The sequence below is a fragment of the Panthera pardus genome, unplaced genomic scaffold, assembly GCF_024362965.1.
Source record: "Panthera pardus isolate Hobbes unplaced genomic scaffold, ASM2436296v1 HiC_scaffold_16, whole genome shotgun sequence".
In the NCBI taxonomy this organism is placed as follows: domain Eukaryota; kingdom Metazoa; phylum Chordata; class Mammalia; order Carnivora; family Felidae; genus Panthera; species Panthera pardus.
Window position 1 is genome coordinate 1,846,456 of NW_026526721.1, and position 275,014 is coordinate 2,121,469.

The following is a 275,014-nucleotide window of genomic DNA, read 5'->3' on the forward strand; positions in this document are numbered from 1 at the left end:
TGCCTGCTTGGCCTTCAGAGGGTGTCTGTCTTATGTGGCCTCTGCCTCTGTCATCCCAAATCCTCCTCACGGGCTTCCGTCCTTGCCCCCAAGTCTCAGATTGTGCCCCGAACTCTGCTCAAAGCCCCCCTGGCTCCCTGTTGCCCTGGACTAAGACCTCACCCCTTTCCCTGGCCCACAAGGATGAAGGCCCTGCAGACTCCTGCCCCCCTGCCCCTCTGCCCCCGCCCCTCGCCTCCTTCTCTCACCCTGCCCCTCCCCCTCTGCCACTCCTCTGCCCCCGCCCCTCCCCTCCTTCTCTTATTTTGCCCCTGCCCCTCCCCCTCTCCCCCTCTCCCAGCCCCTTCTCCTTTCATCCTGTCCTTCGTCCTCTCCCTGGCCCCTCCCCTCCCCCTTCCCCCACCACTGGCCCCTCCCCGTTTCTCCCCCTTTCCAGCTGTTTTCTGGAAACTCGAGCCTTGTTCCTCTTGTTTCACGGACTCCTCTGTCAAGTCACTTCTCTAACCCAGCCCATCCATCACTCTCTGCTCCCCATGTGCAGCCCTCCCCTCCCCTTCCCTCTGGGACACTGGTTTCCATCACCCAGCAGGACAGGGACCCTGTCCTGGGCTGTGCGGGTGGGGCAGCCCAGAGAAGGCTTGCGGGCGGAGGGGTGACATACACCCAGGTGCGGGTTCCTGCAGGCCACCTGTGCATGCAGTGGCCCTGACCTTGCCGGCTCCTCCCCCTGGGCCTCCAGAGGTACGGCCTCCTGTGTGTTCCTCGTGTTTGCTCCTTGTGCGGGCGCTCGGTGGGTGGTGAGGCGAGGGGTTTACTCTTCACGGAGGGCCAGCGTCTCTGGGCTGGTACCCAGGGGCAGCCCTGCAGGGAGGGCCATGTGCCCAGGGCCTCACGGTGGCTCCAGAGGATAGAGTTGGGATGTTGGTGGGCCCAGGGACCCAGGGGCGTGGAAACGGGGTGACACACAGCTCCAAGGTGACGCTTTCCTAGAGAGCCTAGGAGACTCAGGGACGAGACCCCCGCTCCCTTGGAGAAGCCCCTGGCTCTCTGCCTAAGCTGCCCAGGATGGACCTCATGACCTCTCAGGTCAGCCTGTAAAAGCACCCATGATTCTTGGTGGTCACCTACTGTGGTCGGACGGAGTCCCCCAAAGAGATGCGTCGGAGTCCTGAGCTCTGTGCCTGTGACTGTGACCTCAGCTAGAACCTGGGTCACTGCAGGTGTGATTAGTTAAGAAGATTTCACACTGGGGCGGGGTGGGCCCTAATCCAGTGGCTCGGGTGGAGGCCGAGTGATGACCCAGAAACAGGGAGAAGCCACGCGATGATGGAGGCAGAGCAGGGTGACGTGACACAAGCCAGGGGGCCCTGGGGCCACCAGAGCTGGACGAGGCAGGGCGGATCCTCCCGGAGCCTTCAGAAGGGGCCCCGCCCCCGCGATGCCTTGATCCCTGGACTTGCAGCCTCCGGAATGTGAGAGAGTAAATCCACGTTGTTCTAAGCTGCCCCTTTGTGTGCGTGTAGTGGCCCCACGAAGGAAGTTATACACCTGTCATCCCGAGCCACCCAGGCCCACCTGGCCATCACGTGGACAGAGCTGGCACCTCTCTCCCCTGGGGTGTCTGCCTGTGGTACGCCCCCATGCCCCGTGGGGGACAGAGACCCTGAGAATTACGGGGGCCCGTGACACGCCCGATGGAGAGAGCCTGTCACCCTTCCCCTCTCGGCAGGCGAGCTGCAGGTTTGGAGCTCAGCCAACGGCAGCAGTGGGGGTGTCTCAAGAGAGTCCCCGCCGTCTGCTGTGGGACGGAGCCAGAAAACGCTGCGTCTTTTTCTTGCCTCTCGATGTTAAGGTGCCGTCAGAAGGCAGGGCCTCTGTTGGCTAAAGGTGTCCGGGGAGCACGGGGTGGGGGGCGCCCAGAGTGGGTGCTGGCTGGGCAGGCTGGCCGGGTGGGCTGCAGGCGGCTGGACAAGGGAGCCCTGGCGCCCCTGGCAGCCCCCAGAAGCAGGCCCCGGCCCGTCACTCGTTCTCCGGCTCAGAGCGCCTAGTGCCTCTTACCTGCCGCGTGTGCTTACAGCTCCGGCCCCCCAGCTCCCGGGCCGCCCGTCCCAGCGCTGCTGGGTCTGAGGGCAGCAGAGGGAGGTCCCGTGAGCGGCAACGTCCTGGCTTCCGTTAGAGTGAGGGGCTCGGAGAGGGTCAGCACTGCCCGGCCCCACGGGGCAGGAGCGGGCCGGGCACCCCGGGGGCAGCTCCCCTCCTGTTACTGAGCTGTATTGACGAGGCTGGCCGCCTGAGAAGGCAGACTCTTGTCCCAGAGCCGTCTCCGAGCTTTGCGCCTGGCCCAGGGGTCGGGCCGGCCCAGGGGGCGCCACGGCTGTGATTCCTCATCACCCGCAGGCTCCATGGTGCCGGCCCTGGAGTCATCTCAGTGCTCGGGGGTGTGCGGGGTTCCCGTTCTCGTGTCGTGAGGCGCAGGAAGGCTCGGTTCTCGCTACAAAGGGGAGCCAGGTCCTCAGATGTGCAAAGAGAGGTCCGTAGAGCCATCTGTGTGCCCTGAAAAAGAAGACATTTTGCTAGAAGATCGCTGGGCTCATCAGAAAGCTGAAGCCTGGCACAGGAATGGACAGGCACCTCAGTGGACGGAACACAGGACGCAGAGATGGGCCCACACACGTATGGGCAGCTAATCTTAGAACAGGAAAGAGTATCCGATGGAACACAGACAGTCTCTTCAGCAAGTGGTGCTGGGAAGACCGGACAGCGACAGGCAGAAGAATGGACCTGGACACTTTCTTACACCAGACGCAAAAAGAAACTCAAAATGGATGAAAGACCTCAGTGTAAGACAGGAAGCCATCACAATCCTCGAGGAGAAAGCAGGCAACAACCTCTTTGATCTCGGCCACAGCAACTTCTTACTCAACACGTTTCTCCAGGAACAAAAGCAAAAATGAACTATTGGGACCTCATCAAGATAAAAAGCTTCTGCACAGTGAAGGAAACCATCAGCAAAACTAAAAGGCAACCGATAGAATGGGAGAGGATATTTGCAAATGACATATCAGATAAAGGGTTAGTATCCAGAATCTATAAAGAACTTCTCAAACTCAACACCCAAAAAACAAATAATCCAGTGAGGAAATGGGCAAAAGACATGAAAAGACACTTCTTCAAAGAAGACATCCAGATGGCCAACCGACAACGAAAAAATGATCAACATCACTCATCATCCGGGAAATACAAATCAAAACCACAATGAGATACCACCTCACAGCTGTCAGAATGGCCAACATTAACAACTCAAACAACAGACGTTGGCGAGGATGCGGAGAAAGAGGGTCTCTTTTGCATTGTTGGTGGGAATGCGAGCTGGTGCAGCCACTCTGGAAAAGAGTGTGGAGATTCCTCAAAAAACTAAAAGTAGAACTACCTTACGACCCAGCAGTTGCACTACTAGGCATTTATCCACGGGATACAGGTGTGCTGTTTCGAAGGGACACAGGCACCCCCATGTATAGCAGCACTATTGACAACAGCCAAAGGATGGAAAGAGCCCAAATGTCCATCGATCGATGGATGAATGGATAAAGAAGATGTGGTGTGTGTGTATATATATATATATATATATATGGATGGAACTGGAGGGTATTATGCTAAGTGAAATTAGTCAGAGAAAGACAAAAATCATATGACTTCACCCATATGAGGACTTTAAGATCCAAAAGAAATGAACATAAGGGAAGGGAAGCAAAAATAAGATAAAAACAGGGAGGGGGACAAAACAGAAGAGACTCTTAAATATGGAGAACAAACAGAGGGTTGCTGGAGGGCTTGTGGGGGGGGATGGGCTAGATGGGGAAGGGCCATTAGGGAATCTACTCCTGAAATCGCTGTTGCACTAGATGCTAACTTGGAGGTAAATTAAAAAAGAAAAAAGCCAAGCAGCTTCAGCAGGCGTGGTGGCCTTTGCGGCCTGGGAACGTTCCTCGGGGCCGTGGTCAGATGTCAAAGAGAGTAAGTTCTGTGACAGGTCGGGGGCCTCAGGTCAGCAAGCGAGGCGTGTGTCAGCGTGAAGCAAGTTCACCCTAACGACAGGCCAGAGCACTAACGCGCCCCGTGTCCCCTCGGGGAAGGGGCACGCCTCCTTCGGTGAGGGTGGGCCAGGGCGGCTGTGCCGGCAGAGGGGCCCATACGGTCAGCTGCAGCACCGGCTCCGAAGAGAGGGCGGAAGAGACGTGTGTGGGTCCACGTGTAGCTGCCTCGTATGTTGTGTGTGTGTGTGCGAGAGCATGTGTGGTGTGTGTGGTGTGGGGGCGTATGTGGTGCGTGTGTGTGCATTTGTGTGTGGGTGTGGTGTGTGTGCGTGTATGCATGCGTGTGCAGGTGTGTGTGCACATGCATGAATGCACACGTGCGTGGTGTGCGCGTGTGTGCGTGAATGTGCATGTGCGTGTGCAGGTGTGTGTGTACATGAATGCACACGTGCATGGTGTGCGTGCGTGTGTGTGTGTGTGTGTGAATGTGCATGTGCGTGTGCAGGTGTGTGTACACATGCATGAATGCACGCGTGCGTGGTGTGCACGTGTGTGCATGTGTGTGTGAATGTGCATTGCATGTGCAGGTGTGTGTGCACATGCATGAATGCACGTGTGCGTGGTGTGCACATGTGTGCGCGTGTGTGTGAACGTACATGTGCGTGTGCAGGTGTGTGTGCACATGCATGAATACACACGTGTGTGCTGTGCACGTGTGTGCATGTGTGTGTGAATGTGAATTGGGTGTGCAGGTGTGTGTGCACATGCATGAATGCACGTGTGCGTGGTGTGCATGTGTGTGCATGTGTGTGTGAATGTGCATTGCATGTGCAGGTGTGTGTGCGCATGCATGAATGCACGTGTGCGTGGTGTGCACGTGTGTGCGCGTGTGTGTGAACGTGCATGTGCGTGTGCAGGTGTGTGTGCACATGCATGAATGCACGCATGTGTGGTGTGCACGTGTGTGCATGTGTGAATGTGCATTGCTTGTGCAGGTGTGTGTGCACATGCATGAATGCATGCGTGTGTGGTGTGTGCGTGTGTGTGTGTGTGTGTGTGTGTGTGTGTGTGAATGTGCTACGTTCCTGCTGCAGCATATACCAAGGTGCCAGGCGATTCTCCCTGACGGTAGGGTTATGGATACTTTTTATTTCCTCCTTTTTGCCACCACGTGATACGAAGTTTCAACAATGACCCCATTTTTCCTTGTGTAACGAAACTACAGTCATTTTTAAAAGCAAATGTGTGTCTAAGTGATGTAACTTGTTTGCTGGGGATAATGGCCCGTCAGGTCTGTCCGCGGAGAATAATGCCGAAGCGTGCGGTGGCCCTTCTGTCACTGTTGTTTTCACAGAGCACACAACACACGAGCCCGTTCCCGTCAGCACGAGGGGCGTTGCCTGGCGAGGTCGGGCCCGGGCCGCGGACGTGCGGATTCCCGAATTCTGCCTGAAGAAATGCAGGTGTGCGAGTCCCGTGCGACCAGTGCCGCGACGCGCTCGGACGCCAGCCAGCGCCCCGCCAGGTGTGAGGCCGAGGCCGGCGCGGGGCCGGCGCGCCCACTCGCCCAGCCCGCGTGCCAGCCCGGTCCCCACGCGGAGGGGCGCGCCGGTCCCGCGTGTGCTTCCTGGGTCTACTTGTATTTTCAGTAAATGGCACCTTGTGTCTCGTACGAGGGGCTGCGTCCCCCAGAGTCTTACGTTGGGGTCCTGACCCCCAGGACCCAGGAGGTGTTTGGAGTCGCGGCCTCGGAGAGGCGACTGAGGCCCAGGGGAGGCGCGGCTGGGCCTGGCCCCCAGGGCTGGCATCCTCCTAGGAGAGGAGGACCCAGACTCGGGGAGAAGCCGTTTTCCTCGTGGCTCACACCCCTGCACCGTTCGCCCATGGCCTCCCACCCCCTTCCCAGGCCCGGCCCCGCTCCTCCTCCTGTCCTCGAGCGTGTGCCCCCCAGACAGCGGGCTGCCCGCGAGCCTGTCCCGGCATCAGCGCATCCCCACCTGGGGGCGGGTGGGCGCTCACACACTGCGGGGTGTGCCCACCACCGCGCCTCTTGCGGGCCCCCCCCCCCGGCCCTCCCTCAGCCCCCCAGCTCGGTGCCACCTGCCCGCGGTGGCTGCGGCCCAGCGCCTCGCCTGGCACCGTGCAGACGCTCCATCGAGACGTACAGAGCGCGTGACGGACGCCAGTTTCAGGTTATTGGCAACCTTGCTGGAAAGCCTGGTACCTGAGGGGCCCCCGGGTCTTGGGACGGGAGCGCCTGGTCCCGGAGGACTGCAGTCAGGCCTCGCCGCACAGCCCGGCAGGCGTGTCCACACACTCGGCACCTCCTTGGGACAGCGAGGGGCTCCCGGTCCTGAGACGCAGGAGGAGGGGAGGAGGGGCGTGGAGGGGGCACAGGCACAGGGCTCGGGCAGGAGAGGTGCCAGCTGGAGGCAGAGGAGAGGGCTGAGCTGGAGCGGCTCCCCCAGCGGCGTCAGGACACTGGTGGCGTTTCTGGGCTGCAGACGGACAGCAGGGCTGCCCGGGAGAAGTCCCTGAGCGCAGGGAAGAGGTGGCCGGCTGGGGAGGCGGGCGGACCACGCCCGGGTGGCTGTGTCGAGCACGGCCTGGGAGGGGGCGCAGCCTCGTGCACAGGACCAGGGGGCCAGGCAGGACGGCAGGTGTGCGGCCGTGTGGGGGAGGCAGCAGACGCCCACCTCCTGTCGGACGGGGGACCAGAGGGGACAGTTCTGCGAGCCGCCTAGGAGAGCACAGGGGACTCTGCTCACTGGGCCTCACAGGCCAGCAGCAGGCGGGGGTCCGGGAGAGGCAGGCGCCTGGCATGGTGTTGGTGACTGCACGAGGCTCCGGCCCCGGCAGCAGAGAGACTCGCCCGGGGCCACAGGCAAGGAGGGGGACGTTGCCGTAGAAAATCTGGGCTCAGGACTAAGAAAATTCCCAAATGCCCCCAACTCTCTTTCTATTGGAGCTAACCAATTATGCCCGAACTAATTATAGAGCCCCGCCGTCACCACCGGCCACAAAACACAGTTTTCCATTGGACGCGTGGGTGCCTCAGTGACAGCATTCACACACCCTGAGTCCTTGCAAACGTGGTTTTACAGATGTCTTAAGATAACAAGGACAGGACACCAACACGGAGGCCAGAGTGGCCATTGGGAATCCCACACTTCCTTCTCTCTGGGGGTGGGTCCTTCTGGGGGCTTCCCTCCCCAGCAATCAAGGTCCCCTGCTCTGCGGGCACCCAAGGGCATACCCAGCCCCGGACGGGTGCTGTGCAGACTGGGCCCCGTCCACGAGGGTCCCCCGGTCCCACACGTGTGGGCGCTCGGGCCGCGTGCGTCTCCCTCCTGCCCGGGGCGCTCAGGGCGGGGACGCACGCAGGCCGTGGGTCTCCGCAAAGCCTGGCCTCCGGGTTGCGTCCCTGCCTCTGCAAAGGGAGGGCGGCCCGCGGGGTCTCCGGTGCAGGGTGAGGCCCTCGCCTCGCTCTGCCCGACTCCGGGTGATTCACATCAAACAGTGGGCGCCTTTGTTCCCGCCGGCTCTGCGTGCGCGGGGCTCCCGGTGCTAATTATAGCCCTGCCCGCGCCCGCCCGCGCGCCTTTGAAGCGGCCGCCGCTGCCCGTCGGCCTCGCACCCGGGTAATTGCAGCTTCCCTCCGGGCCGAGGCCGGTTGCTAAGTTTCCCTGGGTCTTTTCAGCAGGTTGTTGGGGAAATTACAATGCAGCTCTCAGGAGAAGGTAAAACCTATGCTTTTATCGGGGTTAGATTAACGTAGGTTAATCTGTAAAGAATTTTAAGAACATGCTTTGCCCGGAGGTGGCACCTGGTGCCGTGGGCAAGCTGGAGATGACAGGCTCGGTGAGGGGAGGAGGCCGCGGCTGTGCGGTGGCCCCGGAGCAAACGTGCCCCCTGCCTCCTGCGCCTGGAGAGCGGAGCCCGAGGCGGAGCCTCGCCGGCCGGCCCCTTTTGCATCCCCTCTCCTTATAACCAGTTAATAAAACTCACTTGAGTGATGACAACGGATACGAGTGCTTTTGGTATTTGAAACAAGCCCAAGGCCACTTGGTGGGGAGGGAGGGAAACGTTTCCTTCTTCTTTTTTTTTTTTTAAATGTTTATTTCTGAGAGAGAGACAGAGCATGAGTGGGGGAGGGGCAGAGAGAGAGAGGGAGACACAAAATCGGAAGCAGGCTCCGGGCTCCGAGCTGTCGGCACAGAGCCCGACGCGGGGCTCGAACTCACAAACCGTGAGATTGTGACCTGAGCCGAAGTCGGACGCTCAACCAACCGAGCCACCCAGGCGCCCCGGGAAACGTTTCCTTCTTGCCCCCCTCTGTTCGGTTCTCCGTAGGAAACAAAGCAGGTGGGGCCCCTTGGAGCGGGCCGTGCCAGCAGTAAATGTGCCCCTGGACGTCCTCACGGGGTTTGGTGTTCACGAGGTCAGAAAGTCGACGTGCCCCGGGACGGCCCGCGTTTGCTCTCCAAACAGCGCGTCGAGACCCACAGTGAGCAAACCTGGCCGAGCCCAACGCCTTCAAAGGGAAACTCCAGGGCCCTCCCGGAACCGCAAATACGGCAGTTTCCTGAGCCCGTGGACACCCAGCTTCGTGTGGGTGGGGTCCAGGCCGAGAGTCTCATGGGATGTTATTACAGGGCAGGATTGTGTAGAAAACAGTAAATAAATGCCTAAGGCATGTCATAACCTACTCGGGGAGCGGAGGGGCCCAAGGAGACAGATCCTACCTGAATCCACAGAAAGGGAGCACGGCCAAAGTCCCGGGAGCGGTGCTGGCACTTCGAGTTTAATTGAAGAGAACCTTTCCCGCTAAAGCGAAGTTCCGTGGAACCCTGGGTTGCAAGAATAATAAAAGCAGAACTGTTTGCAGAGAGGTCAGCATCCAGAGCCTCACTTCCCCAGCACAACTTCCCGCTGTCCTTCCTCCCCCCTCCCCAACTTCCTGCCCCCTCCTCCTCCCTTTCCTCCTCCAGCCGGGTTTCCTGCCCCTCCCCTTCCTCCTCTCCCTCCCCCCCTCAACTTCCTGTCCCCGTCCTCCTCCTCCAGTTCCATTTCCTGCTCCCTTCCTCTTCTTCCTCCTCCAGCTCCACTGCCTGCCCCCCTTCTTCCTCCTTCCCTTCCAGCTCTACTTCCTGCCCTCCCCCACCTCCCCCCTCTCAACTTCCTGCCCCCTCCTCCTCCTCTTCCTCCTCCGGCTGTACTCCCTGTCTGCCTTCTTCCTCCTCCTCCTCCAGCTCCATTTCCTGCCCCTCCTTCTCCTACTCCCCTTCCTGTCCTCCTCCTCGCCAGTTCCTGAACCCCCCCCTTCCTCCCCCCACTCCCCTCTGCACTTCCTGCCTCTCCCCACCCTGGTGTGCCTGGAAGGTCATTTCAGAGACACCGTCCTCACTTTAGAAGGGAGTTCTCCGGAGGAGGCACATACACACTCACAGAGACAGACAGAAGCTCAGGAGTCGGCTCACGTGATTGTGGGGCCAGCAGGTCCCCAGCATCTGAGATCTGCAGATCCCGCTGGCAGGCGGACCCCCCGGGGGGAGCTGGTGTCGCAGATGGAGTCTGAAGACAAAGTTCTGGCAGAATTCCTTCCTTGAAGGAACCTCGGTCTTTCCCGTAAGGCCTTTCACAGATGGGGCGAGGCCCTCGCGTGTTTCGGCGGATAGTAGATGGTAATCTCACAGAAGAGCAGGCCTCCAGCAGCACCCGGATTCTCCTGACTGCGGTCCCGACAAGTTGACGCACAGAATTAACCGTCACGCTGGCAGATTTCAGAGCATTGTTCATTTCCCGGATGAAGGCACTCTCTCCGGGGGTGCTTCCGGTGGGCTCTCCGAGCAGGGAGGCCCGAGCCCCGGCCGACGGGCACCCCGCGGACTCGGTTGGGGTCGCGGCGAGGCTTTGCAGGACCGCCCCCACCGTCTCCTTTCTCGTGACTCTCTCGCCACCTCCCCGAGGGGAGGGCCCTCCGGCCGGCTGTCCCGGTACTTTCCTGGCCAGGCGGCAACCCGTGTGGCCGTGGCCATCAAGCACCCACCCGGGTGTTGGCGCGGAGCGAGGGAGGGCCCCTGCTGAGAGGGCCCCCGAGGAACTTTGAGGGACACCCTGGGCTTCGCACGTCCCTACTGTCCCTCCCGACCGGATGGCTCCAGGGGCCAGAGCAGAGACAGGAGGGAGAGCTGCCTGGAGGAGGAGGCAGGGGAGTTTGTTGTGGATGGGGTCCTGGGGCCCGCGTGTGCTCCCCACCAGCCTCGTGTGGCTCACGCCAGAGTGAAATCACTCAGTACCTCAAGAGCTTTGTGTCTGGGGCCCTGAAGGGCAGCGCTTCGGCCCCACTTGCAAACTAATGGGTCCGCCTGCCACAGTTTTGTGGGTTCTGACACGAGACTCCCGGGTCAGAGGCAAAGGACCGTCCCTCCAGGGTCTCAAGCCCCATTTCCACAGGGGACAAGAAGAGGGCCGGTGACGCGGCTACCCAAGTAGCAAAACCCGCTCAACAGACTTCTAGAAATGTAAGCACTTGTGGTGGAGAGGACCGTTAAATGCCAACCGGGAGAGGCATGCTGAGAGCACACAGCGGCCACAGACACAGACGTGCCGACGAGCTCAGGTGCGTGTAGGGGGGACGGGTGGAGTCACGGGGACCGATGGGGCAGAGCTCACGAGCCAGCACACACACCACAGGAGAACCAGCTGCTTTATACGTCATGTTGGTAAAACCGTCTGCCGAATAGCGGGGAAAAGCGTTCTCATATGCTTGAAAATGTATAAATGAATTAAAGCCCCAAACCGGAAGGAAGTATTATAAATCTAAGAAAACGTCAGGTCCGTGAAAAAAAAAGGAAGAAAGAGAAAACGAAAGGCCTGGGGAAGCAGTGTTAATGAGGCTCTGTTGTACGTGCAGAATAAAGTTTGGGTGTTCAAGAGACCAGTGAGTTGCATGACTTCGTGGCAAACCTTCAGAGATAGGTACAGAGTGCCGAAATACACAACATGGAGACGGGAAAGGAATACAATTGCAGCTACAGAAGAGATTGATTTTATTTTAAGAGAATATCATGTTAGTTCTTTGCCAGTAAATACGAACACTTGCAGGAAGTGCGTGATTTCCCAGTAAGATGTAAGTCATCAGGGCACCCAGCAGTCTCAGTCAGAGGAGCATGTGACTCGTGATCTCAGGGTCGTGAGTTTGAGCCCCACGTTGGGTGTAGAGAGCACCTGAAAAAAAAAAAAAATAGAAGCCATCAATATTAAGCTACGAAGGAGAAGGAAAACAGAACAAGGAGAAGAAATGGAAGTCTGTTTGAAACATTTACCATCAAAAGAGGCTCCTCTGGAGCTTAAATCTGGTCACTGTGTTAACTATCCTTATTGGATTAACGGTATTTTTCTTGGATGCGGTGATCTTCTTGCGGAAGTGTTGGAACGTGTCTTTATTTTAGGAAACACATGCAGAGACGGCTGGAGTGAAGGTCATGTTAACAATTTATGTCCAAACGGCTCAGCAGAAGAAACGTTTGCACAGACGCCTGCAGATGTCTCACAGAAGCCCAGGGATAAGCTGTCACCAGCAGGTGCATTAAGGCAAAACAAATGTTTGGTTAAATTTTCTGTAGAGTTGAAAAGGCTTTTTAAATTTTTTTAAAAAGATGTTCATTTATTTTTGAGAGAGAGACGGAGTGCAAGCAGGGGAGGAGCAGAGACAGAGGGGGACACGGAATCGAAGCAGGCTCCAGGCTCTGAGCTGTCAGCGCAGAGCCTCATGTGGGGCTCGAACCCACGAGCTGCGAGATCATGACCTGAGCTGAAGTCGGACCCTTAACCGACTGAGCCGCGCAGGAGCCCCGAAAAGTTTTTTTTAATGTTTTTTTTTTCAATGTTGCAAGAAGGCTCAGATGTTCTTATAAGCGAAGCCCAGTTTGCCTGCAGAAAACAAATTGTTAGGATAGTTGAAGTGTTCTTGAGCCTGGGAACGAATGGAAAGGACTTGAGCTCATTTCATAAAGCCAGCATCACCTTGACATCACCCCACACTCAGGAGAGTGAGCTCACTAATAGATTACACGTTACTGAATGCCAGGATACGAGGCTGAGCCCAGACGGGCATGGTCTGGGCACCCGGAGTTTCCACCCTGGGGAGGAAGACAGATGTCATTCAAAGGATCACCTGAACTGCGATCTAACGGGCCCTGAAGGAGACGCGGAGGAGGTGTGCTGAGAGGCCCTAACAAGGAGGCTTTCCCCAGAGGAGTTAATTAGGAGAGAGGAGGGTGCTGGGGAGAGGGCCCGGCCTGGGAGCAGCCCCGGTGGAAGGAGGGACATGCTGGATGTGGGCCCGAGAGAGGCGCGCTGGAGCCTGGAGGGAGGGTGTGTGTACGTGGGGGGTGACACTGCAGCTGGGTGTGGGGCAGGGTTGAACCCAGTGCCTTCTTGGCCACAAGGCCAACGTTGTCTTTATTCCAGGAGAAACTGGGAGCGGCTGAAGGGGGGCCGGTCTGGCCAGGTTTGGGTTCTGCAGAGACCGCTCCAATCAGGAGGAGGCCCAGAGGGGTGCAGGAGACAGTCGGGCAGTGACAGTGCAGAAGGGAGGCGGCCGGGGCCAGGAAGGCAGTAGGGTGCGGGTGGCAGGGATGATTGGGGGTAAACTCAAAGGGACTTCCGAGGGAGGTGCCAAGGACGAGCTCTGGGTTTCTGGCCTGTCGCCCTGGGTGGGGCCTTTTCTGAGTGGGGGGGGGGGGTGGATAATGCGTTTGCAGCACCCAGGAGCATGTCGGGTGGGTGGCCTGATGCTCAGCGCCCTCAGCGGGGGCCACGACACACATTTTTCAGCCTTCTACCTGCAGGGGAAGACGGGCCTGAGGGGCTGCCTGGAGGGAGAGTGAGACGAATGTGAGCAGGAGAGCAGCCTCCTGGACGAAATGTTGGTCTGAGTCCCACAGCGCAGTACCAGGAAAATGCACATGACCCCCGTGCTTTACAGCAGGGGAGTAAGTATGGCTCAGCACTGGGAACAGAGCACCGTAGTGAATTCCACCGACAAGGTGAACATCCCATCAACTGACGTGCACAAGCCTTTGAGAAGATACAGTGGTCATTCCTACTCTAAGTGAAAGAGGAGACGAGCTTTTCAGGGTGGTGATGCTCCCAGCTGTTCCCACTGAAATCAGGGATGAGAAGCCCACTCTCCTCGCTGTTGCCAACATTGCTCTGAAGGCTCCAGTCCCTTCTACGAGGAAACAAATTGGTACACACATTAAGACAGAAGAGCCAAAAGTATTCTTTTCTAAAGTTTATTTATTTTTGAGAGAGAGACCAAGCATGAACTGGGGAGGGGCAGAGAGAGACACACATACACAGAATCCGAAGCGGGCTCCAGGCTCCGAGCTGTCAGCACAGAGCCCGACACGGGGCTCGAACCCATGAACTGTGAGATCGTGACCTGAGCCGAAGTCGGACGCTTAACTGACTGAGCCACCCAGGCGCCCCAAGCCAAAAGTATTCTTATTGGCAGACAATGTTTGTTTATCTAGAAAAACGGGAGATTCCAAAATCACTTAGTGAATCTGAGGTTGAGAGATACAAGATAGTTGTACTAAACCAGTTTTCTTTATACCACCAATAACTAATTCAAGGTACTACCAATAACTAATAACCTGTGGAAATAGGGGGGTTGTGTTCATAAAGGCGTAAGTAAGTGTATGGACGTTTACAGGGATAATTTTACCGAACACGTGTTGGGCCTCGGTAATCACACTTTTTTGATGAACTTAATTCAAGGTTGAAATAAACAGAGAGATACCCATGTTTCTGAGTGGGGAAGACTTCATATCATAGAAATGTCCATTATCTGAAATTAATCAGTAAACTGGTTGCCATTCCAATAGGTATCCCTATAACATTTTTGCTCGTTTGATTTTGGTTTTGGAGATGGAAATGAGAACCAATAATTTTTGAAGTTCACATGAAAGAGAAAATATGAAAGAGAAAAAGAGAACAGTTAATATGTTTTTGAAGTGAGAAAACTAGTGAGTTTGCCCTTGATCTGTAGGTATGAACACTTACTATAAACATTCACCCAAATGACGTGCTGGTAAAGGAAATAGACAAAGAGATTAGTAGAACAGAGACTGATGGAATAGTTCAAGTATTCGTGAGGCCTAATCCATCATAAATGTGACATTTTAAGGTGGTGGGGAGAGGTGAGGTATTTAATAAATGGTGCGTGCATAACAGCTTTCTGGAAACACAGCAACTCACTGCATTCCAGATATCCAAGATCACACCCCAGATGGCACGGAGAGCCAAATATAAACAGACGACATAACAGCAGAGAAATTTAAGAGTTGTATTTGAAGACGCATAAGGAAAATGCTGCTGACTAGATGATAAATTTAAATACCTGGCAGAAGACAAAAACATCACAAAATTATTTAAACTAAGGATCAAAAAAGAGGTGATCGGGGGAAAAATATTTGCAAAGAATGAATTAAAAGTGCTGCTGTCCAAAGGGGTCATCACACGACCAGGCAAACTCTCATTCTCATTCAATAACAAGCCCTCTCCTATTAGATCACTCTCGGAACGGAACTCTAGCCTGCGTTTCTGGAGACGGTGGGCCAGTGGCCGACAGGCGAGCGCTGGGTGCTGGGCGGGGGCCAGCTTGCCAGGTGCTCCCGAGTCTGTCTGGACTGCGGTGAGCCAGGCGCTCTCTTCAAACATCCTTAGAACCGTGTTCATTATGAGTCAAATTATGGCATACGTTCTGGAGGAATTTTCGAGTCTGTATTGAAAGCCCCTGTGGTTCAATAGTCCCCCCCCCAGGTGACAGGCTGGTCTCCCCCACAGGTGACAGGTTAGGTGACAGGTTAGGTGACAGGCTAGTCTCCCCCACGGGTGACAGGCTAGTCTCTCCCACGGGTGACAGGCTGGTCTCCCCCATAGGTGAGAGGTTAGTCTCCCCCACAGGTGACAGGCTAGTCTCCCACGTAGGTGACAGGTTAGTTTCCCCCATAGGTGACCGGCTAGTCTCCCCCACAGGTGACAAGTTAGGTGACAGGCTAGTCTCCCCCATAGGTGACAGGTTAGGTGACAGGCTAGTCTCCCCCATAGGTGACAGACTAGTCTCCCCCACGGGTGACAGGCTGGTCTCCCCCACAGGTGACAGGTTAGGTGACAGGCTAGTCTCCCCCACAGGTGACAGGCTGGTCTCCCCCGCAGGTGACAGGCTAGTCTCCCCCACAGGTGACAGGTTAGGTGACAGGCTAGTCTCCCCCATAGGTGACAGGTTAGGTGACAGCCTAATCTCCCCCATAGGTGACAGACTAGTCTCCCCCACGGGTGACAGGCTGGTCTCCCCCACAGGTGACAGGTTAGGTGACAGGCTAGTCTCCCCCACGGGTGACAGGCTGGTCTCCCCCGCAGGTGTCAGTCTAGTCTCCCCCACAGGTGACAGGTTAGGTGACAGGCTAGTCTCCCCCATAGGTGACAGGTTAGGTGACAGGCTAATCTCCCCCATAGGTGACAGACTAGTCTCCCCCACGGGTGACAGGCTGGTCTCCCCCGCGGGTGACAGGCTGGTCTAATAGAACCAGCTGGGTGATCGATCGGCTGATACGACGTCTTACTTCTCTAACCTGGAGTTTTTGTGTCCCGTTGCTCCTATTTCGAGTCCTCGTCTTCCTGGAGAAAGCACAGTTCCCTCCTGGGACATGTGGCCCAGCCCCTGGAGAGAGGCAGACACGCCGCGGCCACGCTGGGATGCTCCAGGGCTATTGCTGCCACTTGAGGAGGCCCGCGTCCCCAGCGGAGCGAATGAGGCCCTCCTCTGTCACCACAGCGGACAAGGGGCGTGAGGGTGTGCCCAGAGTTAAGGAGACGTCCCGGGGACCTCCCGAGGCAGTCAGCAGACCGGTAGGTAGAGCGGCCTTCCGGCCAGTTCCAGGCTGGCGGGGCCCGCGTCTCCATAGCGATCAGGGACCTACCCGGCCTCCCCCGGGTGAAAACCCGACCCTGGGAGGCTCGGACAGGTCCCCAGCAATCGCGGAGCGGCCCTGGTCTGTGATGCGGCGGCGGGGACCTCTCTCTTACACACGGGTTGTACGTCAGCGTGGCTTCTGGGCCGGTGGTGAGGCGTCTCTGAGGCGAGGGAGCCCTTTCTGGCCCCGGCGGGCTTGGGGTCCGAGGGAGGGGAGGGAGGGACGTGGACCCCGGGCCTGCGCGTCTCCTGCTTGCTGAGCGTCTCAGAGCCCGTGTGCAGCTGCGGCCCGACGTAAACGACACCCGGCACCTGCTTTATAGGCTCCCACCCTGAGGGTCTCACCGGGTGCGTCTAGGCGGCTGGTCCGGGGTGCCGTGGGAACCGGTCCGGAGGAGGAAGTTCTGCGCTTTGTTTTCTGCGTTGAGGCACGTGTTTTTGCAGTTGTAAATGTGAACCGGATTTCCACTAATGAGCCCTTGTGTGTCGAGGGAGTGTTGCTAGTGTTAGTGGGTCAAAGGTAATAGAAGGAGACTTTCCCGGAAGCCTCAAGGTAGCAGCATCTCGATTCTTCAGATCTGCGCGTTAAAGAATGATACATACATGATCATTTACCAACCAGCCAGAGACTTGGGGTCAGAGGTCGGTGTCAGGTGGGAGGGGTCAGCAGGAGTCACAGTGATGCTGCCTGGGTCTGTGTCCCCTGCCCTCCTGACCCGTGACCACCCAGGGCCACCGAGACCCACAGAGTTCTCATCAACTGGGAAAGAAGAGAGGGCGACTGTTGGGTTCAAACCGCTGTCCTTCCTCCCACGGTGAGTTCCTCTCTCGCTTCGGGGGGGCGCCTGCACCGGTGGGGTCAGGAAGGCTGCGTCCCTGCGCCGTGTGCCGCGGGCCTGGGCTGGCGGGGGACCCGGAGCAGGGGTGCGGGAGGCCACCCCGGGGCCCACGGAGGCTGCTGTACGTAGTCATGTGCCTAACGAGCTTTTCCAGGCTTTCCTCCTGTGACCTCAGTGAGCTGAAACGTGCGACTAGGGTGGCGGCCGTCTGTTAACCTCTGTTGGAGACGTGTGTCTAGAGACAGAGACAGAGGGGCAGATGTCTGTCTAGAGACAGAGGCGGGGGAGATGTCTGTCTGTCTCTGACTGTCTAGAGCCAGAGACGGTGGGGGAACAAAATCTCTCCAGTCACATGGTTAGTTTCATGCAGAGAGGCTTCAACATCCTCTTTCCCTCCCGTCCTCTGTCTCTGTATCTCTCTGTCTCTCTCCCCTCCCCCTTGCCGGCCCCCCTCCCCCCAGCAAGCCCTACCCCAGGGGCTGGGCCCCCCTCACAAGCACCTGTGTCCCCCGCAGCCTCTGCCCAGACCCGGGGGTGGGGGCTTCCCTGGAGGGAGTGTGGTGTTTGCAGCCACGGCAGAGTCATTCTGCGGCGAGGAAAAAGGTCACCGGCGGCCTACGAAAGGGTCCTGCGGATCCCGGGAAAGGGCCCAGGACGCAGTGTCTCCGCACACAGGCCATCGCCCCCCGCCGGCCCTGGGTGCTCTGGAGAGGGGCGGGCCGGGCAGGGCGTCATAAACGACAATAATCGCGCTTAAAAGCTGTCCTGCCTGGAGCAGCCTTTCCCGTCTGCTACCCTGCCCGCTGCGGTTTGGAGAGGTCAGACCCAAGTGACCCTCGGCCTCGGTGAAGGGCTGCTCCCGCTGTGAGCTGGGCCTCGGCGCTCCCCGCCCCCGGGCCGTCTTCCCGTGTCTTCTCATTAGCTGTTCCCGCGGACTGGCTTCCCTCCGGAGGGGAATTCCTGAAACCCACACACCCTCGGGAGGGCTGGGCACCAGATAAAAGCCGTCCTCAAAGCCCGGCCCCTCCTGGGACCCGGTGGCTGTGCTCGGCGCGCAGCTTGTCCTCCTAAGGCAGGGGTCTGCACCCACGGAAAACAGGTTCTCGGAGTTTTTCTGGTTTGTTCCCAGCTCTCCACCGGCACACCTATTTCTGTCTTTCCTTTGGGAGAAATGTGCTTTGCCAATGACTAACCGCAGTTGTGCTGAGATGCTATCACCTGTCACCTGCACGGCAGGACCCGAGCCCATGCGGAAATGAGATAGGCCCGCGCCACCTGCCTCCCCCCGGCAGAGCCCTGAGAAGGTCTGTGCCACCCGGGGCCGCCTCTGTCCTGTCTCGGGACTCGGGCATGTGGCCATCACAGTGACTGCCCCAGGGGCCCCTGCTGCCATCCTGAAAGGGCCCACCCGGGTGTCGGACGAGCAGCTCCCTCCCTGCGGGCCGAGGGCGGAGCCCTGGATGGAGCTTGGGACCTATACTCCTCATGTCTGTCCTGCTGATGCTGTGTGTCCCGCTCCTGGCCCTGGCGACCCCGGGCCGAGGCACCCGGCGATGGGAACCCTGCACAGGTAACGGGGGTATTGAGCTGGGGGCCGGGAGGGGGGCAGCTGCGCGGGTCAGTGCCACTTCCCATCCCCCGGTCAAGGTCACTGCGAGCCGGGTTTGCTTCGGGGGCACCGGCAGGTAGAGAGGGACGGGCAGAGGCAGAGATGAAAGGGGTGGGGGGGGGGCGGCACAGTGGAAAGCTGCTGACAGGGTGGGGACTCGGTTCAAAGCCTTAACCAGCCTCCATCCAAGGGCTTCACAAGTATTTTCCTGTGCATCCTGGGGAAAGGCCTTGCACCTGCTTCAGGAATGAGCCAGCACCCCCCCCACCTCCGCCCGCCCCCCTCAGGCCGCAAGCTCAGAGAGCCCCAGGTCTGCGCTTAGTAAAGCACAGCCCCAGACACCCACGCCAGCGCTGGGGAGAGTGCCACCGGCTCGCTCCCGGCGGGGGTGCGGTTCTGCTCCCCCTCTTTCGGAAAGGTTGACTAGCTAACGGCCATGACATCACTCTGTCTTTCTGGAGTCGCTACCAAGAGATTTTACTTATCAGAGCTAACATTAAACACAAAGTAGCCGGAGGAGGAGGCCCAGCAGCTGGAGACCCGCCGCAGGTGGGTGAGTGAGGTCCGCGGCGCGGGGCTGGGCGGGGGGCAGGTGCCGGGGGATTGGCAGGGCCCTTCCAGTTTTACGTGCAAATTACTCAGCCGGGGTCCCTTCCATGTGAGGGCTCTCTGCTCTGGTGGGCCCTGGTTCCAGTGACAGGACCGGCAGATGACTGATGCTGACCCAAGTTTGGAATGCTGACCCACAGGGTGGACGGGTGCCCCGTGAAGGGGAGCAGCCAAAGCCCTGGGGTGGGGGCAGGACTGAAGCCCCCCTTCCCCCACCCCCGCACTCTGGGCTCCTGTCCACAGTGACTGCCTTGGGACTCGTGGTTTGCGAGCAGTGCAGGATTTGAAGGTCACCTGTTGCCAGGCAAAACCCCCTGCACGGAGGCCACCGCGCGGTCCCGGGGGGCCCCGGAAGGACCCCCAGGCAGCGCTGCTGTAGCCGCTGCCCTGAGTGCGGCAGTCTCCCCGGTGGGGAATGAATCACTGACGTGTACCTTCACGTTCCCTTCAGCCCTGGGAACAGAGTCAGCCCGCAGAGTAATAATAAAGGTTATTTATAAAGCCCGCCCCCTGTGCCCTAAAGGCTTGTTGCAGATAGTTAAAAGGTGACCCAGTTATAAACACCGGGACTCAGGAGGAAAGATAAAAGTCGGGTGCGTTTGGAGTGCTCCCAAGGCACCCGTGCTCGGCTGTTCGGGACTTCAAATGGTTAAAACAATCGCTTTGATTCCTCTCTGTTTTGGAAGGCACCTGAGTTTACAACGCAGGGTTGTGTGAGTGTGCGGGGGGGGGGGGGGGCGTTTCGCCCGCCTGGGGGCCTTGTTCCTGGTCTGTGCCACCGTGTGCACACCAGGTGCCAGGAGCCTTGGCCGCCGCAGCCCTGGGCTGTCATGTCCTGCCCCGAGTCTGGGAGCACAGATGATACCAGCCTGGGGTGGTGACTGTGGGTGCCGTGCTGTCCGCGAGGGCTTTGGTGCCCCTGGGCGTCCCACCCCGTTCTGTGGAGGGTGCCGTGCTGGGGAGACGGGGCGGCTTTGGCTCCCAGTGCTGCCGTCGTCTGCCTCTGCTGCGAGGCTGTTGGGGGACTATGGGCTGGATTTGGGGGTATCCTCACCCCAGCGGGGCAGTAAAGGTACCCTTACGCCTGCACTTTGGGGAGAGGTAACTCAGTGCTGGCGATGGCAGGGCGGCCAGAGGGGCCCAGGAGTCGGCAGAACTGGGAAGTGGAGTTTGGAGGACTCTGGGTTCGCCGTTGGGGAGGTGTGGGCAGGACGGTCCGGGAGGCTGGGGGTGTGGGGGGAGGGCTGCGTCTGGACGGTAAGCGGGCCACTTCTGTGCGGCTTTTGTGGGAACGGGATGGCAGGGCCGTGTGCCGGACAGCCAGGGCGGGCACGGGGTCCGGGCGGGAAAGCTGGCAGGGTCGCGTGGGCGCTCACGTTGGCGAGCAGCTCACTAGTGCTCTTTGGAGGGGGGGGCTCACCACTCCCAGGGTGACCCAGGGTGCCAGACACCTTACGGTCTACCTACTGTTTTAGTGGTAGGGCAGTTGGGTCACGTGTCTGCCCAGGAGACCACCTGCCGAGTGGCGGGGCCTGGGGCCTGGCCTTTCTGCGCAGGTGTGGGTGCAGGTGCGTCCGAGGTTGGGGCAAGTCTCAGAAAGCCTTGGCCAAGCGGGACAGAGGGGCCGGCGGGCAGGCCGCAGGCACGAGGCCACCAGGGGGCAGGTGGGAGGTGCAGGCTGGGGAAACCTACGTGGTGGCCCTCAGACAGGTTTCAGGGCTCAGGGGCGCAGGGTGTGCACGTGGTGTTGGCGTGGCCTCCCGGGGGTGAGTGTGGCCGGCAGGATTCCGGGGCGACATGCCTCTTATAAGCCGTTGGCCTCCCTGGCTCCAGGAGCCAGCCCGCGTCTCCTGACCCCTGACCCCCCGGCCGCTCCGCCAAGCGGGGCCAGCTGCTTTGGGACCAAAATGTTGAGGTTCGGGTCCCTAAGGTCCTTCCTGGGTCCTGTAGGACATCCGTGGTTCTGGGCTGCGTGCCGGGAAAGTGGCTGGGGCCGTCCTGGGGGAGACGCCCTGATGGGCTGTGCTGTGGACAGTGGGGTGGGGGGGACACTGGGCGGAAGTCCCTGGCATCCGTCACACCCAGCTCACGTCCACGGGGACGGGAGGTCGAGGTGGAGGGACGCGGCTGGACCCTCCCGGGCTGGCCCGCTGGGGGGCTCCAAGGGGCTGGGTACGGAGAAGGGGTGGGGGGCACAATTGTCAGCTGCTGCCGGACGTCAGGGTCACGGTGTCTCCCCTTCCACTTCTTCCCCTCCTGCTGCCCCCAGAGCAACCGGGGGTGGGCTCCTCGCCAGGGCTCAGCCTTGGTGTCACTCACAACCTAGTCCGAGTGAATCCCTTCACTCACCCCTTCTTCCCCCTTCTTCCCTCCTTCATTCACTCCATACCCAGGCAAGGGCGGTGCTGTGCCCACCCCTGGGGACACTAGAATCACAGAGCCACCAGCAGCTGCGACATCCTCCAGAGTGGGAGGGGCCCGGGGGGGGGGCTCAAGAAGGAACCTTGAGGGTGGCAGTGGGGGACCCAGGGTGCCAGGGACCCCAGGCTGCCAGTTGCAGGAGCAGGTGGGGTGGTCAGACCTGGGCTCTGGGTGCCTGCGGGGGCCCTTCATCCCTAGAGCTAGAGAAAGTACTCACGAAATGACAGAACAGATCCACATTTTATTTTATTTTATTTTATTTATTCTTTTTTAATTTTTTTTTCAACGTTTTTTATTTATTTTTGGGACAGAGAGAGACAGAGCATGAACAGGGGAGGGGCAGGGAGAGAGGGAGACACAGAATCGGAAACAGGCTCCAGGCTCCGAGCCATCAGCCCAGAGCCCGACGCGGGGCTCGAACCCACAGACCGCGAGATCGTGACCTGGCTGAAGTCGGACGCTTAACCGACTGCGCCACCCAGGCGCCCCTTTATTTTATTTTTTAAAACGTTTATTTATTTTGAGACAGAGACAGAGAGAGAGTGCGAGCATGAGCAAGGGAGGGGCAGAGGGAGGGGAGAGAGTCCCAAGTGGTTTCCCTGTTGTCAGCGCAGGGCCTGCCTCCAGTCTGGAACTCACAAACCCGTGAGATCGTGACCGGAGCCGAGCTCGAAAGTTGGGTGCTTACCCGACGGAGCCCCCCAGGTGCCCCCAGACCTGCATTTTAAAAGCTACCTGGCAGTAAGGAGGCCGGGGAGCTGGCCCAGCGGGCAGCATCTGGCCTCTTGCACGTTTGGGGGGCAGGAAGCCTGGATGGCTCTCTCGGCCACCAACTTTGTCCTTGCACTTGTTCAGCCAGAAGCTTGCAGGAGAGTGGTGCTTTCCAGCCTGAGTTCTGGGGAATCCTGGCCCCTGGGAGAGGCCCTCAGATCGGTTCCTGGAGACCCTGTGTGGGCACGACGCCCCCTCCTGGCGGCTCACGGAGCATCCTCCCGCAGGAAGAAGAGGCTTCTGTACCGCCGTGTCCTTTGTCCAGGGGGGGACTTCCCACTGGGGGCTGGGGGCCTCCCGGTGGAGCGCAAGCAGCCCGAGCCCCAGGTCTCATCTGAGCGGCGCGCCCCCAGGAGACCCCTCCACACCCCTCACCTTCGTCTCCCCAAAATCACACCTCAGAGAGAACCACCCCACTCACTCCCCAGTGCAGAGGAGGTGAGATGCCAGCCAGGGCCCCGCACCGCCACCAGGGGAGGCTGACTCTGTCACCTTGACGTCGTCCTCTTTAAAAATTCTCACCCATTAGGCCAGGGCACTTTTTGTTTGCACGAAAGTTAGGAAGCAAAGAATATTAATTGAAAAAAATTTTTTTTAGTGTTTATTTTTGAGAGAGAGAGAGAGAGAGAGAGAGACACACAGCACGAGCAGGGGAGGGGCAGAGAGAGAGGGAGACACAGAATCCGAAGCAGGCTCCAGGCTCCGAGCTGGCAGCACAGAGCCCGACGCGGGGCTCGAACTCACGGACCGTGAGGAAGTGACCCTGTCTGGGACTGAGGCTTGCTATGGGGAACCCTGGGAAACGTGGGGGCCCCATCCAGACAGCCTCGAGGGAAGTGCCCTGGAAGGCAGCACCCCTGGGCTTCAGATGCCAGGGTGTTGGAACTCAAAGTGGCTTAGCCTCTGGGGTCTTCCTCTTGACCTCTGTCACACCGGGCGGGGTCTGTGGCCGGGGACGGCATGGCACATTGGCATGTGCAGGCAGAGGCGGGAGGACATTTGAATAAAACACTGAAGTTCAAGGGCAGATGGAGAGAGAGAGACTCAGAAGGCAATGCCCCCTTTAGCTGTCTCCCTGGAAGGCCCGGCCCCGCCTGCCTCCCGGCCCAGAAACCACCTTGGGCCCTGCATCCTGATGCTGGACTGACCGGGGAGAGCGAGGCCTGGGGCAATGGGGCCTTCTTGCCAAGGGGCCCGCTGTCCGGGTGGCTGTGGCCACCTGAGGCCCGGACCTTCCGTCCAGCCACCCGGAGCCGCCTGGAGGTGCAGTTGGTGACCACCAGGGTGGGACTCAGAACTCACTGCCATTGAAAGTGTTCCCAAGATGTGGCTCGTCGGCAGGATTGCTAAAGCTGGGGTTCCGTTAGCCCGGAGGCTGGGAGAGAGGGCCAGTGGAGGCCAGGACTGCAGGTGTATTCGCTTAGCTCCAGATGTGTGCTTGGGAGGAGGCAGACAGCTTCTAGGGCCAGGAGCCCCAGTAAGACTGCAGAGCTGGGGGCCGTGGCTGCCAGAAACAGCCTGGGGGCCTTTCAGTAACAGGGGAGGGCTGTCTCCGGTTCATCTGGTCGTGATGTGAGGCTGCGAACCGGCTCTGCCCTGGTTATTAGGCTCCGAAGATGGTGAACATTCACGCTGACCTGTGTGCCCGAGATTGCGCTGGGTTAGATCCTGAAGGAGGCAGGGAAGAGCCGGGGGTCCCCAGAGTGCTCAGCTGGCCCTGGGGGGACGTGCCCATCAGAATGGTGGCCTCAGCAGGCAGGGCGGGGGCACACGGGGCGGCAGAGCAGGGACACGCAGGAGGCCGGGCGGCAGCAGGAGGAGGCAGGGGTGCAGCAGGCGGGGCGGGTGCACGCGGGGCGGCAGAGCAGGGACACGCAGGAGGAGGGCCTGCAGCAGGAGCTGGGCTGGCAGCAGGAGGGGGCTGAGCAGGGGGAGTCCTCGCAGCAGACAGGGGTGCAGCACACGGGCTTGCAGCAGACAGGGGTGCAGCAGACGGGCTTGCAGCACACAGGGGTGCAGCAGACAGGCTTGCAGCAGACAGGGGTGCAGCAGGCGGGCCTGCACACGGGGCGGCAGAGCAGGGACACGCAGGAGGAGGGTCTGCAGCAGGGGCTGGGCTGGCAGCAGGAGGGGGCTGAGCAGGGGGAGTGTTCGCAGCAGACAGGGGTGCAGCACACGGGCTTGCAGCACGCAGGGGTGCAGCACACGGGCTTGCAGCAGACAGGGGTGCAGCAGACAGGGGTGCAGCACACGGGCTTGCAGCACACAGGGGTGCAGCAGACGGGCTTGCAGCACGCAGGGGTGCAGCAGTCTCCCTGGCAGGGGGAGGAGGGGCCGCACAGGAGGGTCAGGCAGGGGGCCGGGGCGCAGCACGGGGGCTCGCAGCAGCTCTCTGGGCAGTCGTCCACCTGCCAGGAGGAGTCGGGGCAGGAGTCCGAAGATCCGGGCAGGCAGACGCGGCTGCCATAGCTCAGGTCGCTGGAGCAGACGGACAGGGTGGACGTGGCCATGGCGGGGGCGGTGAGTTGGAGGAGGGAGTGGGTGTGGGTGTGTGAGTGTGTGCGTGAGTGCGGGTGTGCGTGCCAGCTGTTCGGGCTCACTTTTATAGCCCTCTGTGTGTGTGTTTTCCCAGCAGAGGCTCGGGACATTTCCCCTTCCTTGTTGGTGTTTAGAGCCAGTTTTCAGGGACCCCTCATTACGGCTTGTTTATTTTCCCGGAAGATGCCACCCAGCTCGTAAATGTGCCCCTGTGTGTTGGGTCCTGAGCGAGTCTGCTGAGTGGGCGTGGGGCCATCAGGCCAGGCTGGAGCTGAGGCAGGTGGATGTGGTGTGTGGGGAGGGGTGGGCTCTCAGCCGGTGGACAGTCGTCTTAGGGACATGGTAACAGGGGAGGTGACTCGGATTCTGGCCTCAGGAATAGCTCCTGATGTGGGTGCCCGTCTCTGGGGCACGTGGTCCCCATTCTTTTGCATTTGTCACCAAGTGCAAAGAGATGAAGGGAGGGTAGAAATGCCTGAGAGGGCTCTGGCCGTGGTGCGGGCTGTCTTTGCCTGACCACTGCCTGGGTGGAAGACTGTGGCCTGGGGACGAACGGGCTGTGTGCTGTGGGGTCAAGTTCGTGGGCAGGGGGAGGGGTGGGCCTGTGCCTGACCAGGCAGCTGCCATAATTCTCCTGACGTGTCTCCTTTCCAACTTCTGGGCTCCCAGGGCCCCTGTGGCTCTGGCCACAAGGTGGGCGTGGTGGGGCAGGGCATGTGGTGCCCCTCACCTCCCCCGGCTGGGCTGTGGACCGGTTTCGCACCCCCCCCACCCCCCTCCACCCCCGCTTGCTTGCCGAGCAGCTGGTTGCGTTTCCTTCTGCCCCTTCTTCCTCCTCCCTCCCCGTGCCACTCATTCTCTCCCTGCCATTGTATCTTTCCTGGGGCTGAGCCTGGAGTCCCCTCTGTGGGCCCCCGGGATGCCCCTGTGGGATATTCAGGGTCCCGGAAACAGTCACTAAAAGCTCTTGTGCCAGGCACAGCCAGGGGCCGGGACAGCAGGGGGTGGGGGCGTGGAGGGTGGGGGTGGGCGAGCAGATGTAGATCAGCCCTGGGCCAGGGCCTCTGCTGGAGGAGGGGGAGGGGAGACACAGACAGGTGGGTAACCAGAGGCAGGGTGCCTGTGGGGCTCAGGGAGTCAGCGGGGCCAGCACGCAGAGGTTCTGTGATATCTCAGTCACTGTGCAGGGGTGTGGTGGCCGTGCGAGGGGTCTGGGGTGGTGGGAGGGCAGCCGACTCTCAGAGGCCATACACACGCGACTGGGTTAGAGTATCTGCCAGGTTTGGGGGTGGCTGGACCAGACTCCTTAGAAGGCTGAGGGTTTATTTTATTTTTTAAATTATTACCGCTATTTTACATTGTCTCGGCGACATTTCAAACCAGAATCCTTAGAAACGATGAAAGCTACGTTCATCACACAAACTTGACCGTGCACGTGTGTATTTGCTTCCTGGGATTGGGTGTAACAAATGACCACACTCCTGATGCTTTAAAACAACAGAAATTTATTCTCTCAGTTCTGGGGACCAGAGTTCTGAAAGCAGGTCTCTCAAGCTGAGATCAGGGTGTGGGCAGGGCTCCTGCCCCTCGGGAGACTCTGGAGGAGGGTCTCTCCTGCCCTTTCCAGCTTGGTGACTCCCCCTGGCTTGTGGCCACAGCGTCCCGAGCTCTGCCTCCCGTCACATCGCCTCCTCCTTGTCTGCCTCTCTGGTGTAAGGACCCCAGACGGCCCCTGGATGTCTAGGGCCCACGTGGCTGGCCCGGGTCACCTGCCCACCGTGGGATTCTGCATTTAGTCAGCCATCCACAGTTACCCTTCGAAGTCCTTTTTTTCCATGCAAGGTCACAAGTGCCGTTTGGGGTTCTGGTGAAGCTGTCTTTGGGAGCGTTATGTGGCCTATCGCCGTGTCCCTGCAAACATACCTATGTTTTACCTGCACTGCCCACTGCCCACCACTGCTGGGGCTTGAACCACATCAGCTGGGCACTCTGTGGGCCTCTGTCCCCTCTGTGGCAAGATGGGCTCATAGTCGCTTAGACTAAGCTTAGAGAATGATGCAATCAGCTAGAAGGTTCTCAGCGGCTGTCAGGCACGTGAGTATGCCCGGAAGGTGCACAGCAGGGCCCGAGGCTTCAGGTCCCGGAGGGCGGTCACCGTCTGGCCCTGTGGTAAGGTTCAAAGCATGGATTTCTGGGACATAGGTCCTGGCGAACTGGACGGCCTTGTCCTGCACCCACTGGGGCTTCCCTTTACAGGAGACCACGTGCAGGCCCTCACTCCCTAGATGCTTTGGATCAAAAGGGGGGCTCCAGGAGGTCCGTGCTGGCTCTTCTCACTCAGACTTAGCTGTTCCACAGGCACAGAGCTGCAGGGCGAGGACAGGACCACACGGGGACGGGCAAACGCTCTGCCACGTGACCTCAGTGCCGGCGCTCCCCGGCCTGCCCTGCCCATCGGCATAAGGGCGCGGGGCCCCGGAAGGCAGAGTCCTCTCGCAGTCGTTGAGTTCCCATCATCTTTCTGCAAGGGCGGCGTCTCCTACCGGACCTTCCTTAGAGGGATGTGCACGAGCCACGGGGGGCCTCCAAGCAGCGGGCCTGTCATCTTCTGGCCTGGCCCCGTTGCAGCTCTCGGTCCCCGTCTTATCTGCCCGGTGTTGTTTAGCAAACAAGGGACCCCTGTTGCCAGAACCAGGGAAATGGAGGCAGGCACAGACCCTGAAGGCCTCTCCCTGGAAGAACCGCCAGCCGGGCAGGGGGTGGGGGTGGGGATGGGAGGGCCACGGCAGGAGCCCCATTCCCCTGGAGGGGGGGCCAGTTCAGCTCAGATGAGCCTAAGCTCAACTTCTGCAGGTCCTGGGGGGGTCACATCTGGAGGTGCACATGTGGCCTGGAGCCCAGGAGAAGCCGGACGTGTCCGGAGAGAGAGCCAAGGTGCAGGGGGAGGGAGGTCAGGGTGGGGCCCTGGAAAAGTCAAGAGCTGTGTCCTAGAGGCCGGGGCCAGCTCTGCAGGGACAGATGCACAGGAGAGGGAGCAGGAGTGACACTAACGGGAGCACGGGGGCCTTTGGTGGCTGTGCCAGGCTGGGTCAGGGGCTGGGGTGTGGGAGGGTGGGGGAAGGGTGTCTCCGTGGAGGGTGTGCAGAAGAAGGTCACTGAGAGCCGAGGCTCTGCTCTGAAGGGGACAGACACAGGCTGCTCTGGGCCGGGAGCGGGGTGGGCGCTGTGCTCTAATCATCACTACAGAGGGAAAGGCGTTCGGCCCTATGTGTGTGGTCGGAGGACGCAGCTCCGGAGACAGGAGGGTGTTAGGTGCTGGAGAAGGAAGGAGGGGCAGGAGGGCTCCGGCGGCCAAGGGGGTGCTTGCTGGACGCCTGCACCCCCCCCTCCCCGCCCAGGGTACGCCAAACCCTGCGTCCTGCCGGGCTCCCTGCAGAGGGGAGAGATGCCCAGGGTTGCTGCGCCCGGGATGGCTGCCACTGAGTCCCTGAGGGTCTACCCGCCAGGGCCGCGGCCACGGCCACCATGCCTGTGACTGGCCCAGATCTTGCGGGACGGGAGCCCCGTGCCAGGCCAGTGAGAGGCGGGGCCCTGAGGAAGGGCTGGTGTGGCCGAGGACCACAGGGCAGCCGGTCCTCACTTCTGCGGGGACCGGCTGGGTGTTCAACTAGGATTGGCCCCGAGAGAACCAGGTGACACGGGGTTAATGCAAGCACGTTTATTAGGTTTCCCCAAGCAGCTTCCGAGGAGGGGAGGCCATTGTGGCCTGCGCTTCGGACGTGGTCGCAAGTCATGACCATTGGGACCCCGGGAGGAGTGTGGCAGGGAGGTGGGAAGAGTCATCCTGAGTTGGGTGGGAACCCCCTCCCACCCAGGCCTGAGAGGAGGGGCTGCTGTCTATACTTCACAGGGGCCTAAGAGACAGACCCCAAAGCAGCTGGGAGGCTGGTAGGTGGGAGCGCTGGGGGTCCCCACAGTGACGGCTGGCCACATCACTGGCAGCAGGACTTCTGGGCCGAGGCAGGGCGGGAGCAGGCAGGGCAGGAGCATGCGGGGCGGCAGAGCAGGGACACGCAGGAGGCCGGGCGGCAGCAGGAGGAGGCAGGGGTGCAGCAGGCGGGCCTGCACACGGGGCGGCAGAGCAGGGACACACAGGAGGAGGGTCTGCAGCAGGAGGGGGCTGAGCAGGGGGAGTCCTCGCAGCAGACAGGGGTGCAGCACACGGGCTTGCAGCACACAGGGGTGCAGCAGACGGGCTTGCAGCACACAGGGGTGCAGCAGACAGGCTTGCAGCAGACAGGGGTGCAGCAGGCGGGCCTGCACACGGGGCGGCAGAGCAGGGACACGCAGGAGGAGGGTCTGCAGCAGGGGCTGGGCTGGCAGCAGGAGGGGGCTGAGCAGGAGGAGTCCTCAGAGCAGACAGGGGTGCAGCAGACGGGCTTGCAGCAGACAGGGGTGCAGCAGACGGGCTTGCAGCACACAGGGGAGCAGCAGTCTTCCTGGCAGGGGGAGGAGGTGCAGCAGGACGGCTGGCAGCATGAAGAGGTTGTGCAGGGGGAGTCCTCGCAGCAGACAGGGGTGCAGCAGACGGGCTTGCAACACACAGGGGTGCAGCAGACGGGCTTGCAGCACACAGGGGTGCAGCAGACGGGCTTGCAGCACGCAGGGGTGCAGCAGTCTCCCCGGCAGGGGGAGGAGGGGCCGCACAGGAGGGTCAGGCAGGGGGCCGGGGCGCGGCACGGGGGCTCGCAGCAGCTCTCTGGGCAGTCGTCCACCTGCCAGGGGGAGTCGGGGCAGGAGTCCGAGGCCCCGGGCAGGCAGACGTGGCTGCCATAGCTCAGGTCGCTGGAGCAGACGGACAGGGTGGACGCGGCCATGGCAGGGGCGGTGGGGCTGCAGGAGGGAGTGGGTGTGGGTGTGGGTGTGGTGGGTGCTCGGGGTGTTTGGGGTTTATATACACCTCGGGCTGTGTGCTGTTCATCACGAGGCCTGAAAAGCCTGTCCGCTTGTTGCTGGAGCGCGTCCCTGAGGAAGCTGGTCAGGGGCCCGCGGCGGGTAGCTTAGCCCATTTATGACCTGGGAGGGTCAGTCACCCCTGAAACCCGCCCTCCGCTCCCAGCGTCCGTCTGCGGCTCCTTACTGTTACTTCCCGTGCCTCTCAACACTCAGAGAAATAAATCATGGGCCTATTTTTTCAGATTGTCTTTATTTGGGGAAATAACTCTGTTCCGAATGAATCAACCAACGGATAGCTTGGGAGCTGCGTTTATTTTTGGTGTATGTGCAAACAGGCGTGTGTAATAGCTCTTCTGTGCCCGCAGCTATTTGGAACGAGTTTGTGTACATTTTTTTTAATGTTTATTTTTGAGAGAGACAGAGCACAATTGGGGAGGGGCAGAGAGAGAGAGGGAGACACAGAATCCGAAGCAGGCTCCAGGCCCGGAGCTGGCAGCACAGAGCCCGACGTGGGGCTTGAGCTCACAAACCGTGAGATCACAACCCGAGCTGAAGTCGGACGCTTAACCGACCGAGCCACGCAGGTGCCCTGAAAGTCTGTACATGTTAACTCCGTGACCCTTAACCTTGTGAAGTGGGAACTGTTGTTCCCATTTTACAGATGGGGAAACCGAGGCACGAGTGAACACCAACACCCATACAAAGTGAGCAGAAGGGCCCGGATCAGAAGTGGGGGGCCCGTGTTCTCAGGCCAAGACTCTGCTGCCCCAGAGGGCGGAGAGCAGGCTGGCTTCTGGGAGATGCGAGGGCACAGGATGAAGGCAGATTGAGAGGTGTCCGGGAAGGTGTGCGGTGGGTGCCGGCCGGCGGGCAGCACCTGGTCAGGCGGTGCTTCTAGAACCTGGGAGAACGTGTGCTCAGTGGCCGCAGGATCGTGTGCACGGACTGTGGGGCGAGGTTGCGGGAGGCAGGTGGTCGGTAAGAGCAGGACCTTGTCCGGCTGAGAGCAGGGAGCGTGGGACAGGGTGAGTGTCCCACGCGGGCTGAGGCACCGGCCTGCAGGAGCCCGGCAGGTGGCGCTGGTGAGCCATCAGCTGGCGCAGGCGGGGATGGGGACCGGGGGACGGAGCCATCGCAGGTGACCCTGAGGGAGTCCGAACCTAGTTGGGGCGCGGCCAGGGGAGGCCCTGCGCACGGCCTGACTGGGACTGCCAGCTTGGTGATCGCCCCCCGACGGTCCACACTCGTAGTGGGAGGGACCACTGCCCTCTGTGCGGGGAGGCCAGCCTGCAGTGGCCGCTTGGGCTCCGAGGGGGAGCCTGGTGTCAGCAGGAGAGCAGGGATGCAAGGGTGGGGGTGGGGGGGCAGAGCCCCTGAGCGCCCAGAAGCCTCAGGGGTGGAGGGAGAGCAGGTGGGTCCCCAGGGTTTGGGGGGCCCCTTCTGGAGGGGATGCGGGGCATTTCTGGGGAGCGTGGGGGCTCCGGGGAAGCAGGCTAGAGGGCTGTGGTGGGTGTGGCTGGTGCCGGCCAGACGGGCCGCCCTTCCTGAGCCGAGGCAGGTGCAGGCACCCGGGTCTCTGCTCATATGGGCACCGACGGGCCACACGTGCCCAGACGCCAATGCCCCGCAGGGAAGACAGATTTGATTGAGGATGACACGGCGGGGCCGAGACTTGGGCATGGAGCTGAACGGGGTGCCCCGCGCAGGCAGCAAGGTGGTTGGCCAGAGGGGAGCAAACGGTGACAGGCAGAGGGTCTAGACTTGGGGGGGGGCATCCGGGTTTGGGACTGGCAGTTTGGGGTGGGGCCCCTGCCTTGCAAAGAGACAGGCAGGCCCACCTTTCCTGATGACGCTTCAAAGGGATGGCGCCCTGCTTTCCGCGAAGCTGGGCTTGTGCCAGGCGCGCCTCCGGGGGATGGGGTCTGTAGCTGCTTTGTGGGGACGCCTCTCGAGCGGGGGGCTGGGGCTGGGGTCGGGGGCGGCCAGGCTTTCCGGGCACGTGCTTCTCCAAATGCTCGTGCGCTGAGAGTGAAGGCAGTGCCCGCCTCGCTCGCGGCCGCCCACCCCTCTGACGCCTGCCCGGCCGCACACTCGGTCCCCTGGGACGCTGGCGCTGCTCGCATTCGTGGCCGCCCAACAGGCGAGTGCTCTGTGGGCCAGCGGGGAGCCGTCCCGCCCTTGCCGCCCGAGCAGATGCCATGAAGAGCCACACGGTTATCTCGAGTCTCCCCGACCCGGTGCTGCGCCCACTGGCGGGGGCTCTGCCCATGTTCCCTCCGCCCACTGCCTCCCTGAGACGGCCACCTGCGGCCTCCTGTGCGCGTGTGCAATTATGAGCACGCAGGGGACCACTGGGTGGCTCAGTCGGTTGGGTGTTTGACTCTGCATTTTGGCTCAGGTCATGACCTAACTGTTCGCGAGTTCGAGCCCTGTGTCAGACTCTGTGCTGACGGCAAGGAACCTGCTTGGGATTTTCTCTCTCTCTCTCTCTCTCTGACCCTCCCCACGCGTGCTCGCTCTCAAAATAAATTTAAAAAGACTAAAATTATGAGCATGCAGTGGTTGTTATATGTTATTATTGCAGTTACCATTACAAGTATGACAAAACCATATTGTTCTGTTTGACTTTCTTTAAAAAAGTTTTTTAATTGTAGTAAAACAGAAATAACAGAAAATCTGCCATTGGACCCATTTTCAAATGTACAGTGTCGGGGCACTAAGTGCATTCGCGATTGTGCAGCCGTCTCCACTGTCCAGCTTCAGGACTTTTGCCATCATCCCGAACTGAAACTCTGTCCCCATGGGACACTGCCTCCCGTCCCGCAGTCCCCCCAGCAACCCCCTCCCCTCCATCCTACTGTTTCTGAGTCTGGCTGCTCTTTCTTTCTTTCTTTCTTTCTTTCTTTCTTTCTTTCTTTCTTTCTTTTTTTCCTTCCTTCCCTCCTCCCTCCCTATCTCCCTTTCTTTTTCTTTCTTTCTTTCTTTCTTTCTTTCTTTCTTTCTTTCTTTCTTCCCTCCCTCCTTCCCTCTTTCTTTCTTTCTTTCTTTCTTCCTTCTTTCTTCCCTCCCTCTCTTCCTTCCTTCCTTCCTTCCTTCCTTCCTTCCTTCCTTCCTTCTTCCCTTCCTCCCTCCCTCCCTCCCTGCCTCCCTCCCTCCCTCCCTCCCTCCCTTCCTCTCTTTCTTTCTCTCTCTCTCCCTTTCTTTCTTTCTTTCTTTCTTTCTTTCTTTCTTTCTTTCTTTCTTTCTTTCTTCTTTCTTTCAATTTTAGCCATCCTAGCGCATATGAAGTAGTGTTTCGTTGTGGTTGTGATTTGCATTTCCCTGATGACTAATAATGTGGGGCATCTTTTTGTGTTCATGTTGGCCCTCTGTACAGCTTTGTTGGAGAAATGTCCATTCAAGTTCCTTTCCCATTTAAAAAAAAGTGTATTTATTTTGAGAGAGGCAGAGAGAGTGTGAGTGGGAAAGGGGCAGGGAGAGGGAGAGAGAATCCTAAGTAGACTCTGCATGCCATCAGTGTGGAGCCTGACACGGGGCTCGAACCCATGAACTGTGAAACCAGGACCTGAGCCGAAATCAATTTGGACGCTTAACTGATTGAGCTACCCAGGTGCCCCTCTCTGCCCATTTTTAAATTGGGTTACTTGTCTTTTTGTTGCTGAGTTGTATGGGTTCTTTATGTTTTCTGGTTATAAACTCTTATCAGACATACGATTTGCAAATATTTTCTCCCATTCTGTAGATTGTCCTGTCACTTTCTTGATGGTGTCTTTTGAATCACTAGAGTTTTTAATTTTGATGATGTCCAATTAATTTTTTTCTTTTGATCTTCATGCTTTTGGTGTCATAGCTAAGAACCTGTTGTCAAATCCAAGGTCACGAAGTGATTCCCCTAAGTTTTCCTCTAATACAGTTTGGTTTTAGCTCTTACATTTAGGATGTTTATGACTTTTAGTTAATTTTTGTATATGGGGTGAGGTAGGGGTCCAACTACATTATTTTGCATGTAGAAATCTGGCTTTTCTGGCACCATTTGTTGAAAAGATGATGTTCTCCACTGAACAGTCTTGAAATCTTTGTCAAAAATCAGTTGGCCATAAATATATGGGTTTATCTCTGGACTCTCAGCTTTACTCCGTCAGTGTGTATGTCTGTCCTATATGCCAGATACCACACTGACTCAATCACTGTACTTTCGTAGTAAGTTTTGAAATCAGGAATTGTGAATCCTTCAACGTTCTTCATCGTTTTCAAGTTTATTCTATTCTAGACTCTTACCAGTTCCATATGATTTTGAAGCTCAGCCTTTTCATTTCTAGAGAAAGAGACTTTGGGATTTTGATAAGGATCACACTGGGGAGTACTGTCACCTTCACGTTAAGCGTTCCCATCCATGAACATGGGATGTCCTCGCTCTTATCCTCGTCTCCTTCAGTTCTTTCAGCAGTGTTTTAGAGCGATCGGTGTACAGGTCTTTCACCCCCTTGGTTAAATTTATTGCTAGGTGTTTTATTCTTTTGGATATGATTTTCACTGCCTGAAAAAGTGTTGAAAAGCAGATGACCACGCACACACAAAATACAGCCACTTAGTTTTAGAAAAACACTCCTGCTTATTTAATACGTCTATTGCCAATAATGTGCTGTCGTGTTTATTACTCACTTAAGCATCGTTTACGTAGTTTTCTACTCATCTGTTTACTTATAGCACACCCGTGTTTGGAAACACAGGTTGGATTGTCGCCAGGACTTTGTGAGCACTGCTCCTGAAGTTTGCTAAAGCGTGCAATGCTGTTGATGGCAAGTCTGATGCCAGTCAGATTTTTACTTTTCCGTAGGTGACTTTTTTTGGCTTGTTTTGTTCTCTGGAGACGCTTTTGGGAACCACCTATTATCCATCCCATTCTGCAGTTCCAACAGGATGTGTCTGGGTTTTCCCCATTCCTTTACTTGGTGTTGCTTAGTCCTTTAACCTGGGGACTGTGTTTTCCACTGTGGGAAGTGCTCCTCCCCGGGGATGCATTTCCTCATCCTCCCTGTGTCCTGACTGCCTCTCCTCCTGGAATCCCACACACCAGAGGCTGCAGCCCCCAGATGGGTCCCCAGGCTGGTTTCTTTCCTCTCATACTTCCTACCTCTTTGATGTTTTGTTCTAAGTCCGAGAGACTTCTCAGCCTCACTTGCAAGGCCCTTTGTTTAATTTCAAATACCAACAATAGACCTTTTTTGGGTACGTTTTCTAACCGTTCCTTTTCAAAGCCTCTCCCCCCTTGCTCTATGGCTGTGACATCTTCTTGAATGTCTTTGAGTGTATTTAAGATTTGTTAAAAGGTGATTTCTGCTTCATGAGCTGTCTGCCTGCTCTGGGGTGTGTTTTATGTTTGCTACCCCAGGCTGGCCTTCTCACGCCACTGGCTTTGCTCATACGCTGGGGTGAGTGTGGGAGTGGTCATGGCGGCCGGGCTCCGCTTCCTCTGCGTGTCTGTGCTGAGTTAGAGAAACCTCATCCGTGTGGGGAAGTTGACATGGTGCTCCGGGATCGGGGGTGGGGCCCTGCCAGGTGGCGGGGTTACCTGGGAATAAGAAAGTTGGGAGCCCAGAAGCCAGGATGAGACTTATGTACATGGGGTGTCAACAGCCCCCCAGGAGCCTTAGCCTTTCCCGGGTGAGGTGTTAAATTGTCCTAGAGATACACACTGGCGACGTTCTGGGGAGGTGCAGAGCCTCTGGGCACTCTGCCTCCGATGGCCCCGGGTGCCCCCTCCCCTGTGGACGCACCTTCCTCCACCGGGCCTGCCCATGGGGACCAGGTGCTGTCGTGCTCCAGGGCCCAGGGCTTCCCACCTGCTCCACCCTGCCTGGAGGTCGGCACATCTCTGCTTCCCGTTGGCTTTGTTGCGTCCCTCACCCGTTGTAGGCTGACTTCTCCCCATGGCGGGTCTTGGGAGGGTTGAGATGGGGACAGTAGGCCCAGCCCGCCATCTTGAACGGAAGCATCAGCTCTCTTGGAGTGCTGGCTTTCCCACAGCCCCCCTGGCGCTCTGGTTTGGCTGACCCACAGTCCTCCTTATTTCATTTGAATGCTGGGTCCCCAAATTCTCTTTGCACCCCAGTTCACGTGGAATATTAGGCTGCCACAGCATGAAAGCTCTTGGTTAAATTTCCCATCCAAAGCAGGAATCCCATTTGTGCCTTCTGTTTTCTTTTTAAAGGGAAATTTTATTTTGAACTACTTAGCTCGCCTACTTTTTCAACTATTTTTATTTTCATTTTATCGTGAAAAAAATCTCAGACATACAGAAAAACTGAATCACTCAGTGTGTAGCCACATATCCCGTCCTACAGTCCACAACCAACATTGTGCCTCACTTCCTTTCCCAGATTCTTACCCATCAGACCGTCCCTCTACATTGCCAAGTCAGTCGCAAACAACAGTACGCTTCACTCGAACACTCAGGAAGCATCCCGTTAGCAGGAGTTTCTGAGCTTTTGGGTGTGAAGTACCATGCCTCTTACGTGTGTCATTTGATGGCTTTTGACAAATGCGTGCATCCGAGTAAACCCTCTTGGGACCCACCACGGGACTGTGCACCCAACCTTATCGGGGCCCTGGACGCAGCCTGTGCCCAACCCTTTTGGCCCCGGCCCTAACCGTCCTCCCCAAATGTCCTCTTCCCCCTGGTCAGTTTACCCGAACCCCCCAGAAGCAGCCCGTGTTCTGGCCGTTAAACATCTAACGTGGTTCAGCTTGTCGTAGAGCCTCACTTAGACACAGTCGTGTGGCGGGCGCTGTCTGCCCGACTCTGCTCACCAGCACCGTGTTGCTGAGACTAAACAGTGCGGTCCTCTAACTGCTGATTCGTGTGACTGTCGTGGTGTTTATCCATCCCTGTTGATGGGCATGTGGGTTGATTGCAGTTCTGTCTGTTATTGAGAGAGTGGAAGAAACAGACCTCGTCTTCAAGGCTTCGGGGCCCGGAAGCCAGGACGGTCCCCAGGTGCTTGTTATTTTGCGGGGCAGCTCTGGCTTTTAGGGAACTTTTTGTTCTCTGAGCTGAAATCTGTGTCCCTGTCACCTTGGCTCTTTGGTGCAACCTCTTTTGTAGTATACTTTTTTTAACGTTTATGTTTGAGTCAGAGAAAGAGCGTGAGCAGGGGAGGGGCAGAGAGAGAGGGAGACACAGAATCCGAAGCAGGATCCAGCCTCCGAGCTGTCAGCCCAGAGCTCGACGCGGGGCTCGAACTCACAGACCGTGAGATCAGGCCCCGAGCCGAAGTCGGACGCTTAACCGACGGAGCCCCCAGGCGCCTCTCCTTGCTCTGGAAAGCCCGCACGTGACTGTGAGCAGCCGCGGTCACTCAGGCGGTGCCCCCCCCTCCATCCCTTACCCCTTTGCGCAGTTTCTAGGCCCCGAGGAGCCCAGCACGAAGGTCCTCGCTTGAAATGGGGGGAAGGGAGGCCCTGTCGGGTTTGACAGCCTGGTCGCCGCTTCTGTCAGAGGGGCTCCCCAGCATGCCGAGGGGCGTGACCGCCCCAGGAGGCCACCCAAGACAGGACTCGTACTCAGACATCGGCTTGTCCAAGGGGACAGGTGACAGGGAGAAACGGCTTTGGGGAACACTCACAGAAAGACAGCGTTGAGGTGCAGAGAGAGGGATTTTTAATAGATCCTGAGATCTCATGGATAAGACACTTGGGGATTCTAGTGTCTGTGGAGTGCGGCCCCGTCGGGGGTTCCGTCATGAGACGTGGCGGGAGAGCTCACGCTCCGGTTGATTTGCAGCTGCAGTTAGGGGTGCCGCAGGGAACAGGCCTGAGGACCAGGGTGGGGCAGGAGGGCCGGCAGCACCCGGAGGACTGGCAGGAGGGGGTCACGCACACAACAGGCTTGCGGCTCACGGGCACGCAGCAGGCCAGCTGGCAGGAGCTGGGCACACAGCTGGCGCTCACCCCCCACCCACCTTCGTGCTCCCTCTTCCCACCTGCAGTCTCCCCCCTCCCCCCTAATTCTCCCTCTTCCCGCCTGCGCGCTCCCCCCACCCGCCCCTGTGCTCCTTCTTCCCGCCTGCGTTCTCCCTCCTCCCTCCTAGTGCTCCCTCTTCCCGCCTGCACACTCCTCTCCATCCGCCCTCATGCTCCCTCTTCCTGCCTGTGTTCTCCCCCCCAGTGCTCCCTCTTCCCGTCTGCATGCTCCTCCATGCTCCGCTCCTGTGCTCCCTCTTCCCACCTGCGCGCTCAGCCCGCCCCGCCTTCCCCACCCCCCTGCAGTGCTTCCCTCCTGCGAGGGCCACTTTACTTCTCTTTCTCTGAAATGTTCGCTTCACTCAGTTTCAAAGGACTTCTTTTTTGCTATCCATGGAGCTCTCGACGGGCAGTGCTTGTCCCCAGCACCTCAACACCGTTGCCGCTTCTGTGCCGCCTCTGACGAGAAGCCAGCAGTTTCCTTCTCCTTCTTTTTTATTTGTTTTAATTTTTTTAACGTTTATTCATTTTTGAGAGACAGAGCGTGAGCGGGGGAGGGGCAGAGAGGGCGACACAGAATCCCAAGCAGGCTCCAGGCTCCGAGCTGTCAGCACAGAGCCCGATGCGGGGCTCGAACCCATGATCCGTGAGGTCGTGACTTGATCTGAAGTCGGAGGTTCAACACACTGAGCCCCAGCACCCCCCCCCCCCCCGCAGGTGCCCCTGGTGTCTTTTTTTAAAACCAGGTTTTGGAAGCTTGTCCATTGTGTGTTCAGCTCATTGTTGTGCTTCGATTTCTTCCCTCCTCCCGAGGGTGACCTTACCTGTGTGTTAGACTGTCAGACACCGGCTCACAGGCTCTTCTCATTTTTTCCTCACTCTCGCTTCTCCTGCAGGTCAGATAATTTCCCTTGACGTGGATTCACTTTCACACACTATTACTTCCGTCGTCGGTCCGCCGTCGGGACCTCCCAGTGGATACTTCATTTCTAAGTGCTGTGCTTCTCGGCTCGAATTCCCGGTTTTTAAAGCAGTTTCCATTTACCTGCTAACATGCCGTGTCCATTCACTCACAAAAGTAATATTTTCCTTTAATTCTTCGAACACCCGTTCCTTGGATTCTTGAAACATCTACAGTCGCTGCTCCACAGTCATTGCCCAGCCACTGTCCGGGCCATCTCGGGTTTCACGACTATTGATTGATTTTTTTCCTTAACTGGTGGATTGCATTTTCTCTGCCTTTTGTGGCCGGTGGTTTTGTTGTTGTATATTGCAATTAATTATGGTGATACATTTAGAAGCCCTGCATTCTCTTTTCCTGCCTATTCACTTTGGTTCTGGGTGATCGCCAGTTATTAACTGATCATGTTGAACTTGAGCGAGTTTTACACCTGCTCAGGGTGGATCTGTGGGAAGCCCAGGGGGATTACTAAGCTCCTTGTCTTGGTGGGGGTCGAATTCCAACCGTCTTCTCTGGAAATGTTGCCACCGGTTGGCTTTGTTGGGGCAGGCCCAGAGTAGGGCTTCCTGTGGGTCTGGTCGCTGCTCCGGACGCCTGACTGTGTGGGGTCCTAGCAGCACATGGGGGCTCCCCCTCCGTCCTGTGGCACACGCTCAATGTTAAGCCTCCGGTGGTGTTGCCCCGAGCACAGACAGCCCTGCCACCTTGGACAGATGTACAGCAGCGTCTCACGCAGACTCACGCACGTTCCCTCCCTCCTGATGCCCCACTCCTGGGATTCTAGCTGCTTCTGCTGCCCGAGCGCGGGGGGTCTTCCTCCTCGGCAAGCGGGCCGTCGTGTTCTGCGAAAACCCCAGCCCACTGAACGGCCTTCGGGACGCTGGCCTGGGCAGAGCCGGGCGAAGGCCGAGCGTCTCTCGTGTGCACTCTTCCTCTCCGCAGCCGGTCTGTGCTGGTCGGACCGACCGCGGCCCGAAGACGGAAGGCTCGTCGCTGTTCTTGGGTCGTGTCATTGAGGGAGCGCTAGACTACCGGCGCTCCGCGGGTTTCCCCGGTATCGTTCCGTTCTCCAGACTCAACACTTGTCTGTTCTGGGAGGTTCCTGGTCCACACAGCAAAGGCTGTGGCTTGAGGAGCCCTGCAGGTGTCATTCCTGTCTGCCTCGGTGTGGGCCCCACGGAGACAGGCAGCTACCAGGCTCTCTTACCCACCTATCGCTGCTAGAACGGTTGGAGGACGTGGCTAGGTGTGTGGCTGCTGAGACAGAACCAGGCAGACTCCTGTCAGGGACAGCCTGTCCTGGAAAACCGTAGATGACACCCCCCGCCCAAAAGAGGTCACGGTTTTACTCTGAGATTGCCCCGTCCAGGCAGACCCCAGCCGGCGCTCTCTGCAGGCGGGCGGCCCCAGAGTCTGCAAGCAGAAAGGAGTGGAGCGGGGGGAGGGGGGTGGGAACACTGACGGACGTCTGTCCTCCCGGAGGAGACCTCGGAGTGGGGAACAGTGTCTCCCTAACAAACAGGGAGGCCCACGAGTGTTTGTCTGGGCCCTGATGTGTGTGCCTCTGTGGGGGTGCCTGCACCTCCCTGAGCTGTGTGTCCATCTTTGGGGCCGTGCGCCAGAAAATTCTCGTAAACCGGTCCTGAGTCTTGTGATGCAGCAGCCTCCTGCAGAAGCGTTTTCAGAAACGCCATCAAGTTCTCGGGGTGTTCTCACTGTCGGCGGGGCGGGGGGCATGCAGGTGGCAGGAGAGACCTCGGATTCTTTGTAGGAAAGGTATGGAGGTCATCCAAAGGCGATCTCTGGAGTTCACAGGCCAGAGCCCCGAGGAGGGTGGGGAGTGCTCCTCCAGGCCGGCTTTCAGGCCGGAGACGTCAGGCAAGAGCCCCAGGGAGGAGAGGAAGACCCACCGCTGACTCAGCCCGTCACCCGGGTCCCCAGTGACCCTGTGTGTCCATCCGCGGCCCCCCGGCCCTCACGCGCTTCCCGGGGACGCCCCTGCTTCCTGTAGGGCTGCACCCCTGTGCAGCGGATGCCCTGGCTTTGTGCAGCCTGCTTCTCTAATGATGAGGTTTTTCTCACGACGAGGATCAGAGGTCACTGCCCGTGAGTTCTCCGTGACCCGTGCCCTCAGTCCACACCCGTGCTGTGGGCCAGTGGCCACCGTGTCCTTCCCGTGTACCGGCCGCTGCGTGACCTCCAGCTTCTGGGACACTCGGACGTGAGCCCGACTCTCTTGATCTCCCCGTGTCTGCCCCGGAGCCTTCCTGACGGGCAGAGGCTGTTCGGGGACGTCATCGCGCACAGAGGCAGGTTGGGAGGACTGCGTTTTCAGATTCACGCAAACGTAGCTCGTGTGAAATCGTGAGGAACGAGGCTCCAGTAAGCCACTCGGGCAGGTTTCCAAGTGCAACACGAGCGTGGGGAGGGGCAGTTAGTCACGCGGGCGAGCGCCAAACAAACAAAACACGTGCAACAGAAAACTAAGTTCTGGGAGACGGCCCGGAAGCAGCTCAAACCAGGAAGACAACCGTTGTGTCCCGTGTTGCCAGGACGCCCACGGCCCGGTATAAAGGCGGCCCAGGCAAGGAGCCTCCAGACGTCCCCGCCCTCCTCCCTCCCGGACACCGGCCGAGCCCCACGCCAACATGTGCCACACCAGCTGCTCCGCGGGCTGCCAGGCTTCCTGCGGCTCCTCCGGCCCCTGCCAGGCGTCCTGCTGTGTGCCCGTGAGCTGCAAGCCCGTGTGCGTGCCCGTGAGCTGCAGACTCGCCGTGTGCGTGCCCGTGAGCTGCAGGCCCGCGTGTGTGCCCTCCTGCCAGTCCTCTGTGTGCGTGCCCGTGAGCTGCAGGCCCGCGTGTGTGCCCTCCTGCCAGTCCTCCACGTGCGTGCCCGTGAGCTGCAGGCCCGCGTGTGTGCCCTCCTGCCAGTCCTCCACGTGCGTGCCCATGAGCTGCAAGCCCGAGTGTGTGCCCTCCTGCCAGTCCTCCGTGTGCGTGCCCGTGAGCTGCAGACCCGAGTGTGTGCCCTCCTGCCAGTCCTCCACGTGCGTGCCCGTGAGCTGCCGACCCGCCGTGTGCGTGCCCGTGAGCTGCAAGCCCGCGTGTGTGCCCTCCTGCCGGCCCTCCTGCCCCACCCTGGTCTGCAGACCCGTGTGCTGTAGCTCCCCGCGCTGCTTCTGACCAGGGGTCTCCTAACACCTGCTCCGGGGGCAGAGGGGGCCCCGCCCGTGCCCGTCCGGTGAGGACCAAATCTTCGCCGGGCCTCCAGTTCTGCGCGCGGCAGGTCAAACACTCCCGATGAATCGTCTGAACCCTGGGGCGAGGAGGAGCAGGACGAGCGGATCCCCCGTGACCCTGCGTGTCTCCGCCGGGGTCCTTCTCTGTCTCCGGCAGGGAACCCAGCCCGTGTGAGCCCAATAAATCGTGCCTTCCTGAGGCAGCTTTCTACTCCTGTCTCTCTGTTTCTACGTTTCTTGCCCACTGAGTCGGCACTACGGAGCGGGGAGGGCTAATCCCCTCCTCAAGGCGGCTCGTCTGCGCTGGGGGCTCCCGGTGGAGGGAGTGGCCGCCGGCCTCAGGCCCCCGTGATCCGTGGCCCGGTGCGTGTGGCCGCGGCCAGCGACTCGCCCTTTCCCAAGGCTGCTCTTGCTTCCCCTGGCTGTCAGTTCCGGCTCTCAGTTCATGATTCACTTGTGTCGCTGGTCCACGTGCGGCCCAGTGTTAATTGATTGATGATCAGTTATTATTATAATAAACCCCACGAACCCACTACCCCACGTGGAAACTAGAGCACCGTCGGTAATTCACCCCGGGCTTCTCAGGGAAACCGCTGTTAGAATCGTGTGCTCTTTGCTACCTTCTAAAAAAGAGAGCGGAGTCACCTCTGCGTGGCCCTGAAGCGCGTGTTTTCTCACGCAGGGCCCTGAGGGACGTCGGAAGGTATTGTCCTGCACTCCTGGCCTCGGACTCACTTTCTTCACTCCAAGCACTGTTGCTAGGATTTCTAGCGTCGTGTCGTGTGTCCTCTTGACCCTTCCCGCCTGCTCCATGCTGGGGCTGTTTCGGGTGAAACCTGCTCCCGTAGATGGGCAGGTGTGGGTGCCGAGGGAACGGGGGACCGGAGGGCCTGGCCGCGGACTGTCCACGTCCTCCTTTGGCACCCGTGACCTTTCCGTTTGGGGCAGCCGACCGCCCGTCCCCCGGCAAGGCTCTCTGTCTGTCTGGCAGTGTCTCAGGCTGGTGGGCAGGTGCATGGGAGCCTGCCCCCCCCCCCCCAGGAACACACACCTGCCGCAAGCCCCGGGTGACGGCGGAGAGGCAGAGACACCGGCTTCTCACCCACCTTGTCTCCAAAGCCACTGCACCTCCATGCCTGCTTTCTGGGGGTTGTTTTGTAATGAATTTTCTGAGTCGGAGAAGTGGGTGCGTTTGAGACCCGTCGGCAGTCTAGTCTGCCTCCACCTGCCCCCCGCGCCCCCCGGCTTTGCTCCCAGCTGAGGTCGAGAGGCCTGCACTGCGGACAGGAGCCTGGCTGCCCTCCCACCCCAGGGATGGCCTCCGGAGCCTCAGTCCTTCCTCCTCACCCAGCTCTGTGGTGACTAGATGTCACAATACCTGGATCCTGCCCGACCCCACCCCCAGGCCCCGTTGTCCCTGAGCTCCCGAGGAGGCCAGTGGGGGCCGGGAGGCAGGTCAGCTCTCTGGATGTGGCTCTTTTTTTTTTTAATTTAAATTTTAGTTAACATGCAGTGCAATATTGGTTTCAGGAGTAGAATTCTTTGATTCATCCCTTACATACAACACCCAGTGCTCATCACAAGTGTCCTCCTCAGTGCCCATCACCCACTTAGCTCCTCCCCCACCCACCTCCCTCCATTCTCCCCCAGCTCGTTCTCTGTCATTGAGAGTCTCTTGTGGGGGCGCCTGGGGGGCTCAGTTGGTTAAGTGTCTGACTTCAGTTTAGGTCATGATCTCTTGGTTCATGGGTTTGAGCCCCTTGTCGGGCTCTGTGCTGACAGCTCAGAGCCTGGAGCCTGCTTCGGATCCTGTGTCTCCCTCTCTCTCTCTCTCCCCCTCCCCTGCTCATGTTCTGTCTCTCTCTGTCTCTCAAAAATGAATAAATGGTAAAAAAAATTTTTTTAAAGAGTCTCTGTGGTTTGTTTCCCTCTCTTCTCTTCACCCCCTTCATATGTGTTCATCTGTTTTGTTTCTACATATGAGTGAAATCATACAGTATGGGTCTTTCTCTGACTGACTTATTTCACTTTGCATAATACACTTTAGCTCCATCCATGTAGTTGCAAATGGCAAGATTTCATTCTTTTTCATTGCTGAGTAGTATTCCATTATATATATACATATCTTCTTTATCCATTCATCAGTGGATGGACATTTGGACTCTTTCCATAATTTGGCTGTCGTCAATAGTGCTGCTATAAATATCGGGATGCGTGTGCTCCTTTGAATCAGCATTTTTTTGTGTCCTTCGGGTAAATACTCAGTAGTGTGATTACTGGGTCGTAGGGTAGGTCTATTTTTAACTTTTTGAGGAACCTCCATACTGTTTCCAGAGTGGCTGCACCAGTTTGCATTCCCACCAGCAGTGCAAGAGGGTTCCCCTTTCTCCACATCCTCGCCAACACCTGTTGTTTCCTGAGTTGTTAATGTTGGCCGTTCTGACAGGTGTGAGGTGGTATCTCATTGTGGTTTTGATTTCTATTTCCCTGATGATGAGTGATGTGGAGTATTTTTTCATGTGTCTGTTGGCCATCTGGATATCTTCTTTGGAAAAGTGTCTGTTCATGTCTTTTGCCCATTTCTTCACTGGATATTTGTTTTTTGGGTGTTGAGTTTGAGAAGTTCTTTATAGATTTTGGATACTAATCCTTTATCTGACATGTCGTTTGCAAATATCTTCTCCCATTTTGTCGGTTGCCTTTTAGTTTTGCTGATTGTTTCCTTCACTGTGAAGAAGATTTTTATCTTTTTTTTTAAGGTTTTATTTTATTTTTGAGACAGAGAGAGACAGAATATGAATGGGGGAGGGACAGAGAGAGAGGGAACACAGAATGGGAAGCAGGTTCCAGGCTCTGAGCCATCAGCCTGGAGCCGGACGCGGGGCTCAAACTCACGGACCGCGAGATCGTGACCCGAGCCAAAGTCGGACGCCCAACCGACTGAGCCACCCAGGCGCCCCCAGAAGCTTTTTATCTTGATGAGGTCCCAATAGTTCATTTCTGCTTTTGTTTCCCTTGTCTCTGGAGACATGTCAAGTAAGAAATTGCTGAGGCCGAGGTCAAAGAGGTTGCTGCCTATTTTCTCCTCTAGCATTTTGATGGTTTCCTGTCTCGTATTTAGGTCTTTCATCCATTTTGAGTTTATGTTTGTATATTTTTATTTTTGTGTAAGAAAGCGGTCCAGGTTCATTCTTCTGCATGTCGCTGTCCAGTTTTCCCAGCACCACTTGCTGAAGAGACTGTCTTTATTCCATTGGATATTCGTTCCTGCTTTGTCAAAGATTAGTTGGCCATACGTTTGTGGGTCCATGTCTGGGTTCTCTATTCTGTTCCATTGGTCGGAGTGTCTGTTTTGGTGCCAGTACCATACTGTCTTGATGATGACAGCTTTCTAATACAGCTTGAAGTCTGGGATTGTGATGCCTCCAGCTTTGGTTTTCTTTGTCAGGATTCCTTTGGCTGTTTGGGGTCTTTTCTGGTTCTGTGGATGTGGCTTTTGAGTCCTGGAGGCACCAGTACTTCCAAGGGCAGTCTCACTACTGGCCGTCTGAGATTTCCAGCCCCTTTAGTCTTCCTTAGGGACAGGTGATAAACTTAGAGCTGCAGAACTGCTTTTACGACCTTTTAGCTGCACGGACTGGAACCTATTACATTCTTTGAATTTGGGGGACTTTGGTAAACTGAGCCAGTTGACTCGGATGTATGTAGACATGCACCCACATACTTGCATATGATGTATGCACACACACACACACACACACACACACACACAGTATATATGTATGCACCGTGCACACACCAGTGTATATCCCTCCTACACACACGCACACACATGCACGAGGCATCTGGTTTCCCCAGCCAGCAGTGGGAGGTGAAACCCACAGAGTAGAGATGGGGTGCGGACAGTGACATAACAGCACCCCCGAAGCTCCTCCCCAGAGGCCCCACTCAGCCTGCTCAGAGCCTATGGGACCCTCAGGCCACTCGGAGCCTCTGTTCTGTGGTGCTGCTTTTCCACATCGGGCATGTCTTAGGAATGAGGTTTTACAACATGAGAAACCAAAGAGGAGAATGGAAATCTGACAAATGTATTAATTAGGAAAAGGTCCTCCAGGAAAGTGCGATTTTCTTCAAAGCCACGATAAAGGGAGGAAAAGGAGCAAGTCCGAAACGGGGCCTGCGGGCTGTGTTTCCACCTGCCCCGGGAAGGAGGTCTGTGGAGAGGGGAGGCTGGTGTGGGTCGGGACGGGACAGATCTCGCTGGGCTCCTTGATGTGACCGGAGTGGTTCCTCCAGGACTTGGAGGCCGGGAACGGATGTCCTGCAGCAGGTGGGGGCACCAAAGGGGACAGGCGTGCAGGCGAGGGCAGGGCAGGAGGACTGTCATACACAGGGCCACCCGCACCTCACGGGGCACGCACGTGTACGTACACATGTGCACACACACCCAGCTGCACACAAAGGCACACACACATACGCGTGTGGGCACACACAGGGCACAAAAGTACACACAGGTGCACACAAGGGCACACACATGCATGCACATGCACACACACACACACACACACACACACATGGCATTCACACACTGCGCTGTGCTTATCGGGTCCCTTGTCACACTGGCTGATGGGAATTCTCATGAAGCTCACAGTGTAGGCGGGACACAGGACACAGGACGCCGGTTTGGGAACCTTCGGCTACTTTGCCGTGTGAGAGGCACATGGTGAGAAAAGGTTGCTGGCAGAGTCCAGAGAAGGGAAAAGAGTTTTACTGGGTTAGAAAGGCCTCCCTAGCGCCCCCCACAGGAACCTTACTTGAGGCTGGGGTGGTCACCACAGGGTGTTTCTTCACCCATGTTCTGGGACAATGTGTTATATTCCTTAGTGGTTTTTAGCATTTACAAGGCATCATAAACTGTGCACCCTTTTAAACATTAAAAAATTTTAATGTTTATTTATATTTGAGAGAGAGACAGAATGGGAGCAGGGGAGGAGCAGAGAGAGAGGGAGACACAGACTCCGAAGCAGGCTCCAGGCTCTGAGCTGTCAGCACAGAGCCCGACGCGGGGCTCGAACTCACAGACCACGAGATCACGACCTGACCTGAAGTTGGACACTTAGCTGACTGAGCCACCCAGGCGCCCCCTGAGTCAATTTCTTTAATGGTTCAAAGTTATTCAAGTTTTAAATGGCTAATTTGGGAAAGTTACATATTTTTAGAGATTTTATTGGGATTAAGTTGTTCATAATAGTCATTATTTAAAAAATCTCCATTATATCTGTAGTCTTGTCGCATTTTTATCCCTAATTTCCTAGTAGTCTTTATTTGTGCTTTCTTGTTTATTCCACTGGCCAGTCTTGTCACATAGTTGTTTTTTCATAGAATCATCCTTGGCTTTGTTGATCTGTGTGGTGTGATTATTTTCTATTCCATTAATTTCTGCCTATGATTTTGCTATTTCTATACCGAGTAACTTTAACAACATTTCCATGACACTCTCCATAGAAAATCTTTGGAAAACCGAGTACAGATGTTTTCAGTATGTCGTAGAGTGGAAGCCAACAGGGAAATCCCAGCCCCTTGTTTTACAGCGACAATAAATTCATATTTCTGACCTGCTGTGGCTGAGCCTCATTCATTGTGGCAGAAACCAGTGTTTTTTTAGTCTCATTGAAATTCTTTGTTGACAGGTATAAAGGAGTCAGTGTATATACACCATGAGCTCAGATTTTTAGGCCACAATGAAATACATAAATATAATGTTTAACCTGAAAATAAAATACATGCTATCTTACCGTGTACTGGGAGGTTTTTGAGACAAAATACTGTGTCTCATCTATAGCTAAAGAAAAGTATTTGCCACTTGCCGAATTCTGAATGTGTTGACCATTGATGTCCTTTTTCTGCTTGCCCCTGTCATGTTTGAAGACAGTGTGTCACAGTCCCCCTGTGACAGGAGCTGTCACTCCTCCTTGGAATGCACCAGACATTGATATTTGAGGCTATACTTTGTGGTACATAGAAGGTCAGGATCATTCTGTCTTTCTGGGGAGTTGGATTTTATCATCACCAATGAGACATTCTCTTCATCAGTAACGGTGCTTTCTACCCTCAAGTACATGTTGTCTATTAAAATAGTTGTACTAGATGTTTTGGGTTAGTGTTTGCTAGGTGTCCCTTTTTCTCTGTTCACTTTCAACCTTTCTGTCTGTGTGCTCTGGACCAGGGGTTGGCACCCTTTTTAGGTAAAGGACCAGGCAGCAGCTGTCTGCAGCCTGCGGGCCTCCTGGTTGCTGCTGCAACCACGAAGCCCTGCTGTTGCAGCACGAGTTGCCATAGACGGGGCGCAAGCAAGGAGCGTGGGTGGCCATGTCCAGTGAGCCTCGTGGACACCTGGGCAGAGGCCCAGCGCTGCCCCGAGGGAGGGGTGCAGCCTGTACCCTTTCTTAGACCACAATAGCACAGAGCTGAATTTCGTTTCTAAAAGATTCGATCTCTGTTTTTTAACTGGAGAGTTTAGTCTATTTATATTTATTATGATCACTAATATATTTGAATATATTTCTATCATCTTATTTTGTGATCATCTTTGCCCCACCTTTCCATGCTGCTTCTCAAAGTCCCTTTCTACCTGCCGTCACGTTGACATTTTACAAGTTTCCTTTTGTTTTCTGTCTTCTCTGGTTCTGAAGTTCCTATGCTTTCTATTCTTTGATTGGCGGTCCTTAAGATTTCCATGGACATCCCTCATGTGGTCTGGCATCAGTCATGTCCCTTCTCACCTGTACATAAAGCAGATTCCCTCCAGCTTATCGGCATCGTCTGTCCAGGGCTCTGGTTCGCCTTTAAATTTTTTCTAACCCCACTAATTAGCATTGCTGCTATTCTCCTCAGTTAATATTTGTTTATCCACATATCTACCAGCTTCTTAAGTCACTGCCCCGCTCCACCTCCCCGATGGTTCCCCCTCGTCTGGTCCTCCTCCCTGAGGGCATCCTGCAGGTGCTCCTGTGTGTGCACTGCTGATGAGTGAGCTTGCCTGGGAACGTGCATGGAGGTGGAGGGAGGCACGCGGACCTTTCCGTCTGCCTCACTGTCTCCTCGTGTGCAGCTATGGAGCCCACTGCAGCCGCTCCCCGTGGGCAAGCTGGGCTGTTCTCTGGCTGCTTCCAGCACATTCTGTCCTGAGAACTCCCGGTGCTCGTCATGTGGGGGGGACTTGGGTCTCTCGCACTTGCCTGTGCTGCTCTTTGGGACCTGAGGCCGTGCTTCGTCACCCCTAGAAGACAGCTTCTGCCCCTAGTTCTCTCTGGTCTCTTCCTCTGGAAGAGCAATTAATCGACTACCGGACCTTCTCCGTCTATCTTCCAAGTCTCCGGGCCACGCTTTGTCCTCACGGGGTCCCTGCAGCTCAGCGCTGTGGCTCGTGGCAGCCCGTGGCAGTGCACCCGCCCCGCCGTCTCTCCACGCAGAGGGCTTTCACTTCAGTGGTTTTACCCGTTTTAGCTTTAGAGGTTACATTTGGTTCTCCCGAGCGCACGTATCTTAAAAAAGAATGGAACCTTCTTCCTCTTTCATGTTTCTTATTTCATCTTTTAGTTTCACCCGTTTGAAGCTCACGTATTCAACGTCTGTGGTGGGATTTCTACGGCGCGAGGTTCTCGGGCGGCTGCTGTCTCTGTGGCACTTTGCCCGCACGGACGTGTGCGCTCACGCGGTCGCGTCTGCGTGGCGAGCTCACGCTTCCGCTTCTGTAGTTGTGTCGACTCTGAAAAGCCCGGACTGCAGGTGTGTGCCTCTGGAGAGGTGCGCCAGGACTGGCGTTGAGCTCACGGCGCATGGCATCTCGCTGAGCACCCACGACGGCCTCCGGAGTCGGGCACTGCCAAGCACCCCCGGCACAGATGGGGACGCGGAGGCTACGCAGGGGCTGTCCCAGGTGACAGTCTGTAGATGGCAGGGCTGCCGCTCAAACCCAGCTCCGGCCGCCCGTGCAGCGGGGCTCTTGACGCCGCCGCGCCTCGTGGATGGGGGCGCTGGGCCGCCCTGCGAGTGAGGGGAAGGGGAAGGAGGCCCGGCCCGCCGGGAGAAGCTGAGAACAGGGAGCGGCCGTGAGCGCACAGCACGGTGCACCTGCTCCTGGCACACGTCCCTCCGCGGCCTCCTGTGTTCTGTCTGCAGCGGCACCTTCACCGGGCCTGATGGCACACAGCGGTCCACCCCGGGCCCCGGGGCGGATGTGGTGTCAGGGCCAGGGAAGGGCCCCAGGGCGGTGTCCTGCTCCTCTCCGTCCCCAAGGGAAACGCGCCAGGAGCACCACAGCCCCGCGGTGCTGATGGCCACAGGCGCTGCTCGGGACACTGGCCAAGGAGCCCGTAGGCGCCGCGCTCAGATGAGAAGGCCGCGCTGCTCTCGGCCAAGGGCAGATCGGTGGCAGAAAGCGCCGGCCCAGGGAGCCGAGGGGAACGGCCCAGCCGGGCTCCGCCGTACCCCGTGCCAGCTTGGTGCCGGTCTCCCCGCGGTGGCGCTGACCCAGGAGTGCTCCCTCATGGCTGTGGCCCAACATCCCGGGCGCAGCAGCGAGGGCAGCGCGGCAGCCAGCCCCGCGCGCTCGGCCTCGCAGGCTGCAAACAGTCTCATTTGTCAGTGCAGAGCCCGACGCCGGGCTCGAACTCACGAACCCTGAGATCATGACCTGAGCTGAAGTCAGATGCTTAACTGACTGAGCCACCCAGGCGCCCCTGAAAAGTATTCTCTATACAAAAAAGTCCAACTAACTAACAAGCAATGCCTCCACGTACAGAAGCACATAAAAGGTAGTAATGTTCTGCTCACATGAATGCAGTGTTCCTACTGGTCTTCCTAATTGGGTTTTATTTACATATTTTGTTTATTTTTATTCATTTTTTAATTTACATCCAAGTTAGTCAGCATCTAGTGCAACAATGATTTCAGGAGTAGATTCCAGTGATTCACCCCCTATGTAGAACGCCCAGTGCTCATTCCAAGTGTCTTCCTTAATGCCCTTTACCCATTTAGCCATCCCCCCCCCCACAGCCCCTCCAGCAACCCTCTCTGTTCTCTATATTTAAGTCTCTTATGTTTTGTCCCCCTCCCTGTTTTTATATTATTTTTGCTTCCCTTTCCTTATGTTCATCTGTTTAGTGTCTTAAATTTCTCATATGGGTGAAGTCACATGATATTTGCCTTTCTCTAATTTCACTTAGCATAATACACTCTAGTTCCATCCACGTTGTGGCAAATGGAAGGATTTAATTTTTTTTTTGATTGCCGAGTATATCTCATTGTGGTTTTGATTTTTATTTCCCTGATGATGAGTGATGTGGAGCATTTTTTCATGTGTCTATTGGCCATCTGGATGTCTTCTTTGCAAAAGTGTCTGTTCATGTCTTTTGCCCATTTCTTCACTGGATCATTTGTTTTTTGGGTGTTGAGTTTGAGAAGTTCTTTATAGATTTTTGGATACTAATCCTTTATCTGATATGTTGTTTGCAAATATCTTCTCCCATTCTGTCGGTTGCCTTTTAGTTTTGCTGATGGTTTCCTTCACTGTGCAAAAGCTTTTTGTTTTGATGAGGTCCCAATAATTCAGTTTTGCCTTTGTTTCCCTTGCCTCCAGAGATGTAAGAAGTTGCTACGGCCAAGGTCAAAGAGGTTGCTGCCTGTTTTCTCCTGTAGGATTTTTTTTAAATTTTTTTAACGTTTATTTATTTTTGAGACAGAGAGAGACAGAGCATGAACGGGGGAGGGTCAGAGAGAGAGGGAGACACAGAATCTCAAACAGGCTCCAGGCTCTGAGCAGTCAGCACAGAGCCCGACGCGGGGCTCGAACTCACGGACCCCGAGATCATGACCTGAGCCGAAGTCGGATGCTTAACCGACTGAGCCACCCAGGCGCCCCTCTCCTCTAGGATTTTGATGGCTTCCTGTCTTATGTTTAGGTCTTTCATCCATTTTGAGTTTATTTTTATGTATGGTGTAAGAAAGTGTCCAGGTTCATTCTTCTGCATGAAGAGACTGTCTTTATTCCATTGGATATTCTTTCCGGCTTTGTCAAAGAATAGTTGGCCATACGTTTGTGGGTCCATTTCTGGGTTCTCTAGTCTGTTCCACTGATCTGAGTGTCTGTTTTTGTGCCAGTACCATACTGTCTTGATGATTACAGATTTGTGATACAGCTTGAAGTCCGGGATTGTGTTGCCTCCTGCTTTGGTTTTCTTTTTCAAGATTGCTTTGGCTATTCGGGGTCTTTTCTGGTTCCATACAAATTTTAGGATTGTTTGTTCTAGCTCTATGAAGAATGCTGGTGTTATTTTGATAGGGATTGCATTGCATGTGTAGATTGCTTTGGGTAGTATTGACATTTTAACAATATTTGTTAATCCATCAGCATGGAATATTTTTCCCTTTTTTTTGTGTCTTCAATTTCTTTCATAAGCTTTCTATAGTTTTCAGTGTATAGATTTCTCACCTCTTTGGTTAGGTTTATTCCTAGTATTTTATGGGTTTTGGTGTAATTGTAAATGGGATTGATTCCTTAATTTCTCTTTTTGTTGCTACATTATTGGTGTGTAAGAATGCAACCAATTTCTGTGCATTGATTTTGTATCCTGCAGCTTTGCTGAATTCATGGATCAGTTCTAGGAGTGTTTTGGTGGAATCTTTTGGGTTTTCCATCTGGTCTTTTTTATATTGTGATATGGTGAGCGTGGCGGGCATGGAAGCTCCACGTGCTCTCCTCACGCCTTACCCTCCACATCCTTCCATCTGGCTGTCTCTGAGTTCCGTGAGCTGCTCTAAACAAATCAGTTGAACCCAAGGACCTCTGATCTGGAGCTGGTTGGTCAGAAACACAGGTGACAAGCTCAGCTTGCTGCAGGCATCTGAAGTGGTGTGGGGGTCAGTCTCTAGGACTGAGCCATTAACCTGTGGGATCTGACACTGTCTCCAACTAGATAGTGTCAGAACTGAGTTGAATTCCAAGACACCCTGGGAGGGTGTCCCAGAGCACTGTTTGTTGGAGGTGTGGGGAAGCCTTCTCACGCCTATATGAAAATTGGGTCCAAGAAGCCAATTTATGCATTATTCACAGTTAGTTAATTAATTAGAAGCCTTCTTTGCACCACACAATTCAGCGCTTCTCTCCACCCCACAGCTAATTATCATCCTAAATTTAATATTCGTCATTCTCATGCTTTTATTTATGGATTTACCACACGTGTCCTCCACAAATATTTGCATCTCTTAACATCTCTTACCTATTTGCCACTTTGACTCTTTTTTGCTGCATGCTGGATGCTTTCTTTGGACCTGCCTTCTGATTTTTCTAATTCTCTCTTTAGCTGTGTCTAATATTCTGTTTTAAGTTGTCCACGGAGTTTTTAATTTCCATCACTTGACTTTTTTGATTTCTCGAAGTTCTCTTTGTTTCCCTCAAGTCTATTTCTTCTAGTTTAATACATTTACTCTGTTTTCATATTTAAATTTCTCTCCCTAATTTCTTTCAATATAAACACTTTTTTTATAGTCACCATGCTATACATTACATCCTGAGGACTTTTTAATTTTGAAAAAATTTAAAAAAACTTGAAATTTGTATCTTTTGACCCCATACCCATGTCATCCCCCCACCCCTGGAAAACATCAGTATCTTCTCTGTATTTATCACCTTGTTTTGTTTCGTTTTCTTTCGTTTGGTTTGTGTTTTAGAATTCACATATAAGTGAGATCATACAGTATTTGTCTTTCTCCAACTAATTTTGCTCAACATCATTATTTTAATGTTTCTGTCTGATAGCTCCAACATCTGTGTCATTTTTGAGTCTAGTTTTGTTGATTGCTTTGTCCTTAGAAAATGGATTGAGTTTTTTCCTTGCTTTTTAAAAATATGTCTTGTAATGTTTGATTGAATATCAGAGATCCTGTATTAATTGAAAGGGACATACCCAGTGTTTCTTCCTGGAAACGGGTGAGTCTCTCCTGTCGGGTCACCAGGGTGGTGGGGGTAAGTTCCGATCAGCCTGCTCAGATGTTGACCTTGGCTTGGGCGTCGCTGTTCTTGCGATGACCTTCAAGGTACTAAGACTTGAGATTCCTTCGTGCTGGGCTTCCAGTGCCGTGTGCGTGGGGCGAGGGCTGGAGGCGCAGGGTTCTTGCTCCGCCCTAAGTCTCCAGCAGCCCCTGTGTGCCCCGCCCACGGAGAGGACCCTCCACGTGCCTGCCTCCCCCCAGTGACCGCTGCTGCTCCTGCGGCCGTGCCGGCCAGGCCGAGTCGGGGGCAGGAGAGCTCTGTTGTCCTGGCCCCGGGTCAGTCCTGAGCGGGCCCGCGGGCCTGGGTCTTGGAGGGCGAGGCTTCCTCACTTCCGGCTGCTCCTCCCCGGGGTGGTCAGACTCCCCTTTGTAGTGGGGGTGGGTTTGTGTGAGCTTCCCCCTCCCTGTTGTAGCGATCCTCGAAGGCACCACGTCAGGCCCAGCGCCCGGCCCGATTCCCGGCCCCTGTTCAGCGAGGCGGGTTACCCCTGCACTTCCCCTTCTGCAGGGTGAGTCTCGGTGGTGGGTGTGTGGATGGCACCGCCCCCCCTGCGGCCTCCGAGGAGCCCCCGCCTCCAGCTGAGCTGTTGGAAAGGGGGCTCTTTGAGGAGGGGCGGCCGCGCTTATGGTTTGTATATGCCGTGGAGGAAAGAACTTCAAAGACTGTGAAAATAAGACAGGGGCAAGCTGCCTCAGGGAGGCACGATTTATTGGGCTCACAGGGGCTGGGTTCCCTGCCGGAGACAGAGAAGGACCCCGGCGGAGACACGCAGGGTCACGGGGGGATCCGGCTCGTCCTGCTCCTCCTCGCCCCAGGGTTCAGACGACTCATCGGGAGTGTTTGACCTGCCGCGCGCAGAACTGGAGGCCCGGCGAAGACTTGGTCCTCACCGGAGGGGCACGGGCGGGGCCCCCTCTGCCCCCGGAGCAGGTGTTAGGAGACCCCTGGTCAGAAGCAGCTCGGGGAGCTACAGCACACGGGTCTGCAGACCAGGGTGGGGCAGGAGGGCCGGCAGGAGGGCACACACGCGGGCTTGCAGCTCACGGGCACGCACACGGTGGGTGTGCAGCTCACGGGCACGCACGTGGAGGACTGGCAGGAAGGCACACACTCGGGCTTGCAGCTCACGGGCACGCACACGGAGGACTGGCAGGAGGGCACACACGCAGGCCTGCAGCTCACGGGCACGCACACAGTGGGTGTGCAGCTCACGGGCACGCACGTGGAGGCCTGGCAGGAGGGCACACACTCGGGCTTGCAGCTCACGGCACGCACGTGGAGGCCTGGCAGGAGGGCACACACTCGGGCCTGCAGCTCACGGGCACGCACACGGAGGACTGGCAGGAGGGCACACACTCAGGCCTGCAGCTCACGGGCACGCACGTGGAGGACTGGCAGGAGGGCACACACGCGGGCCTGCAGCTCACGGGCACGCACACGGTGGGTGTGCAGCTCACGGGCACGCACGTGGAGGACTGGCAGGAGGGCACACACTCGGGCCTGCAGCTCACGGGCACGCACACGGAGGACTGGCAGGAGGGCACACACGCGGGCCTGCAGCTCACGGGCACGCACACGGCGAGTCTGCAGCTCACGGGCACGCACACGGGCTTGCAGCTCACGGGCACACAGCAGGACGCCTGGCAGGGGCCGGAGGAGCCGCAGGAAGCCTGGCAGCCCGCGGAGCAGCTGGTGTGGCACATGTTGGCGTGGGGCTCGGCCGGTGTCCGGGAGGGAGGAGGGCGGGGACGTCTGGAGGCTCCTTGCCTGGGCCGCCTTTATACCGGGCCGTGGGCGTCCTGGCCGCCCAGAGGCACAGCTGTGGACTTCCTCATAGCTTTTTCCATCACGTTTCCCCAACACCCTCTTGTCCTGAGACGCCCTCCCCCGGGTGATGCGCCGCTGTAAATTAAGTTTAGCTTAGAGGCCAGTTTCTTCTTCTGTAAACAGGACGTCCTGGTTCGACTTTACTTGGGGTCCTTGTTACTTCTCCAGGCTGCTACTGTGCCCGGAGCGCCACCGGTTCGACTCAGCACCGTAGCCTTTATTCCTTTTTGCTGTCAGTGGAGGCTTTGGGGCAATAATGCGTTTTGAGCTTTTATTTTGCATGGGAAAACATTAAAGTAGGGATCTGCAAACTGGGGAGCAGAGAAGTCTGTGGGACAAAGGCGGCCTGCTGCCTGTTTGGCAAATAAAGTTTTATTGGAAACGGCCATGCTCGTTTGCTTACGTGCCGTCGAGGGCTTGCGCTGTAATGTGAAGTGGTTATGAGACCGACCACGTCACTGCAAGGCTGAAACATTTACTGTCTTCCATTTATAGAAAGGTGACCAGCTTCTGCCTTACCGTCATCTATGTAATCATCGATTTGTTTGTGCAACAGACATATACTTTGTGCTGGCTATAGAGATGTCCTAGCCTCATGGGCCTTCCGGGGCAATGGATACATGAATGCGTACAAATCAATGCCTGAAATAATTACAGAGAGGGCCGAGTCCCAGAAAGGAAAGCAGGCTCAGCAGGTAGAGAGTAATGGGGTGTTGGTGGGTGGTTGGGGGCCTCTGTGTGGAGGCGACGCCGAGCTGGCTCCTGGGAGATGCGGAGGGGTCGGGAGGCGGTGTTGCAAGCAGAGGCAGCCGTGGGAGTGTTAACGACACTGCTGCAGGATGGGCATGCTCCAGGAGCAGCGGGAAGCGTGGACGAGCGCGGCGTGGACCCTTGTCTTTAGGTGCGGGCGGACGGGTTCAGACCGTGCAGCTGGGGGTCCAGCCATCCCAGTCCTGGGCCGACAGAAGAAGAAGGACAATGTCAACTTGAAGACACGTCGGGAGGAATCATCCAATCCGAAGAAGAGAGAACAGAATTATGAAAAACGAAGAGGGTCCCTGGGACAATATCGGGAAGTCGAACAACAAGCAAGTTCAACACAAGAAGGAGAAGAGAATGATACTGAAGCACAAGAATGTTTTGAATAATGGACAAAATACCCAAGTTTGATCTATTAAAAAAATTCTACCTAACAGCTCCAAGAAACTCAGAAAACCCCCAAAGCCCCAGCATGATTTGGCCCAATGGTGAGGACCACAGACTCCAGAGTGAAACCCAGCAGCTTCCAATTCCTGCTGCTTGGCCGCCCCAGTGAGAACGCGCACACAGCACGGAATCCTTCCAAACCTGATTGCACATCCGTGTAAGTGGGGCACACCTGCCCCTCGAATGGTGGCAGGGACCAATAACTAATCAGTTATGAGACGATCCACGTGAGATGCTTAGCACAACACCCGGCACAAAGCTGGGACTCCCTCATTGTTATTCTTGCAATAACGTGGCCACAGCTCTCCCCGATGAGGAGCCCAGCCGCTTGGCCCTGGCCAGGGGGGGGAAGGCCTTGTAGGTCACTGAGTTTCCAAATCAAAACGGGGGCACCGCCCCCACCCCCCTGCCCCAGGTCTGGTGACTTGGATGGTACTTGTGTGGACAGAGGGCAGGGTGTATAAACTTGGGGAGGACCTTGAACGTCCTGATGGGAGTCCCCTGTCCCTGCTGACGGTCCTTGGCCATCCAACCTGGGGCCTGAATCCAGAAATCGCAGGGCCGCTGGGTCACAGTGAGCCTGGGGGCTGAGACAGAGTTTCCCGAACTGAGTCACTTCCAGCAGAACCTCCAGGAAGAGACGCACACAGGAGGAAGAGGAAGAAAACAAGCAGGCAACCAGGAGGAGGGCGCCCGTGTGGCTTGTTGCCAGGACGCCACAGCCTGGGTATAAAAGCCGCCTGGGGAAGGAGGCTCCAGACCGGCCCCGTTTTCCACCCTGACTCCACTCCAGCCCTACATCGCCATGTGCCACACCAGCGGCTCCACTGGCTGCCAGCCGGCCTGCCGTGTGCCCAGCTCCTGCCAGGCATCCTGCTATGTGCCCAGCTCCTGCCAGGCGTCCTGCTACGTGCCCAGCTCCTGCCAGGCGTCCTGCTACGTGCCCAGCTCCTGCCAGACGTCTTGCCGCGTGCCCGTGAGCTGCAAGCCTGTTGTGTACCTGCCTGTGAGCTGCAAGCCCATTGTGTGTGTGACCCCCTCCTGCCAGTCCTCCGGGTGCTGCCGGCCCTCCTGCCCCACCCTGGTCCTCAGGCCTGTTCCCTGCGGCACCCCTAACTGTGGCTAGCCCGTGGCCTCCTGGGACCCCTCCTCCGTGGGGCCAGAAGTAGCTGCTGTCTGAACTCCCGGCAGGCAGACCTCGCCCACCTGAGACCTTCTGGACCTGACTAGACCATCTTACAGCAAAGCCGCCTGATCCCCACTAACCAAGCGGACAGAGTCACCCCCGTCCCCCGACCCCAGCCCGGGTCGTCCACACGGCACCCACCCTGGCTGGTGCAAGTGCCCAGCCTCTGCAGCCGCCAGCACTGAGCTCTAATAAATCCCAGAGTGCATGTGAAGCCCACCCGAGCGTGTGCTGTCTCTCCTTAGTGCTTTCCTCAAACTGCTTCCTCCAGGACTCGCTCCCAGGCTTCTGGAAAGCTCCTTCTGCAGAGAAGCCACAGGGGACCAGATGGCTGTGCCCGGGGGACTGACCACTCAAAGGTGGCCCCTTGGCGCGTGGGCACTCCTAGCTCAGCCCGACGGGCCCCCAGGGCTTCCTGTGTCCCTTGAACGTGAGGTCAGTTCTCACTCAGCTCTGGGCGGGACCCAGGGTGACCCTCTGACTTTGTGAGGTTAAAAGTCCCCCGCTCGGCAATTACTATGCGAGCCCACCCCGGTCTAACCATTAAAACTGTCCGCTCCATACAGAGTACAGCTCCTCCTGCAAACGTCCGGGGGCACAGGGCTTTGTGGGTAACTTCCGTGGGCCCCAGAGATGTCCGCGTCCCCATGCCCGGAATCAGCGACTGCAGCCCTACAGGCGAGGCGGCTTCCCAGACGGGGTACACGGAGGGTCTCGCAACCGGAGACGCCCTGGAGTAGCCGGGCGGGCCCGTGTCATCCCGGGGACAGGCAGGAGACGCACAGAGAGGGCGTGGTCGTTGGCACAAGGAAGCCGAGGCACACCGGGGTGCCGGGGGGAAGCTGTTTGGGAACCGAGAAATAGTGTAAGAGGAACACCATCAAGGGGGGGTCCTTCCTGCAGCAGACACATATCTGGAAACTTCCCTTATCATGAGGTCACGGGATAATAGAGGATGTGAAATTCAGGAGCGGCTCTCAGAGCACCGGCCGTTCGCAGCCCTTCCTCGTCCTTGGTCCCATTCGGACCCCACCGCCAGCCACTGTCTCACCGTCACAGGTGTTCAGTCGTTGCGTCAGGCCCTCGTCTTGCACACACCCTCCCTCCAGGACCCCGGGGCCACGGGCCCACCCACCAGGCAGCGGGGAGGCCCTCCCAGTCTCCTCAGTGACGCCTCGGAGGGGGCGACCGTCCTGGTCTCGGGCCTGACAGGTGACGGGGTGTCTGGGGTTGGGAGTTGCCCACAGACGGGCTCCCCCGAGATCTGGAGGGTCCCAGAACATGCTGCACCGTGAACGGCGTTCAAGAAGCCTCCAACGGTAACGACAGCCATCACCTCCGACTCGTTCTCTCCTGGGCAGCGGTCGCCCGCTGACTCTGTAGACGCTCTAGCTGGGAGTCGTCCCGCGGACGGTGTAGACGTTCTGTCTGAGAGCTGTCTGGCTGACCGTGTAGACGCGCCATCTGGGAGCAGTCTGGCTGACCGTATAGATGCCCCATCTGGGAGCAGTCTAGTCTGGCTGACCGTGTAGATACCCTGAATGTGAGCAGTCTAGTCTGATTGACCACGTAGATGTCTATCTGGGAGCAGTCGGGCTATGTAGATGCCCCATCTGGGAACAGTCTAGTCCTACTGACTGTGTAGACGCCCCTCTGTGAGGAGTCTGGCTGACCGTGTAGATGCCCCATCTGGGAGCAGTCCAGCTGACCATGTAGACGCCCCAGCCAGGAGCAGCTTGGCTTCAGGGTGGCCGGCCACGCCTTCTGCAGCTGTGACCGACTTTCCCGGGGAGCCGTCAGAAAGTCCTGGATGTTCTTGTGCCACGGGGCAGGGGTGGGGGCGGGGGCACGTCCTGCAGGGGCCCTGCCCCTCCCTCCCATGCACTATCCTGGCACCGATGTGCGTTGTGGGCTGCTGGTTTCCACGTGAGTCAACATCCGTGCGCTGCACTCTTTTTGGTTCCCGATGAGGCGGAACTTCCTCACGTCTCTCACTTTGTGCTGTGAGGAATCCAATCTGCCCGTCTATCTGTGCAGACGGTGGAATTTTTCTTAAAATTCAAATGGACGAGGAACGGGCACAGGTTTTGAATAAATGTGGGGAAACTGAGGGATTTAGGAGTCAAGGCAGGTAACAATCCAGCCCCTTTCTCTTCACAGGCCCCTGGGGATTTTGCTCTGTCTCTGCTTCCCTGGGAGGGGGGTGGGGAGAGCCAGCCTCTGCGAGGAGGTACCTCCCGCTCCCGGCTGCCGGCCTCTGCTGTTCTGCTCCCGAGGGCCTCTTCCGTCTGTCCCTGGCACAAGGGACAAATAGGGAGCCTGATGCTGACCTGGTGGGTCTGGCCGGTGCTCGCTGACCCTCTCTAGTGCTAGTGGTCCACTGAGACTGCAGGCTCGTCCTCTTCCACTGTCCCGAGGATTGGTTCACAAGGCAGCGTTTTGCTCCCTGTCTCCTCAATCAGGCCTTGAAACCTCGAGCAGAATGCGTGATGCCTGAACCGACCCCTGCACCCCTCCTGGGGCCCGCGGGAATCTTCTGGTGCTCAGAGCGTCAGCTCTCGTGCCCAGACCAGCACGCAGGCGTTCCTGCGTGTGGACGCCTCTCTCCAAGGGCGTCAGCGCGGTGTTACTGGGCCCTCGGGTTCCCACCAGGTAGGGTCGTGCTGCCCCCAGCTCACCTTTAACCTGCATGGGCAGGGGGCCAGGCGTGGGCAGGGCCCGAGGCCAACTCAGGGTGCGAGGCTTCTGCAGCCGCACTCACGTGCCGGGCCCAGCCCGGGAAAGGCCTGGCTCTTCCCCGGGAGGAGGGTGGGGCCGCGGGGTGGGAAGGGAAGTGGAGTATGTGTGCAGATCTCCTCTTTCGGGGGCTTTGAACTTGGACTTGGAGGCTGCGTCTTTGTCGCTTGCTTCCACCAGGCAGAGCAAACGCTGCCCACTTTGGCGTGGTCTCTGGGCTCAGAGGAGAGGGAACAACACAGCCATCTCTGTTTCATGATCCAGACATTTTATTGATGATAGCAGTGGCCTTTGTCACCCGGAATGCGAGCAACCAGCCCTGCAGGGGAGGGCTCCAGGGTGCAGCAGCCCCCCCCACCCCCCCGTTGAGGGACCTGTCTTTGCAGAAAGGGAAGCCGGGCATGTCCGGATCCCCAGAAGGCAGCAGCCGTGCGTCCACCGAGGGGCAGGGGGTGTCCTGGCGCCCCCAGAGGGGTTCCGGGGCTCCTGAGAGAGGACGTCTGTGCTCTGGAGCAAAGATGGCAGAAGGTCTTCTAGAGGCAGAAGCTGGAGCCGGTCAGCAGCAGGGCTGGCCCGAGACAGGGCCGCAGCAGGCAGGGCGGGGGAACGCGGGGTGGCAGAGCAGGGACACACTAGAGGAGGGTCTGCAGCAGGGGCTGGGCTGGCAGCAGGAGGGGGCTGAGCACAGGGAGTCCTCACAGCAGACAGGGGTGCAGCAGACGGGCTTGCAGCAGACAGGGGTGCAGCAGGTGGGCCTGCACACGGGGCGGCAGAGCAGGGACACGCAGGAGGATGGGCGGCAGCAGGAGGAGGCAGGGGTGCAGCAGGCGGGCCTGCACACGGGGCGGCAGAGCAGAGACACGCAGGAGGAGGGTCTGCAGCAGGGGCTGGGCTGGCAGCAGGAGGGGGCTGAGCAGGGGGAGTCCTCGCAGCACACAGGGGTGCAGCAGACGGGCTTGCAGCACACAGGGGTGCAGCAGTCTTCCTGGCAGGGGGAGGAGGTGCAGCAGGATGGCTGGCAGCATGAAGAGGTTGTGCAGGGGGAGTCCTCACAGCAGACAGGGGTGCAGCAGACGGGCTTGCAGCAGACAGGGGTGCAGCAGACGGGCTTACAGCACACAGGGGTGCAGCAGGCGGGCCTGCACACGGGGCGGCAGAGCAGGGACACGCAGGAGGAAGGTCTGCAGCAGGGGCTGGGCTGGCAACATGAAGAGGTTGTGCAGGGGGAGTCCTCACAGCACACAGGGGTGCAGCAGACGGGCTTGCAGCAGACAGGGGTGCAGCAGACGGGCTTACAGCACACAGGGGTGCAGCAGTCTTCCTGACAGGGGGAGGAGGTGCAGCAGGACGGCTGGCAGCATGGAGAGGTTGTGCAGGGGGAGTCCTCGCAGCACACAGGGGTGCAGCAGGCGGGCTTGCAGCACACAGGGGTGCAGCAGACAGACTTGCAGCACGCAGGGGTGCAGCAGTCTCCCTGGCAGGGGGAGGAGGGGCAGCACAGGAGGGTCAGGCAGGGGGCCAGGGCGCAGCACGGGGGCTCGCAGCAGCTCTCTGGGCAGTCGTCCACCTGCCAGGAGGAGTCGGGGCAGGAGTCCGAGGCCCCGGGCAGGCAGATGCGGCTGCCATAGCTCAGGTCGCTAGAGCAGACGGACAGGGTGGATGCGGCCATGGCGGGGGCGGTGGGGCTGCAGGAGGGAGTGTGTGTGTGTGTGTGTGTGTGTGTGAGTGTGTGAGGAGCTCCTGCTGTCTGTCGGCTTTTATACCTCCCGGCTGCGTGTTGTCCCAGCCGACGGCTCACACGCCTCCTTCCTTGTTGGTCTGAGAGCTGCTTGCAGGGTAAGCCCTCATTAGCGCTGCTTTATTTTCTACGATTGGATTTTACTCAGTCGTCTTGTGAGTCTGTTGCAGGACTCTGTTTTCCCACATGTTCATTGTTTGGTTCCAGAAAACTTGTGGAAAATATTTGAGGCAGGTTTTGCTGAGTGAGGTTAGAGGGGAGCCCTTCTCCAAAGTGATGAATTCTGGTTACAGCTCCCCTGTTTGGAACTGCTTTAAATGTTTTAAAATTCCTTTGAAGTCTGATAAAGTGCAACTCACCTTATAAAATGCAGAGGACTGGCTCATAGAAAGCTAAGTACCCACCCTGTGCCTGTGTCAGGAGCAGTGTTTCCATGCCCCCAGACAGGCTCAGTCTCAGCTCCTCTTCGTCCTCCATGACTAACTCAGAGGCCCCTTGTTACATTTCAAGATACATTCTGGACTTCTTTTTTTCATTTTCATTTGGCTATGTTAGAAGATCAAAAACATTTTTATATTTGGTGGTCGGTTTTATATTTTAGGACTTTTTTCATGTCTGAAATGCAGCAATTTATGATAGTTTGGCTGGGTATAGAATTCAGATTTTTAACTGCTTGTTTCCTGAAAGCCTCAAAGGTACGTTTCCATTCTCTTGTGCTGCCATTGTTTATTCACCTTTTATCTCTCTCTTTTGTTTTATACTTGAGGAGCACTTGGTTTTCTTTTTATTGTAGTTCTGAACTTTGTATGGTTGGAACTCATCGAGCATTTCAGTGCGAAGGCTCACTTCAGGAAATGTTTGTGTACAACTGAAAAAAATATCTCATCTTTCCTTGTCTCTCTTTTTGTGCTCCAGTTAGACATCAGACCTTCTGGAACCAGCCATTTAAAAAAAATTTTTAATGTTTATTTATTTTTGAGAGAGATAGAGACAAAAAATGAGCAGGGGAGGGAAAGAGAGAGATAGAGACACACACACACACACACACACACACACACACACACACAATCAAAAATATGCTCCAGGCTCTGAGTTGTCAACGCAGAGCCTGACACAGGCTCAAACTTGTGAACCAGGAGATCGTGACCTGAGCCAAAGTTGGACGCTTAACTGACTGAGCCACACAGGCACCCCTGGAACCAGCCTTTCTATCTCTCAACTTTTCTCTCATTTTCCTTATGTTTGTCATTTGCCCTCTTGACTCTCTTGGTTTTATGTTTTGGACCATGTTTCAGTCTTTAGCCATTTCTAGCCTATTATTTGGCATTATTTACAAGCTTACAGTTTTCAAACATCATCACCTGATTATTTCTTGTTCATAGCAGCTTGATTTCATCTTGTGATGTGAAGGAGATGTGTTCTCCACAACTCTGATTACGGTACAGGTGTCTCCATGCTTTCCACCGAGTCTTACACGTCTATTTCATTGGACATCAGGCAAGGCCTGCTCAATGGTGTCAGTTCATTTGATTTTATGAATGAAAAACTTCTGGGGCATTGAGGTCCTGTTCCAATTTATATACAAATGTTTCCATCTGCGTCTCTTTTCTACAAACATAAAAAAATCCCGAGCTTCCTTCTTGCTTTTATACTATTTTGATTTAGTTTTCCTTATAATGTTTGAGATATCCTTTCTGTAGGCCTTCTAGGGGTTGTGGGAGAACCATGCATTTAATCCACTCCCCTGAACGGAAGAATGCAGTGTTGCTATGGGAAATACGAATAACCACCTGGTACTACAGGGTGTTCCGGTGCTTTCCTGTGTAGACACACACAGTCACGGTGGGCAGCTTCCGAGGTCAGCCACTGTGTGAAGTGCCCCTCGGGGACCCACTTTCACAGATGCAAAAATGCTGGAGAAGTGAACCATTCAATGGTGGGTGGGAAGTTCAAGAGCCCACAATTCCGGATACATCTCTCATGCCCCCTGGTCAAGCCCCCAGGCCTGGCCCCCAAAGCCTGGGGTTTTGTGAGTGGGAATGGGGAGGGAACACGGGCTTGAAGCCAGTGGAGTCGGGGGAGGCTGACGCTGGCTTTGGGGACAGGCCCTGGTGCCGGTTTGATGACTTCTAATCTGCCCACAGCTGCCTCTGGGGTCCGGCTCAGTCTAGCAGGTGTTGGGGCTCATCCTCCTCTTCTGCTTCTGATTTGTGGCCCACGTCCCTGTGTGTGATGCCCTTTCCCTTGGCCCATACACTGCCTGCTTCTCCCTTCTCTGGACGGTCACAGCATCATTCAACTGCCCCTACTTCAACCACACCTCCTGAGGGTTGCCGGCGCCCTGACCCAGGTCCGGACCCCTCTCTGAGACAGGCCACTGTGGGTCGGGGGCCTCAGGCTGGTGCCGGCAGGCCAGGGTCAGTGGGAGATCGAACGATCACATGATTTCTGAAAACAGGAAGAAAAGCTCTGGGCATCTGAGCGGGGACAGAAGGGCAGTGAGCTGGGTCCTGGCTCGCAGGCACGGAGGCGCCAGCAGTGAGCGAGAGTCCAGAAGGCTGTGTCGCAGACAGCCACGTCAGTGGCAAGGGATTCAGGTTTCGTGTCTTCCTTTCCAAGCGCATGCATTCTGTTTATTTTGCTGTCATGGCACCAGCTGGGATGCCTGGTACAGCCCGAGCCCCTGGCAGCAGACCCTCCTGCCTCACTCCAGGGGGGAACCAGAGTGCGTGATGGAGCGTGTGGCCAGGCCGACGTTCATGGCTTTGTGGTGGAATTTGGTTGAACTTACGTGTTTCTTTGTCTTCCCAGTTTGCCAAGAGTTTTGCTTTGGGCTTTTGAGTAAAGAATGAGTCAGATTGTGTGTGTGTATGTGTTCATCTGTTGGGAGGAATTCTAACGGCTTTTCTGCTCCCACTCTCCAGCATCGTTGATCATATTTCTAACTTGCATTCGGACATTGACTCGACTTTTTACTCTTGTCGGGCAGCTCCGTATTGGATGAGCTAACACTTTGGAATTTCTTACTTTGTATTCTTAGGTGAGCCTGGGTTACAGTCAGTTTCTCTGTCTCCCTCCCTCTAGAGAGAGGTTTTGGCATCAGAGTTTTACCAGGCGTGTTAAATAAACCCAGAAGACTTTTGGCTTTTTCTAAGCTCTGCAATGTTGTGAATGTAACAGGAAAGGCCTCTGTGTTGAAGGCTGGCGGTAGGCAACCTTACCGAGTCTATGCCTTTTGAAGATCAGACCTTTACATATCTTTTCAAGATCTTCTTTGGATACCGTTGTATTACAATTTTCATCTTGTTAGTCAATACAGGCAACTTATAATTTCTAGAACTTGGTATATTTCATTTACATTTTCTTTTTTTAATGTTTGTTTATTTTTGAGAGAGAGGGAGAGAGAAGGGGGAGGAGGGGCAGAGAGTGAGGGAGACACAGAATCTGAAGCGGCTCCAGGCTCTGAGCTGTCAGCACAGAGCCCGACGTGGGGCTTCAACTTACGAATCATGAGATCCTGACCTGAGCCGAAGTCGGACGCTTAACTAACTGAGCCCCCCAGGCACCCCTTCATTTACATTTTCTAATTTTAGGATAAATATACTCATATACTACTTTTTTTATGCTTAGAAACAAATATCTCTGAATCGGTGAGCGTATTCTTCTGTCCATTTTAAAGTTTATTGTTAGTAAACTTGCCAGAACTTGTAACATTTTACTGATACTTTTATTAAAATTTGTTTTCATGTTTATTTTAGGGAGAGAGAGCAAGGGCACAAGCAGGGGAGGGACAGAGAGAGAGGGAGAGAGAACCTCAAGCAGGCTCTGTACTGTCAGTGCAGAGCCTGACATGGGCTCGATCTCACGACCCTGGGATCATGACCTGAGCCCAAATCAAGAGTCAGACGCTCAACCAACTGAGCCACTCCTACTCTTTCTTAATTTGTTTTTTGAGGGACACCTGTGTGGCTCAGTTGGTTAAGTGTCAGCTCAGGTCTGATCTCACTGTTTGAGTTCAAGCCCCGCGTACGGGCTCTGTGCTGACAGCTCAGAGCCTGGAGCCCACTTAAGACTGTGTCTCCCTCTCTCTCTGTCCCCCACGCACACTCACACACTCTCTCTCTCTCTCTCAAAAATAAACATTAAAAAATAAATTTAAAAAATTTTCGTTTTTTCAAGTATTTTTTTCTAGAGTGTTGAGGGGAACACTTAACCTCTGTCCCGGAAGCCACGCACCAGGGGAGGTGAGGCTTTGTCAGTAATACTGTTGCACATGCTCTTGTTTAGGCTACTGTGTTTTCGGGACTGTCCTACAACCACAAGGCCAGGCCTCCCTAGGAAAGGCTCGACAGACTGCAGGCGGGTGAGTTTCTGCTTCGGAGGTGACGGATGGTGGTGTCACGGCAGGTGCCTCGGGATTCCCTCTGGGTCCCAGGCACAGATAGTGTCCGTGAACGTTCTGTGGACACGTGAAGAGCCTGGGCCATTTCCGTCTTGCCGGAGATCGCTGAGCAGAAGTTTGGGAGGTTCATGGGCAGTGAACTTTCCGGGCTCCTGTTGTTTAAAAGCCGTCCTCTGTGGTGAGTGGGGCGGGGCCAGAGGTTCCTCTATTTTCTAGTCTTTTCTCTTGCTAGAACCTTGTAGAAACGTCCCCCTCCTGGCCCCTGCCACCTCGGATTACCGTAATGTTTTCATCGCCTCGTTTCATCTTGCTGCTCACAGCGTCTTCTGGCTCCAGGCGCGTTTGTGCAACTTTTATGCCATGACTTTCTTCCGTGACGGGGGTTCGATCCTTCCCCTTCCGCTCTGCTCGGGGCCACGGATGCTGGCCGGCTGCATTTGCCCTCCTCGTGTCCTGAGCTCTTTGGACCTTCCTCGCTCTGTCCTTCTGTATCGCGTTCTGTGCAGATCCTTCCAGAATTAGCTTTTACCCACACGCTCTACTGCACACACTCTTATGTCTCCTTTCATCTGGAGTGTCGTGCTTTTAGCTTCCAAGAAGTCCCAAGTATTTCCGTCCTTCTTCCCTCCCTCCCTCCCTCCGTCCGTCAGTCTGTCTGTCTGTCTGTCTTTCTGTCTTTCATAAGCATCCTGTTCGTACTTTAGGAAGTGATTTGCTTCTCTTCCACACTTAGCTTTCCTTACGTGTTTGGAGACCTTCGGTGTTCCCGTGTTTACGCGAGGCTCTGGAGAGCTGGGTATTCGTTGGCGGTATGTGCTCTGCACAAGCAAACGTCTCCTTCTTCGTGCAGAGCTGACGGCTGGGGCTCTGAGGAGCGGAGGGAGTGTCCTATCTTCCGGAAGTTTCTAAGAGTGCTTCGTGTTTCTCTCCAACCCTCAACCGGGATGGGAGCCTCCAGGCCACCCCGCCCCGTGTGGTTCCTCTTTCGCTACTGCTCTGCGTCAGCCGGACGCACCGGGGCCGCGCGATGCAGGGCTGCAATCCAGGAGTCCCTGGCCCAGGGGTCACACACAGTCTGTCCTCAGGTCAGCCCCTGACGCCCCCACCTCGGGCCGCTCCAGGTCCTCGGAGGAAAGCCACTGCGACAGTCTGCTGACACCTGCCGTACTTCCTGTCGAGGTTTAGAGTCAACCTGCGCTTTCCGCTCAGACTTTCCCAGAAGACCTTTTAAGGGTTTGGTCCCTGGGTGGCCGTCCTCGGTTTTCTCTCCCTGCCCGGGACTCACTGATTCTCATTTGGATGCAGGGGAAATGGCAGCGTTCGTCAGCAAACCGGTCCAAACTGGAAATGGAACGAGGTTTTGTGCGTGTGTGTTTTAAGTTTATTTATTTATTTATTTTGAGAGAGAGAGAGTGAGTGAGCGCGTGTGAGGAGGGGAGAAAGAGAGAGAGAGAGGGAGAGAGAGAATCCCAAGCAGGCTCCACGCTGCCAGTGCAGATCTCCATGTGGGGCTTGAACTCACGAACCGTGGGATTGGGACCTGAGTGGCAATCAAGAGTCTGACCCTGAACTGACTGAGCCCCCAGGCACCCTGAGGCTTTGTGTTCTTGACAGACTTCTTCTATATATGTGGCTCACCTGCCGCCGTGTTCACCTACTCCGGGTGCATGGTCCGTGGTTTTGTTGTGTTCGCAGACTTGTGCCGCCACCTCCACGCCTTAATTTTGGAGCCTTTTCACCACCCCTCCCCCTCAAATGTAGGGACTGTGATGGTTACCAGTCGCTACCTCTGCCTTCCCCAGCCCCCAGCAACCTCCAGTCGCTTTCCGTCCCTGGATTGTCCGACTCTGGACATTTCTGATGAATGGGAACCCACGACACGTGGCCTTTTGCGTCTGGCTCTCGCACTCAGGCCCAGCCGTGCCGGGGTGGACGGTGCTTCCCTCCTGATGAGACTCCGTCGCGTGGCCCGGCCACATTTTGTGTGACCTCTTCGGCTGGTGGACATTCGGGTCGTTTCCACTTTTGGTTACTGTGCGTCAGGCTGCCTCGAACGCCGTGTCCGGATTTTGCCGGCACACCTGTTCTCCGTCTTCAGGGAAGGCGCTGGGAGGTGGGCCTGCTGGGTCACGTTGTGACTCTCGGGAACACGTTTGGAACTTTCTTTCTCCAGCCTGTGCCTGGGACCCAGGTTCAGACGGGGCAGAAGGACACTGCAGTGGGGCGTCCCCGAGGGCGGCTGACACTTCCCCCTGGCGCGCTCCCGGGGGACCAGGGCAGGCTGGACCACGCTGGCTGTGACAGTGGCATAGGACCAAGTAGAAGAGGAGGGGGAGGGAGCCCTGGGCCCTCTGCTGCCATCCGCTCCCCCTGCGGTGGCCAGAGGACGCAGAGCCCGGAGGCTCAGGCCGTGTGGGAGCAGGAAAGCCAGACTCTCTGCTGCCTCAGGCCCTCACTGTGTCCCTCCCTAGGGAACTGGCCGTGCTACCAGGAAGGCGGGCCAGCCTGTGTCACCTTGGCCTCTAGCTCTGGGGGTGCCTGTCCTAGGGGGCAGCTTCAGGGAGGAGCAGGGTGGCAGCCGTATGAGATGGGACAGCTCAGCCCGCTGTACGTGCCTAGCCACCTGGCCGGCTGTCCTCCGTGCCTACTTGCTTGGTCCGTGTGCTTGGGATCCCGGACCGCGTGTCCCGTGGGGCGCCCTGGAGGGGGCCTGAGCCCCAGCCCGAGGGGCGGCGGGCAGAAGCCAAGCGGCCATTTGGAGAGGCCGGGCAGACCTCGGGGTGCGGGAAGGGCAGCCTGGGGGTCAGTACGTATGAGTCCTGCTCCCCCACCCCCCGCCCCACCACCAGAGATGTGGGCATCTTCCCACTTACCTGGGATGTGGGCCTCAGGGGCCCGGTGCAGTGGGGGTGGGGGGGTGGGGGGCCGGGTCTTAGGGAACAGTGGATGTGGGAGCATCAGACCAGGTGTCGGAATCCAGGAAATGGTCAGGAGGCAACCGGGAGGAGGCTGCACAGGGGCTGGCGTCCTCAGTCGGTGAGCACCGTACCCCCGCCGGCCGTGCCTGAGAGCCACGGTGGGGGCTTCTTCATCCTGGTGTGGGGTGGGGACAGGCCAGAGGAGAGGCTGCTGGGTGTGGGCAGCCAGCGAGCTGCAAGGGGGAGTGTGGCTCAGGCGCCCGTGGCTGCTGACGGCGTGGGGGTGGGCGTCCACTGTGTCCCACGAACCTCGGTCTTGGTTAGAGAGACAGCTTTTCTGAGATGGACCCGGGGGCCACGTGCTGGGGCCGGGGGTCCCCTAGGGCCCACGGGGGCCTGGCCTGTGGGGTTCCCAGAAGCCAGCACCAAGTGTCCACCTTCACCCTGACCCTAGTGTGTCCACAGAAAGACAGGAGGTCGGCAGGAGTCAGAGGTGGCTTTATTAGGACCCAGAGGTGATGTCACTGCTGGGGTGGGGCCAGGTCTGCTGGGGGACAAGGAACACCCCAGAGCTCATGGGGCTGGTGCCGCTGGGTGCCCTTGTGCAACTGGGGTCAGGGCAGATGTGGTGAGCATCCCAGGTCCCTGAATAAGCGGCCAGGCCAGGAGGAGGGGCTCTCCTTCCCCTGGTGCTTGTGCAAGCCACAGGGGGCACAGCTGGCTTGAGGTCAGCGTCCTGCCCGGAGAGGACCCTGGGTGATGTCTAGGAAGGCTCAGCAGCAGGACTGGCCCGAGGCGGGGCCACAGCAGGCAGGGCGGGGGCACACAGGGCGGCAGAGCAGGGACACGCAGGAGGCAGGGCGGCAGCAGCTGGACCGGCAGGAGGAGGCAGGGGCGCAGCAGGCGGGCCTGCACACGGGGCGGCAGAGCAGGGACACGCAGGAGGAGGGTCTACAGCAGGGGCTAGGCTGGCAGCATGAAGAGGTTGTGCAGGGGGAGTCCTCGCAGCAGACAGAGGTGCAGCAGACGGGCTTGCAGCAGTCTTCCTGGCAGGGGGGGGAGGTGCAGCAGGACGGCTGGCAACATGAAGAGGTTGTGCAGGGGGAGTCCTCGCAGCACACAGGGGTGCAGGAGAAGAGCTTGCAGCAGACAGGGGTGCAGCAGACGGGCTTGCACACGGGGCGGCAGAGCAGGGACACACAGCAGGAGGGTCTGCAGCAGGGGCTGGGCTGGCAGCAGGAGGGGGCTGAGCAGGGGGAGTCCTCGCAGCACACAGGGGTGCAGCAGACGGGCTTGCAGCACACAGGGGTGCAGCACACGGGCTTGCAGCAGACAGGGGTGCAGCACACGGGCTTGCAGCACGCAGGGGTGCAGCAGTCTTCCTGGCAGGGGGAGGAGGTGCAGCAGGACGGCTGGCAGCATGAAGAGGTTGTGCAGGGGGAGTCCTCACAGCAGACAGGGGTGCAGCACACGGGCTTGCAACACACAGGGGTGCAGCAGACGGGCTTGCAGCACACAGGGGTGCAGCAGACGGGCTTGCAGCACGCAGGGGTGCAGCAGTCTCCCCGGCAGGGGGAGGAGGGGCCGCACAGGAGGGTCAGGCAGGGGGCCGGGGCGCGGCACGGGGGCTCGCAGCAGCTCTCTGGGCAGTCGTCCACCTGCCAGGGGGAGTCGGGGCAGGAGTCCGAGGCCCCGGGCAGGCAGACGCGGCTGCCATAGCTCAGGTCGCTGGAGCAGACGGACAGGGTGGACGCGGCCATGGCGGGGCAGTGGGGCTGCGGGAGGGAGTGGGTGTGAGTGTGTGTGCGAGTGTGTGTGTGTGAGTGTGTGAGGAGCTCCGGCTGTCTGTCGGCTTTTATACCTCTCAGGTGTGTGTTGTCCCAGCCGACGGCTCACATGTCTCCTTCCTTGTTGGTGTTTTGGGCTGTGAGGACTGTCATTAGGGCCTATTCTGTTGTCGTGTCATGATCTTGCCTCAGCTTGTAAACCCAGGACAGCGCTCGTCAGGGCTGGTTGTCCCTGGCATGAGCCTGGTTCCCCTGGGACACGTGCAGGGAAGGCATAGCCTCTCTGGGGCTGACTCCGCGGCTCCCACCTGGCCGGTCATGTGCCGGGGCCCCAGGTGATGGCTCTGGGCTCATGTGCTGTGCTCCTGTGGACCCAGCCTGGACCTGACCTGGAGCAGCTGGCCTGGCCCATGATTGGGAGAAAAGAGGACAGAGGTGCGTGTTGTAGGGCACGGGCAATGTGGGACTGACCCTTCTGAGTGGGCTTATAACTTCTGTGGTCCCGATGTCAGCCATGGCCAGCAAGGAGGGGGACGTCCTCAGACAGGACTGGACCTCCCTTCCCCAAGGAGGAGCTGGAATGTCCCAGGAGGCCTACACTCCCTAGGTCCTTAGGAGGAGCAGATTCAGGGACTGACCTTTGGTTCCGAAATCTCGTTCCCCCGAGCCTGTGGTCAGTGGTCCTGGCAGAGGCAGGTCCCCGCTTGGGGCCTGAGGGTGGGGTGAGATTTAATCTGGAGGAGTGGGCGTGGAGCAAGGGCGATATGGGGACCATCCATCCAGGACCCTCCATCATTGCTGTATTTCAAAATTCAAAGGGAATCTTTTTGGAATACAAATCAAGGATGTTGAACTATAAAAAATGTTGACAATGTGCCTGATGGATGAAAGTCAATGAAATTGATAAAGTCCTCACAATGAAAGGAGAGGGTACAAAAGAGTCACACACAACGTTCAAGACATTCAGATTTCCACTAAGCACATGGCAACTACTTCAGTTTAGTAATAATCAGATGTTCTCAAAGTAAAACAAAATGTCCTACCTGTGAGCTCAACAAGATTTACAACGTTGATCACTTCCAGTGCTGCTGAGTGTGGGGGCTCACTCCCAGAAGCCCCTAGCAGGCATGATTTTTACAAACAGAACCCATAATATATAAAATTTATGATCGTATCCATTTTATTCTATTTTTTAAATTTTTTTTAATGTTTTTTATTTTATTTTTGAGACAGAGAGAGACAGAGCATGAATGGGGGAGGGTCAGAGAGAGGGAGACACAGAATCCGAAACAGGCTCCAGGCTCCGAGCTGTCAGCGCAGAGCCCGACGCGGGGCTCAAACCCACGGACCGCGAAATCGTGACCTGAGCCGAAGTCGGACGCTCAACCGACTGAGCCACCCGGGCACCCTAGATCATATCCATTTTAAAGTGCACAAGTCAGTGGCATTTACAGGAGTCACAATGTTGTGCAACCCCAACCACCCTCTACTTCCAGAACATTCTCATCAATCCAGAAAGAAATCCCGCACTATCTCGGAGCCCCCCTCCCAGCCCCCGTCCGTCACTAATCTGCTCTTTTCTCTATGGCTTTGCCTGTCCCACACATTCCACAAACAAGGAATCCCGCAGCACGTGGCCTCTTGTGTCTGGCTACTTTCACTGAAAATCATGTTCTCCAGGTTCGTCCGCGTTGTAGCAGGTGTCCCTGCTCCGCTCCTGTTCAGGGCTGAGTAATATTCCACCAAACGGGGAGACCACATTGTACTTACCCGTTCGTCAGTCAGTGGACATTTGGTTGTTTCCACCTCTTGGCTGTCGTGAACAGTGATGCCGTGGACATTTTTGTGCAAGTTTTTGTTGGAATAGCTCTTTTCGGTTCTCTTGGGCGTATATACCTAGCAGTGGGATTGCTGGGGCAGATGGTCACTCTGTGTCTACCTTTCGACGAACCGCCAGACCACTTTCCACCGCAGCCGCGTCATTTTACATTCCCAGCAGTGAGGTGCGAGGCCCCAGTTCCTCCGCGGGCTCCCCAACACCGGTTCCATTGTGTTCGGCATGAAAAACATTGGAGCCATCCTAGTGGGCGTGAAGTGGCATCTTCTTGTGGTTTGGACGCGCATTTCCCCGATGACCAATGACACGGGCTTCCTTTTGAGTGCTTGTTGGCCATTTGAATATCTTCTGTGGAGAAATATCTAGTGCTTTGCCCATTTTTAATTGGGTTATCTATCGTTTTATTGTTGAGTTATAAGAGTTTGTTATGTATTCTGGATATTAAACCCTTATCAGAATTATGATTTGCAAATATTTTCCCTCATTTTCAGGCTGGCTTTCACTCTCTTGATAGTGTCCTTCAATGTACAAAACTTTAACTTTTGATGAAATCCAATCTATCTATGTGTTCATTTGTTTGGTGTCATAACCCAAAAAACCATTGCCAAATCTAAGGTCATGCAGATTTACCCCTATGTTTCCTTCCAAGAGTTTCATGATGTCAGCTCTTATATTTAGGTCTTTGATGCTTGAGTTACTTTTTATATATGGTGTGAGGTAGGGTTCAACTTTATTCTTTTGCATGTGGATGTCCATTTGTCCCAGCACCATTTGAAGAGACTATTCTTTCCCCACTAAATGATACTGATACCCTTGTTCAAAATAAATTGACCATAGAAATCCATTTATTTCTAGACTTTCAATTTTATTCCATTAACCTATATATATGTAAATCATTATGCCAGTACCACTGTTTTGATTACCGTAGCTTTGTAGTAAGTTTTATTTCTCCTTTCTAATTTGGATATATTTTATCTTGTTTTCTTACTGAACTGTTCTGGCTAGAACTTCCAGTACAGTATTGAATAGAAGTGGTGAAAGTGGGCCTCCTTGCCTGTTCCTGGCTTAGGGGACGGCTTTCAGTCTTTTGCCATGGTGGCTGATGTTTGCTGTGGGTTTTTCATCTGCCCTCTTATTATTTTGAGGAAGTTATTTTCTCACAGTCTGTTGAGGGTTTTATTATGAGAGGGTGTTGCCTCTTGTCAAATGCTTTTTCTGTATCAGTTGAGATGATCGACTAATGTCGTTTTGCTAATGTCGTGCATTACTCTGGTTTTCATGCGTTGCATCACTCTTGCGTTCCTGGGATAAACCCACTTGGTTATGGTGTATGATTCTCTTAAAATGCTGCCAGATTTTGTTTGATTGTATTTTGTGGAAGTTTTTAAAATCTTTATCTGTAAAGATTATTGATCTGTAGGTTTATTTTGTTGTCTTTGTCTGGCTTTGATATCAGGACCTCACAGAATGATTTAGAAAGTGTTCCCTCATTTTCTGTTTTTTGGAGGAATTTGAGAAAGTTTAGTGTTAATTGTTTTATAACTGTTTAGCACAACTCATCACGAAATCATCTGGTCCTGGGCTTTACTTTTAGGGGAGGTTTTCAATGACAGTGTTATCTTGTTACTTGTTTTATGTCTGTTCCAGTTTGCCTATTTCTTCTTAAGTCAGTTCACTCACTTGAGATTCAAAGATACAAATACATTGAAAAGAAAGGATGGAAAAAGATATTTCATGCAAATAGTAACCAAAAGAGAGCTAGATGGCTATAATAAAATCAGACAAAATATACTTTCAGTCAAATATTGTTGTAAGAGACAAAAGGACATCAAATATTGATAGGGGCACCTGGGTGGCTCAGTCGGTTAAGCATCCAACTTCAGCTCTGGTCGTGATCTCACAGTTCATGGGTTCAAGCCCCACATTGGGCTCTGTGCTGGCAGCTTGGAGCCTGGATCCTGCTTCAGATTTTGTGTCTCCCTCTCTCTCTGCCCCTCCCCAGCTTATACTCTGTCTCTGTTTCTCAAAAATAAATAAAGCATTAAAAAATATTGATAGAAGTGTCAATATATCAAGAAGATATGACAATTATAAACACATATTCACCCGGTAGCAGGCCCCTAAAATATACGAAGCAAAAATTACAGAATTGAAGAAATAGTTTCAGTTCTACAACAATAGTTGGAGACTTCAATAAGTCATATCCACTAATTAAAAAAATGACATAATAGAACAACTAGATCAAAGATCAATAATGAAACGAAGGCTATAAACCAACTAAATCCATGACATATACAAGACATTTAACTCAACAACAGCAGAATGCATGTTCTTCTCAAGTGCCCATGGAACATTTTCCAGATTAGACCATATGTTAGGACACAGAACAAATCTTAGTAAATTTTAAAAGACTGAAATCATACAAAGCATCTTCTCTGACCACAGTGAAAAGAAACCAATAACAGAAGAAAGATAGGAAAATTCACAAATATATGGAAATTAAACAACACACAGGGAAACAATTAATGGGTCAAAGAAGAAATCACAGGAGAAGTTAGAACATACCTTGGGATGAAAACACAATAAACCGGTACTTACAGGATGCAGCAGAAACAGTGCTCAGAGGCAGATTCATAGCCATCAACACTTAATTTAAAAAGAAGAAACATTTAAATCCATAACCTGACTTTACATCTTAAGGAACTAGAAAAAGAAGAGCAGACTAAACCCAAAGCTGGCAGAGGAAGGAAACAAAGCACAGATTAATGACATAGAGGGGTAGGAAAACCACAGAAAGAATCCATGAACCCAAAAGTTGGTTCTTTGAAAAGAGCAACAGAATGAACAAACCTTTAGTTAGACTAAGAAAAAAAGAGAGAAGACTCAGATTAAAGAAAAATGGGGACATCACTGCTGACCTTACAAAAAGAAGAGTACGGTGAACCACTCGACACCAAGGAATTAGATGCAACACACAAACCCTTATAAACACACCCACTACCCAGTCCGACACCCTTGCTAGAGTTCTTCATCCCTATGTCTCCAAGTTTAGTGCCCTTTTATTTCAGCCCAAACGGTCATTTCTTGTGGGGCAGATATATCCACTAATAATGAGCTCTTTTAACTTTCATTTACCTGGAAGTGTCTTAAGCTGTCCTTCATTTGGAAAGTGTATGTCTAACATGGACTTCTTGGTTGGTGGTCTTTTCGGGACTTTAAACACATCATCCCACTGCCGCCTCGCCTCACATTTCTGATGAGGAATTGGCTATTATTATTCCCACTTGCTGCTTTTAAGATTCTCTTTGCCTTTGCCTTTGGATAGTTTGGTGATAATGCATCTTGGTGTGGATGTCTCTGAATTTATTCTACTTGGAGTCGTTTGAGCTTCCTGTATGTGTAGCTTCCTATGTTTCTTTAAATTTGGGAAGGTTTTGGCCATTATTTCTTCAGAATTTTTCCTGCTCCTTTCTCTCTCTTCTTTCTTTTGGAGATTCCTGTCAAGTGTATGTTGGTCTACTTGAAGGTGTCCCCACAGATCTTGTAGTCTCTGTTCATTTATCTTTATTCCTTTTCCCCATCTACTCCTCATACAGGAGTATTTCAACTGGACTGTCTTCATATTTACTAATCCTTTCTTCTCCTGATCACATGTGTAACTGAGCCCTGCTGGTGAAGCTATTGGTTCAGTTATTGTGACTCATTCAATGACCCTAGAATTTCTTTTTGGTTCCTTTTTATACTTCTGTCTCTTTATTGACATTCTCAGTTTGATGAACATTATTCTCTTGGTTTCTCTTAGTTCTTTGTCCACGGTTTTCTTGAACTCCTAGAGTATAGTAAGAGTTTATTTAAAGGCTTTGTCCAAAAAGTTCAATCCCTGGGGTTTTTCAGGGACATTTTCTGCTAATTGCTTTTTTCCCCTGTGAATGAGCCATCCTTTCTTCCTTCTTTGCACACTTCATAGTTTTTGTTGAAAACCAGAGATTTCCAATATTATAATGTAATCATTCCAGATATCAGATTCTCTCCTTCCCTATAGTTTGTTGTTGCTGATTGTTGTGACCTGTCATTGTGTTTTGTTTAGTGAACCTTCTAAACTATTTTGTAACAACTATACTCTTTGTCAGGTGTGGTCACTGTTCCATTAGGTTAGTGGTCAGATAGTGGTTTGGCACAGAGTTCTTTGAACACCCCTGGAACCAAACAGTATTTGTGTCCAGTCTTTGTGCCTGGGCTCTGCTTGTGTGTTGGGCCATGCCCACAACCCTGGGCTGGGCGTTTACAGCTCTTCACCTCCACTTCCTGCCTTTCAGAGCGGGATGTGCAGCCAGCAGTGAGTGCGTGGGGCCTTCTCAGGTCCTTTGTGAGCACGGGCCCCTCGTGGGCATGGGTGGGGTCTTCTGGACTCGCGGCCATCTGTAGAAGCATTGAAAGCCCTATTCCCCCAAGAATTTCATTCTTCAGGCTTTCTGTCCTCGGTGTTTTGGGGTGTCTTCTGTTTGCCACAACTGATACCCTTTCCCCAGGCGGCAAGGGGTTAAGTTGACAGACACTCTGTGTAGCTCCTTCTCTGCCTTGAAAGAGTTCCGAGTTAGGAGAAAGAAAGCCAAGTCTTTGGTGTGGGCGCCTCCAGAGGCCACTGCACAGACAACCACCCTTCTGGTAGAACAGGGGAACGGGCCCGCTCTCTCCCTCCAGCACCAGGCCCCTCACCGGGACCAAGTCCACCAGGCTGCAGTCGCTTTTGTCTTGATGAAGCATTCCCTTGGTTGTTGTAAACCTTCGGCCATTTCCCACAACTCAAATGAAACTGACTCCCACAGCTTTGCCAGTTTCTTCAGTGTCTGGGGCTGGGGAGCGGGCCCTTAGAGTTCCCTATTCCCGGTCTTTTCTGACATCACTCTCAGTAGGCACACTTTTCAAAAGTCCTTTAGAGGGCACTTGTTGGGATCTCTCAGGATTTAAAATTGGCAAACGCTCTGACCTGGAAGTCACTTTGGAACTTAGGTGTGGTGAAAACGCACGCCAGTGCACACAGGCAAGTGGTGAGGACCTCACAGTGCGCTGTTTGTGATAATCAAAAGGAGAGAGAATTTAGATGCCCGTTCTCCTGTTTCTGCAAAAATAACAGACTCTTTTGAGAGAGAGAGAGAGAGCAGGAGAGAGGGGCAGAGGCAGAGAGAGAATCCCAAGCAGTCTCCACACTCAGTGTGGAGCCTGACGTGGGGCTTGATCCCACAGCCCTGAGATCATGACCTGAGTGGAAATCCAGAGTCGTATGGCCAACCAACTGAGCCCCTGAGGCGCCCCTGTTTCTGCATAAATAAAATGGCATATCCACACTTTGGGAGGCTATATGTCTAGGCAAAAAGGAACAGAGAGAAGGTATTATTCTCTATCAAGTTGGCAAAGATAGAAGAACGTGGGCTCCCCCCTCCCCTGTGGGACAGCCCGCACCTGTGCCCACCCCCTGTGGGACGGAGCTGCTTCTACCCACGGCGGGTGGTGGTGTCTTTGTTCCCAGCCCAGGTGGTGCCCACAGATTTCCCCAAGAGCAAATCTTCATACCTATGATGGTGGCCGGACAGCAGAGCGATGGCCCGAGGTAGACACGGCTGCCGAGTGTCACGTGCAAGAGCCCTCGGCCCCCGAGAGGTGGCGATCTGAGCCCCAGAGAAGAGTGGCAGAGGCCCTTGGGCGCTGGCTGGTGGCCACGTGCTTCCCCTGAGCCCCCATTCCCAGATGAGCTGTGGGTCTCTTCGTCAGCAGAACAGCCACAGGAAGCAGAGGGAGAGGGTGTCAGACATGTGAGGATTCGCTGGGGGTTATTCTTCAGACGGGGAGTTGCATGGCCTGCCTGACCCCGGGGTTGTGTGGGGCTGAGGGGGTCAGCTCCTCGCCTGTCAGGCCGCGAATGCCCAGGAGGGTCCATGGTGTCTGCCTTTCAGGGCATCCTGGGGACACTTTGGGGGCATTTTCGGGGGGGGCTGCAGGTGTGGCTGGCTCAGGCCTGGAAGGAGTTCACGGTGATGGATTCACTGGCTGTGAAAGGGAAAGGCTGGCGTGGCTTCTTCCTGAGTCGAGAGTGGCCTTGGGGGCTCAGCAGTAAGCAGGGTCCTACAAGTGACGGCTTAAGTGACATGGGCAGGACCCCGAGGGGAAGCTCACGGGTGCGTGGCCGGCTGGGCTGCAGGAGCTCCCACGACCCCGGGGAGAGGGAGGTGAGCAGGGACACAGCCCAAGGTCTTGGGGGGAGCTGGCTGGCAGCCTGTGGAGCTGCTGGTGTGGCACGTGGGGGCTGGGGGCTGGAGGGAGGTCAGCGTGGAGGTCGGGGCTGGTCTGGAGGCCACTTCCTTGGGCGGCCCTTAAATGGCGTCATGGCAGCCAGCCACACTGTCTCTGCTGTGTTTTCCCAACTTTGTCCCGGGAGCATCTCTCTGTGGGACTCTCCTCTGGCTGTTATGAACATGTCTGCTTGGAGACCGGTTCTCCAAGTAGGAGAGCTCTTCTGGCTTTGGATAGAAGCCGCAGGCTTCTAGAGCGTTCTGTGTCTACTACGCGGAGAGCCTCAAGTTTAGCCACGGCTCAGGGGGTGGGTCAGAAACTGCCCTCAGCACTACCTTCGGGCCTGGCCCCAGTTCCAGGGGACCCTGCTCAGCTCCCCTCCAGCTGTCTCAACCCCCTGCCTCCGGGGTGAGGGGTCCCGGGACCAGTAGCAGTGTCTGGCCAGAGCCAGTGACCCCCTTCTAGACCACGCTCACTTCAGTGCCAACCCCCCAGATGCCCACCCAGGTGTCCCCAGGCCTGCCAAGGGCACACATGGGTCCTTCCATGGTGTGCCCAGGGTGCACTCCCCAAGGCCCCAGGGGCCCGAGGGCTGGTGGACGGGGCTTGTGAGGAGCAGTACGGGGCTGGGAAGAGGAGGGCAAGGCTGCGTTTGCACCCTCACCCAGGGCACTGACCCTGAGTGTGGGAGCAGTCTGGTCTGTTTCGGGCTGTTGGGCATATGCTTCTCAGTCCCCCTCTGCCAGCGGGGCCCCCGACACTCTGTTTAGCCTGTAGCCTTCTGGTACCTTCCCAGCCACCATGACCACTCTTTGTCTCAGGACTGTCCCAGCTGCAGCACAAAGCACATGACAGAGGCCACCTGGTGGTCGGTGGGGACAGCCACCCCTGTTCAGGTGTGGGCCAGGCTTGGACCCGCCATGACAGCCAGGAACTGCCCCGTGGGCAAAGACTGGCAGGTGCCCTCAGGTGATCGGAGAGCGGGCCCTATGACAGCCGGTGGCAGGGTGGCCCTTTGGGCGTGCACCATCCACACCACTTGGGCCACGTCACTCAGACCCAGAATCCCATGTCTCCTGTGACGTGTAAACGTGCAGACAAACATCATCCTGGGGCCAAGAGACGCTTCTGTCCCAGAAAAGGAGTTCTGCCGCAGGGCAAAGTTCACGTCTACGAAGTTCTCCCACAAAGGCAGCAGCCGGAGCACCGCCTGGACGGGGCTGGCCGTCCCGTGTGTGGCCTCAGCTTCCTCGTCGTGAGGGGCGTGAAGGGGTCTGAGAGCAGGGACCACAGTGAGATTAGCTCCCGAGGCCTCCTGGTGCCTACAGCTGTGAGGCCCGGAGAAGGGCTGGGCCAGGCCACTGCTTCTTGGGAATACATCCACGGAATGGCAGGTGGGCTCAGAGCGTTCAAGACCGTGCGCCTTGCGGGAGCGACAGGAGAGCCCAGAGGGCCCGGGCAGGAGATGCATACCAGACGGGATCAGCAAACTGGGGCATGGGAGTTTATTAGCACAGCTGCAAGGGGTCTACACGGCTGGATGGACGGAGGCAAGGGGCCTGAGCCAGAAGCACACGGTCGGTGTGGACACATACTGGAAGGGTCTTCACCAGCTGGGCTGGCACGGCTCCAGAGACTGGAGAGAAGCCCGCAGAATCGCAGGTCACGTGTGCAAACCACTCAGGACAAGTGTTCCTAGGGTGGGGGCAGGGGCCGGGGCGGGACAGTCCCGGCCACCGTGGTGGTGACCTCGCTACATATCCCCGCCCTTGTCAGCAGGTGCCCTCACGTGCGGCCAATGTCACCCAGAGGTCAGAGCGGACTGTCACCTACAGCACTCGGTACATCGTGGCCTGACGGGGTCCTCAGTTCACAGGGAGGGCCCAGCACCATGACTCCGTGTCCCTCATAGCCCCCCGGGCGGAGCCCAGCCTACCGGATGGTGGCCCCAGAGTCTGGCCCGGGACCGCCTGGGGGTCCTGCCACCCACCCTCATACTTTTCAAACCTAGTCGATTTCCATGAAAGGCTGGAGCACCGCCTGCCCCGCTCCGTCACCTTTCTGCTAAATGGGTAGAGCCCGCGGGAGGACCACAGGGCGACCCCAGGCCCGTAGAGGCTGTGAGCCTGGAGCCCCCAGGCCTGCTTGTCTGGGCCCGGTTTGCCCGGATGGGGCAGTGGGTGGAAACGGGCCAGGCCACGACCCGTGGGCAGGTGACCAGCCTGGGAAGCCCTGGGCACCGGGCCCACCGGCACGGAGCTTCCTGGGCCAGGGCGTGAGTCCCACCTGTGGCCCTGCCCACAGGAGTTAGGCCCGCCTCTGGGACTGCTCAGTCCCTCGTTCCTAGAAATGTTTGTGGCTGGAAGAGACCGTGTCTGGGCCAAACCCCGGGGTCCCCGCACCCCCATGAGGGTCAGATGAAAGGAAGCAGATCAGCTGGCAAAGTGAGTTTATTGGGGTACCCAAGGAGGTACTGACAGGTTAGGAGTCGAGGTCAAGTGACCTGAGCGGAGAAAGGGGGAGGGAAGGACAGGTGACCCAGAACAGGTGCAGGTGCCCCCTGGGAGCAGAAGCTCCAGGAAGCCACGGGGTCAGCGTTCCTGGGAGGCAGTAGGTCAAGGTCAGGTCAGGAGAGTGGACACGTGGAGGACCCCATCCTGGGTGGGGGCAGCCACCTAACACAGGTCAGGACTGACTGAGGGGTGGCCGGGAGGACCACAGTCACCAGGTGGGACCTGAGCCCAGCTGGCCCTGGGGGGACGTGCCCATCAGCAGCAGGACTGGCCTGAGGCCAGGCCACAGCAGGCAGGGCGGGGGCACGCGGGGCGGCAGAGCAGGGACACGCAGGAGGCCGGGTGGCAGCAGCTGGGCCGGCAGAGGGAGGCAGGGGTGCAGCAGGAGGAGGCAGGGGCACAGCAGGCGGGCCTGCACACGGGGCGGCAGAGCAGGGACACGCAGGAGGAGGGTCTGCAGCAGGGGCTGGGCTGGCAGAAGGAGGGGGCTGAGCAGGGGGAGTCTTCGCAGCAGACAGGGGTGCAGCAGACGGGCTTGCAGCAGACAGAGGTGCAGCACACGGGCTTGCAGCAGACAGGGGTGCAGCACACGGGCTTGCAGCAGACAGGGGTGCAGCACACGGGCTTGCAGTGCATGGGGGTGCAGCAGTCTTCCTGGCAGGGGGAGGAGGTGCAGCACGCGGGCTGGCAGCATGAAGAGGTTGTGCAGGGGGAATCCTCGCAGCACACAGGGGTGCAGCAGACAGGCTTGCAGCACACAGGGGTGCAGCAGGCGGGTCTGCACACGGGAAGGCAGAGCAGGGACACGCAGGAGGAGGGTCTGCAGCAGGGGCTGGGCTGGCAGCAGGAGGGGCCTGAGCAGGGGGAATCCTCGCAGCACACAGGGGTGCAGCAGACGGGCTTGCAGCAGACAGGGGTGCAGCAGACGGGCTTGCAGCACACAGGGGTGCAGCAGACGGGCTTGCAGCACACAGGGGTGCAGCAGTCTTCCTGGCAGGGGGAGGAGGTGCAGCAGGCGGGCTGGCAGCATGAAGAGGTTGTGCAGGGGGAGTCCTCACAGCAGACAGGGGTGCAGCAGACGGGCTTGCAGCACACAGGGGTGCAGCAGACGGGCTTGCAGCACACAGGGGTGCAGCTGTCTCCCTGGCAGGGGGAGGAGAAGCCGCAGGCCGGCCGGCAGCAGGAGCCGGTGCGGGCCGACTGGCAGGGGCCGCACAGGAGGGTCAGGCAGGGGGCCGGGGCGCAGCACGGGGGCTCGCAGCAGCTCTCCTGGCAACTGTCCACCTGCCAGGAGGATCCAGTGCAAGCACTGGGTGAGCAGACGCGGCTGCCACGGCTCAGGTCGCTGGAGCAGACGGACAGGGTGGCCGCGGCAATAACACAAGTCCTAGAGCAGCAGGGGTCAGCCATGCTGGAGTTTTGTGCCGGGAGCGGAGCTGGACGGGGGTGTGTGTGGCAGGTGCGAGGGCGAGGTGCTCCGGGCCAAGGGCTTTTATATCCCTCCCTGGGGTGCCGTGCGTCGCCGGAGTCTCGACCGGACTTCCTTTTCCTTGTTATTGCCGGCGTGTCTGCTGACGATGCTGATTGGTTTACCTCCTGCGAGGTGTTTGCGGCACCATCTCCAAGACCCTGCGTGTGTCTGGTGGTGGCTCGTGTCCAGAAAGCAAAGCCTGGGATGCAGAGTTTCCGTTGGCTGAAAGGCCGGTGGTTGGGTGTGTCCACTCCCGTTTTGCTTGTGTGTCTTTGGTGTGAATTCCGGTCTCTGCAGGTGCTCCGCACGTGGCCCAGACCCTCCTCGCTGAACGAGGCTGTGTTGGCCGGAGGGGTGTCCCCTTGCCGGCTCCACCTGCAGACTCTGGCAGGTGCGCCCAGCCCTGCCGAGTGCGTGTGACTCCCGAGGTCCGTTCCAGACCCTGTTCTTAATTCCCTGCTTATCTCAGTTACCAAACGATGTGCGTTATTCTGTTCTCTCCCGAGTTTGCAGTTTCATTATTTTCTTTTAACTTTTGACTTTTTTCCAGTTTTTATGTTTATCACCTGGTGCTCATCACAGGTGCCCTCCTTGATCCCCATCACCTGTTTCCCCCATCCCCCCACCCACCTCCCCTCAGTTCTCTGTAGTTAAGGGTCTGTTTCTTGGTTTGCCTCTCTCTCTCTTTTTTCCCCTTTACTCATTTGTTTCAGTTTTTAAATTCTGCATGTGAGTAAAACCGTATGGTATTTGTCTTTGACTAATTTTACTTAGCATAATACTCTCTAGTTCCATCCAGGTCTTTATAAGATTTCAGTTTTTTCAAAGGCTGAGTAATATTCCGTTATATGCATATATCTATCTGTCTATCTCTGTATCTACACACACACACACACACACACACACACACCACACACACGCGCGCCCCTTCTTGATCCATTCATCAGTCGATGGAAGTTTGGGCTCTTTCCAAAATTTGCTGTTGTAAGTAATGCTACTATAACCTTTGGGGTGCATGTACCCCTTCAAATCAGTATTTTTGTATCCTTTGAATAAATACCTAGTAGTGCAATTGCTGGGTCATAGGGTAGTTCTATCTTTAACTTTTTGAGGAACCCCCACACTGTTTTCCAGAGCAGCTGCACCACTTTGCATCCCCCCCAACAGTATAAGAGGGCCCCCCCCTTTTCCACATCCTTACCAACATCTGTTGTTTCCTGAGCTGTGAACGATAGGCATTCTGACAGGTATAAGGTGGTATCTCATTGTGGTTTTGATTTGCATTACCCTGATGATGAGTGATGTGAGCATTTTTTCCTGTGTCGGTTGGCCATCTGGATGTCTTCTTTGGAGAAGTGTCTATTCATGTCTTTTGCCCATTTCTTCACTGGATTACTTGTTTTTTGGGTGTTGAGTTTGAGAAGTTCTTTATAGATTTTGGATACTAACCCTTTATCAGATATATGATTTGCAAATACCTTCTCCTATTCTGTAGGTTGCCTTTTAGTTTTGTTGGTTGTTTCCTTCTCTCTGCAGAAGCTTTTTATTTTCATGTAGTCCCAGGAGTTAGTTTATTTTTGCTTTTGTTTCCCCTGCCTTGGGGAATAAATATAGAAAAATGTTGTTATGGTGGATGTAAGAGCAATCACTGCCTGTGTTCTCTTCCAGGATTTTTATGGTTTCAGGTCTCATATTTAGGTCTTTATTTTGAGTTAATTTTTGTGCATGGTGTAAGAAAGTGGTCCGGTTTCGTTCTTTTGCACATTGTCGTCCGATTTTCCCAACACCATTTGTTGAAGAGACTGTCTTTTTCCCTTTGGATATCCTCCCTTGTTTTGTCGAAGATTAATTAACCATATAACTCTAGGTTTATTTCTGGAATTTTCTATTCTGTCCTATTGATCTATTTGTCTATTTTTGTGCCAGTACCATACTCTCTTGATGACTACGGCTTTGTAATATAACTTGAACTCTAGAATTATTATGCCTCCAGCTTCGCTTTGCTTTTTCAAGGTTGCTTTGGCTATTCAGGATCTTTTGGGGTTCCATACAAATTTTAGGACTGTTTGTTCTAGTTCTGGGAAAAATGCTGTTCGTATTCTGATAAGGATTTCATTACATGTGTAGATTGTTTTGGGTAGTATAGACACTTTAACAATATTTGGTTTTTCAACCCATGAGCATGGAATCTCTTTCCATTTCTTTGTGTCCTCTTCAGTTCCTTTCATCAGTGTTCTGTAGTTTTCAGAGTATAGGTCTTTACCCCTTTGGTTAGGTTTATTCTTAGGTATCTTATTATTTTTGGTTCAATTGTAAATGGGATTTTTTTCTTAATTTCTCTGTCGACTTCTTCATTATCGGTGTGTAGAAATGCGACAGCTTTCTGTACATTGATTTTGTATCCTGTGACTTTACTGAATTTATTTATCAGCTCTAGCAGTTTTTTTGGTAGAGTGTTTCGGGTTTCTTATCTATCGTATCATGTCATCTGCAAACGGTGAAAGTTTGACTTTCTTCTTACTCACTTGGATGCCTTTGTTGTTGCTGTCTGTTGCTAAGACTTCTAGTACTATGTTGAATACAGTGGTGGGAGTGGACATCCCTGTCTTGTTTCAGACCTTAGGGGAAAGGCTGTCAGGATGATGTTAGCTGTGAGGTTTTTATATATTGCCTTTGTTTTACTGAGGTATGTTTCCTCTAAATCTACTTTGTTGAGGTTTTTTATCATGAATCGATGTTGTACTTTGTCAAATGTTTTTTCTGCATCTATTGAAATGATCATATGGTTCTTATCCTTCTTTTATTAATGTGGTATATCACATCAATTGCTTTGCAAATATTGAACCATTCTTTATATTGAATAAATCCCAATTGATTGTGGTGAATAAGTCTTTTTAAAGTATTGTTGGATTCAGTTTGCTAATATTTTGTTGAGGATTTTGCATCTGTGTTAATCAGGGACATTGGCCTGTAGTTGTGTGTGTGTGTGTGTGTGTGTGTGTGTGTGTGTGTGTGTGTGTGATTTCTTTATGTGGTTTTGGTATCAGGGTAATGCTGGCCTCATAGAATGAATTTGGAAGTTTTTCTTCCTTTACTAGTTTTTGGAATAGTTTGAGAAGAATAGGTATTAACTCTCCTTTAAATGTTTGATAGAATTCCCCTGTGAAGCCATCTGGCCCTGGACATTTTTTTGTTGTTGGGATTTTCTTGATTATGGATTCAAATTCTTTGCTGGTAATTGGTCTGTTCAAATTTTCTATTTCTTGCTGTTTCAGTTTTGGTAGGTTATATGTTTCTACGAATTTATCCTTCTCGGTTGTTAATTTGTTAGTGTATAGTTTTTTTAATGTTCTCTTATGATTATTTGTATATCTGTGGGGTTTATTGTTATTTCTTTTCTCTCATTTGTAATTTTATTTTTGGGTGTCCTTTCTCTTTTTGTCTTGATTATTCTGGCTAGAGGTTTATAAATTTTATTGAATTTTTTTTTTTCAAATAACTAGCTCTTGGTTTCATTGATCTGTTTTACTGTTTGTTTTATTGTTGTTTGTTTGTTTTAGTTTCTATATCATTAATTTCTGCTCTGATCTTTATTATTTCCCATCTTCTTTTCGTTTTAGGCTTTATTTGCTGTTCCGTTTTTAGATCCTTGAGGTGTAAGGTTAGATTGTATATTTGAGTCTTTTCTTGCTTCTTGAGGTAGAGCTGTATTGCTATAGACGTCTTTCTTAGAACTGCCTTTGCTGCATCCCAAAGGTTTTGGACCCACTTGTTTTCATTTTCACTTGTTTCTATGTATTTTTTTAAAAATTTCTTTAATGTTCTGGTTGACCCATTCATTCTTTAGTAGGATGTTCCCTAACCTCCATGTATTCGTGTTCTTTCCAGAGTTTTTCTTGTGGTTGACTTCAAGTTTCATAGTGTTGTGGTCAGAAAAGGTGCATGGTATGACTCCAGTCTCTTTAGATTTGTTGAGGCTTGATTTTGGCCTGATATATGATTTATTCTGTAGAATGTTCCATGTGCCCTTGAAAAGAATGTTTATTCTGCTGCTTTAGAATGGAATGTTCTGAATATAGCTGTTAAGTCCAGCGTGTCATTCAAAGCCACTGTTCCTTGTTGATTTTCTGGTTAGATGATCTGTCCATTGTTGTAAGTGGGGTGTTAAAGCCCTTTACTATTGTATTTTTATAAATTAGTTTCTTTGTGTTTGTTATTAACAAATTAGTTTCTTTGTGTTTATATATTTGGGTGCTTCTCTGTTGGGTGTGTAAGTGTTTACAGTTGTTATATCTTCTTGTTGGATTGTCCCCTTTATTATTATATTGTGTCCTTCTTTGCCTCCTGCTACAATCTTTGTTTTTAAATCTAGTTTGTCCTATATAAGTGTGGCTACTCCAGCTTTCTTTTGACCTCCATTTATACGATAAATGTTTCTCCATCTCCTCACTTTCAATTAGCAGGTGTCTTTAGGTCTAAAATGAGCCTCCTGTAGGCAGAATATAGATGGGTCTTGTTTTTTTTTTTTTTTTAATCTATTCTGTCACCCTCTGTATTTTGATTGAAGAGTTTAGTCCATTTACATTCAAAGTAATTAATTGATAGATATGTATTTATTGCCATTTTATTGTTTTGTGGTTGTCTCTGAAGATTTTCTCTGATCCCTTTTTGTCTTTCTTTCATGGTTGAGACTTGCTGGTTTTCTTTAGTGATGTATTTGGAATTCTCTTTATTCTTTGCATATTTATTAGTAGGTTTTGACATATGGTTACCATTAGGTTTGTATATAACCTCTTCTGCATATAGCAGTTCATCTTAAGTTGATGTTCATTTAATTTTGAACCCATTCTTCTTCTTCTTCTTCTTCTTCTTCTTCTTCTTCTTCTTCTTCTCCTTTTAATTTTTGAGAGAGAGAGAGAGAGAGAGAGAGAGAGAGTCTGTGAGTGAGGAAAGGGCAGAGAGGGAAGGAGAGAAAGAATCCCAGGCAGACTCCATGCTGTCAGCGCAGAGCCCAGTGTAGGGCTCAATCTCATGAACCATGAGATCATGATCTGAGCCAAAATCAAGAGTCAGATGCTTAACTGACTAAGCCACCCAGACACCCCATGAACCCATTCTTTACTCCTCCCCATATTTTAGGTATATGTTGTTATATTTTACATCCTTTTATTTCGTGAGTTCCTGGACTGACTTTTTACAGAAATATTCATTTTTTACAGAAACATTCATTTCTTACCTTCATACTGCCACTTTTGGTCATTCTTTCCACTCAAATAATCCTCATTAGTATTTATTGCAGGGCTGGTTTAGTGGTCGTGAACTCCTTTCATTTTTGTTTGTCTGGGAAACTCTTTATATCTCCTTCTATTCTGAATATTAGCCTTGCTGGATAGAGTATTCTTGGCTGAAATTCTCCCTTTCAGCACTTTGAATATACCATGCACCTCCCTTCTGGCCTGGAAAGTTTCTGCTGGAAAATCTCCTGCTCGCCTTAGATGTTTTCCCTTTTAATATAATTCTTTTATCTTGCTGCTTCTCATATTTGTTCTTTATCACTGTATTTTGCAATCTTAAATACAATATGTCTTGGTGTGGACCTGCTTTTGTGTATTTTGTTGGCAGTTCTCTGTGCCTCCTGCATCTAGATATCTGTTTCCTTTCCCAGACTAGAGAAGTTTTCAGTTATTATTTCTCTGCCTTCTTTTCTCTCTCTTCTTCTTCTGGGATCCATATAATATGAATTTTATTACATTTTGTTACATTTCATGGATTCACTGATTTCCCTAAGTCTATTTTCATGTTCCATAATTCTTTTTTTTTCCTCTTTATTCACCTTTGTTGCTTTCCATTACTCTGTCTTCTAGGTCATTGACTCATTCCTCTGCTTCTTCCAACCTGCTGTTCATCCTATCCAGCATGTTTGTCATTTCATTTATTGAAATTTTACCTCTGCTCTTATACTTTATCTCTGTGTTAATGGTCTCACTGATGTCCTCCACTCTTTTCTCAAGTCCAGTGAGTATCCTTACGATCATTGCTTTAAATTTTCCATCAGGCATGTTACTGATATCTATTCCTCTTAAATCTCTTGCCGTGACCTTGTCCTGTTCTTTCATTTGGGACAAATTCCTCTGCCTTCTATTTTGCCTAAGTCTGTGTGCCTGCTTCTGTGTGTTAGGAGTCACTCTCCTGTTCTTAAAGGTAATGGCCTTATGAGGAAGAGGTCCATTAGGGCCCCTAATGTAGTGTTCCCTGTTCCCCAGAATCTGATGCTTCCAGGAGTGTCTCTGGTGTGTTCTGTGTGTACTCTGCTGTTATGTCCTGGCCACTTTATCTTTCAAGCCAGTCATCTCTAGGCTCTCTTTGCCTGTTGTGGGAAGTGTTTGGTTCCTGGCCTGAATGTGGCACATTTTAACGATTTGTGCTCTGGCCTGCTTGTGAAATGAGACCTGTTGCCACCACCACCGGAACCAAGGTCTTGCAAAACTCCTGTGTTGGGAAGTGCAGTGTGAGCAGGGGTTTGGGCTGGTCTTCTAGGGGAGGGGAAATGTCATGCTGGGACTGTGGTGAGCATGACTGGGAAGGGTGGTTCTTCTGGAACACGGGGGAATGACGCTTGGTGTAAGCAAGGTAGATAGCCAGTGTCAGCACTGGGCTGGTTCCTGCAGGTGGCCCTGTGCTTTTGATGGAGGTTGTAGGAGGGAGATGGCATTGGCCAGTTCCTTTGTTCACAGAGAAGTCTCTCCGTGAATGCTGCCTCTCTTGGATATGCTTCTAGATGAGCAAATAATATCCCCACTGTGTGCCCCAGGTGCTCTTCAGATTGCTGTTTCCATGCTGTATGTCTGTGGACTGTTAGCCTGTCTCTTCTCCAAGAGCAACCCAGTGTCCTCTGCGCTCTCCCAGAGACAAGCACACTGATCTTTCAAACTCCAGGCTCTAAGCCCCACTGGTTGTAAGAATTCATGAAACTTGGGCCCTTTCACTTTCTAAGCCACTTGCAGTGGGGCTTTGTTTCCCCCGTGTGCTTCCCTGTGTGTTAGTCTGTCTCTCCCCCTTCTCCACAACCACTGTTCCTTTCCCACTGCAATGGCCACGATCTGTTTCTCTTTCAAGCCACATCTCTGCACATCCTACCTTCTTTGATGTGACCTTTTCTCTCCCGTTAGTTGTGGGGTTTGTTCTGCCAGTCTTCAGATCAATTTCTGGGGTATTTAGGATGATTTGATGGTTATCTAGTTGTATTCATGGGACAAGGCCAGCCTAGGGTCCTCCTACTCCACTACCATCCTCCCCCCTTCTTGAGTCTTCAGTTTTAGATACGATGTGAGTTTCTGTTGTGGAGGAAGGCACTTTCTCATATTTTCCACCAGGCCCATAAAAAGTTCCTTTTCCTAGAAGGCAGCAAAATTTGGTTAAATCAGTGTCAAATCTGTATCATTTTAACCAAGGTGTATTGCTTATAGCCAGGTCTGTGTAGTGGAGACAGACTTAATTTCCTCATTTGTACATGTTTTGCTTTTGCTTGTGTTTTTCTGTTCTTAGAGTTAACAATTGCTTCTTATGTTTATTTGCTTATTTCTTTGTGTACCTATCATTAAATCATCCCCAAATCCTCTGACTAATGTATCCCCAACGTCCACTCAAGAAGGTTGAACATATTGGGTAGTCTGCCAGCTTCATTTATTTTGTGGAAACATCTCTCCAAGAACTCTTTCTATTTGTGGGCTGTTGTCTGCTGTCTATTCCCTCAGCTGCACGTGTGTACAGGTGTCATCCAGGGATCTCCCCTCACCATTGTCTTTGGATTTTCCTCCATATCTCTCCTACCATGAATCTCTTATTTCCTGAATGTGATGTTCTTTTCTTTCTGGATTTATGCCTTTATTTTGAGGAAGCACACCCTCTGGTAGCTTTCTGAAAATGGGTGCATGGGAGATAAATTTTTGAGCATGACATAACTAAAAATTATTTTATTTATTCTCCACTTATTCTTGATTAATAATTTAGCTGGGTATAGTCCTCTGGATTGGAAAGGTTTTCCCTTAGAATATTTTTTTATGTATATTTATTTTTGAGAGAGAGAGAGGCAGAATGAGAGAGGGGAGGGGCAGAGAGAGAGGGAGACACAGAATCCAAAGCAGGCTCCAGGCTCCAAGCTGTCAGCACAGAGCTTGATGTGGGGTTTGAACTCAAGAATTGCGAGATCATGGCCTGAACCGAAGATGGGCGCCTGACCAACTGAGCCACCAAGGCGCCCTTCCCTTACAATATTTTGTTGAAGACAGAATGTTTCCAGAATCCCAAGTGTTCCCTTGTGCTGTTTCTCCATTAACCCACCTCCTCCAAGGAGTCGCTATTCCACCTCATCTCTGCATGGATTGGTTTCGCCTCTTCTGCCTACTCCTTGGTTCATGGCTCCTTTTGTTCAACACAGGGTCTGTGATAAGCATCCATGTTGCTGCAGATTCAGTAGTTCGTTCTTTTTTTGCTGTGCCATAAAAGTTGTTACATTAAACCTGCTATGTGTTATTGATTCACTCTCTTTCCCAGTGATGGAGTTTTGGACTGTTGCCAGAATTTGGCTAATATTAATAATGCTGCTATAAAAATTCCTGTGCATTTTGTTTTTGGTGGACATATCTGTCAATATCTCTTTAATGAGATTCCATGAGTGGGATTTCCAGATCAAATGTTAGGCACAGGTGCAGTTGAGCAGATATATTTTTTTGTCCAATGGCTTTCTAAAAACATTTACATTCCCACTGACCAATCTTACGACTTCTAGTCACTCTGAATCTTTTATAAAAGAGGTATTGTCAGTCTTTTAAAATTTTTACCCATTTTGGAAAGGGTGTAGGGATACCACATCATTACATTAATTTGCATTCCCTGATGAGTAAAGCTGCTCATTAAACATTTGGATGTCTTTTCTTGTGAGGTGCCAGTTCAAGTCTTTTGCTTGTCTTTTTGTTAAAAGTAGGATTATTTGTATTTCTCATTGGCTTATAAAAATTTATTATATATTCCAAATATGAGTTAGTTGTATGTATGCAGTGGTGTCTGATAAATGTTTAATAATTGGCTCTCTATAAAACAAAACAAAACAAAACAAAACGATCCCTGATTTGTTGCATGTCCCTGCTTCTGTGCTGTAAACACACCACAGCTACCACCATGATGTTCTGAGCACAGACCTGGGAAGAGCTGATACACGTGTGCTTCAGCACTCCATTAGATATGAGCATTACACAGGACTCTTCCTAGAGGGGGTTTCATTTCCTCATCCTCTTGATGGCGTCCTTTTAAAAGAGTCAACTTCAGGGGCACCTGCGTGGCTCACGATCTCACAGTTCGTGGGTTCGAGCCCCGCGTCGGGCTCTGTGCCGACAGCTGGGAGCCTGGAGCCTGCTTCCGATTCTGTGTCTCCCTCTCTCTCTGCCCCTCCCTGGCTCATGCTCTGTCTTTCTCTCTCTCAAAAATAAATAAACATTAAAAAAAAGGTCAACTTTATTGAGGTATGATTACATACTGGAATGTGTATCCATCTAAAGTTTCCATTTGTTGAGTTTTGGGAAAATCTACCCCTGCATGCCCACTGCCATGAGCAAGATAGAGAACTTTTCCATCATCCCCCAAATTTCTCATGTGTTCTTAATCCCACCTCCTTTTAACCTTGACCTGGGAAATTACAGATCTCCTTCCCATCTAGGTTAGTTTTGTCTTCTCTACAGTTTCACATAAATTAAATTACATTGCACCAACTCTTTGGGTTTGACTTCCTCCCCTGAGTATATTGAGATGTATAAACATGTACGTGGTTGCCTTCTTTCTGTGCTGAGTAGCATTCCATTGTGTGGATATAACACAATTTGTTTATCCACTCAGCTGTTGATGCACATATGGCTAGTATGAACATTCATGAGCAATTCTTCATGTGGACTTGTGTTATCTTTGCTCTTGGGTAAACAGCCAGGGGTGGAATGTCTGGGCCACATGGTTGGCATATGATTAAGAGACTGCCAAACCGGTTCCAAAGTGACTGTACCCGTCCACGTTCCCACAGGCACATGCGTACGCTCTGGTTCTTCCACATCCTCCCTGACACTCGGGGTAGTTAGACTTTCTGACGTGCGGCGTAGACTACCCCGAGTTAGTCTGGTTAGTTAGGCGTCCTAATGGATGTGTTGTGGTTCATGGTGTCCTTTGACGAATAGGAGTTCCTAATTTTAACGAAGTCCAACACGGTGATTCTTTCCTTTTATGTTTAGTGTTTTTTTAATGTACTATTTCCAGTCTTTGCCTACCACACATGGTGAGGATATTCTCGTGTGTGTCCTTCTGGACCTCCACTATTTCACCTTCCACACGAAGCCCTAAGATTCCTGCCTCCCCTCCATTAATTTTGTGTGTGGTGTGAGGTAAAAGGCAGTTTGTTTTGCCCATATGGAGAGCCGGTGGACCCGTCTCACCACTACCCCGCTGAACCGCAGCGACATCCTGATTGGGGATCAAGTGGCACTGGGGGTGAGGGTCGTTACTGGGCCCCTGGGAGGCCCCTTGGTCTGTAAGTCTGGTCCACATCTGGATCTTGTGCTTTGTGTGACAGATAGTGTCGCCCTGTCCTTTCAAGTTCTCCTAGGATCCCTACCTTTTCAAGTGTCTTAGCTTTCCTGACACTGGTTTCAGGGATGATCTTTTCCTAGACAGTTATCCCCTTTGCCTAAAAAGTTTGATTGTGTTGACTTAAAGATGTATATTTTTCTGTAATTTCACATTTTCTCCATCGCCTGTCGTGTGCCTGTTTTCATATTCGATACCCATTATCTCTCTTTCAGGTTTCCAACGTTTTTATTCTTTTATAGACCTTTTAAAAACACTCCGTTTTCTTGATTAGATCTACTATTGCTTTTCCTGTTTTTAATTCATTGATTTTATTAATTTGTTTCTTTTTTTTCCTTTGGAAGTTTTTTTTTTTTAACTTTCTGAATTGAAATCTTACTGATTTTAAACTTTGCTTATTTTCTGCTGTATGTCCTTCAGGATTTGATTGCCCCCTGAATCCTGCTTCACTCAAACCCCCAGGCTCTGAGATGTAGGACTTGGCTTCCATTATGTCCTGGGAACTTACAATTGCGTTTCTGTTTCCTTTCCAGTTTGAGAAAAGCAACTTTACATTTTCCCAATGAAACTTCGATTTATTGCTCTAAGTTTATCTTACTGAATCTGGCTCAGGAATTGGTCTATGTAACATGTCTCTACTTTTCTGGCTAGTATTTTGATTATAAAATATTTCAAAAAGCATAGAAAATAATATAATAGACACCCACATACCTATGAATTAACAGAAATCTTAACCTTTTGCCATACTTACAGAATATTCCAGATGCCGTCAACACCCTCACGTGCCCACCCCACTCCCTCCCTTAGGGCAGCCAGCCCCTGTTTGGAGGCTGGCGTTCACACCCCCCCCCCCCGCACCTTTGTACTTTTAGTAGAGTTGTTTACAGTCGTGAAGACAAGATATTCCTCTGTGCTTTTAACCTTCCGATGTGTGCTCGTCTGCGTGGATCGGTTGCAACGTGATTCTTGTTCTCACTCCATGTTACGTTTTTGAGACCCATTCATGTCGATGAGTTTCTCCGGTTCAGTCTTTTAACCGCTACATGCACTTCCTTTGTGTGCAAACGCGCACTCTAGCTGTCCATCCTCCCGCCGAGGAGTGCCCGCTGGTTTTTAACATGGACGCCTTTTGAGCTCCGTGAAATAACCCACGTGGGGGTCAGGTGCAGCCCGTGAGGTCTTGTCCAGGAGAGCCACCCTGGGGTGTGCACGGACTCGGCCTCTCCGGGTTGTTACCACTTTGCCCCGAAACAGGAGGACTGTCGCCGGCAGCACTGAACAGAGAGCCGTGCTTGTTGTCAGACTTGGACATTTCCGCCAATCTGACGGGGGGGGGGGTCCCCAGGATTTGGTGATTTGCAGGGGGACCTCACACGACTCAGCACACACAGCACAAAGGCGCACGGGGGAAAGTCGAGGGACACCAGGCACACGTTTCCAGAGCCCCTCCCAGTGGAGTCATACGAGCTGTGACAACACATGTGATGTGTCGCCCCCCACTCCCGCCCCCACCCCGGGACCCATCAGAGATCACGGTTTCTATCAGGGCCCGGTCACATGGGCACCCTCTGCCTGGCTCGTACCCAAATTCCAGACCCCCAGGCAGAGCAGGTATTCAGCACAAGCCATGGTATTTGCACAGTGTATGCCCATTGGGGCCCTCCTATCATCTGGGTGGGAACCCCAAAATCCACATTCCCAGACAACAGCCAAGGGCTCATGCTGTGAGCAGGCCTAAGGGCGGCCGTGCCGGGCCTGCGGTGCTAACTCCCAACTACACAGGGCCCGTGGCATCCAGAGGCACCGCCTGGACCGCCGAAGGCCAGGAACACGCGGGCCTGGGGAAAACCACAGACCACGCTCGTGGGGAATGTCAGGCAGGGGTCTTTGTTGGAAAGCACAGAAATGCATCCTGGTTAAGTTGATAAAGAAAAGAATTTATTGGAGGAACCGATAGCTCATGGGATGAGGGACGATAAAGAAACCAGCTCGGGAATCAGTGGGGGAGCAGGGGCCACACAGGGTCCAGGGGTGACGCTGCGGATACTGTATCTTCTCTCCCTCCACTCCACATACGGTCCGAAGGCTGCGGGAAGCCCGGCTGGGGTCACTGCCAACCCAGGCTGAGGAGGCAGGGCACGCTGATTTGGGAAGTCAGCACTTGAGCAAATGAGTGAGCTGTTTGTAGGAGGACAGATGCAAAATGGGGTTGGTGACCAGTGTCCACTGCAGGGACCCGGGAAAGGGGACCTGACACCTGTCTCGGTGCTTTGTAAAGAACCCACAGTGTGTGGAGGAGCTCTCGAGATTCAGGATGCCCTTAAAAAGATCGCTCAGCGGCAACACTCCTGGCCCGAGGCAGGGGTGCAGCAGGCAGGGCGGGGGCACACAGGGCGGCAGAGCAGGGACACGCAGGAGGCCGGGCGGCAGCAGGAGGAGGCAGGGGCGCAGCTGGCAGGCCTGCACACGGGGCGGCAGAGCAGGGACACGCAGGAGGCCGGGCGGCAGCAGCTGGGCCGGCAGGGGGAGGCAGGGGTGCAGCAGGAGGAGGCAGGGGCACAGCAAGCAGGGCGAGGGCACACAGGGCGGCAGAGCAGGGACACGCAGGAGGAGGGCCTGCAGCAGGGGCTGGGCTGGCAGCAAGAGGAGGCTGAGCAGGGGGAGTCCTCGCAGCACACAGGGGTGCAGCAGACAGGCTTGCAGCACACAGGGGTGCAGCAGTCTTCCTGGCAGGGGGAGGAGGTGCAGCAGGACGGCTGGCAACATGAAGAGGTTGTGCAGGGGGAGTCCTCGCAGCACACAGGGGTGCAGGAGAAGAGCTTGCAGCAGACAGGGGTGCAGCAGACGGGCTTGCACACGGGGCGGCAGAGCAAGGACACGCAGGAGGAGGGTCTGCAGCAGGGGCTGGGCTGGCAGCAGGAGGCGGCCGAGCAGGGGGAGTCCTCGCAGCACACAGGGGTGCAGCAGACAGGCTTGCAGCAGACAGGGGTGCAGCAGACGGGCTTGCAGCAGTCTTCCTGGCAGGGGGAGGAGGTGCAGCAGGATGGCTGGCAGCATGAAGAGGTTGTGCAGGGGGAGTCCTCGCAGCAGACAGGGGTGCAGCAGACGGGCTTGCAGCACACAGGGGTGCAGCACACGGGCTTGCAGCACACAGGGGTGCAGCACACGGGCTTGCAGCAGACAGGGGTGCAGCAGACGGGCTTGCAGCACACAGGGGTGCAGCAGTCTTCCTGGCAGGGGGACGAGGTGCAGCAGGACGGCTGGCAGCATGAAGAGGTTGTGCAGGGGGAGTCCTCACAGCAGACAGGGGTGCAGCACACGGGCTTGCAGCACACAGGGGTGCAGCAGGCGGGCTTGCAGCACACAGGGGTGCAGCAGACAGACTTGCAGCACGCAGGGGTGCAGCAGTCTCCCTGGCAGGGGGAGGAGGGGCCGCACAGGAGGGTCAGGCAGGGGGCCGGGGCGCGGCACGGGGGCTCGCAGCAGCTCTCTGGGCAGTCGTCCACCTGCCAGGGGGAGTCGGGGCAGGAGTCCGAGGCCCCGGGCAGGCAGACGCGGCTGCCATAGCTCAGGTCGCTGGAGCAGACGGACAGGGTGGACGCGGCCATGGCGGGGGCGGTGGGGCTGCAGGAGGGTGTGTGGGTGTGTGTGTGAGTGTGTGTGTGTGAGTGTGTGAGGAGCTCCGGCTGTCTGTCGGCTTTTATACTCCCGGCTGCGTGTTGTCCCAGCCGACGGCTCACACGCCTCCTTCCTTGTTGGTGTTTGCAGCCCAGGGGACTCTCATTAGTTCCAGGTTTATGTTTGGTTCCATGAGATGTTGCTTAGCTATAAAACTCCTCGTACATTTTTGAGTCTGTTGACGCACCTGAGCATCCAGAACGTGCGTTGAGCGAGAAAAGGTGTGAGTGTGCAAATACCATGTTCTGTGGCTGCGTAAGAAATCCAGATATTCTAATTCCTTCCGCCCTTTTGAGGCACGTGGATGGGTTTTGCGCTCACGGGGGGGATCCGCTTGTCAGGGTGGCACAGCTTCCAGAGTGCCAGGCTAGAGGAACCAGGGTCGACGGGGGTGTGCGGCCAGAACTTTCCTGGTCATGACCCCCTGGAACTCTGTGTGGTGCCTGAGGGCACTGGTGCAGGTGGCAGGCAGGGAAAGGTGGGACAGTCAGGTGTCCTTGGGTGGCCGTGCATGCCCCTGTCCTCTGCCCAAGCACTCACTGAGGCCGGAGATGCCATCTGTCCGTGGCCTTCTGATTCCCACTTGGATTTACCCCAGACGCTGTGAAGCATGAGTACAAACGGACCCCCTGTTTTCTCCCTGAAGAAGGCGTAGCCTCAGCTGAGCCTCTGTATGGAAAACAGTGCCTGCTTTTGCGCTGATCAAATCCTGTTGATTTTCTTGATTGTGAACTGAAAAATGCCTCGGGTGACTGCAGCCAGGAACGTCACGCAGGCCCCTTCCTTTCTTCTGCAGATGCTATCCAAGTGGCCACCACGTGCTTTGGGGGTCCTCTGCTGGATGAGTTTCCATCCTCTCCGGCCCTGGAACCTTCCAAGCATGAGTTTATTCACTGTGGAGCCACGGCCTCCCCACCGTGTGCTGGAAATGTGGGCTAGCACCAGAATGAAACCTGCACTGGGCCCTGCTGGCCCGGCACAGGGAGCCTTGTGGGCCAAGGAGGCAGGCTCTCGGTGCCCTGTGATACCAGAGAGAAGCCGACTCAGCAGCAGGGCAGGAGAGGCACCCCGGTGGGAGGGACTGTGACGCCCCCGCCCCGGGAAGTCCCTGGGCTCAAATTCTCACCTTTCCCTTCCGCCCTTCTCTTTCCAGCAATGGTTCTTACCCCGGTGAGAGGGGTTCGTGACAGTCCAGGAAGGGGTTGTGAGAATGCAGTTAAACTGCGGGCCGAGTCGTCTTTCTGTATGTCTCGAGCTATAAAAATAGGGTAGAGTCGAGCCTGGCATCCTGTGCTCAGGCCCCTCTGGAGCTACAGGAACTGATCCATAAGCTGGATGCGCGTGGCCGAGCAAGGGGCGGGGGGGTGTTTGCCTTCCAATACGCTCCTGCCGAGGACAGCATAAAATACAAAAACGTCTGCGTAAAGCCTTTGAAGGCTGCTGATGAGACTCAGCATTGAGAGTCAACAGGTGGAGATGGGGTGACTTCCGAGAGGCGAGCTGGCGTCTCTGAATGGCTTTTCCTGAGGTACCACTGGTGAATCTTGGTGTGGGGTTCGAGGGGAAGTAACTAGCACATAGAGAGGCCGGCAGAGCTTCTAGAAACCTAGGGGGGGTGGACAGAACTGTGGCAGCAGAGGCAGCGCGGACTCTAGGGGACAAGCCTAGATCAGTGGCGGGCACCAGGGGGAGCCCCAAAGCTGCCGGTTAAATGTCCAGGCATTTGGCATGCTTTCATGCCACGCGGGAAAGATGCTGAGGAAGCCAGCAGAAAGCCAGGACAGCCTGAGCAGAGCCTTTACAGCCTCAACCAAGGAGGCAACGACTCTGATGACTGGCCAAGGCGGAGTGGCTCTGGGTGGACCCCTGGACAGCTAAATCCCAGGAGCAGCCTCACGTCAGTGAGTCCCTTGCCCCCACTCAGGCCACCAGCCAGAGCGAGAGGTGAAACTCTTCGGAAGGAGACAAACTCATCCACAGCTGCCAGAATTTTTCATAGACGATGTCAAACATTCAATCAAGAATTACAGTCATGCCAACAGAAAAAACAGATGATAGAAACAAACCTGAGATGACAGGGGTGGAGTCCTCGGACAGAGACTTGCAAAACAATGGTGGTGAATGTGCTCAGGGAAACGGGTGTGACACCGTAAAACTGAAACACGCATGAAGAGACAAGTAGACATTCTAGACTGAAGAGAACAGGAGCGGCGCTCTTAGGTGGGTGTTGCGGTAGCACGGGTGGCGGAAGGGCCAGACAGCGGGAATGGAACAGTGGGGCGGCGTGTTTAAGGGCAAAGGAAAGGGCTGCACAAGTGGAATATTGCTCCCCAAGAGCGCCACCCAGAGGTGAAGGTGCCCCAAAACATCGCCAGACCAACAGAAATGGAGCACGGGCCACACCGGAAGATCCACTTTAAAGTAACTCCCAAGGGAGGGTTTCGGGTAGGACGGCGAAGGACAGAAATGCAGGAAGGTTGAAGAGAGCCTGGAAGGGTAAACAGACGCACAGTTGAAGTGACAAATGGCCCACGTTTCCATTCACAACGTTACAATGTGTATTATATTTACAATTTCCCGTGGGCTCTAAACTGTAAGTGGAAATGAAACCACGCATCATGAGACGGACGAGGCCCTTAGGCTGTTGCTCTGGAAGCGGCCCAAGCGCCCAGGTCCCTCAGACTTGAATATCCCAGGAAGGTACACTGTGGCCTCTGGGGCAGCCGCCGAGACAATCCCCAAACTGCGTGAACTAGTATTGAGTGAAAGACGGGAGATAAGTGATAAAAAATACCCAAGGCAGTCAGGAAATGAGTTTTAAATTTTTTTCAATGTGTATTTATTTTTTGAGAGAGAGAGAGAGAGACAGAGCATGAGTGGGGGAGGGGCAGAGAGAGAGGGAGACACGGAATCTGAAGCAGGCTCCAGGCTCTAAGCCATCAGCACAGAGCCCGACGCGGGGCCCGAACTCACAAACCGCGAGATCATGACCTGAGCCAAAGTCGGACGCTCAACCGACTGAGCTACCCAGGCACCCCAAGAAATGATTTTTAAAAGGAACATAAAAATTTGAGAGAAATAGAAGACATGCACTCAGATAGTAGACATAAACCCAATTATCAATAATGAAATTAAATGTAAAGTATTAAACAGTTCGATTTGCAAATAAGGACCGTTAGTCTGCATGGAAATCACGAAAAACCTGTGTGCTGAATCCAAGAGCTAGATCCTAAATATAAGGGCACGAGAATGATGGAAGGGCAAAGATGGGAAAGAATACAAGTCAATACACAGGACAGTGTGAAGTTCTACGCAGCTGCAAACTAGAAAGAGAAATCGTTACATATTCACGGGAGCTGCACGTTGTATTAACTTATGAAAAAGCCAAGTGGGTAGAACACAATACAGTCTGTATTTTGCAAACGGGTACACACAAATCCATCCTATGCGTATGTACACATGTAGAGAGAGAAGAGATGTAGAGAGAGGATGGGTGGATAGAGTCAATCTCATCGTTCATGGATTCTTTATTTGTGGTTCACCTACTCGCGAAAATTTACTCGTAACCCCAAATCACTGCTTGTGACGTGTGCACAGTCACGCGAGGACATGTGCAGAAAGCCCCGACCTTGAGATGCCACCACACACCCCCGGCTGACGTGGAACGAGGTGGCGCCTGCCTTCCGGTTTCAGCCCCCAGATGTGAGCGTGTCCTTTCCACCGTGTTGTGACCTCTAGCGCCTAATCCCCAGGGGAAGAGGCGCTTGAACCACAGAGAAACCCCCGAACGCGGTCCTCCCGCCAAGTGAGCACTGCCCTGGGGCTGCCCCGGCTGGTGTCCCCAGGACGGTCTCAACACACTTACCCGACACCCTCCACCCCTGCTTGGAGACCCAGGGCTGGGGCCTTGTCCATCCCACTCCCGCTCCCCTGGGACACAATGGGACCCGCTCTGAGTCAGAGGCTCTGGGAGATTTACGAGCTGCGGACAACATCCAGGCAAATAAACATCCCTAATGCAGCCTGGGAGCCGGAACTAGAGGCTATGGGGCCTGGGACACAAGAGCCAGGAGGGTATAAAAGCCGTCAGCCTAAGGCACCTCACACACTCTCACACACACTCACACACCCACACCCACTCCCTCCTGCAGCCCCGCCGCCCCCGCCATGGCCGCATCCACCCTGTCCGTCTGCTCCAGCGACCTGAGCTATGGCAGCCGCGTCTGCCTGCCCGGGGCCTCGGACTCCTGCCCCGACTCCCCCTGGCAGGTGGACGACTGCCCAGAGAGCTGCTGCGAGCCCCCGTGCCGCGCCCCGGCCCCCTGCCTGACCCTCCTGTGCGGCCCCTCCTCCCCCTGCCAGGGAGACTGCTGCACCCCTGCGTGCTGCAAGCCCGTGTGCTGCACCCCTGCGTGCTGCAAGCCCGTGTGCTGCACCCCTGTGTGCTGCAAGCCCGTCTGCTGCACCCCTGTGTGTTGCAAGCCCGTGTGCTGCACCCCTGTGTGCTGCGAAGACTCCCCCTGCACAACCTCTTCATGCTGCCAGCCGTCCTGCTGCACCTCCTCCCCCTGCCAGGAAGACTGCTGCACCCCTGCGTGCTGCAAGCCCGTCTGCTGCACCCCTGTCTGCTGCAAGCCCGTCTGCTGCACCCCTGTGTGCTGCAAGCCCGTCTGCTGCACCCCTGTCTGCTGTGAGGACTCCCCCTGCACAACCTCTTCATGCTGCCAGCCGTCCTGCTGCACCTCCTCCCCCTGCCAGGAAGACTGCTGCACCCCTGCGTGCTGCAAGCCCGTGTGCTGCACCCCTGTCTGCTGCAAGCTCGTGTGCTGCACCCCTGTGTGCTGCAAGCCCGTCTGCTGCACCCCTGTGTGCTGCGAGGACTCCCCCTGCTCAGCCCCCTCCTGCTGCCAGCCCAGCCCCTGCTGCAGACCCTCCTCCTGCGTGTCCCTGCTCTGTCGCCCCGTGTGCAGGCCCGCCTGCTGCACCCCTGTCTGCTGCAAGCCCGTCTGCTGCACCCCTGTCTGCTGCGAGGACTCTCCCTGCTCAGCCCCCTCCTGCTGCCAGCCCAGCCCCTGCTGCAGACCCTCCTCCTGTGTGTCCCTGCTCTGCCGCCCCGTGTGCAGGCCAGCCTGCTGTGCCCCTGCCTCCTCCCGCTGCCGCCCAGCCTCCTGCGTGTCCCTGCTCTGCCGCCCCGCGTGCGCCCGCCCTGCCTGCTTCGGCCCCGCCTCGGGCCAGTCCTGCTGCTGATGGGCACGTCCCCCCAGGGCCAGCTGGGCTCAGGTCCCACCTGGTGACTGTGGTCCTCCCGGCCACCCCTCAGTCAGTCCTGACCTGTGTTAGGTGGCTGCCCCCACCCAGGACGGGGTCCTCCATGTGTCCACTCTCCTGACCTGACCTTGACCTCCTGCCTCCCAGGAACGCTGACCCCGTGGCTTCCTGGAGCTTCTGCTCCCAGGGGGCACCTGCACCTGTTCTGGGTCACCTGTCCTTCCCTCCCCTTTTGTCTGCTCAGGTCACTTGACCTCGACTCCTAACCTGTCAGTACCTCCTTGGGTACCCCAATAAACTCACTTTGCCAGCTGATCTGCTTCCTTTCATGTGACCCTCATGGGGGTGCGGGGACCCCGGGGTTTGGCCCAGACACGGTCTCTTCCAGCCACAAACATTTCTAGGAACGAGGGACTGAGCAGTCCCAGAGGCGGGCCTACCTCGTGTGGGCAGGGCCACGGGTGGGACTCACGCCCTGGCCCAGGAAGCTCCGTGCCGGTGGGCCCGGTGCCCAGGGCTTCCCAGGCTGGTCACCTGCCCACGGGTCGTGGCCTGGCCCGTTTCCACCCACTGCCCCATCCGGGCAAACCGGGCCCAGACAAGCAGGCCTGGGGGCTCCAGGCTCACAGCCTCTACGGGCCTGGGGTCGCCCTGTGGTCCTCCCGCGGGCTCTACCCATTTAGCAGAAAGGTGACGGAGCGGGGCAGGCGGTGCTCCAGCCTCTCATGGAAATCGAGTAGGTTTGAAACAAAGTATGAGGGTGGGTGGCAGGACCCCCAGGAGGTCCCGGGCCAGACTCTGGGGCCACCATCCGGTAGGCTGGCCTCCGCCCGGGGGGCTATGAGGGACACGGAGTCATGGTGCAGGGCCCTCCCTGTGAACTGAGGACCCCGTCAGGCCACGATGTACCGAGTGCTGTAGGTGACAGTCCACTCTGACCTCTGGGTGACATTGGCCGCACGTGAGGGCACCTGCTGACAAGGGCGGGGATATGCAGGAAGTCACCCACCAGGGTTCCAGAGCTGTTGCAAACCCGGGACCGGCGTCCCCAACCGGTGAAGGATCAGACCGACTTCCACCCTTCCTGAACCCCCCACGGGGACTGGGTGTCGGCCCCCTGCCCCCGCGCTGCTTCCTCTCCCCGCGGCTGTGGCCATGGCCAGAACCCACAAAGGGAGCCGCTGCTGTCCCCAGGACCTCAGTCTCCTTCCCTGAAACCCTGCCACCTTCCACCCCATGCCTCATGCCCCGCCTGCTGCATTTTCCTTGCCCAAACCCTTCTCCCTCCCCACTTACCAGTGTTTTGCTAATACTTCCATTAAAATTGCCTTTTTGAGGCGCAATTTACATGTAATCAGATGCACCCTATTTCATTGTTCAGTTTGATGAGTTTTGAGAAAGGTCTTCATCTTGCAGCCTCCACTTGTGTCAAGATTTCCCTCCAAAGGTTTCTTTGTGTCCCTTCCCAGCCACCACCGCTGGCCACAGCCGGGCACCACTGCTCTGCTGTGTTACTGAAGGAGTGCCTTGAAAAGAGGCAACACTGTGCGTGCCCGGGGTCTGGCTTCCTTTACTTGTCCCTTTGTTGTGGATACTCGCAGCGAATTCCTTTTTAATTGCAGGGTCATGTTTTATTGAATGGATCCGTCACAGTTGTTTGTTTGCCCATCGAGGTACATTCGGGGTGTTTATGATTATGGATGATCCCACTGCAAACACCTGGACTCTGTGTGCTCTCACCTCTCTTGGGTCAATACCTAAGGGTGGGCGTACTGGGTCCGTGGCAAGGGCAGTGGGCACAGTGATATTTGCATCTCCTGCTGACGGATCTGTGGGGGGTAGGTCAGTGGCTCACCTGCCTCTTTCCCATTCGGCGAAGCATCTGTTCAAATCCTCTGCCCGTTTTCCATAATTGGATTGTTCGAGTTCTTATTCACTGTTCGACTTAAAAATTTTTAAAAATGCTTATTTATTCTTTTTTGAGAGAGAGAGAGACAGAGTGCGAGTGGGGGAGGAGGGAGAGGGAAGGAGAGACAATCTGAAGCAAGCTCGTGCACTGTCAGCAGAAAGCCCAACGCGGGTCTGGAACTCACGAACTGAGAGATCATGACCTGAGCTGAAGTCAGACGCTTGTCTGACTGAATCGCCCAGGTGACCCTTATTAATTGTTAAGTGTTCTTTATGTATTCCAGGTACCATGCATTTGTCATACGTGTGTATTGCAAATTCCTCCACCTGTGGCTAGACTTTTCATGTTCTTGACCATGCTTTTGGAGAGGCTGGCATCTTTAATTCTGATGAAATTCAATGAATTCCCTTTCTTCGGTGGTGCTGAGGAATCTTTGTCTACACGCAGGGTCACGCCGGTTTTGTCCTGTGCGTACTTCTAAGATACTCCGTGGCTTTAACTTTTATGTCAAGTTCTATAATCCCTTTCTAGTTAATTTTTGAATGTGCTGTTGGTTGGCGAGCATCATTTGTCGAGAGGATTATCCTTTCGCCATTGAAGTATCCTTGCCAAAAATTCCATTGACCGTGTGTACGTGTGTGTCTATTTCTGGACGCTGTTCTCTCATCTTCTTCTGCATTTGTCCTTGCACCAACAACACGTGTCTCCATCAATGGCGCTTCAAATTAAGTCTTGAATTCCAGCACTTAGTCGACCAATTCCTCTTTCCTTTTTCAAAATTGGTTGGCTATCCTAGGTCCGTTACATTTCTGTGTTGATTTTAGAATATATTTTAGAATCAGCTCATTGCTTTCTAAGGAAGAACTTGCTGGGATTTTTATTGGAATTGCATTAAACTTGTAGGTGAATTTGGAAGGAAGTGATATTGTAACAAAACCAAGTCTTTCAGTTTATAAACATAGTATATATTTCCAGTCACTTAGGATGACCTTTTCCCACAATATTTTGTCATTTTTTAGTAGATAGATGTTGTACATATGTTAAGTTTCTCTATTACTTCACTTTGCAATGTTTTAGATAATGGTTTATTTATTACATTTCCAAGTATTCATTGCTAACATGTAGAAATTTAATTAATTTGTGTGTATTTACCTTGTATCCTGTAACCTTGGTAACTACACTTATGAATTCTAATAGCTTTTTTGTATATTCCTTAGGACTGGGCTTGGTATTTTCTTTGTGGGAAGGATCTTAATTATAATTCAGTTACTTCAACTGATAGAGGGCTATTTTGTTTTTCTGTATCTTCTTGTATTCGTATTTATAATTTATATCTCTCCAGTTATTTGTCCATTTCACCTCAGTTGTTGAATGTATCAGCATAAAATTGTCTTCTTCTTTTATTGTTCTTTTTAAAAATTTTAATGTTTATTTATTTTTGAGAGAGAGAGAGATACACACAGAGCATGAGCAGGGGAGGGGCAGAGAGAGAGAGAGACACAGAATCCGAAGCAGGCTCCAGGCTCTGAGCTGTCAGCACAGAGTCTGACGTGGAGCTCGAACTCATGAACCGCAAGATCATGACCTGAGCTGAAGTTGGACGCTCAACCGACTGAGCCACCCAGGCACCCCTTTTATCATTCTTTTAGTGGCTATAGAATCTCTAGTGATAACCCTTTCTTTATTCCTGATATTGTTAATTTATTTCCTTTTCTTTCTTTCTTTTCTTTTTCTTGACTGGTCAAGGTAGAAGTTTACCAATTTTGGTGATCTTTCAAAAAATTAGACTTAGGTTTATTAATTTCGTCTCTTGTTTGTCCATTTTCTATTTGGTAGATTTCTACACTTCTCAATTATTTCCTTCCCTCTGCTTATTTTGGGTTCAAATTGTGCTTCTTTTGTAGCTTCTTAAAGTAGAAGCTTAGATAATTGATTATAGGCCTTCCTTATTTTCTAATATAAATAAAGCCTACATATTTCCTTCTATATATGGTGTGAGTTGCATTCCATAAAGCTTATTTTTATTTTATTTAAAATATTTCCAATTTTCCATTGTGATTTCTTCTTTGACTCATGGACTATTTTGAAGTTTGTTATTTAATAGCCAAATATTTTTCAGTTTTCCAGATATCTTTCTGTTCATGATTTCTGATTTTGCTGTGGTCAAACAACATTCTCGGTATGATTTCAATCCTATTAAATATACTAAGACTTGTTTTATGGCCCAGCATACGATTTATTTTGGTGAATGTTCTATATACACTTGAAAAAATGTGAACTCTACTGTTGTTGGATGGAATAAATGTCAACAAGGTCATGTTAGTATATATTGTTTCTCAAGTTTTCCATATATCTCTCAATTTCATCAAATTTGGAAGAGTTATTTGGCCATTATCTCTTTAAATATTTTTTGTCTCCCACCTCCTGAACTTTTTCTCAGGTACTCCAATTATATGTATGTTAGACCACTTAATATTGTTCCTCAGATCACTCTGTTAATTTAATTTTTTTTTCTTACTGTCTTTTGTTTTGGGTAATTTCTCTGATTATGTCTTTTAGGTCAGTAATCCTTACACTGAGTGTAAACTCATCCTTTAAATTTTTTATTGTTAATATTATGTTTTCCAGCTCTTGGAGCTCCATTCAGTTCTCTTTTGTACCTTACATTTCTCTCCTCATTGTGTTCATTTTTTCCTTGAAATCCTCGAACATATTTATCGTAGTTGTTTTTACTACCTTGTCTGCTAATTCCATCAACTGTTATTTCTGGGTTTATTCTAGAAACTGTTTTGTCTCTTGATTATGAGTTAGATTTTCCTCTTCTTAATGTTTCTAGCAATTTTTATTGGTTTCTGGATTTCAGTTAAATAATGTTCTCATACTGTTGACTGTCGTACTTTGTTTCCTTCTTTTAAGGAGTGCTGGGCTTTGTTCTGTCTGGCAGTTACCACCTGTGGGAAGGCTTGATGATTGTGATGCTTCTGTGCTTGCTTCTACATTTTGTTACGGCTGATCTAGAGAGGCCTTTATTCTCAGGCAGGTTTAGCACAACTATTATGTGATTTCTGGGATCTGTACTGAATGTCTCTGGTACTCAATGAGGTCTCTCCACTCTGGTTGTTTGGAACTCCGGTGTCTCTCAGCCTTACATAAACTCTGGGAATTGTTCACCTTTGAGCTCCATGGTTATTACTGTCCAGCCTCATGGGGTTCTGAGCTCTGAATGGATGGCTTGGTATCGACAGTGGTCTCAGGGGGTTCCCATGGAGCATTTTGCTATATATTTGCCTCTTCTCCTGTGTCTGCCCTCATAAATTCCCGGTGCCTCAGCCTCCTTGACCCTGATTTCCCTCTCTTCAGCTCGACAAAACACATTGCTGATAGCATTCCCCTCCGTGTACTGTGGCCTAGAGACTCTCTTGGCCCTTGAGCCTGGGCAATCGTAGGGTTCACCCCCTCTGCTTTTCTTCTCCCAGGGATCTGCACTGTCAGTTGTCCAATGTCTAAAAATGGGTTTCTTGTATCCTTTGTCCCATCTTCTACTTATTTAAGGTGGGAGGACAAGTCAGGTCCATCGTGACCCAAACCAAAGCCCCACTCCTTGTTTTTGAGACTTCTGTTTCTTTTCTAGACAATCCCTTGCTTCCCTCTTTAACTGCTCAAGATCTTCCCTGACTCTGAAACTGAGTCTGCCTTTTTCACTCTGGGAAATGCTCCAGCTAGACTCAATTCCAAACTGACACATACCTGCTGCCCCGAACTGGAGCATGCAACCAACAGTCTCCCTGTAGAACTCTCATAATGAGTGCCGGAGCCTCAGCCTAACTTTTCTGGGGCTCTGAGCTCCATGAGAAACATCAACAACCCCACATCCCAACCAAGGTTCAGTGGAGTCCTGTTTGCACATACCCCATGGTAAGTATATCAAGCCCCAATTGAGGGCCCCATATGTGGAAGCAAAATCCAGATTCACAGCTAAGAATTTTGTGGGTAAGAGTGGTCAAGGGAGGTGCTTGGACTTTCATCCTGGTATTGCTGATGGTTTCTAGTGAGTAAATGAACAGAGGGCATTTCTGGGGAGAAATGGGACATGTGTAAAGAGTCTGAAGCCAGTCTGAGAGGCAGAAGTGTGTGCTTAGTTATGGGCCTTACAAATTCTCCAGGTTAAATATATTCAATCAGACTGCTCTGTAAGGGTCTAAAACAGGCTAAGGAAGTGCTTCACCTGGTGATAATGAATTTCACAGATCAGGGTCCATTCAAGGGCGTGGGAACATTAGGTCTTTGTTCCAGTCTCTGAGGATGCAGACAGGGGCATCCCAAAGGTGCTGGTCTCTGTGCCTAGTGAGAAGCACCAGTTATTCAAGGGGGTAGGTATGACCTCTAGTCACGGTCTTTGTCTCTTGAGTCATCAACATTTGTATTGTCGCTAAGTTAGAAATTGAAATAATATCTCTTAGTGAATGAAAGACCAATGAAGAGAGTTTTGTTTTTTGTAAACGAATTCTTCATGAGATGAGGCCCCAACCAAATGGCCAATGGAAATGGGTAACAGCGTTGGATATCTTGGTGAGGTTTGCTCCCTGCCTAGCAAATTACTTTCTGCACTCAGAGTTGACTTCGGTAAGCACACTGATTGCCTTGATCACGAATGGCCATCTCTGCTGGGCCACAGCAGGGGAGCAGCACTTTATTTTAAAGAAGACTCTCCCCCAGAATTCTCAATCTTTGGATGATCTTTACTCTCTTGTCCCATGTATTACAGTTGGCACACTGAGCTGGTGGATGAAAACCTGTGTGATGAACATTCTCATCCATCCTGGAACCAGGCTTTCGACATGGCGGGTACTCTGGAATCCTGGACAATCTCTGCCTCTTCTGCGGTCGAGTTGTAGGCAACTCTCAGACACCTTCACTTAAAATCCTTCTTGATTTTATAATCGTTGGAAGAGAATCAGTACTTCCTGCAAGGACTCCAACACATCAGTCTTCCAAACATAATTTTTAAAACACTGCTAAAATACCCAGAAATCATGACAGTGTCTTTATGTTCTGACCAATCCACCTGTGCCCCACACATTCAGTGATCAGAATGTGCTTGCCCTTTGCCATTATTACCAGTCCTTGTAAATATCGTAGGCATGAGTCCTATTAATCTGACCATGGGGAGGACGCGAAAGCCCAGAGAGGGTGAGGAAAATATCTCTGCTCACACAGGATGTAAGCAACAGATTACACCCCTCGGCGGCGATATCAGTGGGGCATGTGAGAGGATTTCAGGCAATACAGAGATGAAAACCCCTAATGCGAGTGTGTGCCAGGTTCTCTGGTTTTCTCTTCACACCCTCCTGGCTTGTGCTGTCCTAGCAGCAGGCTCCCCACACCCTCCCACCCTGGGTGCCAAGATTTTTGAATGTTGGTTCCTTGCAGAACCAGCCACAGCTGTTTTCCTTCCAGAGGTCCTTGCTCCGTTCACAGAACTCAGGAAATTGGCTTGGGAGTCTTTCCCTGTGTTTAGTTCGAGAAAGAAAACTTGGGGGTGGAGTGTGGTTTCTTGTTGTTTTAGCAGGGGTCACCGGGGGCCAAGGTAGAATCCCTGTGTGTTGGGTGCTGGGTCCTAGGTCCTGGTCTGGGGCGAGTGCTTCCGCGGAGTGCCCTGCTGGCTGAGCACAGTCACGTGCCTCTGTGCTTGGCAGGTTATTTGGTTTCTAAATAGCGATGAGTCATGGTTTGTATGTGGCGCTCAGTCGGTCACAGTAACGAAGCACCACAGACCGTGGCTTAAACAACAGATTCGTTCTCTCACCGTTTGGAGGCTGGGGGTCTGAGATCAAGGATCGGCAGGGTTGATTCTTCCTGAGGCCATGAGGGAGAACCTGTCCCGTGCTTTCCCAGCTTCTGGTGTTCGCTGGCAATCTGGGGGTTCCTCGGCTTGTAGAAGCATCTCCCGATTTCTGCCTGCATCTGCACACGGCACCCTCCCTGGGTGCCTGTCTGCATCCACATTCGCTCATTTTACAAGGATACCAGGTCGTATTGGATTAGGATCCCTCTCCCCCAATGACCTCAATGTATCTTGATCCTCTACGAAGACCGCCTTTCCAACTAAGGTCACATCTGCGGGTACCGGAAGTTAGGGCTTCAGCACCCTCCTGGGGACACATTTCCACCCAGAGCGAGCAGCGAGCAGCTGCTCGGATCAGCTGAAGCAGATCCAGAGGCAGAACCTGGGAGGGAAGAAAATGTCAAGCAGGTCTCCTTTCTCGGGGACTCCAGGCTGCAGCAAGTGAAGGACGGGGTGCAGGTAGCACGTGGCATGACAGGCCAGCAGCACACACACATCTGCTTGTCCAGGCGTGGCTGAGCTCATGGGATAATTTTTGGTTTTGTGCAGTTGGCAGAATACTTGTAAAAAGAGGACGGAAGATTTACGGATGCCCCTCGCCCAGCTTCCTCTAGTAACATCTCACATACCCATAGATCGATGACGAATCTTAGAAGTCAACGCTGGCACGTTACTAGTCACTAGAGGACAGACCCACTTCCCACAAATGTCCCCTCTCTGGTCCGGGACCCCACGCTGCATTTGTAAGGTCTCCCTAGTCTTGTAGGGAAGACTCAGTCTGAGAGTTTCTTGGTCTTTCCTTATCCTTTCTGTCTTGACAGTTTTGAAGAGCCCTGACCAGGTGTCTTGTAGAAATTTAGGGTCGTCTGAGGTTTTGTCACAACTAGACCAAGGTTATTATATTTGGGGAAAGAATCCCACAGTAAAACAAGGGCACATGATGTTAATGTGTCTTGTCACAGGGGATATGGTTATATTTCCCTTTGTAATTGATAAATATTTGTGGTGGGGGAGGTTCTATGAAACTTTGCAGATATCGCGTTTGTCCAATGATTTTAGCGTCCCTCTGGGGACTGTGCCTGCAACAAGGTCCCTGTGGTATTCTGATGGTGAGTTTCCACTTCCCCATCCCACCTCCACTTATTAACTGAAATCCTTCTATAAGGAGGAGTTGCCCCTTCTCCTCCACTTATTTACATGTTTTTATTTATTTCAATGTGACTTAGAGAGTATTTGTTGTATTATTTGAGTTATAATCCAGTACTATCATTATTTATTTTGTTGTCCGAATTGTCCCAGCTTTGACCATTGGGACCTCCTTCGTTTGGCTCTTGTAACTTTCAGCACACCTGCAGCTTTCCAACATCTCAACTCTGGTCCCAGCTCATCTCGAATTCTCCCCATCCCCTCCCTACAATCCACCCCTTCTCCAAGGAGTCCTGCTTCTTTCAGCGGCTGATGGCATTTAGAAGCCAAGATCCAGAGCTAGATGGGCTCGTTGATGCTGGGCTCCAGTGGGCCAAGCGAGGAGGTGTGGGTGCGCACGCCAGCACATCCCTGGTCTTGGGGGGAGGCGTTCAATATTCATGCCAGTTGGACCGTGGTCGTGGTGGTTTTGTCTAGATTAGCTTTCCCAGGCTATAAAGCTCCCTCTTATCACTGAGAGATTTTTATCATGAATGGATGTTGGGTTTCATGGAATGCTTTTCATGTACCTGTTGAGATGACTGCATCATTTTCTTTTTTTAGTCTCTTAATACAGTGAATTACATTAATTGGTTATTAATGCTTTTTATTTTGATATTTACAGGAAATCGCAAAGCCAGCACAGAGAGGTTCTGTGTACTCACGTTAATTGATTTTTGAATCTTGAGCCAGTCTTGAATTCCTAGGTAAACCTCACTTGGTTGTGACGATTGTCCTTTTTATATGTTGCTGGATTTGGTGTGCTAACATTTTATCCGGGATTTTCATGTCTGCTGTGATGAGGATATAGGTCTGTAGTTTTCTTTTATTGCCAGGTCTTCAATTTTGACAGTGCTGCCCTCGCGAAAGGAGTTGGCAAGGGTTCGTCCTCTTCTACTTTCTAGAAATCTTTCTAGAAAAGATTGTGTAGAGTCAGTGTTTGGTCTTCTTTAAATATCTAGGAGAATTTCCTAAGAAACTGGAGTTTTCTTTAGCAGATACAGGACTTTCTGGTCATCTTTCTTCTTTAATGAGTTTCAGGAATTTGTGCCTACTCAGGAATTGGTCCATTTCACACAGGGTTTGAATATATAAGCATAACGTTGTTTGTGGAGGTCCCTCCTTAACCTTTTAATTTGTGGAAAATGGTTGGTAATATCCCTCTTTTGCTCCCGATATTGGTAAGTTATTTCTTCTTGTTTTGTCCCCCTTGTCAGTCTGGCTGGAAGCTTATCAATTTTATTCATCTTCTCAAAGAAGCAGCTTTGATTTCAATTGATTTCCTCTATTTGTCTTGTTTTCACTTCCTCTGAGTTACATTACGTACAATTACATTAACTTGTCCTTCTGCATTCAAGTTTCTTAAATCCAAGTTAGTTGGTCGGTCTGATACCCGTCTTCTCGTCTAATGGAGCACTTAGTTCTATAAACTTCCTTCTCCTCTAGCCGCACACTACCAGTCCTCCCTGTGCCAATAGCCGTGACGTGTCAGCCCTTTCCGGCTCCGATTCCAGAATCCCTGGGCCCAGTGCACACGTTTGAAGGCTAATGGAATCAAGGAGGAGTCGCACACAACGGGATTGGAAGGCGGGTGAAGCTCCAGGTGCTGAGCGGTTTGGACTTTCCACATCCTGCAGCCTGGGGCCCCTGCAGCCGGATTCATCCTCTCATCCTGTTCTCACTTGCCAGAAGGACGTGAGATAAGGGAACACGGGAAGCTGGCTCGATCGCAGAGATAATCTCGCCTGGCGGGGGAGAGCAGTGTTTTGATTACAAAGGTCCCCGGGGGGCAGGGACTGCCCCTTCATGTTCGCCTCTCCCACCTCTCAGCTCCTGGCAGAGGAGATTAGAGGTGGCATCTTGGATCAATAGGGACAAGTTCTGTGGGTGGGGCCCTGCGGGCAGCTGAGCATCCTGTCTCGGGAAGAGCCCAGATCAAACCCGCTTGTCCCCATGCCAGCCTTGCGGTCTGTGTGATACGTGACCCGTGTTTCGCCTCCTGAATGTCCACGTGTCCACTGAGGCCGGGCAGTTGCTATACCTAATGGACAACACTGGAGAAAGGACGGAAAAGAAGGTTCTGGGTTGGGGCTGGCAAGTGTGGGTCCAGCAGGTGGACTCGTTCCAGCTGTGTGTGTATTTTTCTGTGTCAGCTGATTAAGGCACCCCTGGGTACCCTATTGCCGATTTATGCAAAGCGGATGTAACACCACGCTGGGTACTTGCCACATGGATCTTACTCGGCTCCTGCTTAGCCAGCCCTGGGAGCCTGCCTTCCTGCAGGCAGCTACATCCTCCCACAGACTCATGTAGGAAGTTAACAGCTGACCTGAAACGTGGCCCAGCACAGGGCTGACTGCCTCGTGAGGGACAGGCAGTCCGTTTCCAGATCAGTCACTGTGAGGCTGTCCATTTCTGGGGAGCGACTTCTACCTGCCAGACAGTATTTCCAATCCCTCCTACAGCCCTGCAAGAAAGGGGGATACCATTCCCTGTTACTAATGAGGAGACTGAGCCTCTGAAAGGCCAACGACAGAGGCTCTGGGACACACAGGTCTCAGGAGAGCTGGACGCAAAGGCCCCAGTCCCTGCTGTACCGTCTGCTTGACCCTTTGGGCAATGTGCACACTGAGTACCCTTGAACCCAAGGAGTTAAAGCAGACTTTGGCGGGAGACTGAAGCGGGTGAACATGGATGGAAAAGTGTCGATGTGTGTAGAGGGCTTAGCTCTGGCCGGCCACGGGCACTCTGTTATGCCTTTTCGAGGTTATTCTTGGTGTCATTGCTATTTTGGCACCTCCCTGAAAGCGCAGTGGTCTAACTGCCACACTGCTTTTGCCTTCGCTGGTTTTGGATGTGTCCGTGCTGCAGCCCCAGAGAGTCTCAGGGTCCCGCTCAAAGCCCAGTGTGTCGACCTCTTCCGTATCCCTTGGCTTCCTTTAAAACAAGTTAAGAAAAGCAGGTTTGAACACACAAAAGGGACATGAGTTATTTTCCTATTCCCGCTCCGTCTTTACATTGTTTTCTTATTTCCTTTTTTAACCAGTATAATAGGAGAAAAGTGGTCTTTTATTATTTTTGCATTTTTTTGCATATTTTGCATTTTATTATTATTGCATTAATCTGACTCCTTATTGACTTGAGTATTTTGTCATATGTGAGCCCTTTGGGTTTCTTCTTTTTTAGGTTGCCTACCTTTGTTTTTGTTGTTGTTGTTGGGGTTTTTTTTGGTGAAGATTGTTCCTAGGTTTTCCTTGTTGGTTTTCAGGGGCTTCCTGTTCCTTCTGTACCTTTCTTGGTATGACAGACACCTTTCTTGTTCCGTGCTGGGACTATTGGCTCTGCCCGTGGTGTGCTGTCTTTCCTGAGCAGAAGTTCTTGTTTTGACATGAGCAAATGCACCGGCTTCTTTCTAATGGCTCGTGTTTATTGAGCTTGTTTGGGGAATCATCCGTACCCCAAAGTCACAGAGACAGCCACCAATCCTCCAACGTGGAGCGTTCTTGGTCCACCCTCCTGGGAGGAGGAGGGAGGGACGTCCTGGAAGGGATGACTACATGCCCTGTTCAGGGAGGAGTTCAGCCTGGTTTTCTCCCCACAGACACCCAGCCTTGCCACCACCCTCTCTTGAATGCCCTTCCCTCCACGCTGATCCACACGGACTGCTGACCCATGGGCATTTAAATTCTCCATCTCTTGTCCGCACGGGTCCACCTGCCTCTTCTTAGGCCCAAACTGGCCTGATTTGTGATGATGGCTATACAATCTTACTGTCCCACAGAGCAACACTTATAATACCGCAACCTAAATTCCTGGAAATAAACTTCTCCTGGGCTCTGGGCACACAATTTAAATCAATGAAATCCCCAGAGTAAGGGGGACTTTCTTGGCCATTGAGTTCTGCCTCCTTTCCCGCCGCAGTGGGGGAGCCCCCCTTCTTGGAGGCCATCTAGAGTGTCAGGGTCCAGCTGGCTGAGGAGCTGTGGCCCACACCTGCACTGCCAGCCGACGCAGGTGGCCTCTCCCGAATAACCTGGTTCTTGACGGGCTCCAGTACAGAAAGCCCTCCCAGGAAACAGTTCTGGAGCGTGAAGAGCCTGGCTCCGGGCCAGAAATCCTATGCGTGACCTGTCAGCCCAGCGGCAGTCAATCACGAAGGCTTCACCGGGCGGGCGGCAGGAGAAAGCCCCGCCACACACCGGGATTGGGACACAGCCAGGGCACTGCCATCCTGGGGAAACTGCAGCAGGGACCCAGGCCCGCCAGCCATGCTCCGACGTACATGTGCATTTCTAGCCCTGGCGCCACCATCAGAGGCCTCCTCGAGGGATGCCTGGAAGCCACTCCCCCCCCACCCCCCCAGACTCAGTACCCGGTGCTTCATGCCCAACCCTCCCTCCCGCTCCTCCCCACTCCAGGACTCCTCGAACCACGGGAGGCTTTCATCCTGGGCTCCTGGGCATGACCCCCACCACATGCCTTTCCCGGGGGGTGGGGGGGGGGCAGTCCGTGCTTCCTCTGGTTTTCACCTCTTGCTCAGACCACTGCAGTGAGTGATTAACAGCCTTCACTGCTTCCTCCGCTTTGCCTTGCTGCTGTTACCGGCTCACCCACCCAGCCGCTCAGCTGGGTCCCTGACCGGAGAAGCCCCCACCTTCCCATCTTACAGATGAGAAAACCGAGGCTCTGAGAGTTTCAGTTTCAGTGAGTTAGTTGTGGGACGGCTCTTAAGATCTAGAGGCTCGTTTAGGACCTACCTGTGGCCGGTTTTGAGTTCATGTATTCGTGGCTACCACTGCTAAATTGTAAGTACCCTGAGGACAAGTACCCCTGAAGCTGCGCTTTCAAGAAGCCTCTGTAGAGTAAAGGAAGACCCCCTAAATGAGAAGAAGCAGGGGCTGTTCCTTCCAAGCTGGCTGTGACAGGGGGCCCCCCCACCAGCACCGGGTTTGGCAGACTCCGAGCCGGGGAGGGAGGGAAGTCATAGGGGTAGAAGAGAGGCTCTGGGCAGCCCGGAGACCGTGGGGTGGGGAAGCTGCAGGCAGCCAAGGCGAAGCCCGGCCTCCGACGTGAGCTGTTAGGGGTTGGGGGAGGGGGTCAGTCATCGGCCAAGCCCCGGCTCCTTTGGGCCGACGGCTTCGGGGCCGGCTGCTGTGGAGGCCAGGAGTCGGGGTCCCGTGGCCATGGGCACGTAGCGTGGTCACGGTCGGCACGCGGCGTGGGCACGGTCGGCACGCGGCAGGGTCAAGGTCAGCACGTGACGTGGTCGTGGCCAGCACGCGTACGCAGCCTCCGGGCAGAGGAGGGCGCTGCGGTGCGTGCGTGTCCCGCTGGTTAGAACTAAATTGCAGAGCGTCTCCGTGTGCGTCTGAGGGTCCTGCGGTGGCTCTGCCTCTTGTAGACTCGGTCACCCCTCCTCCCTGCCTGCAGCGGGAACACCTCCAGGGAGGCAGGAACTCCCCGCCCGCGCGTGCAGACGGCACGCGGGGCGGGGGTGGAGACCCGGAGGCCGCGGACCGAGTGTGTGTCGCGGCGGAGCCTGCGCGTCTGCATGGCAGTGGGGGGAGGGGGCCCAGGAAGAGCCTCTTTACCCAAACAACGGAGGGAGGGAGGGGCTCGCGGGGGGATCAGCCAGATTCGGGGCTCCCCGTGCTGCTGACGCACCCCGATTGCCTGTGTCCGGGGCGCAGCCGGGCCGAGGCCCGTCCTGGGTGCTGGCGGCCTGCCTGGTGGCAGGCGCGCGTGTCCTGAACGAGGGGCCAGAGCCTGGTGGGGCCTCGGCCTAAACCGTCCGGCCGGGCCGTGCGCCCAGCGTCTCTCGGCGTTTTGGGGGGTGAATGTGGGGCACAGTGTTTCCTTAGAGCCTCACACCCCCCAGGGGCCCCACCCCGACACAACCCCAGAGGACTTGGAGTCCGACCCTGGTGCCCCTCCTGCCCCAGGCCTCGTCAGGGTTAGGTCCCGGAGCCCAGGCTCGCCCCCACCCCTGAGATGCCAGTCTCCTCCCTACAGTCGGTCTGGGACCCTGCCCCTCCCCCCCCCCCCCCCCCCCTGCCAAAGCTACCTCAGGGATAACCCCTGCCCTTGGCGTGCAGACCTTTGAGGGACACAGACCCTTCTCCAGGAGGGAGTTCTAGCGCCGCTCTTTCCAAGAAGCCCATGGTCTCCCGGCTCTCCACGTGCCATTTGTAACACGGAAACAATAGTGACAATGCTGATATACCCGCCCCTCCTCACAGCGCCCCCCCAGAGTCAGCCGTGGTTGTCCTCCTGACCCAGTTCAGGCCCCTCTCGCGCCCCACTGGCCCCGACGTGCCGTGCACACGCTTCCTCCTGACCAGCGACCGGCAGGGATCTGACGGTGAAACCCATGGGGGGGTGGGGGGCGTGGAGGGGGTGGAGGGGGCAGGTGTGATCTGGGCCGTGCTCCATGCTCCTGGGCAGCGTGGGCAGGTCCATGGTCCCCACTGCAATGGCTGCTCCGGGCTCCCCTCCTGTGAGCCCCAGGGGCACAGCCCTGCTCGGTGTCTTGCTGGGGGCATTAGGGAGCCGGAGTATCCATACTGGGTGCCCATCGTTCTGCCCCCTCCGCCTGGCCCCCAAGTCCTGATGGCACTCAGTGGTGCAACCCAGCAGCACTTGGGACCCGTCTTCCCCGACTCCGGACCACAGGCCCGCGGCTCGCTGTCTTGTCATTTCTTCTTTGCACCCGGTGCCTGTCCTCTGAACTCCTGTTTCAGACTTTCCTTCTTACGTCCCTCTGATCCGAGGGGGGGAAATGTGCCCTGTCCTCACGGGTCCTGGTCCCAGGCCACCTGGCTGCTCAGCCCTGCAGGGGGTGGCCTCTGACGGGGCTGCTGGCCGAGGGCGGGGGCAGGGTTTGCGAGCTCAGCCTGCCCTGTCCTCAGAAGGGGGTCCAACGAGGGAACAGCAAAGCCCCTCTCAGATGCATCAGTCGCCACCCACCGTTCTCGCTGGTGCTGCCTCCAGACTCTGCTTCTCACAGAAATGGGGAGTCGTGATCATGTCGTCCCCCAACAGGCTGGAAGTGACTCCAGACCCCCACACCCCCTGAGCCACAGCCCTTGCTTCAAGGAGGATCACTGGTTCAACCCCTAAGGGAGGGTGTCCCTGGGTTTTCTGGATTATTCTGTGGGCTGCCTGAGAACTGTAGGTGTACATCTGCCCCAGCTGCTGGGGTCTGGTCCGGTGTGACTGTGGTGGGTGGCCATGTGACTCAGGAGAGGGAGTGATGTTCCCCAGCCTCGCTGGGAAGGAGCTCTCCACTCTGACTGGTCACCCGGTGTCCTCACCCACATTCAGAGAGCAGACAGAGGGCTGGGTGCCCTTCCTCTGCACCCTGATCAAGGCCTTCGAGGTTTTTCCAGGCACAGGGAATCGGTCATGTCCTCTGTGCGACACCAGCCTGGGCCAGGTGTGCATGAGGTGGACGTAGCCCACAGGGGCGCCTGGAAGCTGGCAACCGTCCCCAAATATTAGCCGTCTGTCCCTGCCAGCGGGGACTGGGCTCGGAACCCGTATAACAGGAAAGGTGTGCCGAGCGCCCGTGAAGACAGAGCCAGCCAGAGGGGCGGCAGTCACCGCTGAAGTTTTCTGGGTTTTGTTGGTGACGGCGACCCTGCTCTGAAGAGCTGTTCCCCTGGTAAACCAGAGGACCGGTCAGTGACGGCCGAATGTCCATCTACTTGGAGCCAGCCACGAGCCCAAAGTGGCGCTGTGTGCTCACGGGAGGCGGTCCGGGTTCCTGGGTCCCAGCACCTGCTACAAACTACTCTTGCCGCTGTTTCTCTGCCCACGCCCTCACCATGAGCGGCGGACACAGCCTGTGTCCCTCGAGGCTCTCAGCCTGTGGCGGCAGGCACAACCCATGTTCAAGACCCTCTGCAAGGTACCCCGCTTTCCCTGCCCAGTTCACATCAGTGTGGCAGACATTTATCCAGCAACGACGATAGGCCAGGGGCCGGCCCCGCACTTCTGGGGAAATGGAGGTACCACAGTGTCCGTCCTGGGCAGGCCTTGCACTTGGGAGAGGACACAGGCCACTATGTCCCAGACCAATGCAGGCGGGTGTATGCCGTGGGCCTCGCCAGGCTGCGACGGCACAGAAAGCCCTTCAAGACCCCGGTCATGGGGCCTCCTGTCCCAGGGAAGCTTCTCCCTCCTGGAAGGACACTGAATCAAGGGACCATGGCTCCTGTAGGGACGGAGGGAGGGACACCTGTGACAGACCACACTGGACCTCAGGTCAGCCTCCACTGTCATTGCCGCTGACCTCGCGTGGCCGGGTCGGGAAGGGTCCGGGCGGCAGCCACGGGCTCTACTCCAAGCCGGCACCTCCCTTCTGGAGGCCGGGCCCTGTGAGTTGGTCCAGAAACAGTCTCTCTGGGCACAGGTGCCCCCCTCCGGGCTCCCCATTTTCCTTTCCCATCATCTGGCCTCGGCTGAGGCAGGCCAGCCCCTCAGCCGTGTTTCTGACGACCTTGAGCTGTAGGACGGAGGCTCTCCGGGAGCACGTCTGCCCCTCTGCAGGCTGTGTGAGGAGCAGTGCCCGTCCCACGGCGGCCCTACCTTCCACAGCACGTGGGGACACGAGTCACAGAGCCCCGCTGAGGCCACAAGAAATGCCACGCTCCACGTTCCAGGGTCCCTGAACTCCTGGAGCCCAGCCCCCGAGGGGACTCATCCGTCCTCTGTCCCCTGGCTCGCCCAGCACAGGGCTCGGCCCTCAACTGGGAAACAGTGGCAGCACGGGATGTGCTCCGGGGTTTGGCGGAGGGGGGAGGGGTCGCCGCAGACTCAACTGCCGTCTTAACCCTCGGGGCCTCGGTCTCCCCACTGGTTCCAGGGGAAACTCGTAGGGGCCCCATGAGGGTTCAGAGCCTGCCGCGCCAGGCACCCCGTAAGCACCCGCATAACCCACGTGTGGTTTCCCTGACACAGACCTGCGCCCCCTGGACATCCTGGCAGAGGCCCTCCCTCCAAATGGCGCTGCGGGCGGAATCAGGGTGACACAGGCGAATGGCGTGCGAGGACTCCAGCTCTCGGCCGCCGCCCCCCACGCCATGAGCTTCCCCGCATCGAGGATTTTCTTCCAATGCGACCTCTTCCCTGAAGAATTTTCGATCGTCATAACCTTGAAAGTTCCCAATCTTCCCCCTAAGGTCAGTGATGCTTTTTACTCATGTTCCTTTGTGATGTCCTCACTGCCCCCGCGTACAGCGGGCACGGCCGCCCCAGACTGTGGCCAGGCTCCAGCCAGAGGCTCCTACGGTATCTGTAGGGTCAAGAGTGGCCGGACTCGGTAGGTAGTGAGGTCCCCGTCACAGTGTGTGTGCAAGCAGATCCTGAGACACCGTTTGCTGGGAATTCGTACCGGTAATTCCTGCAGTGGTAATTTTTCTGGTGGGCTGAACCGTCGAAGGCTAGGGATGATGCTTAGAGTTTTTACTTTGCCGTCTCTTCACGGGAAATGTAGACAATAAAACGCTAAGAAGAGGCCCTTTTGGACGTGGTTACCTGCGATCTGCGGTTTCATCCACCTCAGATCCAGCTAATATTCCCATCCCCCCACCAGGCTGGAAGCCCCCCAAGGTGAGGCCCCCAGGGGCCCGTTGCTGCTTCCCCGTGGGGCCCAGGACAGTGCACTTCATAGGTGTGTGACCAGGTCAGAGTCCTCAGTTAGGAAAGGAGGGCCCTTCCGCCCCCGGTCACGGTCCTTGCTGGCTTGCGCTGTGGAAGGCGACACTCCCCGATGCGTCAGTGACGTCTGCTCACGAAAGCCCCTCTCTTTCCTGCCGTCAAGCCTGCCGAGTTTTCTACTCCATTCGCTGCATCTTCCCCTTTCTATAATTTCTGTTTTCTTCTGCTTTACATAAATTCCACTTCTCGGCGTAAAGCCTCTGTCTTGTCAGCTACTGTCCTGAACACGACTCCAATAGTTGGACGCGAGGACTCTACTCTGGACGACTCTGACGTGTGTACCGCCCACGGGCTGGCTGTGCTGTCCGCTTCATCTCTTACTTTCTGCTGTGCTCAGTGATTATTTCTTCGGGTAAAACTTGTGTTGCAGAAATGTCTTTTATCCTAGTGCTTCTACGTGGGGGATTAAACACAGCATGTGGTGAACGCGTCCTATCACCGAGATAGCGCTACCCAGGGGACTCAAATTACGTCACTCCGGGAAGCAGCTTTTATACAAGTGGCTTTCTTTATGTTGTATTTAAAGTTTATTTATGTATTTTGAGAGAGGGAGGGAGGGAGCAGGGGAGGGGCAGGGAGAGACAGGGAGAGAGAGAATCCCAAGCAGGCTCCGCAGCAGGGCTAGAACCCACAAACCCATGCGATTGTGACCCGAACACGGGTCGAAATCAAGAGTCGGACACTTAAGCGACTGAGCCACCCAGCGCCCCAGGTCTTCTCATCCTTAAACGGGGGTGTTTTCCCAAGGATTCATATTTTCTTTAATGCAACAAAATGATGTTCTACAGCCTCTAGACTACCGGTCTGACAGTTATTTTGTTCCTAAGGATCTGTTCATCTAACGTATATAATTTCTTGGCACACAGTTGTTCATAGCATTTCTTTATAATCCTCTTTGTTTCTGTAAAGGCTGACAGCACTGTTCTCTCATTTCTGATTCTCACCGTTTGAGTCTTCTCTCTCGGTCTCTCCGTCTGTCTCTCTCTCCTTGATCAATGTAGCTGAAGGATTGTCAATTTTTTTGATCTTTTCAAAGAACCAGTTTTATTGGCTTTATTGACGTTTCTGTATTATTTTTCCATTCTCTGTTTAACTTATTTATCGTCTGATCTTTATCATTTCCTTCCTTCTGCTTGTCTGCCATGTCTGAAAGTGGAATATAGCAACTTACAGCTGTAAATCTCTAAGAAGCTGCATCCTGTAAGTTCTAGTATTTCGATCTTCACTTTCATTCATTTAAAAGTATTTTTTTAATTTTTAAAAATTTAAAAATTTATTTTTGAAAAAGAGAGTGAGAGATCACAAGCAGGGAGGGGGAGAGAAAGAGGGAGACACGGAATCCGAAGCAGGCTCCAGGCTCTGAGCTATTAGCACAGAGCCCGATGCAGGGCTCGAACCCACAAACCACGAGATCATGACCTGAACTGAAGTCGGATGCTCAACCTTCTGAGCCACCCAGGTGCCCCTAGAAGTATTTTATGATTTCCCTTTTGAATTCGTCTTTGACCTTTTGGTTATTTAGGAGTGTGTTGTTTAGTGTCCACATATTTATGAATTCCCCCAATTTCTTTTCTGTTACTAATTTCTAATTTCATTCCCCTGTGGTCAGAGAACATACTTTGCATTTTTGTATCCATTTTAACATACTGGCGTTTGTTTATGGCCTAGCCTATGCTCTGTCCTATTGGATGTGCCATGTGGATTACTGAAGGACGTACATCTGCTGTTGTTGGTTGGGGTGTCCTACAGATGTCCATTAGGTCTTGCTAGTTTATAGTACTCTTCATGTCCTTGGTGATCTTCTCTCCAGTTGTTCTTTCCATTGTTGAAATTGGGATATTGAGGTCTTCAACTAATGTTATTGAATGGTCTATTTTTTTCCTTTATGTGTGTCAGCTTTTGCTTTGTCTATTTTGGTACTCAGTTATTATTTGCATATGTGTTTATAATTGTTACATGTTCCTCATGGATTGACTTTTTATCATTATAAAATATCCCTCTTTGTCTCTAGTAACAATTTTTGTTTTAAAGTCTACTTTATCTGATGTTGGTAAATATTAATATTTTCTTGTGGCTGGTGTTCGCATATGTTTTTCCTATCCTTTTACTTCCAGTCTAGCTGTATCTTTGACTCTAAAGGGTGTCTCCTATAATGAGTATATAGTTGAATCTCAATTTTATCCAGTCTAACAATCTTCCCCTTGATTGTATTATTTAATTCATTCACAATTGATGTTATTATTGATCCTCGTTTTTCATGGATTTGGCATTTGCAACTTCAGCTACTCACTAAAATTGATCTGTAATCTCAAAGTCAATACTCACAGTGCTTTCACAGTGTTTCATGGACGTGCATTGAGCAGCAAAACATTGGGTGTCCCCACACACAGGTTCCCAGTGGAGGTCAAACAGGTGTCTTGTGCTGTCTATTTAGTGCCACATTTTCCATGATCCTGTGCTTCTTTTGGTGATGTCACTGCTTGACATGGCCTCATTGTGCAAGAAGGCTGCGGTGTGCCTCTTGGAGAAAATACATGTGTTAAATAAGCTTCCTTCGGGTGTGAGTTATGTTGCAATTGGAGGTGAGTTCAGAGAATCAGCAATGAATGCTAGATATTCACTGTGAAATAATAATGTATGTTGAGATATATAATATGATATATATATAGAATATGTGTATAATAAAATATATGTGTCTCTGTCCCTGGTTCTTGCTAATATTTGGTCTTTGACCCCAGTTCCTGACACAGAGCTCCTAAATGCCTTGGGACTTCCTGGGTGGTAGGAATGATTTCTGTTCTAATGAGGTGACTGACTCTGGGTTAGTTTCAGGATGGGGGCTACTCACCAGAACGACCAAGCTTTGGTTAGAAGCTTCATGCTGTAGGCTCCATTCCCATCCTCAGGAAAGGGGAGAGTGGCTAGAAACTTAGTTAATGACAGATCGTGCCTGCATGAGGAAGCCTCCGTAGAAACCCCAACGTGCAGAATTCTGAGAACTTCCAGTCTGGTGAATGTGTCCATGTGCCGAGGAGGGTGGCGCACCCCAACTCCACAGGGAGAGAAGCTCCTGTACTCGCCGCCCCCCCGCCCCCGCCACAGGCCTCGCCTTGCGCATCCCTCCATGCGGCTGTTTATCTGTATCCTTTAAAATAACCTTTGTAACAAATCAGCAATAGAGCTCATCTATTTCCCTAGCAAAGTAATAGACCCGAGGGGGAGGTCACAGGAACCTCCGTTCTGTAGCCAAGTCAGGCAGACGTTGTGGGTAGCTGGGCACCTACTACCGGTGGCTGGCCTCTGAAGTGGGGGCAGTCTCGTGGCCCGCACCCTTAACCTGGGGCCTGCGCTAGCACTGGGGAGTGTCGGAATGGAACTTAATCATGGGGCACCCACGCAGCTGGCGTCAGGAGCGTTATGTGCGGGTGAAGGGAGACGCTGTGTTTTTTCCTGGACACACATGAAACGGCGTTCTGTATTGATCGGTTGATGAAAATGAGACCAGGGGCTCACAGGAACCTGACTCTAGTCCCCCAGGAGCCAAGCGTCAACATTTGCTAATCCAGCGTGAGCGGCGATTTTCCATCACGTGACCGCCGCCCGCGGGGAGAACCAGCCGCAGCTGGAGGGAGCACCTGCTACCACCCCGTTCCACTCCCTCTGCGTCTCGCGTCGCCCGCCCGCGTTCCTCTCGTCCTCCGTTGGCACGTTCCTGTGCACTTAGTGAATGTTTTCTCAGGCGGCTTTTTTATTTAATGATTTTTCACTTAAAAAAAAAGTTTCTCCTAGTGTTTGCTCTCTAGGGCTTACGCGTGTTTATTTTACCTTAGCCGAATTAGCTTCTGATTTATACCAGCTCCACTCCCGTGACATAAAAACATTCTCCTTTTCATACAGGACGCTGTCCCTTCTTGTCCCTTTCGTATGGGATGCTGTCCCTTCTTGTCCCCTTTCGTGGTCTTGCTGTTAACACACACTCCATCGGTCCATGTAAAAAAACCCAATAATGTATTGTTGTAATTATTGCCTAATGCTTTTTATGACTTTGAAGAAGCTGCGAGAAGAAAGGAAAACAAGGGTGAGATGTAAGGCTTTTGCTCTCCTGGCCTTTTCATCATTTCTGGTTCTCTTCCCATTTTCCCGTGGATCCACGTTGCCATCGGCACCCTCGCCGCGACGTGTGTGTCTGCGGGTCTTTTGTGGGTAACTTATTTGAGTGCGTCGAGCCTCCTGGATGTGTAGATTAAAGTTTTTCAATAGATTCGGTAAGTTTTAAGCCACTATTTCTTTGAGATAATAACATTTGTCCACTGAGGGCTGACTGGCAGAGCCCCCAGTCCCATCCATCAGGGGTCAGTGAGGCTTTAAACCCTGAAGCCCCCTGGGCCCCCACAAGCCCCCGCCGGAGGCCTGCAGCTTAGAGTACCATGGCCGAGTGTCCGCGAGGACGTGAGGGGCCACGTGGGGTGTTATGTGCTCACCAGGTCTCAGGTGTGGAAGCAAGCATGGGGCATGAGGCGGTGAAGCAGACACATCGCCCCTCACGGTCATTCGTACGGTGCTAGCCCACGCCTGTGACCCTGGCCCCTTCTGTGAGCCAGTCTCTGCCCCCAGGACTCTTTGCCCTCACACCTGCCCCAGGACTCCCTCCCGGGAGAGCGAGTCCAATCTACGCCCACTGCAAACAGCGGCATCACCCCACACGGTGCATCCTGCCCTGTGGCCAGGCCGGCCGAGCATCGCCAGACCTGTCCTCAGCTGGGCCTCCCTCCCTTGGCTCAGAGCCCAGATTCCAGGACTGCCCCCCTCCTCGTCCCTGCCCTTGGAGACAAGGTCTGTTTACACGGGCAGTCCCCCACGAGATGGAGCCCGGGCTGTCGCTTCCAGAAAATCTCCTGATTGCTACGGTCTCCGCAAAAGCATCAAAGCATCTCTACTGTCTCTCCTCCGGGACGAACGCAGGTCAGGATGGCCTGAGGTCCACTCAAGAGCCTCACAAGCCAGCGGCTCTCGGACTGGGAAGCAGCATAGTGAGCACTCAGCAGAGCACCAAACACCAACAAGGAAGGGGAGCTTCACTCAGCCTGCTGCTGGGACAACACACAGCCGGGAGGTATAAAAGCCGACAGACAGCCGGAGCTCCGCACACACTCACACACACACACACTCACACACCCACACACCCTCCTGCAGCCCCACCGCCCCCGCCATGGCCGCGTCCACCCTGTCCGCCTGCTCCAGCGACCTGAGCTATGGCAGCCGCGTCTGCCTGCCCGGGGCCTCGGACTCCCGCCCCGACTCCCCCTGGCAGGTGGACGACTGCCCAGAGAGCTGCTGCGAGCCCCCGTGCCGCGCCCCGGCCCCCTGCCTGACCCTCCTGTGCGGCCCCTCCTCCCCCTGCCGGGGAGACTGCTGCACCCCTGCGTGCTGCAAGCCCGTCTGCTGCATCCCTGTGTGCTGCAAGCCCGTGTGCTGCACCCCTGTCTGCTGCAAGCCCGTGTGCTGCACCCCTGTCTGCTGCGAGCCCGTCTGCTGCACCCCTGCGTGCTGCAAGCCCGTCTGCTGCACCCCTGTCTGCTGTGAGGACTCCCCCTGCACAACCTCTTCATGCTGCCAGCCATCCTGCTGCACCTCCTCCTCCTGCCAGGAAGACTGCTGCACCCCTGCGTGCTGCAAGCCCGTCTGCTGCACCCCTGCGTGCTGCAAGCCCGTCTGCTGCACCCCTGTGTGCTGCAAGCCCGTCTGCTGCACCCCTGTGTGCTGCAAGCCCATCTGCTGCACCCCTGTGTGCTGCAAGCCCGTCTGCTGCACCCCTGTCTGCTGTGAGGACTCCCCCTGCACAACCTCTTCATGCTGCCAGCCATCCTGCTGCACCTCCTCCCCCTGCCAGGAAGACTGCTGCAAGCCCGTGTGCTGCACCCCTGTGTGCTGCAAGCCTGTGTGCTGTACCCCTGTCTGCTGCGAGGACTCCCCTTGCACAACCTCTTCATGCTGCCAGCTGTCCTGCGGCCCCTCCTCCCCCTGCCAGGGAGACTGCTGCACCCCTGCATGCTGCAAGCCTGTCTGCTGCACCCCTGTGTGCTGCAAGCCCGTCTGCTGCACCCCTGTGTGCTGCAAGCCCGTCTGCTGCACCCCTGTCTGCTGCGAGGACTCCCCCTGCTCAGCCCCCTCCTGCTGCCAGCCCAGCCCCTGCTGCAGGCCCTCCTCCTGCGTGTCCCTGCTCTGCCGCCCCGTGTGCAGGCCCACCTGCTGCACCCCTGTCTGCTGCAAGCCTGTCTGCTGCACCCCTGTGTGCTGTGAGGACTCCCCTTGCTCAGCCCCCTCCTGCTGCCAGCCCAGCCCCTGCTGCAGACCCTCCTCCTGCGTGTCCCTGCTCTGCCACCCCGTGTGCCCCCGCCCTGCCTGCTGTGTGCTCGCCTCGGGCCAGTCCTGCTGCTGATGGGCACGTCCCCCCACTGCTACTGGGACTCCCACCCAAAGTATTCGGAGCCTCGAGCCCAGTCTGGGGTCTCCTTCTGCCCCCAGGTGCCCACCGCAGCAGACAAGGCTGAGCCCTCACTGTTGGGCTGGTTCCCTGGGGCAGCTCCAGCTTCCCGAGGGCCCTGTGTGTCACCCGGTGTCTTCCTCTCTATCATAGCTGGATTGAGGTCACTTTGTCCTGTCCTACGTGAACGACCTATCTGTTAACCAATAAAGTCACCGTCAGCCCCTCCGAAGGCCTCGAATGCGCGTCTCGGCCAGCAGGGAAGGGCTGCGATGTTGCACGCGGGTGGGGCTGCTCTGAGAGGCCTGGAGTCGCGTCCATCACAATAGCACCGTCGGGCAGGGCGGCCACCCGCACCCCCTGCTGGGCCTCCTGCGCTGGCTGTCCCCCCGGCAGCCCCACAAGCCTGCCCACCTGGGAGGCCCCTAGAGCCCTTCACCAGTGAGGGACGGAGGGCCATCTGTCGGGCCCTGAGCCTTTGCCAGGGACAAAGGAGGCCCGGTTAATAGAGCTTCCGCCTTGGGGGCATGCATGGTGCCAGCCACTCTCCGGTGGCCCTCGGCACAGGGGCGAGCGCTTACCTCTGTGTGAAGACGCCGGGAGCATGAGTGCTGTGCGCGGTGATGACGGGAGCCCGTGTCGGTCAGGATGCTCCAGAGACACAGCCAATAGGATGTGTGCGTAAACATGCGGCGGTTTTGAGGCATAGGTTCACGTGAGTGCGGGGGCCGGCAAGTCCAAAATCTGCAGGGCAGGCTCCCCAGGGATGAGCTGATGTTGGAGCTTGAGCCCAGAGATGGTCTGCTGGTAGACCCCGGCTACCTCTTGGGGGACCTCTGTCTGTGCGCCGAGTCCTTCAACTGATTGGGTGAGGCCCACCCACCATATGGCAGATAATCTGCTTCACTCAGAGCCGACCGATGTAAATACCAGTCTGGGCCTTCACAGCAATGTTTGTATGTGTTTGACCAAACAACTGAGCATGATGGCCTGGCCAAGATGATGCATAAAATTAACCATCTCCCCGGACCAACAGCCCAGGGTCTGGGGTACTGAAAATGGTGGGTCTCATTGGGCTGTCCCCTCAGGATTTCAAGTGTTCAGGCAGGTCGCCTTGTTGGAAGAAACGGGGAGGAGGGATTCCCACCGGCCCTACAGGCACGGTGCCCAGCAGGCACGTGCCCTGGGCCACGATGATCCCCAGTGAGGAGGGGCCACGTCTGGGAGGCCTCACAAGCCCTCTGGCCACATTCGAGGGAAACCATGCCTGGCAACATTGTGATGCACCAACCTGCGGTCAGAAGGAAGCAGGTGTCCCTTGGGGAGCGTTTCCTGGCACAAAACATTGTGACTCCTGGATGGCTGGCCGGCCAGTCACCCGGGATCCCTGTGGATGCCAACATGCCCCCCCACTGTGGTGCAGGGCGTGTCCTGTCCCTCGTCCCCGGTCCCCAAGTCGCTCGGTGAACAGCCACACCCACCCACCCAGCAGCCTGGCCTCTCCCTGGGCGCCGCCCCTCCCCTCCTCTGCCCCATCTCACTGAGCTTCAGCTTCTGGCCCCCACCCCACCCTCCCTGCCAGGACGGCCCAGGCGCCCAGCCCCGTCCTGCTTCTCCCTGAAGACCCCTCCTCCCCTTCTTCCTCTGCCCTCCCTGGCGGGCGCCTGCCGTTGACTTGTGGTCCCTTCGACCCCCAGAACCGCTTGCTCCCGAGTCCCAGTCGGCCAGACTGGCACGTGCCCTGGGGCCCGAAGCGACTCTGGGTTCTGCAAAGTGCTGCGGATCAGAGCAGGGGCGCTTCCCTGGGCTCTGACCCGGGATGAGAAGAGAGGAAGGGCACCTTTAGTCTCACCGACCTGCACCCGAAATCCAGCGTTTCAAGCGGTTGTGAACAGCCAGCAGCCCCGAGTGGATCAGCAGGGCCCGAGACTTCGCGGCCGCGGACGTCAGGTGTGCGGGCCTCACGGGGACAGCTGGCCCCACACTTACCGATGGCCGGGCGGCCGGCACCCACCCCGCAGGACATCACCTGGGGCTCACTGGAGGAGTGTGCTAAATCACTCGCTTGTTTTCAAGTTTCAACGTGCCTTCCTGTAATCGGTGCCCTTTGATTTCCATCAGGTTTTTTCTGTCTTCATTTAGAACCAGCTGAAGGCTTCTCAAGCTGGCGGGGAGGGGGGGCAGGCACAGAAAGGGTCGGGGCGCCCAGCACCCTCTGGCCGTGAGCAGCTCTCTGTCTGTGGCTCTGACCACCAGCAGGACGGTGGTCAGCCCCGCTCGCCCACGGGTTCCCGGAGGTGAGGCGCAGCCCCGTGACGCCCCGACTCTCAGGAAGGACCGTGTGTGTGTCCCTGTCGTTTGTGGACCCTTAATTCTCGAGGGGCCCTTCCCTGTCAGCCACGGTGTCTTTTCATTTGTCCCTCGTGGTTTTCACGGCAGGTGTGTACGACCTGACCGGAGAGTCGGAGGGCCCCCGAGGGAGGGCGGGCGGCAGGGAGAGCTGCCCAGTGAGCCCCCGACGTGCAGGAGGCGGGCGGTCCCCACTCCGGGTCAGCGGCACCTCAGCGGGAGGCGGGAGGCAGCTGAGTGCGGCACACGGCCAAGCACTCCTCAAGGCCCTGTTGGCTCCTGGGGTCGTGATGGTACCACCATCTTTCTGGGTTTCGATATGACGAACCGTTTCGAGAGTTTTGTTGTCTAATAAAAAATAGTAGATGAAATGTACTTTGGGTGTTTTTTTTTTTTAGTTTATTTATCTTAGAGAGAGAGAGAACATGAGTGGAGGAAGGGCAGAGAAAGGCAGAGAGAGAGAGAATCCCAAGCAGACTCTGAGCTGTCAGCGCAGAGCCCGACTCGGGGCTCAGACCCACAACCCGTGAGCTCGTGACCTGAACCAAAGTCGAGAGTTGGGCGCTTAACTGACTGAGCCCCCCAGGCGCCCTGCCCTGATAGATGAAATGTCCTTCGAAACCGACGGCTGAGCCCTGCCTGCTGTCATTTTCTTTTTGTTTCTGCTGCTTCTTGTCTTTAAAATACCCACCATGGATGTTTTTCTTCTATTTTCCCTGCTGTTTTGAAAGACATACATCCTGTTTTCAGTCACACTAGTGAATGTCTAAGTCTCCCTTCATATTTGTGTTTCAACTGGTCGAGTCACGAATCAATGATACGGCGTGAGAAATTCCTCCTTGAGACGGAATTGGGTGTTTCTCCCACCATCTGGCCGCGCCCCACGCCTTTCAGCTTTCTGGGATCATCTGAAGGGCCACCGTCTGACAGAAACATGGTACGAGCCACATATGTTTTACAGCCATCCCAGCAGCCGCATTTAAAAGTGAAAAAGAGGGGACGCCTGGGGGGCCCGGGGGGTTAAGCGTCCGACTTCGGCTCAGGTCACGATCTCACGGTCCGTGAGTTTGAGCCCCATGTCGGGCTGTGTGCTGACAGCTCGGAGCCTGGAGCCTGCTTCCGATTCTGTGTCTCCCTCTCTCTCTCTGCCCCTCCCCTGTTCATGCTCTGTCTCTCTGTGTCTCAAAATAAACATTAAAAAAAATAAACTTGTAAAAACGCTTGGACGCTTAACAGACTGAGCCACCCAGGCGCCCCCCCAACCCTTTTTTAATTTCTTTGACTGTTGTTTTGATCTTAGCTGCTCCTCTCCCTCTCTGGCCACTGGGTTATCGCGTTTGGTCTCAGCTGAACACCCCGTCCGTGCGTTACATGCTGTCTGACCACATCTGTGGCTGTTTTCTTGTGTTTTGGGGGTACCACCAGCGTTTGTCCTTCCGACTGCTGACATGATTGCTCTTTCCTGCCTCTGTTGTGAGTCTTTAATCCAGCTGCTTGGTGTTCAATTTCCTTGAACACTTGCTGTCTTCCACCATTTTCTTAGGAATGAGGAAGTCCTGGTTAGAGCGTAGATCCCGTATGCGCTGGCTTCAGTCCCGCGTCAGCCACGTTGGGCTGCATGACCTTGAGTAGGTTGCTTAACCTCTCTGTGCCCAGGCTCCCTCCTCTGTTCATTCGCAGTATGGAATGACGTGTCACTTAGTTGATGTGAAAATTAAGTGGGTTACCAGATGTGAAATGCTCAGAGCCCCCACTGACTCAGAAAATGGTAGCTAATGTCACCAACATCGTCATTAGTGCTATTTTGAGGGTCTTCTCCTAAGACGTTGAATTCCCGCCCCCCCCCCCCCCCATCACCTGCACACGATGGCTTTCTGTTCTGGGTTCACTGGGACCATATCTTCTTGCATCCCACGTCGCCTGACGTCTTCTTTTGAGCGTTGCTGTGGATCCACGAGTGTCCATCACTCTCACGCAGTCTTCAGGAGATGTGCTCTCTCTGTCCACACTGTGTGCTCTGGGGCATTGTCCTGGGGTGAGGGGGTGCTGTGTTCAGCCATGGGGCGTGGAGGGCACAGGCACCCGCTGAAGACCACCTGTGCATGAGTGCAATATCGATGGAAACTGAATGGCCAAGCAGCGTACTGGTCCTGCGCCCTGGGACCCCCACGGTTGCATCTCAGCCCCTCCACGAGCCCAGACCCGTCGTGGAGTTTCACAGCGTCCCCCTCTAGTCCCTTAATGCTCCTTGCAGAGAGAGAAGGAAGGGAGAGGCAAAGAAGGTACTGGTAGAGAAGCTGCCGATCGCTGACACGGACAATGAGGGGAGCAGCCTCACTGGAGGCCCCCCGGACCCCCCAGGAAGTGTGATAAGGGGACATCATGAGCCACGTGACGTGCGTGGATTCGACAACCCCAGTGAAATGGACAAGAATGTATTTCTCCACTCAAGAGGAAATACATAAGCCGAACAGCCCCGTTCTATTAAAGACATTGGATGTGTCCGTAAGAACCTTCCCGCAGCCCGCCCGTCCTTCAGCAGGCGAACCGTAAAGCGGGACAGGGCATCGGACCACAGAACCGTGCCTGCGTCTCAAGGGAGCCAAGTACGAGAAAACCTCCGACAGTGGCCTGCTGCGTGATTCCACTTCGGCAACGGCCTCGGTACAGCCAAGGAGTAGAGGTGGAGAGGTGGGTGTGCGAGGCCAGGGATGCATGTGCTGGGTGTGGGGTGTGGCCGTCAGGGGCACTGGAGGGGGCCTCCGGTCGCGCCCACACTGACCGCGGTGGCCGTATGATCCACAAATACGAACACTGCAGAGAGGCACATGCGTGCCCACACAGAGACACACGCACACTGAGATGCACACACACACACACACACACACACACACACACAGACCGATGTGGGTAAATGTGGTGGGATCTTGGGTGGCCGATCTCCTGGTTGTGACTTGTGCTAACGTTACACAAGTGGCCATCACTGAGGGAAATGCGTAAAGGGCGACAGGAGCTCCCGGTATAATTTTTTATAACTTCTGGTGAATCTATAATTTCAAACAAATCCACGTAGAAACCCCCAGGCCCACGTGGCTTCACTGCTGGGTTCTATCAGGGGGACACCGTTGCCAGGGCAGGATCCTGCAGACCCGCCGTCCGCCTCCTGGCTGGCACAAGACGCTGTCCCCTGCTGTTGCCCCGTCACCCCTCGAGCTTACACCAGGGCACCGCCCAGATCCCCGTCAATGCCACGGAATCGCCAAAATCTCTGAGAGTTGTCCTGTGCTGTCATCACTGCTTCTGTGACACCCACACCGCCTCCCCCATGGGAGCACCATGCACCCATGGGCGTAAGAGACAGACCCGCCCCGGCTGCCTGCCTCCCTCCTGGGGCTGCCGTCTGTGTGCTGGGACCCTCACGCCCCGCGGCCACACCCCCGCATCTCTGCCGCGGGTGTGCATATGACAGACCAACGACCCCAGGCTCCCAGTGGCACCAGGTGCCTGCGACGCTGCCCTCTGCTCCCGCCCAGCACGTGGCCCCCCCCACGGGACCTGATGTCCTCCTGGGCCCCCTGGGGCAGTGGGAGCAGGTCTGCACCTTTCTCCCACGTAACCCGTGGAACCCGGTGCAGCCACAAGCTGCCCCATGGGGGGCCGTCACGGCCGTCTGCCACAGGGAGGCACGGACACCCACTTCCCTGACTCCCCACAGGGACCCCGGCTTCCCCGAGGGCCAGACCCCAGTCAGGCGGTCATCAGAACCTCCTGGGCAACTGACTCATCTAATGTGGCTTCCCTGACCTGGCACCACACCAACAAGGAAGGGGGTGAGGCTCCTGTGGGGACAACACAAGCCCGGGGCAGATATAAAAGCCATGGCGTCCCAGGGTACCCGGCACACATACGCACTCCTCATGCACACACCCACACCCACACCCACTCCCTCCTGCAGCCCCACCGCCCCCGCCATGGCCGCGTCCACCCTGTCCGTCTGCTCCAGCGACCTGAGCTATGGCAGCCGCGTCTGCCTGCCCGGGGCCTCGGACTCCTGCCCCGACTCCCCCTGGCAGGTGGACGACTGCCCAGAGAGCTGCTGCGAGCCCCCGTGCCGCGCCCCGGCCCCCTGCCTGACCCTCCTGTGCGGCCCCTCCTCCCCCTGCCGGGGAGACTGCTGCACCCCTGCGTGCTGCAAGCCTGTCTGCTGCACCCCTGTGTGCTGTAAGCCTGTCTGCTGCACCCCTGTGTGCTGCACCCCTGTGTGCTGCAAGCCCGTCTGCTGCACCCCTGTCTGCTGTGAGGACTCCCCCTGCACAACCTCTTCATGCTGCCAGCCGTCCTGCTGCACCTCCTCCCCCTGCCAGGGAGACTGCTGCACCCCTGCGTGCTGCAAGTCTGTCTGCTGCACCCCTGTGTGCTGCAAGCCCGTCTGCTGCACCCCTGTGTGCTGCAAGCCCGTGTGCTGCACCCCTGTGTGCTGCAAGCCCGTCTGCTGCACCCCTGTCTGCTGTGAGGACTCCCCCTGCACAACCTCTTCATGCTGCCAGCCGTCCTGCTGCACCTCCTCCCCCTGCCAGGAAAACTGCTGCACCCCTGTGTGCTGCAAGCCCATCTGCTGCACCCCTGTCTGCTGCACTCCTGTCTGCTGCGAGGACTCCCCCTGCTCAGCCCCCTCCTGCTGCCAGCCCAGCCCCTGCTGCAGACCCTCCTCCTGCGTGTCCCTGCTCTGCCGCCCCGTGTGCCCCCGCCCCGCCTGCTGCGCCCTTGCCTCCTCCTGCTGCCGCCCGGCCTCCTGCGTGTCCCTGCTCTGCCGCCCCGTGTGCAGGCCCACCTGCTGCACCCCTGTCTGCTGCACCCCTGTGTGCTGTGAGGACTCCCCCTGCTCAGCCCCCTCCTGCTGCCAGCCCAGCCCCTGCTGCAGACCCTCCTCCAGTGTATCCCTGCTCTGCCGCCCCGCGTGCCCCCGCCCTGCCTGCTGCGGCCCCGCCTCAGGCCAGTCCTGCTGCTGATGGGCACGTGCCCCCAGGGCCAGCCGGGCTCAGGTCCCACCTGGTGACTCTGGTCCTCCTGGCCACCCATCAGGCCTGACCTTGACCTCCTGCCTCCCAGGAACGCTGACCCCGCAGCTTCCTGGGGCTTCTGCTCCCAGGAGGCACCTGCACCTGTTCTGGGTCACCTGTCCTTCTTGCCTCCTTTCTCTGCTTGGGTCACTTGGCTTTGACTCCTAACCTGTCAGCACCTCTTCAGGAAGCCCAATAAACTCACTTCACCGGCCGATTTGTTTCCTTTCATCTGACCCTCATGGGGGTGCGGAGACCCCAGGGTTTTGCCCAGACAGGGTCTCCTCCAGCCACGAACATTTCTAGGAAGGAGGGACTGAGCAGTCCCAGAGGCGGGGCCTACCTCGTGTGGGCAGGGCCACGGGTGGGGCTCACGCCCTGGCCCAGGAAGCTCTGCCGGTGGGCCCAGTGCTCAGGGCTTCCCAGGCTGGTCACCTGCACACGGGTCATGGTCTGGGGGTTCTCAGCCCCTGGCCCGTTTCCACCCACAGCCCCATCTGGGCAAACAGGCCCCAGACAAGTGGGTCTGGGTGCTCCACGGAGTTCTCCCATAGGGAGGACATCCTCTATGGGCCTGGGGTCGTCCTGTGTTCCTCCCACGGGCTCTACCCATTTAGCAGAAAGGTGATGGAGCGGGGGAGGCAGTGCTCCAGCCAAGATGGGGTAACGGGGACGGGATTCCTTCCCACCTGGGCCAACTCTGAAAGTTGACAAGATCATGAAGCAAGGGTGTCAGATCCCGGGCCCAAGACGCGTGGAACCAGTGCACTTGTGAGGGAGATAAGCAAGGTTCCTGTCACTGTTGGTACCCTCACCACCTGGACAGGATCTCCAGCCCCCGTGCAGGAGGGCGAACCCCACGGAACTCCAAGGACCCCGAGTTCCATAGATGGCCTTGGGGAAAGCCCGGGCAGACAGTGTTGGGGTCAGAGTGCTGGAGAAGAGGCCCCGTCCCAGCGGTCTCCCCACCTGAGACCCTCTGTGCTCTGCCGTGTCCCCTCCCCGGCCCTGGAGCCCACGCTTCTGCTTTCTGTCTCTGAAGCTCCTCACATAAGTGGAATCACATTTCACTCGGCCCAGTGTCCTCATGCCTCATCCGTGTTCTAGTCAGACTTGCTTCCCTTTACGGCTGAATAACGTTCCACGGTATGGATGGGCCACATCTGCTCATCCATCTATCTGCTGAGGGCACCGGGGTCACTGTGAACATGTGTGTCCAAGCATCTCTTCGAATCCCTACTTGCAGTTCTTCTGAGCATATTCCCAGTATAATCCCCAGACCATAGAGTAAGTCCGTTGCTACTCCTTCAAGAACCACCACACAAGCTTCCACAGTAGCTGGGCCTTTTCTCACTCCTACTAATGACACGCGAGGACTTCGGTTTGTCCACGTCCTCATCAACACTTATTTTCTCCTTGTTACATATGTAGATTACGTGTTATCTCCTCGTTGTGTTTCTATTTGCGTGAATATTCTATATAATATAATATATATTCTATATTATTCTATATTATTCTATATTATTCTATGGACGTAAGGTGGCTTCTCATGGTAGTTTTGATTTGTGTTTCTCTAGTGATTAGTAACGTGGAGCCTCTTTCACATGCTTATAGGTCACGCAATTTGTACTTCTTCTTTGGAAAAATGTCCATTCAAGTCCTTTGCTCATTTTGGAATTGGGTTGTTTTGCTTCTTGTTGTTGAGTTTTGGGAATTCTCCACACGTGTTATGTATAATTTCTTATCACATGATTTTCAAATATTTTCTCTCATTTTATTTAGGTTACCTTTTCTTCTCCATTGGTATTGCCTTCTGATGCAAAATATTTACAATTTTTGTGAAGGCCACTTTTTGTATTTTTCGTATGTTGCCTGTGCCTCTGGTATCACATCCAGGAAATCACCGCGAAATCCAATGTTGCAAAGCTTTTGTCCTGTGTTTTCTTCTAAGAGTTTTATAGTTTCAGGTCTTCCTTTTAGGTCATGGGTCTATTTTGAGTTCATTTTTGTGTATGGTGTGAGGTAAGAGTCCACTTACCTTCTTTTGCCTGGGGATAGTCAGTTTTGCCTGCACCGCTTGCTGAAGAGACTGTCATTTTTCCATTGAATGGACTCGGAGCTCTTTCAAAAATGATTTCACCTAATATGTTTATTTCTGGACTCTATTCCATTGGTCTGTATGTCTGTTTTTATGCCAGTATCACCTGTGTTCATTATTGTAGCTTTGTAGTGGTTTTTTTTTTTTCACATAATTTATTGTCAAGTTAGCTAACCTACAGCGCGTACAGGGTGCTCTTGGCTTTGGGAGTAGATTCCCATGATTCATCGCTTACATACGACACCCAGTGCTCATCCCAACAAGTGCCCTCCTCAGTGCCCATCACCTGTTCCCCTCCCCCATCAACCCTCAGTTTGTTCTCTGTATTTAAGAGTCTCTTATGGTTTGCCTTCCTATAGATTTGTAGTTTTGAAATCAAGGAGTGGGAGTCCTCTAGCTTTGTTTTGTTTTTTTTTCAGGATTGTTTTGGCTATGCAGGATCCCTTGATTCCACATGAATTTAAGGATGGGGTTTTAGGTTTCAGTAAAACACCTCACTGAGATTTCAGTAGTGATTGTGTTACATCTGTAGATTGCCTGAGATGACAGTGATATCGTAACGATATTGAGTGTTCCAATCCTTGAACATGGAATGCCTTTCCATTTATTTGTCTTCCTTACTGTGTTTCAGCAATGTTTTGTAGTTTTCGTTGTACAGCTTTCACCTCCGTGGTTGTTAATTCATTTTACTTTATTCTTTTTTGGTGCAATCGTAAATGGAATTGTTTTATACATTCCTTTTGGGGTTGTTCATTAGCAATGTATGGAAACGCAACTGAATTTTGACTTTGTATCCTGCTGTCTTTCTGAACTCATTTGCTAGTGCTAACGGGTCCTTAGGGTTTTCTACAAATAAGATCACAGTGCCTGTGAACAGAGTCGATTTTACTTCTTCCCTTCCAATTTGGGCTACTGTATTTTATTCTCTAACTATTCTCCTAGAACTTGCAGTCCTGTGGTGAATAGAGGCAGTGAAAGTGGGCATCTCTGTCTGTCCTGATCTTACAGGAAAAGCTCTCAGTCTTTCACTGTTGAGTATGATGTTTCTTGTGGGATTTTCACATATATATTTTATTTTGTTGAGGTAGTTCCTTCTACTCCTAATTTGTTGAGTGTTTTATCATGAGAGGGTGTTGAACTTTTTCAAATGCTTTTTCCACATCAGTTGAGATGATCATGTACTTTTTTCTTTCTTCTGGTAATGTTGGCTATTATATTGACTGGTTTTCATATGTGGAACCACCCTTAAATTCGAGAAATAGGTCCTCCTTGGTTGTGGTGCATAATTCCTTTACTCTGCTGCTGAATTCAATTTGCTAGTGTTTTATGGAAGATTTTTGCATCAATGTTCATAAGGGATATTGTTTTGTAGTTTTCTGTTCCTGTAGTGTCTTTGCCTGGCTTTGTTGTCACAGGATTATAAATCTCATAAGATGAGTTGGGGAGTGTTCCCTCCTGTTTAACTTTTTTAAAGTTTATAGTGAACTAGGAACGATTGAATAAACTCTGAACCTGATATAAGGCATCTATGAAAAACTTACAGCCAACATCATACTTAATTGTAAAAGACTGAATGCTTTCTGCTAAAGATCAGGAAGAAGATACAGATGTCCTCTCTCACTGTTCCTGTTCAACATCACGCTGAAGCCTTACCTGTGCAACAAGCAAGGAAAAGAAATAAAACGCATGCATATTGAAAATGAAGAAATGCAGTTGTCTCCATTCCCAGAGGACATGATCATCCACATAGAAAACCCCCAAGAATAAACAAAAAAACTCCTAGAAATATAAGAGAGTTTGGCAAAGTTGAAGTATGTAAGCCTAAAATAATAAAAATTAATTCATTTTTTTTTATTAAAAATTTTTTTTGACATTTATTTATTTTTGAGAGAAAGAGAGAGCACAGACAGGGAAGTTTCAGAGAGAGAGGAAGATACAGAATCTGAAGCAGGCTCCAGGCTCTGAGCTGTCAGCACAGACCCCGACGTGGGGCTGAACTCACAAACTGCGAGATCATGACCTGAGCCAAAGTTGGATGCTTAATTGACTGAGACACCAGGTGCCCCCAAGTTAATTCATTTCTTTTTTTTTTTTAATTTTTTTAAATGTTTTGCTTATTTTTGAGAGAGAGAGACAGAGTGTGAGCAGGGGAGGAGCAGACAGAGAGGGAGACACAGAATCCAAAGGAGCCGGATACGGGGCTGGAACTCACAAACCACAAGATCACGACCTGAGCTGAAGTCGGATGCTCAACTGACTGAGCCACCCAGGAGCCCCAATTCATTTGTAGATAATAGCAATAAAGAATTGAAACTGAAAATTTTTGTTTAAAAGTTTGATTTACAACAGAATGAAAAATGAAAGCTTAGGTATAAATCTCACAGAATGTGTGCCAGAGAATGATAAAAAATACTGATGGGAGTAATTTAACAAGACGTAAATAAACAGAGAGCTCGACTATGTTCTAGGTTACGGTCGAGTAATTGTCGTGACGTCAGTTACCTCCAGACTGATCCACAGATTCAAGGCAATCCCAGCAAGAGATTTTTGTCAATCTGAACAAGCTAATTCTAAAATTATTTGGAAAGGCAAAGAAGCTCCACTACCCAAACCATGTGAATATGATGAACAGAGTTAGTGGAGCTCACCACCTGATTCAGATCTGCTTTAAAACTATAGTAATCAAGACAATGTGATGTCGGCAAAGGGACAGAAGCGTGCAGATTAATGAAACAGGATAGACACACACACCCACACGAAAACAGGCAACTGATTTCTGACACATCAGTGACACAGTGTGTTTGGAACATCTAGATGTCCATATGCAAAAAAAAAAAAAAAAAAAAAGTGAATCTTGACCCATACCTTACACTTAGTGTAAAAACGTAATCAAAATTGATCCTGGGCCTAAATGTAAAATGTGAACGTTTTAAACTTGCAGAAGAAAACACAGGAGAACATTGTGACCGTGTGTTGGGCGGAGTTCTTAGGTTTAATACCAAAGGCATGGTCTGAAAAAGACGAAAATTGATAAATTGGACTTTACCCATGTTAACTCTGAATGCTCCTCAAAAAAGCTGGTAAGATACACAACATACAGATCCGTGTCCATCGACCGTGTCCGTGATCAGTAGGGCTTCCGGTCAACAGCAGGCAAGAAACAGTTAAGGTCTTGGGGAGTCAAAGTTATACACAAATGTTTGACGGTAACTCCCGTGTTAGCCGGGGCTCCACCGTATGCATCCGCAGTGCATAAAGGACTCTCAAATTCAATGTCAAGAAAACCTACAAAGGGGAGGGGCCTGAGCCCTTGCAGAAATACCAAAAAGACGCATGGATGGCAAATAAACACGTGAAACGATGCTCGACGCCGTTCGTCATCAGGGCAATGCAGAGGCAAATACAGGAAGATACCCCTGCTCACAGATTAGAATGGCTACTGTTTAACAGAAAGCCGGCAGCCTCAAGTGCTGCCAATGATACACGGCCACTAGGGCTCTCCGTGCTGTTGGGAGGGGGAGGGTACGCAAAAAGGCACAGCCACTGTGCAAAACAGTTTGGCTGCTATTTATTTATTTATTTAGAGAGAGCATGTGCACAAGCAGGGGAGGGGCCGAGAGAGAGGGAGGGAGAGAATCCCAAGCAGGCTCGGTGCTATCAGCACAGGGTCCGATGCAGGGCTTGGAGCCACGAACTGTGCGATCATGACCTGAGCCGAGATCGAGAGATGCGTAACCACCCAGGCGCCCTGTAGTTTGGTGGTTTCTTATCACGTTAAACAGGCTCTTGCCCTGTGACCCAGCGACGCCACTCCTAGGTGCTTACCCTGGAGAAATAAAAACTCGCTGCATTGCAAAAACCTGCACACGATGTTTGTGGCAGCCTGTTCATAACCCTCAAAAGCAGGAAGCAATGAAAATGTCCTTCACCCGGAGCGCCTGGGGGTCTCAGTCGGTTAAGCGGCCGACTTCGGCTCCGGTCACGATCTCGCGGTCCGTGAGTTCGAGCCCCGTGTCGGGCTCTGTGCTGACAGCTCAGAGCCTGGAGCCTGTTTCAGATTCTGTGTCTCCCTCTCTCTGACCCTCCCCTGTTCATGCTCTGTCTCTCCCTGTCTCAAAAATAAATAAAACGTTAAAAAAAAATTTTTTTAAAAAGAAGAAAAAAAAAAAGAAAATGTCCTTCACCCGTCGACAGAATAATCAAGTTGTGGTACGTCCATACAGTGGAGTCCACTCAGCAGTAAAGAGAAGAGAACTGTCAGTTCACAACATGCATGAAGCCCAGTGCATTCTGCTAAATGAAAGAAGCCAGACCCGGAAGGCTGCATACTGTATGCATAGGACACTCTAGAAAAGACACAACTGTAGTGACTGAGAGTCAGTGGTGGCAGGGATTTGGGATGGGGAACACGAGGGGCTTCCGCATGGTGCCGCCACAGAACTAGTGAAACGTAGAGGGACGCGGGGTGGGACAGTGAACAGTTGCTCTATAGATTCTGTAAGGCCAAGCGGCCAAAATTCTTCCCCTGAAGACATCGAGGACTGCAATCTGCTCTTTGCTGAATTTTTTTTTTTTTTTTTTTTTTTGCTCTTGATTATTTGTTATGTTCTGCTTCTCTTTGTTTCTGCACCGAGTTTTGCTGGCCCACGGAGTCACGTCTGCGTTCATAGACGGTGTGGGAGTAGCAGGTTCTCGGAGCAGCCGCGAACCTTCCCGTCCCGTGCACCAGAGGGCTCAGTGCTGCCGCGTAATCGATCCCATCTCCCTCCAGCTTTGCAGATGTGGTTCCAGGTCTTTACGCGTCTCGCTTCGCTGAGTTGCTTCCAATCCCTTCCGATCTCTCTGGAAGCTTCCAGGATGCTTCTTTAGGTTTGGTGTAAGACAGCTCACCGGTGTGTCCCCACGTGCAGCATTCTCTGTGTATCTCATCCCACGTTTGGTCAGATTCCACCTCCGAAGACCACATCTCCTTCTGCTCTGAGAAATGTTGCCTTTTGTCGATCGGTCTTCCTGGAAAGCTTCTCTGATGAACGTTGGATGCTGTCCACATCGTCCGTTTCTCTTAGGTTTTGCACAGTCCATCTCTGTCGTTCTGTGCTGAGACACTCTGTCCCCTTCCCATTCACTCCTGACTGCCTGGCCTCCACTCAGCACTCGGTGTGCGGACGTCCTGCAGCCAATGGGCAGACCTGTCCCGGCGTTCCGGTCCTTCTGCTCGCTGAGACCCGGGGATGCACGGTGCTCACCTGGACCGCTGCAAGCCCCCGGGCATCAGGGCGCACTGGGCAGTGAGCAGGCTGCATGCCCGCAGGGCTCCAGGACTCTAGTGTTTTCCTGTGGTGTTTGCTTAGAGAACCAAAACTAGTCAGGGGCCAACCCAGTCCTTAACCATGACAGGCATTTTCCAAGCAGCAAACTCTTTAGTGTAAATAAACCAGAAGCAATAAACACTCTCAGGACTCAGTCAAAACACCAACAAGGAAAGGGAAGTCTTGGTGACAACACACAGCTGGGAGGTATAAAAGCCGACAGACAGCTGGAACTCCTCACACACTCACACACACACACTCACACACACACCCCCACACACTCCCTCCTGCAGCCCCACCGGCCCCGCCATGGCCGCGTCCACCCTGTCCGTCTGCTCCAGCGACCTGAGCTATGGCAGCCGCGTCTGCCTGCCCGGGGCCTCGGACTCCCGCCCCGACTCCCCCTGGCAGGTGGACGACTGCCCAGAGAGCTGCTGCGAGCCCCCGTGCTGCGCCCCGGCCCCCTGCCTGACCCTCCTGTGCGGCCCCTCCTCCCCCTGCCAGGGAGACTGCTGCACCCCTGCGTGCTGCAAGCCTGTCTGCTGCACCCCTGCGTGCTGCAAGCCCGTCTGCTGCACCCCTGTGTGCTGCAAGCCCGTCTGCTGCACCCCTGTGTGCTGCAAGCCCGTCTGCTGCACCCCTGTGTGCTGCAAGCCCGTCTGCTGCACCCCTGTGTGCTGCAAGCCCGTCTGCTGCACCCCTGTCTGCTGTGAGGACTCCCCCTGCACAACCTCTTCATGCTGCCAGCCATCCTGCTGCACCTCCTCCCCCTGCCAGGAAGACTGCTGCAACCCCTGTGTGCTGCAAGCCCGTCTGCTGCACCCCTGTCTGCTGCAAGCCCGTGTGCTGCAACCCTGTGTGCTGCGAGGACTCCCCCTGCTCAGCCCCCTCCTGCTGCCAGCCCAGCCCCTGCTGCAGACCCTCCTCCTGCGTGTCCCTGCTCTGTCGCCCCGTGTGCAGGTCCGCCTGCTGCACCCCTGCCTCCTCCTGCTGCCGCCCAGCCTCCTGCCTGTCCCTGCTCTGCCGCCCCGTGTGCAGGCCCACCTGCTGCACCCCTGTCTGCTGCAAGCCCGTCTGCTGCACCCCTGTGTGCTGTGAGGACTCCCCCTGCTCAGCCCCCTCCTGCTGCCAGCCCAGCCCCTGCTGCAGACCCTCCTCCAGTGTATCCCTGCTCTGCCGCCCCGCGTGCCCCCGCCCTGCCTGCTGCGGCCCCGCCTCAGGCCAGTCCTGCTGCTGATGGGCACATGCCCCCAGGGCCAGCCGGGCTCAGGTCCCACCTGGTGACTCTGGTCCTCCTGGCCACCCATCAGGCCTGACCTTGACCTCCTGCCTCCCAGGAACGCTGACCCCGCAGCTTCCTGGGGCTTCTGCTCCCAGGAGGCACCTGCACCTGTTCTGGGTCACCGGTCCTTCTTGCCCCCTTTCTCTGCTTGGGTCACTTGGCTTTGACTCCTAACCTGTCAGCACCTCTTCAGGAAGCCCAATAAACTCACTTCACCGGCCGATTTGTTTCCTTTCATCTGACCCTCATGGGGGTGCGGAGACCCCAGGGTTTTGCCCAGACAGGGTCTCCTCCAGCCACGAACATTTCTAGGAAGGAGGGACTGAGCAGTCCCAGAGGCGGGCCTACCTCGTGTGGGCAGGGCCACGGGTGGGGCTCACGCCCTGGCCCAGGAAGCTCCGCGCTGCTGGGCCCAGTGCCCAAAGGCAGAACAGGGGGATGTGGGGATTCGGTCCCAGCAGGTGCCATAGCTGCGAGGTCAGTGCTCCTTCCCGGCCACCTGCCCACGTCCCAACCGTCACCATGTGAGGATTCTGTCCTGAGTTAGTGGGTTTGGCTTCCACGCCTCACCCCCACTCCCTACCCTGTGGAAGGTAAGTGCAGGCTGAGGCTGGGCATCCCACCGTGGAAACTAACGGGGCCACGCGTGGCCCTCAGCACACAGGCCGCATAACCCAGGCCACGCCAAGTGTATTTTACTGGCTTAGGTGTTAAGTTTAAAATACGAGGGCCACGAGGCTTTAATTTCTTCAGCGGAACGGTTGCACGGGTTTGGTCCCAGTGCCCCTGGCCGAGGCTCGCTGCAGAAACCACAGTGCACAGTTTCCCCCGGCCCTGGCGCCCGGCTGGTCACTTTCATGCCGTGGCCCCTTTCCCTGTGTTAGGCTGGGAAGCAATAGACCCTAAACCGCAACGACGGATAATCCAGGATGCGTCGTACGACGTGCGGCTGGCCTTACTGGTGTTTCCGGGTCACCGTCTTGGTGGCGGAGGCTCGTGGAGGTTTAGTGGTGTTGAGATGGACGTGACAGAAAGCGTTCCGTGTCCATTTCAGCGCAGCCATCCCGCCGTCCTTGTCCCAGACTTTTCCGTCTTCCCCGACCGGCCCCCTTCCCCGCCTCCCCGGCCCTGGCGCCCCCCCCCCCCCCCCCCCGTTCCAGGCTCCGCCCCTGAACGTGACTGCACTAGGTCTCTCACAGAAGTGGGCCGCGCGGTATTTGTCCCTGGTGATGGCCTACTTCACTCGGCGTGACGTCCCCCGGGTTCGTGCGTGTGGACGCTGAAGGCCTCTTTGTAAGGCTGAGTAACATTCCGCTGTATGGCTAGAGCGCATCTCACCGCCGCGGCTCCCGCACTTACCTTTGCGGACGTGGGTGCCTCTCTCGGGGACCCTGCTGTCAGTCCTGTCGGGCGTCGGAGGTGGGCTTGCGGGGTCACGTAACGGTCCTACAGTAACTTTTCCGGGGACCGCGGGCTGTGTTCCAGAACTGCTATACCGTTTGGCAATCCCACCACCGGGGCGGACGGCTTCCGGTCTCTCCACATCCTCACCCCGCACTAGTTTCTGGTTTTCTGAGAGCGGCCACCCTGACAGGTTGGAGCAGGGATTTGGTGGATCACAGACCTTGGTCACTGCAGTAGGCCCTGCCCTGTGAGCCCCGGCCTCCCGCCACACCTCCCCTCCCACACCTCCCCTGCCTATCCTCCCTCACCCATCCTGCCTCCCCTTGCCCCGCCCTCCCCTGCCCGTCCCCCCCCTCCTCCCCCACCTGTCAATGCCTCCCCTGCCCTGCCGTCCCCTGCCCCGCCCTCCCCTGTCCCACCCTCCCCTGTTCCCCTCCCCTGCCCAGCCCTCCCCTGCTCTTCCCTCTCCTGCCCCGCCCTGCCCTGTCTCACCTCCCCTGCCCCACCCTCTCCTGCCCCGCCCTCCCTTGTCCCCCACTCCCCTGCTCCACCCTCCCCTGTCTCCCCCATCCCAGCCCTGCCCTCACCTGTCCTCCCTCCCCTGCTCCACCCTCCCCTGTCCCCCCTCCCCTGCCCCGCCCTCCCCTGCCCCGCCCTCCCCTGCCCCGCCCTCCCCCTGCCCCGCCCACTCCTGTGCCACCCTCCCCTGCCCCCCTCCCCTGCTCCACCCTCCCATGCCCCGCCCTCCCTGCCCTGCCCTCCCCCTGTCCCACCCTCACTTGTCCACCCTCCCCTGTCCCCCCTCCCCTGCCCCGCCCTCCCTGCCCCCGCCCTCACCCTGTCCCACCCTCACCTGTCCCCCCTCCCCTGCTCCACCTTCCCCTGCCCCGCCCTCCCCCTGTCCCACCCTCACCTGTCCCCCCTCCCCTGCCCCACCCTCCCCTGCCCTGCTCTCCCCTGCGTCACCTCTCCTGTCCCACCCTCTCCTGCCCCGCCCTCCCTTGTCCCCCCCTCCCCTGATCCACCCTCCCCTGTCCCCCCTCCCCTGCCCCGCCCTCCCCTGTCCCAACCTTCACTTGTCCACCCTCCCCTGTCCCCCCTCCCCTGCCCCGCCCTCCCCTGTCCCACCCTCACCTGTCCCCCCTCCCCTGCCCCACCCCTCCCCTGCCCTGCTCTCCCCTGCATCACCCTCTCCTGTCCCACCCTCTCCTGCCCTGCCCTCCCTTGTCCCCCCTCCCCTGCTCCACCCTCCCCTGTCCCCCCTCCCCTGCCCCGCCCTCCCCTGTCCCCCCCTCACCTGTCCCCCCTCCCCTGCTCCACCCTCCCCTGCCCCGCCCTCCCCTGCCCCGCCCACTCCTGTCCCCACCCTCCCCTGCCCCCCTCCCCTGCCCCCCTCCCCGGCCCTGCTCTCCCCTGCGTCACCCTCTCCTGTCCCACCCTCTCCTGCCCCTCCCTCCCTTGTCCCCCCTCCCCTGCTCCACCCTCCCCTGCCCCGCCCTCCCTGCCCCGCCCTCCCCTGTCCCACCCTCACCTGTCCCCCCTCCCCTGTCCCACCCTCCCCTGTCCCCCCTCCCCTGCCCCCCCCTCCCCTGCCCTGCTCTCACCCATGCATCACCCTCTCCTGTCCACCCTCTCCTGCCCCGCCCTCCCTTGTCCCCCCTCCCCCTGCTCCACCCTCCCCTGTCCCCCCTCCCCTGCCCCCGCCCTCCCTGCCCCCGCCCTCCCCTGTCCCACCCTCACTTGTCCACCCTCCCCTGTCCCCCCTCCCCTGCCCCGCCCTCACCCTGTCCCACCCTCACTTGTCCACCCTCCCCTGTCCCCCCTCCCCTGCCCCGCCCTCCCTGCCCCGCCCTCATCCTGTCCCACCCTCTCCTGCTCCACCTTCACCTGTCCCCCCTCCCCTGCATCCCACCTGTCCCTCCCTCCCCTGCCCCCACCCCCTGCCCTGCCCCTCCCTCACCTGTCCTTCCCTCCCCTGCCCCGCCCTCACCTGCCCCGCCCCCTGCCCCGCCCTCTCTTGCAGAAGAATGAATACCTGTTCACTGTGGTGACGGAGGAGTCTGACGGGCTGTTGCTGGGTCTGCGGTACTCGCCCACCAGGCTGCACTTCCTGTTCCTCAGCCAGGACGCGGCGGGGGCCTGGCAAACCCGCGTGACCTTCCGCAGTCCCGCTCTGATGGACAACCAATGGCACACGCTGGTCTTGGCCGTGTCCGAAGGATCCTTTTCCCTCACCGCGGACTGCGGCGTCCCCGCGGACATGTAGGTAGGGGGGCGTCCGGGGAGGGCCAGGTGCTGCCGGACACGGCGGGTCCAGGGCCGTGGGGCGGGCCGGCTGGCCGGGTGCTTCGGGCACCGTGCGCCCTGGGCTCGGGCCCGTGGGCGAACAATCTTTAGGGACCATCCCCTGAAGCGGGAGCGCAGGGTCATCAGCAGGGTCGCCCACCAAACCTGTCCTCCAGAGCAGCCGCAGTGGGTGGGGGCGAGTGCAGGTGCCCAGGCCAGGTAGGTTGGACTTGGGTGGTGGGGGGGGGGGGGGGGGACTGTGCCTTGCAGAGCGGGGTCACCATCAGGAAACACGCAGAGGAAGGTCACAGAGAGTTCAGGCACCAGAGCCAAACTGAACCTGCAGCCTGACTGGAGCCCAGCTCCTGCTTTGTGATTTTCAACACATGGTTTGGCCTAAGACCCGGTTTGCCCGTCGGGACGAGTGAATAGTCACTCTAACTCCAAATAAACACGCAGAGTCGCCCTTCTGGCAGCTTCGGCACAGCCCCAGGCACCAGCAGCCTGAGTTCCATCCCTGCCCTCGCCGTCGCCTGGTCACTAGGCTGGACCAGGGAGCATCGGTCCCCATAGTCCCACCGGCTCGTGACGGCCATCCTGGCTCAGTGGGGCTGGTGACTCTCTTAAATCACACATTTTCTGGTTTACATTAAAATCTATCATTATTCCAGATACTACTTTCAGAGGTAGAATCTTACTTTGCTCTGTTACTATGAAGCTTATTCCATAATAAAAAGATTCTTTGCCATTCGGACACTTTGTTTAAATCCGTCTCTGCTCCCAAGCGCATCAGGGCCTTTACCAGGGTGATGACGGTGGGGACCCAGCAGTGGGAGCAGCTCTGTGATGCGGAGGGGGAGGGGGCCAAGGAAGGGGAGGGAAGGAGCCGCGGCTACAGCCAGTGGTGGCCAAGGAGGACTCCGGGGCCTGGGGGCCGGGCGTCACAGGCCTCGTGGGCACCATGGAGGGCGCACTGTGATCAGAGCACAGGGGATTCTGGGACGGCGCTCAGAAAGTGGCCTCACCACGGCCAGCTGCAGCCCGATGCAGGCCTGGAGGGAGCAGGTTCTTACAGGGGGAGATGCCTGGCTCATCCACCCCAGAGGCTCCAGTCAGGCCCTCCCCTCCAGCAGGCACCCACCTTCCCCCCACCCTCGGGGTGCAGGGTCCACTTCCGCGTCAAGACCCAGCTCTGGCCACATCTGCCGACGCCTCCCAGGCCACCAGCGAGGACCCCTCCCGCCCGGACACCATCCGTTTCCCCATAGGCGTGGTGGAGGGTGGGCAGGCTGGGGACCCAGTACCGCTGGAGGCCACTAGAGTTTCCAGAGAGATGGGAGAACCCCTGAACGGACACCTCTGTGGCCACACTTTTGCAGAAGACTCCTGTCCTGGGGAAAAGAGCGCTCCTCAAATTCACGTCCACCAGAACCCTGCAATGCAAACTTGCTTGGAGACAGAGTCGTTGCAGGTGTAGTCAAGTTAAGTTGAGGTCATGACTGCAGTCGGGCGGGCCCTGATCCAGAGCCTGGTGTCCTTACAAGAAGAGGAGAGGCACAGACAAGGCCACGTGAAGACAGGCAGAGGGGGTGATGTAGCTACAGGCCAGGGAATACCAGAAAGCCCAGAGCTGGATGAGCCTCCAGAGGGAGCGGGACCCTGCAACGCCCTGACGTCAGACTCCCGGCCTCCAGAACTGTGGATAATCTGCCACCTAAGCCCCCAGTATGTGGTGTTCATTACAGCCACCCTGGGAAACGGATACCCCCGTGCACTGCTTCCCCTGTCCTTTTCTGCATAAACGGGCTGTGACGCTGCTCTCCCATGGCCCTAAAGCCACCCTCAAATGTTTTCAGAATGGCTGACGTGCCCTTCCCGGCCACCCTCTCAGTGCGAGGAGCCCGATTCTTCATCGGCAGCCGGAAGAGGACCAAAGGCCTGTTCACGGTAAGCACGGGAGGGGCTGCCTGTCTGGCCTCCCAACAGCAGTGCTCACAGAGGGGCCGTCACTACAGGCCCCGTGTCCTCACACTCTGAGCCGACAGATCGGCGTGTGCCACACGGGAGCAGGGAGCCCTGGGGTACATGGGGCTCCACACTTGCGAGGCACAATTTACCACAGGGCCTTTTCACTCACGGTTCCCTCTTCCTGGCACAGTCATCCCCACTGTCACCACAGATCACACCCTCAGGACCCCACCCCATGTCATCCTCCTTGGAGACCTTCCCCTACCACTTAGAGAAGATGAGGCTTGCACCCAACCCCTTCTCCTGGTTGTCTTTCCTCCATAGCCCTCACGACTCTCAGACCAGCTGTGTGTTTGCTCACTGGCTGTCTCTCCCATAGAGTGCAGGTGAGGGACCCCGTTCCATACTGTGTCCAGTTTCTAGACCCATGCGTGATATATAATAGGTGCTTGGTGAATATTTGTGGATGGCATGTTTGGATGGATGGATGGACAGATGGATAACTGTATGGGTGGTGGGCGGACATATGGATGGAAGGATCAGTGATGGACGGATAGGTGGGTGAACATAAGGCTGAGTGACAGATGGGTAGATAGATGGATGAGTGATTGATGGACATATGGGTGAATGGATGGGTGGATGGGGGATGGATGGGTGGATGGATGGTGATGGATGGACATATGGGTGAATGGATGGGTGAATGGATGGATGGATGGATGGGTGGATGAGTGATGGATGGAGATATGGGTGATAGATGAATGGATGGATGGATGGGTGGATGGATGGATGGATGGACAGATGGGTGATGGATGGACATATGGGTGAATGGATGGGGGATGGATGGATGGGTGAGTGATAGTTGGGTGGATGGATGGGTGATGGATGGACATATGGGTGAATGGATGGGTGGATGGGGGGATGGATGGATGGATGGATGGATAGGTGGATGGATGGGTGGATGGATGGACATATGGGTGAATGGATGGGGGATGGATGGATGGGTGGGGGGATGGGGGGATGGATGGATGGGTGATGGATGAACAGACAGATGGACAGATGGATGGATGAACAATGCAGCCCAGTCACTCTAGGCTGGTTCACAGGAAAAACCCCTTCCGTGGCTGTTACCTTAGAACAGTGTAGAATTATCCACCATTGCTCCAGTGCTCCCCACACTCCCAACCTATTAGCAGACTCTTCTCACCTGGCTCTTGAGGTGGCCAGACCCTCAGTCCTCATTCTCACCCCTCCACCAGGGTCTGGCCAGGCTGAGCCCAGGGGTGGGTCCAAGCAGTCTCTAGCGACGATGTTCTCAGCATGCTCTCCGTCTCTCTGCAGGGCCTGGTGAGGCAGCTGGTCTTACTGCCTGGCTCGGATGCCACCCCAAGGCTCTGTCCCTGCAGGAGTCCCGAGCTGGCTGTGCTGTCCGTCCCCCCAGTCCTGCAGGGCCCCCCGGGGAAGCCAGAAGATAATGAGGTGCTAAAATATCCCTATGGTTAGTAGGTCAAAGCCACCCACTCCCCCTCACTTATGGCAGACCCTGAGAGCCTTGTCACTTGGTAACAGAGAAAGGAAGGTGACTATTAAGTTGACAAAGGGACTGGCTTGATGCAGATGGGCAGGGGTCCCACCCAATGGCCACCAGAGAGCCTGGTTCTACCTGGGCCCCCAGTGCTGTTCCCTGACCTCGTCTTCCTTCTCTTGAGCCTCTGACTTCCATCTGCTGCCTGTTTTGTCCCCAGAGCAGTATTTGGGGTCTTTACCCCCATCCCTCTCTGATAGGCATCTAAGCCTCAGCCCCCACCCCAGCGGGGACCCCAAACTGTGAGAGGCACATGCCAATTGTCCGTGACCCCCCAGCCCAGAGGGTCCCCAGCATTTAGCCCGTGCTTGCGTCTCCTGGGGCTGAAGTCACCATGCTGCGTATGTAAGCCACACACCGCGCCCCGGCGAAGCCGGATCCCGCCCCCACTGCAGCCCCCACCACTCAGCGAGGCGGGGGAGACAGCCCCAGCCCCTCCTGAGCCTCACGGTCATGCCTCACCAGTCAGGGGACGCCCCTCAAGCACATCCGCCTTTACACTCCCCTCCTGGGATGGGGTTTCCAAACTCCCAGAAGCACCAGCTGTAGCTTTTTCTATCGTGCTGGAGAGAGTTTTAATAGTCTATAAACTGATGCAGTTTGTTGTCATGCTATGTTGAATAATTTTGTAGGAACGGTACAACTTTGAATGATTTTTATAGTGAAAGAAGAGACACAGAGGAAAATAATTTCCCTGCACAGTGGAATTTTCATATGCTACACGGGAGTTTTGCACGTGTCCCGTCATCTCGGAATAGGCGGGAGGCAGGACTGCCCCCCTGGGCCTCTGCTGGGCGCTACGTCAGGTCGAGGTGCCCCGGGTCACAGTCGAGGTGCGGGTGTCGGCTTGGCGGCGACAACGACGTCGCTGTGAACCCGCCACGCGGCATCATCGGGACGTGCGGGCCTGGCTCGAAATGAGGTGTAACCACCAGCAGCGATGGGGTCAAACGCCGCGGAATTAGGCAAAACTCAAGCTTAGATAAACTGACGCCAGGGAGAGAGGTCTGAGCGGCGAGCAGGGCAGTGGGTGTGCGATCACCAAGGCTTTTCCAAGGGGAGGAGGGCCGCCCTCCGGAGTGGGCGGTGAGGCTGGCAGGAAGCCGGACGGCGTGCATCCCGCCCCGCGGACACCCGGGGGGGAGCAGGCCACGATGGAGACCCCTGTGTCCTCATGGTCCCCACAGGCAGAGGCAAAGGTGGGACCGCCTGGGTCAGGGGTCCTCCTCCAGGGAGCATGCTCTCTGGACACTCCCCTTCCTTGTTCCCCCCAGAAACCGACCTGAAGGTGACTCTGGGGTCCCGGCCTCCGTGCACCAAAATGGAGGATGCCCAGTTCTGGTTTGATGCCAGCCGGAAGGGGCTGTTCCTGTGTGTGGACAGCCAGTGGGTCTCCGTGTTAGCAGGTGAGGAGGGCGGCGCGCCTCCTGGGGCTCTGGGGACTCGGGGGTTCTTCTTGGAGCCAGCGCGACTTGGGAATAGGGAGGACCCCCCCGGACAGCAGGCTGCATATTCAACCTGGAGACGCGTGTCCTCCTGGGTGGGGCACGAGGGGGGCAGGGCTCGCCACCCCTCCCCTCATGCATGTCCAGTCCCCGTCGAGGGGACACCCTCCTCGTGCCGTGTCTGCCCCTGTCACACATGCTGGGGATGACACCAGGAGCCTGGATGTATGTTGTTCCCCTGGGACCTCCCGGCAGAGCCTTCCGCATGGGGACAGGGGGGTCGAGGTCGCCCAGGGCGCTCTGGATAGTCACCCATGGGAAATGGGAGCTGGCTGCAGCCGCCGCCCTTGGCCGCTGACCCCGCTGCTCATGGGCACAGCTTTGTGTAGGAGCAGCGGGCGTGGGAAATGTCTAATGAGGACGCGACACGTCAGTTCCGTCCCCTCAGCGTCCCTGGGCGCCGCATAGACCCTAAAACCCGCACAGCCTCCCCTGATGGCCTCTCCGTGGGGGTGAAATGCCCCCAGGCGAACCGCCCTGGCAGTCGCTGATGCTGTGGGGTCACGGCTCGGGGCCCTGGGGTCACACTCCCAAGCCGGCCTGTCGGCTGCCGTGCGGGGAGGCATTAAGCGGGTCCCCACGTTTCTACCGCCAGCCAAGGAGAAACTGGACTACGTGGAAGAACATCAAAGCCTGTTCACCGACTCGGAGACGCTGGGCATCGAGGTCTTTGCCATCCCCGAGGCCGGGCTCTTCGTGGCAGCCGCCAACCGCAAAGCCACATCCGCCATCTACAAGTGGACCGATGGGAAGTTCGCCTCCTACCAGAACATTCCCACGCACCAGGCACAGTCCTGGAGACACTTCACCATTGGGAAGAAGGCAAGTCTGCGTTCGGCGACTTTCTCAATCCCTCTTATCTTGGAGAAACCCGGAGTCCAAAGGTTGGGACCCCTTCCGTAGGAAATACGGGAAGAGTATTCCTCGTGGTTTCAAAGTCTTACTTAGGTTCTGAGGGGCTTTCGAGATCAGACACTTGGTGGGGTCTCTAAGCCCAAAGTGTGACGTGCCTTGGGCTTCCTACAAAATAAAGACAAGACCTTTCCTAAGATGCGGTCAAGTCCGTGTAGACCCATTGTGACTAAATCGAGAGCTTGTTGGCTCACTTGATGAGCTGGTCAACAGCATAGAAAGCATCTCAGGATGTGGACGACCACAGTCCTGTCTCCTTGACTCACTCCAGGTCCCGAGGACATGCGGTGTCCAAACGGAGAGGGACAGGCCCTTAGGTGAAGGTGTGAGACCCTCACGGACAGCCCCCTCCCAGCCGGGGCTGGATGGACCAGAGGGCATGGGGTGGGGGGGTGGTCTGAGCCGCACCCCCAGGACGATGCACTCTCTCCCCAGCCCCGACACCCTCTGCTGCAGTGTCAGTGGCCAAGGGCCTCCCCCCACGACCCCGTGCCCATCCTCCAAAGCGCTCACTCGCCAACATGAGTGTGCCCCGTGCGGCCCTGCCCTCACTAGGTGCACCCTGACGAGGAAACAGCCAGCAGGTCAGACAGACCTCTAGGCCACCGCCCACCATGGCCCGGCCGTGCTCCCAGTCCAGCATGGCGGGTGAGTGACTGGTGCTCCGGCCTTTTGGTTGACGACATTTTCATTATAAAAAATGCAAACTTCTTTTTTTATTTTAGAGAGAGTGCGAGAGCACGAGCAGGGAGGGGCAGAGAGAGAGAGAGAGAGAGAGAATCCCAAGCAGGCACCACACTGTCAGCTCAGAACCCAGTGCGGGGCTCGATCCCCCAACCGTGAGATCATGACCTGAGCCGAAATCAAAAGTCAGTCGCTTAACCAACTGAGCCACCCATGGTCCCCTAAGAAACGTTAACTTCACGTCAAGAAATATTAGGAAATTCAGAAAAACATTTCACCGAGGCAGGTGCCGGGCTCACTGAGCGCACGCTCGCTTCCGGGCTCAGCGGACACACCCCACGCACCGAGCCGGCTTGCCTCCTGGTCCCGTCCCACGTTGGGCACTTGCGTGTCCTACTCAGCTACGTGACAACATGTGCGTCTGTGCGGGAGGAGGACGTGATCGTGTGTTTCTGCTCGTCCGGGTGATGAGCGCGGTTCTGTGCACAGAGCCGTTCCTGATTTTGGAGACAAAAATGGAGACAACAGACTGATGAACGTGACTGACAGATCCGGAGAGACAGTGGCCATCGGACAGAGACGCAGGTGCTCAGAAGATCAGCCCCAGGCCCCTCGCACAGGTGACAAGAACCGAGTGTCCCGGGTCCTGTCTTTCAGATCTTCCTGGCTGTGGCTAATTTTGAACCGAATGAAAAGGGCCAGGAGTTCTCTGTCATTTACAAATGGAGCCAGAGGAAGCTGAGGTTCACACCGTACCAGAGGGTCCCCACCCACAGCGCCCGGGACTGGGAAGCCTTCGAGATGGCCGGGGAGCACTTCCTGGCCGTGGCCAACCACAGGGAAGGTAGGCTGTGGCCTCCCACCTGGAAGGGAGCCACGGGGCGGGGAGCTGACTCACCCGAACCCTCACCTCATGACCACGTTATAATAAGCCACACCCAGCCTGATTCTTCGGGCTTGGCCATCTGACAGTGACGTCTGAGGGCGAACACACCTGAGCACCCTGTCAGCGTCCGGGCAGGCGGACAGGCAGGCACAGTCCGTGCGGGTGCCTGCCCTTGGGAGAGCGGTTACGGAAACGCGGGCCGCCCGGCTGCACAGACTGCCGCTTTCGAAACTGACCACCCGACTGACTAACCAACCAAGTGACTAACTTTCCCGGAGGAGGTGACTGAGACAGGTGTGAAGGCAAGCTGTTCGCCCGGCATGCCCGTGTCCCCTGGAGGGACGTCGGCGTGGACTCCGGCTGGCAGAACAGACTCGCTGGAAGGATGGGGGGGGGGCTTGTTTGCCCCAGAACATGCCTTCTGCACACAGACCCTGTGACACAGCGGGTGCGGTGGGGGGGACAGGCCTGGCAGAGGCCGGGAAGCCTGGTTTCTGGGTCGGTGACGGCCTGAGTGACCGCAGCAGGCCCTTCCTGGGTGTGTAACTCTCGAGGGCAGGGTTCAGGGCAGCTCTGCCCACAACCCGCGGGGGAGGAGCCCTGCCTCCCGGCTCATGGGCAGGGGGACCCCAGGGCCCACTCCCCAGTGCTCCCCAGGGAAATGAGTGTTCCGGGAGAGGCTGGCCCAGCCAGGGGGGCTCCTGGGAGCATGTTGTGGGGAGGGGCCTTCCGGACAGAGGGTCAGGAAGTGCAAAGGCCTGACCTGTGAGGGACAGTGAGAGCAGGGGGCTCTCAGAGGGAGAGAGCAGGGGGCAGTGTGAGCAGTGAGGCTAGGGAAGGGTTGGGGCCCCGTCTCCAAGACCGAGGGCCGCGGGGCAACAGGTCTGGAGCCCTCAAAGGCGGGGACCCAGGGAGGGCCTTCCTCTGGGCGCAGGGGCAGGGAGTGCGGGGTGAGCAGGGAAGGTGCCCAGCGGCCAGAGGCCTCGGTGCACAGGACAGACCCCTCCCTCCGGCCTGGGGCAGGTCCAGGGCGGGCCAGGGCTCCGCCACGGCCGCCGTGAGGCCTCGGAAGTCCGCCTCGCCCCCGCCCCCCGCTAACGCGGCTGCTTGGTGGCAGGTGATAACCACAACATCGACAGCGTCATCTACAAGTGGAACCCGAGGACCCGACTCTTCGAGGCCAACCAGACCATTGCCACCTCGGGCGCCTACGACTGGGAGTTCTTCACCGTGGGGCCCTACTCCTTCCTGGCGGTGGCCAACGCCTTCAACGGCACGTCCACCAAGGTGCACTCCCACCTGTACGTCTGGCTCCTTGGCTCCTTCCAGCTGTTCCAGGCCTTCCTGGTAAGGAGCCGGCGGGAGGCCCGCGTCTCACCCCTGCCGGGCGGCGTGGCACCTGCAGCGAGGCGGCCGGAGCCGGGACCCCCCGCCCCAGACCCTCCCCACCCAGGCACCTCCCCCACAGGGCTCAGGCTGAGCCCGTGTTGCCTGCAGCAGCCTGTTACCCCGAGTAGGGCCTGGGGGGCCCCAGCGTGTGGCGGGAGGGCCCCTGTCCTGCCCTCCCTCCGGCACGGAGCTCCCCCGGGCAGCGCCGGGTGCTCGGGGGCCCTCATGTCCCCCCGACTCGCCTTTGTGGGGGCGTCAGGCTCCTGTCCTGGGGCAGCTGAGCAGCGGCCCCGGGCCCGCCCGGGGGTGAGGGACGGGGCAGCACTTCTCCCTCAGACCACGAGTGTCCCGTAGCCGGTTCCAGGCTCCTGGGCTACCCGCTCGTGAGCAGAGGATCATGGAGAGGAAGCATAGGTGCTGGCGGGGGGCGGGGGTTGGGGGGCCACTGTCTCAGTCTCAGGGCTGGAACTGGCTGCCCATCTGTTTTCCTGGTGGAGCCGTGGGGACTCCCTGTCTACCTCCGGGAATGGTGGAGAGGATGCATCACCAGTGTGACTCCTTCCTCCCTGGATCCTTCTGGAACGTTCCTTTCCTGGTTTATCTGTCCCCTCATCCGCCCGGGAGAAATGCTTCGAGGGCCCTCTGAGCCTTGGGGTGGTGGCTCCTTTGGCATTGGACGTCCCAGCGAGGCGTCCTGTGTGGGCGGTGCCCACAGCCTGAGGCCGGTGGTCACAGGACAGAGGAGGGAACACGGGAACACGCGGAACCCACCCTCTCGTCGGCTCTGCGGGGAACTGGGAAGGGCAGGCGGGCTTTGCTAAGCAGCGCCTACCTTGAGACCAGCAGCCGTGCAGAGAGGCTGTAGTGACCGAAGGCAGGCTAGAACATTCCACACGCGCCGTCCCATCTAGGACAAGCCCGGAGGTGGCACGTGGGGTGGGCTTCAAACGCAAGGGAGGAAAGATGAAGTTCAATGTTTCGGGCTCCTCTGCGGGGCGGTGGCGGGGTAGCATAGGGAGGTGGAGCGCTCAGAGGAGCCCGCAGCGAGGACAAGGACGGGCTCGCGGACAGCAGCTCGAGCCAGTTCCTGTTTGTTCCCGCCGCCGGGCTGGGCTTGCACCGGTCACGGCCGGCCGGCGGGAGGCCGAGGCGCTGTCCGCCGCCCGCTTGGGGGGCTCACGCTGCAGCCCCCCCAAATCCCAGCCAGGGCACCGCGTCCCAGCGACGTTAGGACAAGCCCCAGAGGGCGAGGACAGCTGCAGGAGGGGCAGCCGGGTCCCCGAGCGCTGACATTGCCCCAGAGGGTGTGGGTGTGAGCGGGGAGCCGGCCCGGCCCCGAGTTTCCCGGCAGGGGGAGGTCATTCTTGGGGCTGCTGGTTCCTGAGATGGGGCGCCCCGGGGAGAAGTGGGACCGGGGTGGGCACGATTCCTTTCCAGCCACGCGCCTCCGTAACGGCCGGAGGGGCTGAGCGGGCTGAGCCGCTGGCCGAGCAGTAACCACACAAAGCACCCGCACCAGGAGCTTCGCCCGCCTCCTCCCACTCAGTCCTCACAGCCACGCTGCGAGCTAAGTGCTGCCCCCAGTCTCCCTGTACAGCTGGGGAAACTGAGGCACGGGGGTCCCAGGACTCGCCCCTGCTGGAGCCGCAGCTCTGGATGGGAACCCAGGCGGTGCGGTGCTTGTTATTACTCCATTCGGCGTAGGACAGGGTCCTCGAGCACGCGCTCCTTACGAGGCCTTGTGAACGCCAGGACCCGGGAAACAGCTCGGACGGCCTGGGGTGGGGCTGTCCCCAGCAACGGGCCTGGGTGTGTGCGCGCCGGTTGGAGGGGCATCCCGCAGTGGGCTGGCCCGGGGTCTGCCTGTGAGGGCCCACGTGGGACTAGACGCCAGGCCTTTGAGACTAAAGACGCGGGAGCGTCTGGGGCCTCCGCTGGGGCGTCTGGGGCCGGACGGCCAGGGAGGCGGGCCTCCACGGTGGCAAAATCAGGAATCCCCAGGAGGCCCAGACACGCGGGGACGGTGGCTGGGAACGAGCACGTGGCACTGAGCAGCTGTGAAAGGCGACAGGCCGACGCAGCTCGTGTGGAAAGTCCGTGGGCTCTACGCTTACTCCGCGTCACCGGGTCGCGTGGATGTCCTACCGTGAGCGCGCCCGGCCTGAGGTGGGGTTCCGGGTGCTCGCACACCTGTAGCCCACACGAGGGGCGACCGCAGGAACTGAAGGCTTTACTCTGGAGGAAGATTCAGGAAGCTTGTTTCCAGGTTCCCGCCTGGCTTGGGGGTGCACTTTGGAGATTTTCACCGATGCCCACCGACGCCTTGACCCTAAACCTCCTGCATCTGAAAAAAGGCCAAGTTAGAGGGTGTTCGTCGTCTTGGCTCCTCATCCGGGGCCACGACCAGGTGGCCCGGCTCCCGGAGCACAGCCCAGCACCGGCCATCCTCACCATCACCTCCAAGCCGACGGCTGGGGCCTCCCGGGGTTTGACCCGATCGCACGAGCTGGTAGCTAAAGCAGCACGTTCGTCCATGCTGGAGACCAGGCTGGCTCTGGGACACAAGGGGGTTTTAAAAATTATACTGATCTTCAGAGGTGTTCAAGAAGGTATTGCATTTATAAAGTCAGCACAGAGCTCCGAGGAATCACAAGTACCGTTGCACATTGTTAACGTGACTGGAAAATCGAGGTCGGGGAAACTTCTAGAATGCAGAACCAGAAGCTGAGACAGAGAGGATCAAGCCGGGAGATCCAGAAGGAGTGATGCTGGGGAAGAGAGCAACGGGGCCATCAGAGGGGATCCCTGAGACCCGGGAACACGCCCTCGGAGGGAGCGCTGGCCCCGGAGACTGGATCACGCGGGTCTGACTGTGAGGAAATTCGCGGGCGTCGCAGGAAAGATCCTAGGACACTTTCCCAGTTTCTCACCCGTAGCCATGCGCCCTGGCCCAGAGTCTGACCTCCGTGATCCTGGGGAGACCACTCAGCCTGGATTCTGTTTGCTGCGCTTTGTGCGGGAGGAGGAGCACAGGGTGCCACAAATGTCAGTGGCTTCCTGCCACCGAAGGTTAGTCCTCACCAGGTGAAGCACCGTGAGGTTCCCGGCTCTCCCCTGCCACGTGTCTGCACCGTCGGAGCCTCGACCACGGCCAGGAGAGGTGGGAAGGCCCCACTGGCCGGCACTGGTCACATGAGCTGGCGTAGCTGCATGGGACACTGAGAAAGTAGGGGAAGCTGCTGTCCTTGAGGTGTGCCCCGTGGGAGTCACCCCCAACACAGGAGATCAGAATCAGAACTGGTGGCTCCAACCAAAGATGGTGGTGAAGGAAAGTTCCAGAAGGAGAACCAGTGCCCAGATGGCACAGGTGGGAGGTTAGGGAAGCAGGACTCCGTGCAGGTGGGCTGAACGGGATGCAAGAGTGGCCACGCGGGTAGATTCCCCGGGACGGCGTCGCAGGTGCGGCATCCGCAGGGCAGGAGGGAACGGCTCCCGAGGTGGGGGGCTGGGGAGGGGGTGCAGCAAGAGGCTGGAAGACATGGTCGCGTGCAGAGATGGGGTCTCCTTCCCCAAGAAGGAAAAAGAGGGAAACAGGGATGGATTCCGGAAGACGCAGCAACCAGCATCTTGTTGAACAGCCACGATGGGCAGCCCTCCGGGGCACGTGTGCGGGAAGCCATAGGCAGAGCCGTCACCGTTCAGACTGCACGTGGGGACGGTCCCCAGGGCTGGCCCGGAGCTCCTCCCACCACTGAAACCCCCGGGCAGGGCGTGAGCTCAGCCTGGCCCTAGGCTCTGCCAGAGTGACATTGGGGCATGGCCAGCGCTCCAGAAATGCGAACAGTGATGTCTGGATTCTAGAGCCATCCTGTGGACAAAGTCTGGGGTCCGACACTGAGTGCATCTCTTGGGGCTCGTCAGTAGAGGGCCAAGGGCAAGGGGAGGTGGAAGGAGGGTGGGGCCCCCTGTCTTCATCCTAGAGCTGCAGTGGGGTGTGAAGAGCCCATGCCCGCACTGCTCGCAGGAATCGGAGGGGTCTCCGCAGGACCCCCTCAGGGGACAGGCAGCCGCAGCCCCCAGGCAGGGGCAGCTCTGTCTCCAGGTGCCCAGGCCGGGCGCGGGCAGCCTGGGGCTCCCCAACAGACAGGACCACGTGGCGCGGAGGCCCGCCCTGTGCTTGGGACACGGTTTTCCCCCTTGCTGGCAGCCTCATGCAGCCACTCTGGGATTTCCGCTGAGGGCCACCTTTCTTGCTTCCCCTTTTGAAAAGCCTTTCTGCCATTTACAGAGATATTTGAAGGGAGGTCTGCGGCTGCATTTACTGGCTCCTGATTCCACCTCAGACCCATTTCACAGCTGAGAAAACTGAGGCTGGGAAGTGAGGGGACCCAGTTGGGGACACGGCTGGGACGTGCAAGAGCCAGTGCACGCAAACGAGGCCCCATCGCTGGTGTGGAGCCCGGAAGGGGCCCCCGGGGACGCGTGTCTCCTCGCCCTGCCTGTGTGTGCGCCCCGTCCCCCTATCACAACAGGGTCGGGACAGGTGCTGAACTCCGCCGAGCAGACTCACCAGGGTCTTAGAAGGCAGGTGGGAGGCACTCCCGGGCTGGGCTTGCAGGAGTCTGTCCTCAGAGACACGGGCGGCGGTGGACAAGTCGGCCCGGGAGGTGGGGGGCGGCCACGCTGCATTTTCGGGCGGCATCTGAGAGCTGTGCCCAGGCTGGAGCTGTCCCAGCAGCCAGAGCTCTGGGGGCACCGCCACCACCCGGCCCGACGGGCGACAGCAGCCCCGCGCCCGGCCCGGAGGCCTTCTCCCGCATGCCACACCGCCTCATGCCTCGACCACACCTCAAACCCACAAAATCCCACTTTCATGTTTTGCCAACATTTTTCACATCACGTTTAAGTCCTTTTAGGTCCTGGTGATGCCTTCGTGTGTTTACGATTTGGTTTGCAGTTTGTAACGTCTTTTGTGACCGTGAGCTTTGAAGCGGGCAAGGTTGGGTGCTTTGAAGGCGTGCGCACGTGGAGAGGTGCTGACCTCGAGGAGGCCCTTTCTGGAGGCACCAGCCAGACATGGGGTGCCGTGGGGGCAGGGGGGTGTTTGAGCAGTGGCTGTGCACACACATGTGCTGGGAGGGAGCCGGGGGCATCCCAGGGCTGCAGGGTTTGTGGCTCACCTGGGGCGCATTCCTCGGCCTCACCCCCTACGTCTCCCCACCTCGCCCACCAGGAGTTCTAGAACCTTCCTTCAGCTGGCAGAGTCCAAAGCTCCAGTGACTTTGGCCCATCGGCTTAGATCAAAGAAGGCCGGAGCTGGGGGTGTCCGGGAAGGAATGAACCCCACCCACGGGAAACCCCGCCTCTAGCTGTGGGGCCTGGGCCCGGGTCACCCGGTGTGGACCCAGAATGGAGGGGAGAGGCGAGCGGCTGACCCAGTCAGGGTGTGGATGTGGGAGGCGGGACTGATGCATGTGCCGCTGGCAGAAATGAGGTCCAAGAGCCAGAGGGGCCAGCTGAGTGCCCACGGGAGCCCTGGGAAAAAGGGTGTGTTGTCTGGGGGCAGGGCAGGCAGGCCGGTTATCAGCGGGTGTGTGGGGCCGGGGGTGGGGGGTGAAGCTGAAGTTTGTCAGAAACGTAGCTTCCACCGGGAATGTAAAGGGCCAGGAAGGAACTGGAAGACAGGCCAGAACGTTGGGTTCAGACCCCTACCGAGGGGAGGGTCGCGTAAGAGCGCCCCTCGGTGGTGGGTGCGCCAGACAGCCCTGGGAGGGGGCTTCCTCCTGGTGACTTCTGCGGCCAGACAGCCTGGAGGACAGGACCCTCGCCCACTTCAGCCACCTGCATGCCACGAGGACAGCAGCGTCCCCCCGGGGACCCTTTGGGGGAGCTGCCTGCGTGCCCCTGGCAGCTCACCCCGCCTCCCGTCCTGCACCCCAGGCACCCCCTGACCTCGATTCTTTGCTCCCCGAAGCCAGAACCCAAGGGCCTCCTGGCCCAGCAGCTGATCCTCTCCTTCCCGGGAGCCCACCCACCCTGGAGGGAGGTTGTCAGGGGCTCCAGGTACACCTGGCTGCCGAGTCCCCCAGAAGCGCCATTATCCCCGTGAGGTGCGTGGGCAGCCCGCCAGGCCGCGTGCTGGGGGCTGTTGGGACAGGGTACCGGGGGATTTCCACTCAGAAGGAGGGAGGGAGGGGCCCGCCCAGCCCAGCAGGTGCCTGGCTACCTTGCTGGGTGCCAGGCAGGGTTTGGCAGAGCTGTTTGATGTGGGAAGTTCTTCTTCTCTCTCTGATGAGTCCCTAACGTGCCTAGAATCCAGGAGGCGCCTGACATCGGGCCCCAGGCCCATACACCCCGTGCCCAGGCTGGTGCAGCCCCAGGTAGAGACTCTCCCCACTCTCACTTCTGAGCCACAGGAGCCCGGCCTCCGGCCCAGGGCGAGGGTGTTGGCCCTGTTCTGTGAGGGGCGCTGGCAGCCCCGTGCGGGGAGGAGGGGTCGCTGACGGCCAACGGCCATGATTGGGGAGACCTCGTGTGGGCCTCTGCCACCCTCCGCCCGGATGAAATACAGGATGCCTCGTTCAGTTTGAATTCCAGGTAAACAATGAATAATTTCTTGTAAAATCATGTCCCAAGTCGTGCATGGGATACACATAGACTGAAAACTCATTGTTTATCTGAAATGCAGATTGGATGAGGCACCCCCATGCTCGCCGTGGCAGGCGCCCCGGGGCGGTGGGCGTGCGGACGAGAGCCTCGAAGCCACACGCACCTGAGTGTCTCCCCCTGCCTTACTGCCACCAGACACACCTCGTCCTTCCTCCTCCCCCGGGACCTCTCCCTGTGCTCCCAGAGCCTCCCGCAGCCCCTCCGTGCTGGGACTGAAGGCAGGTGAGCAGGCCGAGGGTCACTTGGAGCTGGAAGGAAGCCGTGGCGACTGGGGAGATCCCGTCCTCGGAGCAGCTCCCGGCCGCTTGTACTGCAAGGGTGGGCCCAAGCGCATGTGTGCGTGCAGATATGCGCACGTGTGTGCATGGGTGCGTGTGCATGTCTTGTGTATGTGAGTGTGCGCGGGTGTGTATGTGCCTACATACGTGTGTGCGTCCGCGTGCACGCGGGCACGTGCATGTGTGTGTGTGCACGTACGTGTGTGTATACAGGTGCGTGTGTGTGTGTGTTTGTACAAGGTGCGTGTGTGTGCACAGGTGCATGTCTGTGTGTGCAGGTGTGTGTGCAAGCATGTGAGTTTGCAAGTGTTAGTTTCCCAGTGACGTGGCTTCTTCAGCACAGGGCTGGGGGAGCGTGTGACGTTCTGACGACTCCCGTTCGGTTTCTGGAAAGTCACGGAGCCGCAGGCGGAACTCTGCACGCGTGGGTCCTGAGCAGGTGTCCCGTGCAGCAGCCACAGAGAGGACGGGGCTGAAGACTCCATGGGCCCCAGGTGTCTCAGAGCCTCCTCAGATGTTGTGAGGTGGCCCCAGGGGACGGAAATCGTGCCACCTCGTGGAGCCACAGCAACGACAGGACAAGCTCATCCAAGAAAGCTTTAGCCCGGCTCCTGGCCCCCGCGTGGAGGCAGTGACTGCCAGGTGTCCTGGCCCCTTGTCCTTGTCCTTGCGGCTCTTATTCTTTTAGCCGAAACTCGCCTGTTTCTGCTCCTCAGGACAGGTCCGGACCCGTTTCTAGAGCAGCAGAACTGGGAGCCCAAGCGGGGCGAGGCCTGTCCTCCGTCAGGGCCCTGTTGGCTGGGTCACGGCAGGCAATGGCGCCCTCTGCTGGGCGTGGAGAGAATGCCGCCACGTCAGGCCAGAGTTTGTTCTTTGTCCCGCGGCTGGGGTTGGCTGGGCTCTGAGGCTGAGGGGGGACGGGGCAGCACATCCCGAATCTGCACGTGGGCAAAGTGACAGACGTGCCAAGGAGGGGCAGGCACGTGAGGCCTCGCTGGGCATTGTGCAGCCAGGGAGGGACGCGGTGGCGGGTCACAGGCACGCTCCTGCCGTACGGCCAGCTCCGGCCCAGCCAGGACAATCTGGGACCCGCCCCCCCGGCCGGACGCAGTGTCCCCAGGGGAGCAGCCCAGTCCCCAGCCTGCCCGCTGCGTGGCTTTGGGCATCCCCCCGCCCCTGGGCTCGGTCCTAGTCCACACAAAGGAATCCCCCTAGACCCCGGCCCTGAGCACGGCCCCAAAATGTGCAGGGTGGGGACGGTGCTAAGAGCCAACTGTTGCCCAAACACGAGGAGTGTCCCTGTGTCCGGGGCCGTGGCGGCCGGCAGGATGTGTGAAGGTGACCTCCCGTCCTTAGCACGCTGCAGGGGTTCCCCAGCAACGTGCCTCAGACACTGACCCAAAGCACCGAAGACAAATCTTTTTCTTGCCTCCGAGGTGCCTGTGGACACAGATCCTGGATCTATTGTCCTGTTCCAGCTTTCTCGGTGGCCAGAAAAGCTGAAAGTTAGCCTTGGAAGGAAGGAACGGACCCTCTGCCTTCCACACGCTTCACTCTCACAGGCCCCACCCCCACGCTTTCTGCCCCCACCCCCCCTCCCCACACACACACAGCTCCCCGCTACCCCCTGCAGCCAGGCAGGTGCACCCAGAACACGCCGAGCACCTCCTCTGGGCTCCACCACGGCCCCCCCCACGGAAGATTCCAGATGAGGAGAAAACGTTTGCTTTTGTCAGCATTTTTACACATTGGGTGCGAAGTGATGTCTCTGTGTGGTTTAAAGTTGTTAATTCCCTGAGGACTCAAGATAGGGGGCGTGTGTCCACGCATTTATTGGCTTTCTGTACTTTCATTTGGGAAATGTCTTTTGTCCTTATTTTAATTTTTTTTTTTTGCCTTTTCATTATCGAAAGACAGCTGTGCTCACCACTATGCCACCAACACGCCTTTTCACTATTGATAACGTAGGAGTAATAGCCTTGTGACAATATAATGTTATCCCTACCTGTGTGTCGGGCTGCTGTGCAACGTGTGTGTGCACGTGTGTGTACATGTGTGCAAGCGTGTGCATGCATGTGTGTGCGTGCACGTGTGTGTGCATGTGTACATGTGTGTGCTGTGTGTGCTTGCTTTAGACGCCCGGGATCTGTCAGTATTTTGCTGTGAACGCTCAGCTGTCTGTATACGCCCAGAGCTCACCTTCCAGCGCCCTTGAGCATCTGTGCGGCAGACCCTGGCTCGGCCCGGCGGGGTCCGCCCTCAGCCCTGGCAGTGGCCTCCAGCTTTTCCTGCAAAGCAGGGCTGCTGGCAATCATTCTGTCACTTCTGTCTGAAAAGGGCCTCATTTCACTTTCATTTGTGAAGGATAATCTCACCAGTTTTAGAATTCAGAGCTCATACACTTTGAGGATGTTTCTCCGTTGACGCTGGTCTCCGGTGAGAAGTCCGGGGTCACAGGCACGGCCGTCCCTGTGCCGATGTAGCGAATGTGTCTTCTCCCGCTGCCTTTGAGGTTCTCGCCTTGTCTTCTATTTCAGTGATTTGAGCACCACGTGTCTGGGCGTGGATTTTTGTGTTTATTCTGCGTTGGGTCTCTGATCTTGGATCTGTGGTTTGGTGTTTTTAATCAAATGTGGGAAGATTTTGATTTAAATGTTTTCTTCTGCCTCATTCTCTTTTCCTTCTGGAAGGTCCAGCTGTATGTGCGTTGGATCGCGTTGCATTATCCCCCTTCTGTTCATGTTTGTTACTGTCCCCTTTGTGTGTTTCAGTTTGGGTAACCGCCAGGGGTCTCCCTTCTGGCTCCCTGACGCCCTCTGGACGGCCCGGCCGGGTGGCTCCCCGTCCCAGCCCTTTTCCCTACACACTCTCATCAGAGTCATCGTGGCTTGTGCCTGCCAGCTCCAGTATTGGCACCGTTGGTACATTTCTGTCCAGTATTTTCTCTTGATCAGGGGTCATGCTTGCCTTCTGCTTATGCTTCTGGCCTCTCGCCTGTTGTTTGTCTGTGGGTCCCGGGAAACTCACCCCATGTGTGCAGTTCGGGAGCCAGACAAGGACTTGAGAGAGGTTAACGGGGAGACATCGGGGCTCCCCCTTCTGAGCCTCCCTCCTCTCTCGGATAGTCCCCTTCTGTCTCTAGACACTCTGGGAACTCCAGACTCTCCCCTCAAGACCCCCAGCCAGTCAGCCTGCTGCACCCACCCGAGTGCAATGCCCACGCGTGGTGGGACAAGGACAGTCCTCAGAGGAAAAGTCAGATAAGCACACACCTTGTGCGTGTGATTCCCTTTGTTCAAGGGTCACGGCCCCTCCGGTTTCTGCCTGCCCTTGGCCACTCTCCAGAACCTTCCGACAGTTGCATGCACAGTCGTGTTTACAGTTGCTATCGGCAGGGATCAGTCTAGCAGGCAGCCCTCTGCCACCATCAGAAGCCAAAAGTCAGGAGGCAAACTTCAAAATAAATTTTTTTTAATGTTTATTTTTGAGAGAGAGAAACAGAGCACAAGCAGGGGAGGGGCAAAGAGAGAGAGAGAAAGACAGAATCCAAAGCAGGCTCCAGGCTCTGAGCTGTCAGCCCTGACGTGGGGCTTGAACCCATGAACCATGAGATCGTGACCTGAGCTGAAGTCGGACACTGAACCATCTGAGCCCCCCAGGTGCCCCTGGAGGCAAACTTTTAAAGACAACCTCAATGCAAAGTGTGCCACTGGAGAGTTTCTGCAGCTCTCACCAGCCCGTGGGGACAGATGGGGTCAACAGAACCCCCTTCCTGCGGACATGGGAACTGAAGGCCTGGCAGCCTGCACTGGCCGTGGTTCAGGCTCCCCTGGGCGTTGACATGCTCTCCCATCAGCCACAGACCCCGCCCCGGGGAGCGACCACGTTCTCCCTCTCCTCGGCCCCTGCCATTTGCTGTCGCCCAAAGGGCCTCTCCCTGTGCCCGCCCCTGGTTTTCCCGGGAAAATGTCTCCGTTTATTTCCGCCCCTGCCCTCTCCCTCCAGGGCTCAGACCCAGGGCCCGGACCCGGACCCCTCGGGTCCTCTCCTTCCCTGCACCACCTGCGTCACCACAATCCCTGAGATGCTGGCCGTAAACCGGACATGAACTTCCTCCTCGTGGGCCCCACGTGCAAATCAGCGCGTGCAGCTGGAGGTCGGGGCAAAGGCTCCACGGCTCGCCACTCGTGTCCAAGTCCGGCCCCGTTGCGCCACGTGCGTCTCACCCCCGAGGGCTGTAAGTGATTTGTGGACGAGCAGCCTGCATGGGAGCCCAGAGACGGGGCTGCCGTCGGGGTCCGAAGAAAGCCTCAGGCCAGGGAGAGCGTGTGGTGAGGAACACAAGTATCTAGAGGCTGCTCCTGAGTTCAGAGCCAGGACTGGAGGAAGCAGGGAGGGCTCCCTGGAAGAGGTGTCATAGCAGCTGGAGGGGCAGCATTGCGCATGGGGGAGTGGGGGACTCAGAAGGCTAAGAGGCACTTTGCACAGATGACCTCTTCGGGCGTGGGTGCAGCTGGGCACCCACACTCGGGACAGGAGTGGTGGCGAGGAGGCTGGAAAAGCGAGCGAAGCCAGACGGGGACCGCCGCCCGACTGGTGCGTGCAGCGCAGCGGGGCCCCAGCCGGTTTGCGGGTTAGGGGTGTCTCCCCGCGCGGCGGCGCCGGGACCCTTCCGAGGGCCTCTCTTCACGCCCGCCCCCCGCACTCCTCTTTCTGTCCCAGACGTTCGGCGCCGCGGACTGGGAGGTGTTTCACATCGGAGAGAGGGTCTTCCTGGCTGTCGCCAACAGTCACAGCTACGACGTGGAAATGGAAGCACGCAACGACTCCTACGTCATCAACTCGGTCATCTACGAGCTGAATGTCACCGCGCAGACCTTCGTCAGGTTCCAGGAGATTACCACCTGCAGGTGCGCCTGGAGGCTGGGGGCCGGCTGGAAGGGCAGGGCGCGGCGTCCCAGGGGCTCTGGGGCGTCGGCTGCCTGCGCTGCCCGCCGGGGCCCACCCGGCGGAGGCGGCACGGCTCTGAGCCCCGCGCGAGACTCCCAGGGCACACGCGGCGGCCGCCTGAGGCGCGGTGCGCGGCCGCTGGGGGCGTGACGGGGCCTCACTCCTCAACACGTTGCGAACCTCCCGCTGGGCCCGCTGACGGACTCCGTGGCCTCTGCGGTAAAACCTGGATGGCGAGTCTGCACGACGAGCAACCGTCTCGAATAAGCTTCGACTTGGCAAACGCGCGACGCCTTGCCACACGCCCAGCGTCACGTGATCCCAGCTGAGCCAGTGGTTCTTGAAATTTGCTTTGAGATACGAGTGCTTTGGATGACGAGCCTGTTTCCAGGGCGAACCGCGCTCGCAGACCAAGGTTTTACTGTATTTGTAGGCTCGGCTCTCACCGCTTTCCAACACTGTGGCTGGTTGGTTTGCTGCGATTCAGTGATTTTTATTAAATTCACAGAGATGTGCAACCACCACCAGGTAACTTGGAACGTTTCCATCACCCCAAGAAGAACCCCTACCATTCAGCTGCCCCCCCCCGCCCCCACCCCAACCCTGGCAACCAGCGCTCTACTTTCTGTCTCCACGGGGTTCCCCATTCTGGATGTTTCCAAGACGTGGAGTCATATGGGAGGTGGCCTCTGGTGCCTGGCCGCTCTCACTCAGCGCACTCCTCAAGGTTCACGCACGCTCTGGTGTGTGTCAGCACTCGCTGCTTTTCACGGCCGGATAATACTCCATTATGCGTGGGTGGATGTGTTTTGTGTACCCCCTAGATGATGGACGTGTGGGTCTCTCCACCCTGACCAAACGGTGTGGCTCTGGAGGACAGAGATATACCCGTTCTGGGGGCTCAGCAGGGACTCACGGCTGGACGCCCCCATTTCTACCGCGTTAAAGCAAAGCTGGCCTCTGCTAGGAGTCTGGTGCAGACGGCGTGAGTCCCACGCGCCTTGACTCGAGAACCCGCCGCCTCTGGACGACTACCTCCCGGGGCACCACCCTGCCCGTCACCCGCGGCCACACCGCACAGGCGAAGGCGTGGCCGGCCTCCCCTCGGGGAGCACTTTGGAGCCGAATCATAACTGGCCGTCACTGGAGGCGGCCCTAGACACGAACCTGGTGGTGGAAGAGAAGAGGCGATGCCCCCGAGTGTCCCAGGGGCCGCGTGAGCCCCCTGCTCTAGGCCAGCGCCTCGGCCCCCACAAGGAAGGAGCCCAGAGGCAAGTCCGCAGTAACACGGGTGGCCCTCCACCCCCCGAACAGGCCACGGCTCTGAGCTGCTGGACGCAGACACAGTGGCCTGGCCTGGGGCGCCCGGCCGCATCCCGCCTGCCGCACAGCGGTGGCCTCGGCTTCCCCATCCAAGAAGAGTGCGGCGGCAGGGGGTGGGGCGTGGGATGAGAAACAGAGCTTCTGAACGCAGGAGGAAGTTTCCGTGTCGGCACCTGAGCAGGTACCAAGCAGGGAGCCGAGGGGCAAGCCCGTGTCCTCACTCCTGCCTCCAGGGGCTCTGCACGCCCCCGCGGAGTGACCCTGGGGACCTCTTCTCCGCTGGCTCCCCCCTCTTCACAGTGACAGAGTTTTGCCTTCGTTCCACGGCAGCACAAGCACCCGTGGACGGACGGAGGGATAAGCAAACCGTCCCTCCACACGGTGGAGGGTCATCTGGCCTTGAAAGGGCTGTGACACAGGCCACCACACGGCAGACCTCGAGGACGTCATAGCGAGTGAGATAGGCCAGTCACCAAAGGACAAAAACGGTGTGATTCCACTCGTACGAGGCCCCTCAAGCTCGCAATTCAGAGACGGGGAGCAGGGTGGGGGCCAGGGCTGGGGGCGCGGGGTTAGTGTTTCACGGGGACAGAGGCTCAGTTTGGGGAGCTGAGAAGTTTCCGGAGACGGACAGTGGCGATGTTAGACAGTGTTATTAATGTACTTAACACTGCTCGACTGTATGCTTGAAAATGGACAGGATGAAAATTTTATGCCATTTGTATTTTATGACTTAAATTCAAAAAACGTTTTTAAAGCGAACGACCAGTTCGCACCTCCCCGGAACAGACCCATGCGCCGTGTGACGAAATCGCTCTGGATCTTGGGTGGGCAGTGGGCCCGGGGTTCTGCGCCTGGGGGAACGGGCTGGAAGCCAGAGCGCCGGCTGCCGCTGATGCCTGCTCACCTGTCTCCGCAGCGCTCTGGACTGGGAGTTTTTCTCGGTGGGAGAAGATTATTTCCTGGTGGTCGCAAACTCCTTCGACGGAAACACCTTCCTGGTAAACAGTATTATTTACAGGTAAGGAGCCTCCGAGGGCCACCCCCTTCCGCACAGCCTGGGTTTGTCGGCAGTGGGGTGAGCGCCGGCCACAGCCAGGCACAGGCGGGCAGTCTGTGGGTCACCTCGGAGCAGGCCGAGTCTGGGTCATGCCCCGGGGTCAGCCGGGTGGCCCGCTGGTCACGCAGACGCCCCCACCGTCGGATCCTGGCCGCAGGCACAGTATTCCGGCACCGTGCCTTGAGAGTTCGCGATATTTCATTCTATGAAATGTTCCCATCCAGGACTGTGGCAGCTCTGTCCCCATGTCAGATGTCCTGCCTTTCCTCACACACGCACCGGGGCGCTGTCTTGAAGTCGCCTCTGGGAGGTTTTCGAGTTGTGCGAGCACAACACCTGGGACGTTTCCCTTTCTATCTCCAGCTGTTTATCATGACGTTTTCCACCTGCACCCCCAGACTGGGATAGTTCAAATAGTAAGATGTATCTACTTTCTTTGTGGTTAGCTTAAATTCTTTTTTTTTTAATTTTTTTTTTTTTTACATTTTTATTTATTTTTGAGAGACAGAGCACAAGCAGGGGAGGGGCAGAGAGAGAGGGAGACACAGAATCCAAAGCAGGCTCCGGTCTCTGAGCAGTCAGCACAGAGCCCGACACGGGACTCGAACCCGCAGACGGTCAGATCATGACCTGAGCCGAAGTCAGACACTTAACTGACTGAGCCATCCAGGCAGTCCTAGCTTCAATTCTCTTATAAAGCCACTGGGGCTTTGTTCTCGTTCAATAGCGTCTCTTGAACAACTTGCCCAATTTCTCCCAGGGTTATCAGTGAAGTCAGTTTTTTCTTTTACCTCTTCTCCAGACAACTTTGGTCATCTATATCTTACTAGAAAAATCGCCAAGTTTCTTTAGCCTGTTCGATTTACTAGAAAGTAGAATTTTTAACGTGACAAAGTAGTTTTAAAATTCATGCGGAAGAATATATTTTCAAATGTGGCCAAGATTTTGAAAAAACACAGGAGGGGAGGAGGCCCTCAGACAATGGAAACACAGCAGGTGGTTTCTGCGAAAAATAAACACACAGGCGGGAAGGCATATCGTCCAGAAGAGAAGCCAGCAAGTTATGAACATTTAATGTGATTAATGTGTTTCAAGTCAACGAGGAAAGCATGTGCTATGTGTTACTTAATAAGTAATTGTGTATAATTTGCTATCCGTCTGGAGGAAAACACAGCCATACCCTGCTGTATATTATACACAGAAATAAACTTTACAGGGATTAAAAATCTAACTGTAAGCAAGTAAACAACAGAAATATTAGCAGAAAAGCTAAGACAACTTTGACCGCAAGCTTACCCGGGAGGGCGCGACGCCTCCGTAAACAAGGCCTGTGCAAGGTTGCCGGGAAGTACCCTAAACTTCAGGGTTCTGGGGGAAAAGGCATCCTATTCACAAAGAAAACTATTGGGGCGCCCGGGTGGCACCCTAAGTGTCTGACTTAGGCTCGGATCATGATTTCATGGTCTGTGGGTCCGAGCCCCGCATCGGGCTCTGTGCTGACAGCTCGGAGCCTGGAGCCTGTTTTGGATTCCGTGTCTCCCTCTCTCTCCCTCTCAAAAAAAAAAAAAAAAAAAAATTAAAAAGAAAACTTTTGACCACACATTTAATGGAAGAGGAACCCCTACAGGTTAATCAAAGCTAATTTTAATTTGGAAAAATGGGCAAGGGCACGAACAGGAATCACGGGAAGAAAATCAGAAACCTGAGTAGAGTACACATTAGGAGCTGCTCTCTCAAAGCTTGAGGATGGTGTCTCCCCAGACTTAAAGGCTGTTTAAAGGCCCCGCCCTTTGTGGAACAGCCCTGCCCTTCCTTCCCCGTCAGAACAGGACCTGCCCAGGCCTTTCTGGGAAGTTTCTGGACAAATACCAAATGAAAACCATGGTGCCCTTTGACCCAGGTGCCCGCCGTGGGAACCCCACCTTAGAAAGTGAAGCCACCGCCAGTGGACCCCTTTTGGAGGGCAAACCCTAGAACGACTGATGGCCACACATGGTGGGCAGGTGTGGGGGCCCAAAGTGGGGAGGGGGCCGGGCTGCAGAGCCCCTGTAAACAGACGGCACGATGGTGATGCCCTTGTGGTGACAGGTATGTGTTTGAGGGCAGGTGCTCACTGTCAACACCGACCCCAGGAGTAGGGGAGGCCCTGGCTCAGCCCCTACAATGAACCTTCTGGAACCGCCGGGATCCCCTCCACGTCCCCCCTGCCCGTTGAGGGGGGGTGCCTGCCGCACGGCACTCTGGACCAGGGGCAGAATCTGGGATGGATGCGAGGAGCTGCGGGGTCTGGGACAGGGCAGGGTCCCCCTTCCTGCCTCAGTTTCCCTCTCTGCAGGCTGACTGTGGTGCGGAGAGCTTGTGCAGCCCCGGGGGGGCAGGTGGGGCGGAGGGGCAGGAGCAGGCCCGGAGAGGGTCCCGGAGGGTCCCGCTCGGACACCCAGTGGGCACCTCGCCCCCTGCCTGTGGCCGGCCAGGCTGACGGTATGTCTCCGGCAGGTGGCAGGGGTATGAAGGGTTCGTGGCCGTGCACAGCCTCCCGACCTTCGGCTGCAGAGACTGGGAGACCTTCCGCACCGCGGCGGGTTCCTACCTCGTCTACTCCAGCGCGAAGGAGCCCCGCTCCCGGGTGCTGAAGCTGAGGACGGGGTGAGGGCACCGGCGCCCCTCCCGGAGCCCTGGGAGAAGCCGGCCCTTTCTGGGCCCTGGCCCTCGTCCGGGGGGCCGTCCGTCCACCTCTCTGCCCCGGTGACCGTCGCGGCGGATTTGGGGGCTCCGCGGGCGGTCGGGCCGGAGTCGGGTGCTGCCCTGCGAGCCCGGGCGGGCTGCCCGGGGTTCGCCTCAAGGGAGAAGTTCATACAAAATTTTACCTCAGAACCAGCGGGACCTCCCCACGGTCCTCCCGGCCCACCCGGGCGCGGGCACAGGCTTCATGCGGATTCACGTATCTCACACCGGCTATTTATTGTATACTGTCTGTACAGAAATATATTTATGACGCTCTTTACCAAAGGCCTGAAGGCGTCTGCGTGTTTGTGGGGGGGACGGTTCACTTGGCCAGCGTGGTGGGACGTGCCCTCGGGTCCCGGGTCACCGAGCCGGAGGGCGCCCCTCCTCTGCAGGGACTCGCTGCCTCTTCCGGCCTCGGTTTAGCCAGGAATGCGGCGGGGGTCGGTTTCGGGGAGGAACCAGCGGTGCGGGGACTGGGTCCCACCCCATCCCACCCCGTGCAAAGCCACGCAGGCCGGCTCCCTGGTCACTGCACTGGCCTCGTGGACGTGCGGGGTGCACTGGGGACACCTCCTCGGGGCCCGCGCTCACTCAGCTCCCATGTCTAACGCCCCAGCCCTGCCCTGCGGGGGCCTCCTGCCTCCCTGGGCGCGACAGGACACACACCCTCGCAATCTGCGTGTAAAAGAACGGCCATGTGCTGCAGCCTTTGCTGGGAAGGCCTGTGGGGTGAGGACCAGGCCAGGCCTATTCCATCACCCATGGCCACGGGCTCCAGGAGAGCGAGGGCCGGGGAGGGATGTGGAGCCGGGCCACTGCCCGAGCTCAGGGACCCACCCTTGGTTTGGTACTCTGCTGTTTCTGTCTTTCAAGTGTCAACTCTCGGTGATCTTTGCCCAAGATCACAGAGCAGGGGGCACGGCGCAGCCCCAGCTGTCGCCGGGGTCTGGCTCCCCACGGCCACGTGCATGTGAGAACGGGGTGCCCTTCCTGCTCCCAGGAAGGAAGCCTACCCCACGCCTCCTCCGGCCAGGCCAGAGTTGGGATTTCAATACGGATTTCCAAAAGCTGAGATTTTTCTGAGCCCCCTTCAGGCCAATAAGTGGACCGTGTACCTCGGGGAGGGCTGGAGCTGACCCCGGACGAGGATGTCCCTCCCCAGGGAGAGCCGCAGAGGGCAGGGGGGCCTGGGGCTCGAGGGAGGTCTGGGCCAGGTGGTGATGGCGACAGCCGGTCCAGGGACAGCCGGCCGAGGGTGCCACATAAAAATGCAGGCTCTCCAGCTAAATCTGAATCACAAGTAAACCACGGATGCTGTTTTTAGTATATGTGAACCCCAAATACTGCACGGAACATACACTAAAGGGGTATTTGTCGTTCCCCTGAAATTCAGATTCAAAGCGGTGTCCTGCACTCCCAGAGAGGGGTCGTGGGGAGACGAGACCTTCTTAGGGCCAACGGGGGGCAGGGGCTCTGATTTTACCTGAGATTTGACACAAGGAAGAAAGAGACCCCACGGGCTGGGGTGGCCTGCCGGGGGGCGGGCAGCCCTCGGGCAGGGTCGGCAGAGGGCACTGGTGGGTGGTCATCTTGGGGGCTTATTCCACAGGTGCCTCCACACAGGAGAGGGGAGGCCGGCCCGGGATGGTTACTTTTATGTGTCAACCGGGAGGATGTTTCTGGATGAGATTAACACACATCACAGGAGTCTGGGTAAAGCAGGTGGCCTTCCGCAATGCAGGGGCCTCACCCAATCAGGTGAAGGGAGGAATGGAACAAAAGACCAGCCTCCCCGGCAAGGGGGATTCTCCTGCCTTCAGACCGGAATGCACCTTTGGCCCTGCCAGGTCTCCCCCCCCGCCAGTGGCCCTCAGCAGCCGCTGAAATCCTCTGCACCCGGTCCCTGTGACAAAGCTCTTGTCTCTACACATCCCGTCCTGGCGGTTTTGATGCTCTGGAGAGGCCTGGTGAACACAAGGGGCTAACAGGCAACGGCCCGCAGGAGTCCCACTTGCCACTTCCTGATCACCCAGCCTCAGTTTACCCGTGGGGGAGGGGCCAGCCGGGCGCCACCCCACGCAGCTTCTCTCCCCCCGGAGTGACCCAGACGTACACCAGCGGCCTCTCTGCCAGGCTGGTGTTGCTGTGTGTCTGGCTCGCCATGGGGGACGAGCCCAGGGAGGAAGGAGGCAGGTGACAGCGGCACATACGGTGGGAGCCACCTCATCCTTCCCGGGACTTTGCAAGCAAACGGTGCCTCCGCGTCTTTGGCACAGAACCTGATCTCTGTTCTACTGGGTGGAAACACAAAAGTGTAAATCAAGATCTGTTTAAAGTACAAATGCGAGCAAGAGGGGAAGCGGAGAGAACACTAAAATATTTACATCTTTTCAAGTAAGCTCTCCTGGCTTTTGTCCGTTGATGAGCATTTGCAAGGCGGCCTGCGCTTTCCCATGAATTCGCGCGTGGTTTGACGTGGCCACCTTCTTGTCCCTTTGGCAGCTGAGCCGCAGTACTTCCCCGAGGCAGTATTCCGGAGCGTGCCGGGCTGGGCGCCTTTTGTTAACCCGTGGGACTCTCAACCGTCTTTACGGCGGTAAATAACTTGAAGGACGTGTTGGTACAGCTGCAGTTCTCTTGGGGTCATTTCTCCGAAGTCGCGACTTCCGGGAGAAACGTCCGTGAAAACTTCTGCACGGACTTCTCACTCCCAGGGCTCCCTCCTGAAGCCCGGACGAGGCTCGGCACGACCAGGGTGCGGGATCACACCTGCCCCGTCAGCCCGGCCAACGTGGGGCTTCGCCCATTTCACCATCCGCCAGGTACGCACGTGGAGCGCCCTGGCAAGGTCGCGTGTTCACCGCGGTCGACACTCGACACTTCCGGCGGGATGGGCTCCTCTTCCGGGCACCTCTTAACCTCGGCACCACCAACATCCCCCTCACCCTGTGCCACACATGCACGTGTATACCTCACATACATGCATGTCCCCCCCAGGCATACATGCCTGCACCCACGCACACACACACAGACGTACGCACCTGCACACACACACCCATGCACATCCCCCTCACAGACACACCCACTCATGCACACACACATATCCACCCCATGCACACACGTGCACATGTATGCACACACACACCTCATATACATGCACACCCACACCCACCCACACACGTGCACACACCCCCACATACTCCCTCCACATACACACATACCCACTGATGCAGATGCACACCCCATGCACACATATGCACATATACGCACATACCACTTCACATGCACGCACACCTACACACACCCACACACATGCACATCCCCCACACATACATAGACACCCACTCACGCACACGCACACACACACACACGCACATACACATACATTCCACTCAAACACATATTCACTCATCCACACATGCCTACACACACGTACACGCGCCCACGCATATACACCTGCATGTGCACACACACCCATGCACACATGCATATACACTCTTACATGTGCGCAAATGCACATATACCCCACAGCTGTGCACACACACACGCACACAGGTGTGTACAAACCTTCCAGGCCCTTCTAGCCAGGGACCGTGTCTTGGGCATGTCCCCAAGGTGCCCTGGGCGCTCCCAACCGTCCCCAGGGTGTAGGTGCCCCAAGTGCTCCCCAACCTTCCCAGGGTTCACGCGCTCCAGGTGCTCCCCGACCTTCCCCAGGGTGCAGGTGCCCCGAGTGCTCCGCACCGTCCCCAGGGCAGGTGCCCGGAGTGCTCCCCGGCGTCCCCTTCTCTAGTTGTATGTTGCTGAGAAGACCGTCCAGCGGGACCGTGAAGTGCACACATTTCTTGTCAGATGGAGCGGGGCCAAGCCCTGTTTCTTCTCTTTACTGTTTGAACTCGAGCAAGTAACCGAGCCCCTCAACCTTGGTCTCCTGGGGTCCCTCACATCTAAAATAGGGGACCCCTCATCCCCGGGGCTGCAGCATGAGGACGTGGTATGGCCGCTGCGTGGCCCGGGGCACCATTCCCGGACACACGAGTAGGCCACGGTTGGACCGGCCTCGTGGCCACTTACCTGCTCAGGTGTGTTTTCCTAAACAAACTTGGATTACGTAAAATCACTTTTGAAAGAGAAAGACAGGCTGTCCTACTTCTGAACGTGGATTCCTTGCCTTAAACCACATGCTAGCAAATCAGCAACACACAACGCCCAAGGGGGTTTCCCCGCTCCTGGGAGGACCGTTTCGTACTGGGACAGCCCCTAAAATGATCCGTTATGATCAGCAGCTCGTAAGCGAGCCCGGAGCGAAAGGGCATCTCGGCAAGGCGCGTGGCTCCGTGACTCCGAAGCAGCTCCTTAATTTTGCCCTCATTGTTGTTTAATTTTAGTTTGATTTCATTTTATTTAATTAAGACGCACGGACCGTAAGGGTCCCGTTCAGTGAGTTTTGCCAATTATGCAAATCCAGACAACCAGCCCCGGACAAGGTCTAGAGTCTTTCCGGGGGGCCCCCCAGGCCCCCTGGGGCCCCGTTCCGGCCCATCCCTGCCGCGCCACCTCCCGCCTCTGTCGCCGGCAAGCTTTGTCACCCTCGGGTTCCCTTCAGTGGGGTGCACACTCGCACTCCCGTGTGCCTCTGTCACTCTGCTACGTGGTGGCCATGCCTGCACTTTGCTCATTCTTATTACCAACTTTATTGTTCACTTTGTCGCTTTCTCCCCTGGTAGGACTAGCTCATCGCTTGTGCACCCGTTGACGGGCCTCCGGGTGCTTTCCCGAGTGCGACGGCGGCAAACGTCACGGGGTGCTTGCGTGCGGCACGTGATTTCCCCTCTCTGGGTGCATATCTAGTGGTGAAGCTGCTGGGTCCCAGGACGGGCAACAGCTGGGCTTTAGGAGCCAGCCGTCCTCCAAAGGCCGGGCGCATGCGTGGTAACCAGGTAAATCGCGGTGACACCGTGCGTGCGCGGGAGTCCAGGCGGCCCGGCCTCTGGCTGAGAGCACAGGACGAGGAGGCGCCGTGTGGGGAGAGGACAGCGCGGGGACGCCTTGCAGACGGCCTCTCTGCCCGCTGGGAAAGTGCTGGAGGGTCAGTGGAGACCTGCCCGAAGTCGTCAGAGAACCTTGTGGGCTCGGCTGGCCCTAGGCACGTACAAGGACCCGAGCCTGACTGGTCCTGCCTCGTCCCCAGGGAGGGAGGGCAGCAGATGCCGGGGAGAGGAACACCGCCCGCCACGTCCACCCAACAGCAGGCTGGGCCTCCTGTGTCAGTCTCCTGTGGCCGCTGTCACAAACTATCACACACTCAGTGGCCGAAAGCAACAGAAATGTATCGTCTTATAATTCTGGGGCTCAGAAGTCCCACCTGGGTCTCGCTGAGCCAAAGTCAAGGTGTGGGCGGGGCTGCATTCCCCCTGGAGGCTCCGGGGGAGAACCCCTTCCCTGTCTCCTCCGGCTTCCGGAAGCGAACCTCTCCTTGACTCGAGGTCCCTTCTCCATCTTCGCGGCCAGGAGCGGGAGGCCCGACGCCCTCTCTCTGGATTGCTTTACCCTGGCTCCTCCCCCCACCTCGTCCACCAGCAACAATCTCGAGCAAGACGCCCACAGGGATGACACAGGACAGCGTCCCTTTCCCAAGGCCAGCTGGCCGGGACCCCTAATCCCACCTTGCTGTGAGACCTGATGCATTTACAGGTTCTGGGGACTGGAGGAGGGCATCCTTGAGGCCGAGCACTCCCAGGGGCTTTGACCCCTCCCCACTCCTACCCCTCCTGCCTGGGCCCCAGACCCCCTTCTGTGCCCCCAGCACTGGCAGAAGTCGGGTGCCGTCCTGTGCGGGCAGAGGGGCAGAGCCGCGTTCAGTCATGACCCTCAAGGTCTCACCCAACAGAGTGTGGTGTTTGCAAAGACGGTCGCCCTGTGCACAAACACAAACAGTGCCTGGTTAAAACTGCCCGGCTCCTTAGATGAACTCTAAGGAGACCCCAAAACTCACACTCCTAGAGACGAGATTCGGACAAACCCTCCAGTGACACCTCACACTGTCACTATTTCCTACATGTGTGGTTTTTGTGCATGTTGACCAAAAGCTCAGCGCTGTCCCTTTTAATGATGAACAGAGAAATCCACAGAACGCTTCAAAGAATTAACACAAAAAAAATACCTAGAAAAATACGGGAAATCCTGGCCTCCAGGTATTAAATTATATAAAAACAATTCAATTTGGTCTTGCCATAAATTTGGAGAAGTTAAAGTTCCAGGTGTCAGAAAAAAAAAGATTCTGAAATGGAATTTTTTTCTATTTGGAGGGAAACTTTTTTTTTAATGTTTATATTTGAGAGACAGAGCATGAGCAGGGTCCGAGGAGCAGAGAGAGAGAGAGGGAGACACAGAATCCAAAGCAGACTCCAGGCTCTGAGCCGTCAGCACAGAGCCCGATGCGGGCCTCGAACTCACAAACCGCAAGATCGTGACCTGAGCCAAAGTCGGATGCTCAACTGACAGCCACCCAGGCGCCCCTGGAGAGAAACTTTTTAAAGGTAAACACAAGAGCAGTAAATGGAAAGGGAAGACTATATATTTGTCAAATAGATATTTATATATATTTTAAAAATATCAATAAAGTTGAAATACCAGCACACTGGTACATCCAGGGCTTGACTGGTTCAAATGGCCGACACCCAAGGTCCGAGGCCTTGAGGCCCGCAGCCAAGTGGGAGCAGAGCACGGGAACCAGAGCAAAGAGCGCGAGCAAACATCCACAGCAGAGGAAATCTGAACGGTGGAAAACAGGCTTAAATTCTGACGACTTAAACCCACTTGGAATGGAATGGATGTCACAACGGCAGGTGCTCCTGGGCCCGCCACGGTGACAGGACCGCCCCGGCCTTCCCATGGGGCCACATAGTTAAAACCTGAGCAGAGCGGCTCCTGTCTGTCAACAAAGCAAGTCATTGGCTCGGAAAACCTCACGTTTGGTGTCCTAATTATTGTGACATGTGACTGACAGGCTGTGATTCTCGGCCCAGGGCAAGGACAGGAGGTCTGGTGTCCGTCCCGAGCCCTCGCTCCAGCAACTCCAGCGAGCAGCTCTGGAGAGACCAGAGAGCAGGGGAGGCTGGGGCGGGGCGGGGGGGCCTGGCCCCGGCTGACCACACGCAGGGCATGTCAGCACCACCAACCCCGGGAGACGGCAGGACCCAGCCCTCCGGCCGAGCGAGGCCCACCCTGGTGGTGCCCAGGAGTGGGCGCAGAGGGGGTGCTGGCAGATGTGAGACAGCAGGAGTGCTGAGGGCCCTGGAGGGCAGGACAGCGTGTGCCCATCCAAGGGGGCCACGGCCAGCTCACCCGTGTGGATGGAGGGCACGGTGGGGGCCGGGCAGCGGTGCGGGGGGCCCGGGGGGCTCGCCCTGTGCGTGGGCTCCGACAGCCGGCCCTCGGGGGAGTCCAGCACCGAGGTGGCCGCTGTTCAGGGATGTCCCAGGGGCCTCCTCCCTTTGGAAGGAATCTCCCTGCCCTTCCGGAAGCCTGTGGGGAGGGACAGGGTGAGGAGGGGAGGGGCAGGGTCTCGGTGAGCACCCTCATTGGCCCCGGCCTCCTCGGGCTGGCTGCGAGCTGGCGGCCGGGTGGGCTTCACGAGGTGAGAGGCTTTCCACAGGTGACCTACGGGCTGCGGACTCCGTTCTGGAGCCACGCCTGCCACAGTCACCAGCTGGGCAGACACACAGTCCCCACACCTCCACACAAACGCACTTTTCCCGCTCCGGGATTTTTGCCACACCTCAACTGCTCAGAAGCCTCTGCCGGCTGCTGAGGTTTCAGAGACGTCCGACGTCTGTCTGCCCCGACGTCTGTCTGCCGTCCACAACCAGCCGGGCATTCACCAGCCCGCAGGACCTCGGGGAAGTCATCTAATGTCCCCGCCCCCTGCCACTGCCTGCGGCCACACGGCACACCGCCCCCCCCCCCTCCCCCCGGCCAGGCTGTTTCTCCCTCCCTTCGCAGGCCCAGCGTCTCCAACAGGGTCAGGAGAGCTCAGCCCAGTGGGCCTCTCGCTCTGGGACGCGGTCTCCCCACCTCCGTCGCACAGGTACCCAGCAGGCGCTAGGTGCCCGACCTGGCACCCGGCCCCTCGCCCGCTCCCTCCAGGTCAGTGTCGGTGCCAGGGTGACAGAGGCAGACCCCGCACTCCTGGCCTTGCCGGGCCAGGCCGTGGACGGGCTCTGCTCCTCCTGGCTCCCCTGGTGCTTCGACCTGGGGTGAAACCGAGGCCCGCCTCTGCTCTCTGACAGCCCTCGGGCCCGTCCTTCCCAGAGTGAGAACTTCCAGGCCTGGGCATCAGAAGGCCCAGATTCCTGCCCGGCCCAGCCCCACACAGCTGCCTCCCAAGTTGGGCATCTCTCCCCTCCAGACCTCAGAGTCTCGGCTTCTCGTCTGAAAATGGAAATATTCCCCACAGCGGCCAGGCCCCGGGGCGGGGGGGGGGGGGGGGGGGGAGTTCGCCAAGGCTGGCTCGAGAGCAGGCCGTCCCACCTGGGGCCTGGGGCTGCTGCAGGCCTCCCCGCCCACTTGCCGCAGGGCCCTGCACCCTCCTGACTCTGGTCCTGAGCTTGGGAAGAAAGCGCACACTGAGATCACAGGAACTCGTGCCCAGCGGGCGCGTTTACTGCGGGTTACGGTGATCTCGGTGACCCTCCCGCCAGCCTCCTGCCCCCACCGCCCTGTCCCCAGCAGCGGTTCGCTCCCACATGGCTAACAATCTCCTGGAGCGGGAGAGCGGAGCCTGGTTGCGGTGCCATCAATCGCCTGGGGTACAGACTCTCCCCGTGGTCAACCTCAAGCTGCCATGATGATGTCGACTGGCTCACAAGATGCCCTGCAACTTAACTATTGGCCGTCGTGAGCCGGTTGGAGCCTGTATGAGCTCTGTATGCACCCCTCTGCCACGCTGTGGGCTCTCAGGTGTGCTGGGTCCGGAAACTTCGGTACTGGCAAGGTCTGCGGCAAGGAGGAACGGGGGGCAGGTCTGGGTCGAGTGGGTCAGAGACGCAGATAACAGAATCCACTCCAGCCAACGTAAGCACAAAGGGGTTTATTGAGAGGTCAGAGGCAGCGGGGAGGGCAGTGAGACTTTGGACCCAGCTTCCGGGAAAGAGGACTACAGAAACCATGCCAGGCTCCCGCGTTTGCCGGGAGCTGCCACAAATCCAGAACATTCCATCTCTGCCACAGTCTGCCAAAGCAGCCCTGGCTTCTCCCCAGGTAACTCAGTCCAGGATCAACGCCTCCTGTAAATGCATCTGTCGAGAACCCGCGGCAAGGGAGCCCGGGGAGCAGGTGCAGGAAAGCCGGCAGGGCTGAGGCCGGCGCACAGCGCCCACCGAGCTGTCTCCGGTGCTCGTGACCGGGACCCAGCTCCACCGCTCAGATGCCCTCGCACCCCAGCCTCGACTTGGCTGATGCCCCAGCGTTCTGCTGACCCTCTGGGAGGAGCCGACCCCCTGCAGCCCCGCACTGGAGCGTCCGCATGAACACTCCTTAGACCGCGTGCGGAATCCAAGCCGCCACAGGGCGGAGCCAGAAGCGCTGTGCTGTGCAGCCCCTGCTCTCAACCGCCTGACTCCCCTCCCCTGCTGCCCGCAGCCACCTTCCATTAAGAAAAGCACACCCGAGGGCGCCCGGGGGGCTCGGTCGGCTGAGCGTCCGGCTTCGGCTCAGGTCTTGATCTCACGGTTCGTGGGTTCCAGCCCCGCGTCGGGCTCCGTGCTGGGAGCCTGCTTTGGATTCTGCGTCCCCCTCTCTCTCTGCCCCTCCCCTGCTTGCACTCTGTCTCTCTCTCAAAAATAAATAAAGAACATTTTTAAAAATTTTTAAAAAAAGAGGAAAATACACCTGGGTTTACCCAATCGCGTGTCTAATTTAAAACCATCATCCACCCTCACTGCAGGCCAACCTGGGGACTTAGGGCCCCATGGCGGGAGGCGGCCCCTGGTTCCAGGGCTTTAGAACAGAGTCTACAAGAGGAGCCCCCAGTCCCAGCCATGCAGGAACCCTGGCGGTGCACGTCCTGTCCTCCCCATGGAGCCCAGCTGGGAGCGCCCTCCACGCAGGGGTCTTCTGCCCAGGAGCCCACCCACCAGGGACGGCCCCCGAGTGTCCAGATGGCCCATCCCCACCACTGGGCCACCCAAGGGAGCGACCCCAAAGCCCAAAGTGGAGGCAGGCTGGGGCACCAGGAGGCCACGAGTTATCAGGCGTCCCCTCCTAGGGTCAGGTTGGGGGTGGGACTCTGGGCTCCACGAGGCACATCCACGGTGAGGCTGGGGACCAAGGGAGCAGAAAGCCTCCCCCAGCCCAATCAGAGCAGCTGGGCAGGGAGACCAGGCTCCCCGAAGGGTTCCATGAGCCTCTCACGGCCCCTTGTCACCCCTCTGGCCCTCAGGCCTCCCTAGAAGCCAGACCCCTTCCACCAACCCCCATGGGAAGGAAGGGAGGCCCCGTCACCACCCTGAGCTAGGGTGGCTGCTCCAACCTCCTGCCCCATGGGGAGCCCTGGAGTCACCCTGCCCTGACCCCCAGACCTTGTGACGTGTTACCTCCCACGGTAAACGGGCTTCACAGACTGGAATGCGTCTGTGCATGAAGAGCTTTGAAGGTCCCTTGTTTGGGGATCACAGTGAGAGCCAAGGGCCACCCACGTTCCACAAGGCTGTGACCCCACTACCCCTGAGACTGGCCAGCCAAGACACCCCCTTTGTCGCATACCTGACACTGTCACCACGGATTCTCCCTGGGAGGCCAGCTGGACCCTGCCCCGCCCCGGCAGATTTAAGATGGAAGTAAATGCCCACCGGTGCAGGGCTGGGGCCGCTCAGCCGTGGGACCCTTGGGGGCGTCCAGCGGGACGCACTCACACGTGGCAGTGAGGAGGGGGGTGGGCCCTGGCAGGGTGTCGTTAAGGGGTCCCTCAAGGGGAGGGGAAAGAGGGGAGATGATGATTGTAGCCCGGGAGGGCAGAGGGCTCCCGGGGACCAGGGGGGGAGCGCATGAGCAGGAAGGAGCTTCGTGGTCCCGGAGTTTAGGGACCCGGTGGTCTTCCTTGGAGGGAGGCGTGCGCTCTGGGACACCCCCTGAAGGGCGAGGTCCCGGAAAGGCCAGGAAGGCCTGGCAGCCGGACTCTGGCTCAGGGTACGAGGGAGAGGACCTTCTGGTGTGTCCAGGGTCCTCAACAAGGGCAAGGAGGGAAGGAGCCCCCACGCCCCGCGCACTCCCTGAAGAGCCACATTTGGGTGGAATCCAGGCTCTCTGGGCTCATTCTGGCGTAAGAGGAAATGTCGAGTTCCCTGGCAGGGGACAGGCCCCCCACAAAGCCAAGGCCTCCCTCACAGCACGGAGGCGTACCCACAGGACCCCGGCGGGGACCTGTAGCGTGTAGGTGCTACGGGTCCTGTGGCACCTGTAGCGGGTCACCTCCATCGGGCAAACCCACAGGTGGTGAGCTCCTCGGGTGGTGGCCCCCTTCTCCCCACCACATGCACCCTGGGCGGGTGGGGCCCCTGCCCTGCTGGTCAGCCAGCAGCAGCACCTACCTTAGTCCCTGGGAGTGTCGGGCTGCGGGAGGCGGCCCTGGGCCCTGCCCCCCATCCCTGCACACCTGATCTGGACAGGGGGCAGAGAAGTGGGGGGTTTGGGTGCGGGAGGGTATTTGGAAGCTGACAGCTGTTTCTTTTTAATGCACCATAACTGAAAAAATCATGACCTTGTTTGGACGAGCCTTTTGGGTCTCAGCCGGGGAATCTGAATCTCTGAATCAACACTCAGATAGGATCCCGTGTTCGTGTCCCATGTCAGATCATGTGACGCTTTCCGAGTACAGACCACCCTCTATTTTAATCCTTTCCAAGCATCTGCTCGATGAAACTTGTACCCTTTATACCTCAAGTTCATGAGCAATGTGTCCCAATTTTGTCTCCCCCCCACCCAAATATTTGAAGCAATTTAAAAATAAATACTCATACAAAAGACATCAAAAAATAAAACTGGGAAGACAGATCACAGTTACACAGGTGGAGGTAATGTCTGCCCCGAACATAAAGTTGTACAGGAATTAGCTCTGAGATTCCTGGTGGCAAAGGTGGAGACAGAGGCAGAGAGACAGAGAGAGGAAGGGACAGACTTCCTGTTGCTGGAGAAAGGTAGCATCCCGTTGACTGGCCTTGAGACACCAAATCTCAGTCCTCCTGTCCTGGAGAAGGACCTGCTTTGGGCATCAGTGAGTAGAAAAGCAAGGCACGGATTCGACCCAGGATGACGGGCCTTCCCCCAAACCAGGCTCGGACAGTGGCGGGACGGAGGGCAGGGACGCACCGGTCTGGCTGCGGACACCGCCCTCCTTGACGATCCACTCTGGACCTTTTTCGGGTTGCTGTCCGTGGTTTTCTCGGGTTTTGATTTTTACGATTTTTCCCCCTCTCCCCGGAGTGAAATTTCAGTACAAACGTTACTCTTAACAAACATTCTGAGAATAAACAAAGCTGTTCAAAGGTTAGTTTGAACTACGCTTTTTCACTTACCTCTCGAGAAAAACCTGGTCTCTACTACTCTGCTCTGGAAAGAGTTCTGCGGTCGGATGTGCTCAGGAACCGCTACTCGGGGGCAAGGCAACCCAGTTCTGCGGTGTAGGACTCTGCCTCCAACAGACCAGTCCGCGCCCCACCCTCTGCGGGCTGACCTCACGCTCCGGGGCGCGAGTCCATTCTTCTCTGAACGCTGTTCACACCCTACGGACGCCACGGGGAAGCGGCCAGCTGAGTGCACGGGAAGTGGAACATCATGACAGGCGGCCTGGTGTTAAGTCCCGACTGGGTCGTTTCCCAACTGTGTCGTGGCGGGCGATGCCGTTTCTCCAAGCTTTGGTTTCCTGGCCCGTCAAGCGGGCCCGACGGTAACATGTTGGACTTGAAAGGCGGCGTGGTGACTAAAACACAACACGAGAGAGGGTTCTGGAAGGGCGGGGTGCTGCTACAGAAGGGCTGTGGGGACCCGCCGCTCAGGGGTCTGGCAAGCAGGAGTCAGTCACCATCCTCTCCAAAAGTGCCGGGGGACAGGCGGGCACTAGGGCGCGGGGCCGACGGGGTCCTTGGACGCGGGGGCGCTGGGCAGGGACTTCAGGTACTCCAGGTGCTTCCTGGCGTCCTCCTGGTTCTGGCGCACGTAGTACACGACGTAGGTGATCACCATGGCGAACCAGCCGAACATGGTGACCAGCATGGCCACGTCGGTGGTCTTGTGGTGGGTGCTGCAGAAGCTGACGCCGGAGTCGAGCGCCTGGATGAGCGGCTTGCCCACGTACTCGTCCCGCACGGCCGTGTGGCAGGCGATCTCGTCCACCGACTCGGGGTCCAGCTTCAGCTCCCACAGCGCCTCCTGCAGCGCACACTCGCAGTGCAGGGGGTTGTGGGACAGGCGGATCTTGGCGCTGAGCTTGCCCAGGGCATCCTTGGGAATCCTGCGGATGCGGTTATGAGACAGGTCCAGCAGCCGCAGGCCCCCGGCCAGGCCCGAGAAGGCAGCGGGGCCGATGGTCTCGATGGTGTTCTGGGACAAGTCCAGCTCTCTCAGCTGGTTCAGGTGCTGGAAGGCCCCGTTGGGGATGTGGGCGATCTTGTTGGCATCCAGCTTCAGGAGCACGGCGTCGGCAGGGATGTCCTTGGGGATCTCCTGCAGGCCCCTCGCGCTGCAGTGGACGGCCACGGCCCCAGCGTGGTCAGGGCACTGGCAGCCCTGTGGGCAGGAAGCGCCCAAGCGCAGGCAGAAGAGGAGGAGGAGGCAAGACCCTCCCGTGGGGCCCGGTGGGGCTGAGGGGCTCTGCTTGCCCACGGGGCCCATGCTGACCACGCCTGGGGACACACGACAGCGTCCGCTCACTCAGTGCTGCAGAGCTGCGTCTTTCCCCGCTCCCCCGGCCGCCGCTGCGCAAGCGACCATCGGACACACACATGAACTCTCGTTCCTCGCGTGCCAGGAAAAGCGGGGTTCTGTCAGTTCTAAAAGAGAGCAGCGAGCAGCATCAGTGACCGTGCTCCAGCAGGGAACCCCGGGGCACTCTGACTTTGGGGGGCATGTCACGGGCACACTGAAGCATCTGACCAGCGGGGGTCTCTGTAACTTATTTCCAGGGATTCCCAACGCCACCCAGAAGAGCAAGGACAGGTCGTGCCGACCGCTGGCTGGGTCCAGGAACCCTGGACACACCCACTGCACACCTAGGGGACCAGGGGCTTGCCCGGCCGGGCGAGGGTCCGCCGCCCCCCAGCTGCTCAAGGCTGGAAACCGAGAGGACCGGGCTGCAGGGTTCTCTTAAGAAACCGTAATGCAGGGCGGCCGGATGAGCCACCGACTGGCGGCGCTCCCTCTGACAGCCCTCGGGGAAGTGTAGTAAGAGCTAAAGGTCCTCTTTGTCAGCCCCGACAGGACGGAGCACGCGGCAGCGGGGGCGGCGCCTTTTTATTTCAGTTGTGTTAGAGAAAGAAGGAAACCGAGAACAGAAAAGCCAAGCCCTGGGCGCGCGGCCGCGCTGGGGCGTGGAGTGGCGGCGCCGCGCGCCGGGCCTGGCGGGCGGGGCTCGGACCCCGCGACCCCCGCGACCCCCGCGACCCCCGGGGCGGGGGCTTTACCTGCGCGGCCGCCTCCGGACACCGTTCTGCGCGACGCTCCCGGCCGCTCGAGCCCGACCCGAGCCACACCCGGTGCAGAGGCGACCCCAGGCCTGCGCCCACCTCTGCGGCCGCTCGGGACGCGCGCGGCTCTGCCTGCGGCTCCGCGAGGCGGGGCCTCGGGCGGGGGCGGGGCCTGAGGACGAGGGGCAGGGCCTGGGGGCGGGGCTGCAAGGGCGAGACGGGGTGGGGCCTGTGGGCGAGGCCTGCGGTGGGGGCGGAGCTGCAAGGGCAGGAAGGCGAGGAGCCGGGGATAGGGCGGGGCTGGAGGCGGGGCTGTAAGAAGAGGTGGGGCGGGGCCTGGGTGCGGCGAGGGGGCGGGGCTGTGAGGCACAATGGGGCGGGGCCTGGGCGGAGTCTTGGATGGGGCGGGTTTGGGGCGGGGCTGTGATGCATCGTGGGGTGGGGTCTGGGGCGGGGTCTGAGGCCGTGGTGGGGCGGGGCGGGCCTTAAGGCAGAATCTGTGACGGGGCGGGGATTGAGGCGGAGGAGGGGCGGAGCGGGGCTCGGACGGAGTCTGCAGAGGGGTGGGGCCAGGGCAAAGAGGGGCCTGTGGGACAGGGGCGGGGCCTGGGCGGAGTCTGGGGTCTGTTGGGGGGAGGTGGCACCGTTAGACCGGAGGTGGGGCGGGGTCTCGGAGGCTGTGGGCGGGGCTGAGGGCGGGCCGTAGGGCCGCAGACCCAGTCCCCGCCCTGCCGCCCGGCTCTGAGGCTGGGGGCGGTGGGTGTCGGGCGGAGACCGAAAAACCGGTGGTTTTTTCCCGCAGGTCCGCTGCCCGCGGCCCCCGAGGCTGGTTAGTGAGGTTGGGTCTCCGCCCGGCTGGGTCCTGCCCCAGCCCCCACCCTCTCAGGTCCTGGCGAGGGAATGTGGGGGTGGGGTCTAGCGTTTAAACTGGATCAGAGCCCTCTCCAGGGTTTCAAAAGCATCTTTATTGTGGTGTAATGACACACGTATTTGCATTCGCTGTGTTTGACACCTGCATGCACGCGTGAAGCCATCACCACGAATAATGCAATAAATAGCCCAGAGTTTCCCCTTTCCCTCCAGCCCCCTCCCCAGGCAAGTACCTGCTGAGCCCAGTCCATGAGCTCGCGCTTGCTGGAACTTGTATAGGCGGAGTCTAGCTCATTTCTCTCTGCACTCCTGGTACTGCAGCAGTCGATGGTTATTCCTTTGTAGGAGCACGTAATATGAATGTGCCATGCTGTATATGCCCACGTATGTCTCTTATCCATCTTGAGTTAGTTTGGGTACATGGCGTGAGATATAATTCAAGTCTGTTTTTTTCTGCGTGTGGATATTCAGTTTCCAGGGCTGCTTGTTGAAGTAACCGTCCCTTCTCAGCTGAGGTGCCTGTGACCCTCTGTTGAATATCAGTGGTCCTAGATGTGTGTGAGTCTCCTTCTGTGCTCTCTGCGTTCCATTGGTCTGTTTGCCTATTTTTATGCCAATTGTCCAAGCTGTCTTTATTGCTGTGGCTTTATAACAGTTCTTTTTTTTAATGTTTATTTTTGAGAGAGATAGAGACAGGGCACAAGCAGGGGAGGGGCAGAGAGACAGGTTAGACACATAATCCAAAGCAGGCTCCAGACTCCAAGCTGTCAGCACAGAGCCCAATGCTGGGCTCAAACACATGAAGTTGGACGCTTAACCGACTGAGCCACCCAGGCGCCCCTTTATAATGATTCTTGAATCAGGTAGTGTAAATCTCCCAGCTTTGTTCCTTCATATTCTTTTGGTCATCTAGATCTTTTGCACTCCCTCATGAATTTTAGAGCAACTTCCACCAAAAAAACCTATGGCGTTTTGTTTGGGATTCCACTGAATCCATAGATCAGTTTGAGAGAATTAATATCTTGACAATATTGAGTCTTTCAGTCCATGAACATGGTATATCTTCTCATTTATTTAGAACTGCTTTTGTTTCTTTCAGTTGTGTTTTGTAGTTTTTGGTTTACGTATCTTGCACATCTCTTGTCATACTTATTTCTGATAGTTTTATGTTATTGTAAATGATATCTTTATTCTAATTTCTGTTTGTTAAATGATAGTATACAGAAATAAAAGTGATTTTTGTATACCAAACTTGACTTTGCTAAAATCACTTATTAGTTCCATTAACTTTTTCATACATATCTTAGGATTTTCTACATATACAATCATGTTATCTGTAAATAAAAAGAGTATTCTTTCTTTCCAGTCTGCGTGCCTTTTACTTTAATCTGTGCCTAATTGCTTTGGCTAGAGCCTCTAGTTCAGTACTGAATAGGAGGGCTGAGAGCAGATATCCTTGTCCATCCTGATCTTAGGGGGAAAGCAGTCAGTCTGTTAGGAATAACGTTGGTGGTAGATCTTTTGAAGCTGTTCATATCAGTTAGGGGAAGTTTCCTTTGTGAAAATAGAGGAAACCTCTTGAAAATGGAGTCAGGAAGTACCAAAGGGGTACTGTCACACATTTATCACTCCTTGAAGCCTGCATCACCAGCAGGACGAAGGAAGATAAGAATTATCTTGTGAGGGAGGACATTTTTCCGATAGGAATTTAATCTCCTTTTAAGAAAAGGAAGGAAGATCCCTCCCTGCCCCGGCAACAACACACTAACCACCACTTCCTGCCAATCAGGAGATGTCACAACCTCGAACTCTTGTTCTCCTCCAATAAACTCCTGTTCAACACAACCCTCCCCAAGTTCCTCCTGCAACCTAATAAAAGCTGACCTTCCCTTTGTCTCTTCGGACTTGCATGTGGCTCACTGTAGTTTGCCGTGTTCCAAATTGCAATTCTTCTGCGCTTCCTGAATAAACTCATTTTGCCAGTAAAATAACTGGCTATTTTTAAGGTTGATACCTTCTATTTCTAGTTTGCTGAGCGTTTTTATCAGGAAGCATTTTGGATGTTGTCAAATAAATGTCTTTTCTTCACCCATTGAGAACCTTTTTTTAAAATTGGTATGTTTATATGGAAGATTATATTAACAGATTTTCAAGTGTTAAGTGTTAAGTTAACCTTATGCCCTTGGAATAAATCCCACTTGACTATGATGTATCACCATTTTTGTATGCTGTTGAATTATTTAATAGAGATAGAGCTGCTGAGGTTATTTTTTTTTTCCTTGACCGAATGTTGGTACTTCATCTCTCTCGAGGAATTGTCTGTTTCATCTGAATTAATTGATCAGCATAAAGCTACTCATAATGCTCCCTAGTTATCTTTTCAATACAGAGTATGAAGTGATGTCAATCCATTCCTGATACGGGTAGTTTGCATCAGCTTTCTTTTCTTTTACTCATCAGTCAGTCAGGAGAGAAGTTTATCAATTTTATTGACATTTTCAAAGAACCCATTTTTAGTTGCATTGATTTCTTTTTTTTTTTCTTTTTTCTTTCCCAATTGACATCCATTCTGATCTTTTGCTTACATCGGGTTTAATTTTCTCTTCAATTTTTTTTGTTTGTTTGTTTCTTACAGTGAAAGTTGAGCTCACTGGTTTGAGACTTTTCTTCTTCTCTAGTACAGGCATTTTAGTGCTATAAATTTTCCTCCAAGTCCTGCTTTAGCTACATCTCAGGATTTTGTAATGAAATTCACTAAGTTTGAAACACTTTCTAATTTACCTTTTGATTCCTTTTTTGACTCATGGACTTAGAAGTGTTTTATTTTGTTTCCAGATATTTGGGGATTTTCTGAAGATCTTTCTGGTTTTGATTATTCATTTAAATCCATCATCAGAGAGCACACTCTGTATCCTTTGGGTCCTTTTAAATTTGTTGAGGTTCATTTATGGCCCAAAAGTGGGCTGTGTTAATAATCGTTATATGTGTATTTAAATGTGTTCTATGGTTGCTCAGTGGAATGTTCTAGAAGTGTCGATGAGGTCAAGTCTGCTGATAGTGTGAATCTAGTATTTTACATTATTGCTGATTTTCTATTTGTTTTATTAATTACTGAGAGAGGGGTGTTGATGTCTCTGTGACTGTAGATTTGTCTGCTTTCCTTCAGTTCTACCAGTTTTTGCTTCCTGCATTTGAAGTCGTATATTCAGATTAATATGTATTTATTATTAATTGACCCTTTATCATTATGAAATAACCCTCTTGACCCCGAGATTTTTTGCCTTGACCTCGGTTTTGTCTGGCACCAGCACAGTCACCATGGCCTCCTTGCGATTAGGTCAGCACAGGGGTCTGCTTCCGTTGTCCCGCTTCCTTTGGGGTTTCTATAGCACCAAAGTGTCTTTCTCACTACATTCGTTAACTACAAAGGGAAAAATAATGGTTTTACGGTAGAGAAGCCTGGCAGAAGCCACCCTACCTATGTGACCAAGGTTAACATCATCGGTAATAAGACAAGCCGGCGTCACTCAGCCCTTGATGTGATGGACCCAGAAACACACAACATCGCTTCTGTGACGTTCTTGCCAAAAATGCATAATCTCACTGCACTGGTGAGAACACTTCAGACACACCCAAACTGAAAGACATGTTACAAGGTGACTGGTCTGTGAACCTCATAAAAGACAGGAGGAAAAGACTGGGTCACTGTCACAGACCAGAGCAGACCACAGAGTAAGAAGAGCTAACTGCCATGCGGGTCCTGGGTCGGACAGGGACGTGGGGGAGGGCAGAACAGAATCAGGCCACAGCGTTTCCCGGAGGTGGTGTCCTGGCTGTGAGAACCCACACTCGGCGCTCGGGCTCTAGCCTGTCTTCCTCTGCTCTGCTCCCTTCTCCTCTCCCCCTGCCTCTGTTGGCAGTGAGTGTTATGACTGCGTCTTCCATCCTGAGGTGACCCCAGCTGTAACTCTCTGCCACGTTACTTCAGTGGCTGCTCAGGGTGTCACGTCCAGCTGTCGCTGCTTACCACGGTGGTCCCTCGGGCCACGTTTGGCCACGTCACGTGCAGTGGGTGCTGCGTGGCTGACACGGCATATATGTCCTCATATGTAGGATCCCCACAACACAGGATTATTTCTGCTTTGAGCAGCCAGCTCTCTTTTAAAGAGATTAAAATCTTTAAAGATTAAAGAGGCTTGAAGCTGACAGCATGTTAGCATATGGCAAATCAAAGAGAGGCTGGAAGGGAGCCCCAAGTTAAGGAATATCTTAATGTTTAAATTAAGCAAATTAAACGGGGTTACTACCAAAAAGTACAGTGCCGATGCAGGGGGATCCACAGACACTAAGCAGAGTGGGAGAGTCCAGATGCTGTGAACTCAAGCTGTGTGGTTCTGCTTAGGGAATGTTCTAGTAGGGATGGGGCGGGGCGGCGGGGGGGGGGGGGCTCCTGGGCTGCATGATCTGGATCTGGAGCTCAGTGCTGATTGTTACCATAAGTAAAAACACATCGGGCTGCTCATAGTTAAGATTTGCCCAGATGACGAAGCGTATTCTGCCTCGATAACAGAAAATAGTAACGTGCCACCCAGGTTTGCGCTTCAGGGATGGTCACAGGTGTCAGTGGTTCTGCATCAGTGGACAGATGGATGGATGGATTCAAGGCGCTCGTGTAAGGCCGTGTGGTGAGCGGTCTTCCTGCTCGCAGGCTGCCCTTACAGGAGGCTCTGGCTGCCGGCCAGGCCCGGGCCACAGAGCCCTGAGAGAGTCTGGCTCTCCGTCCACTCCAGACCACCAGCCTGTGCTCTCAAAACACCAGAAACCTTCTAATGCTATGCTGGCCACGTGGACCGCCCTCTGTAGCTGCCCTTCCGACTGTAATTGGGCTCAGGGCTGATTAGCTCACCCATTTATCCACCCAGAGTCCAGGCTTCCTGTCCCCAGGGATGCCAGGCAGCTGCACCAGCCGGCTAATTGCTTCCCCATCAGGAAGGTGGTTTTGCTGGGCGAGTCTGAGAGCATCTCTCCGGGGACCAGCACGGAAGGGCCGAGCTCGCGGCAGCCTCGGGAGCCAGGACGAAACCAGGCCAAGGAGTGAAACAGCTCGGTGAGGCCGGAGTGCCGCTCTGCTGTCACGACCCCCTTGCTGGCCCAGGCTCAGCCTTCTCCGCCCCGGCCTCCACGCCGCCCCAGGGGGCCCCAGCTCCTGCCCTGGCCCAGCCAGGGGACGCCCAGACAGAACCCCAGCTGGCTCACAGGAGGGGCTGCGGCCGCACCAAGGGAGAGGGCTGCGGGCTGCTGGTGGGGGACCCGAACAGGCAGGGCCAGGGGGCCAGCGGCCCTCCGAGAGCCCGGCCGGTGGATGGATTGCCACATTTTGTCTGCTTTGTCTGGACTGTCTTTTCCAAGAACCGATTTTTTAATGTATTCATCACACCATTGCTTTATTTTTTCCTCCTCTGTAAACCCTGACTTTGTTGGCCCCTGCATTTATGTTGTAGCCATTTCTTGAGTTTCTTAAGTTATAACCCTAGATAATTCACTCTCAGTCTTCCAAGTGCAGCTAAGGTTAGAAACCTTCCCTACGAGACTCTCCAGCCACAGCCGGCAGGTTGGGACACGAACATCCTTGCTGTCTCGCGTTGGTCTGCTCACGACTAACGGTGCGGGTCTCAGGCGGGGAGGAGGGTGTGGAAGGGCACGTCCTCGCAGGGCGTGGTGGCCCCATTGGGTTCCCTGGCCAATGCCCAGCTCCGGGTCCTCACCGGCCCCTCCCCGAGCAGGTGGGGGTGGCCCAGAGACCGAGCGCTGTGCAGAGTCGCAGGGACAGCGCCTGCTCTCCCGAGAGGCACGGCCGTTCCTCACCGGTGCTCCCACCCAGGAAACAGGCAGCTTCAGAGTGGGGACAGAAGCCCCCCCGGGAGAACGGAGACCAGAGGGACACATCATCCGGCGGTGCCCTGCCCTGGACGCCACCTCCTTGCCCTCCGAGCTGGTCAGGGGGCCGGTCACTCAACATCCCAAGCACAGGCTCCTGGAACCACTGGACGTACTTTCCGTCCCTTCTGCTGTATGTTTTTGTTCTGATGTGACTGTTCTAAGAGTGTGGAGCGTGTGGCCCCATCCCGGAGCCGCCTTGGCAAAGTTGCTGAGATCTGCTCGGTGGTGTATATAGAGCACGCCTGGTTTTTGTGAATGTCCTGTGTGTGTCTGAGAACCGTGTGTCTCCTCTGGGCCTCTTGCTGCTGCTATTGGGGTGGGGGGTACAGAGCCATATACGCACACATATATAAGCAGTGTATGCTTATGTATGTGGCACGTGTGTATGCATGCTAAAAATTGTTTTTAACGATTTATTTATTTTTGAGACAGAGAGACACAGAGCACGAGCAGGGGAGAGGCAGAGAGACAGGGAGACCCAGAATCCGAAGCAGGCTCCGGGCTCCGAGCTGTCAGCCCAGAGCCCGACACGGGGCTCGAACCCACAAGCTGTAGGATCACGACCTGAGCTGAAGTCGGACGCTCAACCGACTAAACCACCCAGGCGCCCCTGTATGCGTGTTACACTTAAGTTATTATACAGACATAAATACATATTTATTATGTATGTAAATACGTTGTACATCATTTATATAATTTATGTGTCGACAAACTTACGTATAAGTTGTACATAATGTATATATGCTTAATATATACATTATATATATAAATACATAACATGTATGAATGTATATGTGCACACACACACCACACAGAGTGACTTCGGTCTTCATTGTGTTATTCACATTCTGCCCTATTTTCCTCTTCCTCTTTGATTTCTTGATTCCCGAGGAAGTATCTCAAATATTACTGTGAATTTGCCAATTTCCCCTTGAATTTCTATCAAGGTTGCTTTACATATTTAAAAAGCGAGGGTGTTGGGTGGGTAATGGCTCCTGACAGCGATGCCTTCTCCGTAGATGGATGCCTTTCTCTAACCCAGGACCCGTGTGTGCTCCTTCCAGAAGGCCCAGACCGGGGTTGGCGGTCGGCTTAGCGCTGTCTCCCCAACCATTCTCTCTGAGAGCGTTTGCCCAGATGGCTTCTCCACTCTGCCAGCTCTTCTGAGTCTCTCTGTCTCAGGTGATACAGAAAAATACATAGAAAACAATAGAAATGAGTAGGGTTATTATTTTTTTTTAACAGTCCGAGTCCTTTATTTCCAAGCTGCTCCATGCCTCCCAGAAAATGCAGTAGATACGTTCTGCTCAGAATCCTTTCCTGAGCTACCCACCCCTTGCGGAAGAAGCCCTCCCTGCCCGTCTCTACCACCGTCACAGCGTGGCCCGGCCTCTCAACTTGAAGGTGTCTCTTGCATACTTTATGCACCATCAGACTGACCATGCTCCCTTTTCTCCGACCCGAGTGTCTCCCGGTTGATCTGTTTCGCTGTGAATGAAAAAAATTAATTAAGGTGGTTTGATAAGGCATCACCCTATTTATTTCTTGTTCTTCAGCCTCCGTCTCTCGGCGATCTGCCCCTGGCCCCCTTCAAGCGGCTGCCCACGAGTCTGACGTACTCTGCAGCTCCTGCTTAGTCTTCTTAGCGTCCTGACCCTTCCGAGCAGTGTGCCGACGTCCCTGCTGGAGGACACGCGGAGGGACAAGACCCCGGGCGCTTTGGCCCGAGGTTTCTCACCCTCTCTGTTTAGGGGCGTTCTCACAACGTGCTGGCGGACGGCCTCTTCCTTCGAGAGACTGATAAAGCTCGCGGGTCCCGCTAGATCGGAGTCCGTGGGTCAGTGAGGCCGGCAATATCCTTCTCCCCTGTCCCACAAGGACCAAGTGGAGAGCACTGAGATTGGCATCCGCGACGCACCCCGAGCAGAGTCGCGCTTTCTCCCCCCATCCTCCCGGGTCGGTAGCAGGAATCCCCCTGCTCAGCGGCAGGCGGACGCGGCCGTGGGTCAAGACACCCCCCTTCACGGGAAGCCTTGTCTGTCACGGCCACCTGTGACCCAGACCACATCACCCCTCCTTTCTCCCCCAAGTCCATCCAGCGTCTGCGGCCATTCGTTTCTCAAAAAAGGTACGAGGTTTCCGTCCAAAGAGTTTCCGGCAGCCCACCGTGTCCGAGGCGCCACGAAAAAGAACGAGTCGGGTTGTTTTTTATCCCAGTATGAAAACCCGATTCACACGTGTCCTAATCACTGAGGCGTTTTGAGTGTCTCCTCTCGTTCTATTGCACAGCGACCATCCTCCGCTGGTTCCTGTTTTTCCCCGATTTTGTCGTTCCACCTGACCCCGCCGGGGGTTCACAGTGATTCGTGTGTGTCTGCCCCGCCAGCGGCCGCTCGCCCCGCAACAGCCCAGCTTGCTGCCCGCGTCCGGGAGCCGCCGCCGTCCACGCGGCAGTGTGGCTGGCCAGCCCGCCCCCGTCGTCCTAGGCAAGAGGACACCCATGCGCTGGGATCGCCCTCCACCGCCAGCTGCCAGTGACCCCATCGGGGGCTTTAGTGCTGAGCGCTTGTTAAATTTTCTTTTTATGCTGTGCCTCAACAGGTCTAAGACGCAGCCATACATCTTAATGGTCTCTTTGCTTACACAGAGCTTGGGCTGTGCACCTGTGCACGTGTGTGTGTGTGTGTGTGTGTGTGTGTGTGTGTGTGTTATTGTGTCCGCCCCACCCCCAAATTCATATGCTGGAGCCCTATCTCCCCTTGTGGCTGTATTTGGAGGTGGGGCCTCTAATATAGTAAATGAGGCCTTAAGAGTAGAGCCCTGACGTCATAGGATTAGAGTCCTTCTGAGAGGAGACACCGGAGCACTGGCTCCCTCTCCGTGCACACACTTGAGGACAGGCACTCGGCACACGGCGAGAGACAGCCGTCCCCAAGCCAGCAGGGGAGCTCTCACCAGAGACGGGTGCTGGCCCCTGGGTCTCAGACCTCCAGCCTCCAGGACTGGAAACAAGTCCATTGTTTAAGCTGCCCCGCCTGTGGAATTTTGTTACAGCAGCCCAGCTGAGTCTGCAGTTCGCTTTTCTGGAATCCGTCTTAGAGAAGTTCTTTTAAAGGGCAACCCTCTTGCACTGCTGGTGGGAATGCAAACTGGTGCAGCCGCTCTGGAAAACAGTGCGGAGGTTCCTCAAAATATTAAAGATAGAACGACCCTACGACCCAGCAATAGCACTGCTAGGAATTGACCCAAGGGATACAGGAGTGCTGAGGCACAGGGGCACATGTACCCCAATGTTTACTGCAGCTCTTTCAACAATAGCCAAATTACGGAAAGAGCCCAAATCTCCATGGTCTCCCAAATGGATAAAGATGTGGTTTATGCATACAATGGAATACTACTTGGCAACGAGGAAGAATGAAATCCTGCCGTTTGCAAGAATGTGGACGGAACTGGAAGGTATTATGCTGAGTGAAATAAGTCAGCCGGAGAAGGACAGATACCATATGTTTTCACTCATATGTGGAACTTGAGAAACTTCACAGAAGACCATGGGGGAGGGGAAGGTAAACATAGCTTCAAACAGAGAGGGCGGCAAACCGTAAGAGACTCAAATACGGAGAACAAACTGACGGTTTGAGCTGGGAGGAGGGGCAAATGGGTGACGGGCACCGAGGAGGGCACTTGCTGGGCTGAGCACTGGGTGTGGTATGTGAGTGATGAACCACAGAAATCTACCCCTGAAGCCAAGAGCACACTGCATGCACCGTATGTTAGCTAACGTGGCAATAAATTATATTCATAAATAAGTAAGTAAACAATAAAATAAAAACAAAGAAGATGCTTCAGAAAGGATGCACGAGCGACACATTTTCTGAGTCTTTCCATTCTAAAATGTTTTTATTCGGTGCTGCCAGTCGGATGCTAGTTGGGAGTCTAGATAAAAAAACCAAGGCCCCCCCACACCTGGGCGTGGGCAGCCACAGACAGGGCGTGGCCTTGCCAAGTCCCAGCCTGGGCACCAGGGGCCATGCTGGAGGCGGGTCCAGGAGAATGAAAAACGGGGGGCCGGTGGGGGTGGACCGGTCTGGGCCCGAGGAGCCTGCAGGGTGTCCAAGGGGAGGAACCCGGGGGGAGATGGCCACAGGAGACGCCCTCGGGCCACAGGCAGCTGGGCCGCGGGCCGGAAGAGGTCTCAGTGGCCCAGACACAGCCCCCTGACCACTGCCCATGTCTGTAACTTTGTAGGGAACACAGAGAGGCTGGCCGGGCTGGTACGGGCAACAGATTTAATGTTGGGTTTTACGATATCCTGGCCCTGATGACTGCTGGCGGTTTATGCTGATGGCTTGAGAGTCATGGACACTGAGCAGAGCGGCCCCCCCCACCATCTAGGCCCACCGCCTGCCCCACCCTGGGCTCACAGGGAGTGCTGTGCGTGGAGAGCCCCTGCCCGGATCCCCAGGACAGCACAGAGGCAGACACACTTTGACCCCCAGAGAAGGCGTGTGCTTGCCTGGGTCTTGACCCTCAAAGGGGCTCAGCCCTGAGAGGCCAGGGCCGTGAACTGAGGCTCCCACGGGGCCCCACCCCAGGGCAGGTGAGGGTCCGAGTGAAGTCACGGTGGGTGCCACCTCTGGGGTGTGGGCTCCAGGACAAGGCCACAGTCCCAACTGTGCAGGAAATGCGGGCCTTGGGCCAATGCACATCTGGTGGTGGGCGAGCTGCTCACGACGTGACCAGGAGGGAGTCACTTGGGCTGAGGGCTGAGGCCGCCAGGGGCAGCCATGGCTGGCGGGATCCCAGGAGCCACGCCGGCCGTGAGGAATGGCCGTGTGACCAGAGCCGGCCCGTGCCCTGCCTCGGCTCTCCTCCCAGGGCGCCCTGACGCCCTCCAATTCACAGGCTCGTCTGCTCAGTGACTCGAGGTGGCTGTGAGAAGCAGCAGATTCCCAGACCACACCGCGAGGTGTCCCAGCAGCAGCCCCTTGCCCATCCGAGGCCCAGGGCGGCCCGTGCCTTGGGTGGCCGGCCTCGGCCTGAGTCCCTGGCAGCCGAGCTTCCAAGGGGGCTGTGGGTAGACCAGCCTCACCCGCCCCGGGCATCGGGGCCCGGCCAGAGTCCACGGGTCAGTAGAAAGCCCCATACAGAGTGGCCACCTTCTGGAGGATGGTCTTGTGGTTGGCATACAGCGGGATGCGCCTGTCCACGACCTGCCATCGGACGGACATCCCGGGGTCACAGGCATGCAGGTGCTGCAAGGGCAAACGTAGGTCCTGACTCCCTCCTGAGCTGGCCCCGCCTCTGCCCCATACCCCAGAGCTGCGGCTGGGCTCAGAAGGGCCCGGTGGCGGGGGGGGGGGGGGGGGGGGGGTGACACGCGCTCCCGGTCTCTGCCTAGGGCTGCCTCCCTGTATTCTTCTGTCAAAGGGGAGAAAGAACAGCTACTTCAGGCATGACGGGAAATTCCCGCCAAGCTCTGAAAGTCCTTGACGAGAAAAGAGCAGGTGGCCTTCATCTCAGGTGTACTGTCCTTTAAATCCAGTCTGGATTAGGGACAGTGGGACTGATATAAATGTGGAGACATTATCCCCATGAAGGCGTGGGAACCAGCCTCCCCCAGGGAGTCCCGTCCGAGGGTCCCCATTCAGCCACCTGCTGGTGCCCTCTCGCCTCTCCCAGTGCCTCTCGGAGCCCTCTGCTCTCTGCAGCCCCCGCTCTCTGGTCGTGGCCAGCTCCGGCCCCCCGGGAGGCCAGGCAGACCCCTCCTGGAGGCCCCAAGTGACCCTCAGAGCTCACTCGCCTGCATCTCCCCCCCCCCCCCGCCCCGACAACCGGGAGCCTGCGGCCCAGGCCCATACAGAGTTCAGCCTCTTCAGGTCCATGTCGCTCTGGTCTGAGAAGTGGATGCTGATGGCCACGGTCTCAATCCAGGCGTTGTCCGTGTTCCTCGGGTCGTCCACGTACCCTCTGTATACCTGGGAGGCAGCGCAGGGGTGAGCCGGTCCGCCCCGGCTTCCTCCCCGAGGGAGGGGCCCCATGCATGTCCTGCGCTCCGTCCCGGCCCAGGGACACTGAGCACAGCCGTCCACTGCTCCCGGGGCCCCGCCGGGCTCTCTCCCTGCCCCTTGCCGCCTGCTCCCCAACGCCACCTCCCACGTGCCCGACCCACCGCGGGGTCCGCGCCTCCCTCAGCTCCCTCCTGGTCTCTGGCTTGGCATCCACACCCGCCTCGACTGTCCTCAGGAGGATGAAAACGGGATGGCGGATGTCACAAACACTGTACTAAGTGAAAGAAGCCAGACGCCAAAGCCGGCGTGCGTCCTGTGTGATTCCACTCACAGCCAGTGTCCTGAACAGGCCGGGACGCAGAACAGAACGCAGGTCAGTGGGTGCCAGGGAATGGTGGGGGGAAAGGCAATGACTGCTCATGGGGGATGGAATGTTCTGGAACAGGTGGGAGGTGATGGTGGCACAACATGGCCAATGCCCTAAATGCCACTGACCTGTTCACTCTAAAATGGTTAATTTTATGTTCTGTTTCACCTCCATAAATAAACTACTTAATTCTTTTCTACAAAGAGACGGTGCTATTCCCTGGGGCACTGCACAGGACAGCCCTTATGAAATGACCAGGTTCACAGGTCAACACCCTAAATATCAGCGATCGCCTGTTTCATCCTAAGATAGGAGAGACACAGGACCAGTACCAACTCTGGGTCCACCGAGAGGACGTTCAAGAAATCATGACACACATCATTATGCGACCATGTAAAAGAGGAGGCAAATTTGTAAATATGAGCATTGCAAATTAAGTGAAGAAGCAAGTTACAGAGAAGCGTGTGCTGTGTGGCCCCATTTTTATTAAGAGTGTATGGGCGTTCGAGCGCAGAGAGAAAACTGGCAACAGAGCCCGCGGCAGGTGTGTAAAGAAGTAAACAAAGTCTGGAGCGGGGCTCCTGTGGGTGAGTGTGAAGGTGCGTGTGTTACACCAAACGTGTAACGTACCGCTTTCGTAACTAAGAAAAGACGGTGGAGAATACAGGCCCCCCGCCCCCACCCCCGTCCAGGCCTTGGGGAGCCGGGCTCTGGCCCAATGCCCCCTCTGGCCTGGGAGACTCAGACACCGCGGTCCCCGTGCACCCACGTGCTCCAGGGCAAGAGTGTGTGTGGCGGAGGAGGCGGCCTGCCCCCCCTGACCTGGAGAGAAGAAGGTCAGGGAGGGAAGGCAGGTGCCCAGGGACCAGAGCCAGGGCCACGCCTCCTGGTCCCAGCTCCTTCCTGGGGCGGGAGCAGGGTCCCCAGTGTCCCATCCGGCTCACCCTGCAGCCCTCCCCACCAGCACACCGTAGGGGGCCGGGGCACACAGATGGGACCGCAGCAGAGAGGCCACCTTACCTCTGTGCCCTGCGTCAGCAAGTTCTGGAAGGAAGACCAGAACTCTCTACGGAGGACCTGCTTCAGCTTCCGGGGCAGTATCTCTCCTGGTTCCCGGGAGCCCTGGGCAGAGAGGAGGCAGGGGCAGGTCTGAAGGCTGTTCGGAGACCCACCTCCACTGGCCATCTGCCCAGAGTGGGCAGCAGGCCAGCCCCCTGGAGCCACAGGCAGATGACTGTCGGGCCGCTTGGCTGTCTCAGGGCTGGAGTGACATTGTCCAGAGTGCACTGCCCACGTCAGCCTGTGTGGAGCAGGGGTGCGTCAGACCAGCGGCACAATGTTTGGGGAGTACGTGTGGGCGCCCATAAAGCAACACGCGCCCTGCCCTCCAGCGCCCTGGCCACCAGCAGAAGGGCATGTTTTAACTATTTGCTTGCATTCCCCTACATGCCGTCTCTCACCTCTGCTCCCCCAGGCTGAGCTCCCAGCCCCTCCCGACGCCACCCACCCCGGGGACATGGGCCCTGCACCTGCACTGCCCGGCCTCCACCCCTCCGAGAGACCCTGTTTGTTATTAACGTCTCTCGAGGTCCACATCACATCCATCCGCTTTGTCCCCTGAGACGCCTGTGCCCCCCAAAAGCTGCAGTGGTGGGGGGACACTGCTTGGAAGATGCCACCAGCGACTGGGCCAGTGTCCCACCCGGAGAGGCCAAAGTGCCCACGAGGAAGGCTGAATCGTGCTAGAGACTCTCTCCCAGGGGAGAGGGGCCGGCCCGACACCTGGTTCAGAGTGGTGCTCCTTCAGCTGGGGGGCACAGGGGATCGTGGCTGCAGGGCTGGAGCTGCCCAGAATCCTTGTTGCAGCCTGGGGACCCAGTGGAACCACCGCCCCACACATGCTCACCAACAGGCCGCCCCCAGGAGAGCGGCCACTGGGCCACGGTGGGTGCCGAGTTGGGGTAAATCACGACTTCCCAGAAGCAGGCCCAGAGGAGAGGCTCCCAAATGGGGCTGCAGCCCAGATGCTGTGCACCGACCCAGAGCCTGTCAGGGAACGTGGTCCTCTTGCCAGGACCCCCAGAACACGGGTGGGAGTCGGGGCAGGCAGACTGATCTGGGAGTAACACCTGGGGGGGCCAGCCCAGGGCCTTCTGCAGCCCAGTTATGTTGATTCCCACAAGGCCCCGGATGCATTCTGGCCTTCAGCCCTGCAACCAGTTGCCACTCCAGAGCTGAGGGGCCATATGCCCCCTCCTCCCAGCCCTGGCCCCTGTCCTGTCCTTAGGGTCAGCTCAGGGCCGCACACCAAGAGGCAGGTGCCTGCCTGAGACACCTGCATGGGGAGCCATATTTGCCTCCAAGGCCATGAGCTCCTCGAGGACACGCAGCCTAGCCCCTGACGCAGCCGCAGTGCTGAGCCTGGTGCTCGGGACACAGTGCTCACACCAGAGAGTATCTGAACCCGTTTTCACTACAGCAAAATGAGTAGACAGCAGGGAGAATCCCTCCTAAAAAGCCAAGTATTGGTTTGTCCTTCAGCACCAGGGACAGAGTCCAGAACTGCCCAGGGCGGGGACTGTAGGAGCAGGTGTTCCGTCGTTGGGTGGGATGGATGGAGGGACAGACGCTCTGGACAGACAGCTTGCATGGCTTACCCCTGGCAAGGCCCAGTGTTCTGAGAGAGAGTGCTTTACGACCAGCACTTCGAGCATTTTCTTTATGCTTTTCCTACAGATGGCTCCATCCTGGTTCCGCCTCCACCTGTAAAAGGGGCAGCTCACAGGGACTCTGCGGTCAGCCCCCCCCCCCCTTACTGAGGAGGACACGGGGCGGACGGGGGCAACCCTGTCTCCTTTCCCAACATGGCTCCAGGGGAAGAACGGAGACAGGGACCATTAGGATGTCTTTCCTGCTTCCACACCACTAGAGGGACTGGAGTGGACGGGCCTTTGAGGAGAATATTTTTTTATCACGAGCCTCAAAGAAGCACACGGCCTGGCCCCACCTGCTCCTCTCCTTACTCTGGAAATGCTGGGCGGGATTATGTGTATTTTCATCTCGTCTGTGGTCCTGGGCCCTGGCCATGGCTTTGCCCTCCTCCCAGAGGCCCGCTAACCGAGGGGGGCCCACAAGGAAGCAAGGGCAGCTTCCAGGGGTGGGGACAGGCCTGGGCTTTTCCCAGGGGACAGGGACACCCCTGCCCTGCATCTCGGGTGCACTTTCACTTATCCAGGCCCCACCATGAGCCTGGCACCATGTGCCACGTGCGATCTGTCCCCTCAGCTCTGAGCACATGGGGAGGGGCCCGTGGGTGCCTCAGTGGCACACTCACCGGGTGATCACAGGCTGTAGCGTGTGGTTGGGTCCAAAGCAACCGAGGCTTCCACGTCCACGCAGTCCTGTGCGGCCCATGGGGTTCCTGGGGAGGACGGGTCTGCTTAGATTGTTGCCTGCATCCGGCGGGACCAGGTGGGGCCGTGGGCGGGGGCCACTCACGGGGCAGTGTGCCAACTCTACCTGGACCTGCCCTGGCCCAGGGCTCTCAGACCCCAGGCCGCTCTCCTCGGCGGGAGGCAGGGAAGGAGCCAGTGTGTGGAGGCTGGGATAGGATCCCCTCCACCAGCCTGGCCGAATCTGCCTCCCCACCCAGGACTGTCCACCTAGGGACAAATCTTGTCCTTTAGGGACTCCAAGAGATGAGGCAAGAGATTCAGGTCACCTTGGAGTTGGTTGGAAAAGACAGAGATCTCCTTGGGAGCAGAAGTCCAGCACAGGTGTTAATGTGGCCGTCCCGACCCCTAGAGACCGTGTGACCAGCCCATTGCACCGCACGACACGCGTCTGCATCCCAAGGCCTCACACATGCAGGGGCAGGGCCTGTGGGTCCCTCTGTGACTCTCCAGCCTGCTCTCTCCCACGGCACCACCCGTGTCCACCCCATCGCACGCGGCCTCCTGCCACCTCGACTGGGACCAGGGACTCCGCGTTCACACCCCGCCGTCTCCCGCCACCTCCTTATACCACCTCTGGCTCCGGGCACAGACACCCACTCCTGTTTCAGGACATTCCCCAGAGGCCGCCCCACCCGCCCCCTCTCTCAAGCCACCTCTGGCCCCGTCTGTGGTCCCTCCCCTAATTCTCATGGTGCCTTCCTCTTCCTCCGGCCCCTGGTGCTGCACCCTGGGCATCCCCAGGACCCCAGGCTGACACCCAGAGGTGCTCACCAAGTGACTGCTGGGTGTGACGCCACCGTCACTCAACATCTTGACATTGGATGTACTCAGAGTACAATGGGACACGGTGCCCGTCCCCACAGAGAACAGAAGTAGGAAACACCACCGTCCCCTGACGCCACCCCCGCTGGCCCCTCAACTCCTCCCTCTCAGGGCAAGCCTGCTCTTTGTCAGAATCTGTGGAGATGGCGGGAAGTCACCAAGGGCACTCAGGGACGAGGGCCAAGCCCCAAGGCCAGCCGGGGTAAGTGCGCCTCCCCAGCTCCACACCGGTGTCCTGGGAGACGCAGAGATGGGTCTCATCGAGCAAGGCAGCGTTTTACATCAGCATCTCTTTTCTTCTGCATTTTGTTCACTTCCATCAGAAAGATGGCTAGTTTGCCAGGACAGGACGGCTGACCCCAGAAGCAAGCCCCACAAAGGCCCGGCTGACGCGGGATGGCGGGCGGCCGCACTCACAGAGGGAGCCCGTCCTGAACCACGTAGACCCCGTGGAAGCTCCGCCGGTCTATGGGTCCGTCCACGGCGTTGTAGCTGATCCCAGACAGAGGCTCCAGGGCGCTGGGAAAAGCGGAGAGGCCACGTCCCCGTAAGAGAGGGCAGTGACCAGGACTGTCAGAGAGCCCCGTGTCTCTGGCAGGTGCCCCCAGCCAGGTGCCTCACCCAGAATGTCCCAGCCCTTGGGGAGGACAGGGCACCCTGCCCAGGCAGGAGGCAGGCCCTCACCCTGAGCTCCTTCTGGCCGTCACCCCGGAGCGCCTGCTGGTCCCCCACCCTCCCTCCTGCCCAGGGCCAAGGATGTGCACACTCACTTTCCCACGGGGTCCACCAAGCCCCTGTCCTTCCTGTCGTCTGTGTAAAAGGGCGGGTCGTAGATGAGAAACGCCGTCTGCACAAAGACGCCGGTCCTGCCCTCAGACTGGCACCCCCGACCACGGCTAGGGCCCCCGCAGCCCTCAGACTGGCACCCCTGACCACGGCTAGGGCCCTGCGGCCAGGATGACCGACAGCAGCACCTCTTCCTCAAAGCGCTCATGCCATGGACCCCGAGACAGACCCCAAAGTGCACAGGGCAGCTCTGAGCTCAGGCAGGCTGAGCGTACCACCCCCAGGGACCCAGCCGAGGGGGCTGGAGATGGCACTGGTGGTCCAGGGGAGCCCCCAGGATGGGGCAGGGGTCTAGGCTGGACTCCAGAGGGACTCCAGCTGGCAGAGACTGGGGAGAAGGAATGGAGGCAACAGCCTGGAATGTTCTAGAAAGGCCAGAGGGAAAGCCCGTGGGGGCGGGGAGGGCACACAGATGCTGTTGCCCTTCCTCTTCCTCCCTCCTCGATGCTATCCCTCACCTGCACTCACGAAAGGGGCAGCGACCAGTCCTTGGGGATGCTGGGGTCTGGGATGAGTGAGGCCACTGGAGGTAACGGGGCAGTCACCTCCCTGTAGGGTCAGCAACCCACTGGGCACCCAGCTCCACTACCTCTAGCTGTGTGGTCCTGGTGACTCAGTTTCCTCCTCTGCCCAGCACGTCCCTGTGGGACTGCACAGGCTTGTCCACCCGGCGCCTGGCCGTGTCCAGAACACGGGGCACCTCTGGCCCGGTGGGAGAGCGCCAGGACCCGCACTCACCTCCCAGGGAACCTTCTCGTTGGGCACGGGGAAACGGGTGACGTGGGAGTTGGGGTACAGGAGGTGCCGGGCGTTCACGTGGTGGGTGTCGCCCACGTCCTCCTCCTCCTGTCTGCCGTCCGGCTCGAGGTCCTGCCCCTCTGAGGCCTTCTGGGGTGCTGGGAACAGCCACAGGGAGCCGTGGGCAAAGCCAGGCCCCGGCTCAGGCACCTGGCCCACAGGACAGGGGCGTCCTCGATGGTTCTTTCCCCAGAACTGGGCCACCTCCGCCTCCCCGAGACCAGACTGAACACCACCAGCCCCGAAGGGGGGCTCCCCACTACGGCCCTGGGGGGGCAGAGATCTGGGGTCGGGCAGTGTCCCCCCAGCCAGCACCTGCCTCCTTGTGTGGCTGCCCCAGAGTTCTCGGTAATTAGCTGGACTCACGGCCCTTACAGAAGCCCATCCGGCTAGGGAGGGCACATGTGCCCCCTCCGGGGTCAGCACCGCCCCAGGAGGGCCAGTCTTGCCCATTTCTTGGCTGGCTGCAAACTTAGAAATATGGACTTTGGGGGGGCACCTGGGTGGCTCACTCAGTTGAGTGTCTGACTTCGGCTCAGATCACGATCTCACAGTTCGTGGGATCAAGCCCCACGTTAGGCTCTGTGCTGACAGTGCGGAAGCTGCTTTGGGATTCTCTGTCCCTCTCTCTGGCCCCCCCCCCACCCCGCTCACCCCTTCCCTCTCTCTCTCTCTTTCTCTCTCAAAAATAAATAAACATTAAAAAAAAGACACACGGACTATAGTTTCTGCCACCCGGTCTGGGTCTTGGCCGCATCCTGGAGCGGCCCCTCCTGTATAGCATGATGCGCAGGCCCCCTCTCAAAGCCCCCCATCAGGTCCAGTCAGGGGCTCGGTTGTGCAGGGTCCCTGCTTCTGTGGGGCAGTCTACCCTCCCCCAGGCCCATGGGACCCAGGAGCAGCTCAGTCGGCCTACCCCCAGCCCCCGCCAGAATCCAGCCTGCTGCGTCTCCTCCCCACAGACCCCCAGACTCAAGCAGGTACCAGCTGCTGGCAGGGCCGCACACTCACCCGGGGCGGGGATGCCCTCCTCTGAGCCGAAGCCACCGTCCCTCAGGGCCTTCATGACCCAGTGCAGCGCTCTGGACATCTGGGCCACCTGGAAGGCACATCCCAAACAAGATTTGGTCCACGCCTGCCTCCGTACGGCACACCCAGCCCTCCACTGAACCGGCGAGGGCACTATGGGAAGGCTGCAGTGACCCACAGGCATCAGAGCCTGCCCTGCTTCCCTCGGTGTCACGGGCAGTGCCCACCCGTGAGACGCAATGGCCACTGGGACTGGACACGGCAGAGGCCGCTGAACCATCCTGAAGCCACAGTAAGACAAACCAGAGCCGCAGGAAGGTGGTGCGTGACCGCCCATCAAGGCTCCCCATGGCTCTTGCTCCTCCCAGAGAAAAGAAACTCCTGGAAGTCAAACATGTTCAACTACGGGAGATGGTGGGAGCCAGGGGACCAACGGGGCCAGGAGAACTCAGTTCAGCAGCAGCTGCACCCGTTTGGGAGGGCGTCAGCAAGGCAGGGACCCACAGGGGAGAAGGCAGTAGGGGCAGACCCCCGTGTACAGCGGTCCCAGGGCAGGGGCTGGCTCACGGTGGGCACCCCACCATCACAGGGCCGAGTGGCTTGCCCCACCTGACACAGCAGAGCTGGGAAGAGACAAGATTCCTGTGACAGCGTGTGGGGCTCAGGTGTTGCCTGCTGGGAGGCTGCTATGGGCAGCAGGGGTGCTCATAAGAAAGCCCCCAGCAAGAGGGGCACAGAGGGGCAGGGACCCAACCTCCTCCCAGTCCACCCCTCTTATTCTGAAGGCCCGAGGCCTCCCTGACCACCAGCCCCTGCATCTGCCTTGATTGCTGCACTTACTAAACCATACTGTGACAATGGACATTTATGTCTGTGCCCCCCAGACTGCAAATCTCTGAGGGGGAGGCAATGCCTGTTTGCCTTGATGTTCCCCAGGCCAGCCCTGGATGTGGCATGGACGAGGGGCACAGGAAACATGAAATGACAGATGGATGGGTGGATGAATGGATGAAGAGAGGGAGGGAGGGAGGGGGAAGGAGGGAAGGGAGGAAGGAAGGAAAGAAGGAAGGAAGGAAGGAAGGAAGGAAGGAAGGAAGGAAGGAAAGATGGATGGGAGGAGGGAGGAGAGAAGAAAGGAAGGAAAGATGGGTGGATGGAAGGATGATGGATGGACGGATGGACGGATGGGTGAACAGATGTTCAAGCACCTGAGCCCAGCTGGCCTGCAAGGTGATTAACTCTCAGATGTGAGGCTGCTCAGGGCTGCCTGTCTCAGGTTCAGGACTTGGAGCCCAGCAGGCGTGGCCCGACTAGTGGGGGGACCATCAGTGGGCATTGATGGGGGATGAGTGGGGCGGAGGCTGTTCATCGACTGCCTGCTGCCTGTTGGCAATGTCCTCTGAGCTCCCCCTCGTGCAGAAGCATCAGAACCTTGACCCAACGTTCCAACCGTCTGGGGCTGGTCTGAGACGTCCACACGCTTTCTGATGTTACTCAGCCCAGTGCTCCACCCAGACGTTCAAACGCATCTTGCTGCCCTGGGGCCCTCCCTCCCCAACAGCATCCGCGGTTAGCCTGGGAAAGCAGCCGCGGGGGTTTGGAATTCCCATAGCTTCTGGATGTGGAGTCCTGCGGCCACGGTCACCTCGGAGGACAGCTCTGAGGAGGCCAGAGCTGGGGAGGAGAGCGGCTCCCTCGGAGCAGCCCATGGTGTAGACGCCCCACAGTGCAGGGTGGTGAAGCTCAGTGGGGAAGTGTTTGGCAGAACGTTCTGGAGGGCAAAGAAGGCACCTCTTCCGGTTGGGAACGATGGCCCCAACATCCCCCAGCTCCTTCTCCTGGCCGTTTCCCCAGCGTGCTCATCCTCGAAGCCCCTGCACCAGAGCGGCGCCCCGGCCAGGCAGATCCATGACCCGGAAACAGAGGCGCTGGGCTGGAACTCACCTGCTCCTCCAGGGAGGCCAGTCTCTGCTCCATGGAGCCTGAGCGCTTCAGACTTTCCATTTCCAGCAGGTCCACCATGGTGCTGACCCTGAAAGAACACCCAGCTGAGCCCAGCCGGGCCGGCCCCAGGGGCCTGGATGTCGAGGATACACGATGCTAGTCTGTAGGTGCGAGTCCCTACCTGACCCCTTAACTTCAGGCACCTTCTCCTGAATCTGAAAGTATTTATAACCCGTTTCTGTATAGAAGGAACACTGCCCACGGCCCCAAAGGGGAAGATCTTCCAGCAAGTGGACGCCCCCAGCTCACACAGCCACACTGCCAGCCGTGGGAGCATCGCTGGGAGTCACACAGGGATGAGCAGTCCTCCCTTTGATTTGCTGACAGGCCGCTAGACAGCCAAGTGCAAAGATCAAAGCTGCTTCTGAGCACCGATGGGTTCGGGGGATGGGCAGTGCCGCTGTTTGGGGAACGTCTGTTTGGGTTTGTCTTATTTTGCCACCACATGGGGACGTCACCCAACTTTGGCTGCCAAGTGTATAAGCAAGGGATCCCGCGGCCGAACACTGCCCAGACTCTCCTGCCTGGCTGTCCCCGGTGTTTCCTACTTCTCCCCTCAAGGGCACCTTCAGAGAACCCTCGTAGTAACAAAGTCAGCAGCCCCTTCAGTGAGTGCTGAGCTGGGCCCGGGACCCGCTGTGAACAGTTCTCGGGGGGCGGAGGAGGGCGCAGTTTACTCCCCCCTTCACCACGTGTTCCCTAATCCCACAAAAGCCACGGAACCGCTTCCTGCCGTGTTCCCCAAGTCAGCCTGTGGATATGCTGTGTGGTTACTGGAGAGAAGGTGACGGAGTGGCTTTGGACCCCTGTGACTCAGTCCCCATGACAAGCTTGTCAGAGACCCCACCTCATCACTAACAAACTCCTACCCCCACCCCCTTTGTAGGTGCATGTGGGGGTCAGCTCAGCTCAGCTCCGGGCCTGTGGGGCCGCACAGGCCATGCTGCCTCCCTGGGCCTCGGAGCCCTCACCCGACCAGGGAGAGCAGGTAGGTGGCTGGTGCAGGGCAGCACGACCCCCTGCGTCTCCAGCCGAGACGCGCACACCGCTCTCCATGTGCCCTCCCTCCGGCACGCTCTGGAAGCCGCGCCAGGCGATGGCTGCCATCATTGGCTCCAGCCCACGGATGAGCTGAGAGACACCCAGCAAGGCAGGTGCACAGCTCTGAGGAGAGGGCGCTCGCCTGCCTGCAGGGAGCCCGCCCGCTGGCTGTCCCCCCACCCCCACCAGGCGGCAGGACACCCCTCTCCCTGCATGGCCAACGGGACTGCACCAGGGCCAGGAGCTGCCATAGCCACATGGCACGTGTCCCCTCCTCTCCTGGCCCAGGGAGAGACACAGGGCCAGCAGGACCAGCTCCCCCCACCCCTGCCTCCTAAGGAGGTCAAGGATCAGCCCTGCCCCCAGTGCTGGTGCAGCCTTCACCCTCCTCCCCACCCCACGCGATCCGTCCTTCCCAAGGGGGGAGCCACGGGTCAGCTGGAGGACACAAGCTTCCCGCCCCAGGAGCAGTGCCCGGGCCTCTCCCCCAGGTGAGCCGTGTCCCCGGTGCGACTTGGGGCCGTGGGGGTTTCGCGCGCCCCTGGGCTGCCCCGGCCTCCTGTACTTATTGCCAATGTCTTGAATCTTCTGCTCCGGCCTCTGCTTCTGCTGGTACTGCTGGTTCTGCAGGTAGCTCTCTTTCAGGTAGATCTCCCAGGACAGAAGGGCGGCCTCCTCGTTCTTCTCCAGCTTGCTCTCTGCGGGCGCAGGGGGGCGGACAGAGGGGGCCTGAACGCCGCGTGCAGGGGACACGGGAGGCTCTGGCGGGGAGGGGCCCTGACCGGGAGGACCCCGCCCACGCCCGTCCGAGGGTCTGCACGCCTGCTGAGCCAACAGGGTTCTAGAAGGAGCAGCCACGCTCACCCACCGGCCCCCCGACCGCACCCCAAGCCAGCGGAGCGCGCCCCCGGGGACGGCGCAGGCGGCCTTACTGAGCTGCTTGCGCCGCCTGGCGGGGATCTTCAGGACCACCCTCTTGATGAAGAGATGCAGGTGGCTGAGGAGGATGAAGGGGGGCGGCGCGGGGGGCCTGCCCTGGTACTCCTCTATCAGGTCGTGACGCTGGAACTTCCAGATCTGGTCCGTGTGCTCCTGGACCTGCTGGAATGTGTAGCTGGCGGGAGGCAAGGAGAGCGCGGGTTACGGGAGACCCGGCCAGCGCTGCGAGAAGGACCCGCCCACCGCGCTCTCCGGGGGGCGAGAAGGACCCGCCCACCGCGCTCTCCGGGGGCGAGAAGGACCCGCCCACCGCGCTCTCCGGGGGCGAGAAGGACCCGCCCACCACGCTGCCCAGGGGCAGGAAGGACCTGCCCACCGCGCTCTCCGGGGGCGAGAAGGACCCGCCCACCGCGCTCTCCGGGGGCGAGAAGGACCCGCCCACCGCGCTCTCCGGGGGCGAGAAGGACCCGCCCACCACGCTGCCCAGGGGCAGGAAGGACCCGCCCACCGCGCTCTCCGGAGGCGAGAAGGACCCGCCCACCGCGCTCTCCGGAGGCGAGAAGGACCCGCCCACCGCGCTCTCCGGAGGCGAGAAGGACCCGCCCACCGCGCTGCCCGGGGCCCTCACTTGAACATGGCGATGAGGAGGTTCAGCAGCAGGATGTTGGTGAAGAGCAGGTACAGGCAGAGCAGGATGACCGTCAGCCACTCGGGGAAGGCAGGCTCGTGCCGGACGGCATCGCTCTCCGGGCATTTGGGCTTGTAGGGATCTGTGCCGTTGGGGCTGCACTGGTCCAGGCTGAAGTTCACACCTGGGGTGGGGGGGGGGGACGCAGGGAACAAAGGCAGTCACCAGAGTCCCTCGGCAATGGGCGTCCTCAAGGCCTGGACACCTGCACAACGGGGTGACCTCAGCTGTCAGCTCAGGTCCAGAGAGAGGCGTCTGTCTACCCCCAAGCGTCCTCCGCGGGCGAGGGAAGTGAGGAGCCAGACCTGTACTCCTGCCCCAGGCACATACGCCCACCCAGCACCCAGCTGTCCCCTTCAGGCCACTTCCTGGGCCTGGGGCAGGGCCCCGCACCAGGAAGGGAGAGGGGCTGTCACCACTGAGACACAGCCCCCAACCATAGGGAGCCCACTGCCGTGGACAGAATTCAAGCGGAGTAAATGAACAACTCTCAGGAAAAGAAGGGAGGCAGGGGAAAGGAAAATTGCGGCACAGGTAATGTACCCATACCCAACAGGTGATTACAAACAGAAATGCAGTCCCACGTTTGTAGAAAAGTGAAGGGCATATTCAACAAAACATGTCCAGCTTGTACGTTAAAAAAAAACAAACCCTCCAAGGGGCACCTGGGTGGTTCAGCTGGTTAAGCATCCAACTCTTGATTTTGGCTCAGGCCATGATCTCAGGGTTGTGGGATCAAGCCCCACGTCGGGCTCTGCACTGACAGCGTGGAGCCTGCTTGGGATGCTCTCTCTCTCTCCCTCTCTGCCCCTCCCTGCCTCAAAATAAATAAACTTAAAAAAAAAAAAACTCTCACGAAACACACTAAGTGGCAGTTATTAATTGTGGTTAACACCCAGAAGTGGGATTATGGACATTATTCTTTATACTTACTTGGATTTAAAATTGTCAACAATGAGCATGTACTAATTTTTTAAAACTGCAAGTCAGTATCCTGCTGCCCTGCGCCCAGTTGTCAGTCCCCCTACAAGAAGGTGCTATGAAAAAGAAGAAAGAGGGGTGCCTGGGTGGCTCAGTCATTAAATGTCCAACTTTGGCTCAGGTCATGGTTTCACAGTTCATGAGTTCGAGCCCCGTGCCCAGCTCTGTGCTGACAGCTCAGAGCCTGGATTCAGATTGTGTCTCCCTCTCTCTCTGCCCCTCCCCTGCTCTCTCCCTCTCTCTCTCTCTCTCTCTCTCTCTCAAAAATAAAAACATTTAAAAACGTTTTTAAAAAAGAAGAGCTCAAATCAATAACATATCTACACTTTTTGAAAGAGAGAGAGAGTTCAAGCAAGGGAGGGGCAGAGAGAGAGGAAGAGAGAGAATCCCAAGCAGGCTCCACCCTATCAGCACGGAGCCCGACACAGGGCTTGATCTCATGAACCATGAGATCATGACCTGAGCCAAAATCAAGAGTCGGCCACTTAACCGACTCAGCCACCCAGGCACCCCAGTAACACAACCTTCCACTTTAGCAAACTAAGACAAAAGAAAAGCAGACTGAACCCAGAGCAAGCAGAAGGAAGGAAATAATAAAGATCAGAATGCAAATAAGTGAAATGGAGAATACAAAAGCAATAAAGGAAATCAATAAAACCAAAATCTGGTTCTTGGAAAAGACCAACAAAATTACAGCCTTTTACCTAGACTGATCAAGGGGGAAAAAAGGTTCAAATTGCTAAAGTCATAAACGGAAGAGAGAACATCACCACCAACCCTACAGAAATAAAAAGAACTGTAAGGAAATACTACAAAATTGTGTGCTAACAAAGTAAATGGTGTAGAAAAAATGGACAAAAAGTCCTAGAAAGAGGCAAGGCACCACAGGGGACTGAGGAAGAAATGGGAAGTCCAGACAGACCTGGAACAAGGAAAGAGACAGAAATAATAATTTCAGAACTTCACACGAAGAAAAGTTCAGGCCCAGGTGGCTTCACTCGTGAATTCTCCTGAACGTTTGAAGAATTAAAACCAATCCTTCACAAAGTGTTCCAAAATAGTGAGAGGAGGAAACACTGCTAACTCGTGCTAGGAGGCCAGTGTCACCCTCATCCCAACACCAGACAAAAACATTACGAGAAATGAAACCACAGACCAATGCCCTTTATGAACATAGATGCAAACATCCTCCACAAAACGCTGGCAAACTGAATCCAGCATCACATAAAGAGAGTTACACACCGTGACCGAGTGAGGTCTGTCCCAGGAGGGCAGAACCGGTTTCACATCTGAAAATCAGTTAATGAACACACCGTGTTAGTAGCATAAAGAACAAAAAATCATGCAGACATTTCAACAGGTGCAGGAAAAGCGTTTGACAGAATCGTGCCCGCTTTTATAATAAGAGCAATCAAGACACTAGGGGTGGGAGGGAGCTTCTTCACCCGGATGAAGGACGTTTACAAAAACCCGCAGCAAACTTCGTACTTAATAGTGAGACTGAAAAAAACTCCCGCCTCTAAGATCAGGCACCACAAAGAGATGTTTGTTCTGGATACTTCTATTCAATGTTGTACCAGAGGTTCTAGCCAGGATAATTCAGCAAGAACAAGTAAAAGGTATCAGATAGGAAAGAACAAGTGAAAATATCTCTATTTGCAGAAGACACGATCTCCTGTACAGCAAATCCTGGGGAATCCACTAAAAACTGGTAGCGCTATAAAGAACCTCAGCAAGATCGACGTGTAAATACAGTGTATTTTAAAAAATTTTAAATGTTTATTTTTTTTTTTTTTGAGAGAGAGAGAGAGACAGAGCATAAGCGGGGGAGGGACAGAGAGAGAGGGAGACACAGAATCCAAAGCAGCTCCCGGCTCTGAGCTGTCAGCACGGAGCCCGACGCGGGGCTCGAACTCACGAACTGCAAGATCATGCCCCTGAGCCACCCAGGCACCCCACATACAGCGCATTTCTATACATTAGCAACAGACAATCCAAAAATAAAATGAATAAAGCAATTCTCTTTACAACAATATGAAAAAGAGTAAAACACTTAGGAATAAACTTAACAAAAGCAGCGTAACTTAGACCCGGGAAATTACAAAATTTTGTTGAAGGAAGTTAAAGATCTAAATAAGCAGAAAGACATCCCACGTTCACCGTCAAAGTCCTAGATGCTTTTTGGAGAAATTGAGAGGTTGATCCAAAAATGTGTGTGGACCCAAGGGACCTGGAGGCCAAAGCAATCTTGAAAAAGGAGAGCAAAGTTGAAGGCCTGACACGTCCTAATCGTAAAACTTACTACAAAGTGACACTCACCGGGCTGTGTGGTGTTGGCCCAAGAGCAGACACACAGATCAATGGAACAGAATGGAGAGTTTGTAGATAAACCCTTTCATTAATGGTCCATTGGTTTTTGACAAGGGGCCAAGACAATTCAATGGGGATTTCAACAAACTGGATATTTGCATGCAGAAGAGTGACTCCTGCCTCACACTGTTTACAAAATTAACGTAAATAGCTCAAAGGCCAAAAGTAAGAAGTTATTCTAACTTCTAGAATAACAACACAGACATAAATGGTCACGATCTTGGGTCAGGCAGCGGGTTCTGAGATACGACAGCAAAAGCCCAAGTGACCAGAGCGACTGGGGGGGTGGACTTCGCCAAAATTAAAACCTGGTGCTTCAAAGGACACCATCCAGAAAGGGACAAGACAGCCTGCAGCATGGCGGAACATATTTGCAAGTCAGAAGCACGAGAAGGGACTGGCGTCCGTGTAACTCAGGAAGAAAGAAAAATAACCCACTTGAAAAATGAGCCAACGATAGGAGCAGATGTTTCTCCAAAGAAGGCACGTGAACAGCTCTGTGAACACACGAGCACATTTGCCATCAAGGAAATGAGACGCGTCTTGTGCCCACTGGGATGGCCAGAAGCAAGAAAGACAACAGTGACAAGCCCGCTCGAATCTGGAGCGCTGGGCCCTGTATTGTTGCGGTGTGGACGTGAAACATGGTGCAGCTGCTGTAGAAAATAGTGTGGCCGTTTCTCAAACTGCTAAAGACAGCACACAACCCAGCAGGCATACAATCCACTGCCTGACCTTCATCCAAGCGGGAGGGAAACACGTCCACACAGACACATAATTGGAAACATCACTGTTATAACGGTTCCGAGCAAGGTTACACATAACGGCCAGAAGGCAGAAACAACTCAGGAGCTCACCGATTTACAAATGCAGAAACAAAATGTGGCCTGTCCGTGCAATGGAACATTGTTTAACGACAGCAAAGGGGGACTAAATGCTGACGCAGGCTACAATGTGGCTGAGTCTTGAAAACGTCATGCTAAGAGAGAGCAAGACACAAAGATCATCCAGTTCATACGAGATGTCCAGCAGAGGCAGACTGTATAGAGGGAAGGCAGATTAGAGGTCGCCAACGGCTGGGGACACGGGGAGTGACTGCTAAGGGGGGTGGGTGTCTTTGGTGGGTGATGCAAATGTTCTAAAATTCGATTCCGTAAGTACAGTGAAAACCACTGAAGCACACACCTCAAACAGGTGAGCTTTTCCTATTAGGTGTTCTATCTCGATGAAGCTGTCGAAAAGAAAAAACTCAGCGTACAGAAAGGATTCTCTCCGTCTAGAGGAGGAGGAGGAGGGACAGGGTGGCATGTGGTGTGGGGGAGGGGTGTCAGAGCCCCAGGCCGCACCCTCGGCCCACCCCAGATCTCAGCCACGGCCCAGGCTCCCCCCACCCCGCTGATGCCAACCCCCCCCCCCCAACCGCAACTAAGCATCACGTGCACTGGGTCTCCTGCCACACGGGCACCCGGGGAGCCACCCCACTCCCCGCCCCTCACCTCCCAGCCCTCAGGGAGCTTTCCAGGCACCCCTGCTGGAGCCGTCAGGGACCCGTGTCCTACCGTCGATATAGGCCGGCATCTGGCCGAAGATGGTGAGGTACGACTGGTAGACGACCCCCCGGAAGATCCAGTCCACCCGGCTCTCGTTGTGGATGAGGATGGCCTGCTTGGCCACCCCGAAAGACACCACCCACACCGCCAACAGGAAGAGGAAGAAGAAGACGTCCTTCATCTGCAGAGACAGGGTGGCACCAGCTGCAGCCGCGCACCCACACGCTCCCGCTGCCCCCCATACTCGGGCCGTGTGCTCTGCGGTGGTGGGAGGAGCTGCTGTCACCCTGGACAGGGACGCCTGGGGCCACAGGCCTGGCCTGCCCGCACATCCTAATAGAGTGCTGGGCATGATGTGTAGGAGGGGCTGGGTATGACTGTGACCCATGGAGGGAGTGAGAGGAGCTGTAACAGGGATCGGGAATGAGCTGTGGAGATCAGGGGAGGCTGTCTGGAAGAGGGGACATACAGGCAAAGACCTGCGATGGGCAGGCTGGGGTTGGGAGCCCAAAGGCAAAGCAGGGAAGCGCTTTGCTCGAGCCCTGGAGCACCTCGCTTGCGACTGGCGTCCGGACCCCCTGATCCCCTTACCATCCGCTTCACGATGATGATCTTGGGCCCCAGTGTCTTACTGATGGTGAAAATGTGCATCAGCCGGAGGCAGAACATGATGAAGTCCAGAGAGAGGATGATGCGCCCGGGGTACAGCAACGCTGGTATGAGCCTGGCCCCCAGGCAGAATCAAGGACCCCTGAGCTCACCGCTCCCAGAGCCCGTCCCCAGCTGCCCGCTCACCTGACCAAGCCCACGTGTGCTCTGGAGGCCCCCGGACCCCAGAGAACTAAAAACAGGGTATGAGCTCATGGAGCAGTGCCTCCAGGGAGGTGTTATCCAGAAAGGTCCAGAAGCCCAGCCTTGGGCAGGGGAGGTGGGCCGTGCGGGCCTCTTGGGAAGCAGCAGGGCTGGGCTGGTCCCTCTTGCCTCATGGAGAGAGGGACTGAGGCAGGGACACCCGTGGCCCTAATGGGCAGGGGAGTGGGCGGGGCCCCAGCAGGAGGCGGAGCCACTGGGCTGCAGGTGCGCAGCCCTCTGAGGGGGCGGGAGCTCTGGCAACTTCCCCTTTGCTCAGGGCAGATTTTGTCCCCCAGACAGACGGCAGACATGGCCAGAGGGGACGTGAGCCCGCCGGGCTGCAGCCGCAGACGGGAAGCCGCAGAGAAGACAGGCCGCTCACCTGCAGGTCAGTCCTGCTATGAACAGCAAGATGGCACCGATGTCCAGTTTATTCCAGAAGTCACTGAAGTACAGGAGGGCCATCTTCATCAGCCCGAACTCGTCAGGGTCATAGAAGAGCTGCGAGAGGACGAGGTTAGGGGTCTGGCTGTCTTCACCAACCTCACCAGCAGCAATGAAAACACTCCCTCCTTCCCGGAGAGTGAGGCTAGCCAGGAAGGGGACAGATTCCCACCGTCCCCTGGGTCGAGGTACCCTGGGTCGAGGTACCCTGGGTCGAGGAAGAGTGGGAGAGGAGCCCAGGCAGAGGTGTCGCCAGGCGGCCCTGAGCCCACCGTCCGACCCACCACAGCCCTGCTCAGTCCACAAATGTGTGTGGCAGGGACAACCCCCTCCTGTCTGTGTGAGCCAGCTTCCCACAGGACCCCTGTCCACCTGCTTCCGCAGAAGACCCAGAGAAGCAGGACCACGGCAGCCCTGGTCCCCGGCAGCTGGGTGGGTGGGGCAGAAGGCCCCCCTCGGGGAGGAGGGCACACCCACCCTCCGATCTGGGGCTTTGCCCCCTGGGAGCGGGTCGGACTTCAGGAGGCGGCACAGCCAGAGGGGAAGCCAGCTGGACAGCGCCGCCTCCCACACTTGCCTCCCGGGGAACTCTGATGCCACCCCGGACCCTGACTGCAGCGTCTAGGTGCCCGGTTAGCCCGCTGTGGGCCTACGGAGAAGGTGAGCCAGCCGCGGGTTCCAGTGCTGGGGGACTCGGGTGGGGATAGGGACCAGTGGACAGGCCACGGGGGCTGGGGACCCAAGGGAAGCGGGGAAGGGGGCTGGGCGGGCACACCTGCCGCAGCTCCTCGCACACAAGGGAGAAGAGCCAGAAGTAAATGAGGTACTCGCAGCACGAGGGTGTGGGCTGGAAGTCCACCATGAGCACGTAGGCGAACAGGCAGAGGAAGGCAAAGTAGGACAGGATGTTGAGGTGGAAGATGACCACGGGGGCATTGAAGAAGGCTCGGACCCGGGGCAGACCCGGCCCGGCCTGCAGCCTCCTCTCCCTGCAGGGCAGATGCAGACGGGAGGGGGGTGGGCTGTGAGGGGCCTGGGGCCCAAAGGACCTCTGCCTCCCCTAAGGAGCAGGGCCGCCGTGCCGGTGTGTTCCTGTCACACGGCAGAGACGGGCCTGGGCACAGCGGGCATCCATGCAGCCCACAGACTCTCCACACACAGCCACATGGGGGCTCCACCACAAGGCCCCGCATGGGGAGGGCCCTGAGAGCACCTGTCTCTGGTTCCACCAGGACTGAAAATGAACATTGGGCCCAGGGATGCTCAGTGCAGGGGGAAGCTCAGTGCAGAGCCAGTGCTCAGGGCATGGGGGAGCTCAGGGCAGGATGGGTGCTCAGTGCAGGGGGTTGCTCAGGGCATGGGGGAGCTCAGTGCAGGGAGGTGCTCAGGGCAGGGAGGGTGCTCAGGACAGGGGAAGTGTTCAGTGCAGGTGAGGTGCTCAGTGCAGGGTGGAGCTCAGGGCAGGGGCCAGCTCAGTGCAGGGGTGTGCTCAGTGCAGAGGGGGTGCTCATGGCAGGTGGTGCTTAGGGCAGGGGTGCTTAGGGCAGGGGTGCTCAGTGCAGACAGGGTGCTCAGGGCTGTGGTGTGCTCCGTGCAGGGGGTTGCTCAGGGCAGGGAGTGTGCTCAGGGCAGGGCCAGCACTCAGTGCAAAGAGGTGCTCAGGGCAGGGCCAGTGCTTAGCCCATTTTTGGTGCTTGGCATGGTAGGTGTTCAGCACACAGAGAGACCCCTCCCCCCTTGCCTCCTGCCTGCATGCCTCTCTATCACCGTAGGACCTGGTGGCAGCCACCAAGACAGGTGTGACCTGCCCCCAGCAAGCACATTTGGGAAGGAAGGGCCGTCCCTCCCCCCGCAGCCCAGCGGCCAGGCTGGCACCTGAAGGAGATGAGGCCGGTATAGAGCAACGGGAAGGCCAGCATACACGCGATCACCCGCCAGAGTCCGTTGTCCACGCAGAGCTGCCCCCACCACACCTTGGTTAGAAAGGCCTGTGGACAGAGGAGGCAGCTTCAGGCCGGTGGGCACCCCCTGTGCCCCACCCCTGAGGGTGAACAATGTGTCTGCTCGGCGCCACACGCCCACATGCCCCAAACACAGCACTCGGAGCCCCCAGCCACGCAGCGTGGTGGGCAGCATGGGACAGGCCCTGTCATCTTCCGGCAGAGGAAGAGGCTCGGGCGGGCAGGGCCGGGCCAGTCTTTCCCGGAGGTAAGGGCTGGGGCCGCGCAGAGGACTGTAGGCTCCCAGGTAGGGGACCCCCCCCCAGGGGGTCTCTTTTAGCACCAGTTTGCTGACTTGCAAAGGGAGTGGAGAGGGTGTGTCGGCCCGCAGCACAGGACCAAGGCCCAGGCCTGTCCCCGGGTCCCCACAGCACAGGGACCCGTGTGCACCCGCACCGGCAGCACCACGGACAGCTCCTCCTGGAAGCAAGCCTGCAGCACGTCACCTGGACGCCTCCGTGAGACACGAACTTCATGTCCTTGGCCTCCAGGGCTAGCTGCAGGCAGGTGGTCTTGCCCCAGGCCTCCGACACGCGGGTGAGCAGCTTCTGAGCTCGGTCCTCGTCCTTCCGGTGGCACTCGGTGAACACCCCTGGGACGAGGAAGATCGTGTCATGGCAGCAGGGTCCTAGTCCCTGACGCCGGGGCACAGCGTCAGGGAGCAGCCCCAGCCGATGAGACGGTCTGGACAGAACTGGGCGCGGAGGCCAGGGACGAGGATCCTGGGGTGACATGTGAGGAGGGGAGCCGTGGCCCAAGGCCGCCACCTGTGGACTCACCGATGGCTCTGTGTTCATACTCGTCAGCGAGCGCCAGCATCTCCTCCAAGCTGTCCGTGTCCTCCTCCTCCTTAGACAGCTCCTTCAGGATCTTGCTGCAGGCCAAGGCCGCGGCAATGCAGTCCTGGCTCTGGGCACCAGGGAGGCCACAGTGAGAACCTGGGTGGTCCAGCCCGGGAACCCCAGACACGCTGCCCAGGGGTGATGAGAACAGAGGCCCCGCGACACATGGGCCACTAGCTGATTACTTGTGCTCCTGTCTGTATCACTTGGGTCACCCCAGATCTAGAGGTGAGCCTTAGCTGGTGGCCCAGGCTCCCGCACTGGCCACTGGGAGCGGTCTGCTCACCCACCCGGAGCACGGACCTGATCAGGCATGAGTCTCAGCGCTCCCTGGGCATCTGGTCAACCCCCGGCATGGGGCTGAAGGGCAGAAATGGGACCAGGTCCACGCAAGACCCCACAAGGCTCTGGGCGCCCTGCCTCAGCGGCACCAGGGATGTTAAGAAAATCTCAAGGAAAGCTCTCAAAGCACTGCCTGGTCAGAAGGCAGCACTGGCCCAGGACGAGGGGCCGGTGGCAGAGCCTGGAAATCTCTGGGCCTCCCATCCACTTTGCCCCACAGAGCACGCCTGAGGCCACGGTCAGGCCCAGCTCCACCACGGACCCACCACACACTTTGGGAGAGGGCAAAACCCCCAGAACCACAGACCAGGTAGGAAGCCACCTATGCCACTCTGCTGGTGTCACTGGGGAGGGGACCGGTTCCACAAGAGCAATTTGGAAAGGCCAACACTGAGAGGTAGGGGACCTCTCTGAGAAAAAATGACACTTTGTTTTAAGAAGAGAATCTGCTTGAAGTAAAGGAGAACCACGTGTGAGAGACTTGGGTCCACAACACTTGGCTTCAGGCCCCACCTGGCATGTCCTCCGTCATGACCACCAAGCTGCCCACGGGCCCAGTGGCAAGGGAGCTGCTGACCGATGTTCTCAGGTGGCTCAGAAAGGGGCTCTTCCCCCATCTAAGTACCAGACTGTCTCTGTTGAGACCCCTAACGGTCAGTGGAAAGAGATGTAGCGCCGCCGGGGACGTAACTTGCCTCCAGACTGTCTAGTGAACAGGACGGCCACAGCACAGGTGCCGACCCACCGGAACCCCCCGTGTGGGCCATGGAGGGCGGCTCCTCCCAGCTGTGTGTGCCCCCTGAGCTCAGCCCCCGGACAGAACGGCAGGAGGCAGCACAGCTTCTTAAAATTCTTTCCTTGCCTGAGCCAAATTCTCTGTTCTCCACCACTGGGCACCCTGGGTCTCTTCTGGGGTCATGGACGCCCACCGCCCTCCCTCCAAGGCCACGTGCTCCTCCACCTGCTGTCGGCACTGGCTTTCTGGCCACACTCCCTGGCTGAAGCCCCGTCACTAGTCCACATGTAGCCGTGTGTGCTGAGAAACAGGTCTGGTTACCTGTGCCCAGATGATTTCTGCCAGCTCCCGACGGTTCTGGATGATGGCCCAAATGAGAAGATCACGGACTGGGTCCATGGTGAAGGCCACGTGGCCTGGTGAACGCTTGTAGAGGGACCGGAGACTCACTCCCTGCACCTGGTGAGCAGTGGACATTCAGAACCTCTCCTAGGTCCCCACTAGCTTCAGCATCCCTGGGTGTGCCTGCTGAGCACGCAGGTCCTGAGCCCAGCTCCACACCTTTCTGGAACCACTGTTCCTGGAGGGTGAGCCCTACAACCTGCATCTTCAGCAACACTTTAGATCAATCTCGTGTACACTGGAGTTTTAAGACCATCACTCTGGAGACATGTGGAAACACTCAGAAAGTGGAAAACCCAGCTAACTCCTTTGCCAACAATTGTAGCCTCACGTTACACACCAGGCACCTCTAGTCTCCTTCATCTTAGCTGACGGCATCCAGCCTTTTTCTGTGAGGTAAACTTCCAACACAGAGTCTGTTATAGATTCGTGGCAGTGAGCTCCTCAAGGGAACCTACAGTGTCGCCTGCAGAGAAGACCAACAAGGAATTGTTGCTGAACAAGACAAGGATTACTTGTGAGCAGGAGGGCACCTTGCCCCCAGACACACTCAATTTACACAGTCACATGGGAATCCAGCTTCCTGGCTGATCAGTAAGTAAACATCTACTCAGATGGTCTGGAAATAATTACCAGAGGTGAGAACAACTTCCCACATCAAGCACAAAATTCCACTTCCTTCAAGTCATTTTGTACATTTCCTAAAAGCTTATCTTTATATCTTTAAAAACTTAATCGACAAATTAAGTTATAGACACAGTTAACTGTAAGCTTCCACTTTAGACCTTCTTAAAGGGCATCTTAAATACGCTGGAATTAATTAAGAAATGCAGAACTGTGAATATACAAAACCAAGCCGCAGCCACGTCTTTCTCCAGAGTCAGGCATAGCCTACCTGGGACGATGGATGAATTTGAAAACTCAAGGAAGCGGGTAATTTTCTAGCAGAAGAGAAAAACCCAAATCTAATCTTAGAACACATAGAAAAGCTCAACAGATCAATTATCAGAAAAGAAACTGAGAAAATCCTCAGAGCTACTACTGAAAAAGGCACTGAGCCCTGATGGACTCATAGGAGAGCCTGCTGATCTGTAAGAACAGGGAGTTCCAGCCACATAAACTGTTCCAGAGCAAAGAAATGAGGAAGATTTCCCAATGGTTTTCACAAGGACAACATCAAGCTGATACCAGAACCTGACAAAGACAGCCCCCAAAATAAAACCACAATCAAAGCCTCAAACATTCTGATGCAAAAACCATGAAAATATCAGCAACATAATCCAGTATCATAGTAAACACATGTTACAATGCAATCAAGTTGAGATCAAAATAGGATTAAAAATGTTTTGGTAACAGAGCGCCTGGGTGCCTCAGTTGGTTAAGTGTCTGACTTTGGCTCAAGTAATGCTCTCACGGTGTATGGGTTTGAGGCCTGCGTCGGGCTCCATGCTGACAGCTCCGAGCCTGGCGCCTGCTTAAGATCCTCTGTCCCCCTCTCTCTCTGCCCCTCCCCTGCTCATGCACTCTCTCTCTCTCTCTCTCAAAAAGAAACATTAAAAAGCTTAAAGAACTGGGAGACGGATACTTGCTAACATAAATTCAGAAGCCAGTCTCGCACTTAACACAGAGATGAGTCAAGATTCCCATCAAACACAGACGGAGACTAGAAAACAATCTCTCCCGTGCTCCTGTGTGGCAGTGCACATGCTGGGCACCTCACAGCAATATGGCAGAATCTTGCTGACCTGACCACATGAAAATCCAACTTCACCTGGTGGCCAGGACTGGGGGTACAAGGCACGAAGGAGATCATTTTCCCTGCATAACCTTTTGTACCGTCTGAAATGTTTAGAAAGGGAGAATAATGGATGAAAACATGTCCCCCAAGTTCATACATTGAAGCCCCAGCTCCTAAAGTGACCGTATTTGGAGGTGATTAAGGTTGAATGAGGTCATAGGTTGTGGCCCTGATCTGATGGGACCTGTGGCCCTGTAAGAAGGGGAAGGGACACCGTTGCTCTCCGTATCTCTCTGCCTGCACGCCGAGCAAAGACCACGTGAGGACATGGCAGGAAGGCGGCTGTCCTCAAGCCAGAAAGAGAGGCCCCCCTAGAAACCGGCCCTGCGATGCCTCGAGCCCAGACTTCAGCCTCCAGACCGTGAGGGACTAAATATCTTCTTTAAGCTGCCCGGTCTGTGGTATTTTTTTATGGGGGCCCTGGCAGACTACAATGGAGCATATTTCTTTCCCAATAAAAATAAAGGACAATTTCTTTTAAAAAGAAGCCCTAAGGACATAGCAGTGGCCCAGCACACGGGCCAAGTGGGGCTGGGGCCACGTCACCAGCACGCACGTTTAGCTTGATGTTCGGCACGGGAAGCAGGAGCCGCGGCCGGTCGCCGGTCCGGGGCCGGGGGTACAGCGGCTGCGTGAAGTCCCCCAGCAGCTCCCGGAGCACCTGAGCCACGTGGTGCATCTGCACACGGGGGGCGGGGGGCGCGGAGACCGGCCGCTCCGGCTCCTCGGCCAGCACCTTCTGAAGCTTGCTGTGGAACAGGCAGGAGGGGTCCAGGTTCTGGTACAGGTAGAGCAGGGTGTCCCACGTGACGAACTCCTTCAGCCGCACCCCGTTCTCCAGGAAGAGCTTCACGAATTCGGGCTTGTTGGAGATGAGGGCGGCTGTCATCACGGGGTGCAGCTCTGAAGGCTGAGAGAGAGCACCGTGGGGGGCAGGCCTCGCACACCCTGATGGCCAGGCCGCTGGAGACGGGACTGCCGTTGTCTCCACCGGGGGAAGGGCTGGGGTCGGGCAGAGGCCCCCCTCCAGGGCCTGGCCTTGTTCCGGGGGCCAACAAGGCCCTCCACGGGGCAGCCCAGGAGCCCTACCTTCCACTGCCGCTCGTCGGTGAAGATCTCGCTCCGGGCGATGTCCACGCGGTTCCACGCCACCGCTAACTTCAGCTGGTGGTCCCAGTTCTCGTGGCCAAAGTGGTCATGGCTCCGAGAGGCTGCAGGTAAGAGCACTCGTGTCAGGAGGCTTCCGTCTGGGTCTCAGAGCCACTTCCCTGCCATGTGATAATGTCACACAGGGAGGGATTTGTCACCAACCGCGGTGTCTCCGTGTGCCCAGTGGCGGAATCCCCACCACGCACACACCTTTGTGAAAAGCACGTTTCCTTTCAGTGCTGGAATCGGAGAATCTCCGGGTTTCGGCCTCACTCTGGCTCGTCCCCGCCCCCACCTCCTGGTCAAGCCCCTTGGCCCCAGCGCTTACAGAAGACACGGGTGTCTGAAAGGCAGGCGTGTTTGCACGAACCCTCGGAAGTCACCACTGCATATGCCGTCAGTTTCCTTTCTCACCTTGACTGCAGAACCACCGCCCCACCCAGGCTCTACAGCGGCTTTCCCAACTGGTTCCTGCTCTCCCTGGCAGGTTTCACACCTTAAAGCATGGGCTGCTATTTGGGGAAGTGAAAAGGGAAGTTGGACCCTCGCCTGACACCACACACAAGACCCAAGCTGAGATGTGCCCCAGACACCTCCACATAAAGGCCCTGCCTGCAGACTTTCCACGGCGAAACACGAGACAAGATCTGCAGCCACAGAGCAGCTAAAGATTTCCTGGGGTGCGAAGGACACGGACCAGACAGGACAAAATGGACAGATGAAACTCCAGTAAAATGTAAGCCTTCTGCTCGTCAAAGACAACTTGAAGGAACTCGGAAGGCGAGCCAGGAACCAAGAGAAAATCCCCCCAGGGCATCTCTCTAACAAAGGATTCCTATCAGAGTATTTCAAGAGCTCCTGCAACTCGAAACTGAGAAGACAAACCACCAAACAAACACGGACAGACGATCCGAAAGGCACGTCCCCCGGATGCTAACTCGCGGCCAACAAGCCCAGGAAGAGACGCGCCGTGTCACGGGCCATCAGAGAGACGCAGATCCAAACCACCCCGAGCTGTCACTTCACACCCACTAGGACGGCTTCGGTTTAAAACGCTGACCCTGCCAAGCGCCGGTGAGGACGCAGAAAAGCTAGAGCCCACGTCCACGGCTGGCAACGAGGGAAGGCGGTGCCATCTTGTTGGAAAACAGTTGGGTGGTTTCTTATAAACGTGCCCGTGCCACAGAGAACCATAATTCCACTCCCGTAGATGTGGACCCGAGAGAAACGGGAACAAACTGCAGCTTTTATCGGAGCCCCACACCGGAGGCGGCCTTCGGGTCCAGAGACAGGCGGGTGGAGAAGCGAGCTAACCCTAACCTTCGCGCAGTGAAATAGCACTCAGCGGTAGAAAGGAACAGAGCTCTGACACACGCCCACGCGGAAGAATCTCAAACGTGCTGCTCTGAGCCGACGCGAGACACAAAAGAACACCGAGTGTATGATTCCATTTCTGTGAGTTTCTAGCACAGGCAAAACCGTCTCCAAGGACAGAAAGCAGACAGATGGTTACCCAAGGCACACAGAGGCACGAGGGAGCTCTCGGGGGTGGGGGGAGCTGTCCTGTATCTGGATTGTATCAGTCTGCAGGGTACGCACCCGCTCAAATGCATCCGGCAGTAAACCCAGGACGGGGGACGTCACCTTCTTTAAACCATAACCTCGATAAAGTTGATTTTTAAACGGGGTTGTCATTGGGGTGCCCGGGTGGCTCAGTCGGTTAAGCATCCGACTCTTGGTTTTGGCTCAGGTCATGATCTCGCGCTTCACGAGTTGAAGCCCCATCAGGCTCTGAGCTGACAGCACAGAGCCTGCTTGGGATTCTCTCTCTCTCCTTTTCTCTCTGCCCCTGCTGCTCGCTCCCTCTCTCTCCCTCCCTCTCTGTCTCTCTCTCAAAGTAAATAAATAAACCTTTAAAGGGGATTGTTACTCAAAAACCACATACGTATTTCTATTGTTTTCATATATTACACACATAATAAAGAGAGAGCCACTTTCTCCCAGAGGCCCACCGCCTCTCCCCTGAACAACCAATTACACTGTGTTGGCTTCCAGAAATAAAGATGCCCTCGTTCTCCCCCAGGACCTGCCCCGCCCCCGGCACACGTGGGAGGCACCGTGACTTTTGGCCGACGTCCACACCTGTATAACCACCGCCACGAATGAAAAATGAAACATTCCCACAGCCCAGAGGCCCGCACGCCCTCCCCGCTCAGCTCCCCCCGCACCCAGGAGAAACCACGATTCACGGCATATCTTCACTTGCTCTTGAACTCGGAGAGCAGGCGCTGGGCTCCGTCCTGGCCGTGAGCAGGGGTCCTTCCCCCCACCCCCGGCGCTGTGCAGGGATGCCCCCGCTCAGGGCCCCAGGCCCCTCATCACCACCTCCCAGACGTGGCAGCCTGGCGTCTCTCTTCCTGCTCCGTGGTCCCTTCACCGAAGAAGGCAAGGAGGGGACAGACACTCTCACTGCCCCGTCTGTGAACAGGAGGGTCGAGTGCCACGAGCGGACACTTGTCGAACCCCTGTGGTCACGGGGATCTTCACAGCGGCTTCCCGGCCTTCGGCGTCCTTGGTGGCGGGGGCCGGCCGCACGGGCCACGGTGGCGTCCCGGCTCCTGCACAGTTGCTCTGAGTCTATTCAACCGGCTCTTCCCAGTTCTTGTGTCTCCCCGGACGGGGGTCTTCAAATGAGAGCCCCGGTCCTGGTTTTAACCGTCTCACTGGCTCCGTGAGGTTTTACGTGCCATCCCGAGTCCTTCTGTCAGGAGGAGGCCACGGAACAAGCCCAGGTTTGCCCCCCTCTCCCGGCAAAGCTTCCTGCCGCCCTGCTCCGCCCGGGCCGCGTCCCTCGGGGGTGAGGAGCCAGCACGACGGCTTCCTGGCGTGGGGACGTCGTCCACAGCGGGAGGGGCAGGGGCACCCGCCGTCCCCCAGAACCGGAGGGAGAGGGGAGCGTGGGGCGGAGGGCAGGCCAGGGGCTGGCCCAGGGGCGGCCACCGCGGGAGCTTCATCGCCCAGGAGGGGCCGTGGGAGCGCCGGCACACAAGCAAGCACGCAGGTCAACAGCAGGCCTCCCAAGGCCTTCTTCCCTCCCCGACACTGTATGGGCGGCTGCGATGCCCGCGGAGGGACCATTCGGGCGGCTGCACCCGGCCTCCACTGAGGAAGGCAGTCGGAGAAGGGAGCCCGAACCCCCAGCCCCGGCGCGGGCCCCCACCTGCCTGGCGGGGCCGTGAGCTGGGCCTGGCGTGGCCCACCCCCGGCTGCCCTCTGACGGGTGCCTCTGACTCAGGGGTGGGCCTCTTGGTGCCTCCAAGCGCGGGGCCCCGGGCACCTCCCCTCCGCTTCTCCCTCCGCCCCACCTTGCCCGACCCTCACCTTTCAGCAAGGCCTGCAGGATGGCCACGTCCACGTCCTGCTGGCCATCCTTGCCTTCCCGGAAGATGGTCAGCAGCTGCCGCCTCCGCACAATGTCTTGGATCTACAACCGACACGGCCCAGGTGAGGTTTGGGGTGATGAGCGGCCCCCCGTCTCCTCGAGGGGAGCCACAGAACCGAGGCCCCGGACACACAGCCGGCGCCCCGGCACGAGGCCACCACCTCGCCTCCCCACGGTGAAGACGAAGACGTGTAAGGACCAAATACACCATGTGTGCGAGAGGTCTGCCGGGAGGAAACACACCCAAGTGTAAGGGCTTCCGCCCGCCACGAGACTGTCTGCAGAACGCCCGACACTGCTGAACTTGAGACTCCTCCCCCGCTTCCTCACCTTGCCTGCCCGCCCACCCCCAGAGCCCCCAGTCTCTCTTCCAATGTTTGTGGTGATGTTCTAGAAAATCCTTGCAATCTGGTGGCTGGCTAAATAGTGTCAGGCTTAGGAAGGAAGGAGGAAGGAAGGAAGGAAGGAAGGAAGGAAGGAAGGGAGGGAGGGGGAGGGGAAGGAAGAAAGAAGGAAGGAAGGGAGGGAGGAAGGAAGGAAGGAGGAAGAAAGGGAGGAGGGAGGGAGGGAGAGAGGAGGGAGGGAGGGAGGAAGGAAGGAGGGGGAGGGGAGGGAAGGAAGGAAGGAAGGAAGGAAGAGGGAGGGAGGGAGGAAGGAAGGAGGGGGAGGGGAAGGAAGGAGGAAGGAGGGAGGGAGGAAGGAGGGAGGGAGGGAGGAAGGAGGGAGGGAGGAAGGAAGGAAGGAAGAAAGGAAGGAAGGAAGGAAGAGAGGGAGGGAGGGGGAGGGGAAGGAAGAAAGAAGGAAGGAAGGGAGGGAGGAAGGAAGGAGGAAGAAAGGGAGGAGGGAGGGAGGGAGAGAGGAGGGAGGGAGGGAGGAAGGAAGGAGGGGGAGGGGAGGGAAGGAAGGAAGGAAGGAAGAGGGAGGGAGGGAGGAAGGAAGGAGGGGGAGGGGAAGGAAGGAGGAGGGAGGGAGGGAGGAAGGAGGGAGGAAGGAAGGAAGGAAGGAAGGAAGAAAGGAAGAAAGGAAGGAAGGAAAGAGGGAAAGAAGGAAGTAGGGAGGAAGGAAGGAGGGGGAGGAGGAGGAAGGAGGAAGGAGGAAGGATGGGGGCGTATAATGAAAGGGAAAGGCTAAACGCAATGTGGTAGAGTCTGATTTGCATCCCGGGACAGAGAAAGGACATTAGCAGACCAACGTCAAAAGCAACAGTGCGGAGCTTTGGCTCGTCTCTCAGTTCTGACCGCAGCTCTGCAGGATGTGACCCTCGAGACAGGCTGGGTAACGGTTGGCCAGAAGGGCTCTACTACCTTTGCAACTATTCTACAGACCTAAAATTACCCCAGAACCAAAGGGCAAGAGAGAACCAGCAGGACACCTGAAATGAGGGCCACGCCCGGTCCTCACGAGGATGTCCTGATGTCCTGAGGCTCCCTGCTTCCAGGCAGTATAACCAGCCTGCCCCCGGGGACTGGGTCTCCCAAACACCCCGGAGACCGGGGCTGGGGTCCCCTGGAACGCTCACCGGACCTGCGAATCCTCAGGATGGGCTCACGCCTGCCGACGCCTCCAGCTCGGCAGACACCCTGAGACACCCTGAGGGGCGCGCAGACACCCCACGGCCCCCAGGAGCCACGCTCAGGCCCCTACCGCCTCACGGTCCCCCTGCCCCCCTGCCTTGCCAGGGCTCAAACGCCCCCATTAATCTGCCCGGGCGGCCTGGGGCTCACCAGGCTTGGAGGCTGTGCCCGATCCCGTGGCCGTCACCCGGCAGCCCCCGCACTGCCTGAAGCTCGCTCTCTACCCCTCTGCCCTGCGCTGGCCTCAACAGCCGCCTCCTGCCCCCCGACCCAGGCAGTCCTCGCTCCCAAACGGCTGTGCTGTCAGCCCCGTCCGTTCCCCAGTCCAGCCTGCAGTTCTGGGGACAGAGGTTCAAGACATGCCCTCCCCCTGGGCGGGACAACGTGCTGCCTCAGTTGAGGGCTTTCCGTCCACCCTGGGCCCCCGCCTGGCACAAAGCCCCCCACTCTTCCAAGATCACATCCATGCGTGCTCCAGGCCCGTGGGGTCTCTGTTTCTAGGCCCTGGTCCTGATTCCAGGCTAAGGGCGTCTGGGAGCCAGCAGGTGCCTGTCTGCCTACCTTCTTGGTCCACTCCGCAATCCTGCTCTCAGTGAGGGTCTCAAACACCTCCTGGAAGAACACACTCAGCTTCTGCTGGATCCGGGAGATGGTGATCTCAGATATGGGCAGGCCGGCCACCTGGGCAATGACGTCGGCCACGCGGCCCGAGCCCTCCACCACCACGCAGGGGGTGCCGTTGGTGATGGCGTTATAGATGGTCTGAAACGCAGGGGCCCACGGTGAGCCCCAGGGCCCGAGTGCCCGTCCCGCTCTGACCCCTGAACCACGGGCATCTCAGCGTCAAGGCTACGGGGCTACTGAGAAATGAAGCGAAAACACTGAGTCTGGCAGCCTCCGCTGCTGGGGGCGAAAGGCGCTAATCCTGACACAGGGGCGTCCACCTGACAGACCGGCTCCTTCAGGCCTACTGCTCAGGTGGACCGTGGCCACCGGAACGGGAGCCCTACAGCGTTTCGGCCCACGGGTGTGTGGTTGAGGGAGCCATCCCCGGGAGACCGTGCTGCCAGCTTGCGGTTTCCCTCCCTCGTTAAGGCCCAGGGTGAGACCAGGGCCACACGAGGAGACCCCTGGACACCCGGCACGAGGTCAACTTCAGGAAGGGACTCGGACCCCCGCGGGAAGGACACCCTCCACATGAGCAGGCACCGTGCTCTGGGCGTGAGGGAGCGGGACCTCCATGCAGAGAACCCCGTGTGGGGAGGGGACAGGGGACCAGATGCATTCCTGTCCCCCGGGGACTGGGTCTGAAACGGGGGAGCCCTCCTGCCATTCCTAAGCATGAACACACATCTCCTCCAGTCTCATAAATGCAATGTCCTTGCTCCTGCCCCAAACCTGCAGGCTGTAATAGCATCACGTGTCCCTGCGGTCAGCCTTCCTCCATCAAGGAGAATGTGTTAAAACCACCGAGGAACCTGCTTTATGTCCAGCTGCTAGTCCCATGGGCCTGGGGTGCCCGAGGGCCGGCACTTCGAGAACTGTGCAGAGTGGCCACCCTGGGGTCCTGCAAGAAGGTGCCGTGCGGGTCCCCCTGGGGCCCCTCCTACTGGTCAGCCACCCAGGCCAGGAGCCAGTGTCCCCCCACCCCGCAGCAGGGTACCTCCTCAAAGGCTGCCTTCCCACCCACAGTCACCACTCTTTCTCCTTGCCCCTCCCCCTTGCCAACGACCCCGCTGGGGTGCCAGTCACGGGGCTCTGGGCCAGAGCGCCCCCTGCAGCAGGGTTGCACCTCAGATCCCCGCCCCACAGGCCAGTACTCACGTGCAGTGTGCCGGGTCCCCCCTCCAGCACCACACAGACTATGGGGATCTTGATGGCCACTCCTAGGACGAAGCATGAACCCCGAATTAGGGATGCGGGGGCCCAGACCCTCCCCCTGGGGCCCTCTTGCCCACCTCCCGTCAGCTCCAGAGGCATCGATGGAGACAGGCAGTTGGTACTGAGTGGTTTTCAAAGGCTGACGCTCGGCCGTCAGTGGACGATCTGCCTGTTCTACATAATGAGAGCAAATTCGAGCACTGAGATGGCTCGTCCACCTTCTACTTCTGTTCCCTTTCTGGGGGTGCAGGCGAAGGCAGGGCTGTCTGCCTCAGAGGCCACCCCGACCAGCCTGCTTTCCTCGGCTTGCCTTTCGTGGAGCCTCAAATCTGTGCACGCCAGGCAGGTGGGCTTTAGGCACCACATACACGGCAGGGGAGCATAGCATCGGGACCTCCATCCTCTGTCCCGTCGCTCAGCCCTCGCCCTGAGCCCCCCATCCATCCGGCAGCCAGGGCACCCGCAAAGACTTCAGAAATCTCCCCGGGGCAACAAACATCCCCCCACGTGCCGTCTTGGTGTCTCCGGCCCCGCACCCCCACCTAGGCTCTCTGGGACACAGCAGGGCTCTCACGTGGTCCCCGGGCCGGCAGCCTCAGCCTCACCTGAGCACGGAGAAGAGCAAGTTCTCCCCGCACACCAGGGACTCTGACGTGCAGTGAAGCTTGAACACCGTGGCTCTGAAGGGGCCCGCCCAACCTGGCACAGAGCTAGGACCTGCTGCTATTCCGGTCCCTTCTCCGCCCCTCACATCCTGTGCATTTGCCCTTCCCGTGTCCTGGAACCTGGCCCATCTCACCCACGAGGGAAGACACGTCAGGGCCGAGTTATGCACATTGCTATTTCCAGACTGAGCCGTGCTTGTGGTGTAGAGTGACTACCGGTGGTCTATGTATGACCTGAGGGACAGCAGACACATGGGGGCTCCCTCACCTCCTCTTTCCTTTGTCTGCTCTGATATGAACTTCTCCAGCCTCGTCCTCAGGGGAATCTCGACCCCGTAGCGGCCGTGGGTCCCGTCGTCCACAAGGATGAAGTGGGAGTGGTTACTGTCCAGGCAGGTCAGGTGCCCTTGGCCTTCCTCGTCCATGACGTACTCGGCAGGAAAGCCGCCCTGGGGACGGCCGGAGAGAGTCAGACACAGACAGACAGAGAGTTCTGCATCTTGAGTGCCAGAAATGGGGGCCTAGTAGGCTGGAAAGTGACCCCCAATGTACGAAGTCCTCATTCCTGGAAGCTGTGAACCTTCCCTCATTTGGAAAAAGAGCCCCTATAGATTTAAGTTAAGGATCGTAACACAGGGAAGATTTATCCTGAAGTATCCGGGTGGGTCCTATATGTCTCCACAGCGACCTTCTGAGAGGGAGGCAGAGGGAGATTTGACCACAACAGGAGGAGAGCCCAGTGACCGTGAAGGCAGAGATCGGGGCAATGTGGCCACGGCCGGGGAAGGCCAGCGGCCACCGGAAGGCAAGGACCGGCTGCCCCCCCGCCGGCCTCCGGAGGAAGCAGGGCCCCGCCGCACCGGGATCCGGGCCAGGCGAGGCCGATCCGGAGCCCTGGCTCCGAAGGGGAGAGAACACATTTCTGCGGCTCTGAGCCACCAGGTGTGCGATCGTCTGTTACAGCGGCCGCGGGAAACCGGAACAGATCTGACAATCAGGAAGTGGAGCGTCGCCGTAAGAAACTCGCACAAATGTGGAGATGGCCTTGGAACCGGGCAACGGGCGGAGACCGGAAGGACGCTGGGGACACGAGGGACAACGTCCGAGGGGCCTCGAACAGACTGCGGTAGGAGCGCAGGTGCAAGGGCACGCCTGGTGACGCCAGACGGGAGTGGGGGGCGGGCAGAGCGAGCTTCGACCGTCTTCGACGTGCCGGCAGAGCGTCCGTAGCTCTGGACACTGAGGGGCTGCCAGCCAAGGCCCAGAAGGAAATGAGGACCGCGGATCAGAAACCGGAGGGAAGGGGGGCGCCTGGGTGGCTCGGTAATGACTACCAGAACCAGAGCACCGTGGCGCCTGGGCTCAGGGCTCCTGTGAGGGCCGGGTTCACAGGGTTCAGAGGTCAGGCTTTGGGATCAGAACGCGACACTCTCTGGCCGCGCAGAGGCGGCCACGCCCCTGCTTTCTGCTAAGTCGTTTCTGTGTTTCTAAGACCCGTGGTGGCTCTTACGTGGACCCATCCTGTAATCGCAAGGGGGTCCAGCCACGTCAGCTGCTCGGCCTGGCCATCAGGGTCTGTGGTGCGGCTGGGCGTGAGCCCCGGTCTCCTGCACCCCTGTCCAGGCTCCTCCCCTCCGTGCTGCATTTACCCTGGTGTCCAGGCAGCGGCCCGTCCACTGCAGACCCAGGGGGCCCTACCCGTCACCCCCTCTGACGCCGCCCACCAGGAGAGGTCGCCGAGCTCACCGAGGGGTGGATCAGGTCTTCACGGTTGTGCACGGTGCCCCACGTGGCCACTCCGACGGTGACGACTTCTCCTTCGTTGTGGCTGCTGCTCAGCGTGAAGTCACGCACCGCCTCGCCCACCTGTTTCATCACACCCGTGTGGGAGCCGCCGGTGATGATCCAGGCCCCTGGGGACAGGACCGGAGCTGTGCACCCTCCACGACACGCCTGATGCCCGCGGCCCCGTGTGCTTCTGACGCCCACTGTCCTTCTTCTGCGGGGCCCGGCTCAGGGGGCTTTCAAACTCGTCATCAGGTGTAAGTCTCGGGACCAGGACCACGGAGGAAGCGGCCACAGCGCGATTCTGCCTTCACGGAGCAGCTCTGGGGGCCGAGGGTTCCCGCCTTGCTCAGGGAGGTGGTGCGGCCGGGAGCGGGGACTGTGGGCCTCTCCCCCCACCCCACCCCCCCACCCCCCGCCTGCTGCTGCTTCCCTGTCCTGCACTCGGAACGCACGTGTCTGAATTCTTCTACTCCAAGTCATAAACGTCCCTTCTTCTCCTCAGCTCTCGGGGCCTGAGTGTGGCGGACTGAACCCCTCTCCTGGCCACTTGCCCTGCCACACTGCCCAATGCCATGTGACCTGCAGGGGCCCTGACAGGGCACACACTTCCCAGCCCTGTGTGACCTGACCAGGGGATCTGCTCAGGGCATCGCACGTGGGAAGCACCGTGACCAGGGGACCCGCTTGGGGCATCGCATTTGGGGAGCACCATGACCAGGGGACCCTCTTGGGGCATCGCATGTGGGGAGCATCATGACCAGGGGACCCGCTCTGGGCACCACATGTGGGCAGCACCGTGACCGGGGGACCCGCTCGGGGCATCGCACTCGGGGAGCACCGTGACCGGGTGACCGCTCGGGGCATTGCATTTGGGTAGCACCATGACCAAGGGACCCTCTTGGGGCATCGCATGTGGGGAGCATCATGACCAGGGGACCCGCTCTGGGCATCACATGCGGGCAGCACCATGACCGGGGGACCCGCTCAGGGTATCGCACTTGGGGAGCACCGTGACCGGGGGACCCGCTTGGGGCATCGCATTTGGGTAGCACCATGACCAAGGGACCCTCTTGGGGCATCGCATTTGGGGAGCACCATGACCAAGGGACCCTCTTGGGGCATTGCATGTGGGGAGCATCATGACCAGGGGACCCGCTCTGGGCATCACCTGCGGGCAGCACTGTGACCGGGGGACCCGCTCGGGGCATCGCACTCGGGGAGCACCGTGACCGGGGGACCCGCTTGGGGCATCGCATTTGGGGAGCACCGTGACCAAGGGACCCTCTTGGGGCATCGCATGTGGGGAGCATCATGACCAGGGGACCCACTCTGGGCATCACATGTGGGCAGCACCGTGACCGGGGGACCCGCTCGGGGGAATCGCAATCGGGGAGCACCGTGACCGGGGGACCTGCTCGGGGCATCGCACTCGGGGAGCACCGTGACCAGGGGACCCGCTTGGGGCATCGCATGTGGGGAGCATCGTGACCAGGGGACCCGCTCTGGGCATCACCTGCGGGCAGCACCGTGACCAGGGGACCTGCTCGGGGCATCGCACTCAGGGAGCACCGTGACCAGGTGACCCGCTTGGGGCATCGCATTTGGGTAGCACCGTGACCAAGGGACCCTCTTGGGGCATCGCATGGGGGGAGCATCGTGACCGGGGGACCCACTCGGGGCATCGCACTCGGGGAGCACCGTGACCGGGGGACCCGCTCGGGGCATCGCACTCGGGGAGCACCGTGACAGGGGGACCCGCTCGGGGCATCGCGTGCAGGGAGCACCGTGAACACCAGGTCTGGGAGCCCTGAATCTGCACCAGCCATCTTTGCTGCACCTTGTCTGCCAGGAGAAAGCAGGTCCCCAGTGCGCTCTGCTCCCCCAGCCCGTGTCCGGATGAGAGGAGACACGGGGAAGATGTGCAGCTGCCTCCTCGGAAAAGGGGTGAAGTTCTCTATCATTCGGGCTGCCTGCTACCGGGGCAGTGCCGGCCACGGCACACCACCCGGTGCCTAGAAACCAGCTGTGCGTGGTGCTGCCGTAAGGAGCCGTCTAAAACGTGTGGCCCTGGCTCTGGGGCTGGGAGGTGACAGCGAGGACTTTGCTATCGAACCCTAAAAAGATAACTGTCAAGACGTGGTAAAACCGTCACCTGCGATTACCTGGGGGGACAGGTGAGCACCTAATGGGCTCACTGCGAAGGTCACGAGCGTGCTTGGGGGATGGTCGGCTGCATTTAACCAAATCCCACGTGCTGCGGAAGCCCCAAGAGACACGGGCCAGTGAGACCCCGACCGAGCCTCTGTTTCAGGGCAAAGACCAAAGGGAGAGCACGGCCCTCACGTGCTGCTAAAACCAGATCCTAAAGCCAGCGTCCTCTGGGTGGGCCAGTCTCATCCGGACCAGAATCCTTGCTCTCCTGCCCTTAACCAACCCGGCGTAGCCGCCTTGGAGGCCACGGGCAGCACGGCTGCTTCTCCAGCGTCACTTTGAGGGAGCACCCGGGGCTGCCTGCGTGGAGCTCGCGCAGCCTGGGGCCTTGTCCTGTGCTCACTGGGGGTGCACCCCGGGGGGGCACGGGACCCCGAGGCAGTCACGTCATGTGTAAAGATGGACACCGTTGTCCCTCCCTCCCAGATGTGAACAGACGGGTTAGGTAACAGGGGTTTGGTTCGTGGAGACCCTCCCCGAAGGCCCCACGGTGAACATGACCCCCTCCAGCCTCCTCTGCCTCCCGCTGTTACCTCGCAGCTAAACGAGGCCTCCTGTGGGGGCAGAGCAGGGAGTCCCTCTCGGGAGCTGGCTGGAGCCCTGTCTGCCCCACGAGCACGCCCAGCGGCAGCCGCCGTGGGCCGGCGAGGCCTGGGGAGTCTGACTGGGCCGGGCACGGCCTGGGTGGCCCCCGAGGACCTCCCTAGTCCCAACAGCCGTGGTGCTGCGTGCTCAGCCCGCCCATGGCTCCAGCCCCCGAGGGCTACCTGTGGTCTGGGCCACCTTGACCAGGCCTCTTCGGAAGACACTCTTCAGCCTGGGCTTCATGTTGAAGTCCTTGGCCCCGCCTGTCACCGAGATGAGGAGGTTGGGGACGTCCAGGCCCCAATACTGGGTCATCAGGTGGTAGATCACGCTGGGGGGTGTGTCCTGGGAGAGGCGAACGTACTGCAGGGAAGTGACAGGGCAACAGGGGGGAAACCCTGTGTCAGCGGGGGGCCCAGCCCAGCCCTAGAGACGGCAGGGCAGCTGTGGGCACCCTCCCACCAGCACGCCCGAGAGCCCAGCCAGGTGGGCGGACGCCCCCCACCCTGGGTCTAGATCCGGTGAGCAGAAGCGGCCGCGCCTAAGCAGGACACGGATCGAGAGGAAGGGGGAAGGGGCAAAGGCCCAGCGGGACAACAGGCCGCCCTGGGAAGACCAGCCCCATCTTCCAGCCCCCTCCGCCCAGCCTGCACTCACGGCGCCCCTCTGACCCCCGCCTCTCTGCTGTGGGACGCACCCGCCCTGCTTTGTGGTGACCGAGAACCCCGAGGGCACCCTTGGGTCTCCCGTGAGCCTCGTGAAGCCCCGCCTGCCCCGTCCCTAGTGCTGGCAAGGCTCGAGGCCTCTCCGGAGGCGCCTCAGGTCACGGAAGGGTGACGCGAGTCACAGCGAGAGCAGCGGAGGGGTGGAGACCAACCTTCCCCACCTTCTGGCCCAGGCCCGTGAAAACGATGTCACCAAAGGCGTCCGTTGGCATCTCCTGGACATGCTTTTTTGGGTCCCAATCCTTGCCCTGCCAAGCGTGGGGCCTGGTAGCCTCCTCCAAGTGCTGCTGGCGTGTGTAGCCGCACTCGCACACCACCTTCCTGCAAAGACCACACGGTCACGGTCAGCGGAGGGAAGGAGGTGCCCGTGCCCCCCGCGGGGGGTGTCAGCAGGGGCCCAGCGGAGCGGCAGGACCCCACCCCCCGCTGTGAGGAGGCGCCGTGTCAGTGAAAGCCCAGCGGGGAGCTGAGGCTCCCACCCCTTCCCACCGAACGTCAGCCCGGGCTGAGAGGGGCTTGGACTCCCATCGCCACGTGGCGGTAATGAGGCAGGGCCCCCCTCCCCCACAGACACGTCATAGGGGACCTGCTAAGCCACAGGATGCAGTCTCGTAACATAATACCCCAAAGGTCAAGGTTTCAGACTGAACATCACCATCACACCAGGAGCCAGGAAAATCTCCACAGGAATGAGAAAAGACAGCAGCCACCGATGCCAAGGTGACGCTGTTAGAATCATCTGACAAGGACGTTAAGGCAGCTACCATAAAACTGCTTTACCAAGGAATCACGAACACACTTGGAAAAAAGGAAAATATATAAAGTCTCAGCGAAGAAATGGAAGACATATCAAATGGAAATTTAAAAACTGAAAAAAGTGCACAAACGAAACAAAATCTTTTCAAAACTCAGTGGATGGACTCAGCCACAGAATGAAGGTGGCAGAGGAAAGAATCCGTGAACTTGAAAACAGAGCATAGCAATGACCCACCATGAACGCCAGAGAGAAACAGACCTAAATGAACAACGACGTGAAGAGCCTCTGAGCCTCAGAGCTGTGAAGGAAGCCCGAGCAGGCACGTCACAGAGTCCCCAAAGGAAGAGGGAGAGGGGGCGGGGCCGAGGGAAGGGGGGCGGAGCCGGAAACGCGTGTAAAGAAATTGTGACCAGCCGTGATGAGCACCGAGTTAGGTACAGAAGTGGCTGTATTGCACACCTGAAACCAATCTAACACTGTATGCTGATTACACTGGAATTAAGATTGAAAACTTAATAAAAAATTATGGCCCAATGGGAGCTTTCCTAGGAATGTGAGGTTGGGTTATCACTTAAAAACCAATCAACATAGTTTATCATATTAGCAGAATAAGGGAGAAAAGCCGTCTGATGATTTGCTTGGATGCATAGTGTTTTATCAAATTCAACACCCAGTTGTAATAACAACTGTCAGCAAGGTAAGAACAGAGAGGAACTTCCTCAACCTGGTACAAAAGCATCTGTGAAAATCCTACTGCTGACATCATACTCGAGGATAAAATGCTGAACCCTTCATCACTAAGATTGGGAACAAGACGATGCTGTCCACCCTCAGCACTGCTATTCAGCATGGCACTAGAGGTCCTAGCTAATGGGGTGGCGGAAAGAAAGGAGAGGAAAGGGTACAGGGGAAGGGAAGGGAAGGGAAGGGAAGGGAAGGGAAGGGAAGGGAAGGAAGAGGGAAGGGAAGGGAAAGAAGAGGGAAGGAAGGAAGAGGGAAGGGAAGGGAAGGGAAGGGAAGGGAAGGGAAGGGAAGGGAAGGAAGAGGGAAGGGAAGGGAAGGAAGAGGGAAGGGAAGGGAAGGGAAGGAAGAGGGAAGGGAAGGGAAGGGAAGGGAAGGGAAGGGAAGGGAAGGAAGAGGGAAGGGAAGGAAGAGGGAAGGGAAGGGAAGGGAAGGAAGAGGGAAGGGAAGGGAAGGGAAGGAAGAGGGAAGGGAAGGAAGAGGGAAGGAAGAGGGAAGGGAAGGGAAGGGAAGGGAAGGGAAGGGAAGGGAAGGGAAGGGAAGGGAAGAGAAGGAAGAGGGAAGGGAAGGGAAGGGACGGAAGAGGGAAGGGAAGGGAAGGGAAGGGAAAAGAAAAGAAGGAAGGAAAGGAAAGAAAAGGCACATATAGAAGAAAAGAAGTAAGACTATCTTTATTCACAGGTGATGGAATTGTGTGTGTAGAAAACCCCAGGGAATCTACAAAAAGGTGTAAGACTGACAATAACTCTAACAAGTTTGTAGGATACAAGGTCAATAGAAATAAATCAATTTTATGTCTATACAGAAGTAACAAACAGAAAGTGAAATTGGGGCGCCTGGGTGGTTCCGTTGGTTAAGCGTCTGACTTCAGCACAGGTCACGATCTCACAGTTTGTGAGTTCGAGCCCCGCATCAGGCTCTGTGCTGTCAGTTCAGAGCCTGGAGCCAGCTTTGGATTCTGTGTCTCCCTCTCTCTCTGCCCCCACCCTGCTCACGCTCTGTCTCTGTCTTTTGAAAATGAATAAACATTAAAAACAATTAAGGAAAGTGAAATCAAAACAAAACACTACCTATAATAGCAAAGAAAAATTAAAAGTGGCCAAATTTCCCACATTTGGAAAGAAGTCATAAATTCTACGTTCAAGAATCTAGGGAACACCACACAAGGGAGACCCAAAGAGATGTGTGCCAGGATACTAAAGTCAAACTTGCATCAACTGAAGACAAATAAAAAATCTTGGAAGCCACAAGACAGAAATGACACTTTGCCTACTGGGGCAAAGAAACTCACGTAACAAACAAATTCTCATCAGAAATCAGAAAGAAGTACCAGGAGCGGGGCGCCTGGGGGGGCTCAGTCGGCTGAGGGTCCGACTCTTGGTTTCAGGTCAGGTCATGATCTCACAGTTCGTGGGTTCAAGCCCTGTGTCAGGCTCTGTGCTAACAGCGTGGAGCCTGCTGGGGATTCTCTCTCTCTCTCTCTCTCTCTGCCCCTCCCCTCATGCTTCACGCGCTCTCTCTCTCTCGCAAAATAAACTAATAAACTTAAAAAAAAATTTTTTTCAGGAAGTACAAGGAGGAAGGGGCACAACAGCTTTCAAAAAGCACCAACCCAGAATTGTACACTCAGCAGATGCATGGTTCAGTCAGACGTTCTCGGATGAAAGAAAACGGAGGGAATCTGTCACCCACAGAACTACCCTACGAGGGTGGATAAAGGTCGTTCTCTAAGCAGAAGCGAAGTGATGGACGGTGGAAAGGTTGAACAGCAGAAGGAAGGAAGAATGACAGAACGGGTAAACGGAACTCTGGAAAAATGTTCAAGTCACCTGGAAAGGCAGGAAAAGAAAAACCTTAAAACGGAAAAATGCAATGGCGGACGTAAGTCCTAACATCAAAACTCACCTTAAATATAGTGCCGTAAATACACCAGTTTGAAAAGACACAGGTTTTGCAGAGTGGATGAAAAGAGTAAGGCCCGATTATTTATTGTCTACAAAAATCTCGCTTCCAATGGCGGAGGCAAGCTGAGGGTGACCGACCACTTGGCAGCAAAGGGGGGAGGACTGCCGATACGCACAACGACCCGGATGGATGGCGAAGGGATCGCGCTGGGTGGAAAGTGACACGGTCACTTCGGTCGGATTCCTTACGTGACGTGCTCGAAGTGGCAAGGTTGCGGGCATGAAGAACAGACTCGTGGCTGCCGGGGGCTCAGGGCGGTGGGGGCAGAGGACGCAGGGGCTGGACCAGGCTCAGAACCCAGGGAGCTGCGACGGCATCTTTGCAACTTCCTAAAATCTATGATGGTTACGGAGTAAAAAGGGTAAGGAGCCCCCGCGTGGTGCAGGCTCAAAGCAGCACGAGACAGACCCGGGCCAGCCTGCCGGGCACCTGGACGACGCTACGGGAGAACCCGTGCCCGGGACTCCCCGCTCTGGGTTCTGCTTTTCCCGCCGCAGCACCTCAGCACCTCCTTCCAACTGTGACCTCCCCTCTTGTGTCCTTCAGGTTCGGGGCCTGAGACCTTTTCACTCCTTTACTGCTATTCACTGGGGCTTCGGGAGAGAGAGGAGATAAGTGTGTTCTCTACACCTCCTTACATTGGAAATTGTGAATTTTTAGGTTCTGACATCTCGTTAGTATCAAGTGACCTGAAGGACGAGAGACAGATGAGACAAGCAAGCAGTCTGAGGCCAGGTGAGCCTGGGGCCAGGTGGCAGAGGGAAGGACGCTGGGGGGCAGGTGGCTCGGGCAAGGACGCTGGGGGGCAGGTGGCACAGGGAAGGATGGGGGGCCAGGTGGCACAGGGGAAGGACATGGGGGCCAGGTGGCTTGAGGGAGGATGCTGGGGGGCAGGTGGCTCGGGGGAAGGACATGGGGGGCCAGGTGGCTTGAGGGAGGATGCTGGGGGGCAGGTGGCTCGGGGGAGGATGCTGGGAGGCAGGTGGCACAGGGAAGGATGCTGGGGGCCAGGTGGCTCGGGGGAAGGACATGGGGGGCCAGGTGGCTTGAGGGAGGACGCTGGGGGGCAGGTGGCTCGGGGGAGGACGCTGGGAGGCAGGTGGCACAGGGAAGGATGCTGGGGGCCAGGTGGCTCGGGGGAGGATGCTGGGGGACAGGTGGCTCGGGGGAAGGACATGGGGGGCCAGGTGGCTTGAGGGAGGACGCTGGGGGGCAGGTGGCTCAGGGGAGGACGCTGGGAGGCAGGAGGCACAGGGAAGGATGCTGGGGGACGGGTGGCTCGGGGGAAGGACATGGGGGGCCAGGTGGCTTGAGGGAGGACGCTGGGGGGCAGGTGGCACAGGGTAGGATGCTGGGGGACGGGTGGCTCGGGGGAAGGACATGGGGGGCCAGGTGGCTTGAGGGAGGACGCTGGGAGGCAGGTGGCACAGGGAAGGATGCTGGGGGCCAGGTGGCTCGGGGGAGGATGCTGGGGGACAGGTGGCTCAGGGGAAGGACATGGGGGGCCAGGTGGCTTGAGGGAGGACGCTGGGGGGCAGGTGGCTCAGGGGAGGACGCTGGGAGGCAGGAGGCACAGGGAAGGATGCTGGGGGACGGGTGGCTCGGGGGAAGGACATGGGGGGCCAGGTGGCTTGAGGGAGGACGCTGGGGGGCAGGTGGCACAGGGAAGGATGCTGGGGGCCAGATGGCTCGGGGGAGGATGCTGGGGAACAGGTGGCACAGGGAAGGATGCGGCGGGGGGCAGGTAGCACAGGGGAAGGACGCTGGGGGGCAGGTGGCGCAGGGAAGGCCGCAGGGGGGCAGGTGGCACATGGGAAGGACGCTGGGGGGCAGCACAGGGGAAGGACGCTGGGGGGCAGGTGGCGCAGGGAAGGCCGCAGGGGGGCAGGTGGCACATGGGAAGGATGCTGGGGGGCAGGTGGCACAGGGAAGGATGCTGGGGGGCAGGTGGCTCGGGGGAGGACGCTGGGGGCCAGGTGGCACAAGGAAGGATGAAGAGGCCAGGTGGCACAGGGAAGGACGCGGGGCTGCCCCGCTCAGACGCTCTGGCTCTCCATTTCTCCACCGCTACAAGGGGAAAACAGTACATCCCCTGACCCCCAGCCTACAGAATGCCTTGAGGGTCTAAAGAGGTTCTAGAAATAACGTATAAGATTAGTGCCAAACAACTAAGCATGCAGAGCACCCAGGATGGGTTAAGACACCCATGGCCTGCCCTGCACCCAGGTGCTGCTGGGCTCCTCCCCGAGGGCTGTCCCTCCTTCTGCGTGTGGTGACCGCAGGGGCCCCCCAGTGCTCTGAGCACAAGCCCCACCCATGGAGAGCTCGGAGTGCACCCTCTGACCTCCATCGACCCCTCAGGGAGACTCAGGCGCTTTCAGACCTGCAGGGATGGCAGGGTACACGTTATGTGTTGTGTGACCACCTCGATTTATGGTCAGAGGCAGGGAGAGGGGAGTCACCAGGACGAGGACCCAGCTCTTGTATCTTGGCCCAGCGCTGCCCCCAGGCTTTCTGTTCAGTCTCTAATGGCCTAAGACAGGTCACCTCCTTACCTCGTCTCTGAGCCACCCCCTCTGCTGAGATTAGATCTTAAATCTACGTGGCCGCCCAAGCTCTCCATCTGGGCTGCTCCGTGCAGTCTGGAGAGGCGCCTCGGTCTTACTAAGCATGCACGCCTCGTCCTGAAGACAGCTTCTGAAGCATCCGCTTCGGTCCCTGTGTTTCATGGATGAGGGTTCCAGGGACGAAAAAGAGCCAATATGTCTGTGACAGTACGGGGAAGGTCTGGGGTGGCGGTGGGGGGAAGGGAAACGAGTCAAATCTGGGCAGAGCTGAGCAGGACCCTCAGGACGTGGGACTAATTAGATTATGGGGATGTAGGGAGGTGGGGGGGTTCAGGTCTGGAAGGCGGTGGGGGAGACCCCAACGCCTTTGATGGAAATATGTAAGGTGTATAAATAAATCTGTTCCAAGGCTCCGTTCGTGACGGGGAGGACCTTCCCGCCATCTCCTCCTGGACCGCACTCTGCTCTCACAAGGGAGCACGCCCTCTCCATCCGCTGGAGGGACCCCTTGGATTGGTGAGATGGGGAACACCCTGTGCAGGACACAGTCCCCGCAGGCCTGGGACCACTGTCTCTGGAGGGGCTGCTCACTAGGCTGGGCTTTCAGAACGGTCTGCATTCCCCAACCCACTCATCCCAGACTGTGCAGAGGACACGATTTGTGCCCAACACCCGCTTTCCCTGGGCATCTGGAATGTGGGGGGTGCTAGGCAGAGGTGCCGACGTCACCAGCCCGGGACTGACCCCGGGCGCTCAGCCCCTAACGGCTTCGCAGGACAGAAGCCCGGCACACAGCTGCATTCTTCCCTGCTGGCATGCCCCTGGGGAGGGAGACGGGGGACAGAGGTCGCAAGCCTGCACACGGGGTCTCGGACCCGCCCGTGTGCTTTCCCTGCTGAGCCTGCTGGGTGTCCCTGCGCTGTGACCGCTGTCCTAGAACACGTACGGCGACCCCAAGGACCCCCAGAAACAAGTCTACACCGCCGTCTCTGACTCGAATCAGAACCCCATCTCTCTGGGGTCTGCCGGCCCCCGGGGAGCACCTTCCTTTGCTTTCCTTCTGGTTCCACGTGGGGAGCACAAGGGGGCCCATGAGCATCAGGGCTGTGGGCACACTGCCCATCTCCACGCCAGGCAGCCGGGACAGCCCCCGCCACCAGGATCCCGGCCTCTCCGCACACCCCGCTCTTGCCACGTGGGGTCCCAAATCTTTGAGAAGGAAAACAGGAGACAAGGAGAATGCCCTGTTCTTCCAGGAGGGAGCACCAGAAAACAATCTGCGGGCCACTGGTGCTTCCAGACAAAGACCCAGGAACCGGCCGCCCCCAGGACGTCCAACATGCCTGGTGAGTTCCCAGGCAGCAGATGACCAGAAGCGTCCACTCGGATGCACCTCGCCAAGCCCCCCGCCTCCCTGTGCTTCCTGCCGTCCCTGGGCCTGGAGCCTTCCCCGGGACCTCCGGGCACCTGCTTCACCTCTCCAGCTATAAACCCCATCCCCGGCTTCCATCAGGCTCTGAAACATAATTTAGGAAACTGCTTTAGGTCGTAAGACACGGCTAATCAGGAAACCGGTACTTCATTCTAGTTGCTGTTAACCAATCGCACGGTAAAAAAATATCTCTGGGTGCCCCCATCTTTCACACGGTACCCTACAAGAAAATGTCTCTGGGTGCCCCCACCTTTCCGGCCATCACTGGGTCCCGTGCTTCCCAACCCTCGATGTAACATCTGAGCGACAGCCCCCTGTAGCAGCCCCTTGCGTCAAACCTGATGCTAGTAAACGTGCTCCTGGAAATTTCCAGAACCAAAGGCATCCTGAGCGGTATTTCTTCAAAGCAGGAAAGAGGCACTGAAGGAGTAGGAAGCCCCGTTTCAGCCTCAAATCCCAGCTGAGTCCCCCGGCCCTCGCTGACCCTTGTCAGCATCCTCCACTGGGTCTTAGCTCAGAGGAAAGAAGGGGCCCCGGGTCGGGTGGGTGGCGGCTCCGGGCCCCGCGAGCCGGAGACCAGACTGCCGCGTAAGCCTTCGGAACGACTTTGAAGCCAGCAAGTCCTGCACGGGGCGTCCGGGTGGCACTCATTCCCTCGGAGGCTATTTTCATAAGCTTCCTGTAAACTAACAAAGACTGGAAACCTCGACGCAAAACGCTCTCTGTACGTCGTCAGAGCGAGCAGCGTGGCTGGGAAGCTCCGATGACACGCCTAGTACGTTGGCACTCCCTGCCAAGCTGCCAGCTGGAACATGCTGGCAACCCTCTCTGGCTCAAGGGTCTGCTCCCAGGACGGAGAAATGAGGACGCGCCCCTGACGTGGAGCCACGCCGGAGGCGTGAACCCCAGCCCCTCAGTGACGACGCCGGGCAGATCGCAGGGCCCCGGGAACGGCCTCGTCGGCGGTGATCCCTCCTGCCCGAGCCGCGGCCTAATCTCTCTCCCTTCCCCACGCGGGCTCCTCCCCCCAGGTCATTCGACACACGGGGGCTGGATGCTATTCGTCCACCGTGGGATGCGGAAGAGGGATTCTGCCGCCACGAAGCCACACGATCTCGGGGCGCGAGGGACTGGTAAAAAGACAGGTAGATGGAGCGTGGTGGGGAGAGAGGTTACTTCCCCGTGTGGTCAGGGAGGGCCGCACAGCAGAGCCGGCATCCGCCACAAGAGCTCAGTAGGCGACAAGGAAGGCGGAGGAGAAAGAGCGTGGCCGGTCGGTGGCACGGCACGACTCGGGCGCGGCTGGCGGGGAGGCGCTGACACAAATCATACTCCTCAAGGAACGCCGAGGACGGGCCATACCTCCCAGGAGGTTCCTCCAAAGCTGCCCGCAGCGCCCCCAAGCTCCCGGGCGGCCCTGCTGGGGAGCCAGCGGCCCAGGAGGGAAACGTCCAGCCGTGTGGAGGCGTAGAGGCCACCGCTGCCCGCGGAGGTGGTCTTGGCAGCCACACCAGAGCCATGGGCCCCACAGGTAGGAGAGGCAATGGCGGGGGGGGGGGGGGGGGGGGGTCGGTTCCTGAGGGTGAGGTGGCCCGGTCTGCATTTGGCACCGACCTCAGCGAGGGGCCCAGGCTGGGCGTTCTCCCTGAGTCCCCGTAGAGCCCCCACGGCACTGTGACACCCTCTACTCCAGAGGGAAATGAACATTCTAGAGGCATGCAACGTGGCACCCAAATGAGCACGTTCAAGTCCAAGTGCCCCTGCGGAGCGGTCCCCTTATGACCCTGGATGAGTCACCTAAGCTCTCCGCACCCCACCTGCAGGACGCGTGAGGCAAAGCTGCTCGCCCACAGCCAGCTGGACAGGCACGTGGGGCTGCCGCAAGCATCCGAGGCCACGTGGACTGGGCCCACTGAGGCCACACAGACACACAGACAAGGGACTGTGCCCCCCGAGGCCACGCAGACACGGGACTGGGCCCACTGAAGCCACACAGACACACAGACAAGGGACTGTGCCCCCTGAGGCCACACGGACACGGGACTGGGCCCCCCAAGGCCACGCAGGCATGGACTGGGCCCACTGAGGCCACACAGACACACAGACAAGGGACTGTGCCCCCCGAGGCCACACAGACACGGGACTGGGCCCACTGAGGCCACGCGGACACGGACTGGGCCCACTGAGGCCACGCAGACACACAGACAAGGGACTGTGCCCCCCGAGGCCACATAGACACGGGACTGGACCCCCCGAGGCCACGTGGACACGGACTGGGCCCACTGAGGCCACACAGACACACAGACAAGGGACTGTGCCCCCCGAGGCCACACAGACACGGGACTGGGCCCCCCGAGGCCACGCGGACACGGACTGGGCCCACTGAGGCCACACAGACACACAGATAAGGGACTGTGCCCCCCGAGGCCACACAGACACGGGACTGGGCCCACTGAGGCCACACAGACACACAGACAAGGGACTGTGCCCCCGAGGCCACACAGACATGGGACTGGGCCCCCCGAGGCCACGCGGACACAGACTGGGCCCACTGAGGCCACACACACACACACACACACAGGACTGGGCCCCCCAAGGCCACACAGATACAGACAGACACACACACACACACACACACACACACACACACGGGACTGGGCCCGCGAGGCCACGAAGACAGGACTGGGCTCGCTGAAGCCATGCAGACACGGGCTGTGCCTGCCAAGGCCACACACGCATGGACACACACACAGACACCACACACACAGACACACACACACATACCAACGGAGCCCGCCGAGGCCCCGGCCCGTGGGAACAGGGGGAGGGGTGGCCACACTAACAGGCCCCTTACCCAGCATCAGACAGCTTGGAGCTCTCCACAAAGTACATGCACTCCTTCTTCTTGATATTGTCGGGGATCCACGAACTGAGATTTTCTTGCTGAGGATAAAAAGGGCGCTTTGAGATCCCCGGGCAGTCGTAGCAACACTGTTCGGGACAGCAAACCCTCCGCCACTCCCTGTCGAGCTACACGGGACTTTTCCAGAAGGCGTGAGCAGGGCGGGGGTGCCCGGCCCCCGCTCTCAGGTGTGGGAGGAACAGCCCTGTGGGACCTCTTCCTCCTTTGCCCTACTTAAGTAGCACAGCACTTTCCCGTTTCTCTGTCAATGCTGCCTTCCTCGGGAATAAAGCAGTGCGGCGGGTAGGGGTGTGGACACCTGCCTCTGTCCAGACGAGACGGCAGGCCAACGCCCTCCCGCCACCTGACCAGGGGCCGAGGGAGTCAAACATGCCCTCAACACAGTCTTGTCACGGGCCTTGGGGAATCTAGCCCAGGATGTCGGTGGTGCTCAGGGCCCTCCAGTGACATCGGAGACGTGAAGTCATCGCACAGTGAGGTCAGGGGTGACGGCTTCCAGAGAGTCTGCCCGGGACGGGGTTGCCGTGCTTGCCTAACGCCCTCCCAACCAGACCAAGAACAGGAAGGGGCGTGTGATGCATGGAGGGGGCGGACCTGGCCACTGACCATTTTCTCCAGGTCCCCTTTCCCCGGCTCAGCCGAGCCTCTGCCCAAGCAAGAAACACACCCATCCCTGGGTGGTCGCCGTGCCCCACAAGGGCTCTGGGGGGCCTGGCGGAGGGGGGCCCTGCTGGCCACCGGAAGCCTACCTTCTCACTGTTGCCAAAGAGGTTCTGGGACCTCCTGACCTTGCGCAGGCTGCTGTTGCTGCGCCGGAGACTGGGGACCGTGCCCAGGTCAGCGACCCTCCGGGGCTGCACCCCAAAGGCCTCCTCCTGCTTGGAGCCGGCTTTCCTCAGGGTGGGGGCCTCCATCGTGAGGGCTGCCTCCACTCCAGCTGCCACGGTCTCCTCCCTCCCTCAGGACAGCCTTTACTCCAGCTCGTGAGGCCGAAGGTTCTGGAAACACACCATGGAGGGCTGCTGGAATAGATCAGAGAGGGGAATGAGGCAGGTGTCCTGACAGTACGGGGCACGTGCTTCCTCGCGTGGGGCCTGTCCACTCGTTGGTCGGCGCCTTTGCCCAGCTGCCCCAGCTCTGTCCGCCAGCAGGGGCCCCGGGTCGTCTGGAAGCACATGCACATCCCCAGGGCCCCAGAGGCCCATTTGTAGCCACAGCGACCTCAGGTCACTGTGAAGGGCCGGAGAAGGCACTCCATCCCCGTCCATGGGGCCGTCCTCCCAGCACAGGCCCAGAGTGCGAGGGCCTGGGGGCAGAACGATTGCAAACGGGGAGCCACAGCTGCCCTGCACCCCGCTCATCTTGGGCCCGGCTCTCCCAATTCCCCGCAGCCCCAGGCGCCGCTCCAGCTGGCCCCCTGTGGCCAGGTTAGTGGCACCTGCACGATGCCATCACTGCTGTTCTGAAAAGCGTGCAAGTCTGGGGGCTCAGCCGCCTCCACCCAGATTTTAACAGATGAGGCCACCCAGAGCCTTGGGCACCTGACCCTGGGAGAGGGCCGCTGCCAGGACAATACCCAGTGGAGCTGTGGGGTGGGGTGGCCCCAAACCAGCAGAGCCACTGGCATGCGTCTCCAGCCGGGGAGAGCTGCAGGGTGGGCTGTGCCCAGAAAAGCCATCGGGCAGGACCACCAGGCCAGGGGCCTTAAGGTTTAGGTTTGCTTGGACCCCATCACCCCTCCGGTTGCTCCCCTTCGGAGTGGGAGTGCCCGTCCGGTGCCCCACCATTGCTTGCGGGACAGGCCCACAGCCGGAGAGGAATCCGCCTCAGGATAAATGCAGCTGGGGTCTCCCCCACCCCTGACTCGGATGAGATTTAGATCAGACTTCGAGTAGCTGCTGGAATGCGTTAACACTCGGCTGTTGGGATGGAGTGAATGTAGTTCTCATGTGAGAAGGACATGAATCTGGGGGGCCAGGAGTGGACCGCTATGGTTCGAATGTGCCCCCCTGAAGTTCGCATGTGGAAACCGCCCCCCAGCGGTGATGGTAGTCGGAGGCGGGGCCTCTGGGAGGTGAAGAGGCCCTGACGACCGGGGGTCTGTGCTCTGATGGAAGCCCCAGGGAGTGCCCTCGCCCCTTCCCCACCATGAGGACAGAAGTCTGCAACCCAGAAGGGGGCCCTCCCTCCCCCGTGCTGCCACCCTGACCTCAGCCCTCCAGCCTCCAGGGCTGTGAGAATAAACTTCTGTTCACAAGCTGCCTGAGTCTGGCAAGCCTCACACCTGAGCAGCCCTAAGGCCATCGCTGTCACCTGGCCCCTCAAGCAGGGCCAGGAGCCATGCAAAACGGCTCCCTGCTGGCTCCCCCCTGGGGGGGGTGGGGACTGGGGATGCTGACTGACCTTCTCTCTCCTCCCCTGCCCTCCCCTCCTCCTCCCTCCCCCATCCAAGTCTGGGCCCTGGAAGAGTCTGGAAACCCAGGGCTGACCATAACCTTACAAAATCCCCCATCCACCTTCTCTGGGGCTCCCCCCAAATCCAACCCTCCATCGTTTTCTTCACATATCACCAGAAGGCAGTTGTGGTCACCCCGGTTTGTAACTCTAACGCTCCATATGCAATGGCAAACACGTGTGGTAAGAACGATGAAAGTGGGGGCACCTGGGTGGCTCAGTGGGTTAAGCGTCCAACTTCAGCTCAGGTCATGATCTCACGGTTTGTGAGTTCAAACCCTGTCGTCGGGCTCTGCACTGACAGTGCGGAGCCTGCTTGGGGGTTCTCTCTCTCTGCCCCTCCTCTCAAGCGCTCACTCACGCTCTCTCTGAAAATACATAAATAAACTTAAAAAAAAAAAAAAGAGCACTTTGTAAGTAAATGACTTCCAAGAAGACAGGCACATAGATACATAAATAGACAGAACATGACGACACACGGGCCTGCACATACAGTCACACAAAATGCACATCTAAGGGTTCACTGCAAAATTCTTTCAGCTTTGTGTATGTTTGGAAATTTTTATTTAAAAAGTAGGAAAAAGGGGCGCCTGGGTGGCTCAGTCGGTTAAGCGCCCGACTTTGGCTCAGGTCATGATCCCATGGTTCGTGAGTTTGAACCCCGCACTGGGTTCTGTGCTGACAGCTCGGAGCCCGGAGCCTGCTTTGGATTCTGTGTCTCCCTCTCTCTCTGCCCCTCCCCGGCTCACACTCTGTCTCTGTCTCTGTCCCTCTCTGTCTCTCTCTCAAAACCAAGCAAACGTTTAAAAAAATATATAAATAAAAAGTGGGAAAAAAACCAAGGACACAGACTCAAAAAGTGGAACATAATGGTAGAAACACTAACGATAATAGATATATGATATAAGTGTATCTAGATAAGTGTCTCTGAAAAACAAACAAACAAATGCACATCTATAGATGCCCTTCGGCACAGGACCCCCGACAGACACGCGAAGCTGTTGCCATGGAGTGAGCGGGCCTGCAAGAGGCAGGGCCACAGTGGGGTGGATGTCCAAACGCAGGGCTGAGGAGGAGAGAGGAGTGGGAGGGGCCACGGGCAGCGAGCACAGGTGCATGGGGAGGGGCCACACGGCAGCGCCTGTGCCCAGGTGGGCCCCCCCATCCAGGCTCCTGCGGTCCGGGGGTGGCATGCTGGAAGGCTGTGCCCTGGCGACATTGGGAATAGACACCAAGTCCAAACAGAACAAAAGTCCTGAGGACTGTCCTTTGCAGCAGCCACCTAGGCCCTGACGCTGGGAACTCACAAAGACAGCGTCCCATATCCCCGCCCCATATCCCACCAGCCCAGCCCAGAAGGCTGAACCGACAGACTCCCTATGTGAGGCTATTCAGGGCACGCTGGCCAGACGTCCCCCCCCCCCACCCCCCCTTCCCACTTCTCTTTCTAAACCGTTTGCCTGCTCCCTGCCCATCCCCAGGTCAGGCATCCTCTGAAATCCCTGCAGGGAAAACACTTTCCAGACTGTAAATAGCAGTACACCCATCAAAGGAAGTGCCTGCCGGCGGCGGCAATGGGCCCCGTGGTCTTGCGGTGGGTGGGGGTGGGAAAGCTGTGGTCAGAGCCTAAGTCCTAGATGTGGCAAGTTCCTCATCTCCCCAGGTCGGGGCAAGGCGCCCCCGGAAAGACTTCACCCTGGCCCCGTCGCAACGCCTGTGCCCGCACCCTGCCTGCAGCCTGGGTCCCCGCACCCCGCACTCCCGCCTGAGCCCAGGCCCGCACCTCCACCCCGGAGCTTACACTCGAACCTGCGCCCCTGCGGCGCCCCAGCGTGTGCCCCGCGCCCGCACCGGCACCCGGGCCTGCGCCCAGGCCCCCGCACCCGGCAGCGCACGCACCCCAGCCCGCCCTCTGCTTGTACCAGCAGCCCGGCCCGCGGCCCTGGACCCTGGGGGGCACCCTCCTCCCACCCCGCGCCCCCGCCCCTCCCCCAACCTGCGCCGGCGGCCCGCGCCCCGGCCCCAGCGCGGGTCCTGTCACGTCTCTCCGCACCCCGGTGTTGTCCATCCCCGGCGGCGGGCGGGCGTACCTGCTCGGAGCCGGCCCGTGTCCCCGCGTCACCCGCGCCGCTGCGCAGGAGCGCCAGCTGGCCCCGCGGGGCCGCCCGCATGTCTCGCCGAGCGTGCGTCCCGCGCGCGCGGTCCGCGTCGCCCGCAGCGCGCTCTGCGTCACCAGCCCGGGGCGCTCAGCCCGCGACTCCCGCGCCCGCCAGCGCCAAGGACGCACGGAGACGCCCCACCAGAGGGGACCCCCGCCCCGCCCCGCCCCGCCCCGGGCTCTTGGGTCAGTACCTGCCTCCTGAGGGAGGAGCAGCCGGCTTCTCCTTGAAAGGCCCGACGGAACCCCGTCGGGCAGGGAGGGGAGTGGGGGCGGGGGTCGGCTGGTGGGCGGGGCAGGAGACCGAAGTGGGCCTGGAGCCTGGGACCCACCTCCCCTACAGACCTCAGGATGCTCCTTGGCCGAGATGCCTGCAGCCACCCTCACCCCCGTCTTCCTGGAAGTACCCAAAGCCAGGAGACCATTCCCAGTAAGGCAGGGCCCGAGGGGGCAGGGAAGATATAACCTCACAGCACCCATGTGGCAGGTGCTGGCCATGGGGTCCCACAGATGTCCAAACTCCACCCTGGTTGGACTGCCCCTTGGCAGTCCTCCTGGCTGGAAGGATAAGGATTCTGACTCCACCCCCTCACACAAAAAAGCTGACCACAGCTTTCCTAAAGGTCCAGACCACCCCCCACAGTGCCCTCACCTCACAAAGACCACTGCCCTCTCCTTCCCAGACGCCAGTGCACAATGCCCCCCACAGTGGCACAATGCCACTCCCGGGCCCTGCACCTCTGCCAGCTGACTCCTGGCCGCCTGACCACGCCCTCATTTCCTCCCCTGGGCGTGCTGACCTAGTGTTCAGATTCCTGCCCATGACACCCTCCACTGGAAGGCCCCTGGCCTTTATCTGCCCCTGCCTCTCCACAGAGGGGTGAGCCACAGCGCCATGGGCCCACAGGACCCCTGTGGCCCATCAGAACCCCTTACGTAGAGCAGTGCTCGATGGATTTCTCAAGGCACTTTGATGGGCACAAAGGTGGTGGAGCCCTCCTCTGAAGCAGTCGGCACCCTGGAGGTAAAGGGTGGACAGCAGCGGGGGGTGTGACGGCTGATTGGAGGCTCTCACCTGCAGGAGGCGCCCCCCTGTCACTGCTGCGTTGTCAGAGTCCGGCAGCCCAGGCCTTCGGCAGGCACCCGCCCAGGAGCTGGATTGCCACCGCCCCCGGGAGGGGTCTTAGACCTTAGTTAACAGGCAAAGCAAGCAGAGACCCACCGGCGTCTGCAGCTGGTTTTTAGCAGCCGTGCCCAGACTCTGGGCTAGCGCTCCTTCCCTGGGGGGCCTTCTGGCCTGAGAGCCATTCCACTGACTGAAAGCACATGGCGGAGGACCAGTTAATATTTCAAGAGACAGCAATCACCGCAGAGCTCTGGGGGGCAGGCACGGGCGGTCTGACTTTGGCTTCCGAGTATCCCAGGGCCAATGTGGGAACGTCGGTGAAGGGGAAGCAGTATGTGAAACAGGCTGCTGACCAAACATCAGCGCTCATGTCCCCCCTGTGGCTCCTTCCCTTCTAGAAAAAACCACACATTTCACAAGAAGGCCACGTTCTGTCCGCCAGGACGCCGTTGCAAGAGCAATTATGAAACATCCATCCCATAAAAATAAAGAGGCCATAAAGCAGGAAAGCAGCAGTCCTGACTTTGATTGCGACTTGGCTCACATCCAGCTAAAGGAAACGCGGAGGACGTTTTCACAGCGTGGACAACATGGCCAAGGTAAAAAGTTCTGGCAGCGAAAAGAAAACTCAGTCAGTGAAAAAGAAAGCAGTCTGGCCACGTGGCATGGGCATGCTGTGGCCGGCTGTGAATAATCCACGGGAGCAGAGAAGCTGGCTGCTGGGGTGGGTCCAGGGGGTGGGGTGACAACACAGCCAGAGTCTAGGGCGGGACTGCAGTGGCTTCTCTAAGGGCCACTGGTAATGCTTCAGGATCCGCAGGCCCAGAGGCTCCAACTACTCAGCTCCCCTCCCTGCAGCCAGGAAGCAGCCATCAGCCACAAGTATATGGATGGGTGTGGCCGTGTGCCAATAAAACTTTATTTACAAAAACAGGCAGTGGCCGTGGCTTGCCGAGCCCTGGTCCGGGGACAGAGCACCAAGAGAAGTGGGCTTCATGCTGGGGACACCATCGTCCCTTCATGCCTTCATGCCTGAGGCTGACAGATCATCTGCATTCTGGGAATGACCTCTCAGAAAGGACGGTTGAGATGTGATGGTGACGAGGGAGCAAATCAGCGCAGGGGCCAATGCCCTGCACCACGTGCCTTCCCGACAGCCATAACAGGCAGCGCGTTTCCAAGCAACAGATATGGGGTCAGAGCTGGGAAGGACCCCTGCTGCATCCACGCGACTCCTGAAACAGAATGCTACGGGCACCGGTGACAGTTGCAACAAAGTTTATTACAATGAGAGGCAAGGCTGACCGATCAGGACCAACACTCTTGATAAGAGTGTGGCCGACCGATCGGGACCAACACTCTGGATAAGAGTGTGGCCTCGAACAGCCGGGGTACAGAGTTTTTAAAGCCGATCGCATCGTTTTATCATCATCTGGGAACAGAACAGAGAAACAGTTCCCAGATGAGTTAGAAACAGTTGCCAGATGAGTCAGAAACAGTTATCGAATGAGGTGATTATTTTAGACTTTCTGCCGCTAAGTTGCAACCAGTGGATCTCCTCGCCCTTGTCTCTGATGCTCTTTTTTGAGGTTCTGTTTCCTTCATTGGTAAAGCCTGATTCACAAGAGTATGAAGTATGATTTACAAGAGTAAAAGCAAGGTTGTTATCTTTTGACCTTCAGTGTCAGAACAAAGTTGTTACCTTTGAAGCTAAGCGTTAGCCTTACAGTACAATTTAACCTTTACACCCCGAGGCCCAAACAACCTCTCAGGACACTGTGTTAAATGAACACATGCAGGCTACTCTTCTCTCGCAAGCCGCGTGAACGAGCCCGGACCCCACTCAGGTCTCCAGAGACGGCAGCCCCGGCCCCCGGCCCCCGGCCCCCGGCCCCGGGCCCACAGCCTGACCCTGCGAGAGGCCCCAGACCGGGCCAGCAGCCCCACGGCTCCCAGATTCCCGCCCCTCAGGCACAGTGAGGAGGTAATGTCTCCCGGCGTCAGCTGCTAGGTTTGGAGACATTTTTACATAGCTGCGGATAACCGGGTAACCAAAGGGTTTGGAGGCTGGGGTAGGGGTGGGTGGAGAGAAGGGAAGCTAGGGCAGAAGCTGGGGCAAGTCCCAGTCACCCCCGGCCCCGCATGGTCAGAACACGATCGCCAACGGGCCCAGCGTGGAGTCCCCCACCAGGCACAGCGCGGAGGGCGCAGGCAGTGGTTGTTGCCGTCAAGGGTATTCCTGGGTGTGAGAGGCAGCCGTCCCCACGCTGGCAGGCGAGGCCTCGGGGAGCCCTGGACAGCCGGCTCGGGGAGACGGGCCAGCGGCTCCAGGCCGGCCGAGTCCGGTGCTCTCCCAGGAGCCCCAGGGAGCTCTGAGGCCGGGTGGCCCTCCAGCTGTGCACCCAGAGCCACAGGGCCCGCCTTTGTACCCCAGCAGTGATAGGCCGGGGGCCGTGCCCGGGAGGGTCTCAGCTGAGAGCGGAGGCAGAACCGGAGGCAGAGTGGCTAAAACACACGGAGGCTGAGTCCCCAGAGGAAAACCAGGCAGGAGGAAGGTAGGCAGGTCTGGGGACGGTCCACCCTGGGGTGACCTTGCTGGCTACTGACAGTTTCTGCTGCCATCGGAGAAGCAGAGCTCACACCTGGAGGAGGTTCCTCCCTCTCCACCCCAGGACCTTCTTCTCTGCCACCGTCCAGCCCAAACACCCCGAACTTTCCTCTGTGCTTCAGTCCCCACCCGCTGTGGGGCAGCCCCCTGGGGATGAGGGCGGAGTGGTCAGCCCGTCCAGGGTCCTGGGAGGAGAGGAGGCCCCATCCCTGGGTCCCTGTCACGCCTGCCGGAGCAGTGCTATCTCCCAGACTGCACAGGGGCCAGGACCCCAGCAGAGGGAGGACCGTGCCTCCCGGCCTGGAGGCCACCTGGCCCCTCCCACTCCCCCTCCAACCCGGGGGCTTCAAGGAGCCGTAAGGAGGAGACGCTGGGGGTGTAGCTTCCAGAAGCTCACAGAAGTTCAGGGGAGCCACGCGGGTCTCTGGGACGTGGTGCTGGCAGAAATGAAACTCGTGATTCAGCTGGGCTAGAAGTGAGGGAAGGACACTGTCCTATAGTAGCCAGGGCCACGTGGGAATCCGGTGAGCAGAGCCCCAGAGTGACCGCTGGGAGAGGGAAGTTCCCCTGGAATAAGGAAGTGTGTGCAGGGGACACAAGGAGAGAACGTGGTGGGGGGCAGAAGACAAGGCATGTTCGGGCTGTCGCGTTTCCCACAGCAACCGCCAGTCTGAAGCAGCGGGTTCCCTTCTTCTCTGATGTTCCTCTGGGTCACTTCCCCTCCCTCACTCCCATCATCCACCTTGGGCATGTGGCTCAGGCCGGAAACCCGGGCTTTGCACAGCCAGCCGCAGAGCCGGATTCGGGGTGCATAGGACTGATGCCAGGCCAGTCCCCAAACAGGCACTTGAGTCACTGGGAAAAGCTTTCTTTCTGCTGGACTCAAGCAGCCACGGTGCAGGCCTGAAGCAGAGGGTAGACAGCATCTGATGCGGGCGAGTGTAAGCTGGGAGCGGGAGTAGAGGCCGGGCCCCAATAACGAAGGCCGAGGCCCTGGATCCAGCCACACTTGAAGCCACTGCCCTTGGCTTCTCGACGACGCCCACCCGTGTCCCCTCGGCTTCTCGACGACGGGAACCGGTGTTTCCGTTTTGGTTTAAGCAAATTGGTGCTGCATTTCTGCCTGTGTCAGGGTTCATTCCAGGAAGCAGGAGCCCTGGGAACATGGCAAAATAGGAGATGTTACAGGAGCTCACCTTTACACAGTAGCGGGAAGGAGCTGGGGACACAGAAGTCCGGGAGAAACTGGAGAAGGGGGAGCGAGAAGCAGTTCTCCCGGGGCAGGGGGGCAGATGCACAGGAGCGAGCTTGCAGGGGAGCTGGGGAGCTCGGCGTGGCCAGCTCTGGAAGCAGGACCACGAGGGGGGCTGTGGAGAGGTCTGTGGACGGCGGTGGCCTCTTCAGAGCTCTGCCACCGTGAGTTTGCAGCAACAAGGGCTGCTGGCGGCAGGTAAGGCCACTGCCGGCAAGAAGAGGACAGACTTCAGGGAAGACCCTGGGCCCCCACCCCCACCCCGCCCTTCTGAGTCCATCCATCTCTCCCCATCTCTGCCCGGGACGGCCTTCCACCTGCTGTCTTCCACCTTCCAAAGCGCATGCAAATCTCTCGCCGGAGCTACACGGGGAAGGGAGTTCTGGGGATGCACAGTGACACATCCAAACCGACACACTTCTACTTCAGCAGGCAAGGAATCCTCACTTTACAAGAGTCACCTGAGTCACCAGGACCTTCAACCGGTTCACACCCCAGCCACCCTCTTGAACGGCCACACAGCCGGCAGGGGCTGCAGAGGCCCCCAGAGGCCGGAGGGCCGTAAGCACACCTGTCTCCTCCTTCCCTCTTTGCCTGGGTGCCTGGGTGCCTGACAGGGGCCCATCCTCAACTTCCGCTGAGAAGATTCCTCCCAGAGGCCCAGGCCGCCTGGACTCAGGGCCCAGTGGTTCCTGTTCCCCAGTGGTTAGTGCAGGGAAATCCACACACCCTGAACCTGAGGGTCGACCTACTCCAGGCGGACCTGCAGGGTCCCCACACCTTCCCCCGTCACCCCCATTGCCTACACAGAGCCTCCCAGGTGCAACCCTGTTGCCGAGAGCTGGGCCCTGTCCCACAGCCTCCCTGGCGTGGCTCACGCCCCACCTGGCCTGGTTCTTTTACCTGGACCACACCAGTCCTGATAGGAGGAGGAGAGGCCATCTCAGCCAGGTGGGGACAAGCAGGGCCAGCAACTGCAAAGCCCCCTTCCCACATGTCCCCGGCCCACGGCCACAGCACCCCGTGCTCGGCCTGTTCCGCCTTCCCCAGGACCAGCTTCTGCAGATGCTGGCTTCCATCTGCCGGTGGCAGGTCACCCACACCTTGGGCAGACTCTCCTGTCACCTGATGCGGCTCCCAAGTTGGGACAGCCAGAAGGCCTCTGCAAGCTTGCACAGCCTGGGCTTCTTGGACTCTTCCTGCCACTCTCGGTGAGGCTGCACTCCTGTCCTGCCCTGAGACCTGGACAGGTCGCCAGAGCCTGATACTAGACCCAGGGTCCGTCTGAGAGCTCCGACTGGCACTATTTACGGGCTTTCTTCCTCCTCAAAGAACAGCACTGCTCTCCGTTGCCTGAGGAGGCTCACACACCATTCTGGGGGGGCCACCTCACCCACGCACTGATGAGAGGCCTCAGGGCAAGAATCTGACCGATAAACTGCTCACGGCACCCCGTGGCCCAGCAAAACACAGCATGTGGACAAACCCCACAGAACAGCAATAATTGCTCGACTTCCACGGGCAGACTTTCCTCTTTGTAAAATCCCTATGTCATCTTTGTGATACAAGCGGCAGGGCTGAGAGGGACGGGAGACCCCATAGGAAGTCTACTCTCTCCCACGGCATCTCCCCCTCCTGTCGTGCAGTAGGCCCCTGGTACGGGCAGGCCCTCCACCAGTCTCAGGGGCCCTGGGCTTCAGAGGTTGCTGTGACATCCTGGGAAAGCAGTCTCTGACCTCCGCTCAAGAAAAAGTTATTCTGACACTTCTTAAAACAGTAAGGAAGACTTTATTCAAGGCTATTGGAATAGGGGAGAGAGACTGGCCTCAACTCCAAATACAAAGACAAATGGGGTTTACAGCCAAGGTCAGCGTGGTGGCGGGGGGGGGGGGGGGGGAACCCAGGGGACGGAAAAGTACTGAGACATCGTGGGTCGGGGGTCTTGCTAAAGGCAGGCGGAGACGATCAGATACCACCTGCAGGAGAACCGGATCAGACAGTGAGGGCGAACAGACATCAAGGGTGGAGCGACTTAGCAGGCTCTGCTGATGGGCCGGGCAGGCCAAAGGCAGGACAGGGGGGCCAGTGGAAAAGGGGACAGAGGAGGATGACTACAGCTGGGTCCTGTCACCTTCAACAGCTCTGAGATCCCAAAGCCAGTCAACGTAAGCTGCGCCTCTGGCTTCTGAAACGCCTAATACGGGGGGGTGGGGGGGTACCTTTATGCTCAAGGGGAAAGGGAATCCACACGGGCCTAGGGCTGGCTTCGTATCTGAACAGTGTAAATCTCCGTTATTCAGGGAGTCAAGACACTGTCACGTCTACGTTCCAGGCTCCGAGCTTGGGGGCTCAACAGCTAGAAGGCTCGGGGCTGGGGCGGTTCAGGATCTCAGGGCTCGAAGACTCAGAGCTGGGGTGCTCGGTGACTCGGTATCGCCGGTCTGTCCCGACGAGGGTCCTCACCTGGGTCGCAGCAGAATTACGTCAGAAGCAGACACTTCTCCGTCCCCCGTCCCCCCACGCCGCGCACGCGCAGGCCTGGACGCGCGCAGCCCGAGGGGCGGGGCGGGGCAGGCGAGGGCCGAACCGACGCGTCGAGCGCTTGCCCGGGCGGCCCCACCTCGCTCGCGCCGCTTCGCCCCTCAAGGAATGGCCAATGGGCTCGCAGGGCCCGCCCCTGACGACGCGGGCCCCGCCCCCTGGAGACAGGCCGCCATGGAGCCGGGAACCCGTGGCTAGTGGGCGGCTGGTCGAGGGCAGGACCGGGCCGGGGGCCGGGGGCGGGTTCCGGGAGGCCCTCCACCATGAAGCTGACTCGGAAGATGGTCCTGTCCCGGGCCAAGGCCTCGGAGCTGCACAGCGTGCGGAAGCTCAACTGCTGGTGAGGGCCCAGAGCCCGGGGCCGTCCCCTCACGTCCTCCCCGCTGCCCAGCACCCCCGCCCGGCACCTGGGCTCTGGGCCGGGAGCGGGAAGGGTCTGCGGAGGGGCCAGAAAAGGGTTCGGGACGGAGGAGAGCAAGTGCCAGGGCCCCCCTCCCCAGCATGCAGGAAGTGCTGCCACCAGCCCAGATGGCCTTTGGCAAGGATCATTCCAGAATCTTTGCCCCCGCGGAGTGGTGGTGCTACAGACCCAGGCCCCAAACATCCACTCTTTGAGACAATTGGCATTACCGCGAAGTCTCTGTCAGCCCTCTAGATGGCATTGGGTCCAATGCAATGGACAAACGGGTAGATGGGGCAAACGGGTCCCCTCTGGAAGGGTCTGATTTCTGACATTGCCAGCCACTGGGAGCCAGGTCTACTAATCGGGTGGGGGATCGAGGTGATTAACACCATTTCTAGTGGGAAAGAGAGAGAGCTGAGACTCCCAAGTAAGGAATCCATAAACATTCTTGTAACTGGGCCCTGTTGGGGAGGGGCTGTCCCCAGGTGACTCCCTGTCTGGGGGGTGACCAGGTCTGGCTGGGCTGAGGAAGGACCAGAAGCACTCCATGAACTCTGGGAAGGTCTACAGGTGTTCACTGGGGACTCAAAGCGAGGCTTCGCGCACCCCTGTACACTGGACAGTTCAGGTGGGGCGTGGGGAGCCCAGCCAGGGGCAGACCGGCCTCGCAGGAAGTGTCGGCAGATTGACCGCAGTGGACCCTGCCTGTGCATTAAAAAGCCTTTCCCTCTGCCCTGGCACTTCTGACATTTGGCTCTGCCGTTTGTTCTCAACAATACGCTTCTTTGTCTTGCGTGGGGTGGCCATGCTTCCCCAGAGCGGGGAGAGACAAGGGCCCTATTTCAGGCTCTCTAGTGTTGGTCTCATAAGCTGCGTGTTCAGCCTTTGAACGTGGCCTGTTACAAGGACTTGCTTGTCTGCTTACATCAGCGAGGGAAGTGGTCCTGCCTTGCGGCAGCCTGGAGAGTGAGTGGGTCTTTGTGCCCTCCAAGTGGGGCAGCCCTCCAGCTCCTCAGTCTGAGAAGCACCCCTCAGGCACCAGGCATAAACAGTTTTCAGCCATGTGACAACTTTCGACACCTTTGTGAGTCATCTGGGCAAGCTTTCCCTCACTTTGTCATGGGAATCATAGAATTTTAGTTTGTAGACATTTGTCACTAATTTGTGTCCATTTGTTTTCTTACTCAGCTTTAACAGAATTAAAGTATGTCTTCTCTCTCCATAGGGGCAGCCGCCTCACAGATGTAAGTATTCTGCTGATCATCTCCAGATGCCCCCTGGTCCCCAAAGGTGTCACCTGTCCCTCAAGAGAACTGTTGAATTTACAGAACCGCACACATTCAATTCAGCCCCTAATCTGGAACTTTGTTCATTTAGCAGGGCTTGGAATGTAGAATGACTAATGAAAAACATACCCCCGAGTGCCCAGCTTTATTCTGAAGTTCCTTTCAGTATTTAGTCGATGAAAGGCTTCGTGTCCCAGGTCTCCCAGGGGAGGGGGAAGGCTTTGGGTCACTGAGGAGTTGCTCGTTTTGGCCCTGTTCTTGGTCAGATCCGGCATTCTGCTCCCCACCCCCACCCCCACCCCCCGGGCCACGGCGGGAAGAGATGGGCACCTGGGGTGGGCGGGGGCAGTGCCCCGAGCTGAGCTCTGGGTCTGTGAACGAACGGTCTTGCCCTCTCCCTCTCCGAGAGTGAATGTCCCGGACTTACACACGGATTGTGTACCTGTCGTTTCTTTCTCACTTTTGTAACGTGAACCGTCCCTTTCCTTGAAAACAGTCAGAAGTGCTGCTGAGACACTGGGCTATCCAGAAAAGCTGATTCCACCTCCTGCTATAGCTGAAATGCTGCATATTCAGCAGCCCCCCAAAACCCCTAAAACCCAAAAATGCCACTGTAGCAGAAAACAAACCCATTGCACGTGTAAAGCACTCTGAGCCAACCGTGAGCCTCTGGAGGTCAAGGGCCTCATCTGGCTCCACGCCTGACACGTGGCAGCACAGACGTTTGTGGGGGCTGTACCCCCCATCGGCCTTCCAGGCTGACTTTATGGACCCAGCCAAGCGCCCCATTGGTCTTTTCCCTGAATCAACAGTATTGATGTGGTGTGAGGTCCAGTTCCAATCCTGTCTCCCTTTTGCCCCAGCTCCGTTGGCCAAGCCTTCTCCCCGTGCCTCAGGGACAGCAAAAGAAAGGTTCTCTGTCCATGCAGGGGCCATTGAGGTCCCCTCCCCTGATGTCTTCTGCGGGCATCTCAGGGATCCTGGCGGCGTCTGATAGCGGCGATGCTCTCCAAAGTCCTAGACAGAGCGCGTGCTTCTTCATGTTGAGGGGGTGTCGGGGTGCAAAGCGGAGTGTCGTGCGGAGCCTGCCTGCCGTCACCTGTCGTGTCAGCCCCCATGAGGCCAGCGGCTGCCCCGCGTAGGCGCGGAGGGCTGAGATGGGGCTGTCTGTGGTGCCACCCCGTCCCTGTGCCGGGCTCGCGGAGAGAGCGCCTGGCGGTGCCTGCCATCACATTCCTTTCCTTCCTAGGTCTCCATCTGCCGGGAAATGCCCAGCCTGGAAGTGATCACCCTCAGGTACCTAAACGCTTGCTGTGCGCTGAGTCACGGGGCTCAAAAGGAGAAGGCTCAGATCCCCTCGCATAATCTGAAAGCTCCCAACAAGAGTCTGTCTGGGGGCGTGGGGGTGGGGAGCTTCTGTGCGCGGAGCAGTGTCGGCGGCACAAGGCCTGGCTGTGCCTCAGCCCCCCTGAGTCTGCCTCCTTATGAGGGGCCCCCGGCCGTCCCCTCGAGCACGCCCCGCTGTATCCGTGCCCAGCCTCACCATGCTCAGTGGGTACAACCCCCACGTGACGAGCAGCGCGCTCAAGGTGGCCACGTCCGCCTCCAGCACCCCCACCGTTTCTGCCCTCTGGTTCCGGAGCTGCCGGGAGCTCCACCAGTGTCCCCGCAAAACACGGCCTCTGACCGATCATAGCCACCTCTTCCGGAGGCCTTGGCATCTTAACAGACTAGGGAATCCGTGGATGAACCAGGTGCCGTCGGGACTTCTGGCAGCTGGGCCGTTTGGAGAAAGCCCTTGAGTCATCACCGCTTGCCAGATGCCGGCCCTCCCACGTCGGGCAAGACTCAGATCCCTGGGCCTCAGTTTCCCTATCTGTAATATGGGAATAATACCAGCGCCTGCCCCTTGGGGGCAGTGAGGAGGGGCTGCAGCGCTGAGCCAGTGCGCACACACCAGCTGTCACTGTCACCGCCTCGTATCCGTGAAGCCGAGGTTTGAGCCCACACCCCAGGAAGCCTTACCTGACAAATATATTGCCTTTCATTCCCCAAAGTAGCAGGAAACCTGGAGGTAGGCGTGGCTTGAACCCCGGCTCTGCCGTGCCTGGAGTGGTTTGGGGCAGGCCGCTGGGCCTCTCTGAGCGCCCTTGTGGACGGCTCTGAGAAAGGACAAGGCCCAGGGTTGTTGACTGAGCCCAGGTTCCAGGGCCTGGGTATCTGGCGGCACTGGGACTGGGTATAAATTGCCGCGTGAACACAGGGTGCCGGTCTTTGGTGAGGTGCGGTCATTTCCCTGCGGTCTTAGACCTCGTGTGTACAAGGGCTGTCTCAGTCTATTCCGGAGCCGCAAGTCCAAGATGAGGGTGTTGGATTTTCGGTGTCTGGTGAGACCTGTTTTCCGGTTCACACGCCATTTTCTCGCTGGGTCCTCAGGTGGGGGCAGGAGCGAGGGAGCTCGGGGGTCTCTTTCCTAAGGTCCCGTTGTGAGGGCTCCCCTGACCCAGCCACCTCCAAACACCGTCACCTTGGGGGGTAGGTTTCAACGTATGAGTTTGGGGGGCACAGACATTCAGTCCAACTACAGATAGCCCGGTGGTCGAGGAGGAGGACCGGGCCAGTGTGTAGCCTCGGGTCCCACCGCACCCCTGCCTGTGCCTTGGGCAGCTCCCGCACACCTTGAGGGCTGGTAACTGCAGTCAGTGAGTGTTCAGAATTGCAGGGGTGTCCCTGGAAGAATCAGGACATCGCTGCCAACGCAGATACAGACTCCAGAGAGAATGTTCTAGATAGGTCTCGTCGGGCAGGGTCTCTTGGAGTGGCCGCACCCGTGCCCTCCGGCTCTGCAGGGAGCAGCAGCGTCCCCAACGCTGTGGAGGAGGAGCTCCCACCAGGCCCACGAGGACGCTGGGCTCTGAGCTCAGCTGGACACTGCGCTGAGCGTGTGTTCACGGTCCGTTTGCTTTTGTGGAGGTGCGAGCTTTCTGCTTGTGTCCACTTAGACCGTAGAGTCTCTGCCTAGATGCCTGGGCGATCTGTCTGTGGGTGATGTGCTCACATCTCTGCGGAAAATGTAAACCCATATACCCTGCTGCTCAAGCCGGGGCTCAGAAGTTCGGTGCCCAGCGTGTGTAGGGTAGGGCTTCCTTGTATTTGCTGTGGGTTCTGCTGGCTGCTGCCTGCTTTGGGGCAGGGAGACGGTCCCTTGGAGGCCTGTTTCCTGTCCTGTGAGGGAGAGTGGGCCCTCCTACCTCCCCATTGACTCGGTGAGCCTAACAACTCACCGAGCTGGGGGTTGCTCACTGCTGCCCGTACTCCCGACGCTTTCTCCTCGCCCCGGGCACCTCGTTGAACGTGACTCGTGCCTCCCAGCTTCGATCAGCTTCCCGGGGGAGGGCGGATGGGCGCGGGCCTTACAGCTGACACCGTGCTGTCCCCGTGCAGCGTCAACAGCGTGTCCACCCTGGAGCCCGTGAGCCGCTGCCAGCAGCTGAGTGAGCTGTACCTGCGGAGGAACCGCATCCCCAGCCTGGCGGAGCTCTACTACCTGAAGGGCCTGCCGCGGCTGCGCGTGCTGTGGCTGGCGGAGAACCCGTGCTGCGGGCCCGACCCACACCTCTACCGCATGACCGTCCTGCGTAACCTGCCACACCTGCAGAAGCTGGACAACCAGAGTAGGTGTCCGCGCCGCCCCGACGGGGCCCCTCCTCTCCCCCGCCCTTCCCGCGTGTTGCTGATCCTTGCGGACCTGGCAGGTGTACCCCACCCCCCACCGTGGTCTCTGGGGAGAGCCCCCAGGTTTGCACCCCTCACTTCGCAAGCGTGAGTGGGGCGAGGGGCCCTGGGCGCGGCCCCACGCTGCCCATCGGCCCCACTGTCAGAGCAGACTTGTTTCCGCTGCCCTTTTATTGTCAGAATGCGCTGCTGCACTTCCCTGAGCGCCCTGGCGAGCGCGTCGAGGGTCCGGGAGGGCTGGCAGCGTCCCTGCAGGCAGAGGGGACCCTTGCCCTCCAAGCACCGGGTCCCCTGGTTTTCCTGTTGGAGGCGGGAGGGCGCCTCCCTGCAGCCCGGGTCGGCGCCACCCCCGTTGTCCGGGACCCGTGCCTGTTTCCTGGGGTCCACTGTAATGGCCGTGCCGGTCCCTGGCCCTCCCCACGTGTGCCGTTCTGTGCCCCTGGATGAGCAGTTTTCATATACGTTAACTCCGGGAAATTGAGCCACGTGTGAGTGAAACGGACTAAATACTGTGCACTCTGTTCCTTTTTAAAGTGTACCTTAATTTCACTTCTTTTTTTTTTTTTTTTAATGTTTTATTTATTTTTGAGACAGAGAGACAGAGCATGAGCAGGGGATAGTCAGAGAGAGAGGGAGACACAGAATCCGAAGCAGGCTCCAGGCTCTGAGCTGTCAGCACAGAGCCAAATATGGGGCTTGAACTCACGAACTGTGAGATCATGACCTGAGCTGAAGTCGGACGCTTAACTGACTGAGCCACCCAGGCGCCCCTCACTTCTTATGAATACTTGCAGAACTGCTGAAGTTCAGGCTCTCATCCAGCACATGCCAGGGTCGACCCCACCGTGCTGTTGAGCTGGCCAGCGGGGCGGACAGGCATGCCTCTTGTCTGAAGCAGAGCTGAATGCTGTGGTCCAGGGGGCTTGTGGCGGGGAGTGGGGGGGTGGGGGTGGGGGAGGGAGGGTCCGCACTGATGTTTCTGCTCCCTTCCCATCATCTGAAGCGGTGACCGAGGAGGAGCTGTCCCGAGCATTGCTGGAGGGAGAGGAGGTCACGGCCCCCGGCGGAGAGGGAGCAGGGAACGGCCAGCCCGAGCTGTCCTACGGCCTGAGCGCCCTGAACACCGCCGCCGAGATCCAGCGGGACGCGCTCAGCTGTGGCGAGGAGGAGGCCAGGTGAGGCCGGAGGGACGGCAGGCCTGTCCCTGGGGTCCTGCTGTGGGGCCAGTGGGCCTTTCCCGGACCTACATGACTGGGGAGTGAGGGAAGGGAACCCCCCAGGGTGGTTCTTCCCCATCCCGGGTGCTCAGTAGCCCCCCAGCCTGCTTTCTGCTGTGTGTCGCAAGGCTCAGGGCCCGGGGCCTGTGTGGGTCTGGACCAGCCCTGGCCCTGGAGCAGCCCTAAGGTGGGGGTGGGTGGAGCGGACCGGCGGGCACGGGAGCATTGCTGGGCCCAGCACTGCAGAACCTGAGGGAAAGTCACGTGGCTGTGACCGTGGCCTGCTGAGCTGCCACGGGGGAGGGGATGGGAGGGGTGTGTGCCCCGAGGGAGGGCCCTCTGGGCCACAGCATTGCCAACACGGCTGACACGGCCTTGGGGGGCGGGTTGCACTGTCGTGGATGTTTCTGAGCATAAACCGCACATGGGGAATGTTGCAGAAACCGTTGCTCCCAGTGAGGCTGTCGGGCTGAGTCCAGGTGACGGCAAAGCCACCTGTTCCGTTTGCCCTGCGTGCGAGACCATATGGACGCCACCTTGGTGGCAGGCTTTGCAGCCCCTGCTCTGCGTTAGCTTTGTGTGTTCAGAGCGCCCGGCCCTGGTGGGAGCCCAGGCGCAGCAAAGTTGTCTCTGGCGGGGGTGTGGAGGGTAGACCCACCGTCCCCCTGCCCCTTCCCCACCCCGTCCCCCCCCAGCCCCCCCCCCCCGCCCTTCCCCTGCCCTGTCCCCCCCACCCCATCCCCCTGCCCCTACCCTGCTCCGTCCCCTCCCATCCCCCCGCCCCTCCCCCACCCTGTCCCCCAGAAACATCACAGAGTGGCAGTCTGCCTCCCTCGCTGCGCTCAGCCTCCGGAGGGTTTGACATGGGGCCCCGAGCAGGTCAGGCTCACACACCCTGTGCTCTCTCTCCCACCTGCAGCGTCCAGGGCCAGCTCAGCCCGAAGCCCCCTTCCCGGGACCCGTTCCCCTCCTTCTCACAGAGGGAAGCCGTGAGCGGTCGCAGGAACAGGGTGAGTGTGACAGAGACAGCCCGGCTGGAGGTGGCTGCCACTTCCCTCTGCCCAGGATGTGGAGAGAGGGGGCGGCGGGGTGGGGGGGATGGTCGGATGGGCTGGAGACACCCAGGGACACCGAGCCAGGCCCCAGAGGGCGGGACGCTGGCTCTAAGCTCAGTCAGTGGGAAGGAGCCGGCCTAGAGAGAGAGGAGACCCCCCCCCCCACCAACAGCTGCAGGAGAGCCCTGGCTCTGGCCTGGGGGCGGGGCGGCTGCTGTGGTGGCACAAAAGCTGCAGGGGTTCGCTGCTGGGGGGCCTCCCGCCTGCAGGTGGACAGTCCTCATCCCTGGGAGGAGTAATGGGTTGTTGACAAGAAGTCGGTTATGTGGGCAGCTCGGTCAGAGACCCCGGTCCCTTCCAAGTGTCTGTCTACCTCCTGGGTCGTTCTGGCTCGTGCTGGGGCTTGTTCCCCTGCTGGTCACAGGGCTGGCCCTCCGATCCAGGCTCACACCGTTTCTTCCCGTGTGTGTCCCCTCGTTGGTAAAGAGCAGCTGTCGCGTGTACCCCCAGCCAGCAGGCCCGGCTTCATCAGCTGGAACTGCTCACGTCCCCAGTGGGAGCCGTCATTGGCCAGGAGGACAGGGTTACTGCCATTAGCTTGGCCCGGTGGGGACCCCGCCACCTGGTCACGTGGGAGGGTGCTGCCTGAGCAGAGCCACGGGACTGGTGCGGGCCCACGAGGGAAAGGCTCCACAGTCGGGGGGCGGGGGCCGCCAGCACCCCCTCGAGGAACTTGCCAAGCTTGTGGGGGGCACAGAGGGAGAGGGACCGAGGCCCTGTGCCGGGGAGGGGCCGACCCACCCTCCGGGAGAAGCGTCCCCCCAGAGCCGCCGACAGAAGTGACCGCAGACTGAATGCCAGTCTTGGCAGCTGCCCCCGGGGCCTGGGGACCACACCCCGCACAGCTGAAGGTTCCACGCAGGGTGTGTGCGTGGGGTCAGCTCAGCAGTCTATGCAAGCCTCTCCGACACCTTTCAGGAGGAGCCCCCACGTACGCAGCCCCGGGGCAGGTCAGGCCCTGCAGGCAGGGCGAGGCCCGAAGCTCCCTGCTCCGCAGGCCCAGGCCTCTGGAGGGCACTGGTGAGGGGGGCGGGGGGAGCCCCGAGACTCAACGCTGACCCAGCTCAGTGCCCTCCACAAACGCAGACTCAGAGTCACCAAAGCAACTTCTGGGGACGGGAAAGAAGGAGGCCCTGGTTCTGCTGTGAACGTGGACCTGGACCGTGGCTCCTCCCTCCCCCAGGGGTGGGCAGGGGGGTGTCCTAAGGGCAGAAGGCCAGGGGGACCCTGGAGATGTAGGGAGATGGGGGTGGAGCGGGTCACCCGAGCGTTGCTGAAGCCACAGGTCAGCGCTCTGGTGCGCGCAGGGACTCTGTGGCTCAGCCCGGTGACCCTCTGAGCACGTCCCTTTGCTCACACGCGACTCTCCTGTCACCCCACGAGAAGAACGAGCGGGAGCAGTCCTCACGTGCAAAATCCTTTCTTGCTCAAGTGCAGACAGAAACCTGTGGTGGGTGCACGTGTGCACACGCGTGGCACACGTGAGCACACGTGTCTGGTCACACGTTACTGATCGCCGTCCTGGGCCACTCACTCCCTTCTGCCTCCGGCTGCCTGGCTCGCTGTGTGACTGAGGGCCGGCCGCTTAGCCTCTCTGGGCAGTGCCCGCAGGCGGCCGCGGCTCTGTCTGCCTGAGGGCCTGCCCGGTGTCTCCTGTCTGGAAGGCTGTTCACCCGGGACGTGCACATCGGGGTGGGGGCGGCCTAGCCGTGCCCGGCCTGGCCCTCAGCCAGCGACTCTGTGCCCCCAGAACAATGTCCTGACCGCCATCCTGCTGCTGCTGCGGGAGCTGGACGCCGAGGGGCTGGAGGCCGTGCACCAGACCGTGGTCAGCCGGCTCCAGGCTCTGCACAAGCAGGAGCCGCAAGAGGACGTGGAATGACGGTCAGCCGGGACCCGAGCCGCCGGCCTTCCTCCCAGGACCCTGTGCCCCAGCATCTGGGAGGTGTGGGGTCCACAGCCACGGCCTCCACTGCATCCTGAGTGCCCGCACGCGGGCTGTGTCCCCAGAAGCTCAGCGCCGCCTGGGAAGGCCACGCCCCGGGTGTAGGAGGCGGGAAGGGCGCCGGGCACTGCGCCGGGCACGCTCCACTGTGCGGGGCCCAGGCGTGTGCCGCCCGCCTCGCCTCGCCTCACCTCTTCTCAGGCGGCGTTGCAGCCACTGTCCCTAATAAATATCTTCCCCAAGTCCAGTCTGGAAGCAGACGTTTCCTAGGAGACGGACGTAGCCTTGACGTTGTTTTGGAGCTGAGGGCCACGTGCACGTGCATTTCCCCTTCGGCTCTCCCAGCGGGTCGGGGGTAGATTCCGCCCAGGATGGTGCTGTCCCTGAAGCAGCAGCGGCTCCGGGCTCCGCCTCAGCCTCGGCAGACCCACGCGGCCGTGCCCACCGCTGCCCACCTGGGAACGTGTTTGGCAGGGTGCAGGGGTCTGTACACCGTGCGGGGGGAGGCCGGGGGTGGGCAGGCCCGCGCTCCTGTCTGGGGACTCAGGTACAGCCGAGGGACAGGCAGCGGGGCCGGGGAGGATGCCCGGAAACCGCATCTAAAACGTGTTCTCCCGTGGGCAGAGCCACAGGCCTTGCCGTGGTGCACAGGCCCCGAGTGGTAGCGTTGCAGCCCGGGGCCCTTCCTCCTGCCCCCCAGCAGCTCCGGGGGCCGGGGAGGAGCGTGGCCTCTGAGCCATTAGTCTTACTGGTGCTGAAACGGCGGGACCGGAGAGGGGGGTTCCCTCCACCCCGGCTCCCGTTAGTGTCTGTGTCGCCGTGCAAGCGAAGGGGTGGGACTTCACCCACCGTGTGCGAGAACCCAGATGGGGTGACTGCCGGGGAGACCGTGGCCGTCCTAGAAGGTGAAGCCACACTCAGGCAGGCCGCGCTCGCACTGGCCCGGCCACACCGGGCGGGTGGTGGATATCAGGTGTCGTGGCTCCTCGGGACCTGGGGGGCGGAAGCAAGGGGTCGCCACGTGGGGGTGTCCGGAAGGGCGGCCACAGGGTCCGCGCGTGCCTTCTGTTGTACGTATGGATGGTTGTCACGCTCAATAAAGCGTTGTCTTTTTCAGAGCCAGTTGGGGTGGTCGTGTTAAATCCAGAATATCTTCCCTTTCCTCGCCCACCAGGCAGCCCACACCAGCTTCCCGCCTGCCCACGACCTCGGTTAGTGACCTTGAATCCGCCCCACCAGGCAGCTCAGAAGGGCCTGAAGTCCGGTGGTCCCGGTTGACACGCCTGTCCCGGCTGTCCTTGAGCCAAGGACCCAGCTAGGCCGTGCCCGCGCCCCTGAGCCTCTGTGAGTCACAAACAGGGGTGTTGGAGCCTCTATGTTTGTGGCTGGAAACCCCCCCAGGCTGGAAACCAACACCGTCCCCTTGGGGGGGGGCGCAGAAGTCCTGAGCGAACTCCAGCCCACAGCTGAGCCCTGCTGCCTGCCCACAGCCCCTTCCCAGGCACGGCCCACCACCTGCTCGCCACGACCTTCCTGCGGTGCCCGCCCCACCCACCCCTGTGCACGGCAGGACCCACAGGAGGGATCCGCCGTGGGCTCCCTCCCAGCCACGTGCGTGTCTGGCTTAACCAGAGGCAGACTTGTCAGGGCCTTGGCTGTGCGCTCCCCAGGAGTCTCTCGCCTGCCCTGAGCCGGGCCTCCCTTGGCGGCAAGCCCCTGGCCCTGGGTGCAGAGGGCACATTTGTCAGCGCACTGTGGCCAGGCCACACACCCCCTGCTGGCACCTTCGGGGGACGTGGGCTCTGCATCTGACACCTTGTCATGCTGGCCTCACGCTTGGCGTCCTCGAAGCTGAGCCGGAGGGCAGAGCCCGGCGGGTCTGGGTTTTGAAGCCTGCCGTCCAACGTGGGATGGCCCCAGGACACCCAGGCCTGGGGGGGCTTCCTCCAGGACAGGGAGCCCCCCCTGCGCTTGGGGAGCCAGGGTCCGGCTGCCAGGAGGGGCCGATGGGACAGCAGGGGCCGGGCCGCAGTCACGGCCTGCGCGGCAACCCCCAGAAGAACGTGTCTCCAGACACGGCACGTTCAAGAAAAAGCAGCAAGAACATCCTGGAAAGTTGGGCTCCCAAGCCTCTCTGGCTCCCTCCCCCGAGCCGGGCACTGGGTGCACTGGGAGGCCTCACTGGCACTTGGAGGCCGGGAGTGGGGGGGGGGGGGGTGCGGCTGGCAAGGGAGAGGTCAGCAGGGAGCAGAGCCTGGGCCAGTGTGGCGTCTGGGCTGGGTGTGGCTGTGGGACGGACCGGACTCGAGGCTGTACCCTGGAGGGTGTCTGCCACAGCCAGGGTCTCCCCCGGCAGTCCCCACCCCACCTAAGTACACCCGCGTACAGCCTAAGTACACCTGCGTGCACTCACACGCACAGACATCCACGCACGTGCACACGCACACACATAGGCATTCACACGCAGACACACTCAGGTTTCCGGGACCCAGGAATTTGTCCCTGGTCTCTTGAGACAGGGGTTTAAACACTTGGGACCCGTTCCTTGGCCTGCCCCAGGACCACCCAATCTCGTGGCAGGCAGAGCAGACCAGAGGGACCCCAGCTCCAGCAATGGGCACCTGGGAGCCCTCAGGCTCTGGGGCCCCG

General features: G+C 57.1%; 17 protein-coding genes, 1 long non-coding RNA gene and 1 other non-coding gene across 35 annotated transcripts; 8 read left to right on the plus strand and 11 right to left on the minus strand.

The window, feature by feature from the left end:
- The first annotated feature begins 17,403 nt into the window (after positions 1–17,403).
- Positions 17,404–174,636, plus strand: TSPEAR (thrombospondin type laminin G domain and EAR repeats). The gene is made up of 12 exons (XM_053903016.1): positions 17,404–18,429; positions 121,355–121,575; positions 148,123–148,361; positions 150,242–150,332; positions 151,692–151,848; positions 153,210–153,341; positions 154,036–154,262; positions 155,694–155,880; positions 157,040–157,269; positions 168,981–169,168; positions 171,451–171,552; positions 174,088–174,636. The coding sequence occupies exons 1-12, from the start codon at positions 18,345–18,347 to the stop codon at positions 174,239–174,241; spliced, it is 2,013 nt and encodes a 670-aa protein (XP_053758991.1). The 5' UTR covers positions 17,404–18,344; the 3' UTR covers positions 174,242–174,636.
- Positions 22,859–24,815, minus strand: LOC109258115 (keratin-associated protein 10-7-like). Of its 2 annotated transcripts, XM_053903012.1 has the most exons (2): positions 24,296–24,815; positions 22,859–24,235 (listed from the first exon to the last, which is right to left on the minus strand). In XM_053903012.1, the coding sequence occupies exons 1-2, from the start codon at positions 24,777–24,779 to the stop codon at positions 24,018–24,020; spliced, it is 702 nt and encodes a 233-aa protein (XP_053758987.1). In that variant the 5' UTR covers positions 24,780–24,815; the 3' UTR covers positions 22,859–24,017. The 2 variants fall into 2 exon arrangements, with proteins under 2 accessions (XP_053758987.1, XP_053758986.1); XM_053903011.1 differs by having other exon boundaries at positions 22,859–24,815.
- On the minus strand, positions 28,511–29,732 carry LOC109258114 (keratin-associated protein 10-7-like). 2 transcript variants are annotated; one of them, XM_053903005.1, is made up of 2 exons: positions 29,093–29,732; positions 28,511–29,032 (listed from the first exon to the last, which is right to left on the minus strand). In XM_053903005.1, exons 1-2 carry the CDS (start codon positions 29,682–29,684, stop codon positions 28,800–28,802), a joined length of 825 nt encoding a protein of 274 aa, XP_053758980.1. In that variant the 5' UTR covers positions 29,685–29,732; the 3' UTR covers positions 28,511–28,799. The 2 variants fall into 2 exon arrangements, with proteins under 2 accessions (XP_053758980.1, XP_053758979.1); XM_053903004.1 differs by having other exon boundaries at positions 28,511–29,732.
- On the plus strand, positions 41,087–42,459 carry LOC109258118 (keratin-associated protein 12-1-like). The gene has a single exon (XM_053903013.1). It carries the CDS (start codon positions 41,335–41,337, stop codon positions 41,866–41,868), a length of 534 nt encoding a protein of 177 aa, XP_053758988.1. The 5' UTR covers positions 41,087–41,334; the 3' UTR covers positions 41,869–42,459.
- On the minus strand, positions 55,224–55,741 carry LOC128777216 (keratin-associated protein 12-3-like). The gene has a single exon (XM_053903014.1). The coding sequence runs from the start codon at positions 55,677–55,679 to the stop codon at positions 55,239–55,241; it is 441 nt and encodes a 146-aa protein (XP_053758989.1). The 5' UTR covers positions 55,680–55,741; the 3' UTR covers positions 55,224–55,238.
- LOC128777217 (keratin-associated protein 12-1-like) lies at positions 57,758–58,414 on the plus strand. The gene has a single exon (XM_053903015.1). The coding sequence runs from the start codon at positions 57,815–57,817 to the stop codon at positions 58,133–58,135; it is 321 nt and encodes a 106-aa protein (XP_053758990.1). The 5' UTR covers positions 57,758–57,814; the 3' UTR covers positions 58,136–58,414.
- Positions 61,179–62,659, minus strand: LOC128777214 (keratin-associated protein 10-8-like). The gene has a single exon (XM_053903002.1). It carries the CDS (start codon positions 62,598–62,600, stop codon positions 61,488–61,490), a length of 1,113 nt encoding a protein of 370 aa, XP_053758977.1. The 5' UTR covers positions 62,601–62,659; the 3' UTR covers positions 61,179–61,487.
- Positions 70,474–71,774, minus strand: LOC128777215 (keratin-associated protein 10-7-like). Its single transcript, XM_053903003.1, has one exon. It carries the CDS (start codon positions 71,747–71,749, stop codon positions 70,763–70,765), a length of 987 nt encoding a protein of 328 aa, XP_053758978.1. The 5' UTR covers positions 71,750–71,774; the 3' UTR covers positions 70,474–70,762.
- On the minus strand, positions 82,334–83,891 carry LOC109256958 (keratin-associated protein 10-8-like). The gene has a single exon (XM_019432732.2). It carries the CDS (start codon positions 83,822–83,824, stop codon positions 82,670–82,672), a length of 1,155 nt encoding a protein of 384 aa, XP_019288277.2. The 5' UTR covers positions 83,825–83,891; the 3' UTR covers positions 82,334–82,669.
- LOC109256902 (keratin-associated protein 10-5-like) lies at positions 96,425–98,177 on the minus strand. 2 transcript variants are annotated; one of them, XM_053902992.1, is made up of 2 exons: positions 97,338–98,177; positions 96,425–97,307 (listed from the first exon to the last, which is right to left on the minus strand). In XM_053902992.1, the coding sequence occupies exons 1-2, from the start codon at positions 98,114–98,116 to the stop codon at positions 96,842–96,844; spliced, it is 1,245 nt and encodes a 414-aa protein (XP_053758967.1). In that variant the 5' UTR covers positions 98,117–98,177; the 3' UTR covers positions 96,425–96,841. The 2 variants fall into 2 exon arrangements, with proteins under 2 accessions (XP_053758967.1, XP_053758966.1); XM_053902991.1 differs by having other exon boundaries at positions 96,425–98,177.
- Positions 102,276–103,769, plus strand: LOC109256971 (keratin-associated protein 10-7-like). Its single transcript, XM_019432745.2, has one exon. The coding sequence runs from the start codon at positions 102,354–102,356 to the stop codon at positions 103,431–103,433; it is 1,080 nt and encodes a 359-aa protein (XP_019288290.2). The 5' UTR covers positions 102,276–102,353; the 3' UTR covers positions 103,434–103,769.
- On the plus strand, positions 126,952–128,825 carry LOC109256900 (keratin-associated protein 10-8-like). The gene has a single exon (XM_053902993.1). It carries the CDS (start codon positions 127,323–127,325, stop codon positions 128,550–128,552), a length of 1,230 nt encoding a protein of 409 aa, XP_053758968.1. The 5' UTR covers positions 126,952–127,322; the 3' UTR covers positions 128,553–128,825.
- LOC128777213 (keratin-associated protein 10-7-like) lies at positions 134,717–136,220 on the plus strand. Its single transcript, XM_053903001.1, has one exon. The coding sequence runs from the start codon at positions 134,825–134,827 to the stop codon at positions 135,953–135,955; it is 1,131 nt and encodes a 376-aa protein (XP_053758976.1). The 5' UTR covers positions 134,717–134,824; the 3' UTR covers positions 135,956–136,220.
- Positions 143,641–144,915, plus strand: LOC109256943 (keratin-associated protein 10-12-like). The gene is given in 3 exon segments (XM_053903007.1): positions 143,641–144,202; positions 144,204–144,373; positions 144,452–144,915. Coding segments are annotated over 3 exon segments (849 nt in total). The 5' UTR covers positions 143,641–143,722; the 3' UTR covers positions 144,651–144,915.
- An 8,758-nt stretch (positions 174,637–183,394) lies between the features above and the next one.
- On the minus strand, positions 183,395–189,153 carry LRRC3 (leucine rich repeat containing 3). Its single transcript, XM_019432714.2, has 2 exons — positions 188,994–189,153; positions 183,395–188,363 (listed from the first exon to the last, which is right to left on the minus strand). Exon 2 carries the CDS (start codon positions 188,203–188,205, stop codon positions 187,432–187,434), a length of 774 nt encoding a protein of 257 aa, XP_019288259.1. The 5' UTR covers positions 188,206–188,363; positions 188,994–189,153; the 3' UTR covers positions 183,395–187,431.
- Positions 189,154–199,684: 10,531 nt separating this feature from the next.
- Positions 199,685–255,896, minus strand: TRPM2 (transient receptor potential cation channel subfamily M member 2). Of its 12 annotated transcripts, none has more exons than XM_019432653.2 (34): positions 255,790–255,896; positions 251,275–251,547; positions 250,457–250,545; positions 240,293–240,461; positions 239,598–239,778; positions 236,578–236,744; positions 235,100–235,280; positions 234,110–234,171; positions 232,847–233,047; positions 230,651–230,753; positions 227,210–227,331; positions 226,677–227,030; positions 224,242–224,379; positions 222,780–222,909; positions 222,447–222,592; positions 221,876–221,988; positions 220,776–220,989; positions 219,939–220,057; positions 219,296–219,428; positions 218,714–218,885; positions 213,744–213,927; positions 213,109–213,290; positions 212,742–212,874; positions 211,076–211,163; positions 209,114–209,201; positions 208,043–208,200; positions 207,229–207,305; positions 206,876–206,977; positions 205,516–205,602; positions 204,839–204,944; positions 203,202–203,303; positions 201,976–202,044; positions 201,665–201,781; positions 199,685–201,058 (listed from the first exon to the last, which is right to left on the minus strand). In XM_019432653.2, exons 2-34 carry the CDS (start codon positions 251,437–251,439, stop codon positions 200,933–200,935), a joined length of 4,578 nt encoding a protein of 1,525 aa, XP_019288198.1. In that variant the 5' UTR covers positions 251,440–251,547; positions 255,790–255,896; the 3' UTR covers positions 199,685–200,932. The 12 variants fall into 12 exon arrangements, with proteins under 12 accessions (XP_019288198.1, XP_019288199.1, XP_053758953.1 ...); XM_019432654.2 differs by having other exon boundaries at positions 251,275–251,544; positions 255,790–255,886; XM_053902978.1 differs by lacking the exon at positions 255,790–255,896 and adding an exon at positions 255,332–255,527.
- Positions 204,809–204,885, minus strand: LOC128777510 (Z6 small nucleolar RNA). Its single transcript, XR_008422755.1, has one exon. It is a non-coding gene; the product is annotated as a Z6 small nucleolar RNA (small nucleolar RNA).
- Positions 255,897–258,015: 2,119 nt separating the features above from the next.
- Positions 258,016–273,253, plus strand: CFAP410 (cilia and flagella associated protein 410). 3 transcript variants are annotated; one of them, XM_053903010.1, is made up of 7 exons: positions 258,016–258,247; positions 264,293–264,311; positions 265,603–265,649; positions 267,798–268,027; positions 269,092–269,263; positions 270,225–270,315; positions 272,171–273,253. In XM_053903010.1, the coding sequence occupies exons 3-7, from the start codon at positions 265,621–265,623 to the stop codon at positions 272,300–272,302; spliced, it is 654 nt and encodes a 217-aa protein (XP_053758985.1). In that variant the 5' UTR covers positions 258,016–258,247; positions 264,293–264,311; positions 265,603–265,620; the 3' UTR covers positions 272,303–273,253. The 3 variants fall into 3 exon arrangements, with proteins under 3 accessions (XP_053758985.1, XP_053758984.1, XP_053758983.1); XM_053903009.1 differs by lacking the exon at positions 258,016–258,247 and adding an exon at positions 262,741–263,004 and having other exon boundaries at positions 264,256–264,311; XM_053903008.1 differs by lacking the exon at positions 258,016–258,247 and adding an exon at positions 262,741–263,004.
- LOC128777218 (uncharacterized) lies at positions 259,484–262,733 on the minus strand. Its single transcript, XR_008422389.1, has 2 exons — positions 262,587–262,733; positions 259,484–260,027 (listed from the first exon to the last, which is right to left on the minus strand). It is a non-coding gene; the product is annotated as an uncharacterized LOC128777218 (long non-coding RNA).
- Positions 273,254–275,014: the final 1,761 nt, after the last annotated feature.

Coding starts and splice junctions, on each gene's coding strand:
- LOC128777215 (XM_053903003.1), bottom strand. CDS start 71,749: ATGGCCGCGTCCACCCTGTCCGTCTGCTCCAGCGACCTGAGCTATGGC.
- LOC109256971 (XM_019432745.2), top strand. CDS start 102,354: ATGGCCGCATCCACCCTGTCCGTCTGCTCCAGCGACCTGAGCTATGGC.
- LOC128777213 (XM_053903001.1), top strand. CDS start 134,825: ATGGCGTCCCAGGGTACCCGGCACACATACGCACTCCTCATGCACACA.
- LOC109256900 (XM_053902993.1), top strand. CDS start 127,323: ATGGCCGCGTCCACCCTGTCCGCCTGCTCCAGCGACCTGAGCTATGGC.
- LOC128777214 (XM_053903002.1), bottom strand. CDS start 62,600: ATGGCCGCATCCACCCTGTCCGTCTGCTCTAGCGACCTGAGCTATGGC.
- LOC109258115 (XM_053903011.1), bottom strand. CDS start 24,779: ATGGCCACGTCCACCCTGTCCGTCTGCTCCAGCGACCTGAGCTATGGC.
- TRPM2 (XM_019432653.2), bottom strand. CDS start 251,439: ATGGAGGCCCCCACCCTGAGGAAAGCCGGCTCCAAGCAGGAGGAGGCC. Junction 250,546..251,274: donor TCTTTGGCAACAGTGAGAAG/GTAGGCTTCCGG, acceptor TTTTATCCTCAG/CAAGAAAATCTCAGTTCGTG. Junction 213,291..213,743: donor CTCCTCATCGCCATGTTCAA/GTGAGGGCCCCG, acceptor GCCTCCCGCCAG/CTACACATTCCAGCAGGTCC.
- LOC109258118 (XM_053903013.1), top strand. CDS start 41,335: ATGTGCCACACCAGCTGCTCCGCGGGCTGCCAGGCTTCCTGCGGCTCC.
- LOC109256958 (XM_019432732.2), bottom strand. CDS start 83,824: ATGGCTGACCCCTGCTGCTCTAGGACTTGTGTTATTGCCGCGGCCACC.
- TSPEAR (XM_053903016.1), top strand. CDS start 18,345: ATGTCTGTCCTGCTGATGCTGTGTGTCCCGCTCCTGGCCCTGGCGACC. Junction 121,576..148,122: donor TTCCCAATCTTCCCCCTAAG/GTCAGTGATGCT, acceptor CCTCTCTTGCAG/AAGAATGAATACCTGTTCAC. Junction 150,333..151,691: donor GGACCAAAGGCCTGTTCACG/GTAAGCACGGGA, acceptor GTCTCTCTGCAG/GGCCTGGTGAGGCAGCTGGT.
- LOC109256902 (XM_053902991.1), bottom strand. CDS start 98,116: ATGGCCGCGTCCACCCTGTCCGTCTGCTCCAGCGACCTGAGCTATGGC.
- CFAP410 (XM_053903008.1), top strand. CDS start 262,928: ATGAAGCTGACTCGGAAGATGGTCCTGTCCCGGGCCAAGGCCTCGGAG. Junction 268,028..269,091: donor GCAGAAGCTGGACAACCAGA/GTAGGTGTCCGC, acceptor CATCATCTGAAG/CGGTGACCGAGGAGGAGCTG. Junction 270,316..272,170: donor TGAGCGGTCGCAGGAACAGG/GTGAGTGTGACA, acceptor CTGTGCCCCCAG/AACAATGTCCTGACCGCCAT.
- LOC109258114 (XM_053903004.1), bottom strand. CDS start 29,684: ATGGCCGCGTCCACCCTGTCCGTCTGCTCCAGCGACCTGAGCTATGGC.
- LOC128777217 (XM_053903015.1), top strand. CDS start 57,815: ATGTGCCACACCAGCGGCTCCACTGGCTGCCAGCCGGCCTGCCGTGTG.
- LOC128777216 (XM_053903014.1), bottom strand. CDS start 55,679: ATGTGCCACACCAGCTGCTCCGCGGGCTGCCAGGCTTCCTGCGGCTCC.
- LRRC3 (XM_019432714.2), bottom strand. CDS start 188,205: ATGGGCCCCGTGGGCAAGCAGAGCCCCTCAGCCCCACCGGGCCCCACG.